Source organism: Phoxinus phoxinus (assembly GCF_949152265.1).
Source record: "Phoxinus phoxinus genome assembly, chromosome: 15".
Taxonomy (NCBI): domain Eukaryota; kingdom Metazoa; phylum Chordata; class Actinopteri; order Cypriniformes; family Leuciscidae; genus Phoxinus; species Phoxinus phoxinus.
The window spans coordinates 4,486,722-4,761,520 of NC_136890.1; the positions used below are offsets into that span (position 1 = coordinate 4,486,722).

At 40.1% G+C, this 274,799-nt stretch overlaps 8 protein-coding genes and 1 long non-coding RNA gene across 15 annotated transcripts; 8 read left to right on the top strand and 1 right to left on the bottom strand.

Moving 5' to 3' along the window:
- The first annotated feature begins 1,452 nt into the window (after window positions 1-1,452).
- npy8br (neuropeptide Y receptor Y8b) lies at window positions 1,453-21,906 on the top strand. Its single transcript, XM_079637522.1, has 2 exons — window positions 1,453-1,578; window positions 20,086-21,906. Exon 2 carries the CDS (start codon window positions 20,258-20,260, stop codon window positions 21,389-21,391), a length of 1,134 nt encoding a protein of 377 aa, XP_079493648.1. The 5' UTR covers window positions 1,453-1,578; window positions 20,086-20,257; the 3' UTR covers window positions 21,392-21,906.
- A 20,041-nt stretch (window positions 21,907-41,947) lies between these two features.
- LOC307011785 (uncharacterized protein) lies at window positions 41,948-49,647 on the top strand (the record flags this gene model as incomplete). Its single annotated transcript, XM_079637797.1, has 6 exons — window positions 41,948-42,057; window positions 42,142-42,191; window positions 42,272-43,164; window positions 43,210-45,010; window positions 46,154-47,707; window positions 47,867-49,647. The coding sequence occupies exons 1-6, from the start codon at window positions 42,029-42,031 to the stop codon at window positions 49,645-49,647; spliced, it is 6,108 nt and encodes a 2,035-aa protein (XP_079493923.1). The 5' UTR covers window positions 41,948-42,028.
- A 1,953-nt stretch (window positions 49,648-51,600) lies between these two features.
- On the top strand, window positions 51,601-54,521 carry LOC307011697 (uncharacterized protein). Its single transcript, XM_079637669.1, has 3 exons — window positions 51,601-51,708; window positions 51,794-51,843; window positions 51,924-54,521. Exons 1-3 carry the CDS (start codon window positions 51,680-51,682, stop codon window positions 53,087-53,089), a joined length of 1,245 nt encoding a protein of 414 aa, XP_079493795.1. The 5' UTR covers window positions 51,601-51,679; the 3' UTR covers window positions 53,090-54,521.
- Window positions 54,522-65,633: 11,112 nt separating this feature from the next.
- Window positions 65,634-78,952, top strand: kctd9a (potassium channel tetramerization domain containing 9a). The gene is made up of 12 exons (XM_079638408.1): window positions 65,634-65,863; window positions 67,012-67,133; window positions 68,458-68,501; window positions 68,667-68,763; window positions 70,063-70,121; window positions 70,250-70,378; window positions 72,387-72,454; window positions 73,099-73,194; window positions 73,269-73,418; window positions 73,509-73,614; window positions 74,005-74,138; window positions 77,035-78,952. Exons 1-12 carry the CDS (start codon window positions 65,816-65,818, stop codon window positions 77,149-77,151), a joined length of 1,170 nt encoding a protein of 389 aa, XP_079494534.1. The 5' UTR covers window positions 65,634-65,815; the 3' UTR covers window positions 77,152-78,952.
- A 621-nt stretch (window positions 78,953-79,573) lies between these two features.
- On the top strand, window positions 79,574-83,574 carry ankrd39 (ankyrin repeat domain 39). Its single transcript, XM_079638409.1, has 5 exons — window positions 79,574-79,674; window positions 80,778-80,879; window positions 80,961-81,064; window positions 81,143-81,346; window positions 82,741-83,574. Exons 2-5 carry the CDS (start codon window positions 80,789-80,791, stop codon window positions 82,888-82,890), a joined length of 549 nt encoding a protein of 182 aa, XP_079494535.1. The 5' UTR covers window positions 79,574-79,674; window positions 80,778-80,788; the 3' UTR covers window positions 82,891-83,574.
- Window positions 83,575-88,422: 4,848 nt separating this feature from the next.
- On the top strand, window positions 88,423-113,988 carry LOC307012125 (fibroblast growth factor receptor 1-A-like). 3 transcript variants are annotated; one of them, XM_079638420.1, is made up of 8 exons: window positions 88,423-88,552; window positions 92,129-92,254; window positions 100,676-100,848; window positions 107,701-107,824; window positions 110,054-110,244; window positions 110,454-110,595; window positions 112,606-112,701; window positions 112,809-112,962. In XM_079638420.1, the coding sequence occupies exons 2-8, from the start codon at window positions 92,140-92,142 to the stop codon at window positions 112,829-112,831; spliced, it is 864 nt and encodes a 287-aa protein (XP_079494546.1). In that variant the 5' UTR covers window positions 88,423-88,552; window positions 92,129-92,139; the 3' UTR covers window positions 112,832-112,962. The 3 variants fall into 3 exon arrangements, with proteins under 3 accessions (XP_079494546.1, XP_079494544.1, XP_079494545.1); XM_079638418.1 differs by having other exon boundaries at window positions 112,606-113,988; XM_079638419.1 differs by lacking the exon at window positions 88,423-88,552 and adding an exon at window positions 88,838-88,940 and having other exon boundaries at window positions 112,606-113,988.
- Window positions 113,989-117,223: 3,235 nt separating this feature from the next.
- LOC307012126 (fibroblast growth factor receptor 1-A-like) lies at window positions 117,224-161,939 on the top strand. Of its 3 annotated transcripts, none has more exons than XM_079638422.1 (7): window positions 117,224-117,478; window positions 121,227-121,349; window positions 134,289-134,461; window positions 137,300-137,423; window positions 141,306-141,496; window positions 142,204-142,348; window positions 143,410-143,863. In XM_079638422.1, the coding sequence occupies exons 2-7, from the start codon at window positions 121,238-121,240 to the stop codon at window positions 143,550-143,552; spliced, it is 888 nt and encodes a 295-aa protein (XP_079494548.1). In that variant the 5' UTR covers window positions 117,224-117,478; window positions 121,227-121,237; the 3' UTR covers window positions 143,553-143,863. The 3 variants fall into 3 exon arrangements, with proteins under 3 accessions (XP_079494548.1, XP_079494549.1, XP_079494547.1); XM_079638423.1 differs by lacking the exons at window positions 141,306-141,496; window positions 142,204-142,348; window positions 143,410-143,863 and adding exons at window positions 157,943-158,109; window positions 160,645-160,789; window positions 161,802-161,939 and having other exon boundaries at window positions 117,345-117,478; XM_079638421.1 differs by having other exon boundaries at window positions 117,345-117,478; window positions 143,407-143,688.
- A 40,881-nt stretch (window positions 161,940-202,820) lies between these two features.
- On the top strand, window positions 202,821-256,071 carry LOC307012122 (fibroblast growth factor receptor 1-A). Of its 3 annotated transcripts, none has more exons than XM_079638412.1 (18): window positions 202,821-203,567; window positions 218,473-218,649; window positions 228,959-229,216; window positions 229,315-229,398; window positions 229,807-229,979; window positions 233,130-233,253; window positions 234,477-234,667; window positions 238,043-238,187; window positions 243,382-243,572; window positions 245,704-245,849; window positions 246,623-246,744; window positions 250,966-251,076; window positions 251,316-251,506; window positions 251,596-251,718; window positions 252,715-252,785; window positions 252,864-253,001; window positions 253,088-253,193; window positions 254,376-256,071. In XM_079638412.1, exons 2-18 carry the CDS (start codon window positions 218,541-218,543, stop codon window positions 254,553-254,555), a joined length of 2,463 nt encoding a protein of 820 aa, XP_079494538.1. In that variant the 5' UTR covers window positions 202,821-203,567; window positions 218,473-218,540; the 3' UTR covers window positions 254,556-256,071. The 3 variants fall into 3 exon arrangements, with proteins under 3 accessions (XP_079494538.1, XP_079494537.1, XP_079494536.1); XM_079638411.1 differs by lacking the exon at window positions 238,043-238,187 and adding an exon at window positions 235,911-236,058 and having other exon boundaries at window positions 202,864-203,567; XM_079638410.1 differs by lacking the exon at window positions 238,043-238,187 and adding an exon at window positions 235,911-236,058 and having other exon boundaries at window positions 202,913-203,567; window positions 243,382-243,578.
- An 11,482-nt stretch (window positions 256,072-267,553) lies between these two features.
- On the bottom strand, window positions 267,554-270,475 carry LOC307011607. The gene is made up of 3 exons (XR_013800447.1): window positions 270,337-270,475; window positions 269,525-269,626; window positions 267,554-268,841 (listed from the first exon to the last, which is right to left on the bottom strand). It is a non-coding gene; the product is annotated as an uncharacterized lncRNA (long non-coding RNA).
- Between the last annotated feature and the right edge of the window lie 4,324 nt (window positions 270,476-274,799).

Genomic DNA, 274,799 nt, shown 5'->3' on the forward strand with positions numbered 1-274,799 from the left:
CATAGTTCACTATAGGGATAGGGAACGATTCAGACGGTGTAAATATGCTTTCCATCGACCATCGGGGCGGGTGAAGTCTGGTTTCACGTTAGTGTCGCGCGAACCGCCGCAGCTCCGGTCCAGAGACACGACACACAGAGCGGATCATATGATCGAGTCGCCACAGACCAGAAAACGTATCGAACCCTTTTGAATTCTGCACAGAATGCTGTATTTTAAAACTATTTGAGGGAGATTATGAGGAGAAACGGTTAGAGATCAGGAGGAAACTGCGGCTCAACGGCTCTGGCCGAGCTGTGATCTAAACTAAACGCTATTGGCTATTTAAAAAAAGGGGAGGAGCTGTTTGATATGCCCCGCCCTGTCTTCCTGTTTCAGTGGAAATTACGTCAACACACTGAAAGCTGCACCTTCAAGGCACTTCAGTGGGACTTTAAACCTGTATGTTTTTTGTTTTGTTTTGTGGAACATAAAAGAAGATATTTTGAAGAATGTTAATTATCAAACCGTATAGTTTGCCCTTGACTTCCAGTATTTGGTAGCCTGGGAAAACCCAGGCCACTCTCAGTTGTAGGCTAACTGAGTAAGGGTCTGGCAAAGCTCCATAGACAATTGATTTCCACAGGGGCGTCACCAACGGACGTCGGATAGATCTAAAACCAATCAGAGCGATGAATGTCATGACGTATGCGGAGCGACGGAGAAACATCTCGAGACTCTCAGCAATTCTCTGTTTGTGTTAACGAAAATGACAATTTTAAATCGCTTGAAACAGACGCGATAGCTGATTCGAACGAGTGATGTTGTGATGTTCCACGCCGGCATCCATCTCTGTAATGTACAAAATCTGCGTCACCGTCTCTGCTCTGTCGTCATCGTGTAAAGCCCGCCCCAACGTTTCTGATTGGTGCCGCGATTTCGACGGATTGGAAATGGGTTTCAATGGGCTCTTTGCCAGACCCACTTGCAGAGCTAATCTAAATTTGCCGGAAGTGGTCTGGGTTTTCCCAGGCTAAGTATTTGGATAAAAACAAACAAACAATGGAAGTCAAAGGGAACCGAAACTATCCCTTAAAAGCTCAAAAAGCATAATGACACTTTTCCTAATTGTATGTGAACTGGTAGTTAAATATATCAACTTCAACATGTCCAACATGAAATCCCAGGCATGAAAAATTTATATGCAAAATATTATTGCTTTTTGATAAAAAAAAAAAAAAGTCCTTACTGGGTAAAACACCACTTGACACCCTTTTCAACAGAACACTGTGCTATAAAAACTGAGGGTGTGGGTTTTAAATAGGAAAAATTATTTTGAAGGCAATATAATTGGAACATTTTTCAGTGGCTATTATTATATACTGTATAACATGTGGGTCTAGAAGCCCAAAAGGAAGTGAAGCCAATCGACACATGCACCTCTCGCGCGCTCGATATCTGAAGGCACCTCCTCCTCGCGCCTCAGGTTTGCTTGATAAACCTCAGCTCCTCAAACCACCAGTTACTCCTGCACAGCAGAGCACAGGAGCTACTGTACATCCGAGGTCGAGCTGCACGGACACACGCAGGACACACACGGTAAGATGCGTGTGAGCAGAGTTTCACACATCGGCTTTAATTAAGGGAACTTGCCGAAACATTCAGCGTATTTGTTTCATGGTAAAATGATCTTTACAGTGTGGCATTGTGGATTCTGCCTTTTTCATTTATGGATACAGAGGCTCTGAAAGATGTTGCATAGTTTCTAAGTCGTAAACGTGAAATCGGAGACTACGATGGTGTTCGGTTCAGATCGGATTAATTGTTCAGTCCTGTCAGGCATGATCATGGTTATGACCATCGGTCTGCATTCTATTCTATTCTATTCTATTCTATTCTATTCTATTCTATTCTATTCTATTCTATTGCACTGTTTTATTCTGTTATTTTCTATATTGACAAATTCAGTTTTTTGTTATTTTGTTGTTCTATTCTATTCTATTCTTCTGCTCTGATCTGTTCTTATTTGTTCTATTCTGTTTTATTTTCCTGTTCCTGTTCCCATTTGTCATGTTTTTTTTTCTTCTATTCTGCGCTGTGCTGTTCTATTCAATGTCATTTGTGTGTGTGTGTGTGTGTGTGTGTGTGTGTGTGTTCCAGCCTGGTATAGGCTATAAGGCTATTATGGTTAGTACACTCTAAAAAATGCTGGGTTGTTTCAACCCAGTTTTGGGTCAAATATGGACAAACCCAAATGTTGGGTTAAAAATGTAATTTAAAAATGTAACCCAACAGATGGGTTTGTCCATATTTGACCCAAAATTGGGTTGAAACAACCCAGCATTTTTTAGAGTGTAATGGTTAGTTATACTCGTAAATTTTGACTTTATGGGGACATTTTGTCTCCACGAGGAAAACAGCTTATAAATCCTACTAAATTAAGTGTTTTGAAAATGTAAAAATGTTTACATGTTTACAAGTTTTCTGTGATGGGTAGGTTTAGGAGTATAAAAATCATTACATCTATGCGTAGTCCCCATACAAATGGAAACCAGCGCGTGTGTGTGTGTGTGTGTGTGTGTGTGTGTGTGTGTGTGTGTGTGTGTGTGTGTGTGTTTTAAAGTAGAGATGAATTTGTTTTAGGCTACTGATACATTTAATCTGAACCCTCAATAAACAACATCTTAAGTCTTGCATGATTGATCATATTTCAGATATGCATATTAATGTTATTAACAAAGTATGTTGATCAAATGAATTACTACGTCATCTCATTCTCATTCAAGACAGCAAAGAAATGTTGAATCTCTGTATACCAGAATGCTCTACAGTCACATAGCCATTATTTATGCTTTTGCATTTATTACTGTGGAAATATGTAAATATCTTTTTCATCTCAAGCTAATAGCGCTTTCAATAAGAGCCAGCCTCTTAACACAAGTGTTTGGCTCTGAAAAAACACCAACGAGTGAAGAATCAAAGTCATTTCCAGCATGGGAATGTTATGAATGCTATAGTAGATATTTATAACTGGTTTTGCTGTGCTCATTATAATGGGGCTGTGTTTCTCTTCAGAGCTGTCTCTGAACTTCATAAATGCCTAACAACCCAAGGTATCAAAGACAAATGAAAACAGTGACGCATCAAAAACTTTGATTCACACTCGCTGGTGAGATGGGCAAACGCTGCTTTTTCATTATAAATGTTATTTCACACTCAACTCTACTCATTATCACCCGCCAAAGACATGCTAACTAAAGACACCTGTTACATAAGCGGTATGAAGTTATTAATAAGTGCATAAGGAACAAATGTAAGCTATAAATATCTTCTGGTTTTAGCTTAAGATTGAATGCAGATCAGATCAGTTTTGGCAAGGTTTGACAAGTACGAGTTTTTTTTCTTCACAGATAAATGATTCAGTAAAACATGTGCTAGGACAAAGAAAGATATGTCTTCTTCTACCTATGTGATCATGATATTATTTTGCCTCATAAAAATAAGCATTTGCAGTCAGATTCATAAGTCATCGTTAAAATTGGTGTGATCTCAGGAATTCTTTCTTTTTTGAATTCTGAAGCCAGTTTTATGAAATCTCGGATCTCTAGTGACATGTAATGAATTATTAAAAAAATTATATTCAAATAATATTTGAGTTTTGCTCCAGGAACAGTTTAACTCAAGTCTTGTTCTCTGTCCCCTTATACACTCTAAAAAATGCTGGGTTGTTTTAACCCAATTTTGGGTCAAAAATGGACAAACTCAGCCGTTGGGTTACATTTTTATAATGCATTTTTAATCCAACATTTGGGTTTGTCCATATTTGACCCAAAATTGGGTTAAAACAACCCAGCATTTTTTAGAGTGTAGTTTTTTTTACTGACTTGACGTGTGATAAAATTAAATCTGACTTGACGGTTAAACATAATTGCTTGAAAAATGTCAGCATAAGCATTGGTATTATGGTAATAGAGAGGCAGTAGCTGTCGGTTTTAGAATAAGGTCTTATTAGCATTATGTTGTATCTCTGTAAAAACTAAGATGCTGTAAAAGTGTAACCGTGAGATGGCTGACAGAGAGAAGGTGCAGCCGTGATCCTCCTTCATCTCTGACACGTTCAGCTGATGGCTGCCTCTCTGATCGAAAACTAGTGTGTTTCTCTCCCTTATCATGGTGAGAAGTACGATCTGGAAAAAGGAAAGATAACAGCAGCACTTAAGGAAGTTTTTAGATCCTTTGTGAAATAAAGTGACTTCGAATCATGTATAATGTGTTTACATCCAAGGTCAAAAACACTTACATTTTCTCATATACATCGAAGCATCAGCTCTTTTCTCACAATGTCAATAACTCCATTTTTCATGCACTTTTTTTTTTTTGCAGACCTTTTACATTCACAAACAGCAATATTACACTCTGCATGAAAGATCAAATCCGAAAAAGCATAACATAGGCACTTTAAGAATGAATCGAAAATCATCCTATTCTTTAATGGAAGTAAAGAGTTGACCGTTTACCCAATTTACTAATTTAATAGCCTAGAAATAGTGCAAAAATTGCTTATTAGTCACATAAATCAGATTCTTTTATAGTTTATTTAATATTTTTAATGTATGTATCATTATTTTATATATACATTTGTTATTGATTTTACATAATATTATGTAATTTATGTATTAATTGTAGTTATATAATACATTCTTTTAAACTTTTCTTTTTTTTAAATTGCTCAAAAACTCTTCAGGATCTAAAGGACAAAACCCCAGATGTTAGCGGTTTCACATTTCTGAACCCCACTGTTAAGTAAAGCTCATGCTGTTCTTCAAAATAAATAAAAGCACAGCATGCGCAGAGACATGTTCAAAACTTGCTGTATTTGAATGCAAATCATGCTTTTACCCCTTAGAATATAAAACCACTAATGAATTTCTGTCCACACGGCACGGCACGGCACGCCACTGTTTATTAACTTTAATAAAACATGCATGTTTATGCGATGTTTTCCATTTGACTGTACGCTGTGGGTTGTGCCACATCTGAGAACTACCAAAGCAGAAACTCATCTTGGATCCCTCCTGCTATCACAGGGTGTGTTCGCCCATGGCAAGCTCTGTTAGAAATGTAGGCACTCTTTGCGTTACGCATGCTAATGCATAGGTTTTTAAAGATAAAAGTTGTAAGTTGTGGCATGTTTTCCATGCAGCAAGTCAGACATACAGTAATAGGCAATGTCACTTCTCTCTCCAAACATACACCAGGTTATATCACGTTTCAGAAAGAAAGGCATGGCTTGTGGTAATGTATTACAAGTTTCAGCATTACTTCATTTTTCCTTTTTAGTCATGAACTCACACAGTACCTCTTAAAAATTCATACCTGCACTTCTGGCAAAACAGAAGTCAGCGTCAACAGGGACCTGCAGTTTTAGCTGTTCTCAGCGACTGCGCCAGCAAAGCCCCGGATGAGCCGAGAGCCCTGCTGGAAAATTCATCTTTAGCTAGTTTTTGGGAGCATGGCACCTGGTTTCTTACAAGGAGATCTATAATACCCAAAGAGATACGTTACCTGAGCTCTAAATGCCACGTGACTACTTACATAGAGGGTACTTGTAAAACATCTACTGTAACGTAACAATACATATTTATACACACTATCTTTAAAAAGTTTAGGGTCGGTTATATTTTTGAAAGAAGTCTCTTCTGCTCACCAAGGCTCCCTTTATTTGATAAAAAATTCAGTATAGTAGTAATATTGGCAAATATCATTACAATTTAAAATAACTGTTTTCTATATTAAAATACATTGCCCGGCCAAAAAAAAAAAAAAAAAAAAGAACAAAGAAAAAGGTTGCTGTTTGGATTTAAATAGGCAAATGCTTGAGAGTTTAAGATTGGATCATTATACGTCAATTCACCAAGACGTCACAACAGTAATAGACGTTCTTCCGGGTGGCAAAAGCCGAAGCGTTCCCATGGCAACGCTAGTAAATTGCTTGGAAGGGAGACCCACCGTCAGCAGTACAAATTTTATGAAAAACATTTTTTTTATTAAATATAATGAATTTTTTAAAATCATAATAACAACTGTATTTAATGATATAAGTAAAACATATATTAAATATGTAATATAGTAGGCCTACTCATAATTGGCAAAATACTCTCTAAAGCTCTTTTTTCTAACCATAATAACCTGCTATATACCATGGTCATTAAATGGCTTTCCTGAGGTAAATGTTATGTGACATAATTGTTCTGCAGCTGTTATTGACCTCTTTGCACAGTTGAAAAACACTGATTGGTGGATATTATGTATGAGGAATATACATCTCGGTAAGTTGCGTGAGAAAATGGATGTGTGGCGTGAGAGCGTGTGAAAAGTGAGTCTCACGGTCAATGCGTGAGAGTGGGCAGCCCTCTTTTACTTCAGGCAGTGACTGGCAATGAGTCTGATCTTCAAAAGAGACAAGTTTACTAATATTAGTCTCGAATTTCCCCGGCTGAAGATAAATGCTCTGCTATGATTTTGTAGATGGACCGTTTTGAGAATACATGAAGCAGAGTTGAAGGGCAAGCAGGGTTGGCAGCAGAAAGGTAAACGTTGGATGAATCATATAATATATGGGGATCATTAAGATTTCCTACTTTTAGCGACACGACGTCCACTCGCTATAACCTCCTCAGCCCAAACACAACACGTTTTCATCATCGTTTCAACTTTGAGCAACAACAATGTTTTTAACTATGTAACTGTTACCGTATCCGGCTGGATCTCTTCAGTTAGTCAGTAGAAGCCGCTCACGTTCTGCCACGCGGAAGTCTCTTGGTGCCTATTGTTTACAAACATGAATTGCCGTATTGCAGTGATTATTATGTTTCTGGCATGTTATATGTTTGGCAACAGTTCTTCTAACCCTGATTAATGGAGTGTGTAGCTTTTCATTTCTTAAACAAGCATGTAAGACACTTCATGTTCATATTCCAGGATGACAATGTCAAGATTCATCCGGCTCAGATTGTGAAAGAATGATTGAGAGGAGCTTGAAGAATCATTTCCACACATGAATCGTCTCCTCTGAGTCCAGAGCTTATCTTCACTGAAAGTGTTTGGGATGTGCTGGAGGAGACTTTGTAAAATCAAGATCTTGAACAAAAATGTATGCACCTCTTGATTGAAATAACATCACAAAATGTATTTCCATCAAGAGATGCATCAATCTTTCAAATTAATTTTTCAAATAACCAGCTAGGTTCACATAGAAACCGGTTACCTCCATGTTACAGGTGTCTGCAATAAGTCAACAGCAGATCTGAGCTGGCCAGATCTCTCTATCCCTTCATGTTGTCTATTTGAAAATGAATGAGTCACGGTGACCGAATAGAGAGCTCTGCGGGGAAGATGTTGTTGATGTTTGAACCTTTGTGTGTGCAGCCAATGGTGCATCATGTGCTCTTTGTCTCAGATATTGACCAGAGTATCTCTGCTTCATTGCAACACACTGTCACCCAGGAGGAGATTCATTGGCAGAGTCGAAAGCCTCCTAATTGAAAACAATCAGTGTCCTTTAGAGAGGGGCAGGTTAGAGATGGGGGCAATAATGAGCTTTATTACAGCTTATCAACCGTATATGAGGCACATCTGGGCTGAGACTCTGTGATTGATTTACTGTCACTTGTAAGTTAACAGCAATAACCCTTTGGGATCTGTGTTGATTATACTTAAGCTAGTTATTTCTATTTAGATGGATGCTTCCATAAAGGGGCTGATGGGGGTTTTCTTAAAGGGAATGATGAATATTGTGTCATTTATTCACCCTCATGTTGAATTTGGGAAGAATCTTCACGCTGCTCATTTCCATAATACAAAACAGGGCCTAAAATTAACACTCGCCAAGTGCCAAATGGCGTTGGTGTATGAAACGGTGTCAGTCGGCAGTTGGCCAGTAACAATACAATTTGGGTGGGAACAATCCAACCGTCTCCATTGACTTTGCATTGCGAGAGGCTCCTCCTTGTCATTTCTTGCTTCTAACTAAAGACAGAAAAATGCCTAAAGGCTGCTGTGTGACAAGGTGTACAGCAAACAGGCTAAGAAACCCAGAAATAAGTTTTTATATTTTGTCGACCCCCAAAAACGAGTGTTTAAGGACTTAAAAGTGGACACAGGCTGGAACGAATGGTTAAATAGTGGGATCCTGACACTCAGTATGCACTAAAAATACAGTTACGTGTGCAGTAAGTTAAACATTTGGTCACTGGTGAGTCAAATATCCAAATGTCAGTTTTATATATTATATTTCTGTAAGATAAGCGATCCTGTGTTGCCGATTACGTTCTCCTCAAGCGGGCGTACGTTAGTTCTCAGAGTAATGAGACACGTTACGCTCTGTCTCAACTGCCTGATCCACTTTTATGTCCTTAAACACTAATTTTTTGGGGTCGACAGCTTATAAAACCTTATTTCTGGGTTTTTTAGCTGGTTTGCTGTACACCTTGTCACACAGCAGCTTTTAGGCATTTTTCTGTCTTTAATTAGAAGCAAGAAATGACAAGGAGGCAGCCTCTCGCAATGCAAAGTCAATGGAGACGGTTGGATTCCCCCTCCCCCCCCCTAAATACCCTCTGTCTCTATACGCTGTTCTATGAATATGCAAATGCCTATACGCCTCCACTCACTCACTCAGCTCAGAGATCCACTGGTTGACGATCACACGTTGATCTGATTGGTTACAAGGTAGTTTGTGACGTCAGAAACACCAGCGATTTCAAACCGTGTTTTTGAGACTGTCTTTGGTTTACTGCAGTTTTAAGCAGAAAATACTCAGCAATGCTGTCGACTTATGAATTTGCACATGGTTTGTCTTAAAGCATTTAAAAAACACCACATAGACATATAAACAACATTAAAAGCTGGATTTTCACCACAGGGGGACTTAAAATATTCGCTTACTTATAACCAAAGCTCGCTGCATTTTGTTGTAGATCATTATAATGTTATGACATCCTACCCTGCAAAAACCCATTTCTGTGAGATGGCACATCACCCACATCTGAGAGTCAGCTGATGCGAGCTTGACTAACGTGACCTGCCAGAACTAACGCTACGCTTCATATTCTTTTATTCTCGTAAAAAGTGTGTTGGATTTTTTAATAAATAAGATGGTAAACAATTTTTTAGAACCAACCATTATAAAAATCTGACTTTAACCTGTGTTAAACTTTTACCTGACTTCCCCTTCTAGGTCTAACAATACAACAAACTAAGTCTTACTTCTTCTAGGTCTTACTAACCTTTTGATAAAGGTTGAACACAATGTCACCAAAACGTTCTTTTCTTTACATAATGTCATGATATATTGAGTAATCAACTGAACCGTTGACCCTTTACAATGTTTTGTTTTTATTTGACTTATGCCAGTAGCAGAGGATAAAGAAGGGAGGGGCTTGCTTTACCAATTGAACCAATCAGGTTGATAGAAGGTGACATGTTAGTCACGCTGGTCTTATTTAGATGTGTCTGTCTTTATCCTATAAAACCTGATGTATTCTTCAGCTTGGGTGAGATTCTCTGAGAAAACGCTCGAGTACTCTCCCGGCCGTGATTCAAGCATTTAAAGGACATTTGCTGAAGTCTGTCTGTTAATTTCTGCTGCGCAGCAGGCGAGTTAGTTTAGAGAAAAAGACTATATATAGGGAACATCGATGTGGAGACGACCCAGGTAGACTTAAAGTAAGAGCGAGACGGGGAAAAATCTACGACAGTACTCTTTTTAAAAGTATGCTATAAAGTGCACTTTAGGGGACCGAAGTCTGAAAACACAAAGAAAGGTAAATGTTTCTCTTGAACATTTTTAGGTTCTGTAATATTTTGTTATATGTAATGTACAACACAGTCATTCATTAATAATGTATTTCATGATTAAGAATAAGTGCACTGATAACTGAATAAAGTATGCAGTATCCAATCTCACTGTGTGTGGATTAAAATGAAAAAATAACGAAAAAAGCTACAACGTTCTCAAAAGGACAAAACCTGCAATCATAAATTAATTTAAATGCATAGTCTAATGAATTATTCATTAATGCCAATCACAGCTATTATTGTTGTGGTGATTATGTAATTTCTCAAGCTTTATGCAATGATTGCATCTGGTGTCTGCTGTTAAATGTCATTTGTCTGTTTGAATGCAGAATTACACTCTAAAAGCCTTATTTCTCTCCCGTCCAGTCAAAGTCTCGGGGGCTGACTCGGTTAAACCAGGGATTTAAAATACTTTCTTCAGTAGGGGGTCTAATTTGTTATTTTAACTTTGAAAGACTGTTAATGAGAGTGCCCTTTTTTCCCCAAGTATTTTATTTCCTAAGTATTTTCTTAGCCAAATTAGAGACAGAAAGAGGCCAAACCGAAGGACTTATTCTCATTATTCTCTGTAGCGGAGTGTATTTTAGCTGTTCTGAAGTCTCACTCGGGCTCGGGGAAATCAGATGGGCTTAACGCAGCAGGATTCGGCTCATAATTAGATTCTCACCCATTGTTAAACCTTACTGGGTTATTCATCTCCCGCCAGTGTGCTTATATGTGCAGGCTCAGTAGATGTTACTGCAGAGCACTTTAAGAAATCCTCAAGAAAAGATCTGTGAGACAGATGGAGAGAAGGAGTGTTGCTGCAAGTGCAGCTTTAATTATCAGGTTTTCTGCTCACATTTTCTGACAGAGTTTCCCAGTATTGGATTTATGATTTTATGTCCAGGGGACAAGACCTTTGGAGCAACAGGTGTGTTGGTGCTGTGGGGCTTAAACGTTACCATCTCTGAGCTTTAATCTCCACACCATCCCTGTGCCTCCATAACAGTTTCATAACAAAGTTGTATAACATCACGTAAGCATCTCCTATAGAGTCTGTTCTAGTTCTGTGTCACTTATTAGGGATGCACCAAAAAAGATCATTATTACATAGTTGGTCATTTTTATTTTATCTGAGCAATAACCCATTGTGACATTTTAAAAATTTCCAAATTTTTCTGTTTTTTTTGTTTTTGTTTTTTTGTTAGTACACATAATAAATATGTGGCATTTAATATATATATATATATATATATATATATATATATATATATATATATATATATATATATATAACATTAAATAAGCAAAGTAAATTTAACATTGACTAAACATTGATCAAAAGCTTTTAGATTTATTTTAAGTGAAAATTCTACTTTTATATTATAGCTAATTTAGGTTTTGTCAAGTCAAGTCATCTTTATTTATATAGCGCTTTTTACAATACAGATTGTATCAAAGCAGCTTCACAGTGATAACATGAAAATAATACAAAAAAAACAATTTCATCATCATCCACCTTTAAGGCAGATCTATAATATTGTTGAATATTAAATGTCCCCAACTAAGCAAGCCAGAAGGTAAGGCAACAGCGGCAAGGAACCAAAACTCCATCAGGTGACAGAAGGGAGAAAAAAACCTTGGGAGAACCCAGGCTCAGTCGGGGGCCAGTTCTCCTCTGGCCAATGAGTAAACAGTGTATGAAGTTCAGAATGAATCAGAGTATTTGTCCAGTTCCGGTTGGTTGAAGTCGGAGTGGAGAGGAGGAGAGACTGGTTGACACTTCAGGTCAGCGGCGTCGTCGTCGTGTCCTGGCGCTGGTCCTTCATCAGATCTGGATACGGCCTGGTTCCGGTGGACAGCAGTAAACCTCGGGATAGACAGAGAGACTAATATTAGCGTAGACGCCATCCTTATTATGATGTACCAAGTACATCAGGATTTACGGGAAGTGTTCCCGGTCCCGGCTGTTCTAAACTATGCAGCCTAATTATATAAGTCTATAATGTGTTATGTGTATGCTAGGCCGAAGAGATGTGTTTTTAGTCTAGATTTGAACTGACAGAGTGTGTCTGCTTCCCGGACAATGGTAGGAAGACTGTTCCAAAGTTTTGGTGCTAAGTAGGAAAAGGATCTACCGCCAGCAGTCGATTTTGATATTCTAGGTATTATTAACTGGCCGGAATTTTGAGATCGCAGTAGACGTGAAGGACTATAATAAGTTAAAAGCTCGCTCAAGTACTGCGGAGCTAAACCATTTAGTGCTTTGTAAGTGATCAGCAATATTTTAAAATTTATACGATGTTTAATAGGCAGCCAATGCAGTGTTGACAGAACGGGGCTAATATGGTCATACTTCCTGGTTCTAGTAAGAACTCGAGCTGCTGCGTTTTGAACTAGCTGTAGTTTGTTTATTAAGCGTGCAGGGCAGCCACCCAGTAGAGCATTACAATAATCTAGCCTTGAGGTCATAAACGCATGAACTAATTGTTCTGCATTATTCATTGAGAGCATATGACGTAATTTAGATATATTTTTAAGATGGAAGAAAGCGGTTTTACAGATACTAGACACATGACTTTCAAATGAAAGATTGGTATCAAAGAGCACACCCAGGTTCCTAACCGACGACGAAGACTTAACAGAGCAGCCATCAAGTGTTAGACAGTACTCTAGGTTATTACGTGTGGAAGTTTTTTGTCCAATAATTAGAATCTCTGTTTTTTTCTGAATTTAGTAGTAGGAAATTACTAGTCATCCAATTTTTTATATCAGCTATGCATTCCGTTAATTTTGTGAATTGGTAGGTTTCGTTAGGTTTTGAAGAAATTGTTATGTGGATAGCAGATGAACCCAAGCGCAGACAGTATGTAACACACAAAGTTTAATTAAAGACAAAAACTGGGAAAACAAAACCCACGAGGGGGCAAAACATAGACTGGACAAGGGTGACTAAGCTTGACTAGGACTTTACAGATTACAAGACAACAAACAAACAGCAAATACAGAAACAGAACCTTCACTCAACAATAAGCTTGACAGAATACTCACTAGGTATCACAACGTCAAATAATGAACCGGCACAGGACAGCAAACACATGGGGATAATATAGGGAACACTAATGACGAAGACAGGTGAAACTGACTAGACAATAAATCACAAGACGAGGATAACAAGGGGGTGGGGTTACGTAACGAGACAACACAAGCACATGGCCCAAACAGGCCATGTGCTTGCACACAAAACATGGGTCTGTCATGATCCTGCCTCAAGACTAGAGAAAATCAAGGACATGAGGGCAGAATCATGACAGAACCCCCACCTTAAGGAGCGGCTTCCAGACGCTCCTCAAGGGGACATTAAACACGGGACATGACAGACTGTGACAAAGACACAAACCAACAATACATGACAAATAATAACAAAGGCATACACGAATACACAATGGCAGGGTTAGGGTGAAAAATTAAAAACAACAAACATGGAAGGGGAGGCGGAGGAAACACAGAGTTCATGGGGGGTTGTACAGGGTGGATAGGAGGACTGGGGGTCTTAGGTTTGCAGGGTGAGGACTTAGGGCGAGGAATCCGGGCAGACTTGCAAGGGGACACATGAGGAGAAGCCTTGGGGGAAACAGTCCGGGGTTGAACAGTGACAGGGGGTACAGTGGAGGACTGAACATTACTCTTGACGGGGGAAACAACAGGTAACAAAACAGGACACATGATAGGGGGTGTAGCAGGGGGCTGTGGAGCGGGAACAGGAACAGACACCGACTCAACGGCGGCCATCTTGTCAGGGGACACCGGCTCGGCAGACGCTGGCTCAGGAACCGTCACCGGCTCAGGAACAGCAGTGTGAGCGGCAGACTTAGGGACAGCGCTCTCTGCAGCAAACCCAGGAACGGCACTCTCCGCAGCAGACTCAGGAACGGCGTCGACAGAAGCGGACTCTGGAACAGCGTTCACTGAAGCTGTCTTGGGATCAACGCTCTCAGACGCAGTTAGCTCGGGGCTAAAAGACATGGCAGTTCTGGTAGGAACATCCAGGATCTTGACAAGACTACACAAACATTCAGACAAAGTTTTGGCAGCAACGACAACTGGCATCTCTAGACGAGCTGATACAGCCCGCAGTACCACTTCTGCAGCAGAGTCGGCCGCAGCTTTCTCTTCAGCCAGCTCAGGAACAACTCCCTCCAACGCAGACTTAGAAACTGCGCTCTCTGCAGCAGGTTCAGGAACAGCTCCTCCTGCAGCAGACTCCGGAACCTCGCTCACAGCAGCAGGCTCGTGAACAGCGCTCTCTGTTGCAGTGGCGAGTGGGAGAACGATCGCGGACTCAGGGGAAGACAGAGATGGAGGACGGAAAGCTCCCCTCTTCCTTCTCTTTCTTCTTGGCCGCGGAGCAGAAGCCGTAGCCGGACTTGTGACCGGTAAGGGGGGCGCAGCGGAGGCCATTGCAGGAACTGGGGAGCCCACCGCAGGCAGGGAGGATTCGGTGGAGGACGACTCCGACGCAGACTCCCACGACAGACGTCTTCCACGCTTTCCGCAAAGACTGATGGACACGGATGGTGTCTCAGGAGTCGTGGTGGAACAAGCCTTGTCCCCAAGCGTCGTGACAGCCAGAATGCGACCCTCCGGGATCACGGGCAGTATGCCAGGCGATGAAGACACGGTGGGACCCCGCAGCTCCTTCTGAGACAAACAGTCCACCACGTCGCGGAACGGGCGATGGACCAATCTCTCCCGTTCAGCCAGAGGAGGAGGGACATTGAGACCCGCGATGAGGTAGCGATTGACCAGGATCTCCGGTAAGAAAAACCTCCTCTCCTCCACGACCTGGGCATACTTCCTCAGGGTCAACTCACCCTGGGGAGGGAAAGGAAGCTTGCCCTTTATGCTGTCGGCGATAGCTGACTGCCACCATAGTTCCTGGTCAGTCGGTTGTAGAATAGTGGGAAAAGACACACTGTCTGCTGGGTTCTGTAATGGCCGGTTCATTCTGTTATGATGATAGCAGATGAACCCAAGCGCAGACAGTATGTAACACACAAAGTTTAATTAAAGACAAAAACTGGGAAAACAAAACCCACGAGGGGGCAAAACATAGACTGGACAAGGGTGACTAAACTTGACTAGGACTTTACAGATTACAAGACAACAAACAAACAGCAAATACAGAAACAGAACCTTCACTCAACAATAAGCTTGACAGAATACTCACTAGGTATCACAACGTCAAATAATGAACCGGCACAGGACAGCAAACACATGGGGATAATATAGGGAACACTAATGACGAAGACAGGTGAAACTGACTAGACAATAAATCACAAGACGAGGATAACAAGGGGGTGGGGTTACGTAACGAGACAACACAAGCACATGGCCCAAACAGGCCATGTGCTTGCACACAAAACATGGGTCTGTCATGATCCTGCCTCAAGACTAGAGAAAATCAAGGGCATGAGGGCAGAATCATGACAGAAATATACAGCTGAGTATCGTCGGCATAACAGTGAAAGCTAATTCCATGTTTCCTAATGATATCTCCTAATGGTAGCATATACAGAGTGAACAGCAGCGGTCCTAGTACTGAGCCTTGTGGTACGCCATACTGAACTTGTGATTGATAAGACATCTCTTCATTTACTGCTACAAACTGATAACGGTCAGATAAGTATGATTTAAACCATGCTAGTGCAATTCCACTAATGCCAACATAATGTTCGAGTCTATTTAAAAGGATGTTGTGGTCAATGGTGTCAAATGCAGCACTAAGATCCAGTAATACTAATAGAGAGATACAACCACGATCGGATGATAAGAGCAAATCATTTGTGACTCTAACGAGAGCTGTCTCGGTACTATGGTACGGTCTAAATCCGGACTGAAAATCCTCGCAGATATCATTTCTTTCAAGAAAGGAACACAGTTGTGAGGATACTGCTTTTTCTAATATCTTTGACAGAAATGGCAGATTAGAGATCGGCCTGTAATTGACTAGTTTTGTAGGATCAAGTTGCTGTTTTTTAACAAGCAGTTTAATCATAGCTAGCTTAAAGGTTTTTGGTACGTATCCTAGAGACAAAGATGAATTAATGATATTAAGAAGAGGATCTATGACATCTGGAAGCATCTCTTTCAGCAGCTTAGTCGGTATAGGGTCTAACATGCACGTTATGGATTTAGATGATTTGACGAGTTTGCAAAATTCTTCCTCTCCTATAGCAATGAATGAATCAAATTTTCCCTCAGGGAGACTACAATGCACTTCCTGATGCGATACTGTATTAGACGGTTGCATAGTTATAATTTTGTCCCTGATATTATCGATCTTATAAGTGAAGAAGTTCATAAAGTCATTACTGCTGTGTTTCTTGGAAGCTTCTGGGCTTGAAGCTTTCTTTTTCGTTAGTTTAGCCACTGTTTCAAATAAATACCTAGGATTATGTTTATTTTCTTCTAATAGGGTTGAAAAATAAGCAGATCTAGCAGCTTTTAAAGCCTCTCTGTAAGCAATCGAGCTCTCCTTCCATGAAATCCGAAACACCTCTAGTTTTGTTTTCTTCCAGTTGCGCTCCATTTTTCTGGCTGCTCTCTTAAGGGCCTGAGTGTGCTCGTTGTGCCACGGCGTTGGACTATGTTCTTTAATCTTCTTTAAGCGCAGCGGAGCAACTATGTCTAAAGTGCTGGAAAAGAGAGAGTTAAAAGTTTCTGTTGCAATATCAAGTTCTTCTAAGCTATCCGGGATGCTGAGATGATGAAACTGATTAGGAAGATTATTGATAAAGCAATCTTTAGTAGCAGAAGTAATCGGTCTAACATATTTATAACACGGAGTCGGCTTTGCAGCCTTGGCTAAATGTAATTTACACGAGACTAGATAGTGATCTGAGATGTCATCACTCTGTTGCAGTATTTCAACGGCATCAACATCTATTCCATGTGATAGTATTAGATCTAGAGTATGATTACGACAATGAGTCGGTCCTGACACGTGTTGTCTAACTCCAATTGAGTTTATAATGTCTTTAAATGCCAATCCCAATGCATCTTTTTCATTATCTATGTGTATATTAAAGTCACCAACAATTAGTACTTTATCTGCAGCCAATACTAATTCTGATAGAAAGTCCGCAAATTCTTTGATAAAGTCTGTATGGTGCCCTGGTGGCCTGTATACAGTAGCCAGCAGAATTTTCAAACGTGATTTATCGTTTACACTATATATTTTTACATTAAGCACCAACACTTCAAAAGAATTATATTTACAACTAGATTTCTTAGTGGTTTTGAAAATATTACTATAAATTACAGCAACACCTCCTCCTTTGCGTTTCAGACGAGGTTCATGTTTATAACCGTAATCTTGTGGGGTTGACTCATTTAAAGCAATGTAATCGTTTGGTTTTAGCCAGGTTTCTGTTAAACACAGCACATCTAGGTTATAATCTGTAATCATATCATTAACTATTAGCGCTTTTGAAGTAAGAGATCGAATATTCAGCAACCCAAGCTTTATCATTTGCTCATTTGTATTATATCTATTTTTTATTTGTTGAAGATCAATTAAATTTTTAACCTTAGATGGGTTTGAACGTATTTTTGATTTCCAAGTTCGGGGAACAGACACAGTCTCTATATGATGATATCTAGGTGAAAGAGGCTCTATGTGATGGGATTTATCTGACCTTGGTGACGTGAGGCCGCTAGCAGACGGTCGGTTAAGCCAGTCTGTCTGCTTCCTGACCTGAGCCCCAGATTGTCATGTTTTATCTCTAAGACTATGAGCCAAATTACTAGAGAGAAGAGCAGCACCATCCCAGGAGGGATGAATACCATCTCTTTTCAACAGGTCAGGTTTGCCCCAAAAACTTTTCCAATTGTCTATGAATTCTATATTATTTCGTGGACACCACCCAGACAGCCAGCCATTGAGTGAACACAATCTACTAACTATCTCATCACTCCGGCGAACAGGAAGGGGGCCAGAGCAAATTACAGTGCTTGACATCGTACTTGCAAGTTCACACACCTCTTTAATATTAATTTTGGTGATCTCCGACTGGCGGAGTCGAACATCATTAGTGCCGACGTGAATAATAATCTTAGAGAATTTACGTTTAGCATTAGCCAGCACTTTCAAATTTGCTTTGATGTCAGGCGCTCTGGTTCCCGGCAAACATGTGACTATGGTGGCTGGTGTCTCTATTTTCACGTTCCGTGTAATAGAATCGCCAATAACTAGGGCACAATCAGAATAATTCTCAGTGGGTGTTTCACTGAGCGGGGCAAATCGATTTGTTATCGGAACGGAAAAGTGGTTTTTTGATCCGCGACTAGAGCGATCCCTCACTGTCACCCATCTGCCCTGCTGCACGGGCTCTACTTCAGCCGGAACCGACTCATGTAAAGAGTTCACTAGGCTAGGCGCATCCAAAATAGTATCTAAAGCTTTAGCACTCTTCTTACTATTCTCGATTAAAGTTTGGATGCGTGTCTCTAGTTCTGAAATCTTTTCCGTCAGCCTGACTGTCTCCTTGCATTTATCACATATAAATCCTATATTGCCGACAGAGAAGGCTATGGTAAACATGTGACATGAAGTGCAGGTGACAATAACAGGAGAAGACATTACTCACCGTGTTTGTTGACTGATTCTTACTCACCTGGGCTTTTATGAACTCAAAGGCGCGGGCGCGCGAGAGAAAAATAAATAACTGAGCGCACGGGTGGTGCGTTAAAAGGCTAGCGAGTTAGCGTGTTGTGCTGACAATAACGGAAGCTAGCAGTGTCAGGTTAATCTGAGATGTTGAGTAAGCTGTATTTAGTAGTATAAACAACTAGAATTTATAATAAATGATGGTTCAAAACAGAAAGAAATACGAAGCTAATACGAGGCTTAGACGCAGCAAACAAACTCACAGCAGCAGCAGTCACAGCGAGGCAGACAGGAGCAATCGATCTCCGAGCACACAACCATTTTGTTTATGATGAAATCAATTAGTAAAAAGCCCCCCAAAATTACATTGACCATTGCTATATTAAATAGCATTTTGGCTTGTGTTTAATAAATAATATTTGTACTTTGTATAATATTTTTGCCTATGGGGAAATACAATTTTTTGATTCATTTTAAATCTAAATATAGTATATATTTATTTTTTCTACATAAATTTAAACAAAATAGATAAATAAATACATTTGGCTGTAAGAAATAAGACTTTAAAAAAAAAAGTTGGTCCAAAGTATATAGTTTTCTTTCTATATAGATAGATTTGTAAAGTCAAGCATTTCTTTAAAGAATATTGATGTTGTTGTGTTGTCTGGATGGGATTCCTCTCTAGTAGAGTTACGGAGCTGTAAGTGTCTGTTATTATTACAATGTTGATGTTTATATATTTTTTTCCACTGTTGCTGCATTAAAAATTCACGATGCAAGCTGCAATCAAAATTAAAATGTATGAGTTTTTGTTTTGCCTGTGTGATGTATTTGCCTTTTTGGGGGGTGTTAGGTAGATTGTTCAATAGATTTACCAGAGAACATGTTACATAATTCACTACTTTGGTGTTGTATGTGTTGAATACAAAGAGGGAGATAAAGAGAATGCTTTGAAATAATGGAACGACTAGAGTCGAAAAGAGCAGAACAAAAGAAATATCAAAGACAACAAGCCGCTTCAGTCTGCCACTGTCCCATTTCTCCAATAAGGATCATTTTAGATCCACTTTATTTTACAGAACATGCACTTACATGTACGTACCTAAGAAAGTACTTGGTAATATAAGGTAACTACATGGGTTACGGTTAGGTTTAGGGTTAGCAAGTTATTACCTGCTGTAATTACTGTAACTTTTAACACAGATCACTTGGAAAGTTCTATATTTTGTTTTGGTTTATGACAATATGTTTCTTATTTGTATGTGATTGTATGAGACAGGGACGTCCAAATCTCTATCTGTAGCATATGAAGACTTCAGATGCAAAAACTTCTAAGTCCGTATGACATTTTTCTTTTACGTAAAGGTTCTCTTTTTTCAGGTTCAGTAATTTCACTTTAATGGCAATGAAAAAGTTATTAGTTAGTGATTGAAATGGCTTATTTAAAAAAAAAAAAGTCACTGAAAAGAGTCAAATTAAAAGCATAAAAAAGCTAATTTAATATATGAAGACTTCAGATGCTACTGTTGTCATGCTTTACAAATTTGTTTTTTCTTCTGATCTTGAGAGCCATCTTTTTGTCTTTCTGTCCACAGGTTTCACAGATCATCAGTTCTGTGGGATGCAAGAAAAGAAGATGAGACAACTTGGAAACTAAAGGAAAGTTGTCGTTGGGAAGGAGCAGTCTTGGACAATTCCACTTCGTTTTCTCACTTCCCCGGAGATTAAGCCAGACATTTCGAGAGACACCACTGCAACCGTACGGCGATGGAGCGCTCTCATCTGAACAACAGCTCTGGCTCGTGGTTATTTGAGGATCCCGTCTGTCCGACGTCTCTCAGCAGCACCACTTTCCTTATCGTCGCGTACAGCACCATGCTAGCGGTGGGCCTGGTGGGCAACACCTGCCTGGTCTTAGTGATCACCCGACAGAAAGAGATGCGCAACGTGACTAACATCTTCATCGTCAACCTCTCATGCTCTGATATCCTCGTGTGCCTGGTGTGTTTGCCGGTCACCATTATCTACACCCTAATGGATCGATGGATTTTGGGCGAAGCTTTGTGTAAGGTGACGCCATTCGTCCAGTGTATGTCCGTGACAGTTTCGATTTTCTCCATGGTTTTAATCGCCTTGGAAAGGCACCAGCTAATCATCCATCCAACCGGTTGGAAACCCGTCGTCAGACACTCCTACCTGGCTGTAGCCGTGATCTGGATCGTAGCGTGTTTCATCTCCCTTCCGTTCCTTTCCTTCAACATCCTCACAAACTCGCCCTTCCACAACCTCAGTCTTCCCTTCAACCCCTTCAGCGATCACTTCATCTGCATCGAGCAGTGGCCGTCTGAGGGCAATCGGCTAACTTACACCACAACACTTCTGCTGTGCCAGTACTGCTTACCGTTGGCGCTCATTCTCGTCTGTTATTTCCGCATATTCCTGCGTCTCAGCCGACGTAAAGACATGGTGGATAGGGCTCGAGGTGGACGGCAGAAAAAGGCCAAAGGCTCAAAGCGAGTCAACGCCATGCTAGCCTCGATCGTGGCAGCGTTCGCCCTGTGTTGGCTGCCACTGAATGTTTTCAACACTATTTTTGACTGGAACCACGAGGCAATTCCCGTATGCCAGCACAATGCTATTTTCTCGGCTTGTCACCTCACCGCCATGGCGTCGACATGTGTAAATCCAGTGATCTATGGATTCCTGAACAATAACTTCCAGAAGGAGCTGAAGTTGCTGCTTTCCAGATGCCGTTGCTGGGGGCCGCCGGAGAGTTACGAGAGCTTCCCTTTGTCCACGGTCAGTACGGGCATTACTAAGGGCTCCATCCTGAGCAATGGCTCCACTAGCACCTATCAACCACAAAAGAAGAACAGTTTGGAACAGAACGAGTCCATTTAAACGTGTCATTTAGACGTTTTACGTTTCTTCGAGCACTCAGAGATGGCTTGAGAATACGGCCAGCCAATCTGTGCACGTTTCGTGGCTGAATTTGAGGATCAGAATCCCAATTTGGACAGTGAATGTCTGATGTTTCAAGATCTTGTTCCTTAAAGATGTCGACTTTAAATACGGAAATGGTCTGTAAAAACATTAAGGAATGGTCTTGTAGCTGGGCTCTGAAGAGGAAGACAAAGTAAATTGCGTTGATGTTTTTAACCACGGCTAAACTGACTTGTTGGTGTTGTGCTCATTATATGGTGAGTTCTCAGAGGCACAGAAAACGATTTCCCCCATTTAGAGCAAGCTTCTCTCTCAGAGACGTTATAATGAAATACTGAGTGAAGGCCTTTTCTTCTCACTGTCTTTGTCCAGGTTAGGCCTGCGGAAGAAGTGTATGACTTAGTAACAGCAGGAGACATGAACTATTTAGGTTCTTGTCACTGTTAAACAGGTAATTCACCTAAAAATAACTTGTGCCATCTGTGTGACTTTCTTTCTTCTGTGGAACGTAAAAGTAGATATTCTGAAGATCGTGGTTGTCGCTCTTTTCATGTAATTGCAATAAAAGGAGACTAAACTTGTCTGAGAAGCACCATACAAGTATCCTAAACCTAGATCATGTGACATGTGTGCTTTATTCCAAGTCTTCCGAAATCACACAATAGCCTTGAAATCTTTCCTGCAGTGAGCGCTCAATGATTTCAGATCCAGATCATTATGTTTTGCGATCAGACTGGCATTTTGAACCCGATCAACAGATTCAATGTAAACATCCGATTCTCTCAACTATTTGAACATGCAATGGAGAGCTATAGAGAGCCTAAGTCCCTCCCCTTCCGGTGGACCACCATGGGACCTTATTTCGGAAAAAATATTGTATGGTAGTAAATGGCGAGAGACAACAAATATTTTTGATCTCGTTTGAATTGTGCCCTGAATTACACATATGATGTTTGTCAATTTAAAAGATACATTTTAAAGTCAAGAAAGTCGCAGTTTGATGTAAAACCGTTGAGTACAAGACTGTGAAAATACGTAATTACAAAGACTACAGACCCAAAAGACGCACATGTGACGTCATACATTTTCTCTCAATGAATGAAGCTAACTTTACTGAAGCTAACATCTGTCATATTTGCTATAGTCTTACGTTATAATCGTAATGTTACACCGTCATGCCTGAGTGTGTTGTACGAGACTGCACACACACGAGCAACGGTGACGTATAGTGCGAGACGAGAGATGTAGTTCATTGAGCGATTTTCACATAAAACTAAATGTTACTCTTCTGTTTTATGACAAACTGCGACTTTCTTGACTTTAAAATTTATCTTTTAAAATGACAAACATCATATGTGTAATTCAGGGCACAGTTCAGACGGAATAAAAAGATAAGTTGTATCTCGCCATTGACTACCATACATATTTTTTCCGAAATAAGGTCCCATGAGCCGGAAGCGGAGGGGAGGGACTTAGGCTCTCTATAGGGCGGATGACTTAAATTTCAGTCCGTTTCTCACCCAAAGATATCATTGGCTTCAGAAGACCTGAAATATAGCATATACTTTTATAGTACTTGGTCGTCCTTTTTCAGGTTTAAAGGCTTCAATCCAAATGTGTTGTAACTGAATGGAAAAGACCAACCATTCTCCTTTTTTGTTTCACAAGGATAGAAAGTAATTTGAATTTGGAACAACATGAAAGTGAGTAAATGGTTATTTTTGGTCATTTTTGTTCGCTTTTGACTATTTCTTTTAAAGGAAGGTGCAGAACTAGCAATACGTGTTTAATGTGTGCGTTTGAAACACATATATAATAGTTAGTTATAATACAGCACCATGACTATATAAGCACATTGTGTCATTGATTAGGATTAGAATGCTATTTCAAATTGATATGTACTATAATTTACACATGTTGTTGCTCTGTGTGACAGCTGTAATTTGTTTCACTGTCGATATAAATATGCTGTGTCCTTCGCTGAGTGGCTTTATTTGCCAAAGCTATTCAAGCGAATTACAGATTCAGTTCCTCATCTGCACTTTCACTGGACTGTGGCTGAAAACAAAGCAAAGTGCATGCAAGTAGTGTTTGCAATACGTATAAGTGATTGAAACATCATATCATTATTTATTAGAGTAATAACACTTTTAAACACTCTGCAAATGACAGATGTCAAGTCACATGTTTGAAATGATCAATCAACTTTATTTGAAGTTTCTGGTCTAGTATACCACTCATTTTACAATTAAATTGGATTAAGATTACGAAATTGTCACTTAGCCTAATATACCCTTGTGAAAAAGAAGTGTGCTTAACTATATTGAATGTGCACTAGTACTTCAAATTTTAAAAGTTAATATGAATTAAACTTAAGTGCTCTTAAAGTACGCTTTCATGGCTTTTTCTTAACATGCGTAAATACACTTTTGAAAAATGCACTTAGTAATGTCAATTTAAAGGTTTAACTTGGTTTTAATCATTACGTTTTAGTACACTTATTTTGATGTGTTGACTAACAAAGCACATGTGAAGTACTTGATTATCATTTTAACTGTAATGTGTTGATTTAAATGTACTAAATTGCAACTTCATCATTACAAATATGCAATTACACATATTTTAAATACATGACATACAAATTTCAATAGAAATTATATTAAAGTATATGTTAGTTTACCATAAATGATTGTCACATTCGGTGGCACAATAACCATACAGTTTTTCAAAAACAGTGAGTAATTAGGAAATTACATATAAAAAACAAGCCACCAAAATTCAGATAATTGCATTTAATTTAAATGCAAATTATAATGCATTTTAATTTAATTAATGCACTTAAGTGTTGGAAAACATTACATTCAGTTCACACTTAACTATATTCTTTTAAAGTACTATTTCCATAATAAGTAGCCTACTCTTATTTTAAAGGTATGTAAAAGTGTTCTTCTTTTTCACAAGGGTATACTTCAACATGGATCATTATACCTATTTCTGATGTTTTTATACTTTTTCTTTTGAAATACCTTTGAAATGTATTTTCTCTGTCACTGTATTGCCAACTATAACATGTTGCTATTGCCCTGTCGTCCCAAATGACACATCAACCCTTGCTGTCCTCCTCATAGTCAATGTTTTGGTGACATAATGCCACATAAGCTGTTAAAAAGTAGTCTTCGCAAAAGGACACATAGAAGGCACATTACAAACACATGGGGCGCTCTTGAGTACCGCACTGAATCATGACACATGAGAAATGTTGGCACAAACTCGTGCAAGCGAAGGCCACAAGATCGCAGGTCCACGTCAAGTGCATCATGTGGGACAGGGCCTAAGTTCTCACTGGAGCTTGATATTAATCTATTATGTTCTCTCTGCTTCTGTTACAGTCCCCAAGAAACACTGCTTATCATTTATTAAGCAAACACTGAGAGTGAGAGCAGACTGACCATAGCGTTTGTTCACTTTTGTCTACATGCTTATTCTTATTGATTTTATTCCTTGTGTTTAGCTGAAATGGTCCATGTAGTTTGTTGGGCCTGACTGAATGGGAAGATTTATGTTTTAATATGTACTAGCTTGAGTTTTTTTTTTTTTTCAAAAGCATTGATGTGTAGCCATAAAAACATTGTAACCATTCACCTGGAAAAGTTTAAACGTTCAGTCGCCATTTACAAAGATATTTATGGTGTGATACGGTATATTTCAGAAGCATCAACTCTTGGTCAGTAGTTCCCCCCCCCCCCCCCCCCCCCCTCTCTCTCTCTCTCTCTCTCTCTCTCTCTCTCTCTCTTTTCAAATATTGCATGGTCAGTTATTGACTGGAAAGCAAACAATGTCAGAAGCCTATATTTCAGCAATACACCTGTAGAATATTGCTTTGAGGTATTTATGTGAATCAATATTTTTGTCTCATTTTCTTTTTTATTCCAGAGTTATTTCACTGGCCTCAATAGTGGAGAGTGCCTGAGGTCAGCTGGCTGGTTTGCATTCAGTTTGTATCTGAACTGCTTGCAATAAAGCATTTACAATAGAACTACCATAAATAAAAAGTCACATAATTTCCATTCATGAGGCTGAAACAGTAGCCTATAATAACGCTGTTTACAAACCCAGTGAAGTGTTTGAAAATCACCTGGACACCTGCAGCTCTTAACACTATACGCACCTAATTTTATATTATAACACAACACTAAATGTTCTTTTATATATCATTGATCGTTCAAATGTAAATCTTTATAATTTGTTGTTCAGGACAAAGGAATGTGCATACATAGCTTACAGAAATGAGAAATCATAATTCATTTATATAATTCATAACTGTGTAATATTATTTGACTCATTATGGCCTAATTTCATAAGGGAACCAAAGTCCTATGAGTATCAGTCAAGTCAAGAACATTTAATTAACATTCTTTGGTTTATGAAGAATACAAATGGCCATCTAATGTTTTCTCAACTGTAGTTATTTGCACATCATTCATGTCATAGGATGTTTGGTAATGATGTACATATAAAAAGGACCAAAGTTTATATTTAACTTCTATTGATGTTTTTCCTCAATTCTTGAATGTATATTTTCATGTATATTAAACATTTTAACCTCGCCATATCTTGCACCTTGTGTTTCTTAATGCATGTTACTAATTCCTAACTTTATATATGTTTTAAGTTTTGATATGTGCAGTTAATAACATAAGGCACAGAAACAGACAGCTGAGAGAGAGAGAGAGAGAGAGAGAGAGAGAGAGAGAGAGAGAGAGAGAGAGAGAGAGAGAGAGAGAGAGAGAGAGAGAGAATACCCATCATATCTCAGCATTATGAGCCCTACAGTCTTTTGTCTCTTTGTAAATTTGTGGTTGTTAATGGAGGTTGTGTTAACTGATCTTAAGCCAAATGTACTTTTATCTTTCTCACATATAAATTGGACGACTGAAACTCAGGGCAGAGTCCAGAGATTATAGTCCAGAGATAATAATAAATGTATCTGACATTATGACTGAATACACAATGGTAAGTTTTGTCAGTAATGTCAGTCAACATGTAAATTAACTGCCTTTGTTCGGTCAATGAAATTATTTAATATGACTGAATCAATCCAAGTGCATTGGGTTACACCAGTCAAAGTCATTAAATGCTTTAAAAATTATTATGGTTACTTAAAGCATTTAGCTTTAAGTAACCATAATAATTTAGTAGTTCCCACAAAATACTATAATTAAACTAACAGAACACTTGACTTACTGAAGAAGATTATATTATGAATAACTATATGTTCTTAAATATCACTTGCCAGGTCAAAAGCATTTGCATATGGTGACATACTTTCCACATCACTATTGTTAATATCAAGCGTAGCGACAGGTCACGTCAGTGAAGCTCACATCAGCTGACTCGGCTGATCCACGTCTACCTATAGGAATCCCCGCCTCTCACAGTATCCATAAAATTCTGGGTTGTTTCAACCCAATTTTGGGTCAAATATGGACAAACCCAAACGTTGGGTTAAAAATGTAATTTAAAAATGTAACCCAATGGCTGGGTTTGTCCATATTTGACCCAAAATTGGGTTGAAACAACCCAGCACTTTTTAGAGTGTAAATATAAGGCTTGATATAAGCTTTATCCCATTGCTCAGAAGCAAATTGCCTTCCTTCATCCCCAGCTCCTCCTCTAATCCAGTCTGGCTTCTGGCTCATTTTTCTTGAATTATGTTGTACATTAAATTACTGAACATTACTGATATCTGTAATACATTTGTTGGTTCTGTTCTGTCTACCCTAAGGGGGTTTATCGCTGCTCTCTCTGCTCTTAGCAATGCCAGGCGTCATGGATCGGCATTTAGTTCTTGCCCAGAACAGAACCAGACCGCCAATCCAAACTATATGCTACTTGTCAATCATCTTTGACGATAGTGACCCTGACAGAAATATCTATATCACTAGGAGACTCCAAATCAGGGGCTCTGGCTGCATTTATAATTATAGTTATAATTCCGTAACCCTCATATTCATTAAAAAGATTATTTTTTACATCATATATTTCGTGAGTCATTGAATTCCTATGTACATCCCATTTGTGTTGTTGGTAGTTATATGGGAAATATAGGCCTATTACTGTTAAATTATTGTAGAATCTTTAAATAATATACTTAAGTGCGAAGTGAATGTTATGTTTTTCAAGACTTAATCGAGCCTTTCACAAAGACCTGCCTCTCTTAGTTACTTAGTTCCGACATGTTTTCAGAACCAGTCATGGCGCTCCGCTCTCAAACCATACATCAATGAACATCTACATTTACATGCACCCTATAATGTGATTCCCTCTCAAGGGAACTTGTGCTGTGTTGAGAAATGACGCTGTGGGAACGCTCTGCGTGAATACGCTGTAAAGCACATTTGAAATCAGTCCAATGGTGTGATGGGACGTCAGAGACGGGTGTCGTCACGAACCAGGAAACTATAAAGCATACCCAAACAGTGCAATGCTATAGCATGCGTCTGTGTCTTCAGTAAGCACTCTCTGTGAAATCGTTTGTCTTATTTAGTGTTGTCTGTCTCAGTACAAAAATAAGTTATATATTATGGCGAGCCAGCTGAATTTTAGATTGTGTGTTCATTTCTGCCCGCGCTACATCACGGGTGGGGATACACATGATTTATGTGTTGTTTGTTTGGGACCGGAGCATGCACAGTCAGCTCTCGAGGGAGCTGGCTGTGAGAATTGTGAACAGTTTCCATTACAGAAGCTTCGCTCCCGCCTGGCGCTCTTCAAAGAAGGGTTCTCAGTCTCACGTTCCTCATGGCTCGTGTCTGCCGAGGCACAACGGTGATCTAGGTCATGGGGATCGCAAATGGATCTAACAGAGGGGTTAGAGATGGGTCTGGCCTTATCTCTGGCTTCACTTGCTAGATCCTGTGCCTTCTCTCAGGAGTTGTAAGCGTGCACTGCGGTTTTATCCCCCCCCCCCGAGTGAGGCACCGGTGCTACAATCATCGATATTGCAAGCATCGATACAGAAAATGTTGAGGACACGCCACCTCCCTCTCCTGTGTATGAGGATTTGGTGGAGGTTGTGACAGATTAAACGTCAACTGGCCAGCTGAGCAGGACGTTCGTTTTAAAAGCAAGCTAGACAAACGCTTCATGCCCTCGCTGTCACAGCCTCCGCGTCGGTGCCTACCGTTATTTCCTGATCTTCCACACCGAGGTGTCGAGATCGTGGAAGAAACCGGTCTCTTATTGTGTGTATAGTTCACAAACATCAAACTATTAATCAATAATGGGATATAAAGAGCACGGTTATGGGGTGATGCCTAAGGTGGAAGAGACGCTAGCCAGCTATCTCTCCCCTGAGTCTGTATCGTCCCTGAAGGCCCCAATGTTACCCACCAAGTCGGTCAAAACAACGTCGGCTTTAGTGTGTAAGGCTTATGCAGCCTCTGGTCAGGCTGCAGCGTGTCTTCACTCAATATCACTTCTGCAAGCCTGCCAGGCGGATCTGTTAGGAGCCCTTGATGAGGGTGGGGGTATCGGCCCGGACACAGTCAGCAAGCTGCGTCGGGCCCCAGATCTTTCTCTGCGGGCCACCAAGGAGAGCCACCATGGTGACCACAGAAAGAAAGACATTTGTGGCTCAACCTTAGCGCCATTAAAGAGAAAGATAAATACTTCCTCATGGACGCCCCGTTGTCACCTCCTGGCCTCGTCAGCGGCATTGTCAATACTGTTGTTGCTGGAAAGGCAGAGTTCAAGAAACTTCTCCCCAGTCGCACACAGGCCTCAGAGGGACAGCCCCAAACATCTAAAGCCAGCTCCTCACAAGTGCCACCCCAAAACACGTCTCCTCTCCACCAGTAAGCTAGTGTGTGGTGGGCGTGTGGTGGGCGTTCTGGCGCAATATGGCTGCCGTCGCATCATCCAGGTAGATGCTGCACATTGGTGGTGGTTGAGGAGATTCCCCCTTCTATGAACGAGATGCTGCTTCACCCTGCAATACTTCCTGCGTGCCTGTCAGCGAATTACGTCAGCCTATGAGAAGCGAGCGTTGCATTGTTTGGGCATGCTTTATAAAGAATAACCTCCCAATACGTCCATAAAAATGTGATTTGCAGTCAGTAACATGCACAAGTTCATCCTTTGTGCTGTGGGGTATGCGGAAAATGTTGGCAAAAATAACCACATATTATAGTGAATAATCAGAATAATGAAAATGGCATGTAAACGAGAGTGAAGAGGTTTGCTCATGTCATGTAAACATCTTAATACAAGACCGTACTCTGATCATCTTAGGCTACCGCTATTAAGACCCTACTCCGATTATTTGAAATAATCGCATTATTGGTGCACATGTAAACGTTCCTACGCAGTGAAAAATACATTGCAGTGCAAAGAGGACACTGATTACATTTACATGTGCACCAATAAAGTGTTTATTACTCATAATCATAGTAAGGTCTTAATAGCAGTAGCCTAATATGTTTACATGACATGAGCAAAACTCTTCACTACAGTTTACATGCAATTTTCATTATTCTGACTATTTGCTAATAAGTATGGTTACACCACACTCAGATATCAAGCATGTTACTGGGCATTGTTTAAAAAAAATAAAAAATAAAAATTGTATGGACATGCTGAATATAATTCTGCGCCGTGATGAACATCGCAATGCTGGGTTTGCCTATGCTTCCATCGCATTCTTCGCTCCGTCTGGATGAAGATATGGAGCAGAGTTGTGTTGACAGAGTTGAAGTTGTGTGAACACACGACATCCGTGAAGAACTGAGCACATGTGCACTTTGGTCAGAGCAGTAATAATTAGATTAAGGTGTTTGCATGTTTATTAAAATCAGCGTACGCCACACAGTTTAATACGAATATGGTTACTACGATTATGAGCTTAATCACATTAGTTTGATCAAAGTATTGCGTTTACATGAGGTAAAGATTAATTGTAATATTGCCAAAATCCCATTATAATCCCATTATGAGGGTGCATGTAAACTGACAATGCGCCGACATACGATAGAGAGACAGAGCAGGTTACATTTGGTATGAAACAAAGTCTCAGCTTTCAAAGAAATTAAAACAATAAAAACAGTTTTTTTGTGGCCCTTCAATGTGTTAAATAGATCGCTGTAGGCAGTGCCTCAGTTCAAGTGTCTTGAACCGGTCATCTTTACTACTAGTTAAAGCAAAAAATATATATCAATGAACATCAGAAGGTATGTTGTCACAACCACGGAAAGACATCAATACACACCATTTTTCAAGTTCAAGTCCACCGACGTAAAACGTCTGGTTTGTTTGTCGGACAAAATGGCGGATTAACTGTCAATCAAACTCCAGGCAAAAAGTGAATTGCATGTTATTTGCAATTAAATGAAAATTAATTATAGTTTAAATTTAAGTTTAAATTAGTTGAACTTAAAAGTGCCTTTTTGACCCATTTAAGTAGAACATCTAACTTCACAATTACTTCTTTTGTGGTGCATAACAAGCATTTATGTTAACTAAAATGTACTTTAATGAAATTTCGGTAACGCTTTAGATTACAGCCCGGAAAGTACTGCGTAATTACAATGAAATTACAGTGTAACTTTCGGTAATTACAGTGTACCTATAAAGTACTTATGTGTAAGTATAGGGGAACAATATGTAAAGTCTTGGGAATAAAGGGGTAACAACCAGGAAAATACTGCGTAATTAAAACTAAATTACAGTGTAACTTTCGGTAATTACAGTGTACCTATAAAGTACGTACGTGTAATTATATAGGGGAACAATGTAAAGTTTTGGAATAAAGGGGTAACAACCAGGAAAAAAAAAAAATTATTTAGGCAAATTATTTATACTGTAAGTATTTTAGAACTACGGGGTACTTATACTATAATACAATCTTACTTTTGGGAGCAATTCAGCGAGTAGGCTACATACACCTTTTTGTAATAATAGTGTATACAAATACATAAAGGCTTTTTTCAAATTACGGGGTAGCCTATATATCAGTGCATTTATAAAGTAGGGTAATTTGTTTTTATTGCAAAGGTGCACTGATTAAGTTGTTTCAAGGCAAGTAAAACTACAACTTTTTTTTTTTTTTAAATGCTGGGGAAATATACTCTTGTTTCATGTAGTTACAGGGTAAGTATGACATTGCGGGCCGTAAATTAAAGTGGTGCTTCTTACCCTCTTGTTTCATGTAGTTACAGGGTAAGTAGCCTACAATAAAAACACATGTAAACACACAATCTGATATCACTTGGAAAACTTTATTTGAAAAACAACTTATTTCAAAAAAGGACTTTATTCCTTTTTTAAAATCAACTTTTCATTTCAAATACTAAAGTCCTGACAGAAACTTTCTGAAAGTAACGTTATACATTTTTGCATGGCTTCCTACTTCCTCCTCCTCCTCTTGTTCCTCTTCTTCTTTTTCTATCATTCCACTGATTAGCCTAATCTTAAGAATGAGTCTTTTGCTATTCTGTATTATGTATTAAAAGAAAATACAGTACACCCAGAAATTTTCTCGTAATTTACTCATCTTTTCGCTACCGACCAACTGTCACCAGCGTCCAGCGAGTGCATGAGTCGGCTTGGCTTCGTGTTTGGTGAAGCTTCACGCGTTCATTACGTTCTCGCGGGAGTTAGATGTGAAACTCGCGCGAGAACTGCCATCTCTGTTCTTCTGTATTGTTTGTTATTCATTATTATTATGTGTTATTGTTTGTATTTTGTTGTGAGCATTAATAAAAAAAAAAAAAATCGACATTCGGTTTCTCGGCGCGCTTACGTCACGCGTGTCAAGCGTGAACTCAACCTCATGCACGCGCAAGTGACAGTTGGTCGGAACGGAAGCGATAGTCTTTAAAATGTTTAAATATTTGGTATTTTTCTTACAAACACTTATCGTCTCACTTCAGAAGACATTGATTCATCCATTGGGGTCGTATGGATTACTTTAGTTATTGCTGTATGTGCTGTTTGATGTCAACTTTTAGGAACACATGAGCTTGCATTATGCATTCACAGAGATTATATATTTTTCTAAAAAAAAACATTTGTGTTAATCTGAAGAAGGAAATTCATATACATCTCGGATGACATGAGGGTAAAAGATGAGTAAATGGTGAGGACATTTCTGTACTGTATTTTCTTTTAACACATAATACAGAATAGCAAGAGACATGGGATTCCTTCTTAAGATTTATCAGTGGAAAGAAAGAAGAAGAGGAACAAGAGGAGGAGGAAACCAAGCAAGAGAAAGTGTTGTAAATCCGTTTTAAAATAAGTTGTTTTTCAAATAAAGTTTTCCAAGTGATATCAGATTGTGTTTACATGTGTTTTTATTGTACTTACCCTGTAACTACATGAAACAAGAGGGTAAGAAGCACCACTTTAATTTACGGCCCGCAATGTCATACTTACCCTGTAACTACAAGAAACAAGAGTATATTTCCCCAGCATTTAAAAAAAAAAAAAAAGTTGCAATAGTTTTACTTGCCTTGAAACAACTTAATCAGTGCACCTTTGCAATAAAAACAAATTAGCCTACTTTATAAATGCACTGATATATAGGCTACCCCGTAATTTGAAAAAAGCCTTTATGTATTTGTATACACTATTATTACAAAAAGGTGCAGTGTATGTAGCCTACTCGCTAAATTGCTCCCAAAAGTAAGATTGTATTATAGTATAAGTACCCCCTAGTTCTAAAATACTTAATAATTTGCCTAAATAAATTTTTTTTTTTTCCTGGTTGTTACCCCTTTATTCCAAAACTTTACATTGTTCCCCTATATACTTACACGTACATACTTTATAGGTACACTGTAATTACCGAAAGTTACACCTTAATTTAATTTTAATTACGCAGTACTTTCCTGGTTGTTACCCCTTTATTCCCAAGACTTTACATATTGTTCCCCTATACTTACACATAAGTACTTTATAGGTACACTGTAATTACCGAAAGTTACACTGTAATTTCATTGTAATTACGCAGTACTTTCCGGGCTGTAATCTAAAGCGTTACCGAAATTTCTAATGAAACTTGTCATGGATTTAATACAAGAAACATAGTTTTAAGAAATGTATTCATGAGGTTTTACTTCAGTGGCCTTTTACTTCTGTTGAATTATATTCGCTGCAAGTACAGTTATAAAAAATATATACTTTTAAGATTTGAAGTGTACATTCAATACAATTATGCACACTTCTTTTACACCAGGGATGTCAAACCTTTTGACTAATAATGTATCTAATTTAATGCTATTGGGTGTCATGTTCTGAATTGAGTGAACTTCTGAATAACTGCTTCACAGAGTTCAAATGAAAGGATTGCACAGAACAGCATGAGCGCTCAAATGAGACATCCCAGCTGATGTATGGATGTGCTTTATGGACAGCGTCTACATCAGGTCATGCATATCTCGAAAATGAATAGAAACGAGTCACACACAACATATCTTTCTCTTCCACATGTACTTTAATTTGAATAAAATGTTCATTATCTCACATAATAGGTCCTATTAGGATGCAGCATGCCGTGCCACAGCAGTCTGACTTCACTTCTAATGAGTGTGAATGGGAGTTTGAGTAATTCCTGCTAAGACTTAGACAAATAATCCGACAGCTTCATGGAAAACTGGAGAAAGAGACTTGACAGGACACAGACGGCAGAATGAGCTGTATTAATGAGAGTCTGTCACTTTAATTTTCTCTCTTTCTATCCGCCAGTCCAAACCTATAATAAGATCTGTTTTTTCCCACCTTATGCTGTGTTTCTCTCTTTCTATCTCCCATTCTTATGTTCCAATTTGCCTTCTTGCCTCAGGATTCAGTTCTCACCTGCCTTTGTGAAATTCATGCCTTATTCACAGGATGTCAAGTCTCAGAGTTTTGCATCCATATATGGAGTATTGGTATTATTATATGGCACCAGAACACATGTTCTGAACTTAACAGAGGATAAAAGAACACAGACGAGGACATCGTGTATACATTTTTATCACCAACATTAAATATTTTTTATTGCAAAAGCAAGACACGAACGTGTGGAATTCACAAGAATCCTGGATAACCTCACGTAAAGACAGTCTGAATCGTTCGGGATATTTAATCATCTTTCTGTTTAGAACACCATTTACTGGGAAGAAGAACACAGTACTTTATTTATTTAAACATCACCAGTCCCCACAACCACATGTGACACTTATATAAATAGATCTTGATCCGTCATTTTGTGTTCATCTGTTACAGAAATATTATAGCACAACATTAAATACTAAATGGATTGCCTGAAATGCACTGAAATAGACTATTTAATTACAGCTGAGATCCAGCACCTGCTCTACCCTAAAGCAATTACACTAAATGACAGTTGTAAAGCACCAAGCACAAATACAATATAAAGGCATGCGATTATGGAAGCTCTCTGTGTGTGTGAAATGTTCTGCAGAAGCACTATATTTATAATGGGAGCTTGCACCATGCCCAAGCTTTGCCTTTTGTGTGTCTTTTTTTCTAACACAAGGAACATGGACATGCAGCCTCTCCTGAAAACTTACAGATAGGCTATGTACCATAGTACTACCAACCAAAATAGTGTCACAGCAATAGTTACTAATGTAAAAACCATAGTAGAGCTTGGATAGTCATGAAATGAGATTGATTCCAATGGAATGGAGGGACGGCTACAATGTAGATGACCCGACTGTTTTATTTGTTTAACCCCTTAAGCGGCATCCCCCTTTTTTTAATAGACATGCACATTCCGAACTTAAATGGCTGTAATTCAAGAATGCTTTGGAATATAGATGTAAGATTGGTCTTGTTTTAAAGAAGACATTTGGCAGACTTTTGTAGAAGTGAAATAAATTAAGCAAAATGAAGGAATCTTTTATCGAGTAATTTCATTCATTTCAGCGTAATATAATTAAAATGTCATGTTAAATAGCCCAACACATCTAGTACTTAGGAAAAAGTTGATTACATTTGAAAAGTTGGGTCCAACTTAAGTCCAGGCTTCAGTCTGTTAGTTCACCTCCTGCTCCACGGCTTCTTTCTTTTGCAACTTCACATTTATCACGTCTACTCTGTTCCCGCCTCTCGTGTCTGTCTTCGGGTTGGAACTTGAGCGGAGCTACAGTGTAACTGGAAGATTATACTCTTGCCGTATCTGGTCGGCAAAACAGCAAAAACTTCCTTCTTGCAAAGGAACGATTCGTGCGCCGTCTTCTGTTCTTCTTTTAGAGATAAAGGCAAGTCTAAATCTTTCATTGTAGCGCCCAAAGCCGTTTCAAACAACTGGTGTTCATCCACAGCCATCTTGCAATGTTTACTAATGACTAATGTCATCTCACATCTGGCCCGCCTACATCAGATAACCCGATGTGATTGGTGCAGCTCAGATAGAGGGGCATATTTAATGAGCATTATTACTCGACACCAGAGTAAACTCGCTGAGCAAATTCAAATCGTGCTCTCGCGAGAACTCTGGGTTTCCAGGGTTCTTAAAGTTACACTATGTAGAAATTGTGTTTTTGTCAAACAGCGACCCCTAGACCCCAAATGCAAAAAATGTCTTGTATATGTTTGTAGCTTCTTCAAATATAGCAACTGTGGCATATTGGCGAAACTATAGTTATAGTTTGCTGGCAAATGTTTGTACATTCAAATATGGATTAAAAGTGAATTAATTACTTTAGCTAGCATTAGCATCACTGTTCTTTTAAGTACCGACACCACAATGGTATTACATGTTTGTAGTCTGATTTTCGCTCTTCGCATCACCAAACAGTGCTACGCTACTAGCTATCTAGGTAGCAGTCAATCAGCGCAAGGATTCTCTTTGACGTTTAGTGAAGGTCACGTCATGGCGAAATATAGGGGTGACCTGCTCTATACGTAATTAAAATACTTTTTGTAGGAAACATTTATGATGACTATAGTGGTGGTGAGCAGGACGAGGTCGTACGGCGCGAGACCGCTGGCGTGATTAATGATGTGAGGCGCACCGGTCTCGTATCTCACAGAGGAGCGACGACTGTGAAGATCGAGAGAGGAACGGGCCTGGATTTTATTTGATGTGTTGTTTCTGTTTTATGTGGCCAGCAGTCGTCCGCGAGGGGCTGCTGCCTTACACTTTCATTGTTGTTTATTTATTTATTAAAGTTGTTGAATGTTCTCCGGTTACCGCCTCCTTCTTCCCATAACATCTAAACTGCGTTACAACTATTATGAGACTTCATCTCATGCAAGTTTACACTTTTCATTCGAACTTTTTAAACTACTATACACTTTTACTATGCATTCGTGACTGGAAAAAGTAATTTGCCATTTTTGCTAATTCCCCATTCTCTTTGTTTTTACTGGTTTATATGGTCATTCTGTGAAGGACGGACCCTTAGCAATAACAGCTGCTAAAAAAGGCAACATAGAGCAAGTGATTTTATCGACATCCTTTCCGTATGAATAATGCAGCTTCATTCCATCAACAAGCACCTTTGACCACTGTTACTGCTCTGTAGATGTGGATACATTGTGGAAAACATGCTCAAACTCATTATACATCAGCTGGAAACAGATAAACATGAAAATAAGGCATGACAAATGAGGGCAGCTATTGGAAATGAGCTTCATTTATTACAGGGGTTCTGGGAGGAGAGGAGACCAACAGAAGGTCCTGATCATTTAGCTTCATTCGGCCTTGATGAATCCGTATCCTGACTGCTTACTCACTGCTGATCCGAGGCCTAATGTGTTGACAGATGGATGAAGTCTTGTGATAAGATGAGGAAAACTGAGCACTGGCCGATCCTTGAAAGAATCCAGCTGCAGTCCACAGTATTCGATTCCAGTTTATAGCGTGACGGAAGTATTTTTCTGCAAGTGGACATTACTTTCATTAGCCCCAGATATTATTATTTTTTATCATTACTATATTTAAAGACAACATTATGGCATCAAGAAAGCAGTAAGAATTCCTCATCTCAGGAAAAGTAGGACATATCACAAGCTTGTCCTTTTTTGGCCTCTTTTACATTAGCCAGTATAGTCTTTAGTTTACATCGTAGTTATGACCCATAATATGCTATTGTTTTCTTGGCTTCGGGAACAGACCATTATTTCTGCTGACATAACCAAAGCCACACAGAATAAAAACAGGTATTTTTTGCAGGTATCTTTAAATTAAATGTAATGCTTTTTGATGCCTTTTTTTTTAATGCCATACATGACCCATGACTAACCACCGATATTATATATATAATATCTGTGGTTTGTCATGGGTCATGTATGGCATTAATAATAATAATAATAATAAATAAATATAAATAACTATATATATATATATATATATATATATATATATATATAGTGATGTAAATTGATTAAAATTTTTTAGGTTTTTGTAGGTTTATATTTAGTGTATGTATTTTATAATGTATTAATTTCACAGTTAATTTCCGAATTAATGTAGAACCAGTATATTTCAGATACTTGTTTAATGGCATCTTTATATGAATGAAGGTCAGTATCACTGATACTAATAGCTACAGCTATTGATGTCTGGATAAAAATAATCTTATAATGTAAAACTAGCCAAAGGATGACAACAATTAATGGATGCTGCGTTAAATATTTTAACGGTAAACTGTATTCCAGCCACTTCTGCTGGAATTTGCACTTTCCCATTTTTCTGGTCTAGTTTTTTTCCTGTTAACCGCTGTACAAAATGCCCGCGTCACCTCCGCATCACGGCAATTTTGCCGGAAGCAATTGACCGTTCGCAAAAGCCACGCCCCTTAGTTATTGTTACTACGCCCGTCAAACAATTGAGAACCATTGCCATGGCTGGGTTGAGCTTCATACATTAAGTGATTGGTTTTGGGGTAATGCAGCGGACATATCCTCCAGGGCACGACAGAAAGGATAGACAGAATAGCTCACGGGAGCACATGCACAAAACAGTTTTGTAAAATTATATATCAATCATTTTTATTTGATCATATATCATTTTACAAAACTGTTTTGCGCATGTGCTCCCGCGCGCGCTATTTCAGTCACAACACTGCAATCAGCGGACGCGCTGAAACATCAACTCTCGATGCGGTTCTCTTCATTCATAACTCGTAGCTGACTGACTGAGAAGGATATATTTGTGTAAATAGTTGTGCAACTGCGCGAACTTTGTTTTGAAGTTTAATGCTTGAGTTCCAGAGGAATTTGTGACTGTGTTCCTGTTCAACCACATCAAAGTTTCGTAATTAAGTTAGTAAGTCCGTGCTTTTCTCTTTTTTTCCTCTTGTTTGCTGACTGATGAGGGGGCCGCAGTGCCGTAGTGAAACGGTGTTTGTACATGTAGCCTATTTTTTAATAATAGTTGCAAGCAATCATAAAATACAGCAAGTTTTAAGCCCATGCAGACCTCACTGCCATAGGCGCATCATTGCACTATCTTGCTGAAATCGGAATGTTTGACGGAGGTCCTTCTCCTAGTTACAGTTGCTGAGCTAGGATTGGACGAGAACCGTTAGAGGGCGGGGTTTTGCGAACGGTCAATTACCAACCGGTTCCGCGTTTATCACACTAATGTACATATTTTGCGACACCAAATAAAAATGAATAATTATGAAGGCTATATTCAAATAAATTGATCATTTAACATTTACTTCAAAACAATATACAATTTTTTAATGCCTGTAGGATTCAAATTTAAAGGGATGGTTGAGTATGATTTCACTTTTATAACGTTAGTTCGTGCGTTGCTGTTTGAGCATAAACAACATCTGCAAAGTTACAACGCTCAAAGTTCAAAGCAGAGGGAGATATTTGCTTTTAGAGAAATCGTTTTTTAAGGACTACAACAAACGGCTGATAGAGACTACACGACATTCCTCCCGGGTTAATGACATTACTAACCCTAAAATGTACAGTACATAAACCCCGCCCTCTGAACACGATTTATAGATTATCAAGACAGAATATGCTAATTAATGACTAGAAGATAACTACACATAAGTTACATAAATTTATCAACTAACCATTCAGAAATGTTGTCTACATGTTGTCACTTCATCTTGAGTCTCTTCATCTCTGTCTGACTCTGGTTTGAACATAAAAGGCTAAACGTTTTTTTTAATTTTCAGTGTGTGTGAGGTTCCGCCCTCTGTCCAGGGAGCAGCAGCTGATTTGCATTTAAAGGGACAGACACAAAAACATGCTATAAAAATATCTGTGGGTGTTTTGAGCTAAAACTTCACACACACACTCTGGGGACATCAGAGTCTTATTTTACATCTTGTGAAAAGGTACCACCCCTTTAATGCTTTTTAATGCAATTTAAGGCCTTAATTTTCGCAAAATCCATTTAATGACTTTTAATGCTTTTTAATGGAAAGGTTCCGAACCTTTGGAGGAACCGATACCACTTAAATCTTTGAGTCTGATGCAGTCTGTACCGCCTGGCTTTCAAGATCCAGCACCTCTGCACTCTCCGACTACTCAAAATAAGCTTTTATCTCCAGGCATATTGAGATTGTTGCATCAAGTGAAGTCATAGCAGCATACTTTGCCTTGTTTTCTGCAAACAAGAAGTTGTTTGCTTTTGTTTTTGAAAAAAATAAACAAACCTGTAACCAATTGTCTACTGGGAGTCTTAGGATTGTTTGTACTGCATTAGCATGACCTCATCTTTGTTTAACATAATCTGATTTGTTCTTTCCAACGTTTACACCTGGAGATGAGTTTTCCGTTCACCTGCAAGATGCAAAAGCTCAATTTTGTACACACGCTGTTCATGTGCATCAGTGCACTGTTACTGAACTGAGCTCTCTTTTGTGTCTTGTCACACTTAAAACGGATTAATACACTCGAAATTGTCAAAATGGCAGTTTTGGTGAGTATCCTCCTAAGCCCAGGGTAAAAATAAAGTCTTAATCAATGTAAACAGTTGGGTGGAAATCAGAACCATGCATTTGGTTTTTAAGTGAAAGTAGCCTAAAACTCTGCTCATGACTGAATAACTTTAGCTTTAGTAAAGATTTATACATTTTAGTATATTGTACCTAAATACTGTTAGGCTTACTTGAAATCTGTTCATTTTGTGTGTATCTTTGTTCTAAAGTATTTTCTGTACTATTACTTGTGATGAAAAGAAACTTAAGAGTCTAAAGTTATTTATTCAAATATAATTTTTATATTCATAAACCCCTTCGTGTTGATCCCTGTGTGTTTATATATTTCCTTTTTAAGACATGGGCTGCGTTCCAGTCCAAAATTGTCATGCCCTTCACTCGCTAACTTCCCTCAGTGTTGTTCACTCGGATGTACGTCATTGTACGTTGCACGAGTGCCACTACTGGCGGAAACTGCAATGGGCTGAACTGAAATGTCCTAACCCCTTGATCACTTGGAATCAGCTATGGAGTTGATTTATTATTTACATTTCTTTTCGCTTTAAGAATTTGTTTAATGCAGCATCCAAATGTATATAGGTGTGTTTGGGCTGTTTTCAATAATAAAAAAATAATAATTTTATATATCATAGAGTTGTTTGTGGTGATGGTGATTAGACGAGATCTGCGGTGACGTCACAATCGTATTGCATTGTGGTATATGGAGCTGTCTGAAGTGTACATATGTAGACTCGCTCCCTCGGTCAAAATCGAGGGAACGAGGGTCTGTCCATATAAACTTCCCTCGTCCACTTTGCGAAGTGGAACGCACTTCAAAATGGCAGCAGGGATTCACCCGAGGGGAAGTGCTTAGGGAAGTTCGCAAGTGCGTGTCTAAAAGTGGACTGGGACGCAGCCCTGGTCGTTTTGTTATAAAATAAAGTTATATCCTTTAAACTGAATAAAAAAACACACACAACCTGATGAGGGTCTCATCTGAACACAGCTTTCACCACAGGAAAGCTCAAGAATAGTCCTGCCAGATTTTTATGTTGGCATGTATATAACAAATCTGAAATAAAATGACCTCTTTGCTCTAGTTTTCAAACAGTTTCAATAAAGATGAACAAATATTTTTGCATTTGAGAAGTGCAGATAATGAGTTTAGCAACTCCTAAAAATACTCCAAACAAACCTGTTGATTGGTTAACACAACATAAAGCCATAAGTACAAATTTGCAAGAAAAAACATTTACCAGTATAACATCTGTTATCATTGAAGAAATAGATTTTAATATAAAAATATATACAGCTGCTTGACCAAATCAATACTAAGGCTTTTTAACAGTGAGCATACTACTGCTTCCGTAAATGCTAAAATGTATTCTCACTGAATAAAAAATAAAGTATATTGTGTGCTGTCTTTTTGTCCAGTAATCATTGTATAAAAACAACAACTATCTTTAATGAAATGGCAGCTTTCATGACAAGGCTTGTAACACCTGCACCTAATAATTGAGTATTACATGTTCCCATGACAACTGATTGTCAGGAAACAATTGGTAAATGTCAGTTGCTGGCACTATAAAGAGTACTGTCAGGCAACACTAATATGTGTTGGAGGTCAAGTATGTTTTTTATGCATTTTTAGTGGTGTTGTTGAGGTGGTTAGCTGTTGTATTTTTGTTTGGCCATGGAGGGTACCACTAGCCGACTCTTAAGGTACGATGATAAATTGTAGTATTTGGCATTTGTTAACAAGTGGCATTCATCTAACAAGTTTTTTTTGTTATATTTCGTCTACAGTTTTTCTTTGGCACTTCTCAGTCTTTGTGTCTGTGACCATTTTGGAAGTGGTAAGGTTTATCCAGGCAAGGTCTATAATTGATATTTGCTAGCATGTCTGTTTGATTCTTTCTTTTTTATTTTCTTCTAGTTGGTGGCTTTGTCAGGAGTGGTTATCCTGTATACTATGAGGCTGGTTTCCCCATGCAGGATGTGAAGCCACGAAGTTCCTACAGCTGGTATGGCGCTGATGTATCAAATCCCAGAAGTCCTCAAAGATCAAGGAGTAACACTTACAGTGCTGCACAAGTTAAGGGTGTGTATAGCAGTGTAAGCTATAGTCCTCAAAATGGCTCTTCTGGTTTTGTACCAGTGACTAATGTATATAAGCCTGGTTCTGACTCTGATGCTAGTAGTCAACTTCAAGGATCTCTGATATCTTCAGCTGGTAGTGGCAGTCTTGTTTCTGGTTCTGTGTCCCCTGCAATGGGTACAAGTCTGCGCATTGAGTCTCTACCTGAGCTAACACAACTCAACTATCAAACTGTAGTACAGTCTAGTAATGAGTCTGTGGTGTCTAGTAGCCAGCAAATCGTGCAGAACAGCCCCCAGTCCAGTGGCCAATTAGTGGAAGTCCGCTACCAGTCTGCAGTGCAGCCCATTGTCAAGCCTCAGAGAAGTAGACTTCAAGTTGTTTCCAAGTTATTTTCCGGTAACAGACCAGTCCAGGTTTCAAGTTCTACCTTTTTTGTCAAGCCTCTGCAGCAGAGAAATGAGTCCTCACAACCCAGCTATCAGTTAGGGCAAGCCAGCTTTGGATATGGACTTGAGCCATTACTGGGTGGCCAGCAACTAGTGCAGTCACCCTATGGTTCCACAGTTCAGCCTAGTGGTGTGCAGCTAGCACAGGCAAGAAACCAACTTGTGGCCCAGCCCAGCCTCCAACAATCATCTCAAGCCAACAGCCAGAACTCGGAACAAGCTGTCTCGCAATCTGTGGACCAGTCCAGTGGCCTGCAATCAGCCCAAGCCAGCTCTCAGTCTGTGGAACCATCAGGTAGCCTGCTGTCAGCCCAAGCAAGCTTACAGTCTGTGGACCAGTCTGGCATCCAACAACCAGCCCAAGCCAGCTCACAATCTGTTGAACTGTCAGGTAGCCAGGTGTCGGCCCAAACCAGCTCACAGTCTGGGGACCAGTCTGGCATCCAAACACCAGCCCAAGCCAGCTCACAGTCTGTGGACCAGTCTGGCATCCAACAACCAGCCCAAGCCAGCTCACAGTTTGTGGACCAGTCTGGCATCCAACAACCAGCACAAGCCAGCTCACAATCTGTGGAACCATCGGGTAGCCTGCTGTCGGCCCAGGCCAGCTCACAGTCTGTGGACCAGTCTGACATCCAACAACCAGCCCAAGCCAGTTCACAGTCTGTGGACCAGTCTGGCATCCAACAACCAGCCCAAGCCAGCTCACAGTCTGTGGACCAGTCTGGCATCCAACAACCAGCACAAGCCAGTTCTCAGTCTGTGGACCAGTCTGGCATCCAACAACCAGCCCAAGCCAGCTCACAGTCTGTGGACCAGTCTGGCATCAATCAACCAGCCCAAGCCAGCTCACAGTCTGTGGACCAGTCTGGTATTCAACAACCAGCCCAATCCAGCTCACAGTCTGGCCTGCCGTCAGCACAAGCCAGCTACCAGTTTGTGCCCCAGCTTGGTTTCCAAAAACCTACACAAACTGGCTCCCAATCTGTGAACTGGCCCAGTGGTCTAAAGTTAGCACAGTCTAGATATCAGTCTGTGGTCTGGCCTAGTGGCCAACATCCAGGACAGGCCCACTACCAGTCTGTGGTGCAGTCCGGTAGCCTGCAGACAGCACAAGCCCATTACCAGTCTGTTAATCAGCTGAGCGGTCTGCAATCAGGCCATGCCGGCTACCAGTCTGTGTCTCAGCCCAGCAGTCTGCAGTCAGCACAAGCCCGTTACCAGTTTGTGGACAAGCCAAGCGGTTTGCAATCAGCACAAGCACGTTACCAGTCTGTGGACCAGCCCAGTGGCCTGCAGTCAGCACAAGTCAAATACCAGTCTATGTCCCAGCCCATCAGTCTGCAATCAGCACAAACCCGTTACCAGTCTGTGGACCAGCTAATCGGTCTGCAATCAGCACAAGACCCTAACCAGTCAGTGGACCAGCTAAGCGGTCAGCAATCAGGCCAAGCCATATACCAGTCTCTGTCCCAGCCCAGCAGTCTGCAGTCGGCACAAACCCGTTACCAGTCTGTGGACCAACTAAGCGGTCTGCAATCAGGCCAAGCCAGATACCAGTCTGTGTCTCAGCCCAGTGGCCTGCAGTCAGCACAAGCACGTTACCAGTCTGTGGACAAACCAAGCGGTCTGCAATCAGGCCAAGCCAGATACCAGTCTGTGTCCCAGCCCAGCGGTCTGCAGTCAGCACAAGCCCGTTACCAGTCTGTGGACCAGCCCAGTGGCCTGCTGTCAACACAACCCCGTTACCAGTCTGTGGACAAGCCAAGCGGTCTGCAATCAGGCCAAGCCAGATACCAGTCTCTGTCCCGGCCCAGCAGTCTGCAGTCAGCACAAGCACGTTACCAGTCTGTGGACAAGCCAAGCGGTCTGCAATCAGGCCAAGCCAGATACCAGTCTCTGTCCCGGCCCAGCAGTCTGCAGTCAGCACAAGCCCGTTACCAGTCTGTGGACAAGCAAAGCGGTCTGCAATCAGGCCAAGCCAGCTACCAGTCTCTGGCCCAGCCCAGTGGCCTGCTGTCAGCACAAGCCCGTTACCAGTCTGTTAATCAGCTGAGCGGTCTGCAATCAGGCCATGCCGGCCACCAGTCTGTGTCCCAGCCCAGTGGCCTGCAGTCAGCACAAGCCCGTTACCAGTCTGTGGACAAGCCCAGTGGCCTGCAGTCAGCACAAGCCAGCTTACAGTCTGTGGACCAGTCTGGCATCCAAACACCAGCCCAAGCCAGCTCACAGTCTGTGGACCAGTCTGGCATCCAACAACCAGCCCAAGCCAGCTCACAGTTTGTGGACCAGTCTGGCATCCAACAACCAGCACAAGCCAGCTCACAATCTGTTGAACTGTCAGGTAGCCTGCTGTCAGCCCAAGCCAGCTCACAGTCTGTGGAACCATCGGGTAGCCTGCTGTCGGCCCAGGCCAGCTCACAGTCTGTGGACCAGTCTGACATCCAACAACCAGCCCAAGCCAGTTCACAGTCTGTGGACCAGTCTGGCATCCAACAACCAGCCCAAGCCAGCTCACAGTCTGTGGACCAGTCTGGCATCCAACAACCAGCCCAAGCCAGCTCACAGTCTGTGGACCAGTCTGGCATCCAACAACCAGCCCAAGCCAGCTCACAGTCTGTGGACCAGTCTGGCATCCAACAACCAGCCCAAGCCAGCTCACAGTCTGTGGACCAGTCTGGCATCCAACAACCAGCCCAAGCCAGCTCACAATCTGTTGAACTGTCAGGTAGCCTGCTGTCAGCCCAAGCCAGCTCACAGTCTGTGGAACCATCGGGTAGCCTGCTGTCGGCCCAGGCCAGCTCACAGTCTGTGGACCAGTCTGACATCCAACAACCAGCCCAAGCCAGTTCACAGTCTGTGGACCAGTCTGGCATCCAACAACCAGCCCAAGCCAGCTCACAGTCTGTGGACCAGTCTGGCATCCAACAACCAGCCCAAGCCAGCTCACAGTCTGTGGACCAGTCTGGCATCCAACAACCAGCCCAAGCCAGCTCACAATCTGTTGAACTGTCAGGTAGCCTGCTGTCAGCCCAAGCCAGCTCACAGTCTGTGGAATCATCGGGTAGCCTGCTGTCGGCCCAGGCCAGCTCACAGTCTGTGGACCAGTCTGGCATCCAACAACCAGCCCAAGCCAGCTCACAGTCTGTGGACCAGTCTGGCATCAATCAACCAGCCCAAGCCAGCTCACAGTCTGTGGACCAGTCTGGCATCCAACAACCAGCCCAAGCAAGCTCACAGTCTGTGGACCAGTCTGGCATTCAACAACCAGCCCAATCCAGCTCACAATCTGGCCTGACGTCAGCACAAGCCAGCTACCAGTTTGTACCCCAGCTTGGTTTCCAAAAACCTACACAAACTGGCTCCCAATCTGTGAACTGGCCCAGTGGTCTAAAGTTAGCACAGTCTAGATATCAGTCTGTGGTCTGGCCTAGTGGCCAACATCCAGGACAGGCCCACTACCAGTCTGTGGTGCAGTCCGGTAGCCTGCAGACAGCACAAGCCCATTACCAGTCTGTTAATCAGCTGAGCGGTCTGCAATCAGGCCATGCCGGCTACCAGTCTGTGTCTCAGCCCAGCAGTCTGCAGTCAGCACAAGCCCGTTACCAGTTTGTGGACAAGCCAAGCGGTTTGCAATCAGCACAAGCACGTTACCAGTCTGTGGACCAGCCCAGTGGCCTGCAGTCAGCACAAGTCAAATACCAGTCTCTGTCCCAGCCCATCAGTCTGCAATCAGCACAAACCCGTTACCAGTCTGTGGACCAGCTAATCGGTCAGCAATCAGGCCAAGCCATATACCAGTCTCTGTCCCAGCCCAGCAGTCTGCAGTCGGCACAAACCCGTTATCAGTCTGTGGACCAACTAAGCGGTCTGCAATCAGGCAAAGCCAGATACCAGTCTGTGTCTCAGCCCAGTGGCCTGCAGTCAGCACAAGCACGTTACCAGTCTGTAGACCAGCCCAGTGGCCTGCTGTCAACACAACCCCGTTACCAGTCTGTGGACAAGCTAAGCGGTCTGCAATCAGGCCAAGCCAGATACCAGTCTCTGTCCCGGCCCAGCAGTCTGCAGTCAGCACAAGCACGTTACCAGTCTGTGGACAAGCAAAGCGGTCTGCAATCAGGCCAAGCCAGCTACCAGTCTCTGGCCCAGCCCAGTGGCCTGCTGTCAGCACAAGCCCGTTACCAGTCTGTTAATCAGCTGAGCGGTCTGCAATCAGGCCATGCCGGCCACCAGTCTGTGTCCCAGCCCAGTGGCCTGCAGTCAGCACAAGCCCGTTACCAGTCTGTGGACCAGCCCAGTGGCCTGCTGTCAGCACAAGCGAGCTCTCAGTCTGTGGAACCATCAGGTAGCCTGCTGTCAGCCCAAGCAAGCTTACAGTCTGTGGACCAGTCTGGCATCCAACAACCAGCCCAAGCCAGCTCACAATCTGTTGAACTGTCAGGTAGCCAGGTGTCGGCCCAAACCAGCTCACAGTCTGGGGACCAGTCTGGCATCCAACAACCAGCCCAAGCCAGCTCACAGTCTGTGGACCAGTCTGGCATCCAACAACCAGCCCAAGCCAGCTCACAGTTTGTGGACCAGTCTGGCATCCAACAACCAGCACAAGCCAGCTCACAATCTGTTGAACTGTCAGGTAGCCTGCTGTCTGCCCAAGCCAGCTCACAGTTTGTGGACCAGTCTGGCATCCAACAACCAGCACAAGCCAGCTCACAATCTGTTGAACTGTCAGGTAGCCTGCTGTCAGCCCAAGCCAGCTCACAGTCTGTGGAATCATCGGGTAGCCTGCTGTCGGCCCAGGCCAGCTCACAGTCTGTGGACCAGTCTGGCATCCAACAACCAGCCCAAGCCAGCTCACAGTCTGTGGACCAGTCTGGCATCAATCAACCAGCCCAAGCCAGCTCACAGTCTGTGGACCAGTCTGGCATCCAACAACCAGCCCAAGCCAGCTCACAGTCTGTGGACCAGTCTGGCATTCAACAACCAGCCCAATCCAGCTCACAATCTGGCCTGACGTCAGCACAAGCCAGCTACCAGTTTGTACCCCAGCTTGGTTTCCAAAAACCTACACAAACTGGCTCCCAATCTGTGAACTGGCCCAGTGGTCTAAAGTTAGCACAGTCTAGATATCAGTCTGTGGTCTGGCCTAGTGGCCAACATCCAGGACAGGCCCACTACCAGTCTGTGGTGCAGTCCGGTAGCCTGCAGACAGCACAAGCCCATTACCAGTCTGTTAATCAGCTGAGCGGTCTGCAATCAGGCCATGCCGGCTACCAGTCTGTGTCTCAGCCCAGCAGTCTGCAGTCAGCACAAGCCCGTTACCAGTTTGTGGACAAGCCAAGCGGTTTGCAATCAGCACAAGCACGTTACCAGTCTGTGGACCAGCCCAGTGGCCTGCAGTCAGCACAAGTCAAATACCAGTCTCTGTCCCAGCCCATCAGTCTGCAATCAGCACAAACCCGTTACCAGTCTGTGGACCAGCTAATCGGTCTGCAATCAGCACAAGACCCTAACCAGTCAGTGGACCAGCTAAGCGGTCAGCAATCAGGCCAAGCCATATACCAGTCTCTGTCCCAGCCCAGCAGTCTGCAGTCGGCACAAACCCGTTACCAGTCTGTGGACAAGCCAAGCGGTCTGCAATCAGGCCAAGCCAGATACCAGTCTCTGTCCCAGCCCAGCGGTCTGCAGTCAGCACAAGCCCGTTACCAGTCTGTGGACAAGCAAAGCGGTCTGCAATCAGGCCAAGCCAGCTACCAGTCTCTGGCCCAGCCCAGTGGCCTGCTGTCAGCACAAGCCCGTTACCAGTCTGTTAATCAGCTGAGCGGTCTGCAATCAGGCCATGCCGGCCACCAGTCTGTGTCCCAGCCCAGTGGCCTGCAGTCAGCACAAGCCCGTTACCAGTCTGTGGACCAGCCCAGTGGCCTGCTTTCAGCACAAGCCCTTTACCAGTCTGTGGACAAACCAAGCGGTCTACAATCAGGCCATGCCGGCCACCAGTCTCTGGCCCAGCCCAGTGGCCTGCAGTCAGCACAAGCCCGTTACCAGTCTGTGGACCAGCCCAGTGGCCTGCTGTCAACACAACCCCGTTACCAGTCTGTGGACAAGCCAAGCGGTCTGCAATCAGGCCAAGCCAGATACCAGTCTCTGTCCCGGCCCAGCAGTCTGCAGTCAGCACAAGCACGTTACCAGTCTGTGGACAAGCCAAGCGGTCTGCAATCAGCACAAGCACGTTACCAGTATCTGTCCCAGCCCAGTGGCCTGCAGTCAGAACAAGCCAGTTACCAGTCTGTGGACCAACTAAGTGGTCTGCAATCAGGCAAAGTTAGCTACCAGTCTCTGGCCCAGCCAATCCGTCTGCCTTCAGCGCAAACCAGTTACCAGTCTCTGTCCCAGCCCAGTGGCCTGCCGTCAACACAAGCTCGTTACCAGTCTGTGGACCAGCTAAGTGGCCTGCTGTCAGCACAAGGCCGTTACCAGTCTGTGGACAAACTAAGTGGTCGGCAATCAGGCCAAGCCCGGTACCAGTCTGTGTCCCGGCAGTCTAATTTCCAGGTCTTTTCTAAGCCAGAGCAGTCAAGTTACATGTCTGTTTCCAGTCTTGGTTCCAAACCTTTGGAGCAACCCAGTAAAACACCACTTAAATCTTTGAGTCTGATGCAGTCTGTACCGCCTGGCTTTCAAGATCAAGCACCTCTGCACTCTCAGACTACTCAAAATAAGCTTTTATCTCCAGGCATATTGAGATTGTTGCATCAAGTGAAGTCATAGCAGCATACTTTGCCTTGTTTTCTGCAAACAAGAAGTTGTTTGCTTTTGTTTTTGAAAAAAATAAACAAACCTGTAACCAATTGTCTACTGGGAGTCTTAGTATTGTTTGTACTGCATTAGCATGACCTCATCTTTGTTTAACATAATCTGATTTGTTCTCTCCAACGTTTACACCTGGAGATGAGTTTTCCGTTCACCTGCCAGATGCAAAAGCTCAATTTTGTACACACGCTGTTTATGTGCATCAGTGCACTGTTACTGAACTGAGCTCTCTTTTGTGTCTTGTCACACTTAAAATGGATTAATACACTCGAAATTGTCAATGGCAGTTTTGGGGAGTATCCTCCTAAGCCCAGGGTAAAAATAAAGTCTTAATCAACGTAAACAGTTGGGTGGAAATCAGAACCATGCATTTGGTTTTTAAGTGAAAGTAGCCTAAAACTCTGCTCATGACTGAATAACTTTAGCTTTAGTAAAGATTATAGATTTATACATTTTAGTATGTTGTACCTAAATACTGTTAGGCTTACTTGAAATCTGTTCATTTTGTGTGTATCTTTGTTCTAAAGTATTTTCTGTACTATTACTTGTGATGAAAAGAAACTTTAGAGTCTAAAGTTATTTATTCAAATATAATTTTTATATTCATAAACCCCTTCGTGTTGAGCCCTGTGTGTTTATATATTTCCTTTTTAAGACATGGGCTGCGTTCCAGTCCAAAATTGTCATGCCTTTCATTCGCTAACTTCCCTTTGTGTTGTTCACTCGGATGTACGCCATTGTACGTTGCACGAGTGCCACTACTGGCGGAAACTGCAATGGGCTGAACTGAAATGTCCTAACCCCTTGATCACTTGGAATCAGCTATGGAGTTGATTTATTATTTACATTTCTTTTCCCTTTAAGAATTTGTTTAATGCAGCATCCAAATGTATATAGTTGTGTTTGGGCTGTTTTCAATAATAAAAAAATAATAATTTTATATATCATAGAGTTGTTTGTGGTGATGGTGATTAGACGAGATCTGCGGTGACGTCACAATCGTATTGCATTGTGGTATATGGAGCTGTCTGAAGTGTACATATGTAGACTCGCTCCCTCTGTCAAAATCGAGGGAACGAGGGTCTGTCCATATAAACTTCCCTCGTCCACTTTGCGAAGTGGAACGCACTTCAAAATGGCAGCAGGGATTCCCCCGAGGGGAAGTGCTTAGGGAAGTTCGCAAGTACGTGTCTAAAAGTGGACTGGGACGCAGCCCTGGTCGTTTTGTTATAAAATAAAGTTATATCCTTTAAACTGAATAAAAAAACACACACAACCTGATGAGGGTCTCATCTGAACACAGCTTTCACCACAGGAAAGCTCAAGAATAGTCCTGCCAGATTTTTATGTTGGCATGTATATAACAAATCTGAAATAAAATGACCTCTGTGCTCTAGTTTTCAAACAGTTTCAATAAAGATGAACAAATATTTTTGCATTTGAGAAGTGCAGATAATGAGTTTAGCAACTCCTAAAAATACTCCAAACAAACCTGTTGATTGGTTAACACAACATAAAGCCATAAGTACAAATTTGCAAGAAAAAACATTTACCGGTATAACATCTGTTATCATTGAAGAAATAGATTTTAATATAAAAATATATACGGCTGCTTGACCAAATCAATACCAAGGCTTTTTAACAGTGAGCATACTACTGCTTCCGTAAATGCTAAAATGTATTCTCACTGAATACAAAATTAAGTATTTTGTGTGCTGTCTTTTTGTCCAGTAATCATTGTATAAAAACAACAACTATCTTTAATGAAATGGCAGCTTTCATGATAAGAGTTGTAACACCTGCACCTAATAATTGAGTATTACATGTTCCCATGACAACTGATTGTCAGGAAACAATTGGTAAATGTCAGTTGCTGGCACTATAAAGAGTACTATCAGGCAACACTAATATGTGTTGGAGGTCAAGTAGGTTTTTTATGCATTTTTAGTGGTGTTGTTGAGGTGGGTAGCTGTTGTATTTTTGTTTGGCCATGGAGGGTACCACTAGCCGACTCTTAAGGTACAATGATAAATTGTAGTATTTGGCATTTGTTAACAAGTGGCATTCATCTAACAAGTTTTGTTTTGTTTTATTTCGTCTACAGTTTTTCTTTGACACTTCTCAGTCTTTGTGTCTGTGACCATTTTGGAAGTGGTAAGGTTTATCCAGGCAAGATCTATAATTGATATTTGCTAGCATGTCTGTTTGATTCTTTCTTTTTTATTTTCTTCTAGTTGGTGGCTTTGTCAGGAGTGGTTATCCTGTATACTATGAGGCTGGTTTCCCCATGCAGGATGTGAAGCCACGAAGTTCCTACAGCTGGTATGGCACTGATGTATCAAATCCCAGAAGTCCTCAAAGATCAAGGAGTAACACTTACAGTGCTGCACAAGTTAAGGGTGTGTATAGCAGTGTAAGCTATAGTCCTCAAAATGGCTCTTCTGGTTTTGTACCAGTGACTAATGTATATAAGCCTGGTTCTGACTCTGATGCTAGTAGTCAACTTCAAGGATCTCTGATATCTTCAGCTGGTAGTGGCAGTCTTGTTTCTGGTTCTGTGTCCCCTGCAATGGGTACAAGTCTGCGCATTGAGTCTCTACCTGAGCTAACACAACTCAACTATCAAACTGTAGTACAGTCTAGTAATGAGTCTGTGGTGTCTAGTAATGAGTCTGTGGTGTCTAGTAATGAGTCTGTGGTGTCTAGTAATGAGTCTGTGGTGTCTAGTAATGAGTCTGTGGTGTCTAGTAATGAGTCTGTGGTGTCTAGTAATGAGTCTGTGGTGTCTAGTAATGAGTCTGTGGTGTCTAGTAATGAGTCTGTGGTGTCTAGTAATGAGTCTGTGGTGTCTAGTAATGAGTCTGTGGTGTCTAGTAATGAGTCTGTGGTGTCTAGTAATGAGTCTGTGGTGTCTAGTAATGAGTCTGTGGTGTCTAGTAATGAGTCTGTGGTGTCTAGTAATGAGTCTGTGGTGTCTAGTAATGAGTCTGTGGTGTCTAGTAATGAGTCTGTGGTGTCTAGTAGCCAGCAAATCGTGCAGAACAGCCCCCAGTCCAGTGGCCAATTAGTGGAAGTCCGCTACCAGTCTGCAGTGCAGCCCATTGTCAAGCCTCAGAGAAGTAGACTTCAAGTTGTTTCCAAGTTATTTTCCGGTAACAGACCAGTCCAGGTTTCAAGTTCTACCTTTTTTGTCAAGCCTCTGCAGCAGAGAAATGAGTCCTCACAACCCAGCTATCAGTTAGGGCAAGCCAGCTTTGGATATGGACTTGAGCCATTACTGGGTGGCCAGCAACTAGTGCAGTCACGCTATGGTTCCACAGTTCAGCCTAGTGGTGTGCAGCTAGCACAGGCAAGAAACCAACTTGTGGCCCAGCCCAGCCTCCAGCAGCCAGAACTCTGAACAAGCTGTCTCGCAATCTGTGGACCAGTCCAGTGGCCTGCAATCAGCCCAAGCCAGCTCTCAGTCTGTGGAACCATCAGGTAGCCTGCTGTCAGCCCAAGCAAGCTCACAGTCTGTGGACCAGTCTGGCATCCAACAACCAGCCCAAGCCAGCTCACAATCTGTTGAACTGTCAGGTAGCCAGGTGTCGGCCCAAACCAGCTCACAGTCTGTGGACCAGTCTGGCATCCAACAACCAGCCCAAGCCAGCTCACAGTCTGTGGACCAGTCTGGCATCCAAACACCAGCCCCAGCCAGCTCACAGTCTGTGGACCAGTCTGGCATCCAACAACCAGCCCAATCCAGCTCACAGTCTGGCCTGCCGTCAGCACAAGCCAGCTACCAGTTTGTGCCCCAGCTTGGTTTCCAAAAACCTACACAAACTGGCTCCAAATCTGTGAACTGGCACAGTGGTCTAAAGTTAGCACAGTCTAGATACCAGTCTGTGGTCTGGCCTAGTGGCCAACATCCAGGACAGGCCCACTACCAGTCTGTGGTGCAGTCCGGTGGCCTAAAGACAGCACAAGCCCGTTATCAGTCTGTTAATTAGCTGAGCGGTCTGCAGTCAGCACAAGCACGTTACCAGTCTGTGGACCAGCTAATCGGTCTGCAATCAGGCCAAGCCAGATACCAGTCTGTGTCCCAGCACAGTGGCCTGCAGTCAGCACAAACCCGTTACCAGTCTGTGGACCAGCTAATCGGTCTGCAATCAGGCCAAGCCAGATACCAGTCTGTGTCCCAGCCCAGCGGTCTGCAGTCAGCACAGGCCCGTTATCAGTCTGTGGACCAGCTAAGCGGTCTGCAATCAGGCCAAGCCAGATACCAGTCTCTGTCCCAGCCCAGCGGTCTGCAGTCAGCACAGGCCCGTTATCAGTCTGTGGACCAGCTAAGCGGTCTGCAATCAGGCCAAGCCAGATACCAGTCTCTGTCCCAGCCCAGCGGTCTGCAGTCAGCACAGGCCCGTTATCAGTCTGTGGACCAGCTAAGCGGTCTGCAATCAGGCCAAGCCAGATACCAGTCTCTGTCCCAGCCCAGCAGTCTGCAGTCGGCACAAACCCGTTACCAGTCTGTGGACAAGCCAAACGGTCTGCAATCAGGCCAAGCCAGATACCAGTCTCTGTCCCAGCCCAGCGGTCTGCAGTCAGCACAGGCCCGTTATCAGTCTGTGGACCAGCTAAGCGGTCTGCAATCAGGCCAAGCCAGATACCAGTCTCTGTCCCAGCCCAGCGGTCTGCAGTCAGCACAGGCCCGTTATCAGTCTGTGGACCAGCTAAGTGGTCTGCAATCAGGCCAAGCCAGATACCAGTCTCTGTCCCAGCCCAGTGGCCTGCAGTCAGCACAAGCCCGTTACCAGTCTGTGGACAAGCCAAACGGTCTGCAATCAGGCCAAGCCAGCTAAAAGTCTCTGGCCCAGCCCAGTGGCCTGCAATCAGCATAAGCCCGTTACCAGTCTGTGGACAAGCCAACCGGTCTGCAATCAGGCCAAGCCAGCTAAAAGTCTCTGGCCCAGCCCAGTGGCCTGCAGTCAGCATAAGCCCGTTACCAGTCTGTGGACAAGCCAACCGGTCTGCAATCAGCACAAGCACGTTACCAGTATCTGTCCCAGCCCAGTGGCCTGCAGTCAGAACAAGCCCGTTACCAGTCTGTGAACCAACTAAGTGGCCTGCAGTCAGCACAAGCCCGGTACCAGTCTGTGTCCCGGCAGTCTAATTTCCAGGTCTTTTCTAAGCCAGAGCAGTCAAGTTACATGTCTGTTTCCAGTCTTGGTTCCAAACCTTTTGGAGCAACCCAGTAAAATACCACTTAAATCTTTGAGTCTGATGCAGTCTGTACCGCCTGGCTTTCAAGATCCAGCACCTCTGCACTCTCAGACTACTCAAAATAAGCTTTTATCTCCAGGCATATTGAGATTGTTGCATCAAGTGAAGTCTGACAGTTTAAGTGTTCTATTAGTGTACTTTTTAAATAAAGTAAACGAGTTTATCTTTGTTTATATATTATATATACTTTATGTGCTTTGAATAATACTTAAAATTGCATTAAGTATTGACATGTTGACAAAAAAGATTAGTATATTTGGCTTATACTTGTACTCAATTTTTGATCGAGATGTATTTAAGTATTCTTGGCTGCTTGTTCACAAACTTTTTTTTTTTTAGAGAAAATGTATGTTCCTAATTTTAAGTATCTGATTTTTTTGGTAGGATAGTCCAATGCTGGTATACATAGGAATTTACCCAAAATCTACTTCACTTTTTCCCCTCCATTGACTGAATTTTCCAGCCATGTGTTCACTGTTTTCAGCGTATGAGTGCTAAAACGCATCTTGCTAAGAGTACAGAATCTCCTGATGAAAATGGGTGAAGAAGCCGCTGTAACAAGTGATCGAAGATTTCTTGGGCAAATGCAAAATAATGCGATCATCAAACAGCATGCATATGTTCAAAAGTTTTACAGAATGAAATGTCGGCCAGGAACGGTTAATAACTGAAGCTTTGGGGGTGTTGATGGACTCGATCGACTCCATCTGTTTTGATCACCTGAATTCTGAATCCGATCCGGACATAGTCTTTGACAAAAATATAATGTTCTCAGCTTTCTGTTTAAAATGTTGCAAATAAAATTAAATGAAAAATAATATTAACTAAGAATATTACTCGTTATAATATTCACTCAGAAATGTATCACTTGCTGATAAAAAAAACAATAAGAAACAACAAAATATGTTAAATAAATAATGCCAATTTGTTTAAAGGCAGATGCCCTGTTAACATATGCTCATGATGAAGTTAATATGTAGTAATTGTATTTCTCTTTTCAACAGAAACTTAGATTTCATATCACTTTTCTGTATGAGCATCATCATGAATATGAGGATTCATATCGATTGAATGTAGTATGCAAAAAGAAGGCTTTTTAGCATGTTTTCTTAAGCTTTCATCAAACTTACCATTACATAACCAGGCCTCGGAGGTTGAGAATTTTTTTTATTATTTAAATACTAAATGAGATTCAATCATTAATGGATAAAATTAAGCCAACATGTATTTCGTACTGAAAATTCAGTTACCCTCAAAATTGTCACATTGTTAAAATGTTAAATGCAGTTATTACACACATAATATGTCCAGTGATCACAGTCCTTTTGTATAACAGGATAGGATGTCAGTTTGAGTCCTGTCCTGTAGTTTATTTAACAAAGATGTATTACTTAAAAATAGGCTATCTGCTAAATACAATAAACGTAAGCTTTACAATATTGTTTGATGGTAAAGGAATTTAGCTTTAAACATTAAACTTGAAGTTAACTGATGGGATTTTACAAAGACTCTTATACTATCGTCTTTTTCTGCATGCCATTCTATTTGACAGAAAGGATGTTTCAAGAGAGCACAGGACTCTTCACAGCTGTCATGCCACAAAAAACTAGCCGAATGATCGCTCATAAAATATTCATCAAAGGCTTTCCCTTCTCACCCTACAAAACACTCCATGACTGCAGTCAAAACAGCTGGAGGTTGGGAAATGACACTTCTAGACACATTTGATCTTTTAGCAAGCAAACATTATTTGGTTTAAGGTAATAACTTTTTAAATACTCAATTATTTTGCTTTAAGCATATAGACAAATCTGTTTAAATCAGTACAACAGAATAAAACGTGAATGTAAAGACATACTTTTCGGATATTTGTCTCTTTTATAGTAAACTGTACGTACACCGCTATGCCTCAAACAGAATCCATGGTGTCATGGACTATGTTGCCAGAACACACACAAACACGAAGATGAAGGAAATAAGGCAGTCTTTAATAAATCCACATAAAGAGAGTAGCGTATCATACATCAACCATAGATGAGACCCGAAAACAATGAACAGAAACAAGGGAACTAAAATGCAGATATAAATGAGGTGAATACCAAAACACAGTTGCCTGTGATGAAAACTCAAATCAGAAACCATGACAACAAATTAGTGGCGGGAAATGGTGCAAACAGGAAAACACAGTCCAAACTGAGTGAAACTGTGAGTCACTCACAGAAACTCACTCAGACCTTTCCAATTAATTCCATCGCTGTAAGAAAAACAATTTACCCATGGACAGCCCAGACAGGAGCAGAGTGAGATGTTACTTCACCATCGGAAACAGCTTTTCCCTGGTCTTTGATCTGATGCCTCATGCTGTGCTGTAGAATTCAAAGATAACAGACACTGGTGCTCTCAGTCTCCTCCAAATGAGAGCAAACGCAGTGTAGAAGGTATAGATGACAGCTTTCCTCCATCTGTGACCCATAATAAGGACTCCATCTTCTGCAATCTTGTGCTATTAAATGCATTTCTTGTGTAACTTTTCTTATGCGCAAGAAAAGAATAAGAAAAAAAGATTGTATTACTGCAGGGGTGCCCAATCATGTTCCTGAAGATCTACCTTCCTGCAAAGTTCAGCTCCAACATTACTGAGGCAGCTAATTAAAATCTTGATAATTAGACAGGTTTGAACTCTGCAGGTAGGCAGGTCTCTGATTTTCTCTGAAATCCTAATGACACATTTTAGTTTTGCATAATTATAAATGGGTAGAGCAGAGCAATGGGCTTTTTATTAATACAAAAAAATATCACAAACACTACCCTGTGTAAGACCTCAATGAGAGCACAAGACTTGGCATCAGGACACAAGATGACTAACTCACAGAGGACTTCTTCTTCTTCTTCTCTTATATAATGGCAGATTGCAAACGACTTTTAGGTGCATACCGCCGCCTACTGTACTGAAGTGTGTATCATCATGTCATTTTACGATTATTTAAATATACTCCACAACCTTGTGTCTTTTAAAAATGTAAATAATGCCTTGCTGGTTATTCTCCTCTCCTCTCCTCTCCTCTACCTGGCCCCCTGAGCTACTGGCACCTATCTGGCCCCCTGAGCTACCGGCACCTATCTGGCCCCCTTGAGCTACCGGCACCTATCTGGCCCCCTGAGCTACCGGCACCTATCTGGCCCCCTGAGCTACCGGCACCTATCTGGCCCCCTGAGCTACCGGCACCTATCTGGCCCCCTGAGCTACCGGCACCTATCTGGCCCCCTGAGCTACCCGCACCTATCTGGCCCCCTGAGCTACCCGCACCTACCTGGCCCCCTGAGCTACCCGCACCTATCTGGCCCCCTGAGCTACCCGCACCTATCTGGCTCCCTGAGCTACCCGCACCTATCTGGCCCCCTGAGCTACCCGCACCTATCTGGCCCCCTGAGCTACCCGCACCTATCTGGCCCCCTGAGCTACCCGCACCTATCTGGCTCCCTGAGCTACCCGCACCTATCTGGCCCCCTGAGCTACCCGCACCTATCTGGCCCCCTGAGCTACCCGCACCTATCTGGCCCCCTGAGCTACCCGCACCTATCTGGCCCCCTGAGCTACCCGCACCTATCTGGCCCCCTGAGCTACCCGCACCTATCTGGCCCCCTGAGCTACCGGCACCTATCTGGCCCCCTTGAGCTACCGGCACCTATCTGGCCCCCTGAGCTACCGGCACCTATCTGGCCCCCTGAGCTACCGGCACCTATCTGGCCCCCTGAGCTACCGGCACCTATCTGGCCCCCTGAGCTACCCGCACCTATCTGGCCCCCTGAGCTACCCGCACCTATCTGGCCCCCTGAGCTACCCGCACCTATCTGGCCCCCTGAGGTACCCGCACCTATCTGGCCCCCTGAGCTACCAGCACCTATCTGGCTCCCTGAGCTACCCGCACCTATCTGGCCCCCTGAGCTACCCGCACCTATCTGGCCCCCTGAGCTACCCGCACCTATCTGGCCCCCTGAGCTACCCGCACCTATCTGGCTCCCTGAGCTACCCGCACCTATCTGGCCCCCTGAGCTACCCGCACCTATCTGGCCCCCTGAGCTACCCGCACCTATCTGGCCCCCTGAGCTACCCGCACCTATCTGGCCCCCTGAGCTACCCGCACCTATCTGGCCCCCTGAGCTACCCGCACCTATCTGGCCCCCTGAGCTACCCGCACCTATCTGGCCCCCTGAGCTACCCGCACCTATCTGGCCCCCTGAGCTACCAGCACCTATCTGGCCCCCTGACCTACCCGCACCTATCTGGCCCCCTGAGCTACCCGCACCTATCTGGCCCCCTGAGCTACCCGCACCTATCTGGCCCCCTGAGCTACCCGCACCTACCTGGCCCCCTGAGCTACCAGCACCTATCTGGCCCCCTGAGCTACCAGCACCTATCTGGCCCCCTTGAGCTACCGGCGCCTATCTGGCCCCCTGAGCTACCCGCACCTATCTGGCCCCCTGAGCTACCAGCACCTATCTGGCCCCCTGAGCTACCCGCACCTATCTGGCCCCCTGAGCTTCCCGCACTTATCTGGCTCCCTGAGCTACCCGCACTTATCTGGCTCCCTGAGCTACCCGCACTTATCTGGCTCCCTGAGCTACCGGCGCCTATCTGGCTCCCTGAGCTACCCGCACCTATCTGGCTCCCTGAGCTACCAGCACCTATCTGGCCCCCTGAGCTACCGGCGCCTATCTGGCTCCCTGAGCTACCGGTGCCTATCTGGCTCCCTGAGCTACCCGCACCTATCTGGCTCCCTGAGCTACCGGTGCCTATCTGGCTCCCTGAGCTACCAGCACCTATCTGGCCCCCTGAGCTACCAGCACCTATCTGGCCCCCTGAGCTACCCGCACCTATCTGGCCCCCTGAGCTACCGGCGCCTATCTGTTCCCCTGAGCTACCAGCACCTATCTGGCCCCCTGAGCTACCCGCACCTATCTGGCCCCCTGAGCTACCGGTGCCTATCTGGCTCCCTGAGCTACCCGCACCTATCTGGCCCCCTGAGCTACCCGCACCTATCTGGCTCCCTGAGCTACCGGTGCCTATCTGGCTCCCTGAGCTACCCGCACCTATCTGGCCCCCTGAGCTACCCGCACCTATCTGGCCCCCTGAGCTACCAGCACCTATCTGGCCCCCTGAGCTACCAGCACCTATCTGGCTAACACAGTCTCACCCCAAAACGTCACATACTGACGCGTCTTGACCATTCGGCAACATACGACGAAAAAGGTACCCTTTAACGTCCATATGTGACGATTCGGGAATGGTTGGGTTTAGGTATGCGGTAGGGTACCGCTAGAAGGCGCTGCTGGTGCGCTTATGTCTGCGTCTCATATGGACGTTAAAGGGTACCTTTTTCGTCGTATGTTGCCGAATGGTCAAGACGCGTCAGTATGTGACGTTTTGGGGTGAGACCGGGCTGATCTGGCCCCCTGAGCTACCGGCGCCTATCTGGCTCCCTGAGCTACCGGCGCCTATCTGGCTCCCTGAGCTACCGGCGCCTATCTGGCCCCCTGAGCTACCAGCACCTATCTGGGCCCCTGAGCTACCCGCACCTATCTGGGCCCCTGAGCTACCCGCACCTATCTGGGCCCCTGAGCTACCCGCACCTATCTGGGCCCCTGAGCTACCCGCACCTATCTGGCTCCCTGAGCTACCCGCACCTTTCTGGCCCCCTGAGCTACCCGCACCTATCTGGCCCCCTGAGCTACCCGCACCTATCTGGCCCCCTGAGCTACCCGCACCTATCTGGGCCCCTGAGCTACCCGCACCTATCTGGGCCCCTGAGCTACCCGCACCTATCTGGCCCCCTGAGCTACCCGCACCTATCTGGCCCCCTGAGCTACCCGCACCTATCTGGCCCCCTGAGCTACCAGCACCTATCTGGCCCCCTGAGCTACCAGCACCTATCTGGCCCCCTGAGCTACCGGCGCCTATCTGGCCCCCTGAGCTACCGGCGCCTATCTGGCCCCCTGAGCTACCCGCACCTATCTGGCTCCCTGAGCTACCCGCACCTATCTGGCCCCCTGAGCTACCCGCACCTATCTGGCTCCCTGAGCTACCCGCACCTATCTGGCTCCCTGAGCTACCCGCACCTATCTGGCCCCCTGAGCTACCCGCACCTATCTGGCCCCCTGAGCTAGACCGTTTAACCGTTACCGGTTTCTGCAACTTTGACTAAATGTTTTTATTTTTTTATTTACAGAACTTTTCTTACAAAGTTGTATGTTAAAATGGTTCCCGTTTGTTTTCATAGATGGCAGTTCTGCACCTCTAATGCATTTCCTCATCGGTATTGTTTTTTAGATAGTGGAATAATTTATATTACTGAACTTATTTATTTAATTCGAAGTGTTTATAGTAATACACTTACTATATAACATGCTTACCAGCATAAATATAACACTATATACACAATATAAGGATTTTTTTATGTATTAAACAAATTAAAAAATTATAATCTGCAGAAATGGCAAGTAGAGGGAACTTCTAAAGGTAAGATGAGCTCAGCTTAAGGAGCAATATTAAATTGTTAATGATAAAATCCACCCAGTTTGAGCTTGTAGGTGTTCCAAGAGTTTCTTATGTGAATTGGTATATTCATACATCAACTTCTAAGAGGATATTTTCTCTCTACTATTTTCCATTGCGGTACAGATTTGCCATATAGCAACATTTTCCTCAAAATTTTTAAATATATGTCATGCAAATGTATTATGTTAATAGAAAAACATATTTCCTTGTTTAAAACAATGCATAGTTACCATAAAAGGATTTGTATAATTAATAGCCTATATATGTAAAAATGTATAATGTTATGTTGTAAAAAAATAATCAAATATAGTTATGTTATTATTATAAAGCAATTATGTTGATACAATAAGGAAGCTACTGATAAAAGTCATGATGAGGAAGTAATTAAAGATGTTTTTAAGGTAATTTAGTGTTTGTGATTTCCTTTTCTCTTCCTTCATCTCTCTCTGTGTTTGTGTTCTGCTTTATCGTGTCTCCTCTCCGACTGTATGCATTTATTATTTATCCATCTGATTTATTTCAAAGAGTTCCTAAAAAACAAATCAGAGCTGCACGGCACCTGATGCTTTATTCATGGACTGGTGCAGCTTTCAGACGACCCACTGGCACACGGGTTGCTCTTACACAACTCCGGTGTTTCCTCAAAACTGAAGAAATGTTGCACTGTGACTTTCATTAGCCTCAGCAACATATCAGCAAAACACAACCGGCAACCCTCAACTCAAAAGGCATGTTACACTAGAGGGTAAATATAAAAGTCTTCTCCCTACCAGCAGGGATAGTTGTTTATCATAATTGTCTGTGAACTTTACAACCCATTAGCCATTTCAGAACCATATTGAGAGCCACAGTTGCTTAGAGACAATTTACACAAGTCACGCATGAAGACAGAAGCTTAGTACTAACTGCTGTTTACACTTCCCTCTTTATGCAGTATACAGTACTTTTTACTCTAACTGCACTCTGCTATAGCTTAGTGGAGGTATGTCACCTAAAAAGTGGACCTACGGCAAGCAAGTCAACGTTTACTACAAAAATGAAAAATCTGTTGATATTTACTCACCCTCATGTCATTTAAAACCCATATTCTGATATATTACATTAGTGTGTGTGTGTGAGTACGCGTAAAAAAATCTCTCTATAAAAAATAATAGGCTACATAGAATTATAATATATGATAGTCCCGCTCTCCACTGTATGGAGGAGGTTATGAAGTATTGTTGTATGGAAAAGACCAGTGAGAAAATTTTTATTTCCACAGTGAAATACTGACAGAAGTTTTATTTTGGGATGAACTATTCATTTTAAAGTCATCAAAATGGAGAATTCTTATATTTTATGGAATATCGCAATATAAATTATTTCTTGGTTTCTCAAAGCATCTTTTATTTTTTTGTTAATTCATGTGTCTCATAATCTTTAATCAAAATAAATCCCCCTCTCTCTTGCAGCAACGTCTCTTCTCATGCATGTTTCCTGGGACGAGGGCGGGGCAACCTGTCACTCACATAAGATCCACCAATAGCAAACCACAACCATCCAATCAAGTCCCAATGGACAAAATCAAGTCAAATTGTGTTCTTGTTCAAAAAGCCGTTTCACTCAGATATAGGGCACAATAGGTAAGAAAAGACTATTGAATCTTTCTTTTCATGACGACTTTAAGTTATTTAATCCATTCCACAGAAAATTCCACTAAAATGTCATTGTATCTTATGAAAAAAAGCAGAAAATGTTGAATGTAGAGGAGGTCCACCATTGTATCAACTTTAGTGTAAGATTTTTCCCCCAACTTTTTCCATATCCTTTTAAGGTTAAAGAGGCAAATTTTGTTTCGGAGTCTCCTACAATATGTTTACCTGCATTTAAGCTCAAAAACACTTTAATTTTCTCATAATATACATTGAAACATCAGCTCTTTTCTCACAGTGTCTGAAACAGTTCGATAAAATATTCGATCTCGTGTCGGAAACCAAGCGTGCATTAGCATATCTAAATTTCAGCTCCAGATCTTTCTCAGCACTTGATCTACAGTGATACAAACTTCAACAATGGCGTTAGTTTTACCGTATCAATTCCAGCGCGAGTCTCATCCTTTGGAAGTGCATCAAAGTAGATTTGCTTTCGCAGCGTCTTCTCAACATGCCGACAACACAAAACAAACTCTTCCGGTCTCAACCGGAAAAACTTGGGTAAAAGTAGACGTTGTTCACAAGCAGCCAATGAAGACCATAGACTGGCATTATGCAAATTTGTTACATTAAGGAAGTAAGATTGGAATTACTGACGGTTCGGTTCAGGCAGGTCACAATTGCTTTTTTTCATTTAGGAGCCAATATATTTATTTGTTTTGCACTTTGGTCTTTAAAACTTTGCAGACCTTTTACATTCACAAACAGCAATATTACACACTGCATGAAATGTGATAACGTGACTTTTAATGTGTATTGTCAGAGTGACCGAGAAGGCTTAAGAATGGATTTGTTGTATTTCTAGTCTAAACTAAACCACAGCTGTGCTTTGGTTCCACATTTACTGGTTAAATGTGTAATCAGTCAAACAATATAAGACTACAAGTAATCTGGGTAACATCCCAATTGATAACATAACTAATAAGTCTTACAAGGTCAGTTAAGGAGGAAAACCATACATGCTTGACAGCAATTTTGAATATAAAACAGGTCATAACGTTATCTCTGTAAACCTGTGTAAAGAAAACACACTCTATATAGTGTGTGCACATATGGCTCTTATCTCATTTATTTTTCAAGAAGGCAATACCCAACCCAAATAACCTGAACGGGAAATCAAGGGAGAGCTGGAAACTTCCCTTTAGCTGAAGGACATTTCGTCAACAGCAAGAGAAGTGATTATCGGCCCGTGTTTGCAGAGCATGTGGGCAGTTACAGACATTCTGCAAGACAGCCTTTTTACAGAAGATAAGATTGGGGCCACCGTGTAAGAATCAGACTATAAGCAGGATATTATCACTCGCTGCCTTATTGTTTAACGTCTTTTATCAATTCTTCTACATGTGGCCTATTTTATTTTTTCTAAATGCTCCAGATAGAACGACAAATACATCTGTTGGCCAACTAACAATAATGTTTTTTTTTTATTAATACTGTCAGTATTACAAAAGATAATACATAGGCTCACTCGGTGAACAATTGAGTTGTAAATTTGCAGCAGCTCTTACAGATTAATAGTTTCTCATTGCACTTAATATTTTAACTATTAAAGTAACAATTAGTGTAATAAACAAGTGTGAACATGCAGAAATCACTACTTTTCTTGCATTAGATCTTTATAGAAAAATTACTATATAGGACATCATAATGTTCATGTTATTAGTCCCTGAACACAGTTTCCCTTGAATGCATGTGGGTGAAAATGTTTACAATTTGATGCATATTCTTTATAATACTACTTGTTTTGTCAATAAAAAAATCAATTTTAATGATCATTTAGATTGTGTGTGCATGCGAAGGCTGTCAAAACAATATATATATATATATATATATATATATATATATAGCTATATATATATATATATATATTATTGTTCACAAGAGTAAAGAAACTATTGAGCATTTCTTGGAATGTCATGTTAAAATTATAGGAAAGAAATAAGCGGATCAAAATAAATAAATAAATAAAATAAAATAAAAAGATGTGTCCTAGTCTGCCCCCTAGTGTAGAATAAAGGCTTATATGCTGCAAATATCATTTAGAAACCATCGAATACTTAGCCACATAATTATTTTCTTTATTTTTTCTTATTCCCCCAATTCTAATTTTTACTAAATTTTGCATTAGAATGAGAGTGAATGAGAATGAGATATAATATTTGTTTTTGAGATTTTACCTCAGCTTGACAGTTTACAGTCTATCGTAGGCTGGGACTTCCAGAATATACACTTCCCGCAGTCCTATATACGGCTTTGTAATGAATGAGTAGCTTGACTTGAGCAGCCCACAGTCACTGAGGTAATCATTTCCCTTGCGTCAAAATTCCATTCTCACCAGGCAAGTTTTTCATTAAAATAACCAACGCCACAATTGTGTCCGATTGGTCCGAACCGCAGGCCCCAGTTTATGAAACGCGTCCTGTGATTGGTCAATCTTCGAGGTCTGCAAAAGTATTCGCATTTTGATTGGACAGCTTCTTCGTCATATTGATACAATGTAGCTAGGTTGGTTCTTCCTACTCTCCTTACGTAGGTATTAGTTTAATACATAGATAAGTTAGCGATATATTAATTTATTAATATTTGTACAGTTAATACTTTAAATTAGTGCAAACAAAGCATGCGAAGGGTGACGCTTTTTGTCAACGGAACCTCCAAAAATGGCAAGGTGAGTGAACACACGCAGTACACGTTTAGCCTGGCCAACTCCAGTAAGTGTTGTGTGGACAGACAGTGATGTCCTGTCAACGGCATGGAACTATTACTGTGCTTCGTTTTATTTAATAAAGACACAGAAAACTGTTAGAACTCAAAACATTTAAGTTATTATTTTACTCCTGACGATAAGGCCACATAAGAGCTCGCTCTACTGTTATTTTAACAATATTTGTTTATTACTATACCTCGTAAATGCATTTCTGTATTTTATTGACACTACAAACGTCAATACATTTATATTGTTTAAATATAAATGTATTGACGTAACTAGTTAATACATTTAAATATTGTTTAAATAATTTTACTATATACATTTTTATTCATTTATATACTAAACATGCATATTTCATATGTATTCAGTTACAATACTAATATTGAATATATATTGAAATATTCTATAATAGTGAAAGATATTGCTTTATTCGCTCCACATTATCCATCCAGACAACAGCTTGCAATGATGATTATAATAAGGGTGGTGACACTTTACAATAAGGTTCCATTAGTTAAATATATGTATTAACTAATATGAACTCACAATGAGCAATACATTAGTTTTGTTTATTAATCTTTGTTAGTTATTAACTATACAACTGGTCCTTTTTAGTTCATATCAGCTCAGGTCCATTAAATAATATAAACAGATACAACTTTTGATTGTAATAATGTATTAATAAATGTTGGCATTAACATTAACGGAGATTAAAAAATGCTTTAGACGTATGTTTTCAATATTAGTTCATGTTAACTAGTGTAGTTAACCACTTTATAACAAATGGAACTGTTTATAAAGTCTTTCCATAATAATTATTGGGTAACATTATATTTTACAGTGTCCTTGTTACATATGTTACATCTAGTTACTATAGTAATAACTATAAATTATGCATAATTACGTGCAACTTATACTAATACTACCAAACCCTAATCCTAACCCTATAAGTATGTAGTTAATTCATATTACTCTGTACTTCAATTTATAATTATTTACACTGTAACACAGACAATAAAGTGTAACCAATTATTGTAATAAGCATTCTAACACTGTAATGCAAACATTGCATTATTAATGCCTTCACGTCTTTGCTTCTTTTGCAGGTTGTAGCCGTTTATGGGACTCTGCCTGATCTTTTGACAGTCGCCAGCAATAAATTGGGAATCAGGGCTTGTAACCTATATAATGGGAAAGGTGGTCTTATAGATGACATTGCGCTCATCAGGTACAGTTGCATCGGCATTCTTCAACTATCATTCATTCATTATGAAAGACAATGATGGGAACAGTTAAAAAAAATTAAAAAATTGCTGTTCTCTGTTATTTAAACAAATGAGTTAATAAAGATGACCTGGTAACACATTATTTCGATGGTCCTCTTTAGAGATTCTGTTGACTATAAGTAACTTAACATCTACATGTCTACTTTTTCTACTAACCATAACCTCTTATTCTACCAAATTCCAGAGGTGGACAGTAACAAAGTACATTTACTTGAGTACTGTACTTAAGTACACTTTTTGAGTATCTGTACTTTACTTGAGTATAATTTTTTCTGGAAACTTTTACTTTAACTGAAAGACAAATATCGTACTTTTTACTCCACTACATTTCTGTCGAGGTCCTTGAGTAGACAGTAGTAACGTCATGGATGATTTTGGTTGCAGTTTGGTAGGAAATGAAAGTCTGGTTAACGTCAGAACTCGACTGATGTTGGTTTCTGACGTCAACCAATTTTCAACCACAATACAACGTCTGTCCAACATTGGAGATTAACGTCAATTTGACATTGGATTCTGACATCAACATGATTTTCATTTTCAACGTTGGGTTTGGTCTTCTAAATGCGAATTTTGTCATTGTTTTGGAGCACACTATCTTATAGATAACAAGGCTAACATATTCATACTAAAAGCCAAAAAACTGGGATTTGTGTGTCCGAAACCATTGTGGACGTTATTGAGTGACTTATTCAATCCCACGACTGGAACTGTGTTCTAGAAATACATGTGATATTGATATGAGGGTACAGTAGGCAGGCACAGATTCAGAGGCATACGGGACTAAGTATTACATGCAACAATGCAACAATAATAAAACAATGCATTGACATTTACTTTCATACTTAAGTACTTTTAAAAATGAGTACTTCTGTACTTTTACTCAAGTAAAAATCGGTCTTTACAACTTTTACTTGTAACAGAGTAATATTTGACCAGTAGTATCTGTACTTTTACTCAAGTAAGGAAGTTGTGTACTTTGTCCACCCCTGCCAAATTCTATTCTAATCTTGATGTGAATTTACTATGATTTTATAAAAAATACATACAATATGCATATTTACTTTCAAGTTGAAATTATAATTTATTTGTAAAACATCTTTCAGTCACCGGGGGCTCCATGATGGCGTTACTGATACTCAATATAATGTCTGAAGGGGATCATCAAAATAAAGTGTAACCGGAGCCTTGTACTTGATTCTTGAGTGGGATAGGCAATGTAATGTAATGTATCGGATATAATAACTGGTTATTGTATGTATTCCACAGAGATGATGATGTGCTATATGTGTCAGAAGGAGACGCTTTCATCGGTGAGCCAACATCATTTTGGCAGGGAACACAAATTAATAGCTTAAAGTCATTTTTCATAAAAGTGTAAAAAGTCACTTTTGCATAAAATGTATTATCATTATTCAGTGAAACTGAAGGTGCACATATAGGCCAGTGTGTAAACTATGACTGTGTTTGTGTTTTAGATCCTCAGAGTGATGGGAAAACGTCAGACGACATCTCAGGATCGCACACTGATTGGCTGACGCTGAATATTGGTGGGCGGCATTTCACAACCACTAGGTAACCATGCAGCATGATTTGCTGTTTTGTTGGCTTACTGTAACTGTTATTGCTGTTGTCGGCTTTAAGGACCTTTGAAATAACTGAAATGATTTGGCGAAGTGATATGGAACAGTAATGCGGTCAAGCCCTGCCTGGAACTACTTTAGCCGTGTGTTTCCCTGAAAACAATTACACACCTTAAAACGTTTCTCAACCAATCAGAATCAAGCATTCAACAGCCCTGTAATATAATAGTACATAAATCAGGGGTGTCCAAACTCGGTTCTGGAGGGCCACTGACTGTCCTGCAGAGTTTGGCTCTAACTTGCCTCAACACATCTGGCTGGAAGTTTCTAGTATGCTTAGTAAGACCTTAATTCCCCTTTGGCTAAGCCACACCCTAGAATGTAGATTGACCAATCACAGCGCAGCCAAGAACAAGCTCCCACAGAGGTCCGACACTTTTCCACAGCGCTCCATTGACTTTAACACAGGCGTCTCATATTTTTGGTCTCGGCAGGCTATTACCGTCGTCTTTGGATTAAACTGTGTGGACGTCCTCTCAGTCAGCTAAACCCCTCAAGGATCAACAAGCACACTTTTGTGCTCTAAGATAAATGTAGCTTTTAACCTTACTGTGAAGTTATACTAGTTAGACAGTTTTATGCTATTTTAGATTATGATTTCGGTTCTCTGCCCTAATAGTTGATACGCTAACACACGCTGCTAATAAATACAACGTTATACTCTGCTTTGTAATAACGATTATAGAAGTGAATAGAGACCTACCCAGCTTTGCATGAACAGTGTTTCTCCTGATATTGTTAGTCCCAGCCTCCGTCTCCATTAGGATATGCGGTGGTTAATTTTTTGACTGTGACCGTTTATGCTTTTGCCTCTATTTGGAGGCCTTGTTGTTGCTTGCGCTTCGCCGGTATGTCTTGAATATAGCCTTCGAGCGCACACTGCAGACACTTTTGCCTACTTCTATCGGACACTTTATTTGCTGCTTTATAAAAGTTTGATAAAATTTCAGCAGGAAGAGCCGTCACAGCATAAGCCATGTTGATACCAAACCAGAGCCCAGATTAAGTTGTCAGACATAGCAACAGTAACTAAGGGGGGCGGGGCTTAGCCAAAGGTGAATTAGCTGGTTCAGGTGTGTTTAATTGGGGTTGCTTTACAGGACAGTGGCCCTCCAGGAGCTGGATTGGACACCACTGATATAAATAATGCTAAAACAACACTAGCCTGCACTGGTCTGTCGTTTAGCTGTCTATTTCTGATGTCTGCTCTCTGTGTTTGCTCTTGTTTAAGGAGTACTCTTGTGAGTAAGGAGCCTGACAGCATGCTGGCACACATGTTCAGAGAGACGGGTAAGTTTAGTTCCCGTTCACTCACTGACTGATTTAAGCATTGTTTGTTTTACTAGTTCATCAAATAGGTTGTTGCACAGTTATATCAGAGTTCTTTCCCATGAGTTTTTTTTCTTCTTGATCTGCAGATGTGTGGGGTAATAAGCAGGACGAACGAGGGGCTTACCTCATTGATCGAAGCCCAGAGTACTTTGAGCCCATCCTGAATTACCTGAGGCATGGCCAGATCATTGTCAATGAAGGAATCAACTTACTCGGTGAGTGAGGCCTGAATGTTAACTAAAGCATTCTCAGATGATAGTTCTTATCGAGTTTATTAGCTATACATTAGATGGTACATTCAGGTTTGGGGAGTAGATTATTGCAATAAATGTTAATCTTGGTAAATCACTATAATTCAAGATGCTTTTATAAAGTAACAGCCATGGAAAATGTAATAAAACAGGGTGGCCGCGGGTCCTTAAAAAGTCTTAAAAAGTCTTATATTACATTTCCTGAAAATAAGGCCTTAAAAAGTATTATTTTGTCTTATTTTCAGATTTGATGGGTCTTAAATATTTTTTGTCACCGCGAAAATGCAGTCAATCTGTTCAGCCAAATATATTTCTTCCCGGTATTCTATGCGCTGCATTGTTTATGGTTAGTTCAGAACGTAACCATAGTAACAGAGCGTACTGCTCAGCTTTTGATTACGTTAGCGAGTGTAGCCTCTACAGCAACGGTTGATACAGTAGGTAGCTAATATTGCTAGCAACATGGGGAAATGCAAGTTCAATAAAAATTGGCTTGAAAAGAACGAGTATTCTTGGTTAAGGTCAGTACCTGGAAATGCTTACGAAGCATACTGCGTTGTGTGTCGGAAGCAATGTTGTTTTCGTCAACGATGACGATAACGCAATTATTTCGTTGACGCACCTTTTTTTATGACGATAACGTTACGATGATTAGCTAAAAATGGCTCTAAGGTGACTAAAACATGACGAGACGTTTTCGAGTTTTCGTTGACGAGACGAGATGGAACGAAAATGATTATAAGTCTGACGTTCACAATGCATGTCATTTCTGCCTATTTTGCGTGAAATCGGTCTGTTTTGAGCTAAAAAAAAAGTATCAGCAATGCCTCATTCTAATCGTTGTTGAACGATGTACGATCAATAATGAAAAAAATCCCATAATGTACGATAATTTCAGAATTGCCCGCAAATCTGAATCTCTCGAAATCTAGATCGAGCGAGCAAGAGCGCGCATGTGTAGCGCGCGCACAGCAGAGAAAGGGAGCGAGAGACCTTGCGTGTGTGTGCTAGTGTCATAGGCTAGTGTGCGTGTGTGCCTCGCGAAGCGCATGTAAGGACCCAACCAATCGAATTATTCAGAAAGTCTAGTTTATTATGCAAAGGTTTTAAGGTTAGCTGTTGTTTTATGAATTGCAACTTGCTGAAACCTATCAAACCTAAGCCCATTTCCAATACTTTTTAACCTAAATTAATTTATTAAAGACTAGCCTACTTTTTTTCTTTCTTTTTTTTTTTAACTAAAATTGACTAAAACCTTTTTGTGTTTTCGTCAACTAAAACTATCAAGTTTATAAGTGACTAAAATGTGACTAAAACTAAAAAGCATTTTCGTCAATAAGACTAAAACTAAAAATGCTGCCAAAAACAACACTGGTCGGAAGAATTTTCAACTTGGGACAATGGGGATCAGAGCGGTGGAATCGCATGTGCAAAGCAAAAAACACCAAACTCACGTTAAGGCAAAACAAGTCTTAAATTTAACTTGTTTATTACTGTATACACCCTGATACACGCACACACACATTTATTCACATTTACTTGATTGTAGCATTTGTTCATGGGACCTAAATGTTCTGAAAATATTGTAATAATAAATATAATTTTGGACCGCAATTACATTTTTGTGTTATCTTTTTGCATTACACACATTTCTAAATGTTCTTAAACTCAACTGATTGTCATGTTACCATACTGTTCATTTTGAACAAACATCAGTGTGTTTACTTGGAAAGATTACTGTATATTTACACTTTTGATATGTATTTCCATCATAAGTTTGGTCTTAAATTTTATTTAGATGTGGTATTAAAAAGTCTTAAAAAGTCTTAAATTTAACTTGTTTATTACTGTATACACCCTGTAAAATACACCATTGTTTAATAAATAATTTTAAGTAATAACAAAAATATATTCTTGTCATAACCCAAGTCAGTTTTATTCTTTAGTTAGTTGAATGTTTTATGTTTTATAGGAGTACTAGAAGAAGCTCGATTCTTTGGAATAGAGCAACTGGCAGAGCAGCTAGAAGTCACCATTAAGGTATTATTATATTATATGTATTATATATATATACTTTATATACACTACATTTCAAAAGTTTTCTTCTTCATTTACTTACCAAGGCTCCATTTATTGGATAAAAAATACAGTAAAAGAGTACTATTGTGAATTTAAAATAACCGTTTTCTATTGTAATATTTTGTAAAATGTAATTTATTCCTGTGATCAAAGCTGAATTTTCAGCATCATTACTCCAGTCTTCAGTGTCACATGATAAATCATTCTAATATGCCTATTTGGTGCTTATTTCTAATTATTATCAGTGTTGAAAACAGTTGTGCTGCTAATATTTGGGTAACACTTTATTTTACAGTGTCCTTGTTACATATGTTACATGTACTTACCATAGAAATAACAGTAAATTACCGTATTCATAATTACATGCAACTAACTCTTAAACAAATCCTAATCCCACCCTAACCCTATAGTAAGTACATGTAGTACATTAATATTACTCAGTACTTGCGTATATAATTACACTTTAACAGTTACATCTTAAAATAAAGTGTAACCAATATATGTAACCTAACCCTTTCTTTCCAAAAATAAAACATCTTTCTGACCCCAAACTTTTTAGAGGTTGTATATGCATACGTTTAATACAATGTTTTCATGATATGCAGAATTCCCATCCGCCTGAAGACCACTCTCCACTCTCACGGAAGGAATTTGTTCGTTTTCTGCTGGCTACACCAACCAAATCAGAGCTACGCTGTCAGGTACAAGACTTCTGTTTCAGTCAGGTGTATTAGTCAGTCTGATGTTGGTATTGAGGTGTCTTTTCCCCTCTCAGGGTCTTAATTTCAGTGGAGCGGACCTTTCTCGGCTGGATTTGCGCTATATTAATTTTAAGATGGCAAATCTGAGTCGCTGCAATCTCACCTATGCAAACCTGTGCTGCTCAAACCTGGAGAGAGCGGACCTTTCAGGAGCCAACCTGGACGTGAGCTGACCATCTCTCGCTTTCGTTTGGTTTGAATCCTCTTGAACTGATGTGAAGTCTTGCTTGATCACTTTCTTCTGTGTGCTCCAGGGTGCTAATCTTCAGGGCGTGAAGATGCTCTGCTCCAACGCAGAGGGAGCGTCCCTTAAAGGGTGTAACTTTGAGGATCCCTCTGGGCTCAAGGCCAATCTAGAGGGTAAAACTCCTGCACACCGAATTACCAACACATTCTCATCCTAGGGCGTCATATACTGTCACTTTTGACATTTCGTCTACATCCAACGCACATGGCACCCTTTAGCGTCAATATGACACGCACAGAGCTTTGTTCGGTTATGGTTGGGTTTAGGTCTGGGGTAGGGTTAGGGTTAGACCGCTAGGAGGCGCCTTCTGGCCCATATCTATCTGCATCTCATATTGACGCTAAAGAGTGCCGATGTGCGTTGGATGTAGACGATATGTCAAAAGCGTCAGTATATGACGCTTTGGGATGAGATCGGGCTGGAATTACTCAGAGAGCATCATTGCTAATGGAAATTATTCCACATTAATGTTGCATTGTCATGTTCCTCTCTGTGCACTTTAGGGGCTAATCTAAAAGGAGTCGACATGGAGGGCAGTCAGATGACTGGCATTAATCTGCGTGTGGCTACGCTGAAGAATGCTAAGCTGAAGAACTGTAACCTGCGAGGTGCTACATTAGCCGGCACAGATCTAGAGGTGAGAGTAGCTACAAACCTTTTGTTTGAATGATTTCAATCCGATTGATGAATCCGGACATAGTGTTTACATGAATTCGAAATAAATTGATCGGGTTTATGTGTGCGTTTATACGTCGCAAGCTTCAAATCAGATTTGATCTTTTGAAAAGCACACACTGCACGAATATACAGAGTTTCCAGCTGTTGTCTCATACTAACCATCCCCCTTTTCATTGTTTTAAAAAGCAGTCTTAAAGGGATAATACACCCAAAAATGAAAATCCTGTCATCATTTACTCACCCTAAAGTTGTTCCAAACCTGCATGAATTTCTTTCTTCTGCTGAAAACAAAAGAAGATATTTTAAAGAATATGGGTAACCAAACTGTTGATGGACCCCATTGACTTTCATAGTATGAAAAAACTTCAAGTTAGTTCACAGTGCATTAACTTATGTTAACAAATATAATAATGAATTGTTGAAATAAATGTTGAAATGTTGAAATTAACATCAACTAAGATTAATAAATGTTGTAGAAGTATTGTTTATTCTTAGTTTATGTTAACCTTATTGTAATAAGTCCTAAGTCAAGTAATAATTAAACCTAAGTCAATTAGGTCCATCAACTGTTTTGTTACCGTCATTTGTGTTTAGCAGAAGAAAGAAATTAATGCAGGTTTGGAACAATTTTGCATACAATTAAATTGTATGTAGTCAATTATGACAGAATTTTCATTTTTGGTTGAATCATCCCTTTAATATAGCCTGGGAAAACCCTGACGAACTTCCGGCCAATTTGAGATTTGCTCTGCAAGTCCGTCTGGCCAAGAGCCCATTCAAGCCCATTTCCAATTTTCCCAAATTGAGGCACCAATCACAAACGTTGAGGCGGGCTTCACACGATGGCGATCGCTCTGATTGGTTTTAGGTCTATCCAATTGCGCCCAGAGGCATTTGAGCGACGTCCGTTGGTGACGCCCTTTTGGAAATGGGCTGTGAATGAACCTTCCCCAGACCCACAGTTACGACTGAGAAGGGTCAGGTGTCAACCAAGCTTTGTGCCGTGCTGCTTATATTTATCAAGCAGTAAAAACAACCTTTCGGCCCCGATCACACCTGACGTGTTTTTTGCAGTTAGGGGCGCCTTTTTTCAAATGGCAGTGAGCGTTCTGCGCACTGTTTATGTTCCCCAGGCACCTCACGTTTTACCGCCTGCTGCTCCTCGCGTTTTTGAAGTTGAAAAAAAATCAACTCCGAGCGGAAAAAGCGCCCGACGTCATCGCGTTTTTTTTCCACTGTCTAATCGAATGAATGGAGAGGCGGGCCTTCCATTGTGGTGATAAAAGCTACAGTTGCTTTGAACCCGCTTTGAACGCCCGGAGAGTGCGATGACGGAGGATAAACTTGTGGTGCTCTCGCGGTTTTTCCAGGAGCTAACGACTTCACGGACCGTAACTACCACAATGTTAACAGAAAGTAAATAAAGTAAAAAAAAAAAAAAAAGCTGATTTTACGTTTACTTGACTGACAGGACAGCTGTTTCCGTGGTTGCCTAGCAACATAAAAAACACAGCGCACTGCTCGTTCTGTTTGATTGGCCAGTGCTGTGCGCCTGGCGTTTGGTGTGATCGGGGCCTTCCTGTGCCCAAAACAAGACGTCTGTGGAGGAGACTCTGAAGCAAAGACTGCTGGGACGTAGCCTGGGTGCCAGCCCGAACCCCGCCCACAACATTTTTTGGTCGGGAAGTTCGGTCGACTCGATCCGTTGAGGAGTAATTATGCTCGGCTCCCAGAAGGCTGAGCCAATCAAATTGCCAGGGCGGGCTTTAATCGATGATGGACAGATGATCTGCGTTACGTAATCACCACGTCATCAAAGAGCGCTTGGGTTGAATTGGTTTTGAACAAAGATGACTGCAGCTGGAGGATTGAGATGTTTAGATTCCGCTATCGCGTCTGTTATAAAAGAAATCGACAGCGCATTAATTTTAAAAGACGAACAGAGAACCGCAATCAAGGCATTTGTCGATCGGAAAGATGTGTTTGCCGTCCTTCCTACGGGATTCGGCAAAAGTTTAATTTATCAGCTGGCTCCGATGGTCGCTAAGAAGATGGGACGCATTGGAAACCAATGGAAGGGATGTGCTCACGATCTCTCTTCTCTGAAGCCTCAGATGAACACACTTCTTCAGCCTAGTTCTCTCTTTCGTCGTCTTTCCATTTTTTTAAATCAGTCAAGTCGCGTTGCAACCGTGTTATAAAGTTGAGACAGAGCCGACAAATGCGAGAAGATTTATTTGCTTTATTGTCGAGATCTAATCCTAAACGGAGAACTTGTTCGTATATACATACACCTTTTGTATTTCTCTCAAAAATGCTATTCGTGCTTGTAAGTACGCGAATTCTTAAATTATTTTTACAACAACGGCAAAGATCGTTTACACTTCTTCCAGTTACTAGAAGTTACTTCTTCCAGTGTGCGTGCAGTTGAGCTCTGTTGACAAATATGCGTCGATCAACATGCGTTGCTCTGATTGGTTGTAGGTTTAAAAAGACTGCTGGGATGCTTTCTGGAAGGAGAATTTTAGATTGACACGACTTCAAAAACAGCAGCTAATTCTACACGTCATTACGCCATTTCTACATCATTACGCCATTTCTACATCATTGCACATGCTGAGAACATTCCAGACAAACAAAGCGTTTACGTGTCCTGTCGATTCATTGGTCAATTCATTCCGAGTGACGAGTTTACATGTGACTTTTTTCATTTCGACTGTTCTACTAGTCGGATTACAGTGGGATTATTTTGTGTCTATGTAAACGCAGCTAGTGTTGATTGAAGGTGTGTTATTTTGGGGCATCTAGTGACACCATTATTGCACTGAAAAACATTTTCTGTAATGTGTGTGCAGAACTGCGATCTCTCAGGCTGCGATCTACAGGAAGCGAATCTGCGTGGTTCAAATGTGAAAGGAGCCATCTTTGAGGAGATGCTGACTCCACTGCACATGTCCCAAAGTGTGAGATAACCAACTACATACATTGTTCCCTGCCCAGAAGCCTCACCAGCCAGCTATTCCCAGCACTCCCTCACCCCGACCCCTTTTTCGTTTCACGCTCCCGTGGAACCGTATGCAATACTAGCACTTGGTTTGCCCAGCCCTAATCTTTGAGCTTTACTCTCATGCACTAGTGCACATCCAGGGTCTGTAGTCATGGCCGACACAGCGAAAGCTTATCGTAGAGACTCCAAATATTTAAAAAGGTCGTTTGTCAAACCAAACTTATTGCTTTTGGTTTTGTTTTTATTTATGCTTTGTGTTGAACTATTGTTCGAATTTTACTGAATGTATACGTTTCATGTTGTGTTTTGTCTCAAATAATGAAGTCAACATTTCAATCAATCAGTGTAACCAAATATGTCTATCGAATTTTAGATTTATCAATGAATTTATAGGCGGCTTATTGTTGCACAGCTTACCGCAGGCGAAACAAACTCGTATAATAGTAGCCTTTTGTATATATATATAATATGGAATAATATACATCTCTTATAACTGACAGTTCTGGTGTCAAATATGCAACATAAACATACAGCTCTTATATATTCTGTTTTTACATTTACACATAAACTAAATTAATTGCTTATTTTGTTTTCCGATTTGCCATTTGTTGATCTACCTCCCATAAAACCCGTTCTTGTTTTTAGACATTTTTAGTTTTTGAATCCATGCAGTCAGGCAGACTTCACCAAATGCAAACCACATTTTTTGTGTTCTTGCACAACCTATTTAATTTTTAATAACTGTGTAATAACACTTAGCCATTGGTTAATATGCACAATAATTAACCAGTGGTGCCAATATGCTGTTTTATCATATCATTATATCATATGTGGAAATGGTGTGCTTTTCGCTTTTCTGAGTTCTTATTTCCCCCATTTATTTTTATTTTTCATTGAAGTGAAATGTAGAAGTGACCAACCCACACCAAAAATGTTCATGTTATGTTTGTCGGGTCATTATCAAATCCAGTGCTTCCTTATGCAATGTTTATCATGATATAACGGTCACACTTTACAATAAGGTTTCATTAGTTAACATAAACTAAGAATAAACAATACTTCTACAACATTTGTTAATCTTAGTTGATGTTAATTTCAACATTTACTAATCCATTATTATATTTGTTAACATAAGTTAATGCACTGTGAACTTGAACAAACAATGAACGACAGTATTTTTATTAACTAACATTAATAAAAAAGATTAAAAAATACTGTAACAAATGTATTGCTCGTTGTTAGTTCATGTTTGTTACAATAAATCATGTTAACAAATGAGACCTTATTGTAAAGTGTTTCCGATACAACATGCTCATCAATACTGTCCCACTTTTTGTTTGACTTTGTGCATTTGTATCCAAAAATTCAGTGTAGTAAGAAGTAGCACGTCTATTAAATGCTGCTCAACTATTAGATTATTTGCTGCATGGTTAAATGAAAACCTAACCATCTCGGTCAGAGATTTCTGACATTTCAGAGGTTTCTTTTGTTATAAAACATGCTGTTGATTTTCATTTACAAATTTTATTGTAGGTACAATCCGTCAATCCTGTTAAATGAAGGCAATCAAAATAGACTTTTTGCACTTTAAGTGTGATCTCTATGTATATCAGACCCTTATGGAAAGGGTGCAAGCTATTTATTTATGTATCAGGCTGTATTTATGTAAGTGGTGAAGGGGAGGATCTATCTATCGGTCCTCTCTTTACCGAACCCTGTTGCACTCTATTACGGAAGTGTGTTTCCATAAATGGACTGTTATAATCAAAGGCTGGTTGTCTGTCTTTATTTATGTGTGTGGAGATATATGCACTAACATTCAAAGGTTTGGGGTCGGAAGATCATTTTTTCTTATGCTCACCACAGCTACATTTATTTGATCAAAAATACAGTAAATTTATAAATGTTGTGAAATATTATTACAATTTAAAGTAACCGTTTTCTATTTTAATATATTCAAAATAATAATTTATTCCTGTGATCAAAGCTGAGTTTTCAGCATCATTAGCCTTCTTTGTCATGTGATCCTTCAGGAATCGTTCTAATATGCTGATTTGCTGCTGAATAAATAATAATTTCTTATTATCAGTGTTGAAAACATTTTATGCCTAATATTTTTGTGGATATTAATAACAAATAATAATGTTTCTTGAGCAGCAAATCAGCATTTTATAAATAATCTTATCTAAACTGTCTGTCTCTCCATACATGGCCAAAATAATGTGGACACTAGACAGCACACCCGTATGTGCTCACAAAACTCATACATTTGTTGACTAAAAAAAAAATACCAAGGATAGTTCAAGAAGACTAGCTCAACCAAAACGATCCATTGGTATGCCGCCTATGGAAGGACTTTTATTTTGGTATGTCAATTGTACGTCTCCATACGAAGGGCTTTTATTTTGAAATGTCACTTTGTTGAACGCAGAAGTTGCACATCTCTTCACTGGTGCTCATGTAGCAGTATTTCCCAACTCATGTGCAGGTAATGACAGTTTATACACCTTTTATTGACGTTGGTTGGATGTTGATCTGAATTTTAACTGTTTCTTAAACAAAAGTGTCGTCATATTTTATCAGGCAGCTAAATGTGAACAAGAGCTGAACTGGTTTTGTCATTAGTGTCCATACTCCATAACAAATATGAAGTATGTTGTTTATCTTTGATATGGTTTATACAAAATATATTACCACTTTTATTTCACACAAGTTAGTTATTTAAACTTACATTCTCGAGGTCGGACATCCGGGACTTGTTTACTCCCATAATGCACTGCGCGCGCATAGCAACGCGGCGAATGGTAAAACAAACAAGCGCCCGCCGTTAAACAACACGAAGCGGAAGACAAACGAGCGCCGAGCTCTTTTCCTTTGGTTGCAAATCATGTCGAAAAACGGTTGTGTTGTTGACAACACCTTGTTAAACCAGCTTTCTTGCACAGTATACCCTATATCGTTAACAGAAAAACATAAAACTGGAGTGTGACGCAAAAGATCAACATGCATCTTAGCGCAATGACCAAACATGATCTGAATTTATTTTCGACACAACACTTGAAATGAAAAGCTAAAAAATTGCAATGAATTTAGCAACAATTGCTATTAGCACCGCGTGAAATAGAATGTTGTCCCCCATATAAAATACATGTTTATATCTAATGACAAATTTGAAAAACTAGTACTTGGGAGGTTAATAGAAGAAGAAGATATGTAACGTTAACGTTATTCATATAGCGCCTTTCACAGACATGTAGCAGCTAGCTAGTCACAAAGCGCTTTACATAAGTGTTTTATTACATTCACTTCTCACCACCGACATACATTCGCATTAACAGATATAATTTATCATTAAGACAAAGTAAGTTAGCTAGTCCGTTAGTACCCATAACTGACATAATCCACAGCAAAACTTCTGTGAATAGATACCTTTTTGATTTGCCTCGGGCTTTGCCTTCGGTTTGTTTGTTTTACCCTTTAAACATGGCGGCGGCTTGTTGTTACGCAGGTCACATGATTTGTGACGTAACGCCGACCAAGAGAATTCACTTTACTTTATATCATAAAACTGGTCTCTGCTGGTTTATATAGCATTATTTAGGATGGATTCCCATGGAAGTCAATGCACCTGTAGTGCCCATCGCTCAACACCAAGCGTCCATCAAACCCTGGAGGAGATGGACTTTGAGAGAGGTGCATCCCCTGCTTATGTTCATATATCATCATATCACACAATGTTGGTATATCAAAAACATGTCAATTGCTTGTTTGTAGGTATTTGGTCAGCTGCAATGGATGGAGATGTGGAGAGAGTCAGGGCGTTTATTAAAAAAGGAACTGATCCAAATATGAGGGACCAGGCAAACTACACTGCTTTGGTTTGTTCATTTTATAATTCACCACTAATGCAAACATCTCATAATGCATAACCCAGATCTTCTTATTCTTTGGAGCAGCATTATGCCAGTCGAGCTGGTCATCTGTCAGTGTGTGAGTTACTCCTGGACAGTGGCGCTTGTGTGAACGCACAGACTCGTGGCGGGGCGACACCACTTCATAGGGCGTCTTACTGCGGACACCACAGTGTGCTCAAGCTGCTGTTAGACCGTGGGGCCGATCCATGTCTGACTGATGATGATGGAGCAACACCACTTCATAAGGTACTAATGCTAAAACATGGCTATATTTGATTATTAATTCTTAATATAACTTGTTTTTAAAATGTACTGTAGGCTCCAAGTAACAGACCTTAGTCAGGTTAGATGATATATTGAATTTAAAGGGGTAGTTCTCCCAAAATTTTTAATTCTGTCATTACTTACTCACCCTCATGTCGTTCCAAACTTTCATTCATCTTTAGAACACACATGAAGATCTTTTTAATGAAATCTGAGATAGGGCTGTTAAACGATTAATCGCATCCAAAAAGTTTGTGTATACATAATAAATGTGTGTGTACTGTGTATAATTATTAGATATACATAAATACACACACCTGCATGTATACATTTAAGAAAAAAAAATGTTATTTATATGTAAAATATTTATATATATATATATATATATATGAATCTATATACATGCAAATATTTCTTAAATATATACAAGCATGTGTGTGTATTTATATATACAAAATAGTTATACACTATACACACATTTATTAAGTAAACAAACTTTTATTTTGGATGCGATTAATAGCGATTAATAGTTTCACAGCCCTAATCTGAGCGCTTTCTGTTCTTCTATTGACAGCTACAAAACTACCACTTCAGAAAGGTAATAAAGAGATCGTAAAACTAAGCTATATGAACTAAGCAGTTTAGTCCAAATTTTCTGAAGAGACGTGATCACTTCATATTAATTGATTTCATTTAGGCTTTTATTCACATATAAACATGTATCAACTACACATCAGTTATGGTGTGGTTATGGAAGCATGTTCGCTTAACGTGTAAGAACACTAATACAAAATAAACTATATGTGAATAAAAGCCTAAATGAAATCTGTTCATCATATAAAGTGATCGACTCTCTTCAGAAAATTTAGAGTAAACTGCTCAATTCATATGGATTAGTTTTACGATCTCTTTATGAACTTTCTGAAGCGTCAAAGTGGTAGTTGCGTAGCTGTCAATGGAGGAACAGCAAGCTCTGATTTCAGCAAAAATATCTTCTGTGTTCTGAAGATGAACGAATGTCTTACGGTTTTGGAACGACATGAAGGGGAGTAATTAATGACAGCATTTTAATTTTTGGGTGAAATATTCCTTTCATGCAGATGAAAACAAGGCAGACTTGCAGTCTTAAAATGGCTTGAACTGTATAAAGGTCCTAGATGATATATTTTCAAAACTGTTTTATGGAGTTTTGTCTACTTTTTTTGGAAAGATGTTTCATCAGATGAACATTGAATGTTGTTAAACAACAGTACAATCTGTTCAACACACTGTAGTTCTACCCCTCACAGCCTTGTTTTCATTCCTGTCAAAAGTTAAACATGTCGCTACCCTGATTATTGTCTATGTGTTGGGGTTGTGATTGTATATGCACACAGGCTGCTGAACAGAGGCATTTCACGGTTTGTGAGCTGTTGGCCAAACGCTTCCCAGCCTTGCGAGTTGTGAAGGATAAAAGATCATGCACACCTTTCGATCTCTGTCCGGAGAAGGACCGAGTTTGGGAGTTCCTGAGACCACCACAGTGACCCTATCTAACTTACAGTCTGAAATGCCTTTTCATTAAGGATTATGAGGAACATTTTCAAAAACTCTGCCTTGTAAATCCGTGTGTCTTATGGTTGGAAAGAGGCATGGTCACTTAAGTTGGTCTTTATGGTCACACAAGCCTTTCCTCATGTTGTGAGAGCCTACAAGAGTCGATTCACTGCTAGTAAATGTGACCAGATCAACAAAAAGTCTTGAATTCGTGGCACATTTTGCCAATTCTACATGGAGTGAGCAAGGTTTGTTTGGTTAGCATGAGCAGTTAGCCGCTGATGGTAGATGCTTTAACTACAACATTTCGTGATCCAAAAATCTTTACTTGTTGATGGCCTTGCCAAAAGGACAGTTTTCTCCACAGAGAGCCTTGTGCTTTTCTCCGGTAGAGGGTGATAGTCCTGTTAATGTGCACTGAATAAAGAAACCCTGGATTGATGCTTCTGGAGATCTTCATAAACTGCTGCTTCCAGCACCAGAAATCCTATACGAAGATGACAAACTGCTTTAAAGCTACACTGTGTAGGATTTACTCCCATCTAGCGGCGAAATTGTATATGACTACCATCCGAATATCACTTTCTAGCCCCTCCCATTCCGAGGGTGTTTTAACTTCTACGGTGGCCGTATTATTTTAAATCGAGTAATCTCCCCCTCGCATTCGTCACGGTTCCACTGAGTATAAAAATGCGAAAGACGAAGCTTGAATTTCCAGGTGTGTCCCTCTTTGGCTAATGTATTTTCAAGATTGAGGCGCAACATGGCTTCCGCCATTTGAGAAGCTCACCCGTATGTATTATAAATGGCAGATTCTACGCTTACGAGAATACTTGATTAGTTGCTAGAAGTAATAATACATTAATGAGCACATGTAATTTTGAAAGAACAAAGTGTTTTTTGCTAAGAATCAACTTAAAAAATTACAGTGTAGCTTTAAAATGTTTTCCAGGCACACGCTAGTTACAGAACTGATCAGTGCTGAAGTATTACTGCATAGCAAAAGGGTGATCCAGTGCAAAGCAAACTTTGTTCTGTTGCATTAAATAACAACAGCTCAGGGATTGTTGAGCTGTTAATCCGAGCGCGAGTCCGAAGATGAATCATTGGAAAAACTAGTTATTCAATCCGAACCTCCATCGCAAGGGCGACTTTAGCAGGACATTTCTCAGTGATACGCGACTCAGTTTGAGGGACATTATGAGATAATTCAACTGTAATTCCTCACCATCACCATTAACAAGTGTATATATATTGTATTGTATATATGTGTATATATATATATTCTAATTTATTGCAGTGCACATGCGTGAACTGTATCCATAACGGTACTGTATGTGCATCCCTGATATGATTGTAAAGTGCTTTGTATGTACAGTACATATGAAAGCGCTATATAAATGCCTCATTCATATGTTCGCCCAGCACTGATGTGAATGACTGATGTAACGTTTGTAAAACTAATCTTGCTCCATACTTTATCTTTACTCAAAGTAGTAAGAATGACAGACAATCTGCATTACTAGACAGTTTTAAGTAACAGTGGCCCACAGCTGATTATCAGAAGAAAGACAGTAATAACGTGATTTAGCTGGAAACGTATACACAATATAAATCACAAAACTAGTATTTTGAACACCAGGTAGAAAATATATACATCAATAGTTATTCGTACTTACAGGTTGTGATTCTGAGGAGCAAGTTAGTCCAAATAAACTGGACACTGCATGAAAGGGAATATTGGAAAAAACATAATAGGGGCAATTTAAGAACAATGCTGTGTTGTAGTTGACCAGCACATTTGCCCTGCTGTACTGTAGATTTTTGTGATATACGTGGTAGCCAACACATCTGGAAAACTACAGTGGTTTCTGAAATCAACTGTTTGGACTTCTGTTTTGACCCTCTTTTTACTATTGATGTACAGCAATTTGGGCATCCTTGGTTGTATTAAAATGTGCTTTATAAATAAAACAAACTGAAACTACACACTGCAGTTTCAGGAGCGTAGTTGTGAAGTGAAACATTACAATATTGTGTTACTCCCTTACAAAGTTACTAATTGCATTGCTTAGTTACTTTTAAGAAAAATAATGCGTTACGTTACTATTGCGTTACTTTACCTGGGGTGAGCTTGGATTTTTTTATTTTTTTAACAAAACGTTCTATTTTGGGGTAAATGTAAAGGCACTTTCACCCCAAAATTTAAAGGGATAGTTCATCCAAAAATGATTATTACCCCATGATTTACTCACCATCAAGCCATCCTAGGTGTATATGACTTTCTTCTTTCAGATGAATACAATCAGAGTTTTATTAAAAAATGTCCTGGCTCTTCCAAGCTTTATAATGCCAGTGAATGGCTGTTTATATTTTGAAGTCCATCAAAGCGCATCCATCCATGATAAAAGTGCTCCACGCGGCTCTGGGGGGTTAATAAAGGCCTTCTGAAGTGAAGCGATGCGTTTGTGTAAGACAAATATCCATATTTAAAACTTTATCAACTAAAATAACTAGCTTTTTTTTTTTTGTGGTGGTGTGTGGTGAGGGACCCACCCATTGGTGCTGTGACCACGCTCCTGGGAGTTAGTGATGGAGGGGAAGTCAGGTCTTTCTGCTCACTGCTTGGGTTAGTTTTGACTTCGGACTGCCAACTGAAATTGGTTGTTAGTCAAGGAGTTAGTCATAAGCAGTGTTGTGCAATTTACTTCCAAACTGCACATTTATAGATTACTTGTTAGTGTTATTTAAAAGTAATTCTTTACCTTACAATATTACTGTCTCATAATTGTAATGTGTTACATTACTCCTGTATTACTTTTGAGTTACTTTCACCAAAGTAACTAGGGGGAGACCGGGGACAGTTGCAACACTTTTTGCATTTGGCTCTGTTACTCGGAGACGGTTTGGATTAGACAAACCAATTTTTTATACAATAAACTTGCATCTGTCTGTTAATAGTCTAAACCATTTAAAGATTGTTCCAGAATCTACATTTTTCACAATTTGCATTTGAATGTAAGGAGTCAGATGTTGCAACTGACCCCGTGCCCGGGGACAATTGCAACACTGTTTGGGGATGGTTGCAACATGTTACAAATAGGAATATATGTCAGTTTTAGCTAAATGATTATTATCAAATATTTATTCATCAGCTTTGATTAATGACAATTATAGATTTTTCTAAATGAATAGGCCTTATGTGCAGATGTAAAATATTCAAATTGATATCAAATACAGTATGCTTTTAGTAAAATAAGAAGAATGGAACGATTTGTGAGGCAATTAACTTTTATTTAGCCTATTGTCATGTAAAACATTTTTTTTAACTATATTTTTTATTATCATTTTTCATTTTAGCAAAACAAAGGTTAACAATGTAATGTCAACAATATAACTGCATCTTGCATCTACTTTAACGATAACTTTACAGCAATAACTCTCATTTTAACAACTGTCAAAACTTGATGAACTATATTATATTTAAGTAAAAACCTGTGTGCAGATGAATAAAAAATTATGAAAGAACTTTTAAAATGTTAAAAATACTGCTATGTGGTCTGTTTTTATATTTATGCATTGTACGGGGACAGTTGCAACAGTTGTTGCAACTGTCCCCTTACCTGTCAGCCATGATAAAACCTCATGTGCTAGCTAAACAAGGTGGCATTGAAACATGTTAACCATATTAGCTTAAAGTTAACATATCACTCATTTAAACCATATAAGTTTGAACTGAATCACAAAAAACAATTACAGCATTTTAACAAAAACAAAGCTCAAGAAAATAAATACTTTCATACCTCAAAAACAGTTTTTTTTAATAAATCCTGGAGCAGCTCAGGAATCTCCTTGATGTTTCTCTGCAAGGGAGGGGCATCCAACTGAGCATGTGCAGTGTGAGTGTCATCACTCTAGCTTCTTTCTGATTGGAGAAAAATGACATGTTGCAACCATCCCTTGTTTCAACTGTCCCCGGTCTCCCCTACAAAAGTAAAACTTAACATTCATCTAAAATGACAAAATGTACTAACTAGAGGTTGCATTCGACTATTACGTTGTACGTTCTTCTTGTTATTATCTCTGACAAACTCAAAGTAATGCGCATACGTCCATCTCGCGAATGTTGGCTACAGTCTTCGGCCCGGATCTCACTGTTTTTTGCAGTGAGAGGCGCCCTTAAAAAAAAAAAAAAAAAAAAATTCCGAGCGCTCTGCGCGCTGTTTATGCGCCCCAGGCGTTTTTGTAGTTAAAAAAAAGTTTTTATATAGTTATAGTTTTTTTTACACTGTCCAATCGAATGAATGGAGAAGGCGGGCCTTTCGTTGTAGCGATGAAAGCTACAGTTGCATTGAACGCCTGGAGAGTGCGATGATAGAGGATAAACTTGTGGTAACCCGGGAGCTTAACGACTTCACAAATCGAAACTACCACAATGTACTGGTGGGCAGATCGAGGCTTCGTGAAACAATGAAACAGTTGAAGCAAATGTGCCATATTGTGTCGAGGCTTCGAAACAATCCGACATCTTGTGGTCACTTGCAGGTGTTGATCTGAAACCGCCTTGACAACGAGTCATTATTTTTTTTAGTTTTTTATTACTGTATTTTTCTAATATTTGAAGCTTGTAACCTACTGTGCATAGCCTAATGTTATTTTTATCTATCTATCTATCTATCTATCTATCTATCTATCTATCTATCTACCTACCTATCTATCTACCTATCTTTATATGTAGGCCTATCTCTATCTATTAATCTATCTGTCTATATATAGGCCTAGTTCTATGCATCTATTAATGTGTCACTATAGGCCTACTCTGTCTGTCTCTAGCCTATCAGTCAATGTGTAAATTTAAATATAACTAAACGAATCGCACTATAAATGTCACTATATCACCAAAAATCCGCAATCTCAAAATCAAAGATACGTTGACTTTTTTTTTACTTTTATACAGATGTGCGATTGTGTAGTCTATTCCCGACCCTGTCAATCAAACTTTGATTCGGCACACCATGCCACCTGTCGAAACCACTGATCTATATAATGACAGATCATAAATAGATATAACTTAGGTCATTCTATAATATAGATCAGTAAACACTCCGAAGCTTCATTTAGCCGTAGTCACGTGACGTTGTTTGAAACATCTGCGCTTCGGGATCTCGAAAAGTTTCAGAACGTCAGTTTCGTGTCAGCCATCCCTATCCCTACTACTACAATGTTAACAGAAAGTAAATAAAGATCATAAAAGGCTGGATTGACGTTTACTTGACTGACAGCTGTGACGGTGGTTGCCTAGCAACATAAAAAACGCAGCACACTGCTCATTCTGTGTATCAGACGGCAGTGCTGTGTAGGCGCGTTTTCAAACCTGAAAAACGCGTTCTGTGTGATCGATCGTCTTCTTCTGCCATCTTCACCAACTTTTACACTGGCCAGCCCGAGCACAGAGACCGAAATCTCGAAATCATGCCTCGCGGCACTCAACACCCGCCCTAAGCACGCCTTCACTGGACTAACGTTATGTCACACAATACAAAGGTGCACCAGCAAGAGGGAGATTAATCAAATAAATCGCTAAACAAATATATGAGAGGTCATTTAGTCTTTAACTTGGACACCACACGCATATTGACTGACCTCGAACAGGTATTAACTTCCTTGCATTTTTCATTTGTTAATTCGCGTGGTTTTGCTGGTTTTTGTTTGAACAATTAGCCTACATTTTGGGCTAAAAGTGTGCGTTACTGAAAATGTACCGAGTAAAATATTACTGAAAATTGATTAGTAATGCCTTACACTACTGTTAGCCTACAGCTAAAAGTAGCCTACTGTAATAATGTATTACTTTTGTAACGCATTATCCCAACACTGGTCATAACATAGCCTAAGTGTGACAAAATAATCTTCACGCAATATTTAGGACGAATAACTGACATCTATTAGAGAGAGAGAAATGTGGAGCTTCGACCAGTGACTATTTGGAAAGCATTGATGAACCTGGTCTGGAATTGTCTTTATTTACAGAAAGAAAAATGTGAGTAGGCTACACAAATGGACTCTTATGTTGGTTTGTAATAAAATAATACACATGCTTTTCTGTTTTATTGAATTTGAATAATATTATTTTGTCTTGTCATAATGTTTTTATAACACTTTTGACAAGAGATGGAGTATGTATATGTTATGTTATAGAAACGTCTTAAATATTAGGTGCTATGATTGATACGCTTTTATCAGTCACCTAAATAGCGTGACTATTTTTTTTTTTTAAGTAGCTAGGCTACACAAGTAGATATTGACGTGAGGTCATACAAACTGCTTGTATAATAATCATTTTAAACACAGAAAGCATGTAGGTCTTGTTTTGTGCATTTCCAACAACTTGACCACTTTTGAGGAAGGTTTGAAATCTGTGGAAAATAAAACGGTACTTGATACTTGCTTGATATGCGACTGAATTCATTATTCAGATTACCAATTCTTCACTGTTTGCAGCTTCTGTTTAAACTGTTGCTTTATTTATTGTTACTCTAATTAATCATCCAATATATCACAAATCCATCAGATGGAAGGTCACCTGACAAACTTTCTCCAGTTTGATTCAATCCTCTTTGATTGTTCTTATACTGTTTCGGTCAAATTCTGCCCTGCCATACACACACTTAGCCTACGCGGAATGTTTTTTCAGCACGAGTCAGTTTTTCCAGAAGAATGAACAGGAAAGGGTATGGCTAATAGCCTCATCATTTACTGGCAGTCTGGCAGGGGCGGCTTAATCGGAAATAGTTTGTGTAAACAAAGGATTTTTTTTAAAATATCATATGGCCCTGTCCCAAATGGCAAACTCCGGACTTGTGGACTTCCTCAGAGTCCACACTTTGGTGACGTCATGTAGTGCAGACCTATAGGGCCCTTGGCGCGAGTCCACGAGAGCGCATTGAGAGGTATTTTTGGGACAGACTTGATAGTCACGCCGGAAATAGGAAGACGGTCCGGTTATTGTTTAAATATTATATTTCTACATTTACATATGACTCAGTAAAGCCCTGACATTCGGTTCTTTTTATTTAATGAATCATAATGCGATCATAGCCTATTATTCAGCAAGCTATTTATGTTTATATTAAATATAAATATATATTTATATTTATGTTTGAGACATCAACCACTGGTTGATGACCATACTGTTTGTATAAACTGTAGGAAACAACTGGTAAAATGTACACCTAGGTCATACAAACCATAATGATATTTACACTTAAATATTTTCTTCTCAGCCATGTTAACAAATGTCCATGAGCGAAAGCTCCTCCCATTCGTTGTCTGATTGGCCTTTCGCAAGGATTCCTGGGTAGTTAAAGTGCGTGAAGCCTGCTTCGCGGAAGACCGCTTCAAGGGTACAAAGGGGGCGCTGCTGAGCACACTTCAGAGCGTTAAAATGATGAATGGGACGGCCTACGGACTCGTAGACTCAGCGAGCACGCGCAATTTAAGTCCACGAGACCAGTTTAAGTCCACATGAAGTGCGCCATTTTTCTGCGCTGCAATGCAGGTCGACGTCCGCACACGGCGGCCATCTTGCCACAGGGGGCTCGCTCACTCGTAAAAAATGTGTTTTATTTGTTTTATGTGTTTTATTTTTACTTTTTAAATAACCATGACTTGCTCAATTTTCTACCGATTTTCAAACGGGTTGGTTTGTTATAAACGTCAGAGATGTAGTTATGATACTGCACTTATGAATAATTATAATATGATATATTTCAACATGTTCAAGCATCCAGAATTATAGCCACGTTAATAACGTTTGTAAGAAACCAAACCGTTTGTAAATCCGTCAAGATTTCAGCGAGATAAGAGGATTTGTGTTCGTGCAGATCACTCATCTTACATCAGATACCACAGAGCTCACCAGAAAGCTTCCCTGTGACAAGATGGCTGCCGGGTGATGCCGTTTGAGACTCCGCCTTAAGACATCTAGCCTTATATGGATATCTATGTTACTGGCAGACCGGTAAGAGAGGAGCTGCAACAAATGGAGAATAGAGGGTTTTCACTACACGTCATCAATCCGGAAATCGTCCATTTTGGAGGCACTGAACGTAAACAATGCCAACTGAACGGACTCGCAAATTTGGCTGATTATTGCTGCTGAAAAATTGTTGAGTTTTGGTCTGTCCTACTCGGTCGCATCGGGAAAAAACATTTCGAGCTCTATAGACTGTCAAAAGTTAAAGAGAAGAGTGCAAAAAACTGATGAAAGAAGGCGTTTGTGGTTGAGAGAGGTACAGCATCAGCCACAAGTGTAAATAGCGTTGACTATGGCTAAAATGTTGATGTAGTTGACTATGGCTACATTCACACTGTCAGTCCAAATCCGATTATCTTTGTATCCGATTGGAATCTGATCTAAAATGATGTTCAATGATGTGTATCGCAACTGTTCAGATCCGATGTGTGTGTCTATGCAGCTCTTTGGTAATATGGCAATGACGTTGCGTTGATGGAGGGGTTTGCATTTGCAATAGAGATGTTGTCTTATTTAAATTTTACAACATGGAAATGTGTAGCCGCCGCGCTGAACTACTGCGTCTTGAGCGGCAGAACTGTAGGAGGCTGTTATGTTATTATGTTAATAATTTTCTGCTCGTCCGGCACTTTGCAACAACACAGCATTGTTTCGACAGTGACTTTCAGCATATTCCCTATAACAACGTCTGACGTTTACATTTTACATGGCGTGAGAGTCACATACCATGCGAAATCCGATCAGAGCGTTCAGACTGAAGCTGATGCCCTGATATGTGATTTGAATAGGATTTCAAACCACATTTGGAGCTTGAAATGGATTTCAGGTGCTTTTTTGGACTGACAATCTGAACGTAGCCTATGTCGGGATAAGAAATAGAAGGAAGAATTGCAGTAAGAGCTAGAGAAGCTATAGCTTGTTTGGATCTTTACCACATATTAACTTTAGTTTGTCAAAATGTCACGCTCTTTCCTGTCCTTCTCTTCTCTATATGATTTTGCTGCTTCCACATGTTTTTTTATTTCATTTTCTGCGGTTTATTACTGTAACAATGTGTTCGGTAGTACATAAACAGTGCAATCCATGCTGTTGTTTACATCCGAGTGCCTCCATAATGGCCGCGCATCCGGGTTACCACCCAGAACGTGATGTTGGTGAAAACCCTCCATATGAGAAAAATAATGTTTTTTCAGAGCTGACCTGGATGCAGAGAGAATCCTTGATGATAATGATGAAGAAGAAAACCATGCTGCTGCTGATCGTAGTACTCCTAACTCAGGCTCTTGAATCCCAGGGCAGATCAGCCGTCCAAGATGAGGGTACTTTTTTTTTTTCTCAACAAAATCAAGTGTGATAATTTTCACCTATCTAACCTGCAAGTAATTTTTGCAATCTTAAGATTTCTTTATATTTATATGACTTCTGTTGTGATTGGCTATAACCGTATCACAATCATTCAAACATGTTCTGTCAGCTTCCTTGATGTCGGTGAGGTTTAGCCAAAGGTGGCGCTCGAACACGACCAAGCTAGCCAAGTTCCTCCCGATAGCTTGCGCTGTAGCTTTGGCTTTTAGCACGCAAAGCTAGGCGCTTCGGAGGTCTCGGAAGGCCTCGGGGTCCGGGCCAGCCTCGTCCATCGACTGGAGGAGTTTGGCCTAGAGAACCTGCAGCATGGTCATCGTGTGCAGGGCCGAAGCAGCCTGACCGGAGGCGGAATAAGCCACAGGTCAACAGCGGCCGGAAAAGACGACTTCTGGAGAGAAGGTGTAGACCGTCGAGTGCTGCTTGCTCAGGCTGAAGGGCTTGTTCGATAGCGAAGGCTTCCAAGGTTGTCGCTGAAGGCGTGAAAATCTGCTAAAATGGCGTTTTCGGGGACTAATATAGGCTGACGCCGCGCCCCTTTGGCGCCCGCACCAATGGATGTGCAGTTGCCGCAGCACAGCCAATGAGTGAGCCAGACACTCAATGTGCTAGCTGTGCAGCTGCAAAATGTGTTTTACATTTTTAGCTTCAGTAAATCAAGGAAAAGGAGTTTCCCCACTGCGTATAGCTACGCAATACGCATTTGACCGTTCGAAAGGGAACCCCAGATCTCCCCCTAGTGTTCAACAAGACCAGAGTAATCGATTGCTCATCGCATTGTGCCAACTAATAGATCGCTGATTAACACAAAATAACATACAAATTAATTATTTACATTCTATAAACCTTTATACACACATTTGAAATAGCGTGACTAAGTGCTGTCAATGTTTCGCCGATTTAGGGATTTATAAAATACATATTTCAATCTGTAAATAAAATACATATTTTAATCTGTCACAGGGGCTTATATATTAAAAGTATGAAACTCACTGACAGAAGGCTGCTTTCAATTTCAAATGCTGACGTGCGCTATATGAAGAGTGCTCGCGCATACGGCTGTGCGTGACTGTGGTTAAATGTAGCCTATGTTCATCTCAAAATGCGTTTATGACGCGAAATTAAGGTAAACAGTTATGTCTTAAGGGATTAAACAGACAGGACAAACCACATCTTATATTTCACAAGAGATCTGTGCATTGGTGTGAATGCAGCTTATCGTATCCCCCGCTGTCTATGAAGTCATCAGTATAAGAAATAAAACAGTAGTAAGAGAAAAATCACTCACAGCTCTTAAAGGGTAAGTTCGGTATTTTACACTTAAAGTCCTGTTTACAGATCGTATCTGATGAAATAGAACGGTTAAGATAAAAATTTGGACACATGCTCCTGTCCCGAGAATTTTAGGTTTAGTTCGCTCCCCCCCCCCCCCCCCCCCACCCACCCCCACAATGGTCGTCTATGTGCACTGGAAGATTCCTTCCTAAAACACATTAAACTTTCGTTTACAAAGATGTGAAACTCACCGAGTGGTCAGGGGTGTTCACTGGTATGTGCACTCAAAAATCGCTGAAAAAGATGCATTCCAACAGGTTTTATCTTAGTTTTTGTCCAACTCCATTAAGTTGTATTGGATTCGGTGTGTAAGGTACGGTATTACTCCGCCGCGGGAAACGGAAATGGGGTTGTTTGTATGCTTTTTGTAGTCTTATGCAGTCGCGGACGCGGTATCGTAGGCTAAGCTATCTAAAATTTTTTACAAGATCGAAGCTATCTGTGTCAACTTAGAAATGGATTCCGAGACATTTATATGGGAGGATGACGGTTTTGAGATCGATTTTGATGGACAGGGTTATAGGTTTGAGCCTGAATATTCAGAGGAGGAATTTCTGCAAAGAAAGGCAGAGTTTGAACTGCAGTTGACAACGGTGTCCAGTGTTACGCCTGTTGCCGAAGCTGCTGCTGTCTCAAGGCTTACAGGCACTTGGTGGTGTTCCTTTTGCCACGAATCTTCCCGCAATTCAGAACTGCACAAATTCGCCCCATTATTAGCTGTCTGTTTGTAATGCTTTCAATGAAGACGGCGATCTTCTGCTTGTTCTGTGTATATGCCCGTGGTTTGCTTGCAATTGGCAAAGGTGCATTATCGCCACCAACTGGGCTTGAGTGTCTATTATTCAAGCTCTCAACAGAAGAATCACGGGTGTGACGCGTTTGGCAAAATAGGTCCACAAAAGCTAAATAAACCTAAAATTCTCGGGACAGGAGCATGTGTCCAAATTTTTATCTTAACCGTTCTATTTCATCAGATACGATCTGTAAACAGGGCTTTAAGTGTAAATACCAAACTTGTCCTTTAAAAGGAAAATGTTCGGATACACTCCTCAATACTGAAAGCACTCTTTGTTTATTGCGTGTAGCCTAATATGTTTTTTGTTCCTCTTAATGTGTTATTATTTTAAAAAGTACTTATAAATACATTTGATATGAAATAAAAAAAAAAAAAAATTTTTTTAAGTTTTATTAATTGTTACGGACAGTGAACAGAGGAGACAAGTGCAAGTAAAACTGGTCTTTATTTGAACAATAAGATGAGCCAGCCTCAGTAACGTGAAGGTAGCAGGAACCAGTCTCAGTCCAATGAAGTGGATCACACGAATACTCAGCATCAATAGAAAGGGGCAGGAACAGAAGTGTTGGCAGCGCAGGCTTGCGTGGACAACTCAGAGGTGCACGGTCAGTGTGTAGCGAATCCTCCGTGAAGACGAGACACAACGACGAAGAACGAGGCAACATCCAACGAAGACCAGACTGGGACACAAGGAACTGGAACAGGCAAGACACATCCACAAACAACGATCTGACAAACCCAAGACGCATGAGGTGAGTATAAATAGGCACTGGGAATGAGTATCACCTGTCGCTGATTCCCCGGGAGGATAATCAGCGACCACGCCCACACACGTGCACACACACACACACACACACACACACACACACACACACACACACACACACACACACACACACACACACACACACACACACACACACACACACACACACATACAAACACAGCGCAAGGAACAGTCAGTGAATCCATCAACCGTGACAGTACCCCTCCCCCTAGGAATGCCTCCTTGATTGTAATCATCAATAAGGGACTGATCCAGGATGTCCCTAGCAGGGACCCAACTTCTCTCCTCCGGACCGTAACCCTCCCAGTCCACCAGATACTGAAATCCGCGTCCCCTCCGCCTCGAGTCCAGAACACGATTTACCGAATAAGTAGGTTCCCCATCTACGAGTCGCGGCGGTGGGGGAACCGGGACCGGCGGATTAATGGGAGAATAAAATACGGGCTTTAATTTGGACACATGGAACACGGGATGAATTCTACTGTACGCAGGATGCAGTTTGAGTCGGACTGTCACCGGACTAATGACTTTGGTGACAGGAAACGGGCCAATGAATTTAGGAGCTAACTTATTCGAGACGGAACGGAGAGGAATATTCTTAGTAGAAAGCCACACTTTGGAACCGATGACGTAGACGGGAGGTCTTGACCGGTGGCGATCGGCCTTAACCTTGGTGCGTGCCCTTACCTGGAGCAGAGTCTCACGGGCTCTGGTCCAGGTACGGTGACACCTCTGGACAAAGGCGTGGGCGGAGGGGACTGCGACTTCGGATTCCAGGCTGGAAAAAATAGGTGGCTGGTACCCTAAACTACACTCAAACGGCGATAGGCCCGTGGATGACACTGGCAACGAGTTGTGTGCGTACTCCACCATAGAAAGCTGTTGACCCCAGGAGGAAGGATTCTTGGATACCACACATCGCTACATTCTCTCCAAATCCTGGTTGGCTCTCTCGGTCTGACCATTGCTCTGGGGGTGGTAACCCGAGGACAGACTGACAGTGGCCCCCAGTAATTTACAAAATTCTTGCCAGAATTTGGACACAAATTGTCAGAGACCACTTCCGTCTGGAGGCCATGCAGACGAAAGACGTGATCAATGACAGTCACCGCTGTCTCCTTGGCAGAAGGTAATTTGGCCAAGGGAATGAAATGAGCCGCCTTCGAGAACCGGTCCACTACGGTCAAAACAACCGTCTTACCTTGAGAGGGCGGAAGGGCGGTGATAAAATCTAGCGAAATATGGGACCAGGGTCTCGAAGGGACAGGCAGCGGTTGGAGTAACCCATCTGGGGGTCGATTGGAAGTCTTACCAGTGGCACAGACCGAACAAGCCAAAACAAAATCTCGAATGTCGCGAGCCATCAACGGCCACCAGAATCGTTGCTTGACCAAAAAGCTAGTACGGTTTACTCCTGGGTGGCATGCCACGTTAGAACAATGACCCCATTGAATAACGTCGGACCGCAACCCCTCCGGCACAAATAAACGATTCGGTGGGCCCCCGGGCGGAGGCGTTACCCCTTCTAAGGCCGTCTTGACCTTCGATTCAACCTCCCATGTGAGTGTGGAGATGAATAGAGTCTCGGGTAAAATGCACTCGGGAGTAGACGGGCGTGCGGATGGATCAAAAATACGAGATAAAGAATCGGGTTTGATGTTTTTGGAACCCGGGCGGTACGAGAGAGTAAAATCAAAACGACCGAAAAAAAGGGCCCACCGAGCCTGCCTGGAGTTGAGTATTTTAGCTGATTGAATGTATTCCAGGTTCTTGTGGTCAGTCCAGACTATAAAAGGTACCCCCGACCCTTCTAACCAATGACGCCATTCCTCCATCGCTAGCTTGACTGCCAATAACTCCCTGTTACCAATGTCATAATTACGTTCGGTAGGCGACAAGCGATGAGAAAAAAACGCGCAAGGGTGCATCCTGTCGTCTGAGGGAGAGCATTGGGAAAGTACCGCACCTACCCCCACCTCTGACGCATCGACCTCCACCACGAACTGACGTGATGGATCAGGGGCTATCAAAATGGGAGCGGAAACAAAGCGGCTCTTCAGGTTAGCGAATGCAGCCTCGGCTGCATCGGACCACCTGAACGTCGTCTTGGGGGAGGTCAAGGCTGTCAGAGGCACGGCTAGTTGGCCGAAATTACGAATTAAACGTCGGTAAAAATTGGCAAACCCCAGAAACCTCAGTAGGGCCTTACGGGAATCTGGACTTGGCCAATCCACCACAGCCTTAACCTTGTCGGGGTCCATACGCATTCCCTCCGACGAGACGATGTAACCTAAGAAAGGAACAGACTGTGCATGAAAAGCGCATTTCTCCGCCTTGACAACAAGCCCATTCTCTAACAACCTTTGAAGCACTCGTCTGACGTGCTGAACGTGTTCCTGGAGAGACGAAGAAAAAATCAATATGTCATCCAGGTAGACATATATGAACTGGTCTACCATGTCTCTCAGCACGTCATTGACGAGTGCCTGAAAAACCGCTGGGGAGTTGGACAGCCCGAAAGGCATGACCAAATATTCAAAATGCCCCCTGGGGGTGTTAAAAGCGTTTTTCCATTCATCTCCCTTCCTGATGCGGACCAAATGATAAGCATTACGTAGATCCAATTTTGTGAAGACAGAGGCTCCATGCAACCGCTCGAAGGCTGAAGACATCAACGGCAAAGGATAGGTATTCTTTTCCGTGATGTTGTTCAGCCCCCGGTAATCAATGCACGGTCGCAGGGAACCGTCCTTCATCCCCACAAAAAAGAACCCCGCCCCCGCTGGAGAAGAGGAAGGTCGAATGAACTTGGATGTCAGAGAATCAGAAATGTATTTCTCCATGGCCTCCCTCTCGGGAATGGAAAGAGAGTATAACTTGCCCTTAGGCGGAGACGTACCTGGCAGAAGATCTATAGCACAGTCATAGGGACGATGCGGAGGAAGAGAAGCAGCTCTGGACTTACTGAACACTTCCTTCAGGTCAAGGTACTCCGCGGGCACGTTTGACAAATTCACCGGCTCTTCCTGCAAGATAGAACTAGACAGAGACGAACCAGCAGACATTAAACAAGACGCATAACATTCAGTACTCCAGGCACAAATGGAGTTATGTCCCCAGTCAACCCTGGGGTTATGTTGCACGAGCCAGGGATGACCGAGGACAATGGGGATGGTAGGGGAGTCAAGGAGCAGAAAAGACAGATCTTCGGAATGGTTGCCAGAAGTGATGAGTGTGAGCTTAACGGTAGAGTGAGATATGGTGGGTAATTCATGTCCATTGAGTGCGTTGACCGAGATCTTGTTGGTGAGAGGTATGGTGGGTATCTGAAGTTTGTGTGCTAGAGTGTAGTCCATAAAGTTACCTTCCGCTCCGGAATCGATGAGGGCTTGGCAGTGATGAGTCTGAGTTGCCCACTGCAATCTCACCGGAAGGAGGGTGGAAGAGGGTTTCTGGATGGAGACCCCGCCCGACAGAATCCTCTTCTCTACTGCCTCTTTTACGGGGCAGTTATTGAGAAAGTGCCCCGAACCTCCGCAATTGAGGCATAATCCCCGGGATCTCCTTCTCTCCCTCTCCTCCCGGGAGAGCCGGGCTCGACCCACCTGCATGGGCTCCGGATCGTTGGCGGGGCTGACCGCATCACGACCACTGGTCTGGGGGAATCCATAATCTCTGGGAATCGGAAGGGAACGGTTACGCTGCTCCAGGCGATGCAGGCGAGCGTCCACTTGCAGAGCCAGGTCAATTAATCCATTGAGACCTTCGGGTAGATCCAAGGAGTAGATTTCGCGTTGGATGCGGTCAGCCAGCCCATGCAGGAAGACATCCCACTGCGCCTCCTCATTCCAGCGGCACTCTGCGGCAAGGGTGCGAAACTCAATGGAATACTCAGCGACAGATCTCTCCCCCTGAGAGATGTTCGCGAGTCGACGAGCCGCTTCTCTCCCTGCGACTGCTCGGTCGAACACCCTCTTCATCTCTTCCGAGAGTGCCGCGAACGAGGAACAGCATGTTTGTTGATTCTCCCACACCGCCGTCCCCCACAGAGCCGCAAGCCCGGACAGCAGGGTAAGTACGAACGCCACCTTCGACGCTTCCGTACTAAATGTCTGGGGCTGTAGGGCTAAAAACATAGAGCATTTGGTCAAAAAGGCTCTGCAGTAGTTAGGCTCACCCGAATAATTCTCCGGCGTCGGTAAACGGGGTTCATGTGGACGGTTAGGTGCGGGAGGAGCGGGGGGTGGGGGCGGCGGTGGGTTGGGCGCAGCGGGCATGGCCAGTTGTTGGATTTGCTGGGTGAGCCCGGACACCTGCGCTACCAACGCCTGAACTGCGCGACCTGTAGAGGCGAGATTCTCCTCCTGCAGATCCATCCGCGCCGTGTTGTGAGAGAGATAATCCGCGAGGTCGGATGAACTTGCTGCCTCCATGACGGTCAGATCGTTCTGTTACGGACAGTGAACAGAGGAGACAAGTGCAAGTAAAACTGGTCTTTATTTGAACAATAAGATGAGCCATCCTCAGTAACGTGAAGGTAGCAGGAACCAGTCTCAGTCCAATGAAGTGGATCACACGAATACTCAGCATCAATAGAAAGGTGCAGGAACAGAAATGTTGGCAGCGCAGGCTTGCGTGGACAACTCAGAGGTGCACGGTCAGTGTGTAGCGAATCCTCCGTGAAGAACGAGACACGACGACGAAGAACGAGGCAACATCCAACGAAGACCAGATTGGGACACAAGGAACTGGAACAGGCAAGACACATCCACAAACAACGATCTGACAAACACAAGACGCATGAGGTGAGTATAAATAGGCACTGGGAATGAGTATCACCTGTCACTGATTCCCCGGGAGGATAATCAGTGACCACGCCCACACACGTGCACACACACACACACACACAAACACAGCGCAAGGAACAGTCAGTGAATCCATCAACCGTGACATTAATAAGATTAATTAATAACCAAAAAAGTAGAACAAGAATCGTTTTTGAATTGGATCATTACTCCCTGAATCGGAATTGGATCGGATCATGAGATGTTTAATGATTCCCAGCCTACTATACAATGATCTTTGTTGAATAATACAGAAGATAAACAGCTTAAAAAAATTTGCAATTTAAATCGCAATTGCAATATTGGTGATTTTTATTTTATTTTATTATTTTCCAAAATTGTTCAGCCCTAATGTGCACACAACAGCAACTGAATACTACACCAGATAGCCGTGCAGTGCGATAAGAACAGTGACGACTTTGAAAATATTGGAATGTGAACTAGGCTTTAGAGTCACTCTCTTTAGTACAGTCACTCTTATTTTTGCTTTGGATTACTGTTCTAAGATGGTCATTCTCCTAATATTGTTCACATTGTAGTTTAATTTAGTTTCAAAACAGTAGTTTCAATTGACCCTTTTAATTTTTCCCCATCTTACTTTCGATCTGTTCCTCAGCAATGGCTCCTGTTTGGGCTCAACCTCATAGGATGCAGAAGAATCTCCTCAAAGTTCCGGTCAGCAACACTGTCAAGTTTCATTGCCAGGCCAACGGTAACCCTACGCCCACACTCAAGTTGCTCAAGAACGGCAAAGAGTTTAAGAGAAACTGGCGAATAGGAGGCTTCAAGGTGAGGGCAACTGGAATAAGAAAACACAGGCAAATAAAGCATGCATCTAATGGCGCTTTTCCACTGCATGATACGGTACAGCACGGTACGGTACGGCTCACTTTGTGGTGCTTTTCCACTGCATGGTACGGTTCGCTTCGGCTCGCTTTAATGGTACCACCTCTGTTGAGGTTCCAAGTGTACCATACAGATACTAAAATGTGACGTGAAAACACTGCAGATCACTGATTGGTCAGATAAAATTGTCACTACCAGCGTCATTATATTTGCGACACGAGACACGAGTTACTGGCTATATTTAAATAGCCAGTAACAGCCACCGCTGTAGCGCCTGTTTTTAAACTACTTGCTTGGCTTGGCCTGAAGAAAAAAATGGATGGGGCAAAACGGAATGAAAAAGTGTTTTAAGAAGTAGCTCAGCTCTTAGCCGCACACAATCCCACCCACTTTAAAGCTGTACTAACTGCAGTGGAAAAGCAAACCGAGCAAAAGCGAAGCGAGCCGAACCGCGCCGCGCCGCGCCGTACCATGCAGTGGAAAAGCGCCAACACTCTCGATCAGACACCTGGCTTTTTCGATTACTTCATGGCATGCTGCTTTCCTTGATTTTCAAAAACATTATAAAATAATTCCAACATGTTTGCTGTGTTTTTTTAAATGCAACTTAATGGCAAATGATCAAACAGTAGCAATATTGAAACTTTGTTCTATGAAAAAAGATCCATGAACACTCTCTTTGATTGGAAAATGATGACAACTTTCATTTAAGGGTAAGCTATAGGTTTGTCCAATGAAAGGCAAAATCAGGATTCACCTACATCCTAATTCATCTGCCCTTTAGAGATGCGTGTTATAGAGCTTGGCCTGAGAAGAGCTCTGTGATGCCTGCTGCAGACTGTGCAATTTCTGCGATCCTATAAGATCACTGTACACATCACACTGTACGCCATAAATCTAATAAATTTGTGTACGACATGTATGTAGACTGTACGATGATGACACATATTGAATTGTGGTGAAAGATTGTGTATTTCAGTTAAAGGTGCTCTAAGCGATCCTGGGTGACGTCACTTCTTGTTGACGTTCGAACTATTGTCAAACAAAACGGAGGCTAGCTAGACCCTCCCTCCTCCGCATCTCGTCAATACTCTATAAATGAACATTCAAATTCATAACAAACAGTGGATGAAAACAACCATTCACATAATTTGTCGCCATACTATTAATTTGATTGATCATTTACAATACAGATTGATCGCTAGCTGCTACAAACATATGTTGTATTCACCAAAGTTAACGCTGACTGCATAGTTCTAGCTAATTATATCCTTGTGTGGGTTTGGCGAACATAAGCGTCAATTTAGAGAAAAAAAAAAGAAAAAAAAAGAACGTTACCCACCTGTCAAGCAAAAACCGAGCAACCTGAATGTTGGACTTGAAGCCCTGCTGTCGGCGGAGTTCTCGCCATCTTTCAAATGCTTTACCGATGTAAATTCGGTACTTCGCGCATTCTTTATCCTTTTCCCTCTTCTTTGTAAGTTGATCAACGGAACGTCGTCTCTTTGGTCATTATTCTAACTTCCCTCTTGATGCTTCTCTCCTTCACACACACCCCCTTCATGTGCACGCGCACTAACCCCCAAGACCCACCCTCAAATACTTCTTGCCAGTGATTGGCTGGAACACTGTTTGTTATGTTTCGTGGACGGGTTAGTCCAGTTTGTTTTTGTTGCTGTTTGTGGAGCCTGTGGTGTCTACAGAGACCGCGTTTTTTTACAGTGTGTTCAGGGGACAGGCAGTTAGCGGATAGTGAGGAGATGTTTGCTGTATGTGACAAAAAATATTTTGGCCTGACATCACTTAGAGCACCTTTAACTTTAGTCAGATGCATTTACATTGTTACTGTGCCTCAAGATGCAATCAACTCTGTGTCTGTTAAGATGTGAACCAAAATGGCCCATACAACCGGTGAGTGTGAATGACAAAGCAACAACATTGCTTAGAGTAGATTGTAGTATTTATCAATCTCCTTTGGGAGGTCCTAACAGTTTTCTATTGAATGTATCCCTTTTGTCTTCATGTATAAAGTTCTGTCACTCAGACTCACACCTAGCGTTTCATTCAGGGCTCCAGTTTATGGAGGAGCAAACCTGCAGAAATTAAAAATGAATAGATAAATAAATGTGATAAATATATAAATAAATGTGATAATAGGAAAATAAATAAAGGAATAAACGACTTGATAAAATAAATATGATTCATTTTTAATAAAACTTATTTTTGTATTAAAAATATTTTTGTTATTCCCCTTAATGTATTATTTTCTGCTTTTATACATTTTTACATTTCAAAAAATCGTTTTAACTTTTATTTATTCGTTAATTATTTATTTATTTTTATATAGGCTATTTATTCTTACATTTATTGTTTAGATTTATTTATGTGTTAAGTTATTTATTTCCACATGTATTTATTTTTAGATTTATTTATTTATTTATTTATTGATTCATTTATTTTTACATTTCCGTGTGTAACATGGAAATGAGGAAGGCGGTCCTTGTGTAGCTTCAGTGCATCATTGGTTGAGAGCTCACGAATAGAATTGTCAAGCCAGCTAATCGATAGTGAGGAGATTTTTTTTTTTTTTAATGGCGGCAAGAAATAATTTGTTGTCCAGTTTGACACCCAGAGTCAGACACCCAGTGGATGGTTGGTTTTCTAGTCTAATGACTGTTCTGTAATAACTGACTAGATCTTGACTCTAAATAACTGAAATGGTTACTCTTTTCAAATACCAATGGCTTCTAGGAAAATCGGAACAATCCAGGGCCGCGTTTCCCAATTATAGGTCCATGGGTAGACGCTTTTGGAAAACGCGACCCTGGATTTTTCGGTTCTTCCCATGATTGTCAACTGGGTAAAAATGAAATCCAGACACAGTATCTGACTGATGAGGTTATAAAGAATGAACTTCTGTAAATTAGTTGCGTTACATACCTGCAAAGTAAACGTTTAATGCTCAACTGTTATAAAAGCAGAAAATACATTAAGGGGAAAAATAATACAAAACTAAATGTCATTAAAAATTAATCATATTTATTTTATCAAGTTGTTTATTCCTTTATTTATTTTTCTATTATCACATTTATTTATCAATTAATCACATTTATTCATTTATTTATTCATTTTTAATTTCAGCAGGTTTGGTCCTCCATACCAGTTGACGGCATCCCGGGTCTTTCCTGGATGTGCATGGAAAACTTGGATGCATGTAACTATATTGGTGCCAAAATATGGAATGCCAAAAGTGCCAAATTCTGCATAAAAAGTTTTCACCTCGCTCACTACCCTCGACGGTGGGGTGGCTGTGCTTCTGCCAGGCCACCTCCACCCTGCATGTGAGGCCAAGGCACTCTTAAAGCTACAATATAACATTTTGTCACCGCTAGGGGTCGTTAACCTCTTATACATGTAATAACAAAGACGTATATTGATGATGCAGTGAATAAGCGGAATCATTGAACTTGCCGTCATGCCGATGGATTTAATAATGTTTATGGGAAATAATGTTTATGGATGAGTGAATACATTCATGTTTTTTAACATATGAAGCAGGGCGCGATTGCTAATGAGAAACAGATATCAGCGCCTCCCGCGGATATAAAGGAATGCGGACATTTCATTCTACCGAACTACCCGCAAGTGCTGAATTAATACTCAAACTGTTCAGTTTATGTGAAAAATTGTGAGGTAACGCAGCACTGTTACACTTGGTTTACACTATCATACTAAACTGCATTTGAGTGTATTGAAAGTTATAATGTTATTCTATATGTTAGTTTGTTGGAATTACATACTGATCATATTCTAACATTTCATCATGTTGAGCTATATAACATTGATTCGTTTTATATACATTTGCTCACCTGTCTAATAAAGTACATGCAAGAGCGCCGTCTTTGTCAAGTTGTGAAGCTCTGTCAAGCCAAAGTTTGTCGCGGACGCGGAGCTCTCGGCATCTCGAAAACAAGAAAAACTTTTATTTCTCCTTTTGTCTCAAAGTCTGCTTGCCATGGTCCATTATATTTGAATGAAACAACAACAGCGTGGCGCTAGACAGTACGCAGTTGTCCATGTCTGTCGCCATGGTTACTATGGCAGTACTAGCAGAAACTAGGGGTAAACCAGTTTTTCCTAATATTACGTCAGTGACAAGGGACGGGTACTATTTAAAATTGTGAATTTCTCTGAACGTTTCTTGGAAACATTTAGGATAATGTAAGTACACAATTGACATAAATATATAACACTGTGCAAGTGGTTTTGGGATATTTTGATACAAAATTCGTACATATTATACCTTTAATGCACGAGGTTTAGTTCTGAGCCAGGGTTGAGCTGCGCATGTTGACTGACCATGATCAAAGTCAGAGCGCAGGCCCTCAGGCCAGATGTTGTCCACCTTAGTGGTCCAGAAGCGCCCCCTGGCTGGGCTTGCAGAGGTGCGAAAGGCTGTCAAAGTACGCTTTCTCGATGCTCCCATGTCACAAGGTGGCCTTTTCAGCGACACTGTCGAGGACTGGCCCAGCAGTTCTTCAAAGTCAGTAGCAGACTTAGGAGCAGCCCCCGACGTACCATCAGAGTCCCTCGTGGGCCGCCCCTCGTCTGCTCGTTGCCAGGGGTGTCGTCCCCTGGAATTTTTTTTCCAATAAAATCATTTCGGCACATCCTGCTATACTGTGTCCGCTGCTGGAAGAAAACGCCATGCCACCCGTCTCAGCCGCTGTTTAACCCTTGTGCACTGTTCGATTTCTGTGTACACCCTTTATGGTGCGGGTAAAATTGACCCTAATTGGATTCAATACAATTCCTCAAAAATCACACTATGAAAAACAACAAAGATTCAGGTACAAATTGTAAACTTTTAATATCAACATTTGTCAAACATTACAAAAAAAAAAAAAAAAAATGAACATATGATTTATGAAAATGTTTTTTAACCATTTTTTAAAACAGTTTTGTTTTGACAAAATTTTGTTATTATTATTGAACAGTATACTTTTTTTTTTAACGTTTTCATATTATTATTATTTTACATTTTATGCTTAGAACATCATAACTGAACAATTAAATTTAGCTGTATAATGAAAATAATGTTTACTTTTCCTAAGTTGGCTCAACTTTTGTTTTGTAGACTCATTTCATAAAGTCAAGAAGTTACTTCTGACATGATGAGCACACAGCAAGTGTGTGTTTTCTGAATATGAATTTCTTGCACTTCACACAAGGTGCTGGTTTTGCTCTCGCACTTGGATGGGCACACCTCACATCACAAGTGCCCTGCTGCCATACATAACATACATGTTTTTATTTAGTGTCTGTTTCTTTTGAATAGCTGCCTATGAGGGTCAAACTGACACTATTAGTAATAGTACGAACGTATAGTCATTTTGTTTGTATATGTCAAAACACATCAGCATGTTGAAACTTTGCATGCATGTTCATGATAATAAATGAGAAAAATTCACAAAATATCAAGAAAAAAACAAAGGTTTAATATTATTTCAGGTAGTTTGAAAAAATAAATGATAGCTAATTTTTACAATCTGGCTGACAAAATATTTTTCTGTATTGAAATAAGTATGGACAAGCTAATTTTTTAGCTTCATAAGGTAGTAAAAAGCCACAATAACAAAATATAACCAATAAATGTTATTATTTTGGGTCGGTACAGTTGCCTTAGAGCGTTAAAATATGCGGGTCAAATTGACCCGCGAACATCACGAACGTAATAGTAATTTTGTTTGTATATGTCAAAACACATCAGCATGTTGAAACTTTGCATGCATGTTCATGATGATAAATGAGAAAAAGTCACAAAATATCAAGAAAAAAAACATAGGTTAACCAGTATTTCCAACAACTAGAAAATCGAAACGGGTCAAATTGACCCGCAACATATAACACAAGGATTAAGCGGTTGGTGAAACATCACCCCTGAGATGGGCGACCCGGAGATGGGTAGGGCTGCTCTCCCACGGTGGAGGGCCGGGTAGAGATATTTTGAGTCAAAATTCTGTTCCGCCACTGGCGTTTCAATGGTACCAATTTTTTTTTTTTTTAAAGAGCAGTTCCTCTATCCCTGGGTCCCAAGAGGGCTCGGAGGGCAGTGGTACAGAAGCGCCACAGCTGTATATCTCTTTTATAAATCTGATAAAACTAAAGACTCTTCGGAGATATGAAGGATGCAATACTATTCTATAGGTACTGAAGGTACTCTATAGGTCCCCTTTAAGTTTTAGCGCCATGATCAGTAAACTATTTCATGTTGCATTTTTATTGGCTAGTCAGTAGATGTAGGTCGTAGCAGCAAACACACTGAAATGATCATACTAAATTTCTCACACTGTTAAATTTTTTTAATCGCAGACTCTCTTTGAACCTCTCTCCCTGTAAGACGTAGGACCACTGTTTAGGAGCCATGACCACAGAAATCGCCACGATTTTTTTTTTTTTTTAATCATTAGTGGACATGGAGTGGCCTGATTCTCACTCTCCACCATAAAACACACTATTCTTTTCACACTGGATTTGCTTGCTGCTCTTCTGCCTTCTATTGCATTTAGCAGTTTCCTGCTTTTATATGTTTGGATCCAAGTAGATTTTGTCTTAATCTATAACGAAAGAGGTCTAAATCAGATTCACTGTTTGTTTTTTTTTTGTTTTTTTATAATTTATACATTATGAGGTAATGCTAATATATATTTTTTTTCCTTCCACTTGGAATCTGCACTGATTGATGTCCTGGTGTCATTCAAAGCTCTTATTGTGTATATCTCTGTTACTGCACAGGCTCGGGAGCACATATGGACCATCATAATGGAGTCGGTGGTACCGTCAGACAAAGGCAACTACACCTGCCTGATGGAAAACAAATACGGCAGCATCAATCACACCTTCCAGCTGGACGTATTCGGTCAGACATATTTCTTGTCTTACCTCTACATTTTAAAAGTTAGGTTGATGTAAATGTAATCTTCAATGACAGGCACATGTATTCTTGTGATGGTGCGTGTTAAATGATCCATTGCAAATATGAAGTGTTTACCTGAAGCAGTGGATTCAGACGTGTTAGAGTTAGAGACATGGTTAGTGGCTGAGATTACAGTAATTGGAATAAGTTAATACATTTCATACACTGATTGGCTGACTTAATTGATGCCTTTTTTATGTTACACTGATTTATTTGCTAAATAATGAAGGTATCAATCAAGTCCACATCAGTCAATCAGTGAACCCATGTAGACAGAGGCCACTGTGCCATACATAGCTTCATCATCTGCGCCATACACACCATTGGAATTAGTCACGCACACACAAGACACTTATACATTTATGCCATCAAGTCCTCCTAGGACAATCAGAGGTTGTAATTGCAAAGGGACATCATGTGCATGATTTTGGTCAAGGTCATTATTTTTGGGCAAGGTCATTATACTTTTTAAAATGTAATGTGTGAGTTTTTTTTTTTTTTTTTCAAGAAATGCAAGTGGAAGCACATATTTCCAATGAGCCTAGGTTGCAACATTTCTATGCAGCCACAGAATTGTTGAGAAAAGTTTAGTTTAGTTTTGTCGCACAACAAAACATTTAGAATGATTTAATGCTATCTTCAGCAATGCCCAAAATGTATACAAGCTAAATCAGGGATCAGCAACCTAAATATCCTACACTCACACACAAAGCATAAGTCGTAGTTTTGGACTGTCTGGTGTGCAGAGTGTATCAACTTACTCCATTACTCACAGTGAGAACCAGTGGCAGATTGTCTGTATTTGCCCTCTTTTGTTCAGAAGGCCTGAGAGATGAGCTGTGGCTTCAAAAAATATTTCCACTCATTTTCAAAAATTACTTGCTCAGATTCTAGTTAGAATATGAGTCTGATACTGCTCCATTGTGCTATGGTTATGGGGCGTGTTTCAACCGAACCAGGAAAGAAAATGCCTCTGGACTCAATTGGATAGACCCAACGGCTCTGGATAGACCTACACAACTAATCAGAGCAACGGATGTTGTTTTTCAAATCACACCTCAGAATGTGTTGTTATGTGTCTTTGAGGGTAAATGCATACACTTTTTGAACATGATTATTTTGATGGGTAAAATTTTTATTTTTAAAGCTAAAACTTTATCAAATTTATGTATAAAACATTTTAGGAAAAGAGTATTTCATCAGTATATGCTGGAAACAATTATAGCAGGAAATAACAACAGAATAACTGAGCATGGAAATAAATGGAATGTCTGCTTACTTGAGTTAGAGATATAAATATTATGTGTACTTTCATAAAGATGCGCCATGTGTCATGGCATACATGTTTTGCTAATTCTGTGGTATTTTGTTTATTGATTTTTGATTGGTATTATAGATTTATTTAAAAAAAAAAATTTTTTCTTATGTTATTCTGGTTTTTTTTGTGATAACACTATGAATGTGTGGATGATTGTGGTATGAATGCATGGAGAGGTGGGTGGGGGGTTTGAAGCTTGTCTTGTCATTTTACTCTGTAATAAAAAAATAAAAAAAATCAGAGCAACGGATGTTGAATCCCGTAGGAAGGACGGCAAAACATCTTTCCGATAGACAAATGCCTTGATCCCGGTTCTCTGTTCCTCTTTTAAAATGAATGCGCTGTCGATATCTTCTATAACAGACGCTATGGTGGAATCTACACGTCTCAATTCTCCAGCGGCAGCCACCTTTGTTGTAAACAAATTCAACCCAAGCGCTCTTTGGTGACGTGGATGATTACGTTACTGTTGATCATCTGTCCATCATTGTATAAAGCCCGCCGTGACAATTTGATTGGTCCGAACAGCTCTGGTTCGAGCATAGTTGCTTCACAACGGATCAAGTCCAGACCGAACTTCCCGACCTCAAATGTTGTGGGCGGGGCTAAGTTCACCTGGCATCCAGGCTACAAAATTACAACAATTATAATAAGTTTCTAGTATGCATGCTCCCTACAGCCTCTGAGATTAATGAATATCCCATTTTCCACAATGCTGATACCAACTTTGATTTCTTTAAGAGGGAAAAAGGATAATCAGGGAAAATCATTTATGAGAGTAAATCAGGGTAAAAATCATTTATGTTATTTGTTCTCCTTTTAACCACACAGCATACAATGTTTGTGTGTTACAGAGGGTTCACCGCACAGGCAGATCGTCCTGGCTGGTTTTCCTGCTAACCGTACAGTAGTGGTGGGAAGTGACGTGGAGTTTGAGTGTAAAGTATTAAATGATATTCGGAATCGCATCCAGTGGCTGAAGCACGGCGAGGTTAGAGGCAGGAGAGTCGACCCTGACGGACGGCCCTACGTTCGGATCTTGAAGGTAAAACCTCTTCACTAGTCTGAGATTCACAGAAGTGTGCCTATCAATTTCAGTTAAAATGATCATATGTTCCTACACAAAATAATGTAGTGACACAGTTTACAATATGTGTCTTACAGTGAGTAAAAATAAACAAGTACACTCATTGTCAAAACTCTTCTCTCTCCTCTGGTGGGTTTTCTTGAATCTCTCCGGCTTCTTTTCTCTAGACGGCAGTCTACACTGCGGATCAGGAGACGGAGGTACTGCTGATCAGGAATGTGTCTTTAGAGGATTCTGGAGAGTACTCCTGCTTGGTTATGAACTCTATCGGCCACTCTTTTCACTCTGCATGGTTGACTGTCTATAAAGGTATCTTTGGTTCTTGTGGTGTTGTTTTGGTTGATGGTTTCATGTCCCTTTTTAACAGCGGCAATTTACATGTACTCAAATTATCTGTTAGTAATCAAATTGATGGGTCAATCAGACTGAAAAGATTTCCTGTAAATCTGTATGAGTTCGATCCAAAATAAATTTCAACCGGATTGATAGGGCTGGTGTAGTCCTGAAATAATCCACTCTACAGGAAAAAAAAGCATGTAAACGCTTGAATTAAAAAATGTTTGATGATTTTCTGACTGATTTCAAACTGGTCAGTGGATGCAACTACATATTTACTAAATATTTGCTAAAAACACTTCTGACTTAAGCCTTGTTTATACTCGACGCGTCCGCACGAGCGCGAGTCTCCGCTGACTGCGTGCGCACCTCTCCAAACGGTCGAGGCGTTTATACTTGACGCGCTCGCCGTTGTACTATTCTTTGAAACTACAGGTGGCGACTCGAGTAATTGTCCTCTCTAAACCATCAGGAATCGGTGAGAAGAAGAAATATAAACACGTGACAATGTTTATTTTAGTTACCACCACCACCAATACAAAAATAACCGTGTAAAACCCAGTAAACCCTGAGATTATTACTTGTGACACTAGAACAAAATATATGTAGGCTAGCCTATATGGGAATACATGTACGTATACAAATAAATTAACGATCTCTGAAATATTTTCTAATTTCACTAAACATTTCATTAACTTTCGTGTACATTTGTATTAACCATGGACCTTAATGTTCATTAAAAAGGCTTTTTATGCTATTGTATGCTCAGTTTTTAAATGTAAGCAACTAATTTAGGGGTGCTGGTGTGATGAGAAGTTTGTGCCCGGCCAGATTCGGCTCGAAGTCGTTCATCTTCGGATGCGGAGCCGCGCGCGATGTTACAAAATCTGCCGTGCACACCGCCAGGCGAAATGGGCCCTTGCGCACCCAATGCGCACGACCGCCCACACCGCAATGGCGTCATTTTTGCCGCGTGCACTTCACGCACGCACTTCACAAGGCTTTAAATGTCAGCTTTCTTTTTAGATATATCTTTGAGGGAAAAAAGACAGTTATACTCATGCACATAAGCATTCGCTGAAGTTTTATTTGGTTATATATGTAATACACATATAAACGAATATGCGAATTGCAATATTTAAGGTTCATATAAACAGAACGTCCAGAATCTGAAATCAGATTGGATTGACAAAAAGTAGTGCATGTACACATACCTACTACTTTGGGTTGAATTCCGTCACGCTACTATTGTGGTTTCCATAAAATCAAACAATTGCCTACTTTGTATGATAGTTTGATTTTGTGGAAGGCACAAGCTATTATGTTCATGTTTAAGGCATTGCCAATGCTTTTAAATACGGTTGCACTTTATTTTGATGGTCCCCTTTAGACAGCTATAAGTAACATTGCACCTACATGTCAACTAACTCTCATTAGAGTCTTAGTATATTAGTAGACTGGTAGGGTTAGAGTTAATAGAATAAGTTGACGTACTTGCAAAGTTATGAATAGTCAGTAGAATGTCTGTTGAGGATCATCACAAGGAAGTGTTGTTAAGATATTAAACAGAAAGTCTACTAATACTCTGAGACTTAGTTGACATGTAGATGCAATATTACTTATAGTCAATGCATGTCTAACAGGGACCATCAAAATAAAGTCTTACTGTAAATACTAGCTTTTACACAAGGAGTATGATTTTTTTATTTATAAAAAATGGCAATGCAATTATTTTTTCATAAACAATACTATTCTTTAACCCCTGTAAAACTGCATTATAATATCAGTTAACCTGGACATTTTTTCCCATGTTTAAATAAAAATGTAACTAAACTAAAAATGAAAAAGTGCGCTGCATGCCCGCCAGCTACAACATTTCTAAGTTATTTTGCAAGGATCATGTCACTTTGGTTGGTCACTTTTTAGAGCTTTTTTTGTAACAGGATTCTGACCCTCATGTTTTTTCTGGTCTTGTCTTTTTAGAAGAGCCCAAGTATCCTGTTGACATATCGGCATCATCCTCCAGTCCAGCCCGGACGGTCCTATACCTGTCTTCTGTACTGACACCTGCCCTTGACTGTGTATTTTTCCCCCTTATGGTAGTTTTTGTTCATTTGGTTGTATATTGAGTCAACTAAAGCCCACCATTTTCTCTGCTTTCTTCTTTGCTTCTTTCTTTTTTCTAGTTCTCTCCGTCCTTAAACCATGACATCCCAGCCTAGGTGGGACCCAAGTGGGCAACATGCACAAGACCCATCTCGGTCCCAGCTTATAATACAAAATGCTGTTAATTTTTATTTACAAAACATTAATATAGAATGTGATGGACATTATTTTATCGTAGAGTGAAATGTTTTTTGTAAGCATGTAGTGAATGTCCATTTGAGGAAGAAAGAAATTCGTAAGATTCTTTTTATAAAATTATTATTATTACTCCTACTTTGAGATTTTAAAGTTACAGGTATATGTTAATAAGCAGTCCACTTTGAGGATAAGCAGTCCAGTGCAGTAACAAATGTGCTTTATAAACACAGAGTTGGGTCAGCCAGAGAAAAACTAATGTTAAAAAGTAAAGGGTCATGAGCCCAAGTAAAGCAAACACTGGTCACCATAATGGTGACATGAAACGAAACATTGCATACAACATTATATCTAAACTTCTGTTAAATCTAAATAAGAACACGTGTAAATGTATGTCAGAAATAAAGTCCAACTGGTAATAATAAGTGCAATAATGTGTAATGGCTCGAAGTCAGTAGTTCTTGTGTTTCTCTTTTTTTCTGTTCTTGTTTCTCTTTCCTTCAATGATTCTTCTTCTTCTTATTAATAATAATACGTTAATAATATGTTTATTTTTTTATAGCACCTTTCATTGAGGGTGCTTTCACACTGGTAGTGTAGTTCGGAACGGGGCACGGTTCGCATGAAAAATCGCTAATGTGAACGCTGTCATGCGGACCGGGGGTACCGGGTGTACCACTGGGGTACCGAACCCGAGACGACCTGCGGAGGTGGTCTGAGTTCGGTTGCTCCCGAACCGTGCCGCGGTTCGTCTGAATGTGGAAGCAACACGGACTTGGGTGCGCGCTTGCACAGGAAGTTAGTGACCTGCGCATGCATTTTAGCTGATTATTATGTATTTAGTTAAATATAACACATGTAAGGGATGATAGCAGTGACGTGCGGTCTGTGCCTACCCTGCCAAATTAAATAATTATTTTTTTATTAAATAATAAACATGTATTTGTATTTTTACTGTTTATTCTTGTGATTTATATATGCAATATGTGTGTTATTCCAATTGTTTAGACGTTATGATGACAAATGTAGCAGTTACACATAATCAAATAAAAAACAAATGGTAGAATACGCAGTGCTTTTACTGTCCATTCATTGCAGACGACAAGCGGAAACCCCATGTTGCGCATGCGCACTTCGATCCTGTATTCTTCAACATGTACGGCAAAAAGCACAATTCTGCTGTGCCTTTTGTATGTAAATATGTTATGCAAGTAAGCATCTCCGTAACATATCAGACATGGACCAATTAAAATTGAGATATGACTGGACATTTGCGCAGCTTACGTCATTACACCACAGCTACTCTACATGCCTAATCCCCACCAAATTCAAATCAAAATGACAGCACCGGCCGATATATCACAGAGTTAAGAAAATTTTCCAAGCTCGATTTTAATTCAAAATCTGAGTTAATAGCAAGAGGGAGGTCTACGCCAGCCTTAGATGGACTATGGACTAGTGCAGCAAAAGGGCCCAAAAATTGTCAGAATGTTTCAAACAGACTGGAAACGAGAGTAAATAAATGAAAATATGTATATTATTACTTTTTATTTATTTATTGGGGGACCCCCCCCCCATAGCTTTCTCTATGGCTCTGGTTTAGGGGTGGGTTTTGGGATCAGGGGGTGGAGATTGGTAGGTTTAGGTATATGTAAGGTCGGAGGAGTTGGATCTGGATCCAACTCCTCCCCGTGGATTTCATGTTCTGCAGTGAGAACCATCTCAGCAAAAGACCACCTTATGCGACACACACACACACACACACACACACACACACACACACACACACACACACACACACACACACACACACACACACACACACACACATAAAGTTGGACTTTATTTTTGACATACATTTACACATGTTCTTATTTAGATTTAACAGAAGTTTAGATATAATGTTGTATGGAACATTATGGCTTACAGCTTATGAAAAGCTTCATAAGCTGTAAGCCATATAATCATCAAAATTATAACAAATAAAGGCTTGAAATATCTCACTTTGCATGTATTGAGTCTATATAATATATTAGTTTCACCTTTAAGTTATATTACTGAAATAAATACATTTCTGCACGACATTCCAATTTTTCGAGTTTCACCTGTACATGTCTGCCTCCTTGTGTTGAAAAAACTAGAGGTTATCTGATATCAGCTGACAGATTTTGATTGATCAGCTGACAAATTCTCTCCAATTGACATACTTTATTATTTTTTTATTTATCAATCCTCCTTGATTATGCTTATACTGTTATGGTGGACTTCCTGGTATCCCAAAAATAAAAGGAAGGAGTCATCCGACACTTACACTTTAAATGATAGTTCCAGTACACAGGTCAGAAAACCAAGATGGACGCGTCCATGCATCCAAGCGCTGAGCAGCCATATTGGATTCTGAATTCGGGGTTGTTGTGGTTCCTCCGGGTTTCCGAGTCGGAATTTTTACTTGAGGGGGCGTTCCGTTTAAAAGTTCCATCTAGGAACTTTAAATTTCTGTTTTCGAAGTACAAATGAAATGCACTATAAACTCTGCAAGACATTGTGGCCTTCAGGCTGCAGAACTGATTGGACATCCTTGACTTTTACACATCTTACCTTTCATTTCAGCTTTTGAAAGCTGGTTCAACTCTCCTTGCTGGTAAGTGACTATTGCCGTGTCAGTTTGACATGCTGGCTGGCAACTGCACGCGCAGACTTGACCCAGACTTGTTGCAAGACGGTGCAGTAATGTTAGCAAGCTATAGAGAGTTGAATGTTTTAGACAGTTCTTGCCAGAATGTGTGCAGAAAATAAATGTCCTAATGTTGTATTCAACTATTGAAATATTGAAGAATATAACTGACCTTTTGAAAATGTAGTTGTTTAATTTTGAATAATTATATCAATGACTCACATCTCTGGATCTGGATCTCAGTTTTAAGAAAGCCTGGAAAGGAGAAAAGAGAGAAAAAAAGTGGGTTTAGAGGGGAATTAGAAAATTGGAAATGAAGGGAAAATACATTTAAAAAAAAAGGAAAGTCAAGAACGAACAGGGAAGAGTTCATCAGTCTGGTCCTAAAACCCTCCCCATGGAATGTCTGACCAAATAAAAAAATCAGACATTACATCAGCCAAGTAATTTAGTCATTTACCAAACTTTCTAAAGTGCCAAGAACAGCTACTGTCCAAGAGAGCATCCAAAGCCGCGTTTCCACCGCGGGAACTTTCCCCAGGAACTAGGAACTTTGGGCTGGTACACTGTGTTCTTACACCGCAGGAATCAGGGTCTAAATGAAGTTCCGGGTAAATATTTCCCCCTCCGAAAGTCCCTGCTGGCGAGGTAGTACTTTTTCAAAGTTCAGGAACTTTCGGGGGCGGGACTTGTGCGCTGAACATGCTGATTGGTTGTGTTCACGCCGCATTTTGATTGGATGACTCCACGCAGCATTCTATTTTAACCGGCATTTTAAAATATCTATTGCGGTTCGTGGCTTCATGCAGTAAGAGTTGTCTGTCTGCAAATATGGAATTTAATAAAAAATAAAAAAACACAGCTGGACCGACGACGAGGTTCAGGCTTTATTAAGCATATTTGTGTAACAGGACATTTTCTGCGCGTTCATCCCAGCCGTCCGCATCGTCTAATTTTATAGCATTACGAGCTTTCTGAACACGCTTTAGTATCTATCAGTGCTCGTCTCTTTTCTTCCATTTTGTTAATTACCTCGTTAGTAAACCAATACATCACAAACAACTGCAGCACAGTTTAAATCTCCTCCATACTTATAAATGTGGCGCTCAAAACTGAACTGTCCGTCGCAGACTGGGAGGAGCAGTCGTGCGCAGTTTATAATCTTCCCGGTACTTTAGACCGCGGTGTAAACGCAGAAAGCAACCGGTCTGGGGCAAAAAAAGTTCCTGGGACAAATTGTTCCGGGTAATTTAGGTGGAAACGCGGCTTAAGGTTGCAACCACACACACTCGCTCACTCACTAGCGCACGTGCACACTCTATCTCGCTCGCCCGCTCACTCTCGTCGTGGAGGACCGAAAAAAAAAAAATCAAACATGCTAGTCTTTTTGTCGTGATGTCATGAAGCATCGCAGACGCGATAGGTTGCCCACTATGACACACTACGAGATCAAACGATCGAATCTTGCGTCCCGACGACCGTTGTCGTTTACGAATCCCCACGACACTACGTCAAACGACTCGTGCCAAAATCGGGCTAAAATCGTGTAATCTGAACCAGGCATGAGAAAAATATCCATATTTAAAACCCACCCATTGGTTCTGTGACCAGGAGTAGCCTACGCTCCTGTGTGTTTGTGATGGAGGGGGAGTCAGGTCTTTCTGCTCACTGCTTGAGTTAGTTTTGACTTCGGACTGCAAACTGAAATTGGTTGTTAGTCATAAGTGTGACAAAATAATCTTCACGTAATATTTAGGACGAATACATCTATCAGAGCAGAGGGAGAAATGTGGAGCTTTGACCAGTGACTATTTGGGAGCCAGTTATTTTATGAACATCTGAACCTGATCTGGATTTGTCTTTTTTTACAGAAAGAAAAATGTGAGTACACAAAATGGACTCTTATGTTGGTTTGTAATAAAATAGCCTACGCTTTTCTGTTTTATTGAATTTGAATAATATTATTTTGTAATTGTCATAATGTTTTTATAAACAACACCTTTTGACAATAGATGGAGTATGTATGTATTATGTTCTATATGAAGAGAAATGTCTTAAATGTTATGTGCTATTATTATTTAAGTGTTTTACTATTTTAATGGACCTTTCCGCTTTTATCAGTCACATATATAACCTACATATTGGTATGAGGTCATAAAAGCTGCTTGTATAATAATTATTTTAAACACAGAAAGCATAAGCCCTGTTTTGTGCATTTCCAACAACTTGAACACTTTTGAGGAAGGTTTTAAATCTGTGGAAAATAAAACGGTACTCGATACTTGCTTGATATGCGACTGAATAGCCTACATTATGCAGATAACCAATTCTTCACTGTTTACAGCTTCGGTTTAAACTGTTGCTTTATTTATTGTTGCTCTATAATCATCCAATATATCACAAATCCATCAGATTGGTCAGCTGACAAACTTCCTCCAGTTTACATAATTGTGATTCATTCAGCAATCCTCTTTGATTGTGAAATTCTGCCCTGGCATACACACACACACTTACGTGGCATGTTTTCCCAGAATGTACAGGAAAGGGTATGGGCCAATATTCCCAATAGTATTATGGCAAGCCGTTTAACATTTAATCATTTCAACCGACTAGTCTCTATTTTCATGCTACTAGTACTTATTTTTTAGATATCTATTCCATTAAGTACTAGTACTTATTCATTAGCTACTAGTGCTTATTCTTTAGGTACTAGTGCTTATTCTTTTACTACCTTTTTAAAGATACTAGTACTTATTCATTAGATACTAGTTCTTATTTATTAGATACTATTCATTAGATACTAGTTCTTATTTATTAGATATAGTACTTATTCAATAGATACTAGTACTTATTAATTACTAGTACCTATTAAATAGATACTAGTACTTATTCATTAGATACTAGTACTTATTTAAATAGTGACTAGTAACTATTTTTTTGTTACTAGTAACAAATAATTTTTTTTGCCATTGACTTCTATCTGTCATTTAGATATCAACTATTCAGTTCTTCTGACTATTCCAATTTTGACTAGTACATATATATTAGACACTAGTACTTATTCATTAGGTACTAGTACTTATTTTTTAGATACTAGTAGCCTACCTTTTAATAGATACTAGTATTTATTCAATAGATACTAGTACTAAGTCATTAGATACTAGTACCTATTAAATAGACACTAGTACTTATTCATTAGACACTAGTACTTATTCATTAGATACTAGTACTTATTCAATAGATACTAGTACCTATTTACATTTTAATAATGGAAAGTGACCACTCCAAGAGCGATGGAGTCATTCGATAGAAATGTCCATTTTTCTGTCCCTATAGCCTTAACATAAATATTACACTTAAAATACACTTTAGTGTTACAATTTCTTTACATTTAAAAATAAAACAATATGTTATTTGAACAATTACACCTTCTTGAGCCATCGATGTGGCAATATTTGATTTTTAATTAATTATATAGAATGCTCGTCCCCACAGCAGAGTACCGAGGGAAAATGCTTTATTTTGAGGTCAATAACAGGGTTTCCCACCATTTAAAATACAATAATGTATACACAACTATCAAAATATTATGTAAATTAGGCTACATAAAAAAATGCTAAATAAATATTATAAAATGTATAATGAAAGCAGTGGTCCCCTTACCGTTAAACAGAAATCTCTTATTTTGAAATAAAAATCACACTGATGACATCACTTGACTTACTTCTTCCAATTTCCTGAATATATATGAAGAAAGGCCAATAGTAAATCGACTGGCTCTTTTCAGTTATCAGAAATATTCTCATTTATCTCATGATTTCATGTGAAGCTTTTAGTTGAACTCACTGGTATGACCTACTTTATTGTTAGGGAATTGTACAAATCTAGAATACAAATGGATTAAACTACTTAATTTAGTTAGTATACCATGATTGACAACATTTGATACCTTGCAGCAGCCATTTTGTAAAATGAAATTTTAATGAAAATTGTCACTGGTGTTACTGTCACTGGTGTCACCTTTCTTATGAGTAACACCAGTGACTCCTATTTATATGGTAGATAAACATTATTTAAAGCTATTCATTTAGATTGTATGCCAAATGTAACAATTTAGTCTAATCTACTTAATTATAGTTGAAGAATAATGATCTTTGGTCTTATGTCAATGACATTGTGTTACTGTCTTTTTTTCTGTCACATTAAATAAAATATCACATGTGAAATTATCATAATTTTACATCCATTTAATTCTGCTTACACACAAGAGTTAAGAGTTAAAGGATTGCATCATTACTTTACTGATTTTAACTGGTTTTCAAATATTTTCATTGTTATAGCAAATACATGGTTGTGCAAATGAACTAAGATCGTTCAATCACACTTTTAACAAACCTGATTAAAATAAATAAACATAATCTCCTTATTTGTTGCATTATTATTATTTTTCATTTTTCATGTGCTGAATTTTTTTTTGAAATAATATTTCATAAAACCTTTAATATTGCCAAAGTAAGGTAACAGTGACCAAAAAATGTGTATTTAAATAAATGCACAAAAAAATATAAAAATCATTAAGCTGTTATTTATGTGTATTCATAAAGTCAAAGGGTAATCTAATAATGTGGTCTAAGTTTAAATGTTATAAAAAGTAATACATTTTATGACTTGCCATACCAAAATGGGACGTTTCTGTATAATGAGCTGGCATCTGTGTGACACTCAGCGAGACAGAGATTGACAAGCTCAAAGTTCCAAACGCTTTGCTCTGCCCTTGCTAGTTGCTGCAATTTAAAAAGCGGGAATATGACTTTATACACGTCGATTTACACGGTTATCTCGGGAAAATATTCTTACTGTTGTCTCTATACGAGCTAGCATCTTGCCGACAACATCTTGTTTTGAGTTTGACATATCGTGTGGTTCTGTGTGATTTGTACAACTCCAAGTTACGCCCCCCTTCAAGTTATGCCCACTTACTGTTACACCCCTCTCTTGCAATCCGCAGACAGACCCATCCCCAATATCCTCCTTATTTACTGGCAGTCTAGCGGGGGCAGCTTTAATCAGAAATAGTTTGTATAAACAAAGGAAAATCTTTTTTTTTTTAAAATCTAACTTTTATATCAGCCAAATAATTTGGTCATAAACGTAGCCTTCTTTATTGTGATGTTATTTCCTTGTAACCATACCGTTTCTATTCCCAAATTTTCCAAAAGTTCCAAAGCACAAAGTCCCTCCAAATGTAGTTATTCTCTATATCAATGTCACTGTTTCTGGACTCCATGAAACGCCAAGATGATTGACAGGGCAGTTTAAACTTTGACAAGATGCATATAACTAAGCTGTATATCCCAAAGCTTGCCAACTCGTCTGATACACTTCTTCACAAAAAGAGTACATACTTTTAGGGCATAGTGTGAGTAGGTGAATTGGGATGCAGCAGCAGCAGCTATTGTACGGGGTGGGACATTTCCCCAAATGCATGAAGCGGTTGACCAATCACAACAGACTGGCCCAGCCGACCAATTAGAGCACATTCACAGGAACTAAACAGAGTGTTATTGACAGACTGGGAAGAGAGGAGCTGCAACAATGGAGAATATGAGAAAAATATATGTTTTTTCAGAGCTGACCTGGATGCAGAGAGAATCCTTGAAGATAATGATGAAGAAAACCATGCTGCTGCTGATCTTAGTACTCCTAACTCAGGCTCTTGAATCCCAGGGAAGATCAGCCGTCCAAGATGAGGGTACGTTTTTTTCAACATAATCAAGTGTGATGATTTTCACCTATCGAACCTGCAAGTAATTTTTGCAATCTTAAGATTTCTTTATATTTATATGACTTCTGTTGTGATTGGCTATAACCTCATCACAATCATTCAAACATCATTAAGATTTCTCAATAACCTACTTTAAGCTTCGTTTCATTCAATTAAATAGTGTATAATTGCAGGTAAGGAGTAATTAAGATGTGGATCTTTAAACAGCAATTTATTAAACAAAAACAAGAAAATAATCCAAGATAAAGACGATAATTCAACAGCACCAAAAACAGACAAAAAAACAAAGACAACAAACAAAGAAAGACACTCACACAGGGCTACATATACAGAGTAAAGACGTAACTATACAAGTGTCAGGGTTTGGGGTTGAGGAGATGAAGCGAGGACTCAATTGCAAGAGAATGGGTTTTATTAATAATAAACAAAAACTACCCCGAGGGGGAAAACAAGACAGGCTTTACTAGACTCGACTCGACTTGACAGCAGGGAAACACACGGTGTACATATGACCACGAAACAGCACAGGACTGAAAACACAAGGAGATTAAATAGGGAGAACAAACAAAGGAGGTAACGAGAGAGGACAGGTTGGGCAAATAAATCAATAATCAAGTAACAAGAGGGGAGGGGCTAGACAATTAACTGGAGAGCACATGGCACAAGGAAACATGCATGACAAGCCATGTGCTCCTGTAACGGGCACAGGAATTTTAGTATTGACCCTTGAGGTACACAAGAGACAAAAGGTGTATAAACTCAGTTTTAATTAACAATCTTTCAATACATATAAAAACACACACACTATATATAGATGCATGCACAACTAGGCAGAAAAGATAGCAGATGATTAAGTGTAAATAAGCATATTAGTACATACACACTACTGCTATAAACCCAGTGGTAAAAATATGGCGCCCTCTTGAGGGAAGTAAAGTCCCAAGGTCACGGTTCTCAACGCTGGTAGACACACCACTAATAATTCTACACGCGTGTACAAATCACATCACACACTTTCATGAAAACAAGGGTCAAATAACTATAAACGTATGTGACAAGAAATACACAGGATCACACAGCATAATGAAGTAGACCAAGCCAAAAGCAACACGCACACCCAGTTAAATGTTACCACGTTAAAAACACTGTTTACACGAGGGATACTTTCACCACATTCACTGTAAAAGAAAGTATAGCGAGCAGCCTTATAACCTAACCATTATCTGCCTAATAAAACCCCCATTTCTATACAGTAAATAAATTAACAGCCAGCAACCACTCACGGCCAGTCCACAGTTTAACACCACAGTACAAGGAAATCGTCGCCGTCTCTGTCTCTTTCCTTGTGACGATGCAGGGTATCTCGCGCCTCCCGTCGACAGCGCTCCTCCACGGATGGTGACCGTGAAAGCTCCACCCGGAACTGCGAGGAGGGGAAAGTGGATCAGTCAACTCTTCACAACAATATCACGGGATAAAGCCCACTCGCTCACTAGACAGTCGCAAAACTACTTCCCTTTAATGCGAGGAATGGAGTGCGTTGGGAAGATTCTTTCGCCGTCTTCACTGCGTCCACGTAGATAGTGACCGGGTCGCGGTTATCTGGGGAATCGGAGGCGGTGCAATGCCGGCGTCTTCGCTCTCGTGGGTTGCGGTGCGTGAAGTCGTGTTCGGGCTCCGGCTCGCTGCTGGTTACCAGAATCCATCAGCTTTTATCCTCTCCAGCCACTAATCACGAAGGCTGCTGATTATTCCCCATTATCAGCCGCACCTGTGCATGATCATCTCAAACACACACAGACATATGTACAACCCCGCCCCCTCCCCAGACAGTTTATTCAACATCTCAATTACATGTAGCCCCACTACATTTTTCACCCCCCCTTTAATAGGGCTCGTCCCGAGCGCTAAGAGTCCAGTAATAGGGCATAATGTCCTATAGTTCAGTTTATGGTCCAGTCTGTTGCGACCGTCAAGGTCGGTAGCGCGCAGGAAGATTCCCCCGGTTATCACGGGCCGGGTACCGACTAGGAGCACATGGCTCCGGATTTTGGTAGTGTTCTGGGGCTGTGCAGGTATCTATCATTGGCTGTGACGGGCCTATTGTGTCCTGATCAGTCCCTACCATTCGCAACTCTGGGCCAGGGGCTTCATGAGAGGGGGCAACTGAGGTAGAAGAAAGAGGTGGAGTCACTATAGGGTTGGATGGTACGTTGGCTGGCTCTGGCAATAAGGTCGATGCCGGATCGAGCCGATGTGGTGGAACTGGCTGGATTAGTACCACTGGAGCAGGAGGCCAAAAGGTTTCTGGGTGATTAGCTATCTCTGGTTCGTATTCCCCATTCTGATGACCTTCCGTGGTGTCATTATTGATCGTCGGAGGGTCTCCAGGGCATGGCCGCAAATTGTTACGGTGGAGGGTTCGACACGGACCATCTTTACCCTCTGGTCATATAGTAAACACTGGCCGGTCAGGATGGGACTGCCCGACGATCACAAACGGTGCTGGGAGCCACCGTGGTGCAAGTTTACCTTGAGCCCTGCGACGGAAGTTTCTCATCAACACCCTCTCTCCTGGCAACAGTGGCAAGGTCCGAGTGTTCCGATTGTAATGCCTCTGGTTCCAGTGGTTGCGACGCTCTGCGTTGTTACGGACAGTTGCATAGGCTTGCAGGAGAGTCTGATGGTGGCTTCGGACCCAACCCTCTAAACTATCTCTACGCTGGGGTGGTGCAACCTCGTACAACATATCTACTGGTAGCCTAGCGTGGCGGCCGAAAACAACGTAATGTGGAATCATCCCGGTGCTTGCGTGCGTGGTGTTATTGTAGGCCTGTAAGAGTGCCGGTAGCCGGCTAGGCCACTGGGCCTGGGACGGTGCTTCGATAGTACACAACAGAGCTAGGAGAGTGCGATTAAACCTTTCGCAGGCACCGTTCCCCTGTGGATGGTACGGGGTAGTACGTATCTTTCTACAGCCATACATCACGCATAGTTGCTGCACCAGAGTTGATTCGAACGCTGCCCCCTGGTCTGTGAGAATTCGCTCTGGGCAGCCAAAAGGGAGGATAAGTGCCGTCCACAGGGCCTTTACTGTGGTAAGAGCCGTCTGATCATCCGTGATGATCAGTATGTACTGGTACGTGTCAGAAGGTCTCCCAAGGGACAGATAGTCTAAGGCCACCGTTTCAAAGGGGTAACTAGAGACAATTGGGCACAGGGGGGCTTTTGGCTGAGCTCCTTATTTCCCAACTACACAAGTGGTACACTCTGTGGCCCATTTCCGGGCACTTGTACTCATCCCCACCCAGTAGAACCTCCTTCTCAGCAATGAGACCATTTTGTCCCCACTCGCATGGGCTGCTGCCTTATGATATTCTTCCCAAAGTGGTCGGGCTTGCGCTTCTGGGATGATAATTTGCTTCACCGGTGCGCCTGTATCTGGTACACCGTGTGCTCTGCTGCCTCTCCTGGCAGCCGTGACAGGATATCAGCATTTCGATTGGGCGTCCCTGGTCGGTAGCGTAGATTGTATGAATAATTTGCAAGTTGGGCCACCCATCTTTGCTCCGTCGCACCCAGTTTTGCCGTTTCGAGATGGACCAGAAGATTATTATCGGTAAAAACGGTGACCTCAGCTCCTCACAAATAATCTTTGAACTTTTCTGTAATGGCCCACTTCAAAGCCAGTAGCTCCAGTTTAAAGGAGCTATAATTTTGGTCATTACGCTCGGTGGGGTGGAGACTGCGGCTGGCATATGCGATGACCCTCTCTCTTCCACCTTGGACCTGGGCTAAGACAGCCCCGAGACCATCTAGGCTAGCGTCAGTGTACAATCTGAATGGAAGCTGGAAGTCTGCATAGGCCAAGATGGGGGCGCTAAGGAGGGCCTGTTTCAGATTATCAAAGGCCACTTGGCAACCAGGTGTCCACTGGATAGGGGCAGAAGGTCTATTGGCTTTTCCTTGCAGGAGTTGGTGGAGGGGGACTGCTACCTTGGAGAAGGCTGGAATGAAGCGCCGATAGTAGCCGGCAAAGCCCAAAAATGATCTCACTTGCTTCACCGTCATAGGCGTGGCCCTATCACGGATAACCACCACCTTGTCTGGATCCGTCGCTACCCCTTGGCTGCTGACGATATGTCCCAGATATGTCACTTTCCTTTGAAACAAATGGCACTTCCGTGGCTGTAACTTCAGGCCATGTTCTTGAAGACGGGCAAAAACCTTTTCTAGGTGCTGCAAGTGGGCTGTAAAGTTGGGTGAATAGACGATGACATCATCAAGATAGATAAGGAGATGATCATAGACCTGTGCTCCCAGACAGCGTTGCATCAGCCTCTGGAAGGTGGCTGGAGCATTGCAGAGGCCAAAGGGCATACGCTCAAAGTGATACAGGCCAAAGGGTGTGGTGAAAGCGGTCTTCTCTTGGTCTTCCGGCGCAACCTCCACTTGCCAGTACCCACTTGCGAGATCGAGGGTGGAATACCACTCACACTTGGTTAAGCTAGTGAGGGATTCCTCAATGCGTGGTAGAGGGAAGGAGTCTTTGTGGGTTACTGCATTCAGTTTGCGATAATCAACGCAAAATCTCCATGAGCCATCCTTCTTCTTGGCAAGAACCACTGGAGCAGCCCACGGGCTCGAGCTCTCCTTCACCACCCCGCTGTCCAGCATGCCCTGTAGCAAGGTCCTCAGTTCTGGATAGAGGTTTGGGGGAACCGGGCGATAGCGCTCCCGGATTGGGGGCGCCGTGCCAGTGGGGATTTGATGGGTGACCACTGCTGTTCTGCCAAAATCCTCTTCATGGGCTGCAAACACATGAGACCATTTCTTTAAGAGGGCCTTCAATTGGGTCTGTTGATCATCGTCCAGCCCTTCACCATGCAGAGCTAGGGCTGGGTGATCGTCACTTAAGGTCCGTCCCACCTGCTGTACATCGACCTTGACGACTTGGGGGCCAGTATTCCATAACACTAGTCTCGTCCGTCCCTGCACGTCCTTTTGGTCAATCTGGGTGACTGTGGCTAGGGAGCATTGTTGAGGCAGCTCCATGGGGAATGGGTTTGGATTACAGATACGCAGGGGAACCCTCCCTAGTCCAGCTCAACGATCGAGCCACTCGTCATGGTTCTCCATATCTTCTATCAGGACAGGGCAATCAGGCAGGCAAACAGATTGCGGTACATGGGCCCAGACAATCATTTCCGCGGAGGGGGGCAACACCACCGGGGGCTGTCGTTGGAGTCTAGCCACACCTTGGAGCTCCACTTGAGTCACGGATGCTTCAGCCCTCCGGCAGGCAGCAAAAGCTGTATCCCAAATTCTTTCTGCGGAAGGGGGGAACACAGATTTAAATGCAACAACTCCGGGGTGGCCACATTTAAAGACCCCAGTCCAGCAATCTGCCACAACGTTCATCCCCAAGAGTCCATATTCAGTGTTAATGCAGTCATCGCGGACAATAACTACCCCCTTCCCCTTTACCTCTAATCCCCCAATGCAAAAGTCTAAGACGGCGTAGCCTACATAGGGAATATCAAGGCCATTAGCTGCTTTTAAGGCTAGCCATGATATACGGCTAGGGTCTTGTCAGTGTTGTGCCCGTTCATACTTAAAAAGAACTAGCTCAAAGTTCAGTTCACACAGATGATAATGAACTAGTTCATGTTCATAGTTCTTTTCATAGATAAGTTCACATATCTAAAAATGAACTAATTCACGTTCATTTTTTAAAATTATTTTAACAAAGATGTAGGCTATTATTAATAATAGCCTAATGTTATTTCAACACAGTATCTCGTTATTTCGAAATAATATGTGTGCGTGCATCTGTAAATCCGGTGACGCGTGTATTGATTTTTATTAATAAACAAGTGTTTTCTCTAAAAGTGTCGACTCGGCTGCAAAGATGAAGTTGACGATCGCCATCTCCGTGTGAACGCGCTTATAGAGAGAAATGCACATAAATAAGCCTAATAATGGATTATCAGAGAGTAGCCTTTTTCTTTTTTGGTTTTGAATTATTTTGTTTAAAGACATTTCAAGCTTTGTGTATTTGATGTATTTGTCATGTCTGTGTGAGGCATACACTGAGTTTCGTTAAGTTAGGATGTGCTCTAGTTCACGTGCAATGCAAGTGAGCGCGCGGGCGCCTCCGTTATATTTGTTTCGTCGGCCTATTCATTAAATACAGGCAATTGGTTGATGAAAAATGTATTAAAATTAAGATACAATTTATACAAAACGAAATTCACTTTAAAGAAAGGCTTTCTATAACAACTTAAACTTCAGCGGTCAAAATCATGTCTGACGCGCTCCATGTCTCATTGCGCATCCTATCTCGGTCGTGCTGTTCACTTTTCATAAATCAACATAAATGGGAAAAAAATAACATTATAATATTTTAACAAATATGAAACGCACATTTTTTTAAATGGCTACAACAGTATAGTAGGCCCAGTACATAGCTGTCACGGAACACACAGGAGAGAGAGAGATCCAAATGCAATGATTTATTGAAGGGGTAATCCGTACTCACAACTAGTTCAGGCAGAGGTCAAAATCCAGAAAGGCAATCCAAGGCAAAACAAGAAGCAGACAGAATGCAGACAACGGAAGTGTGGTGACTATAAACAAGGACTCCGTGACAAACACTGAAACAGACAGGGTATATATACACAAGTGCAAACAAGGTGACGAGAAACAGCTGAAGGAAATGAACAATCAGTGACAGACAGGATTATGGGAAATGTAGTGAAAATGCCTAGACACCGTGAATACTGAGGCCTCTAGTGTTAAACCCAGGGAACCACCAGACACTGTGACATAACCTCCCCTCTACGGAGCGGCTACCAGACGCTCCAAGACCACAAGAAACAAACAAAACAAGAGTCCAGGCGGGAGGAGGAAAGGTGGAGGATCAGGGGGTGGGATGGGGGGCCAGGTCCATGGAGGGGAACAAGAACAGGGCGGCCAAGGCGAGACAGACAGTCTATCGGGTGGCCAGGGCGGAGACGACCCCTCGGGCGGCCAGGGCGGAGACGACCCCTCGGGCGGCCAGGGCGGAGACGACCCCTCGGGCGACCAGAGCGGAACAGGCTGTGCAGACGACAAGGGTGAAGACGACCCTCCATCGGGCGGCCACGGCGGTGAAGACCCCTCGGGCGGCCACGGCGGTGAAGACCCCTCGGGCGGCCACGGCGGTGACGACCCTCCATCGGGCGGCCACGGCGGTGAAGACCCCTCGGGCGGCCACGGCGGTGAAGACCCCTCGGGCGGCCACGGCGGTGAAGACCCCTCGGGCGGCCACGGCGGTGAAGACCCCTCGGGCGGCCACGGCGGTGAAGACCAGGGTGGAGCAGACCCCGACTCCAGAACAGGAACAGACCCCAGCTCGGGGTGGGGCCCAGGAACAGACGCAGGAACAGACCCCGGCTCAGGCGGAGGAACAAACGCAGGAGCAGACCCCGACGCAGGAGCAGACCCCGACGCAGGAGCAGACCCCGACGCAGGAGCAGACCCCAGCTCGGGCGGGGCCGGCAGGGCGAGCAGCTCGGGCGGGGCCGGCAGGGCGAGCAGCTCGGGCGGGGCCGGCAGGGCGAGCAGCTCGGGCGGGGCCGGCAGGGCGAGCAGCTCGGGCGGGGCCGGCAGGGCGAGCAGCTCGGGCGGGGCCGGCAGGGCGAGCAGCTTGGGCGGGGCCGGCAGTGGAACTGGCAGATCAGGTTGCTCGGGGAAGACCTCCGTGACGTGAACAGCCTCTGGATCGGCAGACGTGACGTGAACAGCCTCTGGATCGGCAGACATGACGTGAACAGCCTCTGGATCGGCAGACGTGACGTGAACAGCCTCTGGATCGGCAGACGTGACGTGAACAGCCTCTGGATCGGCAGACGTGACGTGAACAGCCTCTGGATCGGCAGACGTGACGTGAACAGCCTCTGGATCGGCAGACGTGACGTGAACAGCCTCTGGATCGGCAGACGTGACGTGAACAGCCTCTGGATCGGCAGACGTGACGTGAACAGCCTCTGGATCGGCAGACGTGACGTGAACAGCCTCTGGATCGGCAGACGTGACGTGAACAGCCTCTGGATCGGCAGACGTGACGTGAACAGCCTCTGGATCGGCAGACGTGACGTGAACAGCCTCTGGATCGGCAGACGTGACGTGAACAGCCTCTGGATCGGCAGACGTGACGTGAACAGCCTCTGGATCGGCAGACGTGACGTGAACAGCCTCTGGATCGGCAGACGTGTGTTTCTTCCTCCTCCTCCGCCTACGATGGCAAGACGGTGGCATTGAGCCAACCGCCTCAGGGGAAGTTACACTCACCGGCAAGGGTATGTTGGTCATCCTGTCACGAGACACAGGCGTGACTGATGCATCCCACTGGCTCCGATCCTGAAGGTATCTGGTAAAACCCCAAAAGTCCAAGATCTCCAGCCCCTTCATTTCCCACCCAGGCAATGGGTCATCAAGACAGACATTAAAAACATCCTTTAATGCTGCCTCATTGTAGCCCATACCTCTCACGAGTGTCCAAAAGGTCTGAGCCAGGCAACCCACCGGCTGGCCCCGCTGGCGTAGGCTCATCAAATTTTGGACTCGCCCCTTCCTCTCTTTCTCCTTGTTAGGAGGAAGGATACGAAACCCCATCATGCTGGATCTCTTTTGTGACGGAGTTCTTCTGTCACGGAACACACAGGAGAGAGAGATCCAAATGCAATGATTTATTGAAGGGGTAATCCGTACTCACAACTAGTTCAGGCAGAGGTCAAAATCCAGAAAGGCAATCCAAAACACGAAACAAAACAAGAAGCAGACAGAATGCAGACAACGGAAGTGTGGTGACTATAAACAAGGACTCCGTGACAAACACTGAAACAGACAGGGTATATATACACAAGTGCAAACAAGGTGACGAGAAACAGCTGAAGGAAATGAACAATCAGTGACAGACAGGATTATGGGAAATGTAGTGAAAATGCCTAGACACCGTGAAAACTGAGACCTCTAGTGTTAAACCCAGGAAACCACCAGACACTGTGACAATAGCCTACTCTCTATTTGTACAAATTTCTGCACATTAATTTAATTCTGAATTTTGCACTCACAAGTTGAAAGGCATTTGTTCAAATCAAGTTCACGGATAATTGTGCATGCATTTATAAGCCTAATCATTATGATACTAAAATCCTAACAAATAGGCTATGCTATGTACAAAAAAATCAGATGAGCCCATAATATGAACGGTTAGGCATTTTCCTCCCATAGAAAACCATTAGGCTATAAGAACGCTTAATGTGGCTTGATGCAGATTAGAATGTCCCCTTATTTATGTCGAAATAACGAGATATCGATACTAGGCTACTGTGTCCACCGTGGTCTCCTTTCTGATCAGCGGAAACGATTTTTGCTTGTTTGGGATCTGACTGTCCAGCGTATTTGAAAAAGTTAAGCAAACTTTCCTGTCTTTTTGACATTTTTCCCCTGAGTGAAACGATCGAGGCTAACAGCAATCTCAACTCGTACAACAAGCGCGCAAGTCATACCTCACAAACATTGAACACTACACAAACAGTAAAACATTTTTTCATTTAGGCAATTAATTAGTGACACAGGAGGTGCCGGATCCAATGTCGGGGGTGACGGAACATGTTCCGGCGTGTTCCGGCTCAAATTAAGCCCTGGTAAAACCTGACTTTTCAAATGAGCGTGAACTGCGCGTGCTGCTCATTCCTGCCAGAGTGAGCGCCGCTCTCGTTCACGTTCATTGTATGAAAAGTGATTCGTTCAGTTCAGCGTTTGGCGAAAATATGAACGAGTTCAGTGAACGTCGTTCATTGAACGCGTTCATGCGCAACGCTGGGTCTTGTTCATTCATCACCGAAGTGGCGCTGGAATAGTGTTTGGCTAAACAGGGTGACTTGAGAGCCAGTGTCTAGTATTATTACTATATTATTTCGCTACACTCCCACAAAACAAGACAACATGAAAGCACACAGCTAGTGTAAAACACAAGCTGCGTGCTACACAGTACAGGACAAGACATGAAAGCACATGAAACAAGGCACACAGACAAGACAACATAGGAGTTTCAGGGCTCTGTCAGAAAACCAAGAAATAGACCAGACAGAAGTGACAGAACCCTGACAACAAGAAACAGGTTAACATAATGAGTAACTATGGCAACCAATTAGAACACATTCAGGCTGCATCCAAAATCGCATACTTCCCTAGGTGAAAACCAGTATGTGACAAAAGAAGTATGTTCGAATTAATAATATTCATAAAAGAGTAGGCAAAATGTACCCAGATGATTTACTGCTTACAAGTGTGCATATGATGGACACTTTGCTATCCCATGAGGCCACAGGAGAGGATTTATTAAGGAGGGACGGAGGAAAGTGTTTTGTTCAGCTTTGTGTTTTTTTTCTGAATGTGTTTCTTCATCTATTAGCCTGCATTGTTTTAACCTATGCCGTATAGCTGTTTTGCAGTATGTTCATTGTCATACTAAAAATGCTTAATTAATGCTTAGAAGGCTTTTCTTAAAAAAAATGCTATTATTTTATATGCAAAAAAATAACAATTGTCTTTTATTGTCAATATATTTTAGTTTGGATAATTTTTTGATTAGATCAGATAACACTTTAAGCTGTCATATGGTCATGTTAAAACATGCCACATAAAATGTGTACGTAGAAGTATACACTGTAATAATGAAACATGACAACATAATTGTACCACACGTGTGAATTTATTTTTGAGAAAAGTAATACTCTGAACCCTAAGTAGATTTAATCAAATTGAGAAAATCTAAAAGCGCTAGGTTGTGCCCCAACTCCCCCTACATCCTGTTTTTAGTGGTAGCCTTGGTCAAGCTGTTGACCAACTAATGCCAAGTCTCCATTACTTTGTGAGTCACCCCTACTCTCAGAATCAGAAACTGACAAATGTCAATAACAGTTACAAAATTGTTAGGATTGTCCTTTAAAGCAGTAAATATAACAGCGATTATTTTTGCCTAATAAACCACAGCCGTCCTGTAGAATATGCCGGACTCTTGTTCATTAAGATCATCATTTCTTTTGATGGATTAGTCTTTGAGTACCAAGGGCATAAATCCATCATCCAACACACAAATCTTGCACACTTTGATTTGCGGTCACCAATGCAGAGTTCACACTGCCCGATTTTTGCCCCAATTTTCACTCGCCGACAGATAGGCTATTGCGAAATCGCAAAATCCAATTGTAAAGTCAATTGCCCTCGGATCTGTGCTCGTTCACGTGAGTGATAATCACGTATGCTTTATCAAAGACGCGATCTGAGAGAATAGGCGATGCGTCGCCGAAGCCCGTGAGATTTTTGGCATGCTAAATATCTTGACCTGTCTGCAATTCAAAATTTGTTGACTGAAAATTACATTGGCGATGACCTACAGCCAATGAGAGAGCAAGATACAGGGCAGCGGGAAGTTCGGGGAGAAGTTATAGGCCTAGACCAGAATATTTACCGCCAACTCTCTGCAGAAAACGCATCTCCCCAACCATTTCCTCCTCCATAATCTTCTTTTATTTTTCACCCTTTCGCTGCAAATCAGCGCACAGACAAGTTTGATCGCAAGCTTCTTGCGGACTATCATTTTTAATAAAAATGGCCGCAGATTCGCGATGATACTGCGTGTGTTTTAGAAACACCCATTTTCAGCTTGCTTCCAATTCCTCACACACACACCACTCAAGTCGAACCTTCCGAATAATAATCTTTAATAAATTTCGGAAAGGCTGAACTGACTGGACATTACAAGGACGTTCGCGGGCTTCATTGATATGCGCTGTGTGAGGAACGTGCTCTTTGCTTGATGTGACTCGCAGTGCGCCGTCTCGCCCACCGGTATTTTCCTTACAAATGCTCTACGAAAGCATCATTTATGTTGTTTAGAATGCAGTGGGCATATAAATAAAAGTATGAAAAGTATAAGAGCGCTCGCGCGTACGGCTGTGCGCGACTGTGGTTAAATGTAGCCTACTTTCATCTCAAAATGCTTTTATGATACGAAATTAGGGTAAACACAGTCAGTTATGTCTTAAGGGATTAAACAGACAGGACAAACCACATCTTATATTTCACAAGAGATCTGTGCATTGGTGTGAATGCAGCATATCGGATCTCCCACTGTCTATGAAGTCATCAGTAGCCTAGTAATAATAAGAAAAAAAAACAGTAGTAAGAGAAAAATCACTCACAGCTCTTAAAAGGAAAATGTTCGGATACACTCCTCAATACTGAAGCACTCTTTGTTTATTGCGTGTAGCCTAGTATGTTTTTTGTTCCTCTTAATGTGTTATTATTTTAAAAAGTACCGGTACTTATAAATACATTTGTAATTAAATAAAAATATATATTTTAAGTTTTATTAATAAGACTAATTAATAACAAAAAAAGTAGATCAAGAATCGTTTTTGAATTGGATCATTACTCCCTGAATCGGAATTGGATCGGATCGTGAGATGCCCTAAAGATTCCCAGCCAACTAAGAAGATAAACAGCTTAAAAAAATAATTGCATATTAAATCGCAATCGCAATATTGGTGAAAAAAAATTTGCTATTACATTATTTTCCAAAATTGTTCAGTCCTTGTGCACACAACAGCAACTGAATACTACACCAGATAGCTGTGCAGTGCGATAAGAACAGTGATCTGGCGACTTTGAAAATATTTCTTTAGAGTCACTCTCTTTAGTACAGTCACTCTTATTTTTGCTTTGGATTACTGTTCTAAGATGGTCATTCTCCTTATATTGTTCACATTGTAGTTTAATTCAGTTTTAAAACAGTAGTTTCAAATGACCCTTTTAATTTTTCCCCATCTTATTTACTTTCTATCTGTTCCTCAGCAATGGCTCCTGTTTGGACTCAACCTGATAGGATGCAGAAGAATCTCCTCACAGTTCCCGCCAGCAAAACTGTCAAGTTTCATTGCCAGGCCAACGGTAACCCTACGCCAACACTCAAGTTGCTCAAGAACGGCAAAGAGTTTAAGAGAGACCAGCGAATAGGAGGCTTCAAGGTGAGGGCAACTGGAAGAAGAAAACACTGGTGCATCTAATGCCGCTTTTCCACTGCATGGTACGGTACAGCACGGTTCGGTACGGCACGCTTTGGCGCTTTTCCACTGCATGGTACGGTACAGCACGGTTCGGTACGGCACGCTTTGGCGCTTTTCCACTGCATGGTACGGTACGGTACGGCTCACTCGGTGCAATCAACTCTATGTGTCTGTAAAGGTGTGAACCAAATGGCCCATACAACTGGTGAGTGTGAATGACAAAGAAAAAACATTGCTTAAGAGTAGATTATAGTGTTCATCAATATCCTTTGGGAGGTCCTAACAGTTTTCTATTGAATGTAGCCCTTTTGTCTTCATGTATAAAGTTCTGTCACTCAGACAGAACTTTGGGTTAAGATTATTTGAAGGACGACATGCTAACATTGCAGCTGAAGAACTGATACAAACCTTCTATAAATTCTTCTCCCCACAAGAACTGTGGACAAACTTGCTTTTTTAATGTATTTTATTTTATGTAGCATTTTATTCAGGGCTCCAGTTGACCGGCATCTGACCGATGTCGACCGCTGCATCTGTTTCGCTCTGGAAATGAGGATGATTCTGAGCTCCCATTGTAATAGTGTGTGTGCTTATGCTGAATCAGATTCAGAGCTGACAGCCATGCTTTTCTTTTTGCATGTCTTTCCTGGGTGTGCATGGAAAACTTGGATGCATGTAACTATATTGGTGCCAAAATATGGAATGCCAAAAGTGCCAAATTCTGCATAAAAAGTTTTCACCTCTCTCACTACCCTCGACGGTGGGGTGGCTGTGCTTCTGCCAGGCCACCTCCACCCTGCATGTGAGGCCAAGGCACTCTTAAAGCTACAATATAAAATGTTGTCACCGCTAGGGGTCGCTAAGCTCTTATAATAACAAAGGCGTATATTGATGATGCAACTTGTCGTCATGCCGATGGATCTAATAATGTTTATGGGAAATAATGTTTATGGATGAGTGAATACATACATGCTTTTTAACATGACTGAAGCAGGGCGCGATTGCTAATGAGAAACAGATATCAGCGCCATATCCTGCGGATATAAAGGAGTGCGGACATTTCATTCTACCGAACTACCCGCAAGTGCTGAATTGATACACAAACTGGTCAGTTTATGTAACAAATTAAAATTGTGAGGTAACGCAGCACTGTTACACTTGGTCTACACTATCATACTAAACTGCATTTGAGTGTGTTGAAATTTATAATGTTATTCTATGTGTTAGTTTGTTGGCTGTATGAGACTAGCAGTAAGCTAGATCAACATTAGAATTACATACTGATCATATTCTAACATTTCATCATGTTGAGCTATATAACATTGATTATTTTTATATACGTTTGATCACCTGTCTAATAAAGTACATGCAAGAATGGCGTCTCTGTCAAGTCGAAGTTTGTCGCGAACGCGGAGCTCTAGGCATCTCGAAAACGCCAGGCCGATATTGATCCTCGTTTTATTTCTCCTTTTGTCCCAAAGTCTGCTTGCCATGGTCCATTATATTTGAATGAAACAACAATAGAGTGGCGCTAGACAGTACGCAGTTGTCCATGTCTGTCACAATGGTTACTATGGCAGTACTAGCAGAAACCAGGGATAACGCGGACATTACGTCAGTGAAAAGTGACAAGGGACGGGCACTATTTAAAATTGTGAATTTCTCTGAACGTTACTTGGAAACATTTAGGATAATGTAAGTACACAATTGACATAAATATATAACACTGTGCAAGTGGTTTTTGGATATTTTGATACGAAATTCGTACATATTGTACCTTTAATGTATGAGGGTAGGTCTGAGCCAGGGTTGAGCTGCGCATGTTGACTGACCATGATCAAAGTCAGAGCGCAGGCCCTCAGGCCAGATGTTGTCCACCTTGGTGGTTCAGAAGCGCCCCCTGGCTGTGTCACGGTTTGTCTCAGCTGTCTCAGCCGCTCTTTAAGAGATGGGCGACCCGGAGATGGGTAGGGCTGCTCTCCCACGGAGGAGGGCCGGGTAGAGATATGTTGAGTCAAAATTCTGTTCCGCCACTGGCGTTTCAGTGGTACCGAATTCTTTTTAAAAAAAAGAGCAGTTCCTCTATCCCTGGGTCCCAAGTGGTCTCGGAGGGCAGTGGTACAGAAGCGGTACAGCTGTATATCTCTTTTATAAATCTGATAAAACTAAAGACATATGAGATATGAAGGATGCAATACTATTCTATAGGTACTCAAGATTAACATGAGATTGGCTGAAACTGTGTGTGTTATGTCCCCTTTAAGTTTTAGAGCCATGTCGCGTTGATCAGTAAACTATTTCATGTTGCATTTTTATTGGCTAGTCAGTAGATGTAGGTCGTAGCAGCAAACACACTGAAAAGATCATGCTAAATTTCTCACACTGTCAAAAAAAATGATCGCAGACTCTCTTTGAACCTCTCTCCCTGTAAGACGTAGGACCACTGTTTAGGAGCCATGACCACAGAAATCGCCACGATTGTTAATTGTTTTTAAAATTATTACAGGCATTAGTGGACATGGAGTGGCCTGATTATCACTGTTCACCATAAAACACACTCGCTGCTCTTAAAAGACAATCAGCTTTCTAATGCATTTAGCAGTTTTCTGCTTTTATATGTTTGGATCCAAGTAGATTTTGTGTTAATCTATAATGTAAGAGGTCGGAATCAGATTCACTGTTTAAAAAAAAAAAAAAATGTATACATTATGATGTAATGTTTATATTTGGAATCTGCACTGATTGGATGTCCTGGTGTCATTCAAAGCTTTTATTGTGTATATCTCTGTTACTGCACAGGTTCGGGAGCACATGTGGACCATCATAATGGAGTCGGTGGTACCGTCAGACAAAGGCAACTACACCTGCCTGGTGGAAAACAAAATCGGCAGCATCAATCACACCTACCAGCTGGACGTAGTCGGTCAGTAACATTTCCTTTCTTACCTCTACATTTTAAAAGTTAGGTTGATGTAAATGTAATCTTCAAGGACAGTCACATGTATTCTTGTGATGGTGTGTGTTTAATGATCCATTGCAAATATGAAGTGTTTACGTGAAGCAGTGGATTCAGACGTGTTAGAGTTAGAGACATGGTTAGTGGCTGAGATTAGATTAATTGGAATAAGTTAATACATTTCATACACTGATTGGCTGACTTAATGGACTTAATTGATGCCTTTTTTTCACGAGTTCACACTTAGATATAATTTGAAGGGGTAAAGTTTAATGCGTATTTGGCGTGCTGTCCGGAGGGAGGGCTCCGAGCTCGGAGTTCGGCCCGAACCCAGAGTACTCCCCCCGTATGTAAGTGTTTAGGACTAGAAGCGTGGAGAAGGGGTGGTGGAGGGATGCTGCAAAAACTGTCAATGGTTTGAGGTGAGACTGCTGAGTATATATACCTCTTACCATTGATTGCTGAGTGCTCTCCACTTGTGTTAATTATCTGAACGTGCTCCTCCCGAACCTTGTTAATAAAACATCATGTTCCACTGATTTATTTGCTAAATAATGAAGGTATCAATCAAGTCCACATCAGTCAATCAGTGAACCCATGTAGACAGAGGCCACTGTGCCATACATAGCTTCATCAACTGCGCCATACACACCATTGGAATTAGTCACTCACACACAAGACACTCATACATTTATACCATCAAGTCCTCCTAGGACAATCAGAGGTTTTAATTCGCCTTTGGCTAAGCCACACCCTAGAATGTAGATTGACCAATCACAGCGCAGCCAAGAACAAGCTCCCACAGAGGTCCAACACTTTTTCACAGCGCTCTATTGACTTTATCACAGGCGTCTCATATTTTTGGTCTCGGCAGGCTATTACCGTCGTAGTTTTATCAAAAATATGGTTAAACGTTGTGCCTGGGGCATTTGTAACACAGATACGCATTTCCCAGAGAGGTTGGAGGGGGGTGTCGGTTTTTTTCCCTTCCCAAAACCATAAGTAAAATCCTGTGTCGTTTTTGGATTAAACTGTGTGGACGTCCTCAGTCAGCGAAACCCCTCAAGATCAACAACACACTTTTGTGTGCTCTATTTTTGCTTTTAACCTTAAGCACACTTTTCTCAGCCTCCGTCTCGATTAGGATATGCGGTGGTTCATTTTTTGACTGTGACCGTTATGCTTTTGCCTCTATTTGGATGGCTTGTTGTTGCTTGCGTTTCACCGGTATGTCTTGAATATAGCCTTCGAACGCACACTGCAGCCCCTTTTGCCTACTTCTATCGGACACTTTATTTGCTGCTTTATAAAAGTTTGATAAAATTTCAGCAGGAAGAGCTGTCACAGCATAAGCCATGTTGATACCAAACCAGTGCCCAGATGAAGTTGACGGACGTAGCAACAGTAACTAAGGGGGGCGGGGCTTAGCCAAAGGTGATTTACAAAGGGACATCATGTGCATGATTTTGGTAAACTTCATTATTTTTGGGCAAGGTCATTATACTTTTTTAATGTAATTTGTGAGCGTATTAATTTTTTTTTTTTTCAAGAAATGCAAGTGAAAGCACATATTTCTAATGAGCCTAGGTTGCAACATTTCCGTGCAGCCACAGAGTTGTTGAGAAAAGTTTAGTTTTAGTAGATATACCCAACGGCTCTGGATAGACCTACAACTAATCAGAGCAACGGAGTATGTGACATATGTTGAATCCCGTAGGAAGGATGGCAAAACATCTTTCCAATCGACAAATGCCTTGATCCCGGTTCTCTGTTCCTCTTTTTAAATGAATGCGCTGTCGATATCTTCTATAAAAGACACGATGGTGGAATCTACACGTCTCAATTCTCCAGCGGCAGCCACCTTTGTTGTAAACAAATTCAACCCAAGCGCTCTTTGGTGACGTGGATGATTACGTTACTGTTGATCATCTGTCCATCATTGTATAAAGTCCGCCGTGACAATTTGATTGGTCCGAACAGCTCTGGTTCGAGCATAGTTGCTTCACAACAAGGGGGATAATCCATCAGCCGGAAACCAAAGCTTCTCTCAGGGTCGCAATTGATTAGCAGAGCATCTCCTGCTGTTAGCATTCCATTGACTCCCATTCATTTTGGCGTCACTTTGACAACAAATAACTTTACGTCTGAGGCGTTTAAAGACTCTATGGGCCCTATTTTAACGATCTGAAATGCAAGTGTCGCAAAGCGCAAGTAACTTTGTGGGCGGATCCCGGCGCTGTTGCTATTTTCCCGGCGGGATAAATGACTCTTGCACCTGGCGCAAATCTAAAAGGGGTTGGTCTGAAGTATCTTCATTATCCATAGGTGTGGTTTGGGCGTAACGTGAAATAAACCAATCAGAGCGACCTCTCACATTCCCTTTAAGAGCAGGCGCGCTTGTTCCAACGCGGATTGCTATTATAACGGCGGATTTGCCAGCGCACGCCAGGAGCAGTTCACAGCCGAGGAGAGCGACGTTCTCGTCAGGGCCGTAAAACACAGAGAAGTGACATTGGGGATGATGGGAGAAACCCACCCAAACCCACCCAAATTAGCTTCGGTTAAACAGGCGTATAATTTGGGTAAATGTGTATCCTAATCTAGATTCTTTTTTTTAAATCTAGATATATCTTTTTCACATCTTCACGGACACAACAATGATTTCCCTCGTGTGTTAATATTTTTCCTTGTAATAATGTATGATTTGCACAAATGAAAACTGCTGCGTCTGTTTATATTAGAGAATCAAAGTGGATGCGCGTTAACACGCTACATTATGGCCAAGCACGCGCCCTTAAAATACCATATCACTAACGCGCAACGCGCCGCTGACTTTAGACTGTTTTTTTCCTGGTCAATGGCGCAATTGCTTTCTAAAACTGGAAAATAGCACCAGGGGAGTTTTGCGCCGGAACACGCCTCCTCTTTGCGCTGAACCGCCCCCGCGAGCGCAAGTTCATTCCCTAATTTACCGACGTGCGTCTGTGGAGGGAAAAGTCCGCTGTGCGCGGGTGCAAAATAGGAATGATACATGCGTCGGTGTTCAAAGTCAATTGCGCTGGGTGCAAGATAGGGCCCTATTTGTTCATTATTTATTTGTAAAGAACCACAACAATGTATAAAATGCTCCATTACCTTGTATCTTACGTTATGGCCCTGTAGAAGCAGTTTTTGTAAAAATAGGCTAACGATTGCGTCATAACCACTCGACTCTCTGTCGCACAGTCGAGAAATTACCGGATAGACCGGCGGAGAAGCTCGCAAGCAATCTGGAGGCATAAAGTCAAGGGAGAAGCCCATAGAGAGTGATAAAGTTGCTCCTGCTGCTAACTCATGGACAGCTAATGCTCACGCTCTCCGTCTCTGCGAGATTCGGAAGGGAATGATTCAGATTTCTCTCGGCAAAGCTACTAGAAGACTGACAGCTGTCAGACAGGCTCACGTCACATCATGTCGTCAAGCTCAGTTTGAGCCTGCACAGTTCGCTCAGCCATCAGGAAGTGAGTGCTTCTAATTGACTTCACTTTTCTCCGTTGAAACCTATGTGGTCGCTGTGTCCATTTATTTAACTGTCTATGCTCCACAACGGATCAAGTCCAGACCGAACTTCCCGACCTTGAATGTTGTTGGTGGGGCTAAGTTCAGCTGACATCCAGGCTACAAAATTATAACAATTATAATGAGTTTCTAGTCTGCATGTTAAATAGGCTGCTCCCTACAGCCTCTGGGATAATGAATATCTCACTTTCCACAATGCTGATCCCAACTTTGATTTCTTTAAGAGGGAAAAAGGATGATCAGGGAAAGGAGTAAAAATCATTTTAACCTCATCATGTTTGTGTGTTACAGAGCGTTTACCGCACAGGCCGATCCTCCAGGCTGGTTTGCCTGCTAACCGTACAGTAGTGGTGGGAAGTGACATGGCGTTTGAGTGTAAAGTCTTCAGCGATCCTCCACCACACATCCAGTGGCTGAAGCACTTTGAGGTGAACGGCAGCAGAGTCGGCCCTGACGGACTGCCGTACTTTCGGATCTTGAAGGTAAAAACTCTTCACTAGTCTGAGATTGACAGAAGTGTGCCTATCAATTTCAGTTAAAATGATCATATGTTCCTACACAAAATTAGCCTGGATAACGTCAGACCTCGTCTCATTGAGACGTGGTCTGGGAACCACATGTTAATTTTCTCGTATTTGAGGCGTGGTTTACGAATGCCCAGAGCCGTTTATTGGGCGCTACGAATGTCTATCAAATGCGCCTGTACGTAGCTCATAGCCAATCGTTTCAATTATACCAGATGACGTATGTAGAGCGACAGAAATTCGACGAGGAAGAAGATGATGGGTCATAGATTTATGTGTACACGATGGCGTTCAGCGACTATTGCCGTTTGTGGAAGACAACATGAGGGTAGAAGATAAATCTGCAGTGCACATGTTGATATAAACAAACTGCTTCGGTGTGTCGCATAGACGTCGTCATCGTCTTGCTGCTCCCTCCCCGTTCTGTGATTGGTCCCCTCGCTGAGGCGAAAATCTAGTCCATGGTATCCAGGCTGCCAGCGTGAATAAAATCGCGCTGCGCGGAAGGCAGCATGGGGAAACCCAGGCTAACACAAAATAATGTAGTGACACAGTTTACAATATTTGTCTTACAGTGAGTAAAAATGAACAAGTACACTCGTTGTCAAAACTCCTCTCTCTCCTCTGGTGGGTTTTCTCGAATCTCTCCGGCTTCTTTTCTCTAGACGGCAGGCGTCTACACTGCGGATCAGGAGATGGAGGTACTGCTGATCAGGAATGTGTCTTTAGAGGATTCTGGAGAGTACACTTGCTTGGCTGGGAACTCTATCGGCCACTCCCATCAATCTGCATGGTTGACTGTCTATAAAGGTATCTTTGGTTCTTGTGGTGCTCTTTTTGTGGTGATGGTTTCATGTCCCTTTTTAACAGCATTAGTTTAAATGCACTCAAATAATCTGTTAGTAATCAGATTGATGGGTCGATCCAAAATAAATTTCAACCGGATTGATAGGGGAGGTGTAGACCTGAAATAATCCAATCAACAGGAAAAAAATAACCCAAAAAATGTTGGATTCAAAAAATCCTTGCGCACATGCGTATGTTTACATGCGTTTTACATCATACAAATATGCATAGATTTTCTGACTGATTTCAAACTGGTCAGTGGATGCAACTACATATTTAATAAATGTTTGCTAAAAACACTTTCTTTTTTGATATATCTTTATACTCATGCACATATGCATTCGCTGAAGTTTTGTTTGGGAATAATACACATATAAACGAATAAGCGAATTGCAATATTTAGGGTTCATATAAACAGAACGTCCAGAATCTGAAATCAGATTAGATTGACAAAAAGTAGTGCATGTACACATACCTACTTTGGGTTGAATTCCGTCACGCTACTATTGTGGTTTACATAAAATCAAACAATTGCCTACTTTGTATGAGAGTTTGATTTTATGGAAGGCACAAGCTATTATGTTCATGTTTAAGGCATTGTCAATGCTTTTAAATACGGTTGCACTTTATTTTGATGGTTTATAGCTTTTATACAAGGAATAGTATTTTATTTTATTTTTTATAAAAATGGCAATGCAATTATTATTTTAATATAGAATCAAAAGCACAAAGCTGATGTGCACATCCCAAACACCCAGTTTGGGCTCAGGTGCAGGACAATTATTATTTTAACCCCTGTAAAACTGCATTATAATATCAGTTAACCTGGATTATTTTTCCATGTTTAAATAAAAATTAAATGAAACTAAAAAAGTGCCCTGCATGCCCGCCAGCTACAACTTTTATTTTAAGTTTATGTTAAGTTATTTTGCAAGGATCATGCCACTTTGGTTGGTCACTTTTTAGAGCTTTTTTGTAACAGGATTCTGACCCTCATGTTTTTTCTGGTCTTGTCTTTTTACAAGAGCCCAAGTATCCTGTTGACATATCGGCATCATCCTCCAGTCCAGCCCGGACGGTCCTATACCTGTCTTCTGTACTGACACCTGCTCTTGACTGTGTATTTTCCCCCCTTATGGTAGTTTTTGTTCATTTGGTTGTATATTGAGTCAACTAAAGCCCACCATTTTCTCTGCTTTCTTCTTTGCTTCTCATTTTTCTAGTTCTCTCCTTCCTTAAACCATGACATCCCGTTTTGTATGTGGGGCCCATATGGGTATGAAATGGGCTGAAAAATGGGCCCCATGTGGCATTGTCCGCGGGTTCCATAATGGCCCCCATGTAATTGCCCAGTTGTATTTCATGGGCAACATGCACTAGACCCATCTCGGTCCCAGCTTATAATACAAAATGCTGTTCATTTTTGTGAGTGAGTGAGTGAGTGAGTGATGTTCCAATAAAGTCTCATTTATACAACGAGCAAGTTAGTGTGTTTTCTTGGTACAGTAAATGCTGCACAGCAAAGAAGGGGAGCACTAAATATTCTAGTGCCCTTACTATAGTGGTTGATGGGGGCTGCTTGGACAGGACACAAATGCACCATCCGCAGATTGGGTAAGGACAATCTGTAAAAGGTAATGAAGTCACTCAAGCACCTGAAGTTATAGTTTTTTTTTTCTACCACAATCCTGTTCAATGAAGGCAAAGAAAACAGACATTTTATCATATCCTTGTGGGGAAAAAGTGTGCAAGCTGTTCATTAATGGATCAGGATGTATGTAGTTATGGTGTGGAGAATCTGTTGTCTACTCATCCTTGGTTTGATATAGCTTCCATTTGTTATACTTTATTTTACAATTGTTGTTCAGATTCAAAACCTGAATAATGATGATTTAGAAACTGAATTTTTATACTGAAATGTAAACATTGTGTTAATGATTTACAGCATACACGCACAAAGAATGAACAGATATTGTATCTACAAAGGATAAAGAAATTAGATTTATCAGTCACTCTATATACAGTAATGCATTTTGAGCATTTAGAATGTTATTGTATTTTAAGATATTAGGTAGTTTGATGCAATGTTGACATTAACTGTTTTAATTTGCCCTAACTGCTCTGTAATATTCTTTCTCAAAATATAATTTAATATAATAAAGTATATAATTAGTGCTGTCAAATCGATTAATCGATATGTTTGATGCATCAAACACAAAAGTTTCTGAATATACTGTGTATCAAATATGTAAATATTCTATATATATACATACACACACCCATGTATGTATATACATAGACTGCGTCTCAAGTTAAAGCACATTTGAATATTTGGGTTAGTTTTGACTTTAAGTTTGACTATTTTCTTCGCATGATCGCAAACATAAACCGCACTGGAGAGATTTTCTGTAAAGTTACAAAATTACTTCACGGGTGGAATTTTCTGAGGAAAAACAGGCCAACTCGATAGGAATGGGGGTTTTTGGTACTGAGGGAGTCATAAATGTTACAAAATCACAGGATCTTCAGGACGAACATGCATCCCCGCTCGTACTATTTTCACTGATTTCAAATGATTACACTGATGAGTGTTTTAATGACAGAGTGAGAAAAGTGTCCTAGAAAAACACACTTTTACAGCAGTAAGCCTATAACATTGAAAAAGTAATATGTTGATATTTATTTTATTTTCCCTTCTTGTCCACTCACTGCATTCCACTGTACATTGATCAGTTTCATTCCCTATTAAAACATCCTTCATTTGTTTTATTCATCTTCCAGGAATCTCTGTGAACCAAAACATGCTCTTGTTGAAATTCATTTAGAGCAGTGTAGGCTATTTCTCAACCCACCCCCCAGAATGTTTTACATGTTGTTAGTTTGTTAGTAGTTGTGTTAGGTTCTCTTCTTTATCTTTTTGTAAAAATAATAATAATAAATTATACAAATGAAACACAAAAACTTTTAAATATAAATATATTGGAAAAGTTAATTTATATCAGTAATTCAACTTAAAAGGTGAAACTAATATTTTATATAGACTCATTAAGTCAAAAATGTCAAGCCTTTATTTGTTATAATTTTGATGATTATGGCTTACAGCTTATGAAAACCCCAAATTCAAAATTAGAATATTGTGAAAAGGTTTTCATAAGCTGTAAGTCATAATCATCTAAATTATAACAAATAAAGGCTTGAAATATTTGACTTTGCATGTAATGAGTCTATATAATATATTAGTTTCACCTTTAAGTTGAATTACTGAACGTGATATTTTGCACGATATTCAAATTTTTCGAGTTTGATTTCAAAACACTCTTCCTCCTTGTGTTGAAAAAACAACAAGAGGCTCTACAGGTTATCCGATATCAGCTGACAGATTTTGATTGATCAGCTGACAAATTCTCTCCAATTTACATACTTTATTAATTTTTTATTTGATTTATTTAACAACCCTCTTTGATTATTCTTATACTGTTATGGTGGAGTTCCTGGTATCCCAAAAATAAAAGGAAGGAGTCATCCGACACTCTTACACTTTAAATGATAGTTCCAGTACACAGGTCAGAAAACCAAGATGGACGCGTCCATGCATCCAAGCGCTGAGCAGCCATATTGGATTCTGAATTCGGGGTTGTTGTGATTCCTCCAGGTTTCCGAGTCAGAATTTTTACTTGAGGGGGCGTTCCGTTTAAAAGTTCCTATAGGAACTTTAAATTTCTGTTTTCGAAGTACAAATGAAATGCACTATAAACTCTGCAAGACATTGTGGCCCTCAGGCTGCAGATCTGATTGGACATCCTTGACTTTTACACATTTCATTTCTGCTTTTAGAAACTCTCGTTGCTGGTAAGTGACCGTGTCAGTTTGACATGCTGGCTGGCAACTGCACGCGCAGACTTGACCCAGACTTGTTGCAAGACGGTGCAGTAATGTTAGCAAGCTATAGAGAGTTGAATGTTTTAGACAGTTCTTGCCAGAATGTGTGCAGAAAATAAATGTCCTAATGTTGTATTCAACTATTGAAATATTGAAGAATATAACTGACCTTTTGAAAATAGTTGTTTAAGTGTGAATAATTATATCAATGACTCACATCTCTGGATCTGGATCTCAGTTTTAAGAAAGCCTGGAAAGGAGAAAAGAGAAAAAAATGGGTTTAGAGGGGAATTAGAAAATTGGAAATGAAGGGAAAATACATTTTAAAAAAAGGAATGTCAAGAACGAACAGGGAAGAGTTCATCAGTCTGGTCCTAAAACCCTCCCATGGAATGTCTGACCAAAAAAATCAGACATTACATCACCCAAGTAATTTAGTCATTTACCAAACTTTCTATCTTGGGGTTTTCTTGCACATATTGTGGGTGTCTTTGCTGTTTTATGGAGAGCTAAGCTGGAAGCAGAGAGAATCCTTGATGAGGATAATGATGATGATGATGAAGATGAAGACCATGGTGCTGCTGATCTCAGTACTCCTAACTCAGGCTCTTCAGTCCCAGGGCAGGAAAGCCACCAAATATAAGGGTAAGTCTTTTTGTAGTTCTCTTGTTGTATCATGTAATAAACCGTGCTGACTATAAGAAATGTTGCACCTATCTGTCAACTAACTCACATTAGAGTATTGGTAAACTGTCTGCTTAATATCTGCTAACACTTTATTTAGATGCTCCCAACAGGCTACTGACTGACTAAGTCATTTTGCTAGTACATGTCAACTTATTCTACTAAACCTAGTCTACTAATACTCAACTAATACTCTAATGAGAGTTAGTTGACATGTAGTGCAACTTTACTTATAGTCAACAGAATGTTCACCATCAAAATAAAGTGTAACCAGATTTCTAGATATATATAATTGACTTCTTTTGTGATTGGAACGTCATCACAATCATTCAAACATCATTAAGATTTCTAAATGATTTAATTTACTCAGTTTTAGTAAATTACTTATAAGTCTCGGCCTCCAATGTGTTTTCGCTTATCTGTAGGATGCTAACAGTGATACCGATACACTAAACATCAAATGTGTAGGGCAAGTGTGTGTGTGTGGAGATTGAATAGAAAAGCGCTATCAAAGTGTATTACTCTTAATCAAACTCTCTCTACACTGAGCGCTTCATTGTTTAATTAGGACAGTTCATTTAGTGCACTTAATTATTTTAGAAAATGTTTTAAAGTTGATTTGCATAATAATAGAATCATAACAGAACAAAAATATATGGGAATATACTTCAAAATATAATTCAATATATTGCATACTACATTTCCATTTATGAGACACTAGTGCTTATATTTTCAATATACTGCAATATATGCATTGACCATGTATGGCTATATTAATATAACATATTTATAAATGAAGACAAAAATACCAACATGTAATATGCACAAAGGTTTATCCTTTATTGTGTACAGATATTGCACATACATGTTCCCATATAAATGTGAAAGTATATTCACATTCACAGAATGAGTTACAACAGATTTCTAGTTCCCAGCATGATTTGCTTCTGACTGTTAAAAGAGAGCAAATGTTAAAATTAAGTGTTATTTGATGCGTTTTGCTCAATATTAAGATCTGTTAGTGTTTAATGTTCTATTATTTTGGAATTTAAAAGGTTTAAGTCTATTTTTACTATATTTTCAAGTAATAACTGTGCCCGCCACAGCACAGTGATATTCTCTTGGCTAAATACTTTAGTACATACAGGTGTGCTTGTGGTGTTTTTAACTAGCTTGAAAATATGGATACAATGTATATAATTATAAAATGTAAGAAATATATTACATTATATTTTTCACTATATATGTGTTGATAATGCATGAGTAAATATATTAAAATATATTACACATGCAGTACCATATCTGATCACATATGCATATATATATTATGAAGTTACTGAATATAAAATTACATACATTATGATATATTAGTAAATATATTGTCACATTTTTTTTTCAATATATGAAAAGCGTCAATTCCTTATGTATATTATTCAATATATTGTAATATAAACAATATATTATTCAGTATATTTTCTAAATGTACTGTTATTTCATTTAATATATTGATCATTCATATATTGGGAAATATATTTTCTTTTTGTAAGGGTTAGGAAAGGAAGTTCTAGATTATTTATTTAACAGCCTTAACAATAACAAAAAAGTATCCTGTTCTTGGTATCCCTGGTCGAGGGCAAAATAGATTGCTTTCAGTTTGCTTCAGTTTTAAGCATTTATTGTTCACATCATAAAACATCCGTTTAAACATTCTGTTCTTGATCAGACGGATTGGATTCCTCAGATAATTATGATGAATGTGAGTCTTCCTCAGAAGAAGCAACTGAAGCAGCCAGAAACGACTTTGTGAGTCACCTTGTGCTGTAAACTCTGACTCAAAGATCTGAGTTATAACAGGAAATAGGACACATGTTTGCCTTCTAAACCACAGACGTCTTGTAGACTGTGAGTCTTCATTTCTTTTGATGAATTAGTCTTTTGAGTCCCAATGGCACTATTAAGACTCTCAGATGGAGCAAAACCAGAAATGGCCTTGATATTGTTCAAATAGTAGTTTAATTTAGTTTTGAAACAATAGTTTCAAATGATCAATTTAACTTTCCATTCCATGGTGCATATTACTTGACACTTTTGGTGTCAAACGATAGTTTTGTGTGGAACAGATCAAAATGTACATTGATTTTCATGAATCTCCCCCGGCAGTGAGTGTGAAGAGCTGTTGAAGGACCCGACCGCTTTTTGTAGTAACCTCCCCTTCGTACACTGATAAAAAATAATTCTGTGGTGAAGTAAATATTACAGAAAAAACAAATGTCATTTCTACATTTAGTTCAGGGAGTTAGTTCAGGCAAGAATAAAAAAAACTCAATTTAAACTTGTTGCATTAAAGCGTAAAAATCAACGTTATAAAATTAAGTAAAACCTACTCAAATTTCCTAATACTGGTGTTCCCATCATGCACGGGGGTATGAATAATTGATAAGGTTGCATTTTTCACTATTTTTCCAGCTGTGTTTACACAATTTTATCAATGCGTTTGATGTTAGGTTTAGTAATTTGCTGTTTTGTGACATCTGGAGTTCATTGTCTACTCAATATGAAACATGATCCGAAGAATGTTACAATGTGACCAAGTATTGAGATCTCTGTGTTCGGGTTGGAACCACATTACTTCTATTATTTAGATATGTTGTCTACACAATATCTACTGTATTATTTACGTATTACTTATTTACTGTATTATTATTAGATGTTCTAAGTAAAGCATTTACTTTAAAAGCATGGCTTGATTCAGTGTTATATTGTTTGAGTAAAATGTACTTGAAACAGAGTATTGCAAAATAAACTTCAACTAAGCAGAAATTACTCAACAAACTTTAACTAGCCAAGTTAAAGTTACTTATTTTCTTTTTTTACTTTATTTTACTTTACTTAGTGAGGTAACAAGAGTCTGGCACAATTGTTCATTTGCATTACGTGTTTGTGAAAAGAAAGTCAGACGGACTGCGAGTGTAGCAGCTCATCCTCATGGGAAGTTTCTGTTTACAAGTTCCTGTCAAAAGAGAATGTGAGAAAATGAAAAAAAAAATGTGTGTTGGGCTTTTAACTGATGTCAAAAAAGGCCTGTGAGATGGGCTGTGGCTTCAGATAACATTTCCACTCATTTCAGCCCAATTATAGCAGGCTCTGTGAGATTAGTGTCTTGGACATCTGTTAAATGTCCCAATTGTCATCCCATTTCTTTAGGAGGGGAAAAGGCTAAACCGAAGACGATATAGCGTAGCGAACCCAAGTGCAGTTAATTTACAGCGAAGATTAAAAAACATGAAAGAAACTATATATATATATATATATATATATATATAAACATGAACGAAACCTTGACTAGACTATAAACAGACCCAGCGCACAGAAACATGGAACAGCAACTTGCTTCAATGCACGACCAAGTAACATGGCAAACAAAAGGGCTTAAATACATGACTATGGGGAACACATAAAAAATAGCTGTGATCAAAGTTGAAAAGGCAGAAATATTAGCAGAGGTTTTTATTTAAGTACACAGTATCAATAACATATCAGAAGAAGTGAAAATAAATAGAGAACAAAGTAGAAAGGAACATCCAAATATTAAGATGGAGAAAAGGCCTTCTAATGACCATCTTGATGTCCAATTTTCATTACATGAATTAAAAAGAGCTTTTGGGGGAGTTAAGCAAACATCTCCAGGAAAGGATGAGTAAACGATGATTAAAAATGTCTTTGGATGTTATATTATGTCTTTTTAATAAATTGTGGAGCACGGGGAGACTTCCTCCTTTCGCGGAAACACAGGGTTATGATCCCTGTCTTAAAGCCATGCAAGAACAAGCTGTCACGGCTTGGCAGATGAAGGTCATTTCCAACGGAGATAAGTTTTAATTAAACAAGCGGGTTTAAAGGGGTGATGAACTGAGAAATCTAATTTTCCTTGAGCTTTTGACATATAAGAGGTCAACACACTATAAGAATACTATAAGTTTCAGAACTTAAAACTTATTTTTTAGTCCAATAAAAGCTTTTATTGACACCAGGCACAGAAGGCTGCAGTTTCAGGACCCTAGTTCTAGGACCGCAATTTAAAAGATTAATATTACACTTTTACTTAAAGCTCACTTTAAACCACCATATTCCGGTCACGGTTTAAAATGGTTTTAAAGGGTTAGTTCACCCAAAAATGAAAATAATGTCATTAATGACTCACCCTCATGTCGTGCTAAGCCCGTAAGACCTCCGTTCATCTTCGGGACACAGTTTAAGATATTTTAGATTTAGTCCGAGAGATTTCTGTCCCTCCATTGAAGCTGTATATACAATATACTGTCCATGTCCATAAAGGTAATATAAACATCGTCAAAGTAGTCCATGTGACATCAGTGGGTTAGTTAGAAGTTTTTGAAGCATCGAAAATACTTTTTGGTCCAAAAATAACACAAAATAAGACTTTATTACGCATTGTATTCTCTCCCGGGTCTGTTGTCAATCCTTCACAGTTACGCTGATGGCGTAAGACGCTGATGACGTGTATTACATGAGGGTGAGTCATTAATGACATTATTTTCATTTTTGGGTGAACTAACCCTTTAAGTAATTCACGAGTTCACACACTTACAAATAAGTCAGATGGAATAAATGGTATGCATATTTGGCGTGCTGTCCGAGGAGAGGGCTCCGGGCTCGGTATTCGAACCCAGAGTACTCCCCCCGTATTGCTGGTTTAGGAAGTAACCAGGCGAGTGTGAGGAGACGGGGTGGTGGAGGGATGCTGAAAAACTGTCAAGGAACGTTGGTGAGTCGAATGAGTATTTATATAGGTCTATAATGGATAGGTCCTAAATTTATATAGGATATAAATGTTGATTACTGATTGTTGACAGCTGGTTGGAATGATGTGATAATTGGATCAATTATTTGAACGTGCTCCTCCCGAACTTTGTTTATAAAACATCATTAAAAAAAATGTAGGCCTATGTTATATTTAGCATTTTATATGTAGCTAATGGCTACACCTTGCTTAGCACTACTGTAAACATTCTTTATTCATATGAAAATACCAACGCTATCTCACGACCAATTCGTACGAATTTGTACGAGTGATTAAAAGGTGGCTAATTCGTACGAATTTGTACGACCTCACTCGTACGAATTTGTACGATTTGTCTAAACCCACGTGACGGTTGGGTTTAGGGGCGGGGTCAGGGGTAGGTCATTCGTATGAATTCATACGATTTTGGCAAATCGTAAAATATGTACGATTTAGCAAAAAACGTACAAATTCGTACGAGTGAGGTCGTATGAATTGGTACGAATTAGCCACGTCGCAAAATTCGTACGAATTGCCGTGAGATCGGGTTGGAAAATACCCAAAATCGCACGAAAATCACACACATACCACATATACTCGAAATTGTGCATTTATTAGCATCTTGTTTCAGGTGAAGAGATGCGCCTTTAGCTTTGTTATCACAGAGGTCAGAATGAGGAAGTGTACACAGGACCGCGTCATGCAGAAGGGCAGGATTATGGTCACGTTGAACCACGTGAGTTCAAGAAAAAGTTCAAAAATACAGAAAAAGGCGGAGGGCGTGGAGCTGGGGACGGACTGGACACTGGGGGCGTCGGCCACCATGGTGGCGCAGACGGGGGGAGGAGCCAGGGTGAAGTCCAGACAGAGAGGCGGTCGGAACACTGGGGCCAATCGGCGGAGGCGGAACCCTGGTGAGAGGTGGCGGAACCGGTGGAACCGAGCGGCTGACGGATCATGGCGACACTGTAGACCCGGAAGATGGGAGCTGAGGCGCTGACCAGCAGGACTGAGGTGGTGACGTGGGGATGGATGACCGGGGTGACGGTGTGGTGAGGAAGGCCGATGGGGAGGTCGGAGGAAGTGAGGAGTCCAGTGATGCCCAAGGGGTGCAGGGTGAGGGTGCAGCCCGAATCCTGGTAGTCCGTGGCTATAGCTGGACGTCGACCACCGAAGGCCTACCTGGAGTGGCGATCGAGCCCAGCGGCACTCTGGGTAGAAGGACCGCGGAGCTGATGAAGGACTGGTGGGTCGAGGTGAAGGTGACGGGCTGACAGGTCGAGATGGAGGTGTGGGCCTGGAGGCTCGAGGTGCAGCCGGGACTCGGCCTCTAGCCGAGCTGCTGGCAGGGAAGCCCGAGGCGCGGAGGATGAGCCGAGGAGCTTGATAACACCAGTGGTGCAGACGGATCCAGGGGGCTGGCCGTGACCAGCGATGGAGACGGGGTAAGGACAGGCAGGGATACGGGCAGAAGATTTTTGGACAGGACCGGTGAAGAAGAAGATGATGATGATGTGAAGGTGGGGACTTGGGCGGGAATTGGATCACAGGTCGATCAGGTTACAGTGCGCTCCTGACTCTGCGATGGACCTCCTCGCTTGCGTCAACTCCGGGGCTCTGAAGATCCTCAGCATAACCTCGGTGGGCCCCTCAGGCTCGCTGGCTGGAGAAGAGAGGCCGTCGTTCCGGAGCATCCAGGCCAGGTACCGCAGATACGGCCTGCTCTCTGGGCGGAGGAGTAGTTGCAGCAGCGTGGGTCAGTCCATCACATTCAATTTGCTCATTATTGAGGGTCGGTTATTCTGTCACGGCTTGGCAGATGAAACAGACAGATGAAGGTAATTTCTAACGGAGATAAGTTTTAATGAAACAAGCGCGTTTAATAGAATGTAACAGCGTGTCCACAAGACATGCACACACAAACAATATCCAACAAGGGACTGAACTGAACGGGGAGATTATATACACAGGGTAAACGAGGGAACTAATAACTATACACAAGTGCATGAAGGTTCACTAATCGGAGACTAACAAGAACAGGTGCAGACAAGACAGAACAGAATTGTGACACAAGCATAATGCTACAAATTATAGACCTATAGGGTTAACGTCAAATTTCTGTAAGTCAATGGAATGTATGATTATGAGCAGATTGAACTACATGTTAGAAAGAATAGGGATTATTTCACGTCACCAGAGTGGCTTTCGTAAAAGAAACATTAGATGCTGCCATATGTTCATTGGCACAGTCACCAGCTCAGTCACTCTCAGCACTACACTTCCCAGGATCCTTCATGCTCACCACCTGCACACACAAGTCAATCACCTGCAAGCAGTCACCCTCCTTATCACTCATCAGCACTCTCTGGGTGCTTCTCAATTCTTATTTGTGCATCCTCGTTTCCTTTCCTCGTGTCTCAGCTCCACCCCCTGGAGGACGCGAGGGAAGGCTGCAAGGAAAGAAAAGGAGGACATAGAAATCAAATGAAAGCTTTTTTCTACATTAGAATACTTGATCACTCGAGCATCACTTCAAAGAGTCATCAACAGCGCTCAAGGGATCTGCCCTTACTTTGTTAAAGTTTGGTTATTTAAATAATTCATAACAAATAATAATAAAGCAAGATACCCTGTTGAAATATGTGTGATGTGTGGTTTATATAAACTGCAAACGTAAAGTATAAATTAAAATGATTGTGACCGATGTGAAGAGGAAGGAGAATTGATATGTGCGTCACGTTTAGTCGATAAAAAACTTCCGCAAAGGATACACCCGTGTATCCTCGCTTATGACTCCTCAGGAAGCTCGGGTGTATCCTTTGTGGAAGTTTTTTATCGGCTCCTCGATCCTTGCCTCCTCGCGGTGCAATTAGAGAATCGAGATGTACTTCAAGATGGCTGAGCTCGATCGGTTTCCGGGTCATAGGATGGAGGACGGAGGAGCGAGGAGACAAGGAGGGATATTGAGAAGCACCCACTGGCTACATCCGAAAACGTATGCAGCTTTTTGCCTCGCTGTCCTATCAGGCAATGGCTTTGCAGACAACGTTTCCACACGAAGGTTCCTTGCGAAAGACTTCGAGGCAGCGTAACAGTTTAATGATCTACAGCAAAAAATAGCGAGCTTCAGTGAAAACTAAGTGAATATTTAATGACTACAACAGTGATTTCTCGCTAGAATTTACATCATAAGTGGAAACCATTGGTCAAAAATGATTTACATTTACACACAAACTGACCAGCCACAACTTTCAGACGCCATCTTGATTTTTCTAGCTCAACTGTCACAGAATGGAAAGCACAGGATTAACCTCCATTGATGGAGCAATTGTAGAATCATCAATGCACATGGAGAACCCACTGGTCTTTGATAGATTAGTTTTTGTTCCTACAAGAAGTATTTCTGTTTTACTACTGTTAAGCCTAAGAAATTTACTTCAAAACCAAGCTTTAATTTCAGACAAACAGTTAAAAAAGAAGTAGGTTTTGAAGATAAATAGAGCTGAGTGTCGTCAGTGTAACAGTGTAAATGGATACCATATTTCCTAAAAATGGTTCCAAGTGGCAGTAAATAAATGATAAATAATAAAGGGCCCAGAACTGATCCCTGTGGCATGCCTGTGGTAATAATATGTGATGGTTTAGATGAGCTAATTGAACAAATTGAGTACGACCAGAGAGATAAGATATGAACCAAGCCAGTGAAGTTCCTACAATTACAATGGACTGTATAATGATGTATATCATAATATTGTACATCATAAGTATTTCGTGATGTATAACGTGTAACACAAGTCATACAAACAGCGGTTAATGAAGTGGAAAAATGGGCCAACTATCAGTTGCTAAAACTCAACTAGTCTGTTTTGTAAAGGGAAATCATATACCCAAAATAAAAGTGAAAGCATATAGTCAGGTACTTGAACAAGTTAAAGTTATAAGATATCTAGATATGGATGGATTCCAGGCTGACTTTCAAGACGCATATACAGAAATTGTTAGATAAGTGCAAAACAAGTAATAATATATTAAGATGTCTAACAGGAATGAAATGTCTAGCAGGAATTAATAATTGGATTAATATGAAAGGGCATTGGACGGACAGAAGCACACAAAATGATGTTGAAATGCCCGTTATTGGCGTGTACTATTAAGCACAGTCTCAAGGTAAAAACCCTTAAATGACTGTAAAAGTTATAAGAACATTGAATGTGTGTCATGTGCCTCAGGTCTTAAAGTGACATCAGCCTAATAAACCTCACGCTGTCTGTCATTAATGTTAACCAAAGAACAAAAGACAAAGAGTAATCATTCACTGCTTTTGACTGAATAACTATTGTAGCTTTAATAAGGATTAATCTATATATTTTGGCAGAGCAGGTAAAAATTTGAACAATATACAATAAAAAATATAATTAAAATTGTAATATTATGTGTGATTAATCACAATTAATTACAGAAAAATATGTGATTAATTGTTTTTTTTTATCGATTGAAAGCGCTACTTTATATCATTTTTGGGCTGTTAACAACAAGACAATAATTCATATATGAGATACTTATAGAATTCAGAAAATGGGGATAGTCCTGAGTTTGATATGGGTACCTGCACATGTGGGAGTACAAGGTAATGAAATGATGAGGCTATACACAACATGAGCATTGAAGTACAAATTCCACTGAGTAAAGCAGAAATAAGAATTTAAGAACATATAATAAGTTGCAAGAAATATGGGACAGAAAAATAAAGGGCAGAAACCACAATATGGTAAAGAGAGAATATGCTTCAATAGTAGGAAAGAATATATATTTTGACTCTGAATAGGACATTCTGGTTTAAATCATTCGTTGTACACAATACAACATCAAACTGGATTTTGTATATCCTGCAGACAGTGAAACTGTTGAGCATGTACTTCTTCATTGTGTAGTATTTATCAAAAATGAGTTGTTTAAGAAATTGAAAGCTATAGGTTGAATCAATTTCACAATCTCAATTTCAAATCTATTAAGTTCCACAGGACAGCTAAGAATACAGAGAGAAAGTCTTAGTTATCTCAAAATAACAGGATTGAAAAGTAGAATTTAAATTACATATCGCAAAATACATTTTATATATTATTAAAATAATATTATTGATTGCTTTTGTTTTTCATTCTCGTTGATGCTACACACTCCAGTCCAGTTGGTGGCGGTAATACTAATAATAGTTGGATTGTCAACTGCCATTCAATCCTTGTCCTTATTAAGGGGGTAATCCATCCACCGGAAACTGAAGCTTCCCCGGGCGCCACCATTGATTAGCCGAGCATCACCTGCTGTTAGCCTTCCATTGACTCCCATTCATTTTGGCGTCACTTTGACAGTGAATAACTTTACATCTGAGGCGTTTAAAGACTCCATTTGTCCATTATTTATTTCTAAAGAAACACGACAATGTATAAAAGGCTCCATTACCTTGTATATACGTTATGGCCCCGTAGAAGCCGTTTTGGTAAAAATAGGCTAACGATTGCGTCATAACCGCTCGACTCTCTGTCGCACAGTCGAGAAGTTACCGTATAGACCGGCGGAGAAGCTCGCAAGCAATCGGGGGACGTGGAGACATAAAGTCAAGGGAGAAGCCCATAGAGAGAGATAAAGTTGCTCCTGCTGCTCATGGACAGCTAATGCTCACGCTCTCCGTCTCTGCGAGATTCGGAAGGGAATGATTCAGATTTCTCTCGGCACAGCTACTAGAAGACTGACAGCTGTCAGACAGGCTCACGTCACATCACGTCGTCAAGCTCAGTTTGAGCCTGCGCAGTTCGCCTGGCGATCAGGAAGTGAGTGCTTCTAATGGGCTTCACTTTTCTCCGTTGAAACCCATGGGGTCGCTGTGTCCATCTTATATACGGTCTATGGTCCTTATGGGGACATTTTTTGGCCCACATTTTTATAAATCATACTAAGTTGTTTTTTGAAAAAGTAAAAAAAAATGCTGAAAGTTTTCTGTGATGGGTAGGTTTAGTGTAAGGAGAGAGAATATAGTTTGTATAGTTATAAAAATAATTGTGTGTGTGTGTGTGTGTGTGTGTGTGTGTGTGTGTGTGTGTGTGTGTGTGTGTGTGTGTGTGTGTGTGTGTGTGTGTGTGTGTGTGTGTGTGTGTGTGTGTGTGTGTGTGTGTGTGTGTGTGTGTGTGTGTGTGTGACAGAGCGTTCACCGCACAGGCAGATCCTTCAGGCCGGGTTTCCTGCTAACCGCACCGCAGTGGTGGGAAGTGACGTGGAGTTTGAGTGTAAAGTCTACAACTATCTTCCGATTCATATACATTGGCTGAAGCACTACGGGGTGAACAGCACCAGAGTTCGGATTTTGAAGGTAAAACCTTATTTACTAGTCTAAGATCGACCTCAGACAAATTGCAGTGTGTTTCAAGGTTGACTATTACAGTGAAAATTCTCATTATTTTGCTACAAAAAATTATGTTTTTTGTATATTATAATAACACCTCAGAGTTTACAAAATGTAATCGTCCTACAGTGTGTAAAACTTAAACTGAAATGAAGTGAACATGGCTAAAAGACAATCAAGTGTGTGCCCATACTTTATAGCTACTCAAATCACCTGAAACGTGCCTTGCCCTGTCTTATGTTTTTTTGTGTACTTGTTTTCTGTGTTTTTTGATGAAATGTGTTTTAATGTATGTTAAGTATTGTTGAATGTTTTAATGTATTTTACCTGACATCACACCTGCCCAGGGACTACAGTTGAAAATTAGTCAAGTAGGCTAAACTGGCACATTTACATTTACATACATTTTACAGACGGTCTTCGTTTCGGAGTCACCTCCTGGGCCTTCCCGGTCAGAAGTGACCGGACACCTAAAAATTCAATTTCCTCCATCCCAGTAAAACCAATGCAATTTATTTTTGTTCTATAATATTTTTTCTTTTTAATTTTGTATTTTGAGAGAATTTGATTGAATTTATTAATATTTATGCAATATTTATGGTCTATTTTTGCCATTGAAAATAATACACATTTTTTTAATTTATTATTTTTTTTTTTATTTTTTTTTAATGCAGTATTTTAGTTTAATATAGAGTCTAGGCCTTCAAAAAAAAAATGGTTGAAGCAGATTAGCGCCATCTGGTGAGAGTATGGAGAGAAAGCGTAGAACCATGTTGTAACCACTAGATGGCATAAACAGCACTCTATGGAGAGGCATGTGACTTCCCCAGCTGTTTAATGGACACATTTACTTTTTTTTTTTTTTTTGTGGATTTGAATATATATTTAAACAATCTCAAAAACTATTTCTTATCAAGTTTTATATATATTTTTTTTAGAAATAGTGATTTAAAGTGTTAGTTTTTGCATTATGATTAGTCAAACCTAAACATTGTGTTAGAAAGCCTAGAAAAATTATCCTAGAGTGGAAATCACACAATCCACCTAATATGTCATCATGGCTTAGTGATATAATGATGTTTGATATAAATATAAATATATATTTTTTTAATATATATAAAAAAAAATAAAAAAAATATGAAATTTTTTTTTTAAATTTTTTTTTAAAATTTTTTTAATTTTTTTTTTCTCTCTAGATGTTTTAGAGTGTCACCCCTTTAATGCTGTGTACTTAAAAAAAATGTAAAAAAAAAAATGTTGGTGAATTTTTGTGTTTTTGTCAATTTCCCATTCATTTCCTATGGGGGTCATTTTTGACCAAAGACCACAAGTGTAACTATTTTTTTTATGACCACTTAACATGCTCGGATCATGACCTCAATTTTTTTGTGTGTTCACATACATGATGCCATAAACGTCACCAAGTTTCGTAACATTCCGATGAAGCTGTGATTTTTAAAAATTCAAAACATATTTTTTGTAATCTGAATTTATTGGTGTGTATGTGTCTAAAAGTGTGTTTGTATGTGTGTGTGTGTGGGTGGGTGTGTCTGTTTTGCACTCTTGATGTTGTAGAGTTTCCCCCCTTTCCTGCGGTGTACTTTTTTTTAGGATTGTGTCCGATTTGTGGATTGTACACACAAAAATGCGGAGAATTTTTGAATTTTTGTAAATTTCCCATTCATTTCCTATGGGTCGGTCATTTTTGACCGAAGACCACAAGTGTGACTATTTTTTTCACGACCACTTAACATGCTCGGATCATGACCTCAATTTTTTTTTGTATTCACATACCTAATGCCATAAAAGTCACCAAGTTTCATAACATTCCGATGAAGCTGTGATTTTTAGAAATTCAAAACAGAAAATTTTCCGGTCATAAATGACCGAAGACCGTCTGAGGGTTAATGTGCACTGTCCCTGTAACTTTAAAACTGTTAAATAAAAAATAAAAAACTTGTCAAACAGTGAAAATGTGACACACAAGGTTGAAGGAAGAACATTATGATCATGATGATGTATCAAAATTATTTAATAATCCACTTCGAAGGCAATCCAAACAGGCAGGCAAACAAAACAACCTCTAACATAGACGGTGACCGGACAAAGAGTGAGGGTACAACTTATAAAGCAAACACAAAAGTTCACAGGTGAAACAAAGAACTCATAATCATGGTAACCAAGGAGACAAACGAATGACGTGAAAACAAAATAAAAGTCCATGATAATGAAACTGAGAGTGAGTGTCATGACACAATGGAAGTCTATGGAGCAAACATAAACACATTAAACACATTTTTTTGTCTCTGTAGTAATCGATGCTTCCACAGATACAGTTGATAGTGCTTAAGTTGTATCCTGGGATGTTACAAATATCAGAAATCAGAGTTGTCCAAAGTTCCTTACCTTTTCTGTTGCCAATAAAAGTGTCTGCCAATTTTTTGTACTCTCTCTGTCCTCTGGTGGGTTTTCCCGGACGTCTCCGGCTTCTTTTCTCTATAGAAGGCAAGCATCAACACTACGGATCATGAGATGGAGGTACTGCATATCAATAATGTGTCTTTAGAGGATGCTGGAGAGTACACCTGCTTTGCTGAGAACTCTGCCGACCAGTCCCGTCAGTCTGCATGGTTGACGGTTTATGAAGGTATCTACGGTGCTCTTTTTGGTTGATGATTTCTTCTTCTTGTCTAACAGCAGCAATTCACACTGGTTGAACACTTTGTACACTGTAAAAAAAAAATCGGTTAAATTTGTGGTAAAAAAAAAAAAACCGGCAGCTGTGGTTGCCAGAAATTAACCGTAAATAATGTGCAAAAAAACCCCACACATTTCATTACACCAACCTATTGAAGTACTAATATCTGTTTTGTACATTATTTGTAATACACTGACAGCAACCAAAAAAAGATGCTCATGAGAAAGTCACATGATGAATCAAAGATAATCACAAGCAGCTTTTTTTCCACAAGCTGAGAAGGTAAAACCAATATATAGATTAATTTAGACAAACAACATAAACACACATGATACTAAAGTAATACAATAAACAAATGATTAATTTATTTATTACATTCAGTTTATGTACATAACTGATTAGAAAAAAGAAACATTTATTTCAATGAAAATATATCAAATGTAATGTGTCATGCAGGGAATTCTGGGAATGTCAATTTACGGTTCTTCACTGTAAATTATACAATGACGTTGTTATTCACTTCCAAAACCTGTAATTTAACAGTATTGTACTGTAAAATACATTAACTGTAAGGTTAGGGTTATTACAGTTATTCACCGTATATAGTAAGAAAGTCTTTTAAAACCACAATAATTTTTTTTTATAGTTTGATTTTAATGGAAGTCACAAGCTATTATGTTTACGTTATTGTCAGTGATAACCTATTTAACACCGATTATTTGCTGCATGAAAGTGAAAACAAACCATCTTAGTCAGAAATTATTTGAGTTTCTTAGTGAGGATCCTACACTGTAAAAAGTGGTACTGTAACCTACTATTATTAAAGAGCATCTACCCAATTTAACCCATAACAAGAATTTGAAATGTTAAACCAATTATTTTCAGTGAATGTTTATACTGTACTTTTGTGACAGATCCTGCCACTCATGTTTTTAATGTCTTGTCCTGGCCTTTTTTTCAGCATCATCCTCCAGTCCAGCCGGGCCGGTCCTTTGCCTGTCTTCTGCCCTGTTGCCTGTGTTTTCCCCCCTCATCGTAGGTTTTGTTCATTTGTTTGTATTGTGATTCAAATAAAGGTTCACAATTTCCTCTGCCCCTAACTCCTTTTTTTCTCCTTCCCCAAACCAATACAAGCTTATGATTAATTTATGTTGATAAGGAGTGAAATTTTGTTTAGTGAAAGGTCTTTTGACAAAGATGGAAATGCGTATGATTATTTTATTCGTTTTTGTTTTTAAGTTGAACAAATATACTTATATGTTGAAAACTTTCACAAAAAAAATCAAAAATGCCCTGTGCATGTGTCAAGAAGGTCAAAAGGAAATTGAACAAGTCTGTCTTAAGATTAAACAAGTCTGTTCTTTGATTAAAATAAAAAAACATGTAGCCCATTTAACTTATTTTTATATACATTCTGCAGTGAATGATTGAGTGAGATAGTCAGTCAGTCAGTGAATGAGTCAGTGAGTGAGTGAGTGAGTCACCTGCCCTTACGAGACCCTTTATCCCTCCACCTGCCCTTACGAGACCCTCCATCCCTCCACCTGCCCTTATGAGACCCTCCATCCCTCCACCTGCCCTTACGAGACCCTTCATCCCTCCACCTGCCTTTACGAGACCCTCCATCCCTCCACCTGCCCTTACGAGACCCTTCATCCCTCCATCTGCCCTTACGAGACCCTCCATCCCTCCACCGGCCCTTATGAGACCCTCCATCACTCCACCTGCCCTTACGGGACCCTCCATCCCTCCACCTGCCCTTACGGGACCCTCCATCCCTCCACCTGCCCTTACGGGACCCTCCATCCCTCCACCTGCCCTTACGAGATCCTCCATCACTCCACCTGCCCTTACGAGACCCTCCATCCCTCCACCTGCCCTTACGAGACCCTCCATCCCTCCACCGGCCCTTACGAGATCCTCCATCACTCCACCTGCCCTTACGAGACCCTCCATCCCTCCACCGGCCCTTACGAGATCCTCCATCACTCCACCTGCCCTTACGAGATCCTCCATCACTCCACCTGCCCTTACGAGATCCTCCATCACTCCACCTGCCCTTACGAGACCCTCCATCCCTCCACTTGCCCTTACGAGACCCTCCATCCCTCCACTTGCCCTTACGAGACCCTCCATCCCTCCACCTACCCTTACGAGACCCTCCATCCCTCCACCTGCCCTTACGAGACCCTCCATCCTTCCACCGGCCCTTACGAGATCCTCCATCACTCCACCTGCCCTTACGAGACCCTCCATCACTCCACCGGCCCTTACGAGACCCTCCATCCTTCCACCGGCCCTTACGAGACCCTCCATCCTTCCACCGGCCCTTACGAGACCCTCCATCCTTCCACCTGCCCTTACGAGACCCTCCATCCCTCCACCGGCCCTTATGACACCCTCCATCCCTCCACCGGCCCTTACGAGACCCTCCATCCCTCCACCGGCCCCTACGAGACCCTCCATCACTCCACCGGCCCTTATGAGACCCTCCATCCTTCCACCGGCCCTTACGAGACCCTCCATCCCTCCACCTTGCCTTACGAGACCCTCCATCCCTCCACCGGCCCTTACGAGACCCTCCATCACTCCACCTGCCCTTACGAGACCCTCCAAGCCTCCACCTTGCCTTACGAGACCCTCCATCCTTCCACCGGCCCCTACAAGACCCTCCATCACTCCACCGGCCCTTATGAGACCCTCCATCCCTCCACCTACCCTTACGAGACCCTCCATCCCTCCTCCTGCCCTTACGAGACCCTCCATCCCTCCACCTGCCCTTATGAGACCCTCCATCCCTCCACCTGCCCTTATTGCCTCAGATTGTGAAGCACAGCGCAGGAAGCAACTATCTCAGGCACAAAGGCATGGCTCACCTCTGGCCATGTAGAAAATAGAGCATCAGTGTGTTTTCAGCATGTTAAAGATTTTTTACCTTAAATTAATGTTTCCAAAATCGTTTCAGTGGTCATTCAAGTCGTAACCGGGTGAAAGGCACTTCTGCCTCCGCTTTGCGGTCCTTTATCTGCTATAACCACACTATGTAAGATTGCCAGATCGGGTCGCGTTTCTGTAGTTCTACTGAGACATAAGAAAACTAAAAATTTTACTTGCTTTACATCAAGCGTTACAATAGTCATTATTTTTTATTTATTTTTTTTTCGTTTCTGATGTCGCAATACATCATACTTTCATAAAATCATGCATCATACTCTACCTTGTCTGTGGACATTGTTCATTCTAAAGCTGGTGCTGGATAAACAGCGAGCCTCCGTGTGACAGTAGGCTAAATTATTTACGACAGCGGTAACGGATAATTCCGCTTCCAACCTGTAGGGCCACCACATAGGAAAAGTTCCTCGGTGTTGCTTTAAGGAGTGATGCTTACATTTTCCCAGAATAAAATCAAGTTTTCTCCAAAGGCGAGATCTTCACACAGCTGCCCGTCTCCTTTGTGCAGACTTTACAAACGCTGAGGAAAACTGTTCTAGGTAGGGCCGTCGAGTTACTGATGATAGTGCACCTGTCGCTCATATCATTTTGTTATTGCAGAACTTATACATAAAGATCAGGGAAATATACCATGGTTGGTACCCTAATACGCAGGGACATATAATATAATAGGCTATAATAGAAAGCACAATGACGAGGTTCAATATCTTTGAATAATTCATCATAATACATAAAGAAAAGTATTTTTTTATTTGCTATTTATAAGCCTGAGGGATAAAACGAGAGTTAAATTCAACAAGAAAAAGAGAAAAACAATGGAGTTTTTCTACTAAAATTAATCCTTTTTTTTTTGCCTGTGTGTGAAGGGGTTGTAATCTCACAATAAAATTATCCACTTGGCGGGTTTTGTTACGGTGAAATGCCATATATGGTTGTATCCTGTTGTGACGTGGTTGGTCCCGGGTTTTGACGTTAGTTCAAGATGGAGTATAATAAAGACGCACATTGAATCAGCTCTTGGTTGTTCATTGCATCTAACACAAACATGGTGTCAGAAGTGAACACCAGATCCTGAACATGGCTTTAAGCAGCATTCCTGCCCCTGAGGGCATGCGGATGTCAGGGGACATATCCAAAAATTGGGACAATTTCAGAGCGGAATTCGAGGACTATGAGCTAGCTACCGGGCTTATTGAGAAGGCCAAAGAGGTGAGAGCGGCAGCGCTGTGGCGATTAATGGGTAATGAATGTCGGCATATCTACAGTCATAATATTGTGTTGAGTGAGGAACACACGAAGGATCCGAAAGCCATACTTGATGCGTTGGGGGATTTGCGAAGGGCTGAGCGCCCCGCCCAGTTTAATCACCAAGAAGCAGGGATCAGTCAGGGCTCGGTGGCCAGCGACGGTGAAACAGCAATTAGAGAGGGCGACACATCGGACAGCACAGAATGTGGGCCAGAGCAAGTTCAAGAACGGAGGCTGTCAGTGACTAACTGGCCTGCACAGCGTGAAACCCTGATCATTACGCACAGCGGCCATCAGTCACGTCCACCACAGAGACTTGACTTATGAGTTTCCCTTAGTGCTGTAGACAGACTAACGCACCAGTAATACAGTTCAGTTTTGGTAATGCACAGCATAAGTTGGTTTAGTAAACTCTCATGTTCGGGTTTGTTAATTAATGAAGAGGGTTCTTAGTGAAGTGGGGCAACACTGTAAAGAAAGGGAGATGTTACAGTGAAATGCCATATATGGTTGTATCCTGTTGTGATGTGGTTGGTCCCGGGTTTTGACGTTAGTTCAAGATGGAGTATGCAGAATAAAGACGCACATTGAATCAGCTCTTGGTTGTTCATTGCATCTAACACAAACAGGTTTTGCTATTACCTCTGAAAGCAAGTCCTATTTCTATGTGAAGTCTCCGGGTCGGATTTGCCGCGAAATCCAGTGACGTGACTGAGACCTGCATGAGCGCTCCCGAGCCTCTCGCCTCGTCTGCTGACTTTGCACTCAACAGCGACGACACTGCAACTTTATGACATGGAGTCTGCTAATACTAAGAAACACTAAGCTATTGGTTGCAATCTGAAACATCACCGCTAGATGCCGCTGAAAACTCCACATGGCCCCTTTAAGTATCTTATGTATAGACTACTGACTACATAGCATATAATAAAAGATAATTAATTTCCAAACTGACCCAAACATATTTTTATTCAGAGATCAGTCATTAGTCTTTAGTCTGCCACAAACAAAACAACATTAACATTGGGTTGGGGTTCCGTTACACCAGCCATGTCAACGAAACAAATGAATGAAAATTAGCTTATCAATGCATATCTAAATTCATCTTTGTAGAACTTAAAAGATGAGCAGCCGGCGGGGGCTGGCTGCAGGACGACTCAACCTCCACGGACAGTTTTTAATGTTTTATCAGACGATAAGATTTTGCTTTAGTATAATTTTCAGGACAATTAGGGCCGGATTCGGGATTCGGGACAACAGCTTAGATTTCGGGACGTCTGGTCACCCTACCACATTGTACTGGTTGACAGTGACAGAAGCAGTTTGTTTTAATGAGGTGCCATGTAGGGCGAATTGTAGGCTTATTTATCTTTCTGAGGTCAGAGGTAAATAGGGTTTTGTCAATTTCAGCAAAGGAAAATAAGGAACTTTTTTATTTTTGGTCAAAACCTGTATTAGTATTTGAACTGTAAAGTAGCCTAGTAATTTTTACAGTCATTTAATGGTTTGGATGTTACAATAGACATTGCTTTGCTCCACCCATATGGTATTGGTTTTATCTTTAATAATCAACGGCCTTACCATACTACTCTTACTTCTTATGCAAATTTAGTAAAATATATTGTAAATTTAGTAGAGTAGTATGTGGTTCTGAATACAGCAATAGTCTTCTTCACAGTGAGCCTGTGCTTAATGTTGTCTCCAGTAGAGGGTGATGTTCACTGAATAAGGAAACCCAGGATTGATGCTTCTGGAGATCTTCATAAACCGCTGTTTCCAGCACCAGAAATACTATATAAAGACCATAAACTGCTTTGAAATGTTTTCTTTGTACACAATTACTTAGAGCTGTGTTATCAATGCATAGAAAAATGTCGATCCAGTGAAAAGCAAACATGTTTTATGTAATTCTGTTGCATCAACTGACAACATGGGTCTAAAAATATGGTTAAGTACAATGTTGTGTGCTAGTAAATGTACAGTGCTTGGCTTCAGTCAGTGCTATGGTGGTTGTTTGGGACTGAGGTTTGTGTTTGTGGCTTGTACTTGACCAGCACATTTTTGCACTACTGTTTACTGGAGATGTTCTCTAGTGAACCACGGTGGTAGCCAACACATCTGGAAAACTACAGAAACCAACTCAAACAACTGTTTGGACTTCCTCTCTTCTGATCTGATGTAACTGTGTTCCAGAGACAGGTAAAAAAAAAAAAAAAAACAGCTTTAAAGGGAAAGTTCACCCAAAAATGAAAATACCCTGATACATTAACGTTCAGTTTGGGGTCTTTTTTAAAGAAGTCTCTTATGCTCACCAAGACACCATTTATTTTATTAAAAAATACAGTAAAAATAAGAATATTGTATTTTGAATTATTATTTCATTTTAAAATAATTGTTTTCTGTGTGAATATATTGTAAAATGTAATTTATTCCTGTGATCAAAGCTGAATTATCAGCATTTCTCCAGTCTTCAGAGTCACATGATCCTTCAGAAATCATTCTGTTATGATGATTTGATGCTCAAGAAACATTTTTCTATTATGATCAATGTTGAAAATAGTTGTGCTGTTAAATATGTTTGTGGAAATCATGATGCGTTTTTTTCTCTCCAAAATTCTGGCATGAATAGAATGTTTAAAAACATTTATTTGAATTATAAATATTTTGTAACATTATAAATTATTTTAATGTCACTTTAGATCAATTTAACGCTTCCTTGCTCAATTCAAGTATTAATTTCATAAAAAAAAAAAAATTCTTCCTGACATCAAACGGTATGTATATGACTTTCTGGAGAGCAATATATATATATTGAGAAATGTCTGTTTTTTTAATCCTTTTAATTGAGGTCAATGGCCACCAAAACATTATTCAACACTCTTTCAGATATGTTTAGTGTTCTGAAACTCAGACAGGTCTGGAACAACATGTAAATGATGACAAAGTTTTCGTTTTTGGGTGAACAAGCCCTTTAACAATTAAATAATACAGCATGCATTACAGTTCCCTATCAAGGGAACTCCCGCTGCGTTTACGCAATGGGAACACTTCCAAGTGTCTCGTCATGAAGCACATGTATTATCAGTCCAATGAATGAGCGGGACGTCAGGTGACGTCATAGACCAGGAAACTATAAATCACCCCTGAACGCAGAGCGTGACAGCTTCTGTTTCTTCAGCGAAGCGCTCTCTGTATTTGTCCTTTGTCTGATTTATTGTTGTCTGGTACAAACACACTCAATATATATATATTATGGCGAGCAAGCAAGATTTCAAGCGTTGTGTTGTTCCCTGCCCTCGTTACATCACGGGTGGGGACACACATCAGCTTTGTGTTGCTTGTTTGGGAGTAGAGCATGCCCAGTCAGTTCTCGAGGGAGCTGACTGTGAGCATTGCGAGCTGCTGTCCGTGAGGACGCTCCGCTCTCGCCGGGCGTTCTTTGAGGAGGACGGTTCGGTCCGCGCTCCCCGAGGTACGGGTCCCGCTGCTGCCGAGGCACAGCGGCGAAACGTATCTTGGGGTTCGCAGCGGGGTTTGAGACGGGCACCGCCCTATCTCAGCCTTTACCTGCTGGATCCAGTGTCTCTGCCCAGGGGGAAGCCCGCCCTGCGGTTTCTTCTCCCCGGGTTGAGGCACCAATGCCGCAGCTATCCAGTTCCGAGGAATTGGACGCTGTCAGTGTTGATACAGGGGATTATGAGTTTTCACCAGCTCATACCTCTGGTGATGAGGAGCTTATGGAGGTTTTATCTCGCGCTGTAGCTAAATTAAATATTGACTGGCCAGCCTATGATTTTGAATGTGATTCTAAAAAGAGTTTACTAGATGATCGCTATTTTCCATCTAGATCACAGCCTCCCCGTCGGGAACTCCCGTTTTTTCCCGATCTCCACACTGAGGTGTCGAAATCGTGGAATAAACCGGTATCTTTCAGAGTTCCCCAAACATATATTTATAGTAATGTTAAAGGTATTAAAGATTTTGGTTACGTGACAATGCCTCAGGCTGAAGAGACGCTTGCGAGCTATCTCTCTCCCGAGTCAGCGTCATCACTGAAAGCCCCGACATTACCCACTAAACCATTAAAAGCTACATCATCGTTTGTGGGTAAAGCGTTTTCGGCAGCAGGTCAGGCAGCAGCGTGCTTGCATACAATGTCTATTTTGCAAGCTTATCAAGCCGACCTGCTGAGGGATATCGATCAAAGTGAGGAAGTTAGTGCTGACGCAATTCTAGAATTGCGTCGCGCGACAGATTTATCTCTCCGTGCCACCAAGGAGACGGCCAAATCAGTGGGCCGGTCTATGGCAGCCCTGGTGGCCACGGAGCGCCATTTATGGTTAAATCTTTCTGAAATCAAAGATAAAGATAGATCTGTTCTTCTGGACGCCCCACTTTCTCCTACAAGTCTGTTCGGCGATGCTATAAATTGTGTCGTTGATAGGTTTCAAGAAACAAAAAAGCAATCTGCAGCGTTCCAGAAGTTTCTTCCTCGCCGATCTGATGCCCCCGAGACTGCTTTTCGTAAAATCATTAAATCAGAGCAGCCTCGGCCGTCTACGAGCTCCTCACAGCACAGAGTGCAACAGAAACGTAGCGTCGCCGCTCGGGCTCCTCCACAACCTGGGGGGTCTGGGTGGCGGTCGCAGGCCAGGCCATCTGGTGATAGGCAAGATCTGAGGACTGTCATATCTAAGAAGGCTTGGTCTAAGAAGAAGTCCTGACGCCTATGGTGTCAAACTTCTGAGGGTGGTCCCCTCCGGGGAGGGACGGTTTCGAGAAATCGTTCCTCCTCGGCGCCCTCTGGGGGGCGACTTTCTGAGGAAAGTCGCAGCGCTGCCACAACGGTTGTTCCCTGCCGGTTCGCCGTTACAGGGCACCGTGGTGTCAGCGTCCACATACGATCCTCCGAGGAGGGTCGTGGAGCGGTCAGTTCGGTTGTTCCCTGCCGGTTCGCCGTTTCAGGGCGCCGAAGTGACTGTTCAACCAAATCCAGAGGCCAGTCTCGAGAGACTGGTTCCCTTAGTGGAATTTCTGGCAGCGTGGAAACTTCTGCCAAATATTTCTCAGTGGGTCCTGCGTATAGTAGAAAAGGGTTACAGAATTCAGTTCGGTTTTCGTCCACCCAGATTTCTAGGGGTCCTCTCCACAGTAGTGGACCCAGAGCAGGCTCTGGTCATGGAGCAGGAAGTACTGACGCTTCTTCAAAAGGGAGCTATAGAGAAGGTTTCTCCTACCAGCAGAGAGTCAAGGTTTTACAGCCGTTACTTCATCGTTCCGAAGAAGGATGGAGGGTTGCGTCCGATTCTAGACCTGCGTCATTTAAACAGCAGAGTTCAGAAACTCAAGTTCAAAATGCTTACGCTAAAACAGATTGTGTCACAGATTCAGTCCGAGGACTGGTTTGTCACAATAGACTTGAAGGACGCGTACTTCCATGTGTCTATCCATCCTCATCACAGGAAGTTCCTGAGGTTTGCTTTCGGGGGCGAAGCATACCAATATCGGGTTCTTCCGTTCGGCCTAGGATTATCACCCCGCACATTTACAAAATGCGTGGATGCAGCTCTGGCTCCTCTGAGACTCCAGGGCATTCGCGTATTAAATTACATCGACGACTGGTTGATTCTAGCTCAATCCGAGCAGTTGGCAGTTCGGCATCGAGATGTCGTTCTGTCTCATATAAAGTTGTTGGGGTTACGGTTAAACGCCAAGAAAAGTGTGCTCCTCCCAGCTCAGAGGACCACTTATCTAGGGGTGGTGTGGGATTCGACAACTATGCAAGCACGATTGTCTCCAGCACGTATCTCTGCGATTCTCACAGCCGTAAAAAGAGTGAAACTAGGCCAGTCACACACTGTGAAACAGTTTCAGAGATTGTTGGGTCTCATGGCAGCTGCGTCCAACGTGATAACTTTTGGCCTTCTGTACATGAGACCCCTGCAGTGGTGGCTCAGGACCAAGGGGTTTTCTCCGAGGGGAAATCCTTACCGCATGATCAAGGTCACGCGGCGCTGCCTACGTGCCTTGGTCATGTGGAAGAAGCCTTGGTTCCTCGCCAAGGGCCCAGTGTTGGGGGCTTCTTGTCGACGCTTAACGCTATCGACGGATGCATCCCTCACAGGATGGGGGGCGGTCATGAGTGGCCGCTCGGCGAACGGTCTTTGGCAGGACCATCAGCTCTCTTGGCACATAAATCGGCTAGAAATGATGGCGGTATTTCATGCTCTCAAATACTTCCTGCCGGACCTGAGAGGCCACCATGTGCTTGTGCTATTTTTTTGGTTCCTCTGTCCATAGAACGTTTGAAAAGTACCTGACACTACTGGCACTTCAAACGGGACGGGTTCTATGGTCAGATGAAACAAAAAAATAGCTTTTTTGGCAGCAAACACTTAAGATGGGTTTGGTGCACACAGGGATAAAAAAGTACCCCATGTGTAAGATGAAATACTCTGCTGTATCTTTACTGCTGTGGGCCTAATTTTCTGCCAGAGGTCCTGGACATCTTGTTCAGATACATGGCATCATGGATTGGATCAAATACCAACAGATAAAAAATCGAAACCTGTTTGGATCTTCCAACAGGACAGTGATCCAAAAACAAATATCAAAATCAAAACAAAAATGGGTCACTGAGCACAAAACCAAGATCTGCAATGGCCATCCCAGTCCCTGGCCTGAACCCTATAGAAAATGAGTGGGCTGAACTGAAGAGAAGAAGCACCAACATGGATCTGGGAATCTGCAGGATCTGGAGATTCTGTGTGGAGGAATGGTCTCTGATCTCTTGTCAGGTGTTCTCCAAACTCATAAGGCATTATAGGAGAAAACTCAGAGCTGTTATCTTGGCAAAAGGAGGTTGCAAAAAGTATTTAATAAAAGGGTGCCAATAATTGTGACCAACGTGTTTTGGAGAAAAACATTTATTTCATAATGTGATTTAGCCCCACATTCAATTCTCTTGCTTCAATGAAAGGTTAGAATTTTGGCAATTTTTTGAATGAAAGATCAAAAGGATAAACAATGCAGATTTATTTTTTTACAGCCAGTTTTGATCATATTTACCAGGGGTGCCAACAATTTTGGCCATGACTGTATATTCTATAATTCTTTATAGACCATATGCAACCTTTTTTAAAACAAAAAGATTTTAAAAGTTACCAAGAAATAAAATATATAATTTAACCAGACACTTTAAAATACAACTCTTAAGATATTATCATATAAAAATTGGAGGTCCACCAATAGTGGATTTTACTAATATGTAAGTTTCACTGATATGATATGTTGGCTGATAACCGATTAACCAACCGATAGTTTTTCAAATGGATTCTGAATGAAAACAAACAAAACACTATGTAAACTAGTGCTGAACTTTATTGCAAAAATAAAATGATTAAATTAAGTAAATATTAATATTAAATATATTATATGAAACCTTGATCATTCATAGTTCATATTGCTTTAATGTTAATACACATTTAAAAATGTATTGGTAAATTCTGAAATTAATAATCTAACAATTAATAATACTTCTACAGCATTGATATTAACCTTATGTTACAAATGGACTCTTATTGTAAAGTGTTACCATTTCATATCCAAACAGTCATCCTTAAAGCTGCTGTCGGCAAGATTTTTTTTATCATATTTACTGAAACCGGTGCTATGCACCGACAGAACAACATAAATCAGCCGGTTTTAGAAAAACCCGCGCTTCTACCTCCACCTAGAGCCTGTTATTGATGTTGCAAAAATCCACCGCTCCCGGTTCTTCTGGTCCAATCAGCGCAGGGCTGTGTGAGGTCTGACTGTCAATCACAGTCCGTGCACACGCTACAGATCCCCCCTAAGTACTCCATGGTGTTGATCGATGCTGAAGAGACGGGCGCGTTCACAAAAAATCTGGTGCACACTCTCTGACGAGCATGGACTCGATGGGAGGGTGCTTGGTGGTAGTGGGGGAGGGGCATGAGAGTTGTAAACATTCAAAATGTTGGCTAAGTCCACTCTATCTGCCAGACTTGCCGACTGTCAAGTCAAGTCATCTTCATTTATATTGCGCTTTTAACAATGTAGCTACAGCTTTAACGATGGCCATCTTTAACAGGCCATAGCATGGAAATTCTGGAGCTCATCATATGACAATATGATTTGAATTTGAATTGTGTAATATACGTCACGAGACTCACGACCAAACGTTAGCAATTGGTTATGGCAGATCCAGAGGGACTCTGGGCAGATCCAATAGTTTTAAACTTCAACAGTTACCAATGGTAACCAGTTACCAGTTACCAGTTCAAGGAAGTTAATGCTTGTCAATGGAGAGAGGCCAGACTCTCTGTACACATGAAATGTACGACAGTCTGGTAGGACCAGGCTAGAGGTAGGTTATAGCTACTCGTGTCCTCTCAGTCTCGACAACAAACATACTGCTGTTCTTTCTCCACTAATGCATTATGTAGTCAACAGATTATAGTGATATGAAAACATGTATAGTGTAGTGTACTGTATACATACCGTTTCGTTGTCAATGTTTTAAATCTGTATCTTCTGTGCAGCACGCCGCATCACGTGTCAGAACAAACACCACGAGACGCCAGTGACAGTTTTTATTCCACCTCTAGAGGCCGCTCTCGTACTGTTTAAAGTCCCCATGAAATCATTATTGAAGTTTGCTGGCTTTAAGTATGAATATGTTAGCCTTACTGTTGTCTATAAACTAGTGTGCTCCAAAATAATTACAAGATTAGCATTTAGAAGATATAAGTAAAACTTACAGTCTCTCACTTCCACCAATATCGATGAATGGTTTTGATGACATCATTCTGCACTTCAGCTTCTCATCAGATTTTCTATCCAATCAACTGCTCTCTGGAATCTGAAGCTCCGCCCCCTACAATATAAATAGACGCTGTGGCTGAAATCGGTCACTTTTCACACATTTATTTCATGGTGAATGGCACACAGTGCACTATATAGGGAATAGGGAACTTTATGGATATGGATTTTTGGCAGAAAACAAAAAACAAAACCTATTGCTTGGGTTTTTGGCAAAAATCAATCGGTCGATTTCTAATTCAAATAACAAGAAATCACAATTGTGAGATATAAATTCGGGGTCAGTGCTTTGGGGCTTCCGGTTGCCTGTGGTGCCCTGACCCTTGGAAACAAAATGTAAAACAAATGAAGAAAGTTAAACCGCACCTGATGGTGTTCATTCTCGTAAAGTTGTGTCAATATTTCTCTTATTTATGATAGAGCTTTGGATACTATATCCACAGAGGCTGGTGCCCCGGGACCTCACAGGCCCCATAATCTGTCCTTGTTCGTAATACATAGCAAAGGAGATAATAATGTACCACAACCATACACACTATCTAAGCTACTATAAAGTGTTTAGAAGGCACTATTAATGCCTAGGGCCAGGAACAGATTACATTTCTTGTTTATTTCATATTGTCCAACAGTCACTGGCTGTTTGTCAATCTATATCAGTTTTACAGTGGCCTTTCAGCTGAGGCCCGGTTTATAATGTGAACTTAACACTTACACAACACCTGCAGACGAATTGTGGCATCAAAGGTATTAAACTGCCAACAGACAATATACTGTCAGAGTTAAAGCATTAGACATTATGACTCTCTGCTTTACCTACATTATGAAGTTGCTTTGAAACCATGTGTATTGTGAAAAGTGCTATTCAAATCAGTTTGACTTGACTATTTAAAACAGGTCGTGTGCTTGTGATGTGCTGATATTCCTCATTTCATTTGTTTTATGAATCATCATGTTTGATAAAAAAAGAGCATCTATTGGGCCGTTCACACAGTAAACATGTGGATGTGTTTGACTTGCCTGTTTCTTTCTTTAGCTTTATTTTAATTTCGAACAACAAAAAAGATACAAATAAAATATTAAAATACAATAAGTATGTTGCAACATACCGAAAGAAAAAACAATATCTACAATAATTGCATTATGTTTGAAAAAGAGTGGGATGAAGCAGAAGCTTATTCGTATGTCACGCATGTTTAAAGAGATACTTCACCGATTAGCATTAAGCTTTGTATCAGTAGAAACCCGGTAGTATTTTCGAATGACCGTGCTCCCCTCCCTCATGTCCTCCTGAGACGAGAGATTTCTGTGTTGTGTGTCTGGAAAAAAAACTTGGATGACGCAAAAATCGTAATTTAGCGTCATCATCGGAGGCTTTCCTGGCCAGAGGCGAGAGACTACAGCCAGGAGTAGGAGCGAGTGGCGCATGTTTTCAACCCGCCCATAGGGGGACGGGATCTCACTCACAGAATGTACAAACAGTGTCAGCCATCTTTCTTTGTGTAAGCTAAGCTAACAGACTCTTGCTCTGAGAAAGCTGGTTAGTAGGGCTGACCCAGAGCCATATAGACTCTAACAGTTTGAATTGCCAGCCAAAGCACTCGTAGGGCTGTGAAGCAAGTGCATTCTGGGAGTTGTTGTCTTTCATCCACATGAGCCAAAAATACATTTTCGGGCTTTTCTCAGTCTAGAAGGCACCAACTTCTAAAATAATTTCACATTCCAACTACATACATGACCCAGTTTAAACACACGTTCATCTTTCCAGCGGTGAAATCTCCCTTTAAGTTAAAAGGACTTACTAGATCTTCGTGTTATATTCCACAGTCCTTTTCCTCAGAATTGCTCTCACAGTTCTGAGAAAAGAAATTCAGAATTGCAAAATAAAAAGGAGGAATTAATTTTTTCTGCGGCAGAAACAAGCTCCCATACGTTCCAGACAGATAACGCATTCAAGTCATGACGGAAAGATCGTATTTAGGAGTGATGGCGAACATGAACACCAATGTCGTAAATACTCTGAGCTATGGAGTTTCTTTAAGCCCCTAGTTTACAAGTTGGGGTCTTGTCAGTGAGAAGCGTGCATGGTGAAATACAACATGCTATCGGAATCATTGTACGAGTTTCCTGATTAAAAATGGGACATTAACGTATTTACCTCAAGTCGTATATAGCACTGGGAAGCTCTGGGATAATTTTCCTAAAGAGTTCCTGAGTTGGGCTGGCCATTAACATGGTGGAGGGGAGAAGGATTTCTGCTGTGACTGCTCTTCTTTATTAGTTTTTTTCCACAACAGCTACATCTCCTTCTCTTGTCATTTAAGTTGCCTAGTGCATATTTACATATATGAATAATCATTTGAAGCATATTGTATGTTTTATACACAGCGAAAATAGCCTGTATTTTACCGAAATACCAGAATCAGGTGAATGTTTGCCAATTAATTAATGCTAAATATCATTTTGAGTTTTACATTTTCCCAATTAATAGGCAAGAATAAACCTGGTGCCCTCCATGGTTCTTCCCGACAACAAAGCACTTGAATGTGATTAGCTAGTGTTCACGACTTTAGAAGTGGGAAGTAGGAAATTTCCGATACGTGAAGGCAGCATAAGAGAAGGTACACCGCCATCTTGTTCTGACGCACCTGATGTTTGAGGACTTGTTTGCACTAAATGTGCATCCATTAGTGGTGGGGACTTTCCTGATTTGCTTCAAAACGCCAGTAAATGGAGACAAATGTCCTGAGTGAGTCAATGTGGCACATTAGGCCTATACTGAACCGATTCAAATGGATTCATTCAGCAACACCACTACAGTTTCTCAGTGCGGATTCAACTTTAGCTTCGTTTGGAACCGTTTTCGTTGGCGGAGACAAAAATAAAATATTGCGTCAAAAAATTAAGTTGCTCAATATTAATTTTGATATTCAGTACAGTCTTTTTCGCATGTTGCATAAAGTCCCCCTGCTGTAGTCAATAATTTTAGCCCTTAAAACTCATCTTTGATCACCAAAGTTTTTCCTTAAAAGGTAACTAAACCCTGAAACAACTTTTTTTAGTTAATGATCTGTTAGACTGGGGCTTTATTAGTGCTGTTCATTGATTCGAGTAATTGTTTTGACATTCTGGTATAAAGTGTTTAAATTCTACAACATATGGTGTAAAAACGTCACAGTGCTGCCCTCTTCAGGTTGAATGGTAGCTACTGCAGTTGAATTTTCCTATTGGAAGTTGTGGTGCCATGTGACGTATGATGGCTCTGCCAACGCTCACTAGCCACGCCCCCACACATACTAATATTATTTATAAACATTTTAAATCTCTAAAATGACTGAATATAAGACTGTAATTGTAAACGATAACACCATTTTATTTTATTTTTTTGCCCTCGGTTCGTCCCCCCGGTCTCCGCTGGGCTCTGCCCATTTTTCCAGCGTTTTTCATATATTGCCAGTTAGTGAAGTCAGGCTCTGACCAGGGGTTTAGTTACCTTTATTTAGTTATAGGTTTTAGTTATTTAAAAAAATGTTTTATTCGTGCCTTAATAGCTTGAATGTAACTCTACACCCTTGCCTCATTTAATACACGCAGTTCTATGAATATGCAAATTAAGCCCCGCCTCCACTCACTCACAGCAGCTCAGAGATCCACTCGTTGACGATCACACGTTGATCTGATTACAAGGTAGTTTGTGACGTTATAAATAATTTATATATATATATATATATATATATATATATATATATATAAATTAAAGATATGTGGTAAATCTGAGGAAAATATAATTTTGGGTACTTCCTGATTTGTAAAAATTATTTAAAGTTTAGCTATGGTTAGGATTATTTATACCAAACTGTGTAAAATCAATAGATGTCAATGGAATGTCCCCATGTAAACAGCTAAGTAAAGTGTGTGTGTGTGTGTGTGTGTGTGTGTGTGTGTGTGTGCGTGCGTGCGTGCGTGCGTGCGTGCGTGTGTGTGTGTGTGTGTGTGTGTGTGTGTGTGTGTGCGTGTGTGTGTGTGCGCGCAAATGTCAGACTCCGGAGGGGCCTTTAGTCTGGTTAGTCCACAGCTCCCGGCTGAATGAACACACTGTTGGCTGATCTCCTGATCGTTTCTGCAGGAATTGGAAAGCAGAGATTCTGGCAAACACATTTTGTAATAAGCAACAGGTTACGGATTAATACATGTACACACATCTTAGTGTGTAAACTGATGTTTGTATCCTTCAAATGACACTAATCTTCTATTTCACAAGTAGAAAATGAATCAAAAGCCTCACTTTTAACAAGCCATATTAACGTGTAAAAAAATTAAACGTGTAAAAGAATCATATTGACTTTCTGAATTTCTGGATCCAACTGTTTAATGGATGCTGATTGGACATATGTTATTGGTGAAACCATATGAATCACTCATATATGGGCTATTAAAGGCTAAAAGTGTCTTAAAATAGCATATTGTTAAAAGAGCAAAGCATTTCAGTGCAGACCAACATTCAGAAGTGGTTTCACCACGAGCCCAAAGCATGCGTCACCACCACACATATTAGGTTTGTTATTGGTCAATTACTGCACTGGATTTGCAAAATAAGGATGTATTACTACATCTCTCTCTAACCGGTCCCACCCAAGACAATGTTTATTTTAACACATAAACTAAAAATTCCAAGACGACCCACAACACCGGTCATAAATTGCACTTTAAAATTAAATGGTGGGTGTTATGTCTATACAAAGGCCTAGAATTTTCTTTGCGCTTTGGCAGAGGTGTACATAATCATTTTGGGTCATATGAGCTTTATGTATTTAAAGACCTTTATTGACTGACAAATGCAATTTTCTATTCTTTTTTGATTCTTCTATTCTTGTCCAGTGGGAAAGAGGAGGATGAAGGCACAAATTCCCTTCAGTTTTCCAGCACATTTCCTCCTTCTACTTAATTTGTTGAGTCAGATTAATGATATTTGAACACTGGGCCTGTATATTGACACAGTAGCAGGAATCTCTTTGGAAATCATTGGACTGAACACTCTAAAAAATGCTGGGTTGTTTATGGACAAACCCAGCCATTGGGTTGAATTTTTATAATGCATTTTTAATCCAACGTTTGGGTTTGTCCATATTTGACCCAAAATTGGGTTAAAACAACCCAGCCTTTTTTAGAGTGTACGTTCCCCCTTCTCTCTCAAGGCTTTCTGCCTGATCTATTGATGTAGTTTGCTTTATATCTCATATTCATCTGTGATTATGTACTGCATATGTGTAGGTTTGTGTGTGAACTCGTGTGTTTCTTCATCACATCCCATGTCTTTTCTGGAGAAGGGCCAGCTTCCATCTGGAGCTTATTGCAGCAGACGCCACAGTTAAGAGCAGGGAAGTGCATTTATTGATGTGAATATTATTGTGTGTGTGTTCACTACGCATGTGTGTATTGCAGTCTAACCTTTCTCCAAGGCAAGTTAGCTACCTCTTATCCTAACAACAGTGATTAAAACCCCCTTAACCGGCTGATAATACATCTCCAACGAACACACCTTTAACTAACGCTGTTCAAGCTGGGTCATGGGAAAAGACAGAATCCAGACCTCCTTCACTAGAAAAGCCCTCTGTGCCTATGCATATGGCTGCGAACACTGCCGTGGAAAATGCAGCCTAATGCACTACAGCAGTTTGACTGATTCATTGCAGATGGCAAGGGCAGCGCTCGAGCAGAAGCGCAGCCAAACGCCGGATTCAAGGCAATGCATGATACTGGGAGAATTTAAACAATCACTCTAAGAGGCTTTCCACCGGCCTGTGTTTGCCAACGGCTTCTCGTAAAATAAGAGAGAGAGAGAGAGAGAGAAAGAGAGTGAGGGAAAGCATGACCTTTAGGTGCAATAAGACGAGAACTAGAAGTTTTGCAGAACGTTTTGATGTGTGAAGTTGTGTGTGTGGTGTGTGAATAAAGGAATATTTTAAACTTTGATGTGGTAAATAGTCTCTAAAGCCTGGAACTGATATCATCCGTCTGAAGTCAAGACGTCCCGGGGGGAAATTATTTGAAATTTTATCTTTGTACTCTGGATGGATGGATGGATGGATATTTCAGACAGACAGATGGATGGATATTTCAGACAGACAGACAGACAGATAGATAGATAGATAGATAGATAGATAGATAGATAGATAGATAGATAGATAGATAGATAGATAGATAGATAGATAGATAGATAGATAGATAGATAGATAGATAGATAGATAGATAGATAGATAGATAGATAGATAGATAGACTGTATTGATTTGAGGGTGAAACATCCACAGTTAAATTTTATAGCGACATGTCGGCAACTGTATATTACATAACAGCATTGGTTAAAGCTAAACCATATTCCTTCCATTTTTATCTTCCTCTTTCTTTTTTTCAGGAAGCCGGAAGCAAATATAGAAAGAGACCACAAAGGGAAAATCTGGATCCATTTGGGTTGAGTGAGATTTATTTGGAAAAGTAATGAAAGTTCCCGAAAATCCACTTCCGCGGTTCTGTTGCCACTCAGAAAGTACACTGCAAAAAAAAAAAAAAAAACATTCTCTCAAACACATGAATGGATGGCTCAGGCTTTGGCATATTTGGCCCTGCAAATATCCTGTTCTTTCTGTAGATTCTTTAAACAAGATGTTTGCTTGGTCACAGTGGATAAAATAGTTTTTTTTTTGTTTTGTTTTTTGGTACTTGCATGAACTTAAACTCAGCAGAGTGAGAACATTTCTCTAAAAGCATTCTGCTTCTCAAGTAAATGTATCTGGTTTAAAAGGTACATACATTTTTCACACAAAAAATTAAGAAAAATGCTGATTGAGGAATTTTTTTTCAGTGTTGTGGAAATTTTTATGCCAGGATGTTGATTTGTTTTCAGATGGGTTTGAATCATCTCTGAGGTTTTAGTTTGTATAAATACATTTCCTTCATTTCCATGCTGTTTACAGCATAATAAAATATACTTGAGCCAATCAAGCTGTATGATTTAAAGTCATTACATTTATCATATCATATCACAAATATGAAAATGGAGTGAGTTATGCGTTTATGCTTTGGTTGGTTGTTCAAATCACTCACCATAAATATGAGCAATACTAGTAGTGGTGCATTAAAGGTTTAGTTTAGTTCACCCAAAAATTTAAATTCTGTCATTAATTACTCACCCTCATGTCGTTTCAAACCTGTAAGACTTTCGTTCATCTTCAGAACACAAATTATGGTCTTTTGGATTAAATCTGAGTTATTTCTGTCCCTCCATTGACTGCTACGCAACTTTCAAGCCCCAGAAGGGTAAAAAGACATCATTAAAGTAATCCATGTGACTCAAGTGGTTTAAAGGCACACTATGTAAGATTTTTGGATCAAAATATCCAAAAACCACTAGAACAATGTTATATGTTTTGTTGATTTGTGTACTTCACAAATGTTTCTAAGAATGTTTAAATCCAGAGAAATACGCAGTTTTAACCAGGACACGGACCGAAGACGTTATTGTGCTTTATTAGACAGGTGAGCAACTGCTTGGATACATTCATCAACAGAAAGCTAATCATTGATATACAGCTCAACACAGTTTGTCTTTTTATTTAAAACACGTTTTCTTAATTAACTGCGAATACAATATTTACCATGCCTAATATCGATCCAGCTCACCGCAGTGTGGAACAAGTCTCATAAAGTAGCCGCCTAGCGAACGCACAGAGTAGCATTATAACAACTTTCCTCACACTCAGATGTATCTAATTTGATAAAACAGCGCTGCGTTTCCCATGACCGCAAAAAAATAAAAGCTCCACTGCTCTCGAGCCGTGTGCCGCGCTCGTCTCGTTTTAGCAATCGCTCCAGCGGCCTCGTTCCACTCCAACAGCTTTCGTAACGTTAATAAATCTTTAATACATTACCGGTCATCCATCAATATGATTTCTGCCCGAGTCCCGTCATATTCTCCGCCGGCTGTAGAGGTGAAGACAACAACTCCGGCATCATCAAGCTACGCTACGCCTTTGTTTTGAATAAACGACCTCTCCTGGCGAAACATTACATAGTGTGCCTTTAACTTCAATTTTATGAAGCAATGCGCGGTAACGCTTTAGATTACAGCCCGGAAAGTACTGCGTAATTAAAGCGATTTTACAGCGTAACCTTCGGTAATTATAGTGTACCTATAACGTACTTACAATATAAGTATAAGGGAACAATATTTTAAGTTTGGGGAATAAAGGGGATAACAACCAGGAGAATTAAACAAATATTTATACTGTAAGTATTATAGAACTAAGGGGTACTTATTCTACTATTATGATACAACAATCTTACATTTGGGAGCAATTTAGCGAGAACATACACTGCGTACCTTTTTGAAATAATGGTGAACCAGTACATACTGTATAGCCTTTTTAAAAATTACAGGGTACATATCAATGCATTTATAAAGTAATTTTTTTAACAAAAGTGAACTGAAAACGAAAACTATTGCAACTTTTGCTTAAATATTGAGGAAAGATACTCTTGTTTCATGTAGTGGTGCTTGTTACCCTCTTGTTCCATGTAGTTACAGGGTAAGTACAATAAAAATGCATACACACAATCTTATATCACTGACTCGGAAACCTTTATTTATTATACAAGCACCACTTGCCCTGTAACCACATCAAACAATATATATTTCCCAGTATTTAAAAAAATTGCAATAGTCTTAGCTTTTCTTGCCTTGAAACATGTTATCCCAAACTTAAACATCTGCACTTTTGCTATAATTTTTTATTAAATGTTTTATTGTATTTGCATAGATATGTACCCTGTAATTTTTAAAAAGGCTATACAGTATGTACGGTTCACCATTATTTCAAAAAGGTACGCAGTGTCTGTTCTCGCTAAATTGCTCCCAAATGTAAGATTGTTATATCATAATAGTAGAATAAGTACCCCTTAGTTCTATAATACTTACAGTATAAATATTTTTTTAATTCTCCTGGTTGTTATCCCCTTATTCCCAAAACTTTACATATTGTTCCCTTATACTTACATGCAAGTACTTTATAGGTACACTATAATTACAGAAAGTTACACTGTAAATTCCTCTTAATTACACAGTACTTTCCGGGCTGTAATCTAAAGCGTTACCAAAAAAACATAACTTACCACTTTATTTACAAAATATTAATATCGAAGCAACAACATCTGCTCTCGCGTCAAAAAACATGCATGCTCTCTTGAACACACGTTGAACGAAAGTCTTAGGGGTTTGGAACGACATGAGCGTGAGTAAGTAATGACAGATTTTAAATTTTTGGGTGAACTATCCCTTTAAGCACCACAAAATAACAATTATGCATTACATTGTTCTCTTTATCCTCGTTTTCCATTTCTCTCTCTTTCACTCTCTCTCTGTATTCTTGGTAAAAGCGCATGTTATTTCTGCACTAGGTTTAATCAGGTAAGTGGCTGTGCATGGGCCGGCACTTCAAAGAGCGCCACATTTCCAGACAACACATCTCTACAGGTAGACAAGACCCACATTACCTAATAGCCTCTGTGGAGCGGCGCTGAGGAGCCTGGGAGAGTGACAGTGGCTGGTAATCGAATCTATGGCCACAGAAAACTGGGTGGAGCGAGATGGAGGGAAAGGTAGAGTAATTGAATATCCTCATCCTTGATTGAAAACATCTTGTCATTTGATGATTGTGCTCATTTACAGCCTCCGGCGTGGGACTGGAGATGGGAGAAGGTGCCAGAAGGCGTCAGAGGGACAAGGTCAGGTCTAGGGGAGGTGTGTGTTAAACGGTCAGGGGGTGGAGCTGTGTTAAGTCATATCAAGAGGAAATACTGCATCACCTTCTCGCTGACACACGGATCAGGGTCAAGACTCCTGGATATATACTACAGTTGTAGTGCTGCACACTTAATTAAATTAGATTGAAATGAAAATATCCCGAATTCTGAGGGTATTGTAGTTATGCATTAGGCAGCTATACATTAGCTATACACTTTTTATCAATACTTGCATTCCCTGAGAACTGACCCTGTGAGCACTGTCATCAATTACTCAGCCCCATGTTGTTCCCGACCCGTAAGACTTTTTTTCATCTTCAGAACACAAATGAAGATATTTTTGATGAAATCTGAGTTATTTCTGTCCCTCCATAGAGGGACACCACTTTGACGCTTCAAAAGTTCATAAAGAGATCATAAAACTATGAATTGAGTGGTTTTCCAAATTTTCTGAAGAGACTCAATTGCTTTATATGATGAACAGATTGAATTTAGGCTTTTATTTACTTATAAACATTCATCAACTCACACATCAGTTGTGTGAGTATTTGTACATAATATTAATAGTGGTATGAATAGAATGTGTAACTTGTAGCATTGCAATGTAAGTCACATGTAAATTATATTTGAATGCTGTAATGTTGATCTGAGCTGATGTGATTCATTTAAAGAAGTCAACATATAGTGCTTCATAGCTGTGGGCCTGTTCTAACACGTGCGGTATGTATCTGAATGACATACATTCATTGACTGTAGACTTAACTCGACAAAACACTTCCTTTAGCCCACTGACTTTGATGAATGAAGGAGGAGAAAGAAAAGTGAGAAGGAAACAACAGATCATAATGTGTATGCTAATGCTTGATGGGTTTGTCTCATTCACATGCATTCCACCACCCTTCTATGTTGTACACACACACACACACACACACACACACACACACACACACACACACACACACACACACACACACACACACACACACACACACACACACACACACACACACACAAAGCATGTTACAATCTCACCATAACCGTGAAATATTCACTCAGGATCTTTACACTGTAGTAATTTTATTTAAAGGGAAAGGTTCACCCAAAAATTAAAATTGTGTCATCATTTACTCACTTGTTCCAAACATGTATGAGTTTCTTTCTTCTGTTGAACAAAAGAGAAGATTTTTGAACGAATGTTGGTAACTAGACAGTTGACTTCCATAGTAGGAAAAATAAATAATAAAAAGTCAAAGGCTAACGTCAACTGTCTTACCAACATTATTTAAAATATCTTCTTTTGTGTTCAATAGAAGAAAGAAACTCATTCAGGTTTGGAACAACATGAGGGTGAGTAAATGATGACAGAACTTTCATTTTTGGGTGAACTATCCCTTTAACAATAATCCAAAACTATAAACATGCACAGGAGGAAAAACTGGAACATAAGAGAATAATAATCTACTAAAAATAGAGGAGACTGGGAAAAAATGGCTCAAACTAAAGCCTCGTTCAGACTGTCAGTCCAAATACATTTTTTGAAGAATATCTGATTGGAATCCGATCATTTTTTAGCAAATGTGAACAGCAAAAATAAAATAAAATAAATGCACTTTAAAAAAAAAATGTCTTTTGAAATCCTATTCAAATCTAATTCATGTCTCTAATCGGATTTTGCATGGTTTATGTGACTTTCTCGCGCCACGTAAAGCATAAACGTCAGACATACTGACAAACGGCAACATACTGAAAAATGCTGCAGAAACAAAACTGTGTTGCAAAGTGCTGGATGAGCAGAAATTACAATAAATGGTGGGGCAGCTACACATTGTCATGTTGTAAATAAGAAAAAATCTGTATTGCAAACCCCATCCACGTTACTTTTTGTTGTTGTTGTTTTCGGTGTATGCCTACTAACGCAACGTCATTGCCATAGAAACCAATGCAGATAGTCCCAGAAACCCACGGGACACACAAATCAGATCTGGACAGTTGCAATACACAGTGTGGATAGTCAATAATTTAGATCAGACTCCAATCGGATACCCAAATAATCGGATTTGGACTGACAGTGTGAACACAGCATGAGGGCTATACTGTACATACACAGAGAAACTAAAGGGCTAAAAAAGAAACAGGTGAATCAAATCAATCAAACAATGAGTCGCTATGACAACAAATGAGAACATTATAAAAAACATTTAAACAAAAGGGACGTTTTTCCATTGCCTTTTTCTCATACAGATCACAACGTTGTCAAGCCCCATTAACACGGATCCGCAAATACAACTAAAAACGCTGTATTCTGGCGATGTCACTTTGTAAAGAAACCCATTAGCCTGGCAAGCCAGACCCACATCAAGATGTTGGGTCTGGGAACTCACCATTGGCAGGGCTCAATCCGAGGGGCGGGATAAACGGTTGTCTTTCAAATTCCCACTGCACCCAATAGGATAGCGCTACTACCAACCAGCGGACCAACCAACCAACCAGCGGAGATAGTTTATATATTAAACTTTTTCCGTATCCGGTAGGCAAAACTCATCTTCCTTTTTTAAGAATGACTTAAGTGCCGTTCTATGTTCTTTTCTCAAAGAAAAGCTTAACTCCAAGTCCTCCAGAGCCGCGGCCAAAGCCGATTTGAAAGACCGCTGTTCGCCAGCAGCAGCAGCCACATTCTTTGTTTTTAGCCTGCCGACTCTATGCACGATGTGATTGGCCTGACTAGAGTTTTTTCCAGCTCGAAAGCCAACGGAGAGTTGCTAGACTACCCTGGCTGCAAAATAACATTTGCTGCCGCTAGGGTGGGTCTAGATTTCTAGGCTACCCTTACATGCATATTGACTAAAAAACGTACTATGCATGCACAAGATGGTAACGGTATCATTTTTAAAGACTTGCACTTTAAAACCTGTTTTTAAAAGTTTCAATTTTCAGGCCCCCAAAACCTTTTTAACTGTAAATGGTGTTGTTTAAATGGCCCCTAAAGTCCATGAAAACTAAACAGAAACCAAACTGAAAGTTACAACCTTGCAGTGATTTGAGTCTATTGTCTTGTTAGGTGTGTTCAAAGCTCAAATGAGTCTGGAAAATGACAACACTAGAGTGTTTTTACAGTTGTACTATTAAAGAATCAGCATTAAATTGCTACTACCGCCCCGCCCTCGCTTGGAATTCTTTGTTAACAAAAGACAGTTGATCCTTTGGCACTCACAATTTACTGTCTGTAAAATCTGAGCAATAATCTGTGCATATGTTCACACCCAGCGCCATATTGTTTGTTCAAATGTCAAAAGAAAAAGACAAGTGGGTCACAGAACAGAGAATTGCATTACAGAAGAGTAGAATGAGACAAAAGAAGAGACCAAACAACTTGTCCATTTCCAGTTATCCAGTCATCCAGTCATTGTCAGAACTTTATTGTTAAAGGAACACTCTGACTTTTTGGGACTTTAGCCTATTCACCTTATCCCCCAGAGTTAGATAAGTCCATACATACCTTTTTCATCTCCGTGCGTGCTATAAGTCTGTTTGACGCACCCACCGCTAGCCTAGCTTAGCACAAAGACTGGATGTAAATGGTTGCAGCTAGCATACTAATCCAAATAAGTGACAAAATAACGCAAACATTTTCCTATTTACATGTTGTGATTTGTATAGTCACAGAGTGTACAAAAAGCAAAGTCACATGAGACACAGACAATAAATAAATACTGGGAACTATATTCTCTGAAGGCGAAGCACTGCTACTTGGGCGGAGTGATAACCGCAGCACCTGAGACGCGCCGTTGTTTCTTCTGTCAACAAAACCAACGTGACTAACTATCTATTAGCTGACGTGAATGGTGATCATGGCTGATTTTGAGGAAATTTCAGATGATTTTTATCAAACCAAGATCCAGAACCATATCGTTTTGAGCCAGAATACACTGACGAGGAGTTACAAACTTTGGTAGCTGATAGACAAGATGCCGAACAGACTGAGGAGATCGAGGGGAGAATCAGAACGAACTCTCTGCTCCTCACCACGGCGCGTCTCAGGTGCTGCGGTTATCACTCCGCCCAAGTAGCAGTGCTTCGCCTTCAGAGAATATAGTTCCCAGGATTTATACGGTTAAAATATGTCTGTGTCTCATGTGACTTTGTTTTTTGTACACTCTGTGACTATACAAATCACAACATGTAAATAGGAAAATGTTTGCGTTATTTTGTCACTTATTTGGATTAGTATGCTAGCTGCAACCATTTACATCCAGTCTTTGTGCTAAGCTAGGCTAGCGGTGGGTGCGTCAAACAGACTTATAGCACGCATGGAGATGAAAAAGGTATGTATGGACTTATCTAACTCTGGGGGATAAGGTGAATAGGCTAAAGTCCCAAAAAGTTGGAGTGTTCCTTTAAACACACTCCAATTCCAAAGATACAATCTCACATTAAAGGGGTCATGACATGTTTTTTTTATTTTTTATTATTATGTTCCCTTAGGTGCAATTATAGTATTACTATAGTTTTTTTAACAAAAAACTTTTAAAATGTAGTGATTTATGACCTTTTTCCACCCTGTTTCTCATCCTCTGATTCAAACAGTCTGTTTTGGGGGTGTTTCCCCTTTAAGAGTTCAGTGTTAACGCCCACTGTTATGATTGGCTAACGTCAGTGCCTATGCATCAATTATTAACGCCCCCAGCCAGAAGGTTTGCGGATTCGACGCAACTGTTTAGTAGCGGGTGATGCATGCGAAGCGATGGCTCTTGCAATGATAAAACCTTATTATGTTTGAGCCGGAATCAGAGGAAAATGAACCATCACCACAACAACGAAGACTGGATCAGCCCGTGTCCACATGGAAAGTGAAACTATTTTGAATTAATAAAAAAATTTTTACCCGAGACACTTGAAAACGGATTATTGTTGCATAATTATCCTATAGCTTCATTTGCTAACAGTTTAACATTATTTAACTAATTTCAATGAAATGATAGGCTGTACCACGGACAAAAATGCATGCACAGGCCATCTTTGAAGATGCAGCATTGATAAAGGCAACATTTTTAATTTTCTATCACATGTAGGCCTACTAGAAAGGCGACATATTTTCAAGATTCTCTTATACAAATGTGTTTATATTAGCCATGGTAAAAAGTACGTTTGCGTCGTCGTTATTGAGCCCAGAAGAGTCGGCACGGACTTATCTTTGAGCAACAGTTTTCTGGCAAAGCCAAGCATCATATTGGGATTTTTTCCTCAAAACAGTCATCCTTAAATGTATAGAACACTGCCGTGACTGGGACGTCCGCAAAAAATAAAGTGCACCATTTTTCCCTGACGACTGGATCTTTCAGCGTATTTAAAAAGTAGTTTAAAGTTTTAAATACATTACTTACAGTTTGCGTCGTCGTTGTTGAGCCCAGAATAGACGGCACGGACTTATCTTTGAGCAACAGTTTTCTGGCAAAGCTCAAAACAGTCATCCTTAAAATGTATAGAACAAACGCTTAAACTAACACTGCCGTGACTGGGACGTCCGCAAAAAATAAAGTGCATCCATTTTTCCCTGACGACTGGATCTTTCGCAGCGTATTCAAAGATGTAGTTTGTCCACAGCCAGGAACAGCACATCTGCGGCGTCGTAATCTCCCTGTACACAGACCCACTCGCTGTCCGTCGACTGAACACTTGTGAGACACGCAGCGCGCGGGCGCGACAACGATACGAAATGAGCGTAGTTGTCTTGCGCTTTAAGCGTAGCTGTCTTCTGCTGGAGGCGGTCATATGCAAACGCTGGTACGTCACTTCGTACCGTGACGTCACTTCTTACCATGGATCCAGAACGAGCTGTATTTAGAGCTTGATTAAATAAATTATTCGTTTATAATGGGGAGGACGTCTTAAGCTATGAAACTTGCAGGACGTTTTAATGGTACAAAGACCTCTTATATACCAAAAGATCAAGGCAAATTTGGTTTCTCATGTCATGACCCCTTTAAGTAAAAATACTACTGTGCATATTGGCCTTTCTGGTGAAACTGCTGAAAGTGTTCAATTGTGTTGAAGGAGCACTAATAGTGTACTTAAAATCTTAAAAGTATATTTTAAAAAAATAATTCATGCGTAACTTTTTTTTTTTTTTTATCAACACGTGTGGGTAGGTAGGTTTCATTAAAAAAAATAGCAACATTTTGAACAAAATCTGAGAAAATCAACTGGATCAGGTTCAGAACAATGATCAAAACACAGATGGAGTAGATCGAGTCCATCAACACCCTCAAAGCTTCACAGCTTCACTCTTTATGGGTCAACATTTCATTCAGTAACATTAGGCAGTTTTGATTTATATGCTGTTTAAAGTTTGATGTTATTATTTGACTTGTGCGTCAGCAATGCTTTATTTTTGCTTCTTCTTCGCCTGTGGTTTGATCAGGAGATTCTGTTCTCTTTCAGGAGAAGTGTAATAGCGCCCCCTACCGTATAACAGTGTTATACTGTTACCGTACTATACTATATACACTATAAACTATACACTGTTACCGTATAACAGTGAAAACATAGAATTGCAGAAAAATCCGTCAATGGGGAAAGAGTTAAAAACTAAACGCTTGTGCTCAAACTGAGCTTGACGACGTAGATGTGACGTGAGCCTGTCTGACAGCTGTCAGTCTTCTAGTAGCTGTGCCGAGAGAAATCTGAATCATTCCCTTCCGAATCTCGCAGAGACGGAGATCGTGAGTATTAGCTGTCCATGAGCAGCAGGAGCAACTTTATCACTCTCTATGGGCTTCTCCCTTGACTTTATGTCTCCACGTCCCCCGATTGCTTGCGAGCTTCTCCGCCGGTCTATACGGTAACTTCTCGACTGTGCGACAGAGAGTCGAGTGGTTATGACGCAATCGTTAGCCTATTTTTACAAAAACGGCTTCTACGGGGCCATAACGTAAGATACAAGGTAATGGAGCCTTTTATACATTGTCGTGTTTCTTTAGAAATAAATAATGGACAAATGGAGTCTTTGGACGTCTCAGATGTAAAGTTATTCGCTGTCAAAGTGACGCCAAAATTAATGGGAGTCAATGGAATGCTAACAGCAGGAAATGCTCCGCTAATCAATGACGGCCCCCAGGGAGGCTTCGGTTTCTGGCGGATGGATTACCCCCTTCGGGTCAAATAGCCATTATCGCCGACGTGTTTCTACAGTGGCCCTAAACGGACAAACTACTACAGAGCGCGTTTCGTCACTATGTTGTTTTTCGTGCAAAGAAGCAAGCTAAAGTCAGCGAATAAAACACAGACACAATGATGAACAAGTAACAGTAATATTCGCAATAACATATTGTTTTACTGACTAATTAAGTAAACATAATTTCTTCATTTATCTTTGTAAAGAAACCTCATTGCTTAACTGGCTACTCTCTGTTGTCTCAGACGACGATATTTTCCTGTCGGTCACCGTAACTTCTGTTGGCTGCAATTTGCAACCTCACCACTAGATGCTGATAAAATGTACACACTGCACCTTTAACATCAGCATCTCTGAACTCATTTTAGGTCAGGAGAGGGTCGTATCTCAGCACAGGATAATGTATACATGCCAGAGTAGATAACATCATAGCTTGGAGAGTCGAATTATAGCCTAGGCCTACATTGGGAAATCCCATGGGTACAGTTTTCATTTTTTGGTGTTGATGTGTTCATGATATTGATGCATGTTTACTCCATATCTCCACCTCTTTGGTTGGAGAGCGAGGGAATAGTTTGCTTTTTGTCTGTATTTTTTGCGTATTTACTTTTGTATGTTGTTTTTGATGAAAGTAATGTTATATGCATATTAAAATGATTTGCATTACACTGAGGAATTATTAAATGGCCCATAATGTGGACATTATGATCTGTTTTTTTGTTTTGTTGTTAAAGACATTTTTGTTTCTTAGCAAAAATGAAAAATACCTACACTGTATGTTTTACCGCCTCAGAAAACTGTTTTGTCAGACATTGCACGTTTTATCTAAACATTAGACATGCCACAGCACATTAAAGCCTACTATTCAACAAAAACTCACTGTTGCCAACTCTTGTATTCACACACACCACACAACTGACTTTGCTGTCAGAAGTATCCTGAGTGGTTCAGACCTGGGTTGCAGCCAGCTATGTGCTCGTTCAGAAAACATCAAAAGATTTTCATTTTTGTCATCCTCCCAGTTTTAAAAATATTCTGTCGGGGGAAATGGTGTAAAAGGCTCCCCTGTCATTTTCCTCGTGCTAAAACTGAAGCCAACAGCCCACACCCTGATGTATAAGGCCTGTCTAAAGTGTGAGATCACGCTGGTGTCATTACAATCAATTCTTGTGCGGTTAAAAAAACTGCTTTCATTACAAATAAACTAATTTCTGTAAAAAAAACACGATTTATGTTTTTCATTCTATTTCTATTTTCTATTTCGCACTAAATGTTACTTAGACATTTAATGTTGAGTAATTAAAGGTAGGGTAGGTAATTTCAGAGCGGCTAGCAATAGCAAGCTAGATTTGAAAGCATGCGATCCCTCCCTCCCTCCAAAGCCACGCCTCCTTCAAATCACATGAACGCACACAGCAGAGTCTGCAAAGCATTACGAGAGACGTAGATAAACTACCTCATGTCTCAAAGCACATAACATTACAATAATAATGAACGTAAACAACTTACAGACGTCTAGTTGTACCACATGACTGCTGCAGATTAATTTCGCCGTTGATCGTGTTGACATAAAAACGCATAAATCCGAGTCTGATGACGTAAAAAACTCTGGGTAGAACGTCACGGCCACGGGTTGCTATCTAGTAATTATGGTTACCACATGGTGTGAACGCACGCAATGATCAGACAAAACATTTTTTGGTCCTGAGACCTCCACAGAAGATATATGTATAAATATTTAGACCAGTTCTATTATTGATTACTATTAGGATGTGAAGGGAGTTTTATCCAGTATAACAAAAAGTGTTGATAAAACAAATTGCCTATACCATACATTTAATCATACACCTCTTAACAAAACCTTAACCTTCGCCATAAAGGACTTCTTGCCTTTTAGAATTAAAAAAATCCAAATGATTACGATTCCAAATGTCCCCATTGTAGCTCACTCTTGGTGACAAGTTTCTCCTCAAACATTAGCTGAAAGTAACACACACACACACACACACACACACACACACACACACACACACACACACACACACACGCACGCACACTCACTCACACTCATTGAGCTGCCTAATCTATCCCAAACAAAGACACAGACAAACATGCCGGAAAGACACAGAAAGGCTGACGGAATGCACAATGTGGCGTTGACAGGTGCATGAGCTTTATCACAAGTGGAGGTGGTTCCATCCAACGTTGCTTTGGCACAAGTTTCCTCATCCAAATCCCAACAACACCGCCCGTGAACAAAACACATTTTATGTAACCCCCATTTTCTGTTCTTTATCCCTCTATTGTATCATACAATACATATTATCTTTTAAAATATGTGATTTTCCAACAGTAAAATTTGGGGTCTGGCCAAAGTCCATATGACTTTTGCACAATATGTGCCGATAAGTCTTTTGAATTCACATGATAGCTTTGTGTGAAGAGCAGATTGAAACTGAAACAACTGAATCCCATGAAAAGATTCACATCCCCTTGTGAAATAGTACAGTTCAGAATACTTTATATGTATTTATATGTTTCACTCAAAAAAATGCTGGGTTGTTTTAACCCAATTTTGGGTAAAATATGGACAAACCCAAACGTTGGATCAAAAATGCAATTAAAAAATGTAACCCAATGGCTGGGTTTGTCCATATTTGACCCAAAATTGGGTTAAAACAACCCAACATTTTTTAGAGTGTTATATGTAATTTAAAATAAAACGGTTGAATACAATGACGGTAACATTACGGTAACTAATTCATTTAACCCTTTATTTCATTAATATTATTTTATCTGCAAGTATACATATACTATAAGTGTACATTCAATATATCTTTCAATACTTCTTTCTCTTTCACTGTGCTTTTATTATATTGCAGCACGCCTTTTTACGTTTATTAAATTGGAAAAAAGTGTTCAGGATATTTCTTAATAATTCACCGTTTGTATTCCACAGTCTTCTTTTTTATCATTTAAATATCTCTTCAAGCTTCAAGTATGTTTTTTGAGCTGTTGTTCATAATAACATAAGTCAAGTCATCTTTATTTATATAGCGCTCAATACAATACAGATTGTTTCAAAGCAGCTTTGCAGTGATGACAGGAAAACAAAGTTTGTTTCGGCTGCACAGCAGATCTAGAAGAAAATACTGTCATAGTGCAGCTTACGTAAATTCAGTGATGCTTCATTTCTGTTGTGAAAAAGTTATTGATTTAGTTCATTTATATATGTATATATAGCCGCTCTGGAGAAAACAGAGATGTCATCATCTAGCTCAGTTCAGTTCAGATCAGTAAAATTGTGGAATATTAATTGTGGTTATTAGTGATATCCAGTATTTATATACCGGTATGTATATCCAGTATTTTCTCAGCAAAAATCATTCTCAGTTGTTCAGGAAAAGGTGAGCGAGACCGTGGGAGCAGTTAGAGACTAAAAGCTGAGTATGAAAATCGGTATGCAAAGATAATCCCGCTGTCCCATTGTTCAGTGAGGGATCTTCTCCCTCTTAGCTCCGGCTTGTGACACTGTGTGGTTTTCTTTTTTTTTTCATCTCCACGGATGAGAGGTTTTCTGTCTTTACTGGTGCCTGCAGAATTTCCTTATGCTGATAAAGGAGGGAGTGGGCATATAGGCATGGAGGACGGAGTCTTTGTGAAGCAAAGCAGAAGTCAACAGCCTGTGTTTTGGAAATAAATGTATGGGTGTTTAGTGGCAGGTGTTTGTCCCTGAAAAGACAAAGACATTTGTCTTATTAGTCCTATGCAAAAATTTTGTGACTGTCATCTGACCCTGATTGTGTGAGTGTGTGAGAGCTGTTGCTATTGCGTTTCTAATACTACCAGGATATGCAGAGGTCCCATGGAACGGTCAATCATTAAACGTCTGAGCAGAGTTTATATAAACCTCAAATAACACAAAGGCTTCTTTTTTTATTGCAGATTTATGGGGGCTCGTGACTTGTGTGTGCTCGATCTTCAAAGTTCCTTCTAGGGTGTGTGTACAGCTCACATCCCAGCTGTCTGTTCACCTACAATGACACACACACACACACACACACACACACACACACACACACACACACACACACACACACACACACACACACACACACACACACACACACACACACACACACACACACACACACACACACACACACACATTTGGTCGTGGCGGAATATATCTGCTATATGCTGCTGCTGCTGCTGTACATGTAAAATACATGAATTCACCCCTGTCTCAGATCTATACAGGTGGAGCTGGGGAAGGTGGAGGGTTTCTGAAACCGTGCTGCACACTGCTAACAGAAACACTACCGGTATTTGTTTGAATGTTGAGCCGCAGCTCATTGGCCGCTGATGCAACCACAACCAATCAGCTGTGCTATGTAGATAAAGACATGATTGCTACCAAATTAGACCGATCACCCTGCGCCATCTAGAGTTTCATGCCAGAACTAGATAATTACAAGATGGCATCCTGTGAAGTTCTACCCAGAGCTGTTCACGGATTTTTGCATTTCTTTGTCAACACTATCAACGCTGAAATTAACCTGCAACAGTCAGGTGGTACAAGTAAGAGCTCTGTAAGTTGTTTATGTTCATTATCTCATGCTTTGAGACTCGTGACACTTTGCAAGTCTCTGTTCTGAAGGAGGCGTGGCTTTGTAGACGTTCTGAAGGGAGGGTGGGATCTCATGCTTTCAAATATAACTTGCTATTGCTAGCCTCTCTGAAATTTCCAACATTCTGCATTCTTTTCTATTTTTCTGTTTTGCCTTGCAGTTTTAAAAGCATGAGCGTGTGAGAGCATTAAAAATTCTCCAGCAGTATAGTATTTTTCCCTTGCGGAGAATGCAATTCCGACAAGCCTCTCACGTCCCACCATGCTCTCACGCAGTGAAAAATACATCACGGAACAAAGAGGAGACTGACAACACGCTGCAGACAGGACAGACCAGGTCACTTTTGATATGAAACAAAGTCTCGACTTTCAAATTTTTTAATTTTTTAAAGAAATTTAAACAATAAATACCGTTTTGTGGCTCTTTAATGTGCCTGACAGATAAAGCAGTTAAAGTTTATAGCATCAAATAAACATGAATGAACATCAGAAGGAATGTTGTTTTAACCGCGGAAAGACGTCAGTAAACTCCGTTTTTCAAGTTCAAATCCTCCAACGTTAATCTACTAACTCTCCTGACTGCTTTGTCGGGAAAAAATGGCGGATTCGACGGATGGCGGATTATGATTGGTCAGTTCGCCTGTCAGTCAAACTGCCTGTGAAGGGTCAATTCTGCTTCTAGAGAGCCATCTTCCAGCAGAGTTTATTTAAACATGCCTAAACCAGCAAATCAAGGTTATTATGATATGTTGGAGCTAAACTCTTCAGGAACGTTGGCCTCCAGGAGCAGAATTGGACACCCGTGCTTTAAAGGCAGCTTTTTATGTAGATAATTGAAAGCAGGGCAGCTCATTAAGTTTTGGAAGAGCTATTGTCTCTGGTTCCTTCTCCTTCCAGGCTAAGGCTCCATGTATACTCAAGTCTTCCAGAAATTTCTACATATACAATGCCAGCTTATTGTACATGACAGGCACCCTATACTTTCAGCCCCCACATAACATGCACTGATACATCATTGTGTAGCTGTTAAAATGACAACCCTCCCCTGTGATTTTGACCAAAGAACCACTGCTGCACTGGGGTTAAAGTTTTAGCCTTAGCTGTGGCCTCTACACCTCTAAATCAAACCCAGGGTGTTACACAAAAGATAAATAATTGAGTTCAAAGACCAACACATTGAAATATCTCACTTTAACTGCACAGATGACAAACAGGCTAGTATGATTCACCCACATAATGCACTCAGATATGCATTGTATATTTTTAATGCAGTTAATAAGACAGACCTTGTGTGAATGCTTATCTTAAGACCTGACCAGTAAATGTGTTCCATGAGCTTCCATAGAGTTCAACACATGCCGAATGGTGAGGATGTTCTGAGGATCGGAAAAAATGTCTGTGGGCCGATTGAAATGCTTTGTGGTGCTTGGCATTGATGATCCACTGCAGCTGGAACCCTTACGCGCTGCATCGTCACAGTATTTAGATTATGATTTTTTTTTAAATAGCCTATGTTTGCTAAGGCAAGCTTCACTTTCATATTGTTCATACAGTATTTGGCCAGCTTCAGGTCCATACCGGCATGATGAATCCGATCTTCAAGCTAAAGGAACTGGATGAGTATTTGAATGCAAATGATCCCGACCTGAATTATGACTTGTGATGCAGCCGGAATCATAATCACACCATGTCCATTCGTTGGCCAGAGGAGAACTGGTCCCCCGACTAAGCCTGATTTCTCCCAAGGTTTTTTCCTCCATTCTGTCATTGATGGAGTTTGGGTTCCTTGCCACCGTCGCTTCTGGCTTTCAGTTGGGGACATTTAATATTTGACAATATTATTGATCTGACTATACTGACGCTGTTTTATGAGAACTGAACTGAGCTGGAATATGACATTGCGGACAATTTTTTGCAGAGCTGCTTTATAAATTAAATGAACTTATTTAATAATTGATGATCTTTACAACAGAACAGAATCAACACTGAACTGACTTCATCTGAACAACAGCCGGAATGTATAACTTTCCTGTCATCACTGTAAAGCTGTTTTGAAACAATCTGTATTGTAGGCTATTAAGCGCTATATAAATAAAGGTGACTTGACTTGAATTACATGCTTGCACAACCTTTGCAATTCGGCACTCCATAAAGTCACATCATGTTACTTTTAGTGCTGTCAAATCATCTAAACTAAAAGTTTGTGTTTCTCTAAATTACGATTAATCGATTTGACAGCACTAGTTTATTTATATAGCACTTCATACAATAGATTGTTTAAAAGCAAGCAGCTTTACAGTATTAAAAATTAAAAGACAGTAGCCGCGTTTCCATTACATTTTTTGCACAAAACTTGTGGCATATTTTCTGCAGTTTCCATTGCAGTTTTGTGAAATATTCCTTTTTCAAACTGCCTGAAAAAACACATCATGCGAGGGTAATTTTTTTTTTTTTGCGATATATGTGAGTTTTTGCGCAATTGACGTGTTTCCATTGGGCGTATTTTCAATTCGCAAGTTTAATTTGTGAAATTTAAAGGATAATGAAACCGCGGCTACAATTACATCTTTATTTTCTACTATACAGCGGCTCTGCAGTGTGTTCATGTATTTACTCACGGACATCTCTGACCTTGACGGACTGAACAGAAAAAAAATGAACCTTAAAGATTTCCACGACAAGAAGGCAGAGCCTCAAACGAACACCGCATCGGTTTACGATGAAAGAGTGACCCTTGACACACAACGTAATGATGAACGTGGGAGGATAGAGCAAAACAAAACACCAGTCACGAATTAGAAGTCTAAAACGACAATTTTTAAAGAGAAATGTCAGAGGAGCTTGAGTTTGTTGCACAGCACCGTTTGTTTGAAATGCGAGAGTTAGTTTGAAAGCTTACGATACTCCTACATCATACACCGTCAAGTGTTACTCTTTTGGCGTAAGCCGCCTGCCGGAAGCTAGTTATTTTAGTCGAAGTTTTAAACATGGATATTTGTACACGCACACATTGCTTCACTTCAGAAGGCCTTTATTAACCCCCGCAGAGCCGTGTGGAGCACTTTTATCATGGATGGATGGGCTTTGATGGACTTATATAAAAATATACATCCATTCACTGCCATTATAAAGCTTGGAAGAGCCAGGACATTTTTTAATGTTATTTGTCTGAAAGTAGAATGTCATATACTGATATACACCTAGGATGGCTTGAGGGTAAATCATGGGCTAACTTTAATTTTTGGGTGAATTATCCCTTTAACACTCTCACTGACTTTGTAAAGCTCTTTGGTTAAAAAAGCATCAGTAATTATCACAGGGACAAGCTGTGAGGTGAGAACAGACAAGCTTTTACTTTTAAATGGATTGTCTAGTGTTGGTGATCAATAATCTCAATTGATTTTGGTCAAACAGCTGCAAACAATCCATTTAAAAGGTTCTTAGATATATATACAAAAACATATCTAAACAATGACTAGCTTTATACAGAAGAAGAATCCCTGAATAATATGAGGGATCCCATTGTTCTTTAAAGCATGTTTACTTCAGAGAGAGGATTTGCATTCAAACTCAGCATCTCTTTTTGACAGTCAAGATGATTTGCAGATTCTATTGAAGAAATGCCAGCATAATTTAGCAGGCAAATATTGAACACACATGCTTTATCAAAAGATGAAGCTGCGATGAGTTCACTTTGAGCATCAAAGACACATATGGGGGCATTAGACATAAATGACAGATATGATAATTAGATCATTGTATTATGACTTCCAGATATATCTTCTGTCTTTGTGTGCTGCATAAAAAGGTTTTAAAGTACAACAGTTTTGAACCACTTGCTTTTGCCCAATAAGTAAGATTTCTTTAACAACTACATTTTTACATTTTTCTGAAGAGATTATGAATTATGCTTGCCTCCTCAAAACTTGCCTCTATGCTAATGTGTTGTGGGTGATCACTTACTGAGCCAAGTCTTACCTATCCTCAGTTGTCTACATAAGTGGTGGCAAACTTTAGGTCTCGAGATACACTTTCCTTTCACACTAGCACATTTGATGTCAGAGCTATGTGTAGTTGATGTTGTATGATTTGGTCAAATTGTGTTCCTGACTAGCAGGACTGAGATCATGTTTACACCTGTTATTAAGATGCATTTTCAGTGATCCAGTCCACAAGCACATCTCCTGCAAGAATGAGGGCAGCTATGATTTTGACTGTAGTTTGTATGCTTTGGTACAATTCAGCAAAGTCTGAATCACTTGTTTTGGTGCACTTTTTTCCAACATGCTCCAGTATGATCACATATTATGGGAGTGGGAGTTTCACTGCAGTCCGGGACACATTCAGGACAAATGAGCTTTTACACTGCATTTCTGACAACCGTCATATGTGGTTTCAGTGATCCAATCACAAAATGTTTAAGCATAGCCAGACCTCCAGACTGACGGTAGAAGGTCTGGACTCCATCACAGCTTCCAAATACTGCCCAAGAGGACATCTGGAGACATGTACAGCAACCAATCACAGTTTGTTTTGTTCCGGAACATGTTTAGGGGTGTGAAAATGTAAAGTTGATGTCCCTACAATAACAGACCAGCATCCATCTAATAAATTATTAATTCAAGAATGTTGTGCAAGCTTACTGCAACAATGGCACTGCGAACACGCATGGCATGATGTCTCTGCATTTGTCAATACGTCATGCGTCGGGTCAGAGGTCACTCTTGCGCCGGAACTCGACTCACGTATGGCCGTTACCAGAAGCCAGTGATTATAGTTCATAAAGCTATACATTTGGATATTTATCTTACAAAAACACATCGCTTTACTTCATAAGCCCTTTATTAGTAACCCTGGAGTGGATTTCTATTATGATGAATGGATGCACTTTTTTGGCCTTCAAAAAACAAGTACTATTCACTCCCATTATAAAACAAGAGCCAGAATATTTTTTTAATATAACTCAGATTGTGTTTGGCTGAAGGATGGCTTGAGGGTGAGTAAATTATAGGATCATTTAAATGTTTGGGTGAACTAACTTTTTAATGCCAGGTGTAAATAGTGTCTGTTCTAAATGCAGAGGAACTGGCTGATTATAGTTTTTTTATAGTACATCAAGCACTTAAACTGAAAAAGTAGATATATGGAGCCTCTGTAAAATGTTTTGTGGCAGATGGACGCAAGTGCCCTTCATTTGTTGATGCTTTTGGAAACAAAAAGGTCAAAAAACAGAAAAAGCCCAAAAGTAAAAAAAGCAACACTATGCGTTGTGAAGAGAACCCAAAAGGTGGATGGGAAAGTGTGAAAATTCCCACTTTCTTCTCCCACAAAAGAGACTTTTCCATACATTTTATCATCCATCTGATGAAAATCTGATCATTCAGAGTGATAGCGTAGTTTTCCACACCGAGATGCATGATTGAAGGTATCATTCGTGTGGTGCAGGACGAGTTATCCAAAGAAATAATATTATGTATGAGTGATTCTCGTACTAGGTTGTACTTTTGACCACGTTTCTCTCTCCATCTCTCTGTTTACGTCTGTCTTCACCCCTCCCCCACTTCTTTCCTGCAGTCTATCCCTCATTAGTCTCACTGAGACTGGTTCACACCTCATTGCCACCTCCATTCATTGCTGTATTTCGTGATAAGCCCCCTTTAGTAAGTCAATGGGACCCTTTCAGATTCAGCTGCCTGCTTGCTTGCCTGAAGAACAAGAGGGGGGCTAGCTGACAATTAGATAGATTTATTCCTAGGCTTTTGCCATTGTGGAAAATAAGCTCAGAGGAACCCTTCTTCATTTCAGGAAATGTATCTATTGGGTCTTACCAGCATCTGGTCTCATAAGTGGGGTTCGGGATGACTAAACCACTTGATGGTCTAATGTAGAGTCATTCCTCTGTCACTAGGAAAACAATCATGTTAAAGTAACTGATGTTTCAATAAAACATAAAAAGAATATGTTTTATAAAAGAAAAACATCAGTCCCGAGGCCCTATTGGAACATAAATGGTGTGTCACACAGGCGTCTGCTGTCTCTTTCTTGGACTTTGCTGTTATTTGGAGAGCAAATTGGGCCAATAAATGTTTTAGTAGAGAGAAAATTGTCACCTCAAGCCCTCTGGTGAAACCTTACAACTGTGAACAGAACATTGGCAAACAAATAAACAATGTCTAAATTGAAATTTCAGAAGAACCCGTTTTGTTGTTTCTAAGAACAGTTTTGAACTTGTTTGTTGTATTGCAATATTTCTATCTTTACCTTTTAACATGTTTACTTTTGTACTTGACAAATGCATCTCTGCTACCCAGGTCAATCACAAAAATCCACAGGACAAAACTGTTATGTTCTCTCCTGAGCCCAAATAAGGTAGAGAACATAACCCTCACCAGGAGCCAGGACAATGTACACCCCCCATCCACACATCGACCCCCAACAATGGCTGCACTGGATGCTTCCTGGACCCACGGATGTTTTCTACGCTAAAGTACTCTTGAACTAATTGAAGTTTGAAATAAAAGAGGAGATGTTATCTGGAGCTTGATCGAACCTTTTCCTGCTGTTGAGATAATACGTTTGCAAACTCTTGACTTTGTTGTGGTCATCTTCACTATGCAAACACAAACCGTGTTAGGGGTGTGTGGACATTGTTGTCACACATGCATACACACATAAAGAATGAACGGAACAGCTTTATCAATGGAGGACAAAGAAAGGAGACTTATCAGTCATTTACCTAATAATGTCTTTAAAGAATTTTGAATATTATCGTATTTATTTCAATGGGTAGTTGATGCATAACATGGACATTAAGGCCCACTGAAGTGCCTTGAAATGCGCAGCATTATTCAATGTGGGCGGGACATATCGACCAGCTCCTCCCCTTTTTAAAAATAGCTAATAGCATTTAGTTTATATCACAGCTTAGCCCGAGCCGTTGAGTCTGTAAAACCGCCGTTTCCTCCAATTCTCTAACCGTTTCTCCTCCTAATCTCCCTCAAATAATTTTAAAACAGCATTCTGTGCAGAATTAAAATGGGTTTGATACGTTTTCTGGTTTGCGGCGACTCAATCATATTGACAAAAGTGAGAGACTCTAAGTTTTGAACGCTTATATCTTCTAAATGTGAATTTTGTCATTGTTTTTGGAGCACACTAGCTTATAGACAACAGTATGGCGAACATATGCATACTAAAAGCCAAAAAAAACTTCAATTTTTATTTCATGGGGACTTTAACCAGTCTGTAACTTTCTTGTGTCTCTATGTAATGTAATATAATTGCAAAAGAAATGTAGAATGTTATTGTTTTTCTTTTAAGCCATTTTTTTGAGGGGCTCAGTGTGACAGAAACTACAATCCCAGGATGCACTGGGCGAGCTGTTTGGTAGTCCTGAGGTGTTGGAGTGATGGAGGGGGAGTCAGGTCTTTCTGCACACACACACTCCTCCATCCATGAGTGCGGAATCTCGCAGCTGTATCCTCTGTAGTGCTGGGGGAGGACGACGATACGGACTATCTACAAACCAGTGCAAACACTCAAAAGTGAAGTTAGTTTCCCGAAGCTAGACCGATTTATACAGAGGACTGCGACTCAAGTAAAAGCGCATTTGATCGTTTTGGTTAGTTTTGACTTTCGACCGAAGTAGCGACTGGGGTAAAAGTTTTTTCCCCTCTACCTCCTTGTCGCACGAGCGCAAACAAAACAAAATCCACACGGGTGGGATTTTTAAAAGAAAAACGGACGAACACGGTCGAAAATCGGGTTGTTGGTGTTATGAGTGAGTCTTAAACCTTAACGTTAGCCTATAACACTTAACGAAATCATCTTCACGCGATCTTTAGTAGTAGCCTACGAGCACGCGTCTCCGCCGAATATTTTCACTGATTTCAAACGATTATCACTCAGGCGAGTCGAACGAGTAACATCCGAGTGGTTTAATGAAAACTAAAAAAGGCTAAACTTACAACATTGGAAGACATGTGGAGTTTCGTCCATTGACTGTTTCTGCGAGCCTGTATTCTAGGAACTTCTGAATCTGATCTGGGATTGACTCTTTTCAGAAAGGATTTGCTTCAGAAAGAAAAAGGTGAGTAACGCCTGTAAATGGACTCTAGCTAGAGTCTGTAATCAAATACTATGCTTTGCTGTTTTAGTGATTTTAATAATTCTAGTAGAGGTTTTATGAAAACGCTAGGACGGTATAAAAACACTGTTGGGAAGAGTTTGATGACAGTTGTGTTTTTCGTTTTTTTTGTCTACTCATCTTACAACGTTATTCTAAGCATTTTAATTTTATTCGGTGAGAAACCAAAATAGGCCCTTCTTTAAATCACTTTAAAATGTATTTGGACGGAAAGTCATTTTGACTGGGCAGTTTGTTTAAATGTTAATATTGAGCCTGACCGGCTTTAATAATATTATTATATTTTTTTTCCTTACGATTTTCGTTTGAGTAGCCTACGCTGTGGGATCTCATTAGCTTTCATCATCAAATGGCCCCAAATCTGATGTTTTTATGAGAGTGAGTTGATGCGCGTGCCTGTAGCCTACTGTCACGCGCGCTCTCGCGCATCATCTCACATTTGAAGCCACCCAGGAGGACAGTACATCGAAATAATGTTTTCAAAATCGATTGGAATATCTAAGCATATTTAGCTTAAAGATATTGGATTTCTGTTTCACTTAGGCCTATGGCTTCTGTGGAAAAGGTGTTATTGTGTTCAGCATGTGAAGAGCTTATAAGCTTTAGTTTTTTTTGATAGGCTAATGATTTTTCCCTAGTTATTTGGGACCCTGACGGTTACTTTTCATTTTGCCCCTGCACTGTTTTAATTATTATTACCGGTGTTATTATTTTGTAAATCAGTGTTTTCATGCGTTATTGGCCCTTCATCCCTGAGATTTTGCAGATTCCCTTTCCCAAAATAAATGCCTGTTATCTTGATGTGAAGGCAGGTTTATTCTTGCAGTTGTTTATCTTCCCACAGTAAAAAAAAGAGACAAACAACATAACTATACTGAGGTATGAGTTTGGATGGCACTATGCCAGAAGGATAATTCAGTAAAAAAACCACACATTGTTAAAAGACACCTTTCAGCATTTCAAAGACAGAAAAAAATGCCTCTCTAGTTGAAAGTCACATTTATGTCTTTATTTGGGCAGTGACATACGTTTTTCACAGAAATTAATTCAACAAGCTTGAGTCTTGTTGTCCTATAGGGCTTTTGGGCAGGTAAAGAAATGTATGTTTTCACCGAAATTAATTCAATAATCTTGAGTCGTAGTTAGTTGTGCTATAGAGCTTTTGTTCTGTCACGTTGTACATAGCTAAATAATTCTGCACCCACCTCACAGTGTCACTCCCTTTTTCTTCCTCATCACTCACTAGATAATTTCAGAGTAGTGCAAAATACCCCCCCCCCCCACACACACACACACACACACACACACACACACACACACTTCAGTCTTTGACTGTTCAGCTCAGTCTAGAACTTTCTAATCATTGAAGCTTTACATCAAAGTTGCATATAGCCTACTTGCATCCTTTCTTCTAGTTGAGCTTTTAAATACTCTCCCTGCTGTTAAGTCACCATTGCAATTTCAAGTAAAGACATTCACGGACAGTCTCCACCTTTCCACCGGTGTGAAGAACATGATGGAAAAGCAAAGTGGTTTATGAATGGCGACATGCTGGCTGGCGACTGCATGCGCAGACTTGACCCGGAGTTGTTGCAAGTCGATGCAGAAATGTGAGCAAACTACAGTCAATTAGATATGAACATTTTCAGGCAGTTTGTGCAAGAACCATATAGTAGCTTGTATTTCTGGAATTTCATTTAAATCCTGAAACTATTTTTCCTCTGAACATAAAGCTCAGTGTTCGGTCCATGTATATTCATTTAGTGCTTTCATTTGAAAGTTTTTGTTGTTGTTGTTGCTAGTTTTCTTTTCAACCAGTGCTGAAGAACTGTAACCGACCTTGTGAAAATGTAGTTGTTTAAGTCTATAATTACATCAATTACTTAAATTAGAGGGGAAATCATTATGGCTGCTCGTCCCTCAGGATCTGACCAGTGATTTTACTGTTAGCCGCTCCAGACAGGTCACTGGTTCATCTGGTGAAGTAAGAGTATTTTGCAAAGCATCATTAGAGGAATATGGCATTGACAGTTTTGAGTTGTATTAATCATAAAGTCAGTAAGCTAGTTTACTGTGCATTTCTGGATAATAATGGATGTATTTGAGTCAGAGTTTACTGAGCGCAATGATTTGAGCCAGCCTTCGTGTTCTGCATACGGTCCTAAACACTCGTTTTGGTTTGTTGTGTTGATCTTGTAGTGATTTTATAGTGAAATGAAAGGAAGCAAATGGATGAAGGAGAAAAGGCGCGCTGTGCTGTGGTTGTTCTTCCGGTGGAAGTGCTGTTAAGAGTTTGGAGAGAAGAGGAATTCTTTGCCCTCTAATTTACTGGGCTGGCAGGGCTGGGCTGGCACAGTAAACCATCGCCCAGCACTTTTAAAAGGAAAGTTACTATTACACAACAGTCTGAGAGCTTTAGCATGAAACTTTAGGAGGAGTTAGGTCTCAAAATGGAGAGATGCGTTACAATGCCTTATGTTGTTTACATCAACACATCTGTGACAAAGCAAAATGGCTGCCTTAGTTGTCTTAAAACATATATATATTTTTTGCATATGAAAGATTAGGGTTTAATACGATGTCCTTTTCAACACCAGATTTAGTTTTGTTGGGGGCTCATCCGGGATCTCGTTTTTTTCAAGAACAGTCCGGAAAAGAGACTGAGTTTAGAGGAGAATTCACCTTTGGCTAAGCCCCGCCCCCCTTAGTTACTGTTGCTACCTCCGACAACTTAATCTGGGCTCTGGTTTGGTATCAACATGGCTTATGCTGTGACGGCTCTTCCTGCTGAAATTTTATCAAACTTTTATAAAGCAGCAAATAAAGTGTCCGATAGAAGTAGGCAGAAGGGGATGCAGTGTGCGTTCGAAGGCTATATTCAAGACATACCGGCGAAGCGCAAGCAACAACAAGGCATCCAAATAGAGGCAAAAGCATAACGGTCACAGTCAAAAAATGAACCACCGCATATCCTAATGGAGACGGAGGCTCAGTATTTTACTTCGGTTTTGGTAAGGGGAAAAAACGGACACCCCCCTCCAACCTCTCTCCTCCAACGCGTATCTGTGTTACAAATGCCCCAGGCACAACGTTTAACCATATTTTTGATAAAACTACGACGGTAATAGCCTGCCGAGACCAAAAATATGAGCCGCCTGCGTTGAAGTCAATGGAGCGCTGTGAAAAAGTGTCAGACCCTCTGTGGGAGCTTGTTCTTGGCTGCGCTGTGATTGGTCAATCTACATTCTAGGGCGTGGCTTAGCCAAAGGCAAATTAGAGCTTTGGAAGAGAAGGGATATTGGAAAAATCAAGATGGAAAAGAGGGAACCGTATGCGCGTTTCCATTACAGATAGAGATATACCGATTACAATTTTCTTGGCCTATTCCGATTTTTCATTGAGTTTGACCTGCCTATACCGATTTTAGCCGATTCCAATTTCATTTTCTCTAACCACTTTACAGCACACACAAATATATATTTACTATATATATTTTTTTTTTATAAAAGACAATATCCTTTCACCCAAACTGAATAATAAAAACAAGTTTAAATAGGTAAATTTTCTTTTCTGACATAGCCTACTCCAGTTCTTGTTAAAACACACTAGACATGCAAATTCTGTGCAAATGTCAGACTTGACCGGCCGATCACGTGAAAATCGGCCAGTTCCCGTCACCAGCCGATCAATCGGTGCATCTCTAATTACAGATTTGCGCAAGACTCTTGTGATATTTTCTAAATGTCGATAAAAATCTACTGCGAAATGATGGCGTTTCCATGAACCAATGTTATGTGACTAAAATGTAATTTTTCTTCTCGCAATCGAAAATTTTGGTACGTTTACGTATATCGCAGCCGCCGCACTAGCCATTATTATTAATGGAAGGAGACGTAGGCGTGTTATCACAGCATTAATGTCAAGGAAAGACCCTTATACTGTGAGCGACACATATGAGTGTTTCTTCTCCTTCTGCTTCAAGCTCTTGAGAAATTGTGGCATTTCTTTGTTGTTTAGAATCCAGTATTCCCGTAATACTTTTGTCTTTTATGAGTTTAATAAAGAACTCTGTCTCGTCTTCTGTCCAAACAAATGCGCCATCTACGCCAGGTGATCTGTAAATGCGCAAAAACTGTTTCCATTGCAGTTTTGCCAAATATTCCTTATAGAATAGCCTGAAAAACCACCTCATGCGAGAGTAAAAACGTTAAAAAAAAAAGTTTTTGCGCAATTGACGCGTTTTCATTGGCCGTATTTTCAATTCGTGTAATCTGAAGGGTAGCCTAATGGAAATGCGGCTAGTAAAGAGTTTTGCAGGTATGTTCATCAGCCCGGCCCTAATAGCCTCCCTATGGAGTGGCAGTCTGGAGACTCTAGGTTTGGTGGGCCGGCTATGGCTCTGGCTCCCACCGGCACTGGAATGAGTGAGGTCAGGCGTCCCGTCTCCGACACAAACCAATGCTGTTCTCTGGAATGTTCCGCTCCAGTAGTAATGAGCTGGGCCTGCTATACGCTCTCGCCATGTTCCCCTCCAATGATCAGAGAGAGAAAAACATGCCGGGGTTCATTAATTAGGGTACTAACTTCTCTTTCCACTTGACTTGGCCTATTTCTCTTTATTCCATTCTCTCTCTCTCTCTCTCTCTCTCTCTCTCTCTCTCTCTCTCTCTCTCTCTCTCTCTCTCTCTCTCTCTCTCTGAGCGGAAGTTGGGCGAGTGGATGCGAGAGTGGGAGCGTGGTTGTTTTGCGTGAGTGTTGTTTTCTATCTTTTTTCTATGTTGTGTTAGTCTTATTTAATATATCTGTTATCGTTAGTGGTGTAGCTTAAAGTGGTTTAGTTTTGTTTGGTGGCGGCGACGGCCGGTGTGACTGGGAGTCATGCCGGTTCGCGGTGTTGTTGGCGTGGGGCTGGAAACGCTCACGCGCCGACATGCTTTTAAACTTTGTCCAACTATAGACTGTTCTGTTGAGGATTGCGCTTTGGCAGTCGGGGGGGTTGTTGGTTATGATAGCGTTAAATCCGCGTCTAGGATGAACAACGGAGTTGTGATTTTTTTAGATAGCTTTGATAAAGTTGCAACAATTGTTGAGCAAGGTGTAACGATCAAGGAGATCTTGGTTCAAGCGGTGCCGCTCGTTAATCCGGCAAAAAAGATCATTTTGTCGCAAGTCCCTCCGTTCATTAGTAATGAAATGCTAGAGAGGGAGCTTTCAAGACATGGGCAGATAATGTCGCCGATTAAAACAATTGGCCTTGGCTGTAAATCTCCGCATTTGAAGCATGTTGTTTCTTTTAGAAGGCAGGTTTTTATGATTCTTAAAAACAACAATGAAGAGTTAAAATTAGTGTTCAAGTTCAAAGTGGATGATTATGATTACAACGTTTATGTAACGTCTGAGAAAATGAAATGTTTTGGGTGTGGACTGGAGGGTCATCTTATAAGATCATGCCCAGAAAAATTCCCTGCTGAGATTAACAAGGCAGTAGAACAGGGTGAGTCAAGTAAATCCCAGAGACAAATTTTGGACAAAACAAATAATTTACAAGGACAAAAACAGAATGTTGTAAGTGAATTGCAGGGACAAAAACGGAGCAAATCAATTGAAACTCAGGGACAAAAACGGAGTAAATTAATTGTAACTAAGGGAGAAAAACAGAGTGATTCTAAATTTTCTCAGGGACAAAAGCAGAGTGAATCGAGTGAAACTCAGGGACAAAAGCAGAGTGAATCGAGTGAAACTCAGGGACAAAAGCAGAGTGAATCGAGTGAAACTCAGGGACAAAAGCAGAGTGAATCGAGTGAAACTCAGGGACAAAAGCAGAGTGAATCGAGTGAAACTCAGGGACAAAAGCAGAGTGAATCGAGTGAAACTCAGGGACAAAAGCAGAGTGAATCGAGTGAAACTCAGAGACAAAAGCAGAGTGAATTAAAATATTCTCAGGGACAAAAACGGAATGAATCCGATGCAATAAAATCACACAAAGCTCAAAAGTTCGAACAAAATAAAAGATCAACGCGGACAAATGAAGAGCTTTTTCAGGCTCCTTCTCCAGTTGAGAACAGCCAACAGCGTGAGAATGAGGAGGAGAAGGCCAGTAGCACTCGGAAAGAAGTAGAGTTGACTGAAGAAAGTGAGATGCTTGTAGATTACAAATCTGACAAAGAGACTTCTAGTGATGTTGAGGTAGACTCTGAAGCAGACTCGATAGTTTCCTCGCAGTCTTTGCCCCTGGTAGGAAGTGGTTACTCTATGTTGAGTATTAAGAAGTTTCTCATGAGTACTAAAGGAGCTAGGAATGTTAAGCTTGAGAGTGTGTTTCCTGATCTACAGCTTTTCATTGATTCAGTCAAAATGTTTCGAAGAACTTCTGAAAGTGCAGGGGAGAAAGTTTTTACTAATCAGGAACTTTATCGTTTAAAGAAACTTGTTTTGAAAGTTAAAAGACAGCTACAAGATGACGAATATGTTTAGTTTTTTTAATTTGTTTTTTGTTTGTTCCTCTTTTGGTTTTCTTTTTTTCTTTTTTCTAATGAGTGAGTTAAAAATAGGCAGTCTGAATTTGAATGGAGCTAGAGATGAAGGAAAAAGAGCTTCATTTTTCAGACTGTGCTCCCTTAAAAAATTGGACGTTATCTTTGTACAAGAGACGCATAGTACTGTTGATAACGAAGTTGATTGGAAGAGAGAATGGGAGGGTGATGTTTTTTTAAGTCACAAATCTAGCAATAGTTGTGGAGTGGGTGTTCTTTTTTCCAAAGGTTTCAATCCTCACTCTGTTGAATGTGAAGAGATGATTAAAGGCCGACTGTTAAAAGTCAGAGTAATATATGAAAATTTACAACTCGTGTTTATCACTGTATATGCTCCAGCTGTTGGTAAAGAGAGATTGTCTTTTTTGGAAACTGTAAACGATGTTATTAGAGATTGTAATGATAAAGAGTTCTTATTTATAGGTGGAGACTGGAATTGTACAGAGAGTAGACTTGACAGGAATCATGTCGAGCCTCATCCGGCCTCCCGCACACGTCTCATTCAACTGTTAGAGACTCATGAGTTATATGATGTGTGGAGAGGGTTACATGCTAATCAAAGGCAGTATACCTGGACTCACTGTAAAGACAATTTATTGTCTATGGCCAGACTCGATCGTTTTTATTGTTTTAAATATCATTCTAATGTTGTTAAAAACTGCTTTATTAGCCCTGTTGGGTTTTCTGATCACTCACTTGTCTTGATTTGTGTCTTTTTGAAGTGTGTAAAGCCCAGTAGTGCCTATTGGCATTTTAATACAGCTTTATTAGAAGATAAAAATTTTAAAGACATTTTTGTATCTTTTTGGAAAAATCATCAAAGTATAAAAAATGATTTTGTGTCTCTACAACAATGGTGGGACTTTGGAAAAGTTCAAACAAAACAGCTGTGTCAGCAATATAATTGTAATGTCACCAAAGTGTTATTGAAGTCAGTGAAAGCTCTGGAGTCTGAAGTAGAGGAGCTCCAGGTTTTGGCTGAGGCCACAAAAGATCAACAGTATTTTGAAGCTCTTGAGGTCAAAAAGACTGTTTTAACGAACCTGCTTGGGGTATCAGCACAAGGGGCTCTTATTAGGTCCCGTTTTAAAAATGTGGTAGAAATGGATGTTCCATCACACTTTTTCTTTGGATTGGAGCAGAAAAACGGTCAAAAGAGATACATTCATGGTTTAAAGTCTGATGCTGGGCATGTGTTGTCTGATCATGCTGCTATTCGTAAACATGCTGTCAGCTTTTACTGTGAACTGTATAAATGTGAACACCAAGAAGAGCCGATGTTAGCTCAGAGTTTTTATACTGGTCTGCCCCAGGTTGCACAAGAAAGTAACGTTGTGCTGGATTCAGATATTTCCCTTGGTGAACTGTATGTAGCGTTGCAGAGTATGCAGAGCAGAAAATCTCCTGGATTAGATGGTCTACCAGTAGATTTTTATAAGTTTTTTTGGTTTTTAATTGGAGAAGATCTTCTGGCAGTGCTGAAAGATAGCTTAGCCAATGGACTTCTGCCTTTAAGTTGCAGGAGGGCAGTTCTTACCCTGCTGCCAAAGAAAGGTGACCTGCAGCTTATAAAAAACTGGAGACCTGTGTCCCTGCTTTGCACTGATTATAAGATACTCTCCAAAGTGTTGGCCAACAGACTTAGTAAAGTTATGGAACAAGTAATTTTGCCTGATCAAACCTATTGCGTTCCTGGCAGGCTGATTTATGATAATATTGTTCTTATCCGAGACTTGTTAGAAATCTCTAAGCTTTTTGGTCTTAAAATGGGATTAGTTTCTATTGATCAGGAAAAAGCGTTTGACCGCGTTGAACATAAATATTTATGGGAAACAATGAGTGCGTTTGGTTTTACTTCTGATTTTATTAACAAGATCAAGACGTTGTACTGTGATGTGCAGAGTGTTTTAAAAATCAATGGTGTTTTGAGCGCTCCTTTCCAGGTCCAGCGGGGAATTAGGCAGGGCTGTGCCCTCTCTGGCATGTTGTATTCTCTGGCGTTTGAACCCTTATTACATAAACTTAGATCTGTTTTAAAAGGTGTGATTTTACCAGGGTGCAATATACCCTTAAAGCTATCTGCGTATGCGGATGATTTAGTCATCATTGTTGATAATCAACAAGATATTGATATACTGACAAATGTGATAGTTCAATTTGGTATAATTTCTTCAGCCAGAGTAAACTGGAGCAAAAGTGAAGCTCTCTGTATAGGAGTGATGGAGAAAAAGTTTAATTTGCCTGTGGGGCTAAATTGGAAGACAGAGGGGGGGTTAAAATATTTAGGTGTTTTTTTGGGTGAAGAAACCTTTGTCCTTAAAAACTGGGATAATGTTCTTGAAAAAACTAAAGGTTGTTTTGCTAGATGGAAGTGGATTTTACCAAAGATGTCTTATCGAGGTAGAGTTCTTGTCATTAACAACCTGATTTCATCCACTTTATGGCATCGTTTATCGTGTGTTGATCCTCCTCCAGACCTGCTACCAAAGATTCAGGCACTTCTTGTTGATTTCTTCTGGGATCGTCTGCATTGGACGCCTCAAAGTGTGTTGTTTTTGCCGAAAGATGAAGGAGGACAAGGCGTAATTCATCTGAACAGTAGAGGGGCGACTTTTCGCTTCCAGTTTGTGCAGAGGTTCCTGTGTGGTCCCGCAGACCTGGTGTGGAGACCACTGGCATGCACTATTCTGAACCAGCTAGGTGGACTTGGCCTAGACAGAACATTGTTTCTGATGGACTTAAAACAGCTCAACACCAGTGGTTTGCCGAGTTTCTACCGTGGACTGTTAAAAGTCTGGAATCTATTTAAGACGGAGAGGACAGAACATCACAGCTCACTGTACTGGCTTCTTCAAGAGCCAGTTGTGTATGGGACCCGTTTGAGTGCAGCTTGTCAACTAGGTCCCAGTTTACTCAAACAGTTCTGTTTGGCTAATGTAGTGACTTTGGGACATGTAATTCATTTTACAGGTGCAAACATGGACAATGCGCTTCTACTTGCTTCTCATGTAAAGGTACACTCTATTCGCATGATTGAGTTGTTGCTAAAAAAGTGGAAAGAGGTTTTAACAGACTCTGAACGCACATTGTTGCATTTTTATTGTGATGGTTCTGTTCATTATAGTGTTGATGATGTTTTTCCTTTGGTGAAGATTCTCCCAGACTTTAAGGACTGTACAGGTTTTTTCTTAGGAATCAATAATCCCTGTTTGTCTGTTCATGATGCTGACAAGAAATTGTTATATAGATTGATTGTGAAAATTTTGAATAAAGATAAACTAAATGGTAAAATTGACACTCCATGGAGAGCTCGCTTGGGTCTGGTAGATGGTGTTGGACCTGAATGGAGGGCGCTGTATAAACCACCATTGTTGAAGAAAGTTGCTGATTTGCAATGGAGAGTTTTACATACAGCAGTGGCTGTTAATTCTTTTATCTCTGTTTTGAACCCTGATATTAATCATGACTGTCCTTTTTGCACTCTTCGTGAGACAGTTTTTCACTGCTTCATGGACTGTTGTCGTCTTGTGCCACTGTTCTCTATGTTGGAAGATCTTTTTAAATTGTTTGATGTAGTTTTTTCCAAACAGTTGTTTATTTTAGGTTATAGGTATTCACAAAAAAAGAGAGAGCAGTGTCAACTCTTTAATTTCATTTTGGGGAGAGCAAAGATGGCTGTGTATATGAGTAGACGAAATAAGGTTGAAGGATCTACAGATGATGATGCTGTGTTTGTATTTGTCAAAATGTTGAAATCACGTTTAAGAATAGATTTTAATTACTACAGTTTGATGAACGATCTCGGAAAATTTTCCAATATTTGGTGTCACAAAGAGGTACTCTGCTCTGTTGTAGAGAATAATATAACTTTTAAGAGTGTGTTGATGTAATGTGATTTTATCTGATTGAGTGTTGTTGTTGTTTTTTTGCAACTGTTTTAATAAAGTACTTGTAAAATCTCTCTCTCTCTCTCTCTCTCTCTCTCTCTCTCTCTCTCTCTCTCTCTCTCTCTCTCTCTCTCTCTCTCTCTCTCTCTCTCTCTCTCTCTCTCTCTCTCTCTCTCTCTCTCTCTCTCTCGTCTGCTGTGTCTTTCCCTCTCTAAGTGAACACCGTGGAAAAGACTTTAAATATAATCAGCTGAATGTTTGTTCTGCTGTTTGTTTTACTTAGAAATAGTTCACGTAAACAGAACTTGTTTAAAAAAAATGTTCAAACATTTACATCAGCGGAATCTCAGCCAAGTAATTTAGTCATAAACTAAGCCTTCTGGTTTGTGATTTTCTTAAACTACCATTTTTGTTTCCCCAAAAGCATATTAATTAAACGCGTTTAACAGTTAAAACTAGTGTAGGGTACATTAGTCGTTCCAGCCATGTAAACTTGACCTGTTGCATCAGTAAAAAGACTACACTGAGAAAACAATACGTTTAGTTGTGATTTTTTACAGATTGAATGGATGCAATATTGGAGAGGATGTCTATAGAGGATAAGGAATTCAAACATGTTTTCTGCGATAATAATATCAGAGCACTATTCCATGGCTGAAAAACAGAACTAGCATGTGTGTTAAAGAGCGATCAACTAAGGATTAGCTAACATCTGAAGGTTTAAAGATACTTATTGCAAATCGTAGCTGTTCAGTGTATCCGGTTCCTCTTAGCTCACCTGTCCTGATGGGAGTTTCCCATGGACTGTGTTCAACCTTTTTCCGTTTTGAGAAAGAAAAAAACTGAAGAGAAATAAATTCGAAATGATATGATATTGTAATACAATATTGAGTTTTGTGTGCAGCCAATATTCTACTACACATCCAAAACAAGCTGAGAAGAACTGTCTTTCTTAAAAATAATAATTTACTGCAATAAGAATAAGATGATGGCTAAATCTCTTATTTACACCATGTCGCCTTGATTATAATGGGAGCTTCCTGGTTTTGTCATGTCTCGATCGCACTGTATATTGTTACACTTCGGTATATTACTGAAACAGAACAGATTTACATTAGTAGGTCTTTGTTTTCTTCTTTTCCATGTAGTATGATGTGTGTGGGCTTTTTTAAGGATGTTTTTATCCTGGAGATGATTATTGGTGTTGTGTGTGTCTTTTGCAGTGTCTGACACAAGCTCAGAGTCCCACACCGTCTCTCATCTGTTCTTCTGGTTTGTTCAAGCTTCAGACATAGCTTGAAAAATGAAACCAACCCAAACTCAATGAGAAAAATTGTATGTGTATCAAATCTCATTTCTTGGTGTTTTTCCAAATTGCTCGTCCTAATTAGAGCAGCTGTGAAGGTGATGGACATCTCATCACATTATTCTGTAAAATATTTGACTCAAGTGCATTACGCACTAACCTTTTTGCATGGGTCCTAGAACCTAGGAAAGAAATGATATTGGTGTAAGATAAATTACAGATTTGGTTTATTCCGTAATTTAATAGAAGTTACATTTGAAATGCACTTGGCTTAAAATGGAATGGCATGTGTCCAGTTTGAATAGGCATGATGCTTGGATTGCTCCAGCCGTTCGTAAGCTCTTTCTTAAATTTGAACATAAAGCACACACTAGAGGCTTAGTAACTACTAGCTAGTCTGTAACTAACTCTGTACTTTATTCAGTTGCACAATTTGTCCTTAAGGCAGAACGTAGCTAGTAGGTTGTAAACCCTCTGTAAAGTAATGTGTAGTCACATAATATGACGTTTACCCTCAACGATCCAATAGCAGCCTTCAAATATGTGAGCAGAAGCTGTTGAAATGCCGTGAATTTCAGTTTATACTTCCTTCTAACTTCTTTTGTCTCCCGTAACTAATGGTAAAAACGTCCAAATATTAGCTAAATACGATACTACTTAATCATGATTAACATAATACATGTTTTATGTAAATAACATTCAGAAACTGTATTTAAAACGCAATCAATAAGGATCATTAAATAAATACTGATACAAAAAACATAAGCAATTACATTTATTGATTATGACTGATTTTATTTGGCATATGCACAACACAGAGTGATCTATGCACACAGTGGCGCTCTTGTAGGATGGGTTCGTGTTGAAGAGCAAAGCAATCTTTTCACATAATGTACTTTTACCTAAATTGTTAGTGAGTGTAAATGTAAGAATTATCATAATGTCTAAAGACTTGAAGTCTGTCGGGTAAAACAAGTGCTTATTGATGCTATTTTATTCCAACCGTTACTCCTCCTGATCGGAGGCTTCAGTAAATATTTAGTTTATACGTAGAGTTACGCTTCAACTAAGCATAATGGTGCAACGCAAAAATATTTAGTAGTGCATAAGTTGTAACTTAGTGCCCATTTTCTTCTAAACTATGCTAAGTTGTAACTTGCGCACAGAGAATTCAAAACAATTCACGACATCACTGACTTTTTTTCTTATGTTAAAGTTGAATAGCCGCACAAATGGTAAGTTGAGATTTCATTTACGGTAGTTTATTTAGAAAGTCTAGGGTTCATATAACCTTTAGCTTCATTTTAGCTTTAACCATTTTAAGATTTATTTATTTATTTTTATTTATTTACATGTGTGAATTAGAAGCAAAATCCCGAATGCAAGCAAAGGCACACGGATTACCACAGCTAAACATTCTGAAGGAAAAACGTCTGCCAGATGAATTGTGAAACGCTGATTTTTTTCAGACCAATCCGCTCGTAGTGGGGTGTGTGTTGAAATGTGCAAATGATGTTTGAATGAGGAGTTCCGATAGCTATTAGGACAAATGGCGTGAAGGGGTCATGCTGGGGTCTAAACCAGCTCAGAGTTGACAGATATCTGTGAAGGGTTGGAAGAGTGTGTTTGAGTTTCTGTGCGTTTTACTGCGTGTGTTAGTAAGAGCAAACAGATGGAGTGACCCAACAGTTCTCTCCACTATAAATAGGTTTATGCAATCAAATTTCTGCGTTTGCATTGTCTTCAGTACATAATTGAACTAAAATCAAAGAGTGCCACGTTAGCTTACTGTTGTTCAAGGTGATTGTGTTGATGCAAACTCATTAAAGACACAGTGATGTAGTGGAAAAGTCTGAGGTTGGAATCCTTGAGTTCTTAAAGGACGTGCTGTTCCAGTATTGACCTTATTCAGCAAAGTTATGTTTTCTTCTGCTTCATGGTTACAGCTAAAATGGATGGAGAGTTTTATCAGGCTGTTTATAAGAAACTTTGATCTGTGCTGCTCAAGCATGTAGGGGTTTCTGTGACTCTTATTATAGAGTTTTACTGGAATTCTTTCTCTGTCAGGGATTCTTTTCTATTAAAAGTGAACAATTTTTTTTTTTAGTTTTTTTTTTTAGCTTAACTTACCTTAACAGAACAGCTTCGGAGTCATTGGAATGGTTATATCAGGGCCCCGTTAACGTTTACACGTACATGGTTATTTTGAAAAATGGAGACATTTCCCTTTGTTTGAGCCCTTCATTTACACGCAAACGGAGAATTCGCCTTTGAAAACGATTCTTTCTAAAAACTCCGGCCAGAATGGCTGGAGATTTTGGAAAACTTCAGTTTTAGGCAACCGACGTCACAGTAAGTGATTATTTTCGGCATTCGGATTGGCTAACGTGGGCTTGAGCTTCTCGTGACACTGCCACCTACAGGTTTGGCATGCTCTTGACGGCATATACACGGGTTCGTGTTCGATCACTTTTCTGAAAACTGACAGGTGTGCAGGATGTTATTTTTGAAAACGTAGAGAGGGGTGAAATGTCTGCTTATGAAAATAGCCGTCCACGTGTAAACGTAGCCCAGGTCTCGCGATGTAACAAATTACTTTACGGCAAAAAAATATCTGCTAAAATTCTGTCATTATTGCACTCCCTCACGGTGTTCAAACCCGAATGAAGACGACGTTTTAAAGAATGTCCCGTCTGCTTTGATGTCGTTAATCTACTAGCCTCGTATCTGGGAATCGCCAACGAGTTTTTACGACAGTGTTATCAAATATCTATCCCGAAGATGTAGGGGGAGCTCTTTAGAGAAACTTGCGAGAATACAGCGAAGAAATTCCCGAAAATGCATAGCTCTACTTTAAGCCATAAGATTATTTTCGTCAGTAATTAAACCCTGATGTTAATTTGTACAATTCCTCAGTTCAAGTTATTGTATGTTTTAATTAATTTAGTATGGTTTTTGCTTCTGAAATGAATGCTGGCATAAGAATGGTCTGGTGTGTGAAGAAAAATGTCATCAGCCACATTACGAAAGGTTCATGTTGTCTTTAGTCATTGGTTGTTGTGATTGGATAAATATTCTTAATTGTTTCGCTTTCTGGTTTTCTTCACCTCACACACACACAGAGCGGATGTCCTAGCTGTTTTAATGGAGAGCTGGGCTGGATGCAGAGTTCAGATGTAGAGAGTCCTTGATGATGATGATGATGATGATGACGATGATGAAGACCATGCTGCTGCTGATCTCAATACTCCTGACTCTGGCTCTTCAGTCCCATTGCAGACCAGCCACCCAAGAAGAGAGTAAGTGTTTTTTTTTGTAGTCCACTAGTATCCCAGTTGAAGACGTGTTAACAATAAACCATGTCTCAGACACTTTGCAATTAAGCTCTCTGAAATAGTTTTTAAATTGGCCATATCCTACGCCATATACTTTTTTTTTTTTTCACTTTAATGTTGCTTAAGCTTTCTTTCAACAAAAACAGGTGTGATTGTTTTCCACCCTCTGTCTGGGCCTGAATTAAACAGGCTGTTTTTTTTGTTTTCTTTTGCAATAGTACCGTTAAGATGTGTTCATATAAATGAACATCATTACGGTATCTCAATGGCCTATTTTTAAGTGTATATTCAGGAAACTATGCCTACATAGTAGTACATCAAACATCTTTCTTCTTCATGTTTTACATAGCAAGTAAAATACTGTTTCCCACAATTTGTCCATTATAAAGAGCTAGACTTTGATTTCTTTCAATATTGTACAATATGATTGTATAGCAATATTCATGTCTGCAATTTGCTGTATGTCAGTCGTAAGCCGTGGGGGGAAAAGCTGTGGAAGTTTACACTCGGATACCATTTGTTCTCCATTTCCACCTCATATCCAAAATAGCCATTTAAAACCCTAAGGACTTTCGAGCGCTCAAGTCATAGACGGAGAGTGAAAAAGGCAAACGGGTAAAAAAAAAAAAAAAAAAAAAACAGCAGCTGAAATAAAACCCTGAAAAATGTGTCCTTTGGCATGATTCCAGCGGAGCGAGTGCCTGTGGCTCTCACAGGCCCAAACGTGCTTCCCTACCGTCATCCCCGTCTTCTGGATTTCGGAAATACAGTGTTCCCGGGAGACTTCTGAATGCCTTGCATTACGTTATAAAACGAGCGGTCACTTCTGCTCTGGCCGACTGCTCTGGCTTTAAATAAACATGGTAGGTTTGCATTGACCCCAGAGCTGGAGGTGTGAAATAGCTTCCATCTGTATCCTCCGGCTATGCAGAGATACCTCTTCCCCCTCTCTATCTCTCCCTCTCCGTTGTCTCGTCATCCTCCTTTTGTAATGAAAAGGTGTTTGTTGAAAAGAGAAGAGTTGACTACCTGAGACGCTATAAATGACTGCTTTTAAAAGAAGACACAGAAAGTACTCCGCCCTGTGGAGCTGTTCCACAGTGGAGATCATGTTTCTGGGAAAATGAAGCACGTTTGAGTGCAGAGCTGTGAAGCGTAGCCCTGTGGGTACTGTAGTGCTCTTCATCAAAACTTGCATTGCATGAAAATGAAGGTGAAAATCCAGCTTTTAATGTTGTTTATATGTCTATGTGGTGGTTTTAATACGCTTTAAAGGAGCACTTTGATGGGTCTCAGTGCATGCATTGTTTTAGTTTGGCAGGGTCGCCTCTAGCTTAGCTTAGACTGTATTGGGGCAAAGCACAGGCGAAGCACTGCTACTTGGGTGCTATAGCCAGCTAATATTCACGCCGGTATGTTGATGGAAGTTGTGGGATTTCAGGTGTTGCGTGATATCTCTGCGCCCAAGTAGCAGTGCTTCGCCCCAATAGTCCCAAGTCAAGTTCTGCCTAGGAAATCGCCTAGTCTTAATCTGCATCGCTATTGTACTCGTTGTGAAAACGCAGGCCACAAGAAGTAATTTTATTTATTTATTTTTTTATCACTTTTACTCAGGACATGCTAGCTGGCAACAAAGGATTCCATTCATTATGCTAAGCTATGCTAGCGTCGACCCTGCCAAACTAAAACAATGCATGCACTGAGACAAAAATGCATTTGCCCACCTATCTAAATGTAGGAAAGACGGTGAATAAGCCCTGTTTCAAAAAACAGTGGAGTGTTCCTTTAAGACAAACCATGAGCAAATTCATAAGTCAACACCATTGCTGAGTATTTTATCCTTAAAACTGCAGTGAACCAAAGACGGTTCAACGTGTGATCGTCAACGAGTGGATCTCTGAGCTGCTGTCAGTGTTGCCAGATTGGAAATGTCCCATTATCGTACCAGAATCTCAAAATTATCGTATTTGGAAGGAAATTATCGTACATACAGCTATTTATGTAGACCAACAACTTTTTGACTCAAACTGCAAATTACTTTATTGCTGAACTATCAACCGTAGCTTGGAAACAACTGACCTAAGCGCAGCGGCAGGAACGTTAACTTGTGCACGTGAGAGAGTCATTCTCCACGATGATTGGCCGAGAAGACGTAACGTGAGATGAGATGGAAGACATGCGTAACACCACGTTCACGTTCTCCTCACAATCATGACGGTAGACGTAGGATACACAGCTAGATAAATCAGTACAGAAGCCCTTACAACAACCATCATTTGTCATAAAAATTCTGAAATTATTGTACTTTATGGGATTTTTTTTCTTTGTTGATCGTACAGAGGTCAAAATTATCGCACAAATACGATACTTATCGTATGACTGCCTGGTGTGAGTGGAGGCGGGGCTAATTTGCATATTCATAGAACCCCGTATACTAAATGAGGCAAGGGTGTAGTTACATTCAAGCTATTTTAAGGCATGAATTTTTCAATATGTAATTTTGGTGATCAAAGATCAGTTTTAAGGGATAAAATGATTGAATACAGGGGAACTTTAAACAATGTTTCAAGTTGGTGCGGATCTAACACCCTAGATACGCACTTTTTTTTTTTATCCCCATGCATCTGACTATTTTGATCATATATTTTAGTTTCTTGCTATTAGTTTGAACACTTCTCTAAAATATTTTGTTGTGACTATAATGAAGGGAGGAAGACCCTTGATGAATTACCTTTTACCCACTTAATGCTTGACAGCCAAATGGCCAAGCGTGTTGATACCCTGTAAGCATTTCCTCTACTCCTCCTCTCCCTTCTTCCTCCTGTCAGGACAGAGCACTTTTCCTTCTCTCCCCTCAGGCCTCCTGTGGCGTAAATGATAGTTTCAGCTGTTGATGAGTGACTGACACTCCAGCATTTGGTTACATGTGTTTTTTTCCCTAGGTGGGAATACAACCTGCACAAATAAGACTTCCTTAAGTAGCATTTTAACTTTAAACCCTTGATCGGAAGACACTTTCAAAGGCCCCAGGCATATTTAATTGAAAGCGGGAAAATTTTGAGCAAATCATAACCTTATATAGGTTTATATTTAACATTTTTATGTTTTTATTTTTCCTTGTGTATAATTTGATACTTTATGCCTTTATATAATTAATCTTTAACTATCTATTGTTAATGATTATAAACTGTTAGTGTTATTTTAATATTTATATAATGAGCTTTTATTTTTAGATTTTAAGTTACATTTTAGTCTTTGTAATTTTGGTATGTGGTTTTGTCATCATTATTATATTATTATCATCATTGTTTAATATTTCTGTTTAGCTATTTAGTGTATTTGTATTTTAGTTCTAGTAATTTTAGTACTTGAAATTCAACTTATTTTATTTCAGTCAGTTGAATTTTTTAAGTTTACCTTTAATATTTCAGATTTATTTTACTGCAGCTTTATTTCAATTACCAAAAAACAATTTTTAATAGTTTAATTGTAGTTAAACAAGACTTAAGCTCATTGTTTTAGCGGTTTTGATTGACTACTAGTCTACGGCTATGACACTTCTGTACATTTGTAAAACACGCTCTAGTCGCAGATACTACAATAGATGTAAAATATATATTTCCTACTTCAAACCTTTATCAATGAACCAGTTTTGAATCAGTATATTGAAAAACACAATTTACTGATTTGCTTGTCACTCAATAGTATTCCCAATTTTCACATTAAATTACTTGAAGGATATAGAAACATGTTAATGTGCGTTTCTGTTGTTCATGATTAATGTCCATTGATGCTCTTTAATGTATGCCGCTTTTCTTATTCTTGCCACATCATTCTCTCATTCTCAATCTTACTCTCTGTAAAACATGCTGACCATCTAAAAGGAGATGAATAAATACTGTGGGGAAAACAATGGCTGTGATTCAGCAGGGCACGCTGATCTCATTCCTGCCCCTGCGTGTACATGAGCACATTTACGTGTAGGCAAGCAGTGATTATGTTTGTACAACCGTGGCCATTGTGAACAAATGCCATTAGCATCCAAGTCCTGATGTGGGCTTTAATTGACGCAGGCTTGCATAAGGCAGGTTAATGGTAGGGGAGGTGTGTGTGTGTGTGTATTCTTCTGTCACACTGTGCCCACACCTTCGTTAATCACGAGTAATGGACTGATAGTAAGATAAATAATCAAATTTGGTCACGAAATGAACTTACTAGTCACATTCCACTTTCTTTGTGTGTTATTCTTTGTGACGGTGCACATTTCAATCTGCTATTGAGACTAAACCTCCTATATACTGTGTGTATATATACAGGCCTAAAGGGATTTTTTTGCCACACCCTCCAATGGCCGGTGACTTAGATTTTTTTTACCAGCCTTGACACAAAAACAGGCAGTTATGACACCAACATTTTAGATACCTGTGATAATTCACATTCCTCTATTTCAATTTGATACCACAGCTTAACTAATATAAATGTAATAACAAACTTTCTTAAAGACAAGCAAACAGTCAGTTTACTTAACTTAACTTAACATAAATACAATACATGAAATAAACAGTGCTCTTCAGCTACCGAAATGTAATAAAGTAGGCTAATCAAGTAAATAACACTGCATAGTCTTCATGTCCTTTTTCAAGTTCAAGAGGAGTGAGTGTTTTTTCCTTTGTCCTCTTGGTCAACATTAAAAACGCAGAGAGCAGGATTATTTGGATGCTGTCACTTTAAGAGCGAATGCACGCACACATCATGCGTTTTGTGTTTGTGTTCACTTAAGACATAACCGACTATGTTTACTCGGATGCTTTTTTGACATTAATTTTTGAGTGAATTTGTCCATTGACGTGCAGGAAGGCATTTAAAAGAGAGCTCAACTTCGCACGCTCTGCTTTTAGATGACGCGCTTTTAGATCACGCGCTTCAGATGTTAAACTTCCCACACAGCGGCGTGAGTAACACATCCCCTTTCGCATGTTCCAGCGCTTGAATATTTACATTGGAAAGGCTGTAACTTTCGTGATGATGAAGCACTGATCCGTCAACTGTAAAGAGAGTCCTTCACGCTTGTTCATGTTATCACAACATTGCATTTGTTAGAATTAAAAAAATTGGTACTGGCGACTGACGCCGTTTTATACACTCGCCAATGCCGACTTTTACTAGGTGAGTGTTGATTTTAGGCCCTGTGTGTGTGTGTGTGTGTGTGTGTGTGTATATATATATATATATATATATATATATATATATATATATATATATATAATTTTTTTTCTTTTCTTTTTTCTGGACTATAAGTTGCACTTTTTTTCATAGTTTATAGTCAGGTGTGACTTATATGGACACCTATTCAGCCTGTTGTTCTGTGTGCTATTGTGTTGCTGAATAACTCGCCTTTCCAGATTAAATGTCTGTTCTTGGTCTTGGATTTTGTGTGAAAAATGTCTAGATCAATGCGAATTAGTCCAGTTCGACTTATATGTTTTTTTCCTCTTCATGACGCATTTTTTGACTGATGCGACTTATAGTCTGGAAAATATGGTAGTAGTCAACATTTGAAGTGGATTAAAACCTTTTGTTGTCTTAAGACAGCTTTGATTAACTTTTTTTGATCCTCTTCAAATGTTGACTACTGTATATAACCACCCACAGATCAGATCTGAGATAAAGGGTTGGTCTTTTTCTGGCCTTTTTTTGCAATCTTCCTACTTCCATCTTTTCCTCTTCTCTGCTTGACCATCGTTCTCTCATGAAAGGAAATCCCTGTGGTCATTCTCTTCGTGTATTGCTTCCTCTCTTGTATCCTGAAAGGCCTCTCTGCCATATCCGAGTCTCACTCGCTCACCGCTCATTTTGTCCTTCGCCCCCAAAAAAATCCCTTTCATGATTTACCATAATTAACATGATTTTCAGGCATGTCAATCATTTTTTTCCGAATGCCTTGCAGCAGGAAAGAAAAAATGCAATGGCTATTCCAGCTGGGTTGCTTTTCCAAAAATATGGACTTGAATCCAACCTAATCTGGTCAGAGAATCTGGAAGATTAACAGTCCTGAGATTTCATGGGGAGCAGGGTGCGTGTTTTAAAGTTACTTGAGTTAGAAGTAGGGCTGTTTAATTAATCATAATACAAACAAGACATAAGTTATAAGGTGACTGCTAAATGTGTAGTCTGCAAGTTGTGCACACTTACACATAGGGCTATTCTTCATTCCAGTGTGTGTTTCACTTTAAAACACAAGCTCTGTCATATTCTGTGATTGTTTATGAAGAGCGCAAGTGAAATGCAGACTGAACGGGACACCGCTGTATGGGCCAGATGATACGCAAACTACGTTTATTGGCTGGAGAAAGCAAGTTTATTCCTGTAATGTATTTTTTTCTAGGTGCTTTTAGTGTCCTTTTGGACTCTCCAAGTCTCCTCTTTTGGAAAGACCCCTAAATTTACCTGGGAAAGAAAGCTTGCAGAAAGTAGTTTGAGAATCGTCAATCTGGTGGCTTACTTTGCTGGGAATAGCAAATGATAAACTATATGCTATAACTATAAACTATATGCTTATTTTCACGATACGTGTGCGATTAATCAAGTTTTTTCAAATGTTATCCGAGTCGAAAATTTTACAGCCCTAATATACATATAATATACCTTTTTTAAATATTGATTTAAAAAAAAAGAGAGAGATTTCAGTAGATTTAACTCTTTGGCTTTCATTTTTTGTTTCCTATTTTTTAAACAACCTCTACACCAAATTTGTTTCCCCATCATAAGTATTTTTTTTCTTTAATGTAATGCTCTTATTTGCAGTGTGCCAGACAACATCTGGACTCTATAGCTCGCACACCGGTGCATGTCCTCAGCTTGTATTGCATGTGTTTTGTGCTTTGAAGTGACTGATGGCTTGGTAACATGCCACTATTTAATATCCTGGAAAGGAAGCATGTCGATTAATGACTATAAATCATAAAGCAGCTGTATAGTTTTCTCCCTGTGTGATTATTGCCGAATACTCTCACTTGATACCTCGCAGTAAACAGCTTCTCTGGTGACTGGTGCAAAATGTTTTCGGCATCTGTTCTGCTCAATTCAAAATGCCAAGAGGAAATTGGAACCTCATTGTCATGAACTTATGGCGAGTTGTGTATCTGTAATATGAATTCATCAATTATAATGTGAAATATCTCTGGCTCCATGACACTGAGGTCAAGTGAGGCTGTGCTTATGTAGGGTAGAAGTTAGTTTCTTTGAATGCTGTCATATTGGTTGAAAATATAAAGGTTGAAACTGTTCTCTATTTTTCGTAAATGTCAAGTTGGGAACCAGTTAAAAAATAAAAATGGTTTTATTTGCACTATTTTTCACTTGGACTTATGTGTACTTACAGTGTACTTACCAAATAATGTACTGGTAATATAATGGGTTTGGTTTAGGGGTAGGTTCAGGGTTAGTACCTAGTTATTACCCAGTTATTACAACTATTATTATAAGTATATAGTATGTCCATGTGCAACAGGACTGTAAAATATAGTGCTACCAATCAAATTAATAAATATGCATTAATTATAGTATTGGTTAAAACAATGGTTGGAGAGTTTTGTACGAATAGCTGGATATTATGCCTGCTATTGGGGCATGTTGTCACTGAAGGCCAATTAAAGTTTTTTTTTTTTTTTTTTTCCCCTAAGCAATGTGGGTGCAAACTGCAAATGTATAATAGCTTTTTGCTATTCCAGGTATATAATTGACTTTTAAAAGCAATCCAACCTTGAAAAGTGTTTACTTATGTAAACTATGGTTACTCGCCCTCTTTTTAAGCTTCTATTTGTGTCTAAATTCGACTAGACTAGCTCATCTTCTTGTCTCTTCCTTCATTCTTTTCTGCAGTGTTTTGGTGGGGAAAGTTGATCCCTCCCTGGCCCCTGTTCCTGTCAGGATTAAGAGCCTGTTAGACACATGCGAAGCAGGAAATACCTTAACTAGACCCTACTGAGGTCACCATGGATACCATCCCAAAAACCTGCTGCTACAGGCCTCCCGCTCGCTCTCCTTTATTAGCAGAGTTAATGGCAGTGATGGGCGGAGTTACTAGTCAAGAGGAAACCAGAGTTACGTTTACTATTAAAAGCGTGTCAGGGGAAAAAAGCATACCAGTTTCTCCAAAGTGGTTTCTTTTCATGAAACATGCGCTGAATGCTTTTTCACAACCGCACACCTTTGGCAGACTTTTCAGAAGAAATTCTTTTGCAATTTTCTAACTTATACTTTGCAATTACATGTTATTTTTGGGGTCTTTTTTTACCAAAAGTGGCTCAATGGGATGTAGGCCACGCATTGTTTCTTTAGATTTACTCACATTTCATAACAATAGTGTAAATGTCGTCTTCTGCAAGGTGGCCGCCGGATTTCATGGAAATTTGACCTTTTTTTTGAACAATCATCAAGTCCTGGTCTATCTTTTACTGGAAACCAGTTGGTGTCATTCAAATCCCTCGTCGCAAGTCAAATGCATTGTTATTGAACGGAAATTAATCCAATTAGCATTTGAATATGAAGCACTCACCATTTGTTTTGTAAATGTGAAAATCTCACCTCATCTTACCGTTAGTATAGTCACAATTAGCATATGGTGTCAGAATGTGCTCTTTGACAACATCAGTCTATTCTTTTAAAGATGAACCCCAACAGGGATAATCCCCTAGTGCACTTCTCCACAAGAAGCACTTCCCCTTTAAAAGTGCATGGCCAATTGCTTGAAAGGTGCAGATGAATGAATGACATGTTGATGGACAATGAATCTGCGTAATTATATTTAGACCCCCCCCCCGGTCGCCTGGAGCAACGGGTGGGCTCAGGTGGCGGTATCCGAGGCAATGCCCCTGACCTTGCATCCCATAATCAAATTTGAGCTCTATCTCAGAATTGGCCTGACAATTGGCCCTTGACTTATTCAAACTCAGATTTGATTTAGCATTGACTGAGCTGGTATCTTTGATAGACGTTAGAAGGTGTTTCTGCTCATCTATAGGATGCCAATTGCAACAATGTTTGAGGGTTTGACTCTCGAAAAATTCTGAGACATTCGATAAACTTAATGTAAAACGCCTTGAGATTACGTAATAATCATTAGCGCAGTATTTTTCCGCGACTGACTTGGTGGGAGTTCAGCGCGCTGCGTCACGTTTATTAACATGCCCTGTATTTTAATAAGTTATTTTTTAAAGAATAAAGATGGAGCAGTCAGTTGCATTCATTTGCACTAATAGGAAAAATCCCTATTTGACTTGGTTTTGTAGTTTTTTTTTTCTGAATTTCGAAACCAGCAAAAAGTCACATAACTCATTAGGCCCTATCTTGCACCCAGCGCATTTGACTTTGTACACCGACGCATTTATCATTCCTATTTTTCACCCGACGCACAGCTGACTTTTCCCGCACGTCGGTAAATTAGTGAATGAACTTGCGCTACCAGGGGGCGGTTCAGCGAAAAGAGGAGGCGTGTTCCGGCGCAAACGTTCCCTGGTGATATTTTGCAGTTCCAGAAAACAATTCCTCCACTGACCAGGACAAACCTAGTCTAAAGACAGTGGCGCGTTGCGCGTTAGTCATATGCTATTTTAAGGGCGCATGCTTGGCCATTATGTAGCGTGTGAACAACGCGCATACACTTTAATTCTCTAATCTTAACAGACGCAGCAGTTTTAATTTTTGCAAATCATACATTATTACAAGGAAAAATATTAACACACGAGGGAAATCATTGTTATGTCCATGAAGATGTGAAAAAAAAGGCATAAATTTAGCTTACACATTTACCCAAATTATTATACGCCTGTTTAACCGAAGCTTATTTGGGTGGGTTTCATATCGTTAAAATAGGGCCCATAATGGCCGATCATTGTTTACACCCGACTGACTCTGGTCTCTATGCTTGCTTTGCTCAGGGACCCAACAGCAACCATATAGATTACTTCAATCTTTGGTGTCACTTACTCAAGTACTCGTGCACATCCCTAGTAATAGTGATGCATATATGTGTGGCTAGTATTATGCTGTAATGACCCGATAAATTCATTAAACATCTTACCTTTGTAGATTTAAGACGTTGGAGTTTTAGATTTAACTAAGTTGGAGGTTATCCTAATGGTCGCCAGTTTGCTGGTTTTCCCTGATGGTTGAATAGGAACTTAAGAATTCTTTACGATTATTTTTAAGAACATTCTTTTCAGGAATTGATATAAAAACTTAACATAACTAATTTTTTTCTTCTTGTTCTTAGTGGTAGCCCTGGTTGATCCCACACCGTTCACTCTGTATCCGGGGGATAAACTGGAGCTGATCTGTAAAGGTAAAGAGGAGACACAGGAGGTGACCTGGACTAAGGACCATGTTCCACTGGTTGACGGAGAGCACACGCGTCTGCGCAGCGACCAGATGGAGATCGAGACAGTAGAGCCGGCCGACTCTGGTGTGTATGCTTGCTTTGCTCAGGGACCCAACAGCAACCATACAGATTACTTCAATGTCAACGTTACAGGTGAGAAACCAATTCAATACAAAATTGCTGATAAGTTGACATTTGTATTGTTCACAAACACAGCAAAAACATAACCTGGTTTTCTGTTCTTTGGTCAGATGGATTGATTTCCTCAGAAGATGATGATGAAGACGAGTCTTCCTCAGAGGAGGCCAAGCTATCAAGTGACCAGAAGCTGCTTCGTGAGTCACCGTTGCTCTCTTAGTCAAACTCTCCGTGCTCGAAACTCTGACTCAAAGATATGCAAATGTCAATGCGAATCAATATTGTTACGATTGTCCTTTCAAAGCAGGAATTATAACAGGAAATAGTGCACATTTTTGTTTTATAAACCACAGCCGTCTTGTGGAATGTGCCAAGCTTTAGTTTATTAGACTGAAAGCCTTCATGTCTTTTGATGGATTAGTCTTTGAGTCCCAAGGGCACTATCAAGCCAGTCAAAAGGAGCGAAACCATCAACCAACACCCAAATCTTGCACACTTTGATCTGCGGTCACCTTAGTACAAGCACTCTCCTGGAACGTGCTCTTATCACATTGTAGTTTCATAGAAATCATAATATTTTTTTGTACTTTCTGTCGGTTCCTCAGCAATGGCTCCTGTTTGGGCTCAACCTGATAAGATGGAGAAGAAGCTCCACGCGGTTCCCGCCAGCAAAACTGTCAAGTTCCGTTGCCAGGCCAACGGTAACCCTACACCAACTCTCAAGTGGCTCAAGAACGGCAAAGAGTTTAGGAGAGACCAGCGAATAGGAGGCTTCAAGGTGAGGGCAACTACACTACATCCCAATTCTATCTCGGAGATGCTATAAAAATATCTACAGTATGTCTTAATCTTAAAGCCCCCCCTGTGGTGAAAATCAAGCTTTTAATGTTGTTTATTAAATTATTGTCTATGTGGTGTTTTTAATGTGCTTTAAGACAAACCATGTGCAAATTAATAAGTCGACAGCATTGCTGAGTATTTCTCCTTAAAACTGCAGTGAACCAAAGACAATCTCAAAAACACGGTTTGAAATCGCAGTTTTTTCTGACGTCACAAACTACCTTGTAACCAATCAGATCAACGTGTAATCGTCAACCAGTGGATCTGCTGTGAGTGCGTGGAGGCGGGCTCATTTGCATATTCATAGAACCACGTATACTAAATTAGGCAAGGGTGTCGAGTTACATTCAAGCTATTTTAAGGCATGAAGAATTTTCTTTTTTCAAAGAAAAAGTTTAAATATGTAATTTTGGTGATGAAAGATTAGTTTTAATTGATACAATTATTGTCTACAGGAGGGACTTTAACATAATCACAGGTAAAGCTGGTGTGAAATTAGTCCATTGATAAACTCGTATGATAAAAAATTGGTTCCCAAACTTGCTAGCCAGCTGCTGTGATTTGGAGGTTAAAAGGGCACCTCCTTCTCATCAGATCTGTCTTCCAGACACCTCTCTGTTGCATGACAGAGGTTGAATAACCATGCCTGGAAGGCAGACATTGGAGCCGTGGGTATCTGGTGGAGGCGCCCACTATTGCTTGGCCTTATTTTACACAACTCGTTGTGCTCAGACAGATGAGAATAAACTCCAGGATAAACCAGATCTGTCCTTGTACTCATTTAACCATGTTGATCAGGAATGTCAACAAACCCAAAGTAACGTTTAAATTGATTTCTTAGCAACGCGTCATTAGGAGAACCGCTTTGAGTGAGTTTTGGCCACAGCTCACCTGTTAGAAAATCAAAAATGAGAGTGAGTAGATAATGACAGGTTATTTTAATTTGTGGGTTTAAATATTTCCCCTAAAAATACTACACATCAAAATTACATTTTTTTAATTCCATTCCTCTCTCTTGTACATGACATTATAGTGGTATTCTCCGCAGTTCTCTGCTCGTGTCATTGTGGACCTGTAGCGTCTGTGTTTCTCATCAAGGTGTTTTCCAGCTGGGAGACATTAGTCCTCTTCCTCTCCCTCACCGCATACACACTTTACCATCTGGAGTGTGTTTGAGGCCACTGCAATGCATACACACATGCACGCACACACAGTAACATGTGGATTGACATGGTTTTGTACAGACATTTGAGTATACTACATATACCAATATGCTTTCTTTTTGTGTGTGTGTGTGGGGACAGACTCAGTACCATATCATAGCAATAGTAATGCGTGCATAAATGCATCCAAACGTGTCTTTGAGCTCCAGGAGTGTGAAGGACTTCCGTTGAGGGGCCCGTCTGCAGTTTTTCGTAGTAACCTCCCCCCTGCACTCTTCCCAGTCTCTCGTGGTTTCTTTTGTTTAACAAGAGTCTGGCACAATTGTTCATTTACATTAAGTGTTTGTGAAAAGGAAGTCAGACAGACTGCGAGCGTAGCGGCTCACATCTGGGGTTCTGTTGGCCGAGAAGCCATAACCTCTTATTAATTTTGCCCAACTTGAAGCTAATTTCATCAAGCTGTTACTGCAGAGAACACATGCCATGTTTGCAAGATCTCTATAGGTTTAGTTCACCCTAAAATAATTTACTCACCTTTGTCATTCCAACCCTGTAATGACATTCATATTTCAACGTGGAACACAAAAGGAGAGGACAAAATATCAATGGTACAGTAACATTAGACTTGTGCACTTCTTTGTGTCAATCAGACAAATAATACATAATTCACAAATAGCAAAAATGTTGTCAATCTCTGGCTGCTATATGCATATACACAAATATATTTTAAGTAGTTTCATAAAAAATATGTATTTATTAAAATCGCCACTGATCTGTAGAGGTCCATGTTGCTTAGCAGACGTATGTTGTTTAATAGACTGAAGTTTGATGTTTGCTGGCGGTGTGTAAAGCTCTTGGCTCGAGAAGAGCTCTGTGTTCGTGGGTCGGCCGGGTTCCCTCTCTCCACCAGGGCGCGAGCTGTTCTCCACGGCTCTGTTCTTGTGCCTGACTGATGTTAAACTGACCTGACGGGGATGTGCTGCCAGCTCGCTCTGTTACACTTCCTCAGCCTTTCATAGAAATGATCGTAAAAGACAACCAGCCCTCTAATGCATTTAGCAGTTTTCTGCTTTTATATGTTGAGCTGCAAGAAGATATTGCCTATAGAAGTCTTTAATTGAAGAGTTTGGGATCAGATTCACTTCTGTCTCCATACAGGCAATTTTGCAAAGGCAGGGGGATTTACATTGAAAATGGCAGTATTTTCTTTGCAATAAGTGTAAATTGTAGTTAGATACTATTTGCACCTCAGTATTTTAGAATTATAAAACGGTATGCAATAATAACATATTGAGTGTAAATTATTATATTTATTAAATAAATGCCACCTTATTGGGACAATACAGCCCTCCCCATCCCTACCCCTACCCCTAAACACTTTATTATTAACCGTTAGGCACTTTTCACATATTTTCTTCATGTTTATTGAAAATAAAAGCCTTTTCAATCTGATATGCAAATGCAGTATGCATTTGTTTTGTTTCAATATGCAGTTTTAAGGAGGGTTCGGCAAAAGGCGAATTCGAACTCTGGTCGATCGCGTCAAAAGTATCTGCAACGCGCTTTACTCTCTACACCAGTGTTTTCCAACCCTGCTCCTGAAGGACCCCCAACACTGCACGTTTTCCTTGTCTCCCTAATCAAACACTCCTGATTCAACTCATCAGCTCATTAACCCATGGGTTGGGGGTCCTTCAGGAGCAGGGTTGGGAAACACTGCTCTACGCCATTGCTGATAACAGGCCACAGACGTTTTTTGTAATTGTCTATCCCAACCAGACGTCAGTGGGCGAAGTTAGTGTAAATGGCCTCTGCCAACAAGGCTTTATTTTCTAAATAGACCATACATGATGTGGTAAACTTGATTGCATTTTGGCGCACACAGAATCTGCTCACTTTTTTATATTTTTCATTTTACTGCACAGGTTCGAGAGCACATGTGGACCATCATAATGGAGTCGGTGGTGCCGTCAGACAAAGGCAACTACACCTGCCTGGTGGAAAACAAAATCGGCAGTATCAATCACACCTACCAGCTGGACGTAGTCGGTCAGTCACATTTCCTTTCTTACCTCTACATTTTAAAAGTTAGGTTGATGTAAATGTCATCTTCACCCAAGCCCAACTTTTTTATTATTCTTTGGCAAATCTGTGCTGGTCTTCCCTTCCCCACCAGCTCAGCTGCAGTGATTTATTGCAAACCCTTTTGATTAAATCGATTTACGTTTTTAGCTAGCGGAGGCAAATGATCCCCAAGGGAGGGTCGCAGAAGCACTGCTGTGTTTACTTGAGTCAATCAGATGCAAATGGGTGTTGTTCACCATGCAGCTAATGCTTCGGCGCAGCACCACTAATGGTTACCATTACTTCCCTGAAATGAACCGAAGTAACGGCTGGCTTTACATTTTCCGTGCGAGTGTCTGTGTGTACGTGCTTGTCAAGGACAGGCACGTGTACTCTGTTGATGGTGAGTGTTAAATGATCCATTGCAAATATAAAGTGTTTACGTGATGCGGTGGATGAGTTCGAGACGTGGTTAGTGGCTCAAGATGAGATCAGTGTATTTGGAGTAAAGTTATTCAAACACTGATTGGCTGACATGGACTTGATTGATGCCTTCATTAAGTAGCAAATAAATCAGTTCTGCTGTGACATCATTGGCACCCTACATACACATTCATGAGAAGACACCATTTGAATTTGTCACACACACACAACACTCACACATCTATGGCATCAAGTCCACTTGGGAAGTTCCTACTTATGAGTTCAGAGGATGTAATTGCGATGCGAGTTCATGTGCGATTTGTATAAAAATGAAATGGACACGTACATTTTTCGTTCTCTTTTTTTTTATGATTGTTTGTAGATTTATAGACTTGCCGCCTTTTGTTCAGAAGGCCTGAGAGATGGGCTGTGGCTTAAAATAACATTTCCACTCATTTCCACCAAATTACAGCAATTATAATGATTTTTTTAGTCCCTGTAGGCTCTGTCTGTGATATTAGCATCTAATGAACACAGTCCTCAACGCTAAGGATTTTTTTTCTACTTTCCCGCTCGTTCAAATATTTACTTGCCCCGCCAAAATTTCCACTGGTTCACCACAAAGAAGTAATAAATAATTAAAATATAAAAAGTTAGGTTTTTTTTATTGTTTTCATTGTTTTTGACACATATAACCTTAATACATAATTTTGTGGCACCAAAAACTGCTAACTCTTATTCATAAATTTCAACCCACTGACATATGTCATGTGTGTGCGATACAGAGCGTTCACCGCACAGGCCGATCCTCCAGGCTGGTTTGCCTGCTAACCGTTCAGTAGTGGTGGGAAGTGACGTGGAGTTTGAGTGTAAAGTCTTCAGCGATCCTCAACCACACATCCAGTGGCTGAAGCACATCGAGTTGAACGGCAGCAGAGTCGGCCCTGACGGACTGCCGTACGTTCGGATCTTGAAGGTAAAATCCATTTCCTCTTACTAGTCAAGCTCCTGATGTTTAGTCAAACACCAAGGTATTTTGTCCATTTGACAAAACTGTCTTTTTGTCTATATTCATCATCATCATCTTTATTTATTTGAGCATCTAAGTTCCACAAAGTTCTACATAATAGCAGGGTTCAGCACAGTAGGCAAAACTAAAGATGGATACATGCGCAAATGAACAAGTAAGTAAGTAAATAAATAAAATAAAAAACATGAATATGATGCTCAAAAGGAGTAGGCAGAAGGTTAAGCTTATTGACGACCTACTATATTAATAATGTGGTGACACCTCAAAGTTTACAATATTTCATCAAGAGTCAAATAATAATGCCAGTGTTTTTTAAGTTGCCAGCCAGCACCAGTTTTTTATAATTTTCACAAAACTTTAATGGCCGATGGAATATTTTGTTGTATGAAAATCTGAACATGCAATATATTAAAAGAAAGAACAGAGAAAAAAAAAAACATTTTATTCTAGCTATATGCATTTTTTTTATCAACACTTGTATGTGGGTAAGTTTCATTAATAAACAACAACATTTTGAACAAAAAGCTGAGATTTTTTTTTAACCATTACAACGTGCATAATCAAAGCAATGCTTTTATCGCTTGTTTCTGCTCCTTTTTTTATTCTGTACTCTCTCAGAATTGAATAATTAGTGTAATAATCTAATAATTAGTCATATTGTAATACTTGGTTTTCATAGAATTTTAGCTATATTTTGGTTTTAGTTAACAATAGCAACACTACCCTACATTTTGTAAAAAAAAATGTTTAATTTTTTTTACCAAAAAGTGTTGTTAGAAGCTGACAGTTTAAGTCTATGGTATAAACATAAACCAAATTCCTCATAAACTTACACGGTAAGTGTGTGTATATATATATATATATATATATATATATATATATATATATATATATAAATGTATGTATGTCCCTGTGGTAATTGATGATGCCATTGATAGTGCTTTAGTTGTAACCTGTAACTTGTTAAAAGTGTGTGTCTTTCACCATATTACTTCACCTCTATGGACAGAGCACCTCAGCAAATGGAGCAGGACTAACAGCTTTTGGGAAAAAATATGAGCCACATTCTTGGCAGGCTGTCATAATCCATTTCACAAGAGCAGTAATGGCAGGTGTTGTCCTTCGGTGACGGCAGGGATCACATGTTTGACTTTGTCCTTGACCTCTGACATATGTTTGACCTCCGCAGCACTCTGGGGTCAACATCTCGAACACACAGGTCTTGACGCTGCACAACGTGACAGAAGAAGACAGTGGGGAGTATATATGTAAAGTGGCCAATTATATAGGCCAAGCCAACCAATCAGCATGGCTCACCGTCGGTAAACACTTGCCAGGTAACACACGCCCCCTGCTACAGAGATACATCAGTGCAGAAAGAGGCAGAAGTAGATGTTAGACGGAGGTAGAGACCGCGGTTATCAGGCTCTTAGGTGACCGTAACACATCTTCCCACTTCGTCGCTCTTTTTTGTTTTCTGTGGTGCCCCTTGTGGTGCCGTAAATGACGCCATGGAAAATCCCAGCAGAGCAACTGGAAGCATTTTGGCTTGTGTTTACACTGGACGTTTCCTTCTCTCCATCTCTGTGCAGCACTTTGCCCTCCTAATAAGGGTGTTTTTCATGCCCTCTGAAGATTACTTGCACTTCAAAAGCATTTCAGTGGCACCTTGAGAATGTGCCCGTCTAAATTCCTTCACCTCGCTCGAGGGCTTTTTCTTTACCTGCTATTTTTCTCTTCAGGATAGCTTTGTTTCCACGACTATTACATTCTGCAGTCTCTCTTTCTTCCTCATAAATACCTCTGGCATTTCACAGTTTTTGATGTCACAGCGAAAATTTTAATTATATTTCCTTTATTTTTAACTGTTAATATAAGTCTCATAATTAAATATAAGGCATATAGCCTTGATGCATTTATAAAGTTTAGGTATACATATAATAATTAACAAATTGTATGGGACAGGTTAAGTTCTTTGGGGATATGAACACTTCTTAAAAGTCTGAATCTCGTAATAATAATATTTATCATTTTAATTATTGTATTAATAATTGTAATTAATCATAAATAATTATAATAATTGCAGTTGTAATAATATAAAATAATGTCAACCAAGTAGTTTAAAAACAGGTGCTACAGCGGTGGCTGTTACTGGCTATTTAAATCTAGCGGGTTTGAGGTCTCGTGTCGCGCAAATACAATGACGCTGGTAGTGACGAATCTTTCTGACCAATCAGTGATCTGCAGTGTTTTCACGTCACATTTTAGTATCATTTACCTCAACAGAGGTGGTACCATTTAAAGCGAGCCGTACCATGCAGTGGAAAAGCGCCAAAGCGTGCCGTACCGAACCGTGCCGTACCGTACTATGCAGTGGAAATGCGTCAAAGCGTGCCGTGCCGTACTATGCAGTGGAAAAGTGCCAAAGCGTGCCGTACCGAACCGTGCCGTACCGTACTATGCAGTGGAAAAGCGCCAAAGCGTGACGTACCGAACCGTGCCGTACCGTACTATGCAGTGGAAATGCGTCAAAGCGTGCCGTGCCGTACTATGCAGTGGAAAAGTGCCAAAGCGTGCCGTACCGAACCGTACTATGCAGTGGAAAAGTGCCAAAGCGTGACGTTCCGAACCGTACCGTACTATGCAGTGGAAATGCGTCAAAGCGTGCCGTGCCGTACTATGCAGTGGAAAAGTGCCAAAGCGTGCCGTACCGAACCGTGCCGTACTATGCAGTGGAAAAGTGCCAAAGCGTGCCGTACCGAACCGTGCCGTACTATGCAGTGGAAAAGTGCCAAAGCGTGCCGTACCGTACTATGCAGTGGAAAAGCGCCAAAGCGTGCCATGCCGTACTATATACAGTGGGAAAGCGCCATTTGACATCCTTACTCGCACATATTTCTCTCGCATTCTTTGACAAGCCTTTCTAATCTCCCAGTCTAACTGCCACTGCTTCCTTCACTGAATGCGTGCATATGTGAGAGTGATTGTGTTCAGTCTCTGCTGGGCAATGTTCCATGTGGCCCATCTTGTGCATGTGGAGATGGAGGCGGGCGGATGTCACGCTCGTCTTCAGGTGTCGGGTCTGTAGCGGGCTGAGCCGTGTACTCCGTTCTCCAGCTAACCACGAATCTGTCAGCAGGGTCATCGAAGGATCCACTTCCGATCATGGAGCTGTCCTGCTTTCCTTAAGGACGGTGGAGGGTGTTTCTCCAGCACCCTTCTCTTACTCCATGATGTCAAATCTTTCTCTCTCTCAAATCTCTCTCATCTGGTGGGTTTTCCTGGAGCTCTCCGGCTTCATCCTGTGGTTCTTTTCTCTAGACGGCAGGCGTCAACACTACGGATAAGGAGATGGAGGTACTGCAGATCAGGAATGTGTCTTTAGAGGATTCTGGAGAGTACACCTGCTTGGCTGGGAACTCTATCGGCCACTCCCATCACTCTGCATGGTTGACTGTCTATAAAGGTATCTGTGGTTCTTGTGGTGCTCTTTTTGGTTGATGTTTCTCCCTGTCTAAAGCCCAAAGTATATTTTGTTGTTTATAGACTAGCATCACACGCACAGAATACGCATACTCTAATGTATTCGTCGGCATAGTGCGGGCGTACTGTATGCTCGTGGTCAGATTTTTCTAACCACACATACAGTTTATGTTCAGCTCCAACATGTGCATTGAGGATTTTTGCAGTAGTTAGTTTGTCCACAAGGCGGCAACACTGGCCCAGGCCGCTGTTTCCCCGCTGAAGTGGAACGGCAACAAACTAATGGAGATGCAACAATGTTTAAAATGTCTTCATACCCGTTCACAGATTAAACGAGTACAAAGACGTTTTTTAGAGGAGTACTGAACGAGGAGAATACTTTCTATTGCACACGCTATCAAATGGAGTGTACTTTGAAAGGCCGTTTACATACGCCAAGTGTTTGCGTCAAAACTGAAGTATACTTTGGGGCTTAACAGTGGCAGTTCACACTGTGGGTTGAGTTTGGTCACATCACTGCTGTGGTTTCCATAAAAATCTGTTCAAAATGTCCAAGAAACCTCAAAATACCACCACATTTTTCTCACAAAGTGGACATTCACTTTTCATAAATATGACTATAAAGTGCAGACACTTCTAATATGGTATAGACAGTATGACTGTCTAATATAGTGCAGTTATTCAGATTTGGCTGCAATTTGACAAAAATCAATAACCATTTTTGGTATTTTGTAAGAGAATTTTAACGTGAATGTCATCAATATTTCTTTAAGCTATTAAAATAGCCTCAATGTCTCTAAACAGAACATGAGGGTTAAGACATTGTCCAGTGCTAGTAAACACTAGCTCTTTAATTTACGTCCATTACAAGCAATACAGTGGTTTTATAGCAAATACCAATTCTTTGTGAACCACACCATTCTTCAACCCCTGTGTGTCTGCTTTGTGGTTTTGTTATTCATCTGGGTGTTGACTGACACTTGAAATGTCAGTTGAAGCATGTCAAAATGACATGTTTGTTGTCCTTCTTTATAAAAGTGGAATCAAGCCAAGCCAAACCTCCCACTGTCTCTGACCACAACTGAATTTAAAAGTGCACATAAGTATATATTTACTCATTGACAACATTTTAGAAAAATCTTTTACACTATTATTAGTTGAAGACTTATGTAAGCTGATTAATTGTAGTGGGTCGGCTCATGGGGGCGTCATGTTGAGATCACATGACCAGCCAAAAACTACTTTTTCTCGGGAACCCTGTTATTTATTCACTTCTGTAATTATTTGTGGCCGACTGCGAAATAATGGCATTGTAAAGACAACGTTTGCACTTTATTTGTATGCAGTATGTGTACTTTACACAAGAAAGTACTAAGTAATACATAAAGCCAAATTTGCCCAGTGGCCTCTGTCCATCATGGCCTCCTAATCATCCTCCTATATATATACTAATTGGCTTCATCACTGTCTCCTCTCCACCAGTAAGCTGGTGTGTGGTGGGCGTTCTGGCGCAATATGGCTGCCGTCGCATCATCCAGGTGGATGCTGCACATTGGTGGTGGTTGAGGAGATTTCCCCCCTTCTATGTAAAGTGCTTTGGGTGTCCAGAAAAGCGCTATATAAATGTAATGAATTATTATTATTATTATTATTATTATAAAGTTAACTACTAAAAATGGATTAAGTTTAGTTTTAGTGTTAAGTTCAGGGTTTGTAACTAGTTATAGTAAGTACATAGGACGTGCATGTAAAATAAAATGCTACAAAGGAGTGGGCGATCTTCCAAAAACTTCATACCACGATCTTATAACAATCAATCATGATCCACGATCTAAATCACAATCTTCCCAATTTTGAGATGTACTATTGAGAATATCCAGACTGGACAAGCCTATGGACTTATCTATTTGCACAATTTAAAACACAATATTGCATTAAACAATAGTCATTAGTCATTAATAGTATTTAAACCTCTAGTTATTCAGTCGAGCAGTGAGTGATTTAGTCTGTGTTTTGTTTAACATTAATGACAGAACGCAGCAGTTATTTGCATTAGGCTTTCAGACTGAATGCTCGGATCTAATATAATGACACGCATCCGATTTCTTTCCCAACAGTTTATTCACTTAAGACATAACTGACTGTCTTTATGTAAATACTCACCAATACGGACATTTTGACATATTTTTGTGTATATTTGACCGTTAAGATGCACACCTGAAACCCCAAGTATAGTTCTGCTCTCGCAGCGCACACAGAAAGCGTGTGGGGATCAGTCTCTTTTGCAATTTAATGCGCTTTTAATAACTCTTTAAAAATAAAGCATGTCCCGCAGTAGACTGCATTTTATTACGTTACATAATTTGATTGATTTGGACGTTAAGTTTTGGCTTTTTAAGCACACCGCTTTACAGGAAAGGGAGGGCATGCGGCACAATGATCATTTTCTCTTGATTATCACGTTTTCATAAGTGCTGGAAGCCAAAATCGAAACCGAAACTAACATTTTATTCATCGCACAGATTGCTGTTGATTATTATTTTTAAAAAATTCAAATGCGTCACCATACATGAAAGACACATGATATAATTTGGCCAGTCAGCACAGCCATCTAGTAGGCAGTCATTGCGGTCTTGTAACATTATTATGAGAACATAAAAGATCACAATCTCTAGGATTCACTTGAAAAGTAGATCATGGATGTCTTCAACATCCATCACGATTTAAAGTCGTCGGATCGCCCACTCCTACCACACAGAAAACTATTGATTTTGCACACAATGTCGCATCCCTGCTACTAGGCTATGTGTGTAAATACTGACCAGTGCAAAATTACTGAGTGCACCATAAATGTTTCCTAATTTAAAGATGCTTTGCTGTAGTTTAACTGCAAAATAAATGATGTAATGTATAACAAATAACAACCGAGAACAGATGGGACACTGTGGCTAGTGGTTTGGCAAAGCTTTGTTTCCATTTTACTTTTTTATATTATAAAATCCTTTTCCCAGTTTTTCAAGATTAACCTGTTTCCAATTAACATTTCTGTGTGCCTGAACACTGGACAAGCATCCCAAAGAGCATGATTTTACGCATAAGCATATGCTGACATCATTTCCTCTTTGGCTCGGGTGTGATAAATACCTCACCTTGAAGGTTGAATCTATTCATTGTCTAAATAGATTCGATTTATCAAGATGCTTGTCAGTCCAAGTCTTAAATGCATTCAACATGAGGAATAAGATTTCATTCTGGATGTTGAATGTTGATGATCTTGCATTTGCATGTTGCAGTCAGCAAACTGTGGGCCTTACTCTTATCATAAAGCATTATGTAAATATAATAACTCAAGAGCATTTGAGCTTCACGTTCACGCTACGATATATTTGATTGTTCATTAAGTTATTAAAAGAGAAGGCAAAGAGAAGTGATCTGTCAATGAGATGCATTTGCATGTGCATTGTTGTGTGAAATGTATACATGATACAATAACATCTTTTGTGTGCATGAACTGTGTGAAAGAAACCCTGTATAAAGAACCAGAGCCTTGGGGCAGACAAACGCCAACCAAATAGCATAGGAAATATCTGTATCAGCCAGACTTCTCATGTAATTTTACCCCATAACCTAGCTCTCCATTTATACTTTGCTGAAATGCATACCCACTCAGATTGTGTCTACCCACCCAGATAAGCCATTCCTCTCAATTTACATTTGTATTTGTGTTGCAAATTTAATGTCTCATATGAGTTTACATAAGGCCATTTTTTGGCCTAATCTCGTAGCGAGGGCTGCCAAGTATCATGAGCAGTGGTTTCCTTCTCCTACTAGTCACATACGCAGAAGAATGTGCCATGAAACCTGATCCATGAAAGAAGTAATTATGATGCTACAATAGGAGTTTGTGTTCATTGCAATTCACCATTCACGTGAACAACGACATCTCCATTTAGAGGATTTTTGTTTTGTGCATGTGCATGTGTGTGTGTGCATCAGTGTGTTTGTGGTTTTATAAATGTACATAAAAAAAGTCTCCTGCTAATGTGATATTCAAGCTTCCTAAACGGGCAGATACTCCAACTTTGGCAGGAATGTATACAAGATTGAGTCATTGTTCGAAATATTCTCTCCCACTGACCTTTTGCTAAGCCCTCACTACAGCTTGCGTAATGTTGCTGTATTAGAAAAACATGTAATACACACACATTCTGAGAAAGAAAGACTATGATGTAAACTCGGAATTGACCCTTCACAGGGAGCTTGATTGACAGGTGATCTGACCAATCATACTTCGCCATCCGCCATTTTGTCCGACAAAGCAGTCAGGAGAGTTAGTAGATTAACATGGGAGGGTTTGAACTTGTGTACTGACGTCTTTCCGCGGTTAAAACAACATTCCTTCTGATGTTCATTCATGTTTATTTGATGCTATAAATTACTAAACTAAAACATGGTGTGGCGAGAGAGCGGCATAGCTTGTCGGACATAGCGACAGTAACTAAGGGGGGCGGGTCTTTGCGAGTGGTCAATTGTGAGAAAAGAGGCAGAATTACAAGATATCAACTTGCAATTCAGAGAAAGTCTGAATTGCGAAATGACGTAAACTCTGAATTGTGAGAAATAGTTAGAACAAACTAAATTCTGAGAAAAACGGCAGAATTACGAGATATTAAGTTGGGAGAAAAGTGTTAACCCAAAATAGTGAGGTATAAACTTTCTGAATTGTGAGATTTAAAAAGTCCCTTCTTAAAATCTGTGATGGAAATGGTCTTCCATAATTATTTAATGAATTTACTTAATAATATTAATTTACTTTGGAGCCAATCTAGATGTTTTACTGATGGGTTACATGCTCATTTGGGAATGAGGGAATATTAATAAAAATAAAAATAAACTATTATAAGAGCGCCAGCAACAACTTTTTACAATGTCTTGGGATATTTCATGTAAAGTTTTCGAACGCATGGTTTCCAAACGCTTGCCTGATAACATGGCGGATGGCAACAATAAGGCGGGACTTAGCAAAGGGTCAGTTGCAGTGATTGGCTCTGCTGGCACAGGCTGATGTGTCATTCTTAGCACACAAAGGTAAATAAACACATCATTCCTTTAGCGTTCAGCAAGCTCATTCCCTTCCCTTCTGCCACCTTGCATTGCTCCCTTCTTTCATAATCTAGCCATTCCCCCGACTCAACTGCCAAACCAGACCTACCTGGAGGTGCTGATCTACTGCGTGGGCTTCTTTCTTATCTGTGTGATGGTGGTGACCGCCGTGCTGGCCAAAATGCACAGCTCCACCAAGAAAAGTGACTTCAACAGCCAGCTGGCGGTTCACAAGCTGGCCAAGAGCATCCCTCTGCGCAGACAGGTAACAGAAAGTAGATAGGGGGTTTGATCTCTTTACCACTAAACATAGACACCTCATATTTCAACAGTTTCTTATGTTAATGACGGGGTGGTGTAGTATTTAATTTGATTAATTTTGGGGGGGGGGGTTGTTGTTATTTAACTATAATAATGTTAAAGACGACCTGTTATGCTTTTTTTCCATGTTCATCTTTCTTTACTGTGTAATGTTGCTGTTTGAGCATGAGAAAGATCTCCCTCCAGCAGGAGTTATTCTCTATAACAGTGTCAGTGTTTCTGAACTCCTGAAACGCCTCCATTGTAGTCTTAAGTTTCTTCCGGGAGCGAACATGTCACAATATTCCTCATTTAAATAATTAATCCGCAGAATAAAGGGGCGGGGCCTGGTTGAGTTAGTTAGTAGTGTGTTGAACATGTTGGTTATGGTAAGGTGGGAGACATTTCTTAAACACACTCGAAGCGCTTGACCAATCACAACACACTGATCCAGCCGACCAATCAGAACACAGTGTGCTTTTCAGAAGGAGGGGCTTCATAGAGACAGGAACTAAACCGAGCGTTACTGACAGACTGGGAAGAGAGGAGCTGCAACAATGGACAATGTGTGAAAAAATTTGTTTTTTGAACATTCAAGCATGAAAACCTATTCTAAGCAGAGCCCAAAAACAAAATCCAAACGTTGGTAAAGGGTATAATATTGCCTCTTTCGTTTAAAGCATTCGTTTTCATTAAAAAAAAACAAGATTATTTTGTAAATAAAGACTTAATTTCTCTGTTCCTTAAGGTGCAGTTGCATTTGTGAAATTTCATGGGCAAAAAAGGTCTGTCAATAGTCTAGCGATGTCTGAAGCGCTTTCAAACCAAGCAGCGCCCAACTTGAACCCGTCGAGAAAACTGCATAGGAAATCTTTCACCCTCATGAAATTCCTAATCGTGGATTTCTATTAAAATTATTTCGCCTGCAGCGATTGTATAAAGTCCGTTTAAAACCATGCAGCTGCGAGTCTGCTTGACCAGCATGGGGAAATTGTTCACCCTCACGCGAAATTTTGGATTGCGTTGATTCCTATTTAATTGCTTTATTTGGCCCACAAAAATTCGCCAGACAATGTGACAAATATGACCAAATATAACTTTACGAAGCTATCATATTGTTTAAAATAATATAATGCCTAATTTAAACTCAAGGTTTCGTGCAGGATTCCAATGTAGAACTGCTTTTGTCATTTCTCCAACTATTTTCTTGTTGAGCTCATTTTTGGTTTCCGTCTTGATCTGTTTTTGTTGATGATTGTTGTATAATATCATTGCGTCTCTCTGCATCAGTGTCTACAGATGCCCCCTGACCATAGGCGTCGATTTCAGTGGGGACGCAGGTTTCGTCATTTTGTACCCACCACTTTTTCTTCTTTTTTTTTACCTCAAGCTCAATTTAGTCGTTCTATTGCTGTGCTGGCTACACGCTTCTCTGTTCATAACACTGCAACAACTGTAACATTGGGATACGTTCTAGTTTGGGGGAGGGGTGGGTGGGCACGCGGCATGAGAACCGTGGGGACTCAACCCACAGCCGTTCCGCTGCCCTGCTGAAAATGTGAAGTAGAAACGCTTAATGTCAGATGACGTCCATAATAATTGGACATTGGATTCAATTTTTTGACCGTTTTCAGTGGTTATGAGGAGCAATATGAGAGAGAAATTTGGTAATCATTGTTTAGATACATTAAATCACATCATGTCATATTGTCAACATGGTACATATGAAGCAGAATAGTGGGTCATATGTCTAATGCTTTTTGAAAACTAAAGGCTTCCTTCTTGATAAAACGAGTCGGACATCATCACATTTTTGTATACATTTTGATTTATTTACATTAGTAAGCTAAAGGACACCGTCTTTCAAAACATGACCTGCTCGAAAGAGAGAGAGAAAATGCATCATTGTACCCAGCACTTCTGAAAATGCACTTCCGAATGCGTCTCTGTCCCCAGCACATTTTAAACCAAACTGACGCCCATGCCCCTGACCAAGTAACTCGCATACACCCATATGCGCACAAGACCACAGTCTTTATATGTGTATTTGTGTTGCTGTGTTGTGTGGAGAGTAATTTTTAAGTATTTCCGTGCAGGTGTCAGTGGACTCCAGCTCATCTATGCACTCTGGTGGGATGCTGGTCCGGCCCTCGCGTTTATCCTCCAGTGGCTCTCCTATGCTCTCAGGGGTCTCCGAGTACGAACTGCCCCAGGACCCACGCTGGGAGGTACACAGAGACAGGTAACACACATTGTACTCATCATTTACTAACTAAAGATGCGTATAAGCTAGGGCTGCACGATTAATCGCAACGAAACCGCATGTGATTGGACAAAGGCTGTAATTATTTTCTGCACAGTTTGTCAATGCAGAACAGGTGATCGGTAGTAAATGCTGTTCAATCTGAACACAAGAGGGCGTCTCACACACACACGCCAAATATACCCCGCCACAGAAGTACAATAACACACGTCATTCCAGGAAATCCCTATCGGGCATCATACTATCACTGTAGCTGAATAAACAGACGATCGAAACACTTTGATTAATGACATATAATTAATTATATATTAATGACACATGACTAATAAACACACGACTGCCTTATTCTCTGTAAGAAGCCACATCATCTCACAGAAGGATGAGCTCAACTGTCGTTATGAAGTGAGTTTGGAGTAAAAGCATGTTATTAAATGCTGTCTTTTGTTGGACAGGGTTCATAAATGCTTCTCATGTTTGGGAAGATAAGATATAAAAGTTAAAAGCGACTCAAACTCGCAGTGCTTTCAGAGTGAGCAGTGTTTACAGAGCCGTATGACAATGACAAGCTGCGCATAACTAATCGCAGCCTTTGCAATTTCGTAATCGCGATAAGCCAAAATTGGTTTAAGTGCGACTTTCATGTAAATTACACTTAATCGTGCAGCCCTAATATACGCACAAAAATGGCCTGGCGAAGTGTGCAGTGTCAGTGATCGATATTGTGTGTGTGTGTGTGTGTGTGTGTGTGTCAGGCTGGTTCTTGGGAAGCCGCTTGGAGAGGGATGCTTTGGGCAGGTGATGATGGCCGAGGCTATGGGGATGGATAAAGACAAGCCCAGTCGTATCACCAAAGTGGCTGTCAAGATGCTCAAATGTAAGTGTTTTCTGCCACAGTTGTTAGCTGGTGTGTGTGTGTGTGTGTGTGTGTGTGTGTGTGTGTGTGTGTGTGGTGTGTGTGTGTGTGGTGTGTGTGTGTGTGTGTGTGTTGTGTGTGTTGTGTGTGTGTGTGTGTGTGTAAAAAGGGAAATATGCCAGCAAACTCTGTCTGGAATTCAGTATCTCATGAGGAATCTGATGGTCCGCTGAGCTCTGGTCTGTATTCCACCTTCACCCTGAAGCGTGTTATTTGAGCTCTGGTGTCACATACCGTACCACAGCAGTTTGTTTATTCTGATTCAGGGTCTGTCTGTTTCCTGTCCTCTCCTCGCGAGTCAATGCCCGGAAACATTAGCAAACATCGGCAACACAAGAGTGTGTGCTGACGTGTCCTGCATCTGTGTTATTTTAGTTTGATTTATGTACTATTCTAGTATTTATTCATATTTTGAATTAGTTTTTATTTTTATATTTTCAGTTTTATGTTTTCATTGTAGTTGTAGTTCATTGTCATTTCAGTTCTACTTTCTGAGTATGAATTAACAAATGCAGTAAAAGACAACAATATACAAGCATTGTAAAAGGTTTTGCCACAAACTCAGCTGACTGGCTTCTAGGGATGGGAACCGAGAACCGATTCTTCTTCAGAACCGGTGCCCAGTGAATCGATTCCTTGGAACCGTTAGCATGCCTGCGTATCGGTTCCGCTCGTTGCAAATGTGTCATGACGTCACACACGCGCTGCGTTGTTTTGATTCAGAACGAGGCAAACATGGCAGAGGCAGAAGTTCGACGCAGAAGTATAATGAGGCATTTAACACGGAACGCCATGTTGCTTTCCGACCAGCCATCGCGTGCCGTCTCACACACATTCACTCGCACACATACGCACTCACTGCGCACACACACACACTCGCGCTCACTCACTCACACAAACGCACACATGTTCACTCACACGCGCGCGCACATATACACTCACTCACTAGCGCTCACACGCTATCTCGCTCACTCATAAGCGCACATACACACTCTCTCGCGCTCACACGCGCACTCTCTCGCGCTCACTCAGTCACACACAAACGCACACATGCTCACTCACACACTATCTCGCGCTCACTCACACACACGCGCGCGCACACTCTCGCTCACTCACTCACTCTCGCTCACTCACTAGCGCACACGTTTTGTTTCAGGTTGAATCCAAATGAGCACTGTTAATATTCCAAAAGGCACAAGCTCTTCCTTGACTGTTTTCAGTCTGTTTTTCGTTTTTTTTGGCACATAAATGGCAGTTTTTTGTTTTTGTTTTTTTGTCTGGACCAATGAATGCGAAGGCACTAAGGCACTCTTCTTGATAATATTTCAAGGCAGACACTAGCGTTCCATGGCATACTGGTTGAGAAACACTGCCCTAGGCTATAGGTCCCTGGACTTTCCTTTGAGAAGTAGCTCACCTACTTTTAGATTTGTTCTGAGGTTGCTACACATAATTTGTGTACACGTGCTCTGTGCTGTGTCTTCTGATCAGATATTAAAGCGAGTTAATACAAACAAACAAATGTGTTCTTATTCCCTCACCCAATGAGAATCGATAAGAGAATCGATAAGGAATCGGATCGATAAGCAATATCGATAATGGAATCGGAATCGTTAAATCCTTATCAATTCCCATCCCTAGCTGGCTTCTCTCCTGTATGATTTCACATGAGTCTCTTCAGACCTTAGAACTGCACATGATTTATGAACTCCTAACTGAACTCCTTTCCACAAATATATACATTATAAATAAAAATGAATAACAGTTTTCTCTCTTAGTCTTATCAAGTGCTAAGTAACTGGGAGCCTTAGCAAACATTGAGCTTGACCACTGTGCAGTATGCTAATTCACAAAAGAATGACTCTTATGCTGCGTTCACACCAAACGCGAATAGAGCGTAAAATTTGCGTCTACCGCGTCTAGTTTGACGCTTGAACATTTTGAATGCATTCGCACGTCTAAAGAGAAATAGACGCGCGTAAAAAGCAAGCGTTTGAAGCGAAATTGACGCGAGTCCGAGGCGAAATTCGCTTCTTATGGGAGGGGCAAGTGCTAGGCGGTTCTGTTTGCAAGAAAGGCCACGAAATTTAAAAATACTACTGTTATTGTGTCACGAAATGTGGTTTTAAGAGTTGTTCAGTCGAGAATGTAGTTGTTTAAAGCTCAAATATGTGGTTTATTTATAAAAATAGCGCCTATTTAAAAAATTTGATCTGACGTTTCGAAGTTGTGAGATCCAGGAGATCACCAGCGCTCAGCGCTCATGTAACCCGCCTGGAGCAGCCTTACCTCGGCTAGTCCTCCCGACGCTTGCCGCTGCTAAACGAGAAATGTTTAAATTCACAATCTATAGCTTCAGTTCTATTATATGAAACATATAAGTTAAAATACATTAATGACTCGTTATAACGTAGGTCAAACGACTTCTTCATCTCATTCAGAATGACTGCAAGTGTTCAGTCTCACATAGTTAACATATTGCTGAACAATGTCATTCCTTCTTTCACGCAGGCATTTACTCATAATACAAAATAAGTTATTGAGGCCAAACATTTAAAATGACATTATAAACTGAAAAGCGTGCCTGCCCCCGTTTATCACGTCACTTCACCACGTGACAGCAGCAAGCAGGCTCCTGATTGGTTAACGCGGTGCGAATTGACGCCAAAGTTAAAAATGTTCAACTCCGGCGCAAGGTTGTTTACGTCAACGATGACGATAACGCAATTATTTCGTTGACGCACCTTTTTTTTATGACGATAACGTTACGATGACCAGCTAAAATGGCTCCAAGGTGACTAAAACATGACGAGACGTTTTCGAGTTTTCGTTGACGAGACGAGATGGAACGAAAATGATTATAAGTCTGACGTTCACAATGCATGTCATTTCTGCCTATAAATACGATAATTTTGACCTCTGTACGATGTACGATCAATAATGAAAAAAATCCCATAATGTACGATAATTTAAGAATTGCCCGCAAATTAGTTAAAATCTCCCGGAATCTAGATCGAGCGAGCAAGAGCGCGCATGTGTAGCGCGCGCACAGCAGAGAAAGGGAGCGAGAGACCTTGCGTGTGTGTGCTAGTGTGCGTGTGTGCCTCACGAAGCGCATGTAAGGACCCAACCAATCGAATTATTCAGAAAGTCTAGTTTATTATGCAAAGGGTTTAAGGTTAACTGTTGTTTTATGAATTGCAACACTTGCTGCAACCTGTCAAACCTAAGCCCATTTCCAATACTTTTGAACCTAAATTAATTTGTTAAAGACTACTTTTTTTTTTTTTTTTTTTTTTTTTTTTACTAAAATTGACTAAAACCTTTTTGTTTTCGTCGACTAAAACTTGACTAAAACTATCAAGTTTATAAGTGACTAAAATGTGACTAAAACTAAAAAGCATTTTCGTCAATAAGACTAAAACTAAAAGGGCTGACATCACTGCTCCGGCGTCAGACGCGAATTTTCGTCAAACGCGTGAATGCACAACTCCCCCTTGCGCGTATCACGGCAGACGCTCAATTCGTCTCATTCGAATAGCACGCCGCAGGACCTCCAGACGCGCGCAAACGCGTCTTTACATTGACTTCACGTTGAAATCACTCGCGCCAGACGCTCTATTCGCGTTTGGTGTGAACGCAGCATTATGAACCGATTTTGTGGATGAATTAGTGAAACAAACTCCCAGACTCTCGTTAACCATTTGATTTATTCAATGCATTCACATTGGACTCACTCACTGAACTGTAATGTATCATACATAGACAGTATTATTCTCAACAGCATTATAAATGGTAAAAAGAAAAGAAAATAGTAATTGAATTAACCTGCTGAACTAAAATAATAAATGTTTCTGAACTTGTACACAGTTCATCAATACACATTATTCTATCGAAAATCCTAGTAGTGGCATAGCCTCATTTTTTTATGATCAATTATCATGCTACATTATTTTCCACCGAGAATTTAGGACAGCTGGGAAATGCATCCGATTATGTTCTGACTGCTTTTTCGTGTCATTGTCTTTGAATGTTAAGTTGATTTCAAGTCCACACCGGAAAATATATGAAAAAGGAAAGCATGAATATAATAACCGGTTTGTCCCTCACGGCATAGAGGCGGAAGATTCGATGATCCGTCATACTAAGATATATGTGTTTTCATCAATATTGCTTTTATAGCCGACGCCACAGAGAAGGACCTGTCAGATCTCATCGCCGAGATGGAAATGATGAAGATTATTGGCAAACACAAGAACATCATCAACTTGCTGGGGGCCTGCACACAAGACGGTGAGTAAAGGGTGGATGAAGAAGGCGGAGGGAAGCATTTAGAGATAATGCAGTGCGGGCGTAAATCACATTTAAAATCAATCTGCTAGGCGCACTGCTTTTTGTCATCAGTCCAGCTGTTGTGATTTCACAAGGCTAGATTAATTGAACCTAACTTCCTTATTGAATCACACATTAGTGTATCAAAAACGGTGGCCTCTCCTGTGAAGACTGATTATGTTTCATATGGCCATTGTCAGGTCCGCTCTACGTCCTTGTGGAGTTCGCTGCAAAGGGGAATCTGAGAGAGTATCTGCGTGTGCGCCGTCCACCTGGGATGGAGTATTGCTACAACCCCGACCAGGTGCCCGTGGAGAACATGTCAATCAAAGACCTGATCTCCTGCGCCTACCAGGTGGCTCGTGGCATGGAGTACCTTTCATCCAAGAAGGTTGCCATCTCAAATGTTCTTCTGTTCTCAAATGGCGTCTTTATAATTGTTCCCTTGATTAATGTACATGTGTGTTTTCACTGTTGTAGTGTATTCATAGAGACTTGGCTGCCCGTAATGTCCTGGTAACTGAAGATAGCGTGATGAAGATAGCCGACTTCGGCCTGGCCAGGGACATCCATCATATTGATTACTACAAGAAAACCACCAATGTAAGATTTCAGACTGAGACACGGCAGAAAAATCACTTTATTAAACTCCATCTGGTCTTCTATTGCTGTTAGTTCTCGCAGTGAGTGCTATCTGATGCTATTTTAAAGTCCCCCAGTGGTGAAAATCCAGCGTATAATGTTGTTTATGTGTCTATGTGGTGTTTTTAATGCGCTTTAAGACAAAACACGGTTTGAAATCGCTGGTGTTTCTGACGTCACACACTACCTTGTAACCAGGGTTTGAAATTTTAAAATCTACTGTGGCGGGAAACGCTGTCAAATCACTAGCCAATTTTTGGCGTTACTTATTATGTTTATACTCAAATACTGAACTTGTGAGTCATCATGATATATTAAATACAGTTTATTGTGCATAATCTGTGCAAATCTGGCTTACTTGAACACACACGTCACTACGCAGCAAATAACGGCGAGCTCATTTGCATTGAAGCAATAGCGAGGATTAAAAAGCATTTGGTTAACAGAAAATACATTATTTTCCAATATATATATATATATATATACCGGTGTGTGCCGCTGCTGTGACGTAGTTATTATTATTATTTTGGCCAGTAGAAGTTCTGAATGGCCGGTAACTTAACAATTTAGTTGCCAAATTGGCCAGTGAGTGAAAAAGTTAATCTCAAACAATGCTTGTAACCAATCAGGTCAACGAGTGGATCTCTGAGCTGCCGTGAGTGAGTGGAGGCGGGGATCATTTGCATATTCATAGAACCGCTTATACTAAATGAGGCAAGGGTGTAAAGTTACATTCAAGATGTTTTAAGGCATTCCTTCTTTCAAGGAAGAAAAAAAACCCTTTAAATATGTAATTTTGGTGATCAAAGGTGAGTTTTAAGGTATAAAATAGTCTTGTATGATTCTCGTCATCTTGATTTTCTTTGAGCCATAATTATACAATCCTCCCTGCAGGATTGTCACAAATGCTGATCTATAATCTGGAGTTAGTGAATAAAGTGATTGTGTTTTTCACAGGGTCGTTTGCCGGTGAAATGGATGGCGCCTGAAGCTCTGTTCGACCGCATCTACACCCATCAGAGCGACGTGTACGTCTGGAGATATTCTCTCAAACACACTGATACGTAATGCCCTTGTCTGTTAATGATGGTGTCTTTGTGTGTTAGGTGGTCTTTTGGGGTGTTGCTGTGGGAGATCTTCACTCTGGGCGGCTCACCGTACCCTGGTGTCCCAGTCGAGGAACTCTTTAAACTGCTGAAGGAAGGCCACCGCATGGACCGGCCCTCCACATGCACCCATGAACTGTAGGACCCGTGATTGTAGTGATGACGTGACTTCTGTCATGATGTGCTAGAGATCTTCTGCTGATCTTCTGACGTTCCTCTTGCAGGTATATGATGATGAGGGATTGCTGGCATGCCGTCCCGTCTCAGAGACCCACTTTCAAACAGCTGGTGGAGGATCTGGACCGCACGCTCTCCATGACGTCCTGTCAGGTGAGCAGAAGTTGGGAAATGCAGCCCAGAACAGCTTTATCATCCACAAATCAGCTTTCAAGACATTGCATGACATTTCAGCTGTGCTTAAAGTTTTTTTTTATTTTTTTTTTATGAATTGGACAATAATAACTATTTTAATTAATTATTAATTGTTATAATTATATCCAATAATTGTGACTATTAAATAATTATAAGTAATTAACTAATGATTTATAATTATTGTCATTGATGTTATTGTCATTCAATCATTAACAATAATCTAATAATACATTAATTATCATTATTATTCAACCATTAATAATAATATAATAATGAATAATTATTATTATTTAATAGTTAACATTGACAAATAATAGTTATTGTTGGTTTTGTCTATTCAGTAATTAATATCGTTATATAATAATAATAACATTATTATTGTTATTGATCAGTAAATAATAATAATGAACAATAACAACAGTATTATTGTTCATTATGATGCTTATTCAGATTATTACTAATAATAAACAGATAATACATTACCCAATAATAATAATGACAACTACTATTATTATTCAATCATTAATAATATTAATTATCATCAATAATAATAATTAGTATTATTCAGTAATAATACATTAACAAATAAATATAATAATTGTTATTATTATTTTTAATGTATTGTTATTATTCAATAGTTATTGAATATACCTAGAGGTATGCTGTCACAATCAAAATTCATTATTCAATTATTAATATTAATAAATATACATTAATAAATAATAATGATAATAATAACAATACCATAATTATTATTATTACTATCATTATACAGTAATTTATTATAAATAAATATTTTTTTTATTCAATATCAATAATAAAACATTAACAAATAATAAAAATAAACTTTGTTTTTGTTTTTCAGTCATTAATAATAAATCAACAACAAGAATCATAATAATAATAATTATTCAATAATTAAAAATATCAATAATAATGCATTAATACGATCAACTAATATCAGTCAGTAATTAATAATAACAATAATAAACAAGAACAACAACGTTAGTGTGTTTATTATTATTAATAAATAGAATTACAATTAAAATGTTGTTGTTTGTTATTATTTAATAATAATAATTGTGGTTGTTGTTATGGTAATAAAAAATAATACATTTTGTGTATGTTTTACATTTTCAGGAGTATCTGGACCTGTCTATGTCTCTGGACCAGTTTTCTCCAAACTTCCCGGACACCCGCAGCTCGACCTGCTCTTCTGGTGAAGACTCGGTGTTCTCTCATGACCCCGGCGCTGATGAGCCCTGCCTGCCCAAATTCCCCCCGCACCCCAACCGCGGGGTGGCGTTCAAAAAGCGCTGAGCTCCCTCACTCTTCAGTGTGTGACCTGTCTGGATGAACTCGTGGAGAACACACACTTCAGAGATGAAGCGCTTGGGGTGGACATCCCGGAGAGAACAAACTGGCCGTTCACTGACCCCTTTACCTGTCCCAGGGCACTTGAGCAGAAAGTGGTGTGTGTTTGCGTCTCCAGACTTTTCAATATGAAATATCCGCCTCTGTCATCTGTAGTAGAGAAACCCCCTGCCGTCATTGAACGAGGGACGGGACTGATGGACGTTGGGAGTGTTTATATTTTCTATCGGTGTTCAACAAGGACCTTTATTTTGCCTCCGAGACCAAATTCTTAAGAAAATGTATTCCACGGTCTGCCCGGATGTATTTTAACAACGGGCAACTCACAGCCTTTCTTGTAAATACATCTAGAAATGTATAAATATGAATATATATTTACACTCTACCCTTATTTTTTATTACACGATTTGAATTTTGTTGCATTTTTTTTTTTTTTTTTTTTGTACCAGGATGCGTTTATCTAGAACTTTCTGAGGAGTAGCTTTTGTGAAAGTGACCATGAGAATTGTAGATGAAATGATATTATTAAGAGCTGATCGACGGCCAGTTTTGTTTCGTAATGTTGTTGTGGTGTATATCATTGATGCAGAAGTGGCTCAGAACTGCTGCTATACAGCGTCAGACTTAAGCTATAGATAATATACGTATTAAAAAGTCTCACAAGGGTTTCCTCTTCATGTCTTAAAAGCGAGTTTGTTCCGAGTTTTATGCGTTCACGGGATAAATCTCGATGAATTCGGTATCGGCCACATTAAGAGATGCTATAAATGTTTCGCTTCGTACGTTAAAATCAACAGTGTGTAAGATCTGCAATCACGCATGTTACTCTACAAGGATTACATCCAATAAATGCTGTTCACGAACCCTTTCATGCTGCATAAAGAAGCTTGTAAACATCACTCTTGCTGACGAGTTTACAACATAAATTGTGTTTACAGTGAAATTGACTGCAGGTTAGTAGGGGTGATTAAATATTATAATGCATAGCTCTGCTGAAAGCCGAGTGTAGCCGTTAGCTCGTTATTTATAGCGGTGTGAATGACCCATCTTAGCGAGGCGCTATGCTACAAACGCATGAGTGTTAGCAGTGACGACTGGCTCGCTTCCAGCGCATCAACACACACACGCCGAGTCCCAGCTCACACTCCTGCACACAGCGCAAAACACCAGCCGTGATTTACACGCTTGAAGAATACGGTTGAAGGTTGCAGAGTATACAGCGGTTTAAATGTAACACTGTTTGTGATGTTTATGAGACGGCTGTAGTAAATTTTAATCTGTGGAACATTGCTTTGTTCTGAGAGGGACGACGCGGGTCAACAGATATGGACTTCTGAAACACTGGGTTGTGAGTCTGGTTTCTCCAAAGGCGCGCATCACGACTGGGACTGTTGCTTTACGGTTTAGTCGACGCCAAATTTATAGCTCAAATGCATCAATAAATGTATCGGCTTTTATTTGATATGCAACGGCTTGTGTTGAATTCTTATTCCGAGTTGAAACTGATAACGTTTACCTTAAAATCATCATTTACACAGGAGGAGTTGTTTGGCGCAATGTTGATGTTGCTCTTTGGTGACCCGGAAACATGTCGCACTTCGTTGCGACGTACATGGGCACTAAAGTCACGCACTATTCAATATTTTTACGCTTAATTGAAACGTAACCCTACGTATAAACTAAATATTTACAGAAGCCTTCGAGTAGGCTAATGGTTGGAATAAAAACACAGATTGATTACCTGACAAATTGATGTTGACATTTGTTTACATTTTAATAGAGAGATCAGTGTGAATAAAAGACTTGTTCAACACAAACCCGATCTAAACGGCAAACTTTTGTGTGCGTCCTCCATGTGCTTGCCAAATAAAAATCATAAATGTCATTTCTTGTTTTTTTCTTGTATCAGTATTTATTTATTGCTATTAATTTCAAACACTGATTGGTTTGGAATCTCGTTTCCGCCACAAAATAAAACAATTTAAAAGATATGCGCCTTTTTATCTCACAATTCTGCCTTTTTCTCACAATTGCGAGTTTACATATTTTTTCTCTCTCAGAATTGCGAGATGTAAACTCGTCGCAACCCAGACAGCAACATGTCGGCACAGTATGAAATAGCAAGAAATAAAGTCAGAATCGCAGGATATAAAGTTGCAATTGCGAGACAAAAAGTTAGAATTGCAAGAAAAAAGTCAGTAGCCTATTGCAAGATATAAACTCTCAATTCTGACTTTTATCTTGCAATTGACCGTTCGCAAAACCCCGCCCTCTAACGGTTCTCGTCCAATCCTAGCTCAGCAACTGTAACTAAGGAGAAGGACCTCCGTCAAACATTCCGATTTCAGCAAGATAGTGCAACGATGCGCCTATGGCAGTGAGGTCTGCACGGGCTTAAAACTTGCTGTATTTTATGATTGCTTGCAACTATAATAAAAAAAATAGGCTACATGTACAAACACCGTTTCACTACGGCACTGCGGCCCCTCATCAGTCAGCAAACAAGAGAAAAAAAAAAGAGAAAGAGCACGGACTTACTAATTAGGACACAACTTTGATGTGGTTGAACAGGAACACAGTCACAAATTCCTCTGGAACTCAAACATTAAACTTCAAAACAAAGTTCGCGCAGTTGCACAACTATTTACACAAATATATCCTTCTCAGTAGGCTGAGTTATGAATGAAGAGAACTGCATCGAGAGTTGATGGTTTCAGCGCGTCCTCTGATTGCGGTGTTGTGACTGAAATAGCGCGCGCGGCGGCGGGAGCACATGCGCAAAACAGTTTTGTAAAATGATATATGATCAAATAAAAATGATTGATATATAATTTTACAAAACTGTTTAGTGCATGTGCTCCCGTGCGCTTTTCTGTCTATACTTTCTGTCGTGCCCTGGAGGATATGTCTGCTGCATTACTCCAAAACAAATCACTTAATGTATGGATCTCAACCCAGCCATGTGTCTGGTTCTCAATTGTTTGACGGGCGTAGTAACAATAACTAAGGGGCGTGGCTTTTGCGAACGGTCAATTGCGAAAAAAGACTGAACTTTTTTTCTCAGAATCGAATTCTAACTTTATAACTTGCAATGGTGAGTTTATAACACACGAGAGACAAACTGTCGAGATAAAACTCACAATTGGGAGGGAAAAAAAGTCGCAATTGCCTTTTTAAATTATGTATTGGCGGAAACAAGCTTCCACAGATTGGGAATGTTATTTGCATATAAAATAATTGATTACATTATTTCATGATTAAGCATTTCAGTGGAAATTAATTTTTATCGTAAGTTACTACATGAGGCAACATAAGGCTTCATATTTTGAAGGCTGCCATTGGATCATTGAAGGTTAACTTAATATTCTGCAGCCACACATTAATTTATGGAGAGCTTACGACCTACTACCTACGTTCTGCCTTATAGTTGGCACGAAAAGGAAGTTGCAATATTCTTCCCTATTGTGATGTACTGTATATCTGAGTGAAACGCTTCTGGAACAAGAAAAAATGTAGGGTGGGACTTGATTTTATCCATGTGGAATTGATTGGATGGTTGTGGTTTGCTATTGGTGGATCTCATGTGAGTGACAGGTTGCCCCGCCCTCACGCCAGTAAACGCATCATCAGAGAAGATGTGTTTTTGAAAGCGGGAGGGGAAATTATTTTGATTAAGGACTACAAAGGTACATTTATATAAAATAAAATAATGATCTGCATTGATAAATGTGATGGAATACTGCAATATAATATTCCATCAAATTTGATTTCATGGTGACTTTAAGAACAAATGGCGCAACCAAATTAAGTAGCCTACAACATTAGAAACTAACTAGTTAATAAACCTCTAATATGGACTTTACGTTCCAATTTAAAAACTTACAAACGCCTTTTGCAACCCTACACCAACATAAGCCCCTTCACACCGAGATTCCAGAAATCACACGGATAATGTGACTCGGGATTTGTCCCGGGATCGTTTGATTTTGGTTCATTTACACTGCCAGGGATTTTCCGGGATCTGTGAGTGCGTTCAGGCGTCAGGATGAGACGTCTAACGTACGCGTCGAAAACATGTACACATCGCGTAGCGTTCCACAAAGCGGCGAGCGCTCTCAGCTTCAGCGCGGATAGTGAGGAGCTCCTGGTCTCTGATCCCGGCGTCAATCCCGGGACGTGTTTGCGTTCACACAGAAGGCACTCTGGGCAATTTCCCGGGATCAACACACTGTGTGAAAGGGGATCACAACAGTTTTTCACATGACTCGTGCGCTATATTCCACATCTTCTGAAGCCATGATAGCTTTGTGTGTGGAAAGCACTTTATTGGTGCTTTCTGTCATTTTTGTAGCCTGACCGCTTCTGGTCGCCATTCACTTTCATTGTATGGAAAAGAGCAGCTAGAACATTCTGCTAAATTTCTCCTTTTTTGTCCCACGGAAGAAAGTGAGTCATAACATTACAACATGAGTAAATGACGACAGGCATCTGTCTCTTCCATCAAGAAGCCCTTCAGCATCATCTGTGTGTTCTTGCCTGAGTGACAGCGAGAGCGGGAGAGTTAATAGCGGAGGTGGAAGTGGATTGTTTTATCTCACACTGGGCAGACGGTCCAGGACAGCTGTGCTCGAGCCTGTAAGTGTGAACTCAACAACGTCAGCACAATTCCAGCTTTCAGCACAAAAGTTGAAGGGAATCCAATGTGAGCTGTGTACTTCCCAACATTACGTGTCACACAGAGGCCAAGTACACATGTTGGGGCGAAAATTACTCAGAGTCGCCAAGAAAATCAGTGTCTTATTAGTTTGGATGTAGTAATCAGTATGTTATATTTTTTTATTTAATTATTCAGGGATTATAGTCAAAACACAGAGGGGGAGTCTTTTAATAAAGGGTCAGTGTGTTTTCTGTTTTCAAGCATTAAACAAGATTCCACAAACAAAAAAATTATTAAATAATAAGTAATAAAAAAAATCCAGAATGGCTATGAAGGTTGCAAGAATAGGTCAATATTTTGGGACCAAATATTTAGTAGTTACTGATAAACTTATATATTTTTTTCATAAAACTTATGAAACTAACCAATTTGTTAACAATAGGCCTACCTTGGGTAACAATTAAAGTAAAACCTACAATGGTGTAAAAAAAAAAAAAAGATCTATCCATCAAAGAATTCTGAAGAAAAAAAAAAGTGTCACAGTTTTCACAAAAATATATAGCACAATTTTTTCCAACACCTATAATAAGGACTATTTCTTAAACAGCAAATCATCATATTATACTGATTTCTGAAGGATCATGTGACACTGAAGACTGGAGTAATGATGCTTTGATCACAGGAATAAATTACATTTGAAAATATATATATATTTTTTGTAAATGTTTTGTAAATTTGTGCTTTAGTTTGGTTTTGATCTGTTCCCATTGTGCCTTAGTTCCCTGTCAGTGTTAGTTCTCAAGGTCGTTAATCAATATATATATCAATATATATATTGTATATGTGCTTTCAGTTCGGTCTCGTTTGTGTTATACGTAGTCGTATATTCTTACTCGTAAGTTTTTTCTGTTTTTTCCTGGGATTTACTTATTAAAGAGCGTTTCTTGGATTCTCTTAAACACTTCATTACAGCCACAACATGTGACGGGAATAATATTTCCAACCCAGTCTCACGGCAGTTCGTGATATGGTCACGTAATTTAATCTATTGATTCGTGAGACGGGCACGTTTATTTCGTTATTTTCGTAATTCCAGCACGTTTTTTAAAACTAATGTATTTCAATGGGAAGCATCTTTCGTGATCAAAGCACGATTATATCTCCCTATCGGGCTGCAGTAGAGAAGCTGTTTAATCAACATTTATTCACGAGATCTTATCATGGTTTATGTATTTATTTTAATTATATTATTTCGTTCTTATTGCCAGGGAAGCTGGATTGCTTTGCTGTTTATTGATATTTAAAAAAAAAAATTTATTAGTAGGAAATCGCGCTGAAGAAGTCTCATTCCGAACACCTCGCGATATTTGGCATCAGTTCACGTGTGCCAGATGTTGGTAAGTAGTCGTAAATACGCTGTCCTAATAATGTTTGATATAATGTATTTTCTGTGTGTCGAAATTAATCAGATTAGCTCAAGTTCAGTCACTGCATTATATCTGTCATCTCAACGGAGGCTTTGCGTTTCATTGCTTTCTATGAAAATGGTTTCTATGGTGATTAAACACTGTCTGTCACGTGATGTGCTATACAGTAGGCCTAGAGTAGACCTTCAATCAGTTAATCATATTCATATCAGGTTTTTAAGTTGTACAATTAGTTCCAAAGTTGTATATGTAGTAGAAGCACAGTAAAAACAACACCATGCTTTTACCACAGTAACATTAGTTTTACTGTGATAAGTGTAGTAAAAAGACAGTAATCACACAACTTACCATGCTTTTACCACACTATTGGTAGTTTTAATGTGGTACTTATTGTAAATGCACAGTAACCACAACACTAACCATGCTTTTACCTCAGTAACCTTAGTTTTACTGTGATGGGTATAAAAGGACAGCAATCACAAAACTTACCATGCTTTTACCTCAGTATTGGTCGTTTTAAAGTGATAATTGTTGTAAATTATGCATATTAACCACAACACCTACCATGCTTTTAATGCTTAATAATGTAACATCCAATATTTGTAAGGAAAATCAGTACTTTTTCCTTTAAATAATCCTATATATTATACATAATGATATTTTATTTTCTCTGTTTTCAGCTGAAAAGACCAAAAAGGCCTTTCGAACTCAGTCAGCCCATTATTGTTTGAGGACAAGTAAACGGAGGAGACGGACTGCTGCAAAGACAAATATTCGCAATGGTACGTATGTGTTGGTTTTAACCCTAAATCAAACATTTTATCAAGCATTTGTTGTTTCTTAAACCTGTTCTTACAAAACCCATAGCCCAATCAGTATGAACAGTCTCAAAGTCTTAATAATTCACAAGATTTAACAAGTTGTCAAATTCGTACGATACTAGTACATATTTGTATACTCGTACATAATCCTGCAGCTTTTACTCCTAGTGCTCATTGGCTACTGCCTCAATTCCTGTACATATTTATCGCGATATTTGTAAATCAGTTGCGCCCCTTCTTGGATAGTAGTCTGATGTCCCACACACTGTCAGAAAGTTTATATTAATTGCATTGTGTATTCATTAAAATTATTACAAATGGGTCCCTGTCTGTTGTGTTCATGTTCCAATGTCCAATGATACATGATGTCTCTCCACACCTCATAACCTACCTCTGTTTGCAAGAGTGGAAAAGCTAATCTGACTTGTCACATGACATCAGATACGCGATTATTTTGTCGTAATCAGATCAGTTACACTGCTGATAACTGTCCCGTTTGCATATAAATCATGTTATTTTTAAACGAGTTCATATGATTATTGCTTGCTATTAAAGACATACTTTTATTCATAGAAATGCCCACATATCAGTGAACGTATAACATAAAAATGCTTTTAACATTTAATTATGCAACACTCTTTACAGAAATATATCCCACAGTTGTATAACTGACTGCTTGCATGTAATGTAATAAAATTACCTTCCTTTCTGTATTGCAGGATTACTTTGTCCTTTTTTTTAGATCTCTACAACATCAAACTCAACAGCTCTTTTAAGAGCCAACCCTCACAAGAGCTACTAGTGAGTCGCAGCGGATCTTTCCGTGATCAGCCCTTCCCAGGTAAAGTTTCTAGAACATTTCAATCAGTATTTACTCATCAAATGCTCTCTCCTGAATCGTAAGGTAAATTATAACTGTCTTAATTTATGTTTCAAGAACAATAGTAATTGCACGAGTAAGTAGATACTTTCTTGTTTTACAGCAGAGAAGGAAGACCAGTCCTTATATCAACACAAGCTAATCGAATAAGTCCTTTGTTTCGGGTGAGGAAGGAACATCTGGTGCCCAAAGAAGACAGAAAGGTGGGCAAATCCATTGGTATGTCTTGTATTGAAACAATGCTGTAATATGTAGTACATAATTTGATGTTGACAATTTTACATTGTTCAGGTTACAGGAAGCTCTTGAAACAAGTGACAGAAGAGTATGTTGTCTTGAAAAAAATCAAGCATCACTTGCAAAGGCAAAAGAGACCATGCCTTTCTTAAAGAAATTTTAAAATAGGTTGCTGTTGATATGGGTAAAACATTTTTTGTTCAGTATTTAGCTTATATAATGTGCTGAAATATTATATATATATACAATCTCAACCTTAAAAAGGAGAACGCAAAAGGGCCAGAGTTGCCTGTTCCTGATTTAAATTTACAAAGCAGCAGTCAGTACATTATATAATATACACATTGATTTATTTTATACATATATATTTATATATATAAAAATAAAAAAATAAATCAGTTTACCTCCAACCCTAATTGAGCACATATGAAAGTCTTCAGCTTTACTTATAGACAATAGGCAGGAGGGTTTGAGGTTGGAGCTAAATCTGCAGGACAGTGGACGCTAAGGGCCAGAGTAGCCCATCACTGCTTAATATATCGCAGAACATAGGCCCCGTTTACACGAAGTGAAGACACTGATATTTCCCTGCGGTTTGGCCTCTCATTTACACGAAAACCCAGTTTTTATCACAGAAAACGATTATTTCTAAAAACTCCGGCCAAAGTAGAGATTTTGGAAAACTTTGTTTGCACGTTTGCATGTAAACTGAGAAAAACTGAGTTTTAGGCAGCGACGTCACAATATGAGACTATTTTCGGGATTCTGATTGGCTAACGTGGGCTTGAGCTTCTCGTTACACTGCCACCTACAGGTTTGGCATGCTCTGGACGGCATATACACGGGTTCGTGTGCACGATGTTATTTTTGAAAACGAAGAGGGGTGAAATGTCCGTTTATGAAAATAGCCATCCACGTGTAAACGTAGCCATAAGCTGACCTGGGGGCTGTTCCATAAAACAAGATTAGAATACAAGCCAGACTTATTTTGGTTAGTCAGACTTATTTTGGGTTGATTCTGTTTCATAAAGCAAACTTAAAATAGTTCAAACTCAGTTACCCTGGCAACTTATGCTGGGAAACTAGCCTGGTCCAGGGCAGGCTAACTGTCAGGCTAAGCCTCAGTTGTTGCACAGATCCTCTAACACTGACCAATAGGAACACAATTACTGACAATCTCTCATACCATTATTTGACTTTATTAACCACTATAAGTCCAAAAATAAATATACAGTAAAGAAAATCAACTTAAATAAGGCAATGATAAATTAGACAATATAGACCTACAAACATATGTTGGGGTTTATATACATATATAAATATATATAGGCTATATACATATATATCCTACAGGTTTTCTTTTCTTACTGGCTCAATGTTTTGTGATTTTATTAGATAGTTTAAAAAATGTATTAAATAAATAATTACAAAAGCACAGTATACATTTAAACTGGTAAGATGAATCTGAGCTTAGTAATTGCTATATTAACTTGATTTACCCCATTACAATAGTCCCTTTACAGTTATTTATATCATAAAAATACACTAAATTGTAGGTTTAAAATTCTAAATAAGGCACATCTAATGTCCAACAACCAATATTTTAGCATTTATATTTTATGTACTTTATTATGTCTTTCAATTCAAATACATTTCACAATTATACAAATGGACAGTTCCTTTAAAGACATAATATTTCCCCCCAATACATCTTATTTTTCCTTCTACTTTTTTCTTTTGTGATAATACCCACCAACACATAAAAACAATTAGAACAACAACCATTAAGTACATAGTTAGACACTTTTACATATGAAAAAAAATGGAAAAAATCAAACATTCACATATTTATATCAAACTCTTATAATGACACATAATTCATAATAAGTTATTAAATTAATATCATTTAAATATCAAATATTAAATAATTAAATAAATAAAATAACAAATAACTAGAATTAAGGGAGGGAAGGTTATTTAGTTATAGGCTAATGTATTCCTTTATTTTATGGAATATTCTTTGATTTTAGAGTTGCACATATCTTTTCAAAATGTATACTTTTGCTCTTAATTTCATGTTATCCTCTTCATAATGCACTGTATAAACTAAATCTAACCAAACCTTCTTGCTTTCTCCAAAAAAAGAAGATTGCTTTAAAAGCTGTAATTCCTAGCATTCTAATTAAATAAGTATAAGTCATTTTTTTAAGTAGGTTAGGTCCTAAACCCAAAAACTATATTTTGTAGTTAATTCCCTGAATTAGGCCTACTTCTGTTTAATTGTTTTATTATAAGTATAAAATTAGTGTAATGAGATATACTGTAAGTTCACTGCAACTGATCCAACATCCTAAAGATAAATTATTATAATCAGAAGATATTATCATAAAATATCGCATAGCCTATTAATTTTCAAAGCAAAATGTATATTAGTCAGAATTATTGCGCTCCTATTTGGCGCGCATGCGCGCAGCAGCGCTCGTTCAATGTGAAGTTTACAGCAAAATTGAACTATTTGCACGACTTTCTAAGATTTTCAGATGGAGAATATTCCTGTGAAATGTAAGTTTTGCAAACACCATGTCTCAAACGCATAAAACAGCACAAAATATATGCAGTTTGATGGTGGATCGATTTGATCTATGATCGACCTCCAGGGCTGCTTAAGAAACGCGTGCACACGCAGTTATCTAGACTAGATAAACCTGGATCAAATTAGTGGGATTGCGTGAACTTGAATTACCTTTTATGAAACCGCTTTAGCCCCAACTTATTTGTTAGGTTTATTCAAGTCGGGTTTTGGAGTTTAATCCCCGCTTTTCTTAGCATCTTTTATGGAACAGCCCCCTGACTGTCCATTAAACAACTTAATTTGTATTGTTTGTGTTTTTTGCTTTACTTTCAGACCAGGACTGGAGAACGCCTGACAATGGGATGTTGAGACTTCTTCCTCTGGTTGAGAAAAAGCTACACCACATCAGTGATCACATCTTCTGTTCTTCTTTTGTACTGTAGGGTACACCTGAACAAACTGTTTAGACGAGGAAGAAGAACATGAACATGATCGAGACATGTACAGGGAAGAGCAAGAAACCAGTTTAGTGATAATGAATCATTATTTTCCAACACAATATCAAATCTGTTTTCTGTATCATAGGTGACTGAATATGATTCTGTGGCACTCATTTTGTGGCTCAGCAGCTGTGAATGGATTAATATGATGTTAATGTATTTTTGAAGACACATTTTTATTTATCTTGAATCTCATTGTCTTTATGCTACTTTATCAACTTTATGCTGTGTCCTCCAATAAAGTGTTGTGTAATAAAGTATGGTGAATATTGTTTATTGAAAGTGGTGTTTGGTACAGTAAATAAAAACAATATTTGAGAAATTTTAATTTCTTATTTCTTTAGTTTAGTTCATAATTTAAAAACAACTACATATAATTAATTACCATGATTCTTTTTCTTAGGACATACACATTTAGATCTGGTTAATGATATTTGGGACAAAAGTTGCAACAAAACAATGCAACAAAAGTTGCACATACTTGCATGTATAAGCTGCAACTGCAATGTTTGCAGTGAAATAAAGGGAAGCTATGTGAATAACAAGAGGCTGCAGTGGCTATCTTGATATAAACACTTCAAGCATAATTGAAGATGATCCATGTTGATCATTCTAGTACATCTACTACTGCATTTAAAATGAAAGCATAGACATTACTGATGTCAGGCATATAAGCAGCAACCAGAGGGGGTGAAAAGGAAATGTAGGCACTGTTTTGTTTTGTTTGTTTTACTGAATGGTGCATTATCCCTGTGTAATAGTGTGTGTAGATCTGTGTAGATTGTACTGCACTTCCACCCCAAGGGCCCAGCGGCCCCCAGAAGAGCAAAAAACTGCACATTTCAAATGGCTGTAACTCACAGTCCGGTTAGTGTATCAAAGAGAAAATCGGCAGGACAACTGCTTATGCTATGTTTACTAAATAATGTTGGGCCCAGTTTTCTGACATATACGGAAAGCTGGTATAAAGGCTATTTTTAAAGTGCTCACAGTAAATTATCAAATTTCAGCCTGTCCCTCATATATGTCATAAAAGTTTGCACAATGAACAAATTTAGATATCCAGTTTTCCATTAAAGATATTATGTATTTAACATTTATTGTTTCATTACTAAACGTTTTAAACTACATTACCCACATATCTCTGTCATGCTATCAATGGAACAGGAAACATTGTCCTGTAGTTCATTGAAATGTGCAGCCATGCTTAGGGTTAGGGTGGGGATCTCAGTAAAGGAGCAATTTCTCACAAAACAGAGACACTTTATCATTAACTTTATGTATAACTAACGCAATAATAACACCAAAACATACTTTGTAACATGAAGCGCCGTTTTATATGGGTTAAACGATAGTCCAATCACAGCGAGTTCTGCGATAAAGTCACAGCCAATAACAATCCAGCTGTACAGATGCGTCACACTTACTTGCCCATTTATGGTAAATGATGACAGATCTCTTCTGGTTCCGGCTACAGGGATAGATACCTTAAATATTTCATATTTAAACCCAAACAATATTTGGGCTGTAATGTATTAATTCTAATTAAATTATAAAACTCACATTTAAAAACAAAAGACTCCTTTGTGTGGTTACCATCCAAAAACGAGATCACATGATCAATGACACAAATGTTTTTATTTGATTAGACTAATTCATAATTACATTTGAAAGATAAACTTTTTTCTAAGCAATGGCCTACAGCAGGGGTAGTTTTGCAGTATTTTAATTAAAGATAATTACATATACTAAAGTGCTTCTAACATTTACAGTGTATGTATAGTATATCAAAGGTATATCAATTATATTCAAATAAATGTAACAAAATCACAATGAATGCACACAATTTTGAAAGCATATTCCAATATTTAATGTCAAACTGTTTAAAGACAAATGTAGTGCCAAACCTACTGCACAACAGTATAAAAATAAGTTAATTATATAAAAAAAAACAGGTATAAGATACAGGGGCAATCTATTATAGGGACATATACAGTAACGTTAAAAAAAATCGCTATGATGAAGTTATATTTTTACAAACCAAGAGATGAGATTCAACTTTGTTATGTGAAAATATATTTGTTTCTTCGCTTTAAAGAACAAATAGGCAAAAACGTAAGCACAACGTTTTACATTCTCACCTTTAATTCTATATCCTTGTGATCATTAATCACTTTTATTGTCACTAAATGAAAGGCAACTTAAAATAGTTAATGATTATAAACGTCAGTAAGAAAATGCTTCAATAAAATACATTCACGGGTATATTACATTTACATTAATCAGGTAGTGATGTAATGATGATACCATAGATGTAGTTATGGTGGACATTTACTATAGTGACCACTGTAATAAAAGGTTTAATGAAGCTAAATGTAAGACATTAAGTCCATCTAAATGTAAAGGTAACAAACTCAGAATAATGTCCATTATGTCAAGTGTCTCATTTCTGTAATATTCTTTCAGCACCAATAAGATTTCCATAAATATGGATTGTTTTCTAAAGGTTTTCCTGAACACTCTCACTATCTTCAATTGTTCGGACAAACACCTGCTATACACTTGCAGAAATATACATTTGTCTATTGCATCATGAAGTCACTGCATGACTAGAACTAATGGATGGCAATGAATATGTCCTTTAGCAAAACACCTGATGCGCACTGACACTTCTTTGATGAAGGCATTAGGCAGACATCAAGCACAGTTTATGAAGCTGAAAAGAGAAAACAAAATGCTTTAACAATATGGAAAAAAGATAAATCACTATTTTCAATATTGGTTCTGCATATATCAAAGAGATCCTGAGGAGGAGTGGGACTTCACATGAAGACTTTCAGAAACTGTGACAGAGCAAAGGGTGCACCTCGCTGGACACATCCGACGCATGCCCAAACAACACCACCCAAAGACCGTGATGAAGTGGACACCACCAGGAGGATGCAGGAGACAGGGAAGACCAAGGAAGACATGGAGACAGATGTTTCACGAAGACCTGAAGAATGTCTGTGTCCCAGGGGAAGATGCGGAGAACTTGGCCACGGATCGAATACGTTGGAGGACACTTGTTGCCCAATGTGCCCAGCACAGGACTTGATGATGATGTTGGGAGTTTATCCATAACTGTGGGATATATTTCTGTAAAGAGTGTTGCATAATTAAATGTTAAAAGCATTTTTATGTTATACGTTCACTGATATGTGGGCATTTCTATGAATAAAAGTATGTCTTTAATAGCAAGCAATAATCATATGAACTCGTTTAAAAATAACATGATTTATATGCAAACGGGACAGTTATCAGCAGTGTAACTGATCTGATTACGACAAAATAATCGCGTATCTGATGTCATGTGACAAGTCAGATTAGCTTTTCCACTCTTGCAAACAGAGGTAGGTTATGAGGTGTGGAGAGACATCATGTATCATTGGACATTGGAACATGAACACAACAGACAGGGACCCATTTGTAATATTTTAATGAATACACAATGCAATTAATATAAACTTTCTGACAGTGTGTGGGACATCAGACTACTATCCAAGAAGGGGCGCAACTGATTTACAAATATCGCGATAAATATGTACAGGAATTGAGGCAGTAGCCAATGAGCACTAGGAGTAAAAGCTGCAGGATTATGTACGAGTATACAAATATGTACTAGTATCGTACGAATTTGACAACTTGTTAAATCTTGTGAATTATTAAGACTTTGAGACTGTTCATACTGATTGGGCTATGGGTTTTGTAAGAACAGGTTTAAGAAACAACAAATGCTTGATAAAATGTTTGATTTAGGGTTAAAACCAACACATACGTACCATTGCGAATATTTGTCTTTGCAGCGGTCCGTCTCCTCCGTTTACTTGTCCTCAAACAATAATGGGCTGACTGAGTTCGAAAGGCCCTTTTGGTCTTTTCAGCTGAAAACAGAGAAAATAAAATATCATTATGTATAATATATAGGATTATTTAAAGGAAAAAGTACTGATTTTCCTTACAAATATTGGATGTTACATTATTAAGCATTAAAAGCATGGTAGGTGTTGTGGTTAATATGCATAATTTACAACAATTATCACTTTAAAACGACCAATACTGAGGTAAAAGCATGGTAAGTTTTGTGATTGCTGTCCTTTTATACCCATCACAGTAAAACTAAGGTTACTGAGGTAAAAGCATGGTTAGTGTTGTGGTTACTGTGCATTTACAATAAGTACCACATTAAAACTACCAATAGTGTGGTAAAAGCATGGTAAGTTGTGTGATTACTGTCTTTTTACTACACTTATCACAGTAAAACTAATGTTACTGTGGTAAAAGCATGGTGTTGTTTTTACTGTGCTTCTACTACATATACAACTTTGGAACTAATTGTACAACTTAAAAACCTGATATGAATATGATTAACTGATTGAAGGTCTACTCTAGGCCTACTGTATAGCACATCACGTGACAGACAGTGTTTAATCACCATAGAAACCATTTTCATAGAAAGCAATGAAACGCAAAGCCTCCGTTGAGATGACAGATATAATGCAGTGACTGAACTTGAGCTAATCTGATTAATTTCGACACACAGAAAATACATTATATCAAACATTATTAGGACAGCGTATTTACGACTACTTACCAACATCTGGCACACGTGAACTGATGCCAAATATCGCGAGGTGTTCGGAATGAGACTTCTTCAGCGCGATTTCCTACTAATAAAATATTTTTTTTAAATATCAATAAACAGCAAAGCAATCCAGCTTCCCTGGCAATAAGAACGAAATAATATAATTAAAATAAATACATAAACCATGATAAGATCTCGTGAATAAATGTTGATTAAACAGCTTCTCTACTGCAGCCCGATAGGGAGATATAATCGTGCTTTGATCACGAAAGATGCTTCCCATTGAAATACATTAGTTTTAAAAAACGTGCTGGAATTACGAAAATAACGAAATAAACGTGCCCGTGCCACGAATCAATAGATTAAATTACGTGACCATATCACGAACTGCCGTGAGACTGGGTTGAATATTTCACAATATTACTGCATCACCATAAGAGATTTCTTTAAAAAAATCTTATCGACCCCAAACATTTGTAGTGTTCATAAATTATAACGTAATTCGAACTCCAATTCAAACCCTCTTCGTGGAAAGACCTTGTTTTGCTCCTGTTCTGTGTGCGGTTTACAATATCAGATTAATTTACTTATTTATTTCCACATGACTTGTGTCTCCTTCACACACTCATACACCATCATTCAGTCAAACGGTCACTCACCCGAGCAACGACACACTCAAACTGTGTCAGAAGTTGTGATTTCTGCACTCATAACATTAATGAACAAAGGTGTAACTAAGCAACATAAATATTGAACTTCATTTAGGCCGTCTGCATCTGTTCATGATCTCCGTCTGACACTGAGGTGGAGTTCAGGCTCTTTATCACCGACTCTGATATCTTTACTCTCTGAAAAGGAAATGTAGGGTTTGTAGATAAAGAGGGTATTTAGATCTCTAATCTTCAAACAGACCCAGATCGCTCTCTGTGAAGGTCTCAGGAAAGAGATTTCTTGTTTATTCCCTGAATACTTTAGATGAGGACAAACCCACATATATTTACTGCTTTACTGCATGCTACGTGTTCAGAAAATCTTTCTGGGCTATGGTGGTATTGACTTTAGTTTTCGATTGTTATTCACAGCATATGTGTGAATGATGGCAGATTTACTATTTTTTAAACATCTTAATAAAAATTTGCTATTTAAATCATCTTTGGATGCTAAATGAAAGATGAATGTCTTTTGTGATCACAAAAATGAAATAACTTTCTGTTTTAGAAAAAGCTAAATCTTAACTTTTTTTTTTTTTTGGTAACATTCTTTACCCCCCAAAAAATACCAGTAATTATTAATGTTTGTTAATGTCACAGTGCATTCTATAATGTTATAACAGAGACACTTTTTGATTTTAAAATGTATTAGTAAATGTTGAGATTAACATTGAATAATATTAATAAATTCAACAAAAGTATTGTTCATTGTTAACAAATGAAACCTTATTGTAAAGCGTGTGCGGCTGTGTGTGTGTGTGTGTGTGTGTGTGTGTGTGTGTGTGTGTGTGTGTGTGTGTGTGTGTGTGTGTGGCTGCACTGCTCACTGGAGTCCATGTGGAACTGAATCACGGGTGGAGAAATGACAGAAAGGTCAAACAGGGCGTCAAACTGTCAATCAATCTTAAATTCTGTATTGTCCTTCAGAATAATGGTGGGTGGAAAACAAAAACAGAGAGCAATCTTGACTAATAAAATAGTGGGAAAAGAAATCAACAGAAGATTGTGAGAAAGCAGCTTGCCCCGGATAGGGCCAGATTAACTAAACGGCAAATTAGCGTGCGGCTGCAATCTAATAAAAGTGCAGATGAGTAGAAAATTCTGCAGGTCATTTATAGATAATGCACAAATTCAGGTGCATGTCAGGTGCAAAATTGGCTAAGACATACTTTTTGGGCGGTGTATAATGGCGCAAGTATCAGTAAACTGACCAGTGTTGAGGGTAATGTTAGCCTGGGAAAACCCAGACCACTTCCGGCAAATTTAGATTTGCTCTGCAAGTGGGTCTGGCAAAGAGCCCATTGAAACCCATTTCCAATCCGTCGAAATCGCGGCACCAATCAGAAACGTTGGGGCGGGCTTTACACGATGACGACAGAGCAGAGACGGTGACGCAGATTTTGTACATTACAAAGATGGATGCCGCCGTGGAACCTCACAACATCACTCGTTCGAATCAGCTATCGCGTCTGTTTCAAGCGATTAAAAATTGTCATTTTCGTTAACACAAACAGAGAATTGCTGAGAGTCTCGAGATGTTTCTCCGTCGCTCTGCATACGTCATGACATTCATCGCTCTGATTGGTTTTAGATCTATCCGACGTCCGTTGGTGACGCCCCTGTGGAAATGAATTGTCTATGGAGCTTTGCCAGACCCTAACTCAGTTACAACTGACAGTGCTCTGGGTTTTCCCAGGCTAGGGTAACATGAGTTACGTAATCCGATTACTTTTTTCAAGTGTTTAGTAAAGTGCATTACTTTTAAATTTACAACAAAGTATCTGAGTTACATTTTCAAATAAATAACTCAAGTTACTGTTTTCTCATTTATGAGTAATGTGTAATGTTAAATTACACAAATGCACTTTATGTATTTAATCTCACTTTATCAATATTTTTGCAACCTACAATAATCCAATTCACCATATAAGCAAAAATGACTTTAGTTACATCACATTTGTGTTTTATTTTTTTGTTTTTATTGCTGTAAGTAAGTGTTGAACTTTCTTCTGCAATCCAGAATGGCAGCACAGCTGAAAGGTTTGTTTGAGCGGCGCCCTCTACTGTACAGGCGTGAACTTACATTTCCTTCAGCCTGAGGCTTATTCATTTCACTTTGGTGCCTTTACATTTGCCAACAATAGAGTTTTTTTTTTCATTAAAAAAATCAAGAAAGCAAGCCCAGCAGGTGAGAAAAAGTAATGACAAAGTAACGTAACACATTACTTTCAATAAAAAGTATTGCAATCAAGTAACGCAATTAGTTACTTTTTAGGGAGTAACACAATATTGTAACGCATTACTTTTAAAAGAACTTTCCCCAACACTGAAATTGACTACCGCAATACTTAGTAAATCCAACACAATCTCACGTCAATTCATAACTATTTTACGCTTTGACAAATTGGTGGCTAATTTGTATGAATTTGTATGATTTCATACGATCTGCTAACGCCCCAGTGGTGGTAAGGTTTAGGATTGCGGTTAGGGGTGGACCTTCGTGCTTATTTTTTTCTAAAAATTATACATTTTCATGCGATTCACATTGTACGAATTCATGCGAAATCGCCACCTCGTAAAATAGCTACGAGATTGGGTTGGCAAATCACTTTGCATAATTAATTTAAATACTCGCTGGCTACAAATGCATATGCAATAAGGTCAGGTGCAAAAATAACCCCTTTTCATCACTAATTATTCACTACCTGTCTTTAGTCAATCCATTAGTTTTTAATGCAAATAGAGGGTTTGCCCTTTTGGGTCGTCAAGTAAGACATATTTTGTTGATCCTGGAACAATATTCCTGTCCGAAAACATAGTCCTCCAATCCCTATCCTAAACCTAACCATAGCTTATCACTAAAATCAGAGGGAAATGATAGGTGAATAGCACAGACACCATTAACCATGGTTGTAAGCCTAAACTTGACATAAATTGTAAACTTGTCCCTTAAATCTGATTGGTTAATTGAATGTTGTTACAGAATCAACAAAGATGTTGATCCAGGAACATGTTGTACTTGGTGGAATCAGGTTTACCTGCGCAGTCACAAGCTGTTAGTAAATCTGGCTTATTATAATGTAATTCATTATAAGGCGGGATGTTGTTATAAAAGTTCAATGTGTTGAATTAACTTACGTTTTTTCTTGGACAATAATAGTGGAAATGTTAAAGGGGTGGTATAATGCCCTTTTCACAAGATGTAAAATAAATGATTTTATTTTATTTTATCTTTTTTCTGATGTCCCCAGTGTGTGACAGTGTGTGTGAAGTTTTAGCTCAAAATACCCCACAGATATTTTTATATAGCATGTTAAAGTTGTCACTTTTTGAGGGTGAGTAAAAACACACTGTTTTTGTGTCTGTCCCTTTAAATGCAAATGAGCTGCTGCTCCCGGCACAGGGGGCGGAGCTTCAAGAGCTTGTGTCCTTAGCAGGTTCAATTACCTCACACACACACACACACACACACTGAAAATTTCAAAAACTTTTACAGTAACTTTCACTGACAACATGTGACACCATTTCTGAATGCTTAGTTGATGAATTTATGTAGCTTATCTGTAGTTATCTTCTAGTCATTGATTAGCATGTTCTGTCATGATAATCTGTAAATCGTTTTCTGGGGGCGGGGTTTATATAAATTTTAGGGTTGGTGATGTCACTAACCCGGGAGGAATGTTGTGTAGTCCCTACCAGCCGTTTGTTGTAGTCCTTAAAAAGTGATTTCTGTAAAATATAAAATAATAAAATATCTTGCTT

Bases quoted from the DNA above. Each gene is read 5' to 3' on its own strand.
- LOC307012126 (XM_079638421.1), top strand. From the start codon at position 121,238: ATGCAGAGAGAATCCTTGAAGATAATGATGAAGAAAACCATGCTGCTG. The intron at 121,350-134,288 runs GTACGTTTTTTT...TCTGTTCCTCAG, and splicing joins ATCAGCCGTCCAAGATGAGG to CAATGGCTCCTGTTTGGACT. The intron at 142,349-143,406 runs GTATCTTTGGTT...TTGTCTTTTTAC, and splicing joins ATGGTTGACTGTCTATAAAG to AAGAGCCCAAGTATCCTGTT.
- LOC307011697 (XM_079637669.1), top strand. From the start codon at position 51,680: ATGGAGGGTACCACTAGCCGACTCTTAAG. The intron at 51,709-51,793 runs GTACAATGATAA...TTTCGTCTACAG, and splicing joins ACCACTAGCCGACTCTTAAG to TTTTTCTTTGACACTTCTCA. The intron at 51,844-51,923 runs GTAAGGTTTATC...ATTTTCTTCTAG, and splicing joins CTGTGACCATTTTGGAAGTG to TTGGTGGCTTTGTCAGGAGT.
- ankrd39 (XM_079638409.1), top strand. From the start codon at position 80,789: ATGGATTCCCATGGAAGTCAATGCACCTGTAGTGCCCATCGCTCAACA. The intron at 81,065-81,142 runs GTTTGTTCATTT...TCTTTGGAGCAG, and splicing joins AGGCAAACTACACTGCTTTG to CATTATGCCAGTCGAGCTGG. The intron at 81,347-82,740 runs GTACTAATGCTA...ATATGCACACAG, and splicing joins GAGCAACACCACTTCATAAG to GCTGCTGAACAGAGGCATTT.
- LOC307012125 (XM_079638418.1), top strand. From the start codon at position 92,140: ATGCAGAGAGAATCCTTGATGATAATGATGAAGAAGAAAACCATGCTG. The intron at 92,255-100,675 runs GTACTTTTTTTT...TCTGTTCCTCAG, and splicing joins ATCAGCCGTCCAAGATGAGG to CAATGGCTCCTGTTTGGGCT. The intron at 107,825-110,053 runs GTCAGACATATT...TGTGTGTTACAG, and splicing joins CTTCCAGCTGGACGTATTCG to AGGGTTCACCGCACAGGCAG.
- LOC307012122 (XM_079638410.1), top strand. From the start codon at position 218,541: ATGATGATGATGATGATGATGACGATGATGAAGACCATGCTGCTGCTG. The intron at 229,399-229,806 runs GTGAGTCACCGT...TCGGTTCCTCAG, and splicing joins AAGTGACCAGAAGCTGCTTC to CAATGGCTCCTGTTTGGGCT. The intron at 245,850-246,622 runs GTAACACACATT...TGTGTGTGTCAG, and splicing joins TGGGAGGTACACAGAGACAG to GCTGGTTCTTGGGAAGCCGC.
- npy8br (XM_079637522.1), top strand. From the start codon at position 20,258: ATGGAGCGCTCTCATCTGAACAACAGCTCTGGCTCGTGGTTATTTGAG.
- kctd9a (XM_079638408.1), top strand. From the start codon at position 65,816: ATGCGAAGGGTGACGCTTTTTGTCAACGGAACCTCCAAAAATGGCAAG. The intron at 68,502-68,666 runs GTGAGCCAACAT...TTTGTGTTTTAG, and splicing joins AGAAGGAGACGCTTTCATCG to ATCCTCAGAGTGATGGGAAA. The intron at 73,419-73,508 runs GTGAGCTGACCA...TGTGTGCTCCAG, and splicing joins TTTCAGGAGCCAACCTGGAC to GGTGCTAATCTTCAGGGCGT.